General features: G+C 34.7%; 1 protein-coding gene across 3 annotated transcripts; it reads right to left on the bottom strand.

Moving 5' to 3' along the window:
* Positions 1–47,429: 47,429 nt before the first annotated feature.
* On the bottom strand, positions 47,430–220,201 carry LOC118201279 (Na(+)/citrate cotransporter-like). Of its 3 annotated transcripts, none has more exons than XM_035373347.2 (13): positions 219,879–220,201; positions 108,935–109,084; positions 105,857–105,972; positions 99,744–99,892; positions 98,074–98,173; positions 88,808–88,948; positions 88,263–88,382; positions 81,744–81,824; positions 74,669–74,770; positions 72,215–72,395; positions 65,682–65,843; positions 63,778–63,915; positions 47,430–50,309 (listed from the first exon to the last, which is right to left on the bottom strand). In XM_035373347.2, the coding sequence occupies exons 1-13, from the start codon at positions 219,879–219,881 to the stop codon at positions 50,175–50,177; spliced, it is 1,578 nt and encodes a 525-aa protein (XP_035229238.1). In that variant the 5' UTR covers positions 219,882–220,201; the 3' UTR covers positions 47,430–50,174. The 3 variants fall into 3 exon arrangements, with proteins under 3 accessions (XP_035229238.1, XP_035229237.1, XP_035229236.1); XM_035373346.2 differs by lacking the exon at positions 219,879–220,201 and adding an exon at positions 209,233–209,389; XM_035373345.2 differs by lacking the exon at positions 219,879–220,201 and adding an exon at positions 161,015–161,267.
* Positions 220,202–223,293: the final 3,092 nt, after the last annotated feature.

The raw sequence follows: 223,293 nt of genomic DNA, 5'->3' as shown, positions 1-223,293 counted from the left end.
TTGATATTATAAACTGCGAAAAGATTGAGCAAATAGGAAAACGTATGCCAACACTTCGGCTACAGCGGGAATTCGAAACATGTGCTGCTTTTAAAATTTTTGTAATTTTCCTGTTGACCAGGGTATGGCGTAAGTGCGAAGAAAGTAATGCTTAATAATAAAGCTAAAAAGATAAAGGGGGTTAGAAGGAGCGAATGCCATAGCAGATTGGTAGACTGCAGGCTCAGCGAGAGTGTAGAAGAACCTTAACAAACCCTTCTGGACGACCGTTAAAATCTGGGCCATTTCAGACTTTTTTGCCCAAAAGAGCGTTAGCCCAGAAGGGCTATTAATTTTGTTTCGGCATTTTGCCTCGAAAACTTTAAATGTTCGTTTCACTTTTTAAATTGTTGCCATCAAATATTGTCGCCCTGTACTGTATTTGAAAAAATTAAGTAGTGAAGAGTCTGCATAAATGTATGCATGTTTCTCGCATTGTGATAAAACAACGGTACCTAGAATCATCCAATTTTGAATAATGTAATCCTCCACCGAATGTGGGCATCTGGAAGCCCGAATTTGGAATTTGTTTTATTAATAGATTTCATATTTTGTAACACTTTAACGAATTTTTGATTAAGAAAATCAACGCAATTTCCAAGGCAACACTGTACGGGGGGGGGAAGCAAAAAAAAAACATTTTTATCTCCAGCGCGCGAGATTGAGTATTGGAAATTCTAAAGATAGGCTCATTTTAAATTTATTTTGCGATATTGTTGTTGAATTGAATTTTATGGTTTAAGCGCGAAGAACCTGATATTTAATGAATAAAGGTAACACACAAAACATTAAAAAACGCCCTTTTGGGCGTAATGTAAAATCTGAAAGCTTTCAGATTTTTATTATTATTATTATTATTATTATTAAATTATGTTATTGTGCGGAAGTCATGTATTTTGAAGTTGACTGTTAATATTTTCTGCATGCAACTTTGTTGAATAGTGCTTAGAATATAAAGTAATAAAGTACTATTGCTGAAAGTTTAAAATTTATCAGTTTTGATGGCTGAAGTGGAAATCTTTATAAAAATTTTAAAATTAGCAAAATTTCTGAAACAGTTAAATAGTTTATATCGTAATCACAGTTCAGTTTTGCTTTGTTGATGAAGATCACATAATAGTATATGTCCAGATGTATTCGCTTAGCCGATTATATACAGGGTGATCCAAAAGTTCATTAACATTTCATAATTCAAAAAAAAAAAATCTGAAATGTTTCAGATTTTAAATTACGTCCAAAGGGGCGTTTTTTAACATTTTGTGTGTTACCTTTCTTTATTAAATATCATGTTCCTCGCACTTAAACCATAAGATCCAGTGCAACAGCAATATCGCAAAATAGTTTTAAAACGAGCATATCTTTAGAATTTCCGATACAGAGACTCACGCGCTGGAGATAAAAATGTTTTTTCTGCACAACGTTGCCATTGCTCGCTTTGAAATCCTTGAGTTTGTTAATCAAAAATTCGTCAAAGTTTTAAAAAATAGGAAATCGATCATAAAACAAATTTCAAATTTCAAATTGGGTCTTCCACATGCTCATATTCGTTGGAGGATTACGTTATTCAAAATTCGACGACTCTATGTACCGTTGTTTTATCACAATACGAGAAATATACATACATTTATGCAGATTTTTCATTATTTAATTTCTTCAAATATAATGCAGGACTCTAACATTTTGTGGCAACAGTTTGAAAAGTGAACCGACATTTATGAGTCCGACGCAAAATGCCAAAACGAAACTAATAGTCCTTCGGGATTCAAATCCCTTTGGACTAATAATTCGCTTAATAATGTAGGTAGTGAGGTAAAAATTGACGCACTTGATTGAAATGATATGGGTTTTTATTGAAAGTGAAAAAATGCAAAAAAGGGCAACATAGGGCGTTGGCCAGGCAAATGTCAGTGACGCCGAATGAGAATCGTCTATGAAATGAGCTAATCAGTCCCTGCATGACTTTGTCACTTTTCTGTCCACGCCTCCAGGTGTTGCTCACAATGTGATGTGGATTTATCACATCAATCGTGATCGGACCCTTTTTCTTCGAGGAAATACATGCTTTTGCTATTGTCAGTGTGACACGTGCGAAGTGCGCTGATATGCGAAGATCGCAACATCTCGGCTGGTAAACACCTGTTGGAAGGCATGACTATTATGTAGGATGGCATTCCACCCTATATTGCGACACGTGTGAAAGATTCTTGCAGGCATCTTTTGGCGAGGTTCACGTGCTCAGCTGCCATTTCGGTCATGCTTGGCCACTCAGGTCTCCGGATCTCAATCCGTGTGATTATTTGTTATGGGGTTACCTAAATTTGCATGTCTACCGCTACTGTCTGACGTCATCAGGGAAGCACCCGAGGGCTGTTTCTCAACTATATCTACAGACACGGTACAGGTCAGTTTCGACGCCAACGTTTCGACGCCAACGGTTCGACGACAGCGTTTCGACGCGTGGTCAATTCGACACGAGGTCGTTTCGACGCGGGGTCAGTTCGACACCATACTTTTTTTGCTTTTGTTTGACGCCATACTTTTCGTATTTTTATTTATTTTTAGAATAAGTTTGCATCATCATTCAAATAAATTTGGTGTCATCATCATTTGGTGTTTCACACCCCACATTATGGGAATTCATAGAGGGTCTCAGGCATGTTCAAAAATCAATTGATCAATGTTATGAACAATTTGTACGTGGAGATGAACCGCAGGACAAGCGGAATAGGTATCTGCGAGCTGATATGAGAATTAAAGTAATAGTTGAAGATTTTGAAAATCGAGAAATAATGGAATACCTGAAAGGTGTGGCGCATAACTTTGCAATGGATTAGTATAATAATAGTTCTGTGATGTAATCGTATTTATCTCAATCTTATTTACGTGCAGGGGCGTAGCTAGAGTTTCCAGCGCCAGGGGACAACTGAAGAATTTGCGCCCCTTTCTGTGTACCAAGAATGGAAAACATTTCATTAAGAAATTTCGTAGCATCAATTTGGCGTCCCTTGGATGCTGCGCCCGGGGACAGATGTCCTCCCTTGCTCCCCCCCTAGCTACGCCACTGTTTACGTGTAATCTTATTTATCTGTAATTATATTTGTCTGCAATATAATATAACTACTTTGTAACCATATGTTTATTTACCATTTGTGTATTTTGCCTTTTTGATGCTGTTTTATGAAATAAATAAACAAATAAAAAAAAAACCTCCCTCATGTCCCGGGGCCTTGACGTTGGCGAGGGGGCTTTTCACTAATCTGGGACACAAACAAAAATCTAGAACACTTTCACACATATACACACATATATTTATTTCAAATATGCATGCAAACAATCGCTAATTCAATAAATAAAAATCAGGCATATTACTTATTTATATTACTTCATATTTATTCTTAAAAAAAAAAAAATACGAAAACAAATATGTCGTCGAACTGCCTCTCCGTCGAAACGTACGGCGTCGAACTGCCCCGGCGTCGAAACGACCTGCTTCGCTACAGACATGCCGTACAGTGCTGTTCTCAACATCATCCCTCGACTACAGGTAATGTTGATGAATGACGGCCGACATGTTGAACATTTCTTATAAATAACAGTCTTTGCTAAAAATTAATTGTTATACTCATTATAGCTTTTGTTATCACATGAGGCGCCAACTGTTGAACATTTTAAGCACTTTTTTTGGGGGGGGGGCTTCAGTAAAATCTTATGATATTTCAAGCACGTGTGTCAGTTTTTACCTCTCTACATACACTATATACTGAATTATTGAATTTTCAAATGTTAACGGACTTTTGGGTCATCCTGTTGTAAGGATCTTAAGTTTTACTAACGTTTATTTTATTTTAAATCTTTACTATCACTTCTTATTTTCTACTTCCGGCCAGAATTATAAGCGTTAATGTATTTATGCAAAGTTTGTCTGGCGAACGCCAAGTATTTAAGTTGTGGCTTTTTGCCAAGCGAGAGAGAGGAAGCAGTGAGTCGAAGCAGGCCGCTTACCTTAAAAGTTTTACTCAGTTGCTGGTTGCCGTCCAGGCCAGGTTTTAATCCTCTTGATAATTTTTAAACGTACTGTAGTGTTCACAGTTCTCTGTACTACACACGGCTTCCTGTTAATATAAGGCCAATCTTCCACGTTTATTATTTTAAAGTTAAATTAGAGTTTAGTTTTATTTTTATATTTTTACGTTTAGACCACAAGTAGTGGGTCTGTGTATTCCGAAGTACGGAAGTTATTGTAAATAGAGAAAAATAAAGGGTTTTGTATACCCTTCTTGTGTATCCTGTCTACTTCCCACAGTGATTGAACATAGCTTTAGTAAGCTCTCTGTTCCGAGTCAGGTCCTTGCATGTTCCCGAAGAAAGTAAGACGGAACATTGAACCTGATACTGTATTATTCAATTGCTCTTCTATGTGAAGAAAGTCGTTCCATTGCCAGAATTAGTGAAGTAAACGTTATGTTTCGAGCAATGGTAGTATTCATGCATGATATTCAATCATGTATAGGCTCATTTTGTAATTGAAAGGGAAAATAAAGAACAATGAATTCAGGCACGTCGTAGTATGGACAGGTGCTAAGTTTATTTTTAAGAAGTGTTTAAAGTTCCGTTTTCTCTAAATTTATTAGAAACATTCCAAGGAAATCAAACCGAAGGAAAACATTTTCCCATCATTTAAAAAGCACACAAATTTAGTATGAGAAACAGATCTTAAGAACTTTTTGTTTTTGGATGTATTATGCTTTAACAATACATGTATAATAGAAATAATTTCGAGAACTTATTATTTGGTGACATTTTGTGCCACACTAATAGGAAAATAATCACTGTTTGGTAAGTTATCATTTGTGCCGGGCTAGCGAAAATGCATCACAGTTTTATGCAGGGGTTTTTCGAACGTGTCTAGTTTTTGAACAATGCCGGAAAAGGTGTGCAACTCGTTGGCCGCTAAGATCATACACTGCTTTGTTACTTTTTAATTTTATTTGCTTGAAATTGCATAAAGGCGAAATTTGGCAATTCATGAAGTAATTTTATTTTGCAGATTGCAACTGGAGATCTTTCAACTCGGGTGTCTTCTCGAGGGTTAAGTTTCTATTCAATAACCCGGACTTGTTCGCAGACGTCGCCTTCGAAGTGCAAGGGCAGCTTTTCAAAGGGCACAAGCTCATCATGGCCTTAGGCAGTCCTTTCTTTGAGAAAGTCTTCTACCATACTCCGTATGTTGGCCCGGTACCCATACCGATAACGGATGTCACTCCAGAAGCTTTCCGCTGTGTTATGCAGTAAGGAACTTTATTAATTGCTGTAATCAAAATGCATAATTGAAGACAGGTGACAAGTGACGGAGGACGGGGACACCTGAAGTTTAACAGAGGTTAACAGGCATATATCCCGCGTCCTCCCCTGGAGTTTATTTAATAATTAAAAGTGTGGATACATGACCATACAGGGGCAACTGTTGAACATCTCGCATTTGAGGTACATTTGAATTAACTAAGTGAATTAATTAAAAATTAATTAATTCAAGACAGGTACAGGTACACCACTGATCAGGCCTCCGTCCTAAGGTAAGCCAAGCGGAGTAACGCCTGATCAGTGAAACTATTCTACCACTAGCGATCGCCATCACCTGCAGGAAGGACCGACAGGCCAGCGAGCATTTATTAATCAAAATACAATTTTACAAATTTACAGGGTCACAAAATTTGGTAACATACATCTTTTACATGTGCTATGCTATACAAACAAACAAAGTTTAACATGATTGTACAAAATAAATATATACATATGACATGATACCATAATAAAAAATATAAAAAAAAAATAAAAAGATAAATATAAATAAATAAAATATAAGAAAACAAAACTTCTATGATGTAAGGTGCATTGTAAGCATCTAGAAGCCATAGAGTTCATTACATATATGCAAAATCCTTATAAGTCTATTATGACTTCCATTATGTTTCAGGAGGTGTTGAGCCCACTGACCCCTATGCCTTTCAGCAGGTATATGGAAGTGGTGCGATCGAGTTAATTCACAGTCAAAGAGAAAATAATCAGGAGATCCTCTTTGGCCACAGTTACATAAGTCCGTGTCTTTTAGGCCAAAGCGGAAAAGATAATCTGGAAAAGGACCATGTCCGGAAAGAAACGTAGTTAAGGCAGATGATGTGACAAGTCCTGTGGTATCTGGTTTCGACAGAAAGTTATAAGTTCTGCGGCCAGTGGTGGAGTTGTTCCATAAGTCCTGCCATTTAGTAAGCAAGTTCAGGAAGGTGGAGCGCTTAAGCTGTGATCGTGGCAATGGGAGGTAGAATCCCAGCAGGGTAGAGTTCATAGCCGCATCTTTGGCTAGAGTGTCCGCAATTTCATTGCCCACGATACCGGTGTGTGCTGGCACCCATGATAAGATAGGCCGAGTTGTAGGTGTCAGATTGAGTATCTGTCTCTGTATTTTTTTGGACAATAGGATGTCTGCTCAATCCACCTCCTAGTGCTTGAAGACTAGACATTGAATCACTGTGGATCTGGACGTGTGTTTGAAATTTGCTGGCAATGTTAATTGCTTTTTGAATAGCAGTCAACTCAGCCTGATAGACTGTATTATTGATGTTAAGTCTCCTTTTCCATTTGGCTATAACTGTGTTGTCAGTCATCACGCAGAGTCCTGAACCAGTGCCTGACTCCATTCTGGAGCCATCTGTGAATATATTCATTGTGTTGACGCCAGGTCCTAAGTATTCTAAGTTGATATGCTTATATAGGTCATGAAGTGCCGGATGACATGGTAGTTCGTGTACACTGGCTTCATAGGTAGTGGAGAGGTATTGATGGCCCCAGAGTGAATGATCTTTGCGAAGCCGGAGGACACGACAGATTGTAGCTTCTCTTTCGGCTATCAGATCCAGGGCAGGAAGGCCCGTCAAAATCTGCAGAGCTCTTGTAGAGGTTGTTCGGTAGCCTCTGCTGATGCTCAATAGATGAGGACGTTGTATAGTGTTAAGCAGACGTCGTTCATGTGCTGTGAGTCTAGTAGCCCAGATGCCAGAGCCGTACAGTGCCAGTCTCTGTGTGACAGTAAGATACCATTGCTTAAGCAGTTTGGAGGAAACTCCCCAAGAAGCTGCAGCAGTTCTTTTGAGCGTTTTGCTTAGGTGAAGAGTGCGAGACTGTATATATCGTAGATGCGGGATCCAAGATAAGCGATGATCTAGGATGATTCCCAGATAACGCATTTGTCGAACAATTTTAATGGAGGTGCCCATTAGTTTGATAGATGGTTTTCGCTTGAAAGGGCCATTAGCACCTATCACCAAGGCTGTTGTTTTCGGAACAGAGATTGTAAGCTTGTGATCTCTTGCCCATGAAGCAAAATGATCAAGATACTGCTGAGTGATCATTTCCATGATTTGCCTCTGGTGATGAGAATAAAGTCATCGGCGTATGCAATAATTTTGAAGTCTTCGGAATTATCCAGTTTTCTAAGAATTGAATCAGCTACCAATGTCCATAATAAAGGTCCCAAGCAAGAACCTTGGGGACACCCACGTTGCAGTTCATGAACTATAGTACAGGCATCAGTTGTAATCTGCACGGATCGGTTGCACAAGTAGTTGCGAATGAGGTCCTGCAGGTCTGATGGACATCCCATAGTGGCCAGGACATCGGTGATGTCCGGCCACCACAAAGAGTCAAAGGCTCCCTGTATATCTATGCTGGTGACCAAAGTGTGTAAGCCAGTCTGTTGGTTCTGTCGGATGGTGGTAAGTAATTCCTCAATGGCGTGTTCAGCCGAAAGACCAGTGCGAAAGCCATATTGATTGGCAACCAGCAGGTTGTTCCGTTGAAGAAAGAAGTTTAATCTCCCCAAGACAAGTCTTTCTAATAATTTACCATAGGCCGGTAGAAGGCAGATGGGTCTGTAAGAGGTGGGCTGAGAGGGATCTTTGTCTTTTTTGTGAAATAAAACTACTTCAGCCCTTTTGGTGGCAGTAGGGAAATGACGTGCTCGCCAGCAGGCTTTAGCAAAAGCCAGAGTTAAGGTGGGAGCAAATGAGTGTATCATCTGAATAATTCGATTATCAATTCCATCAGGTCCTGGCGCCTTTGATGGGTTTAACTTTGTGACAATGTGCTTGACTTCCGCTTCACTGGGAAGAGGTTCCAACGTGGGATGGAAAAAAGAATAGCTGTGGAAGTTAGCTCTCAGTGATGCATGAACAGTGGTGTCCTCCGTAGCGTCGTCCGTCTGGAACAACGAGCTCATTACAAAGCGAATAGTGTCCGCAGGATCTCTAGCCGTATTTAGAATAGAGGAGGGAAGAAGTGAAGGATGAAACACTTTATCCATGGCCATATGAAAAGTAGTGCCATATTTCTCGACGGTATGAGAGCAGTACTTCCTCCACGATTCTTCTTTTGCAACATTTATGTGTTGCTTGTAATGCGCTTGAGCTTTTTTAAATTTCGTAAAAAGTTGCATTTTGACTTCGATAATAGGCTCAGTTTGCGCCTGTCGTCGGAGTTTGCGTAGTTGAGTTCTTTCACGGGCAAGTTGGCTGTTCCACCAAGCGGCACTTTTGCGGATTTTACTTGTCGAGTCCTAAATGAGTGCTGACAGGCAGTAACAACCACCTCAATAAATCTATTGTACGTAATATCAAGTTGTTCAGCAGTGCTAGTTTCATTAAAAGCTGCTATAAATGAATCAACAGAAGGAGTCAGAGAATGTTTCAGCTTGTCCAGGCCACCGAAGGCTGTTTTGAATCTCCTTTTCTGCTGTATGTCAAAGCTGGTATTAAGGCTGAAAGTAATTGCATTGTGGTCACTGAGGGTGATCCAATCGACGACTGTCCAGTCTGTAATTTTGGTCGCTATTTTAGGGGTAGCAAGTGTTATATCCGGCCATCCTTTAGCTCTAGAGGTGAGAAAAGTGGGAGGAGAGTCTGCGGCATTTATTATTGCAAGATGATTAGACTCAATAAAATCAAGCAGGTAGGCCGAACGTGAATTTTCATTTGGGGAACCCCAAAGGCTGCTTGCGGCATTTGCATCTCCACCTAGTATGATATTGATGAAGGAGCAGGTCCTAATATAGTCGAGTTTCAGGTAGTATCTGATCCAGGTTTATACTAGGAGGGAAGTATGCCGAAACCACGAGCAGGTTACTCTCTTTACATGTGATGACAATAGAAATGGTATGTGTGGTGGCCCTCCAAATAGTTGGTGACATAAGGCCATTATAAACTATGGCAGCTTTCCTATTAGTCGATAAATAGATCTTATTTTGTGCTATGGATCCTGTAAGAGTGTTGTCACGATTGATATGAGGCTCCTGTAAGAGGGCTAAAGCTATACCTTGCTCAAATTGTGTATGTAGCATAGTAGCAGTTGCAGCCCGAGATTTCTGGAGGTTACATTGCAAGAAGCTTAAATCCTTCATATGGAGAATAGGCTCAGTAGCTGCCGATTGGAAATCTGAATTCATTATTCTGCTTGTTGGAGTGCGCGTTGCAGCTCCTGTTTGTATGATGGACATGATCTCGAATTCGCAGAGTGCTGGCAATCAAAGTCTGTTCCTTTTTTAATGTTGTTGTTAATGCAATTAGAACAATTTGGAGGTGCCGTACACGTGTCCTCGTTCTGTTCGTGAGAACCTGCACAGTTTACACAGACAGGGGAGTTCTTGCAGAATCTGCTTGTATGTCCTAACCCCTGACAGTTGAAGCACCGAAACACTCTGTAATACTTTCTAAAAGGGCAAGAGTTGAAGCCCAAGAAGAGTCTGCCACTGGTGCCAAGTTTCTATGAGTAGTCCTTATCAAGACTAATAACCCAGCTATTTTTTGCGTCTGATCGGTGCAAGGGAGTACGCGGGTTAATGGCTCCTTCGTTATCTGTTGGCAAATGTGCCTGAAAGGCTTCTATTAAATCCTGTGTACTCAGTTCTTCTGGCACTCCAAAAAGAATGATGGAGTCCCTTTGTGGTTTTGGCTCTCGAATTTTAATACTCTTATGTAGCTGTTGTTCTGAATGTAGAGAGTCTTTTAACTTGGTTAGATGTTCTTTGGTGTGGCAACGAATGAGGAGCTCTTGAGAACGAGTGGGGCGGATCTGCTGAATTGGGATGCCAAGTTTGGTTAGATTGAGCTTAGAAGCCAATTGATGTTGGAGGGCTGACGGAGAGGTTGTTGAATCCGTAGGAGCAACAAGAAGAACGTGCTCAGATAATTTCTGCGTTTGTTGGGGTCGCTTTTTCTTACGCTGAACCAAGTGGAAGGGAGCTTCGTTAGCAGTACTCTGCACGACTTCAGAATACAAAGATCTATCAGTAGTGGGTTGAGGCGTCGGTAGATGGGAAATAGGTTCGATAATGGACAGAACCTTTTTTAGTGAATCCGATTGTCCCTTCAATATATCCAGTTGTGCCTGTTGTGCATTAATTAGCAGTTCTTGTTCGAAGAAGTGCAAAGTCTATAAAGTCGGTAAGGATTTTGGTGTCGTCTCTATTCAGCTTATGCTTGACACGTCTTTCTCCCAAAAATTTATAAATTAAAGAGCTATGTTCAGCAAAACTTTGTGCTCTTGGAGTTGAAGAGTCAATAGAAGGAGCAATAAAAGTATCTTCAGAGGTAATTGAAGTGGTGGCTATTGGCACGACGTTAGGATCAATGACAGCCATCAGGCTAATAAATCATCAGTGATGAAACTTGTTAATGTTGTCTTATGCAAAAAGATGAGAAATAAAAAAAAGTAAGAGAAAAATAGTATTTGGGACTTTAAACTATGTAAAATGAGCTAAGTCAGGAGTTTGACAATGTTATTCCTATGGAAATTAAATTTTTATAGTATCAACTCAAAAATTTACAAAAAGATGTCAAAAGGGATAGAAATAATCGTGCCGCCTTTGGAATTATTAAATTATGTCAATTTACTGGGATATTAGCCCTTAAAGTGTCAAAAATTGATATGCAGAAAGGTATCAAATATATAGGGAAAATGTATTGAAGTTGGATCGTTATAACAATCAAATTTGAGCAAAATTAACTATGGCGATTTTGAGGTAAAGTGAATGAAGTCAATGAACTCTTATTGTTACCTTAAGATAAATGTAATGAAATAAATATGAAAGCACGTGTGAAAGCTTAAGGAGACAGTTGTATATGCTGCGAAAGCGATAAATGACTTTGTAGAGACATTAGGATTTTTTGGAAGCCAGAGAGATGAAAAATTAGCAACCGCCTTCGCCGGGAATCGCACCACGGACCTCTGGAATACCGGCCCCGCGTGCAGAGCCACTACACCACGAAGGATGCTGGGAAAGTGGAAGAAACACCTTATATACTCCCCTTTTTAAAGGGCGAACTAAGGTTTTAGGGAACCTAGTCGCCAAATCCTGGATGTGGAGAATCATCATCCACAACCCTTTTAGTTCGGGCGCCACTGTAGAAACATTAGGATTTTTTGGAAGCCAGAGAGATGAAAAATTAGCAACCGCCTTCGCCGGGAATCGCACCACGGACCTCTGGAATACCGGCCCAGCGTGCAGAACCACTACACGACGAAGGACGCTAGGAAAGTGGGAGAAACACTTTATAACTTGTCCTCTAGTAATGTAGATAAGAATTTTTTTTTAAATCGAATGGCGGGTACTTGTCGTTTTTCAGCATTGGCCACTCCTCAGGAGGCCGGCCATTTTATTGTGGAGGCGCCTAACAGACGGCCACCGGTACCTCCCATGAGATCACAGTCAATTTGCATCTCCATGTTTTCCAGGGATTCGAACCCGGGCCATTTGGTACCGTAGTCGGCTCTCCTAACCTAGGCGGCATATAAATAAGAAATAAACGGAATAGAAATCCGAAACTGCGTAAGTGATAGACAGCCCTTTGTATTATTGGCTGGGAAAAGAAGCTAAATGACGTTTATTAGTCCAAAGGGGCAATTTGCACTGAAGGACTATTAATTTCGTTTTGGCATTTTGCGTCCAAAACTTTAAAAGGCTGTATCTCTTTTCAAATCGTTGCCACCATATATTATCGCCCTGTCTTATATTTAAAGAAATTAAAAAAGGAATCTGCATCAATGCATGCGTGTTTCTCTCACTGTGATAAAACAACGGTACTTAGATCTATCAAAATTTGAATTACGTAATCTTCCATAGAATATGGGCATGTGGAAGACCTAATTTGAAATTTGTTTTATTATCGATTTCATATTTTTTAACACTTCAACGAATTTTTAATTAAAAACACTAAACGATTTCAAAGCGAGCAATGGCAACACTGTACGAAAAAAACATTTTTATCTCCAGCGCGCGAGACTCTGTATCGGAAATTCTAAAGATATGCTCATTTTAAAATTATTCTGCCATATTGCTTTTGAACTGAATTTTATTGTTTAAGTGCGAAGAACATAATATTTAATAAATCATGGTAATTAAGATACAATAACTCGCCAAACAAATATTAATTTCGAAGTCAAGCAACAAAAATCAGAGTTATATTTTCAAATTTTCAAAGGACTAGTTTCGATGGTTTTACCGAACCATCAACCTCAGCTGCAAAAGCGCAAATGAACGAGATAAGATATTGTTACGAATTTGGTATTTAAAAAGCTAATGTTAGTTCAATTATAAATTAAATGGTTTTATTTCTCGCGCAGTGCAGCGCGTGACGAATATTAAAAGAAAGCTAAGCCGGAAAATTGAAAATACAAGAGCGCGTGCATTAAATAAATATCTCTTTTTGATTTCGAGAAAGCACTGGAAAATTCTAGCGCGTGATTTTAAAATCTTATAAAAGGAGGAAAACATCTCAGTTCGTAGTCGTTGCTTAGTTTGTTGTTGTTTAGAAAACTGCTCTTGTTGATTGTAGCGAATTCGCGGATTAGCGTTCTTTAGCTGTTTTGAATTACGTTCTATTGGACATTTGAGTAGTTAAAAGATAACTACTGTGAGATATTGTAATACTGCATGATAATTGGAGAAAATTTAAGCATTTTTGTTGTGATAATAATAAATTTTTGTTCATTTTTCATCGGACTTGTGCATTCATTTCATAACGAACCCGTACGCACGCAGCAATATAATGATTAGATAAGATAAGAAAGCCTGGACAGGAGCTAAGCTACTGGCGCCATCTGTTGATGAAACCAGAACTAAAGCATAATTTCTTTAAAGGCTGGAGGCAAAGATGGATTGGAATTAGGGTCGTTAACTAGAACAGAAAATTTTTTATTTATTTTTATTATTTTTTGTGGTAACACACAAAACGTTAAAAAAACGCCCCTTTGGACGTAATTTAAAAGCTGAAACCTTTCCGATTTTTTTCTCTTTTTTAATTATTTATTTTAATAACTAAACAATAGCGCAGCCAGACAGTTTTGGTCTATTCGATCATAATAATGAAGGTGAGGTCTGTGCGCCGAATGGGTGGGATGTCTTCGTGGAGGACATTTTAGACTTTTGATGAAAATGGCTTTATTTACGTTACACGTGGGGCAAACTATGACAACACATGCCGAGCAAACACGATTAGAACGCGGGTCCAGCCCAACAAAGGCCGAGTCGACATGATTGCTGAACACTGATAGTTTAGTCTGGGTTCAGAGCTTGATGAACGGGCCTGCTGCATAAAGCCTTTTCATGATTTTTCCAAGTGAAACGAGCCAGTTTTCTTAAAGGCATCCTTCCTCACTGGAGCAAGAGTATCCTTTTTTATAAAAGAAGCCCTTTAAGCGAAGGCATCCTTTCCTATATGCTTTGTCACAACTTAATAAGAACCATATTCAAACTAGCAGTGTTCACGCGATCCCAATCCCATCTACTAAACCACTGATGCAGAAACGCATGCTTTACCCTTGACAGTCTAAAAATTAAAAGTCTTATCTCTGTGATCTGTTAAACGACAGAGGTGGAAGATCACCTCCATTTGTACACATTAAATTTCCTTCCCGTATAATAGAGTCAGACAGATTCAGTTTCAGTACGTCTGCCAAATTACGGAGATATTCACTGCAATCTACAGTCACCCTCAACACAGACTAACTGAGACTACAACTCTCGGTCATCATTCCCAACTCCTTCTCAGTAATTAATATTTTAACTCGAAGCACAGTGTCCGAAGCTGTTACCGCTCTATTATCAACGGCAAAGTGTTTCATGAACTTATCGAAAAGCAGCCTGTTACTCTTTATGTCTTAAAAGTACCGAGGTACTTCTACGCGGCATACAAGCCCAGATAGTCTGGATATTATTCTGACTAATACCGGTATTAACAGGGTGCTGGGAGTGTATAATGAACTTAGTGTGACCACGTTCCACTTGTGGCTTCCTTCGGAGTATCCAACGATGTCATTCCAGTTACCAAAGCACACACTGAATGTAGCCTTTTCCATGTTATACTACTTTGGAGTAATCCGCCGAAGCTCTGCGACCTGAAAAGCCCTGATGGAATTGAAGACACACTAGAACTTTTTACCGATAGTCACAATAATGCTTATCAAAAGGCTGTAGAAACATTAGGTTATTTTTTATGTTGATAGATGTGAAAAATAAGCAATGTCCTCTCCTGGACGCGAACCATGGCCCTCTCAAATACGCATCGAGCATGCTGACCACTACATCACGAAGGCATGCTAAGAAGGCGGGAGAATTACCTTATAAGGCTACCAAAGTTGTCAACGCAATTGGCTGCACCTTTAGGCTTCTCAGAGAAATAAAAAATCTAACCAAAGATCGGAGTAGAGTGAGAAGAAGGTAACAAATGTCATTGGACCCCGTTTCAACCAAACAAAATCTCAAAAGAAATCAAATCCAAAATTCTTGCTTTTAGAAAACAGCGTTGGGAAGAAAAACATCACTGATTTGGAACTCAACACCGATGTTTTCTGACAGTTTATTAGGTCTATGGAAAGGAAACATAAGTGGGTGCGACCGGTAAAATTGGGCGATACTATTGCATACTCAGATGTGAGAAAAAAGTCGTGTTTCTGTTGAGCAACTTGAAAGGCAATTTACCCCAAATATTGCCCTTATGAACTCCCTCTTTGGTTAATGGAAGTCGATACTTGGCTGAACGCATCAAGTTTTACTAACCCTGAGATTATCAACATCAAGACATAAAAATGTAGGAAAGTGCAGGAGATGGATTGGATGTCTAACTTTATGGAGAGGAGCTATCTGTCCAGAATCTTCAACGCATTCATCACGCAGTGCTGTTTTCCAACGTAGTGGAAGATTACTGCTGACAAAACCACTGAAGGACAATGGTAAAATTTGTTTCGTCAATTAGCAAAATCTTCGTAAGAAAAATTTTGGTATGCCTTCACCCTTATATGCAACATATGGGTTCCGAAAAGGACTTCCCATCTCTCATCTGATCGAATATTCATGTACTGGTTCGGTACTTCGACTGCGTTCCTTACATGCTGGACGTAGCGAAAACTTCCGATGGCGGCTAGGAGCTTACGCAAGCTGATCAAATTGAATTTTTTACTCGAAATAATCATGCTGCTGAACTCATATCTTGCCCAAAAATATTGTTTCGACCTGTAAGCAAATTGTAGCACACGTTGCTTGGTATCATGTCTCGTCTTTTATGTCGCAGACTTCCCGCGTGAAAAGCTAAATTACAATTCAATACTGGCTTCCTAGACGGATGACACCTCTGTAGCAATGAAATCAATTCAACCTAAACACTTTATCAGCGGATTGTAGGACATTGTGTTGGATATTGAAGAATGGTGTACATCAAATTAAAACCCAAGCTTCTTTTAGTTCTGCGCAAAAGATCTGGGATCATAAATATTCAGCCTTTATATCGGAGTACAAGTGCCAATGTCAGTTATCTTAAATCACAGATCTGTTACCTGTAACTTCGAACACGCCCATAAAGTATGCTGCATCTGAAACTAGTGCTAATGCTGTTCAACTGCGTTACTCGGAAAGAATTCTGGCCTTAGCGTTTACAAGAATTATATCGCTTTTATGAGGCCTATTATCTACTATACATCTCCGGCCTAAGCTGCCATCACAGAGTGATTATGAAAAAGCTCCGCTTTGTGTAAGACAAGATCTTTAGAACAATTACTTGGATGAATTTTATACTAGAAGTAAGTTCTTGCACAAGGGTTTAACCTTTTGAGGTCGGGCTTTGGTAGCAGTAAAAGCTACCAAAGGACGGGGAATCTTGAACCGAATGCTTTCCTCCCTTTAAGAAATCACCTCCTATTTGCAACAAAGATTCTTGTGTGTAGTTTAGTGGATTATCAGAGGGGTGCATCTATGTCGCAAAAGGAAGACCTTTGAAAGAGATAAGTGGTTAAAAGCATAGGGAAGTTAAATTTGACATTTCACCCCACTTTTCAGCCTGGAAAATGGGGGAAAAAGACATGGCCACTAAAGTGGACAACCCATCCCGTCTTCAAAAGGTTAAAAATTGATTATGTAATTGACTACCTGCAGAAGTGCAATGTTTTTCACTTAAGGCATATTGTGTCTCAAGGGAATCCTTCGTCACTTTGAGCTATGAGATTTACCCAGAGGATTTTAAAGCATCAAGCCATTTCCAGCGCATTGTCTAAGATATAACAATTTCGCTACTTGGTCTGAGTTAATCTTTGGGTTTTTCGGAAAGCCTGCTCTCAGATGTTTTTAACTACTCCGTAGTTGCCTGGCTCACGAAACAATGGTCTTTTCCTTCCTATTCCCCTTAAGGGAACTTCAACTATTATTCACGTAAGGTGCCTATGAGGCATTAGCTGAATCAGCTTTAAGGCCAATATCTCTTGGCCACATAAGCATAATCATTCACCCATTGGACTATTAAAGTCAGAAATTCAGCGACGTCGGCCACGATATCTTTTAGTGAAAATAAAAGAAACATCATTTTGCTGGTTACGCAGAGGTTCATATTTAACCAATCAAAATTATCCAAGGTATAATTAATTACAATTTGTGGGGACCATATTTAAATATTGCTAAATAGAACTTTGCATATAAATTTTGTAACGCAAGTTTTTAAAAGTTCATCATACATATGTATATAGCCCTTTATGTATATCATGTCCATTTCCTTTTCATACATTTTATCTTTTTATCTTATGTGAATATAATTTTATTCACATTTTCTTACTCGTCTTATTGTTTTTATTATGTTTGTTTATTGTTTGTATTATGTTCATTATATTTACATACTTTACACTGCGTTAATATGGTTAAAGGTGAAGGTGTCGGGAGGCATTTTTTTCGAGTAAGAAAACACAATTGATTCTTACAATAATATATCACGATTTTGAATTTTAAACTTGACGAAACAGCCACTTTCTTACTGAATTCTATATAGCGCTTTTATTTCAATTCATCTCTACTTACTAACAACCTGTTTTGACATAATAATTCATAAGAAAAAGGCGAAAAACCTTCGCATTTATTAATTATTGTTAATTGATCGGAAGTTGGTTTGTTCTCCTTGAAAAGTAAAGTAATTGCCAATCAGTGACGATTATTACTTGTTTATTGGTTACATTTTCAATTTTAATTTTTAAAAGTTTCATTTTCAATTTATTCAAGATTCATTCTTGATGTTTCCTTTTTACTTCCTTGTACGAAGTAAAAAGGAAGTATTGTAATCGCGAAATGTTTCAGGCAGCTTATTTCAACGAAAATATCCATTTTGACCGCTATCGAATGCAATTTAACGATGTTTTTGCGTGATATCTGTACGTAAGGACAGAATAAAAGACTCTTTTCCTCCAAAAAAATTATAAAACTGCTTTAAAATCAACTCTGAAGAGAATTTTTCGTGGCGTCTGTACGAATGTATGTACGTACATGCGTACGTACGTATCTCGCATAACTCAAAAACGAGTAGCCTCAGAACGTTGAAATTTTGTATATAGGACTGCTATAACATGTAGATGTGCACCTCGTATTTTGGTTGCCATCGGCCGCACCAAACGTATATAAATATATTTATATATATATCCACTCTGTTAGTCGGCTCAATGATCTCAGTTTTTTTACTGTTATATGTTTGTAAATTGTACATTTTTTGCTTTAAAAATGGTTGAATTATGTTGTTCTTATCTTCCGGTTAAGGTTTTTATACCTTTAGTAAATCTGTGTGCAATACGTTTTGAATTATCAACAATTTTAAAGTTATTTAAGTGCCGCTAAGCCTTTATTTTCATGGCGGCCATTGATTGTTTACATTTGAAACAGCAAACTAGTGGATTTGTTGCCAATCTAGAGAAACTTAGCTTCGCAACAACAAAGATAACGCCTTCATTTATTATTTAAATCATGCTTAATCCTTTCTGGAATTTTTTCGCGGAAATAAGCTTTTAAGATTTACTTCGTAATTTTTAATACAGATATTTTGAGTTTTTATGTATTTTTGCCTTGTCGCGAAGTGAGAACTGAATTAATTGAATGAAAAATACTCAATCGTCTGTGAAAAACTGTTTGTTTCTTGTTTTGTTTGCTTAATTTCTTTTATACATCCTTCTAGCTTTATTACAGTATTTGAATAGAACATGTGGCAACGATTAGATAATTCTATTCTTTAAATGATATAAATTTTGTGCATTATGAGTTATAATATGAACGAAATATAATACTGTTAAGTGAATCTAGCACCAGAATGTCGCTGTGGTAAACACATACTACAGTGAATTTTAAAGAATGCATTTATTCTATTGTGGTTTATGCGGTGTCGGCGAAGTAGGTTTAATTCAATCTAATAAGTTTAAATGAAGTGCAAGAAAAAATGCGTATAATTTAATATTCTGTACAAGGAAGTCATGTGGTGTACACATCAGATTTAAAAAAAAAAAATGTTTCAAGATTCAGTTTTTAAATATGCTTATAAGTGACTTCATTTCAATAGAATTCTAACAGCCTTTTTCAAAGGAGATAACATACTAAAACTCCATCAGTAAATAAATTATATATATATAATATATAAAGATAACATAACTTTCTTTTATCTCAAATTATGTATTTTATTTCTTTTGTATCAGAAAAGCATGAATAGATGACAAAAAACGTAGCTTTCAAATTCCTTTTTAATCAAAATCTTTTGTTTAAAATAATTGATTTTATACAGCCCTCGAAATAGTAGACGCTTTTCCTTTTTATAATGAAAGCAAGTAATTTTAAGTAACATAATTTGGATAAAAAATTGTTAAAATTAACATTTGTTAACATTTTTCTTAAAATTCTACACTTATTACAGTTAAACAAAACTGAGCAAGAACTCAACGTACGCGACACAAGACTTCATGTTACTTTGAGGCTTTCCTAGGGAATACATTGTGTGTACAAATAAATCACGTGCTCATTAAAATCTCATATTTGAATGCTGTATTAAAAGTCATATTGTCTACATATAATTAAATAAAGAGTCTGTCTGTGTGTGTGTGTCTTTCGTTCGCGCTGCGCGTAAGCTAACGGCTACGAAATTTGGTACATAGTGTAACAGCTTTAAATAATATTAAAATCTTGTAGATTAAATAATTTAAATAGATGAACATTAAGGTATTTGTGAATGGCAATATTTGAAACCAGACTCGAGTGCCTCGTGCGACTCTCGCACGAAGAATGTAATTTATTTTTAAATGATAGAATATGTTTTCTCTTCTTGTTTGTATGTCGCCATTTTTTTAGTGTTAAATAAAAGTTATTGCTGTGTTCCATCATTGGAGTTGCTTCATTTCGCCAAAGAAGCATCACAGTCTTAATTATTTTGGAGGCACCGACGAGATCGAATAATCGTGCGTATTTTTATTTTATTAGTTCATCATTGAACATAATATTAGTGATACCAGATACATCGATACCAGAACATAATATTAGTGATACCTCCTGTTAATATTGAATTGCTTTATTTTACTAGTTCATCATTGAACGCAATATTAGTGATACCAGATTATTACTTCCTGTTAATTTTGAATTGCTTTATGTTATTAGTTCATCACTGAACGCAATATTAGCGATACCAGATTATAACTTCCTGTTGATATTGAATTGCCTTATTTTATTAGTTCATCACTGAACGTAACTTCCTGTTGATATTGAATTGTCTTATTTTATTAGTTCATCACTGAACATAATATTAGTGATATCAGGTTATTACTTCCTGTTAACACTGAACTGCCTTATTTTATTAGTTTATCACTTGAACGTAAACTTAGTGATACCATTTTAATGCCATTTCTACTAGAGCTCAAAGGAAAAGAAAAATGGCTGAAGAGCAGATCTTGGAACCGATGAAGGAAGAAAATAAAGCATCGAGAGATGTATTTGAAGAAGAAGTTAAATCACCAGAATTAAACTAGGAAGATGTTCACGAAAATTAAAAAAAATGATACAGAAATTAATATTGAGAATAATTTTGCAATGCAGCGTTATAATCATCTTTCGGCTTTTGATTTAATATCAAAGCCGCTACTAATAGACGAAGAAAACAATTGTCGAAAGCAAATGACAAATGAATATTATCCAAAAGGCACAGATGAACTGAGGAAACGCTTTGCTGTGAATTATAGCCGAGGAACTGGTCCACCATGGAAGAGATCTAGGCGCCGTCAAGGGAAAAAAGGAAGACTAATTTGATCATTTTGCATCTTTTTCTACTTAAATGTGGTATAAAAATATTTGTTTAAAACTTAAAAATTTTGGCGTGAAATTTGGAAACTTATGAGAGAAGTTATCTTTTCTCTTTAAGCATTTGAGCAAGCCGAGCTTATAAACTTTCGAAATTTACAGAACTTTTCCCTTCGGTAAAAGTCTCTCCGTTGAGAGAGAAGTTGTAACAGCTTTAAATAATATTAAAATCTTGTAGATTAAATAATTTAAATAGATGAACATTAAGGTATTTGTGAATGGCAATATTTGAAACCAGACTCGAGTGCCTCGTGCGACTCTCGCACGAAGAATGTAATTTATTTTTAAATGATAGAATATGTTTTCTCTTCTTGTTTGTATGTCGCCATTTTTTTAGTGTTAAATAAAAGTTATTGCTGTGTTCCATCATTGGAGTTGCTTCATTTCGCCAAAGAAGCATCACAATAGGTACATCTAGACAAGAGCCAGTGCACCTCGAAGCCATTTTTTCGAAATTCGAATTCGAATTTTTTTAATTTTATGTTTTGTGACGAAATCGCGTCATTTTGAGACATAATGGGCTATAGGAAAGCGAGATTTTACTCTATACGCTCCATTTTCACATCGTCATGAAACGTAGGCACTTAGCTATTTTACGAACTTAGAATAAATTTCGTGTTTCAATAAATCGATTGAATACAAAATTATTTAACAAAGTGAGCTTAACACCTTTTCAACGGGATTTTTTCTAAAAAAGTTTATTTTTAAAAATGTAGAGTTTATTTTTCTTTGATTTTTGGGCAAGTTAAACTATCATCCTTGCGACTGCTTTTACAAAAAAAATTTGGAAAAAGGATAATATTTTGTATTTTTAAAGAATTTTTTAAATGAAGCTTCCGAGTACACTTCTCACATCTCACATCTTTAAAAATGTGATTTTGGCAACAATTTTCCTGTCTTATTGTTGTTGATAGTTTTTTGATGAAGTCGCATCATTTTGAATAGTTTCATTCTTTTAGAAATATGGGTTTGGCAACAATTTTTCATCGTATTTCTTACGTCACTGTTTTTAAGAGATTGGCATATTTCATTGTCATTTATATATATATATATAATACATTTTTATTCATTTTTTTATAATGTTGTTCTGTAAAGTAAAATTCTGCGCGGAATTTTATGTTTTTTGAGTTGCTTTCACGTTATGTTTTGCTTATTTCACTGTCTGTAAGATATTGAAAAGTTTTGCATGATTTTTTTTCTTCAACGGAAAGTTAGTTAATTTTTTTATTAGGATAATTAATATTTGTATTAAGGGATATAGCTTATTTCATTGTAATTTTTTTTCTCTTGAAAAATATAAGATAAAATATCATTAATTATGCTTTGCTTTTCAGAATTTTTTGTTTTTTGTGTTCTTTTATGTTATTTATTGCTCATTTCACTGTTTTTAAGATATTGAAAAGTTTTGAGTGATTTTTTTAGGAAACAAAGTTCTTAACCTCTTTTATACCATTTGAGTTCTTAAGATTTTGCGAAGGGAAGTTGGTTAATTTATTTGTTAGGATAATTAATATTTGTATTAAGGGATATTGCTTATTTCATTGTAATTTTGTTATACGTAATAACTTTTTTTATGAAGTTGTTCTGCAGAGTAAAATTCTACGCAGTTTTTAAATTTAACGTTTGGTGTTCCCTTCAGCCACTTTTCCGGTACATTTAAAAGCCAGACGAAGGTTGGCAGCGAAGCTGCTAATATGAAATATTTGTAAATAAATTCGATGTTTTCCATTTCTTTATTTGTTTTTTATTCCTTCCACAGGTACTTGTACACTGACCGTGTGACCTTCAAAGGTGACTATGAAGCTTTCGCCACTTATGTAGCTTCCCACCACTTTGAAATGGACAGTCTAAAAATGGAATGTGAAGATTACATATCATCCCTCGACATCCAACCGCAGAACGTTTGGAGCCGATTGGAGAATGCGAGCCGTTTGCTTATGGCGAAAATTGTGCGGAAATGCTTGACTTATATACAGCGAAACACGTTACGATGTTTGACGAATGATGCATTTATGTCAGCTAAGCCTGACTCAATTTTGAGGCTTCTCCAAATGGAAATATTGGAGGTCTCGGAAATCACACTTTTAGAATGGTTAATGTGCTGGGCTAAAAGGAACATTGGAACCGACCACAACCTGTATCTCAGAGAATTTTTGGCACCTTGTTTAATTCATATTCGTTTTAAAGCAATAACAGCGAAGGAATTTTGCCGCTTTACTAAAAACTATCCTCAATTATTGGATGAAAATGATGTGCTGAAAATACTGCAATATCTGGAACTGCCGCATGCAAATGAGCTGCCACAATGGTGCTGTAAACTTCCAAAAAGAAAACGGTGTTAAATGTGTGCCTTTAATATCCTGAAACATCTTTCGATGGCTGTGATCAAGGAGGTTAGAATAAATGGAGTAAAGCCTTCCCTCCCGCCTGTGCCCAGTGCAGTGAAAATGAAACCGTGAAATGTCACGGTATGACGTCACGACTTATCACGCATGCACCTTATAAGAGATAGACTAACCCAGTGGGCGGGGCGTGCGTCACCGACATGTCGGCAAGAAAGAGTAGGGATGATCTGGTTTACTTTAACACTGAAACCTATGGCGTTTGTATCACATAACTCTTTTTAATTATTAAATGGGATACGTCGCATAGTGATGAGATTATGAAAGCCACCGATTTTCCAAATAGTATTTCATATATCTTATTAAAGCACTTTTTACTGCATTTCGCGCATTTTTTTCACGCGTAATTCTTGTACAAACATCTTTACTGTGGTAGAACGGTAAAAACTCTAAGCACAAAATTTATGAACTTAATTTTGCGTAAAAATAAAGTAAAATTAAATAAGATTGATAGTACGTGATGCTTTGAAATAAATAAGGTAAAATTATACAATATCTGATAATTTTTTTTTTTTTTTAATTTAATGAACATTTTCAAGCAGTGATTTTTTCCAAACTATAATAACATTACGAAACGATCATATTTATTTGATTATATGATCATTAAATTATTAACATTAAAGTGGATTAGTTATTTTAATCATTTATAAATTTCGGAGCATAAAACTATAAATTTCGGAGCGTAATAAAGGGAAAGAAAAAAGATAAAATCTAGAAGCACTCAGATTTTATATTACGCCCCAAAGGAACCTTTTATTAAAGTTTTGTGTGTTACCTATATTTATTGAATATCATATTCTTCGCCCGTAAACAACATACATTTGGAAACAGCATATCTTTAGAATTTCGGCACTGGAGATAAAACTGTTTGAACTCGTTGAGTTTGTTAATGGAAAATTCGTTAAAGTTTTACAAAATACGAAATAGATTAAAAAAATTCGAAATTCGGCCGTCCAGATGCCCATGTTCGGGTGGAGGATTACATTATTCAAAATTTGATGGCTCTAGATACTGTCGTTTTTGTCACAGTGCGAAAAACATACATGTATTCATGCAGATTCTTCATTATTTAATTTCTTTACATATAATGCAGGGCGATAATATTTGGTAACAACAATTTGCAAGGAGACACGGACATTTATAGCAAAACAGCGCAAAATGCCGCTTCGAAACTAACAGCCTTTCTAGGCTACCGCTACTTTGGGCTAATAAATTAAATATTAACAGTAAATAAAAAAAATCTTATGCAGAACTAAAAATAAATTAAAAAATAATCACTATAAAATACAAGCAAAATTAATTATTAAGGTTAAATACAATTTTAATATTAGAATTAAATGTATAAAAGTTATTAAGGAGTCAAAAGTGTTTATCACTATGATGTATTATGAAATATAATTGAAATAAAATTCCTTTATAGAAATTATGCTATAATACTCATCTATAATTTTAAAAAAGCAGCACAATTTAGAAATTTAAACAAAACTTTCGAAAATTCGTTTTAAAATATTTTAGTATTTTTTACTTATTTACACCAATAAAAAGCATAAAAATTACAAGAGAAAATTGCTTGTTTGAAATTTTCTATAAGTTCAGATTTAAAATATTATTTTCTAAAAGAAGTAGTTACAAATTTCCTTACAGCATAGGAAAAGCTAAAAAAATATCCAGTCCTGAAAGCATGCAATAGCTTTATAATTATTTGGAACGTTAATTATGCTTGATAAATATGCTAAATTTTTAAAAATCAATTTCAATTTCAAAAATAAAAATATGTACAAAATCTAATTTGTGAAATGAGGCGCTACAACCAGCTTTTTCTTGACAATAATACACGCTGCAATTGGCAACCAATGTTAAATTTCGGCAAGTCGTCCCTACTCCTCCGGATGTGATCAAGGTGACAGCCGGCAACACCTCAGACGAGGGAGAAAACCCGTTTGGGTTAGTCTATTTCTTATAAGGTCCATGAATGTCACGGTATGACGTCACGACTTATCATGGCCGCTACCCTAGGCGGACTTCTGGTTGGTGTTTACATTCTAATCGGTGCTCTCTACATGTTCTCTACATATTTATAAGTCTTCCGTTCTAATTTTAATACTTAAAATAAATGATTTTCTACTTAGTATACAGAAAAATGACAAGGATTACAAATAAATGTTTTGAATTTATTAAAATCTACATGAAAATGTGTAAACAGTAATTGTAAGACTAATGTATGCAGGGAATATCAATACAGCGGTGACAAAATCTCAGGAAAGATAGAGCACACCTACATGATGATAAATCACATAGCAATGGATGGTCGGAAACGCTTTCCTGGCGCGTTAGTGACGACAAAAAACGTAAAAAAGGAAGGACATACAGTGAGACAAAAGATGTTTTATTATGTTTAGTATACCAGAAATCTACAAATAAGAACAAAAACAAACAACGATCGTCATTAAAGAGAGGTGTTCGAAATAACGACCCCGGACCGTGATCTCCTTACATCTCCGCATGGAAGATCTGCGTCACGAATGGAAGATGCATGACGGTCCCGGTCGTAATTCCGAACACCTCTGATGATGAGCTCTTTGTCTCTTTATGTTGTGTTTTCTTTGTTTAATAAGCATGTTTTCTCACACCCGTTCGTGTCCTTTCATTCTGGACTTTTAAGTCGTCACTGTCGCGCTAGGAAAGTGTTTCCGACCATGTGATTTCCCATCGTCTAGGTGTACTCCGTCTCTCCTGAGAGTTTATCAGCGCTGTACTGATACACCCTGTATGGTTTCCAGACAAAAGCCCACTTCACGAAAGCACACGCGACAACAGCCCACAAAAAAAAAAAAAGCCCACTATGGTAACTGCCCCGGCACGACTGACACAGACCAGTGCAGCTGCGGTCACCTGGGTACTCCGGAGCATTACGTCACTACCTGCTCTCTGACCAGCGGGATGTACACTGCTCAAAAAAAAAAAAAAAAAAATGGGACAGTCCTATATCTCCCGATCTACTGGGCCGATTGACAAAATTCAAATTGCGTTCTTCATGTCTCAAAAGCGCGACTTAGGATATATATTAGATTTATATATAGCACTATTCTAACATAGGTATTTTGACACAAAATCGGACTTTTTCTGAAATAACATACCAATTTTTTTACATATTTCGATTCTACGACTCAAATTACGCCTAAATATGAAATTTTGTAAAATTTGGAGCGAAATTTACGGAGAAATTCACAAATTTATGTTGGCACTTTCTTGTCAGTTTGCGCCAAGAATACTTCACTTGGCGAACTTCTTAATATATAGCAACCTAGTTTCCTTAGGAAAAAAAGTCACCATCGTTCCTTTTTTCCAAATAATATTCTTTATATTATATTTTTAATTATAACTTATTATTTTAAGTAATTTTTTCTTTTTCGAATTTCATTTTAATTGTTTAAGTTGCACGTTTTTTTTTTTTTTTTTTTTTTTTTTTTTTTTTTTTTCGAATAACTGTTTTAAAAATTTCTATTTACCTATTCGAACTGCGTAAATAAAGGTGCAGCGTTTATTTTTTTTTTTTTTTTTCAAATAGTTTTCTTTATATATATATTTTTCGTCATAGCTATTATTTTAGGTCATTTTTAAATTTTTATACTTTTATTTTAATTGTTTGTGTTGCATTGTCTCTTCAGATAATTGTTTTAAAATTTTCTATTTATTCCTTCGAACTGTGCATTTTAAATATATTTATTAATATCAATTTTCCAGAATTTGATTTTATTTATTTGAACTGCGTTTTTTTCGGAAGAATACTTTGTAACCCAGACTACGATGCGTTTGAAAACTGCATACTATATTAAAAGAGAAAATACAGTAAAGCACAGTTTTACACGCCTTTCAATGTTCCGTTCAGAAAAAATATATATAAATAAGAGAGATGTATACCCGGTATTTTAACTTAGGATGACTTGCATACACTGCTTTAAACAGTTTTATCATTGTGCCCATTGCTTTACACAATTTTATCCTACATTTTAATTTCTTAAAATGTTATTCATATTTTAATCAAATATTTTATTTTTGAAATCGCAAGAATCAAATATCATAAGATTGAAAAGTTTTAAATTTAAAAAAATACGAATACTAAATTTTACGAAAAAATTTATTTTTCTTCTCTGTTTCTTTAAGCATTCTGAAAGTATATTGAAAAGTATCCAACTTTTCGAAACATTTTGGTATTTCTGACAATCATTTTAAATAAAATTATCACCTTCCATTTCATAAAGGCCCACAAACGGCTGAGCGGTAAAGTTTCTGAACACTGGTAGTTCACTCCGGGGTTCGAACTCCGGTAAACGGGCTGGTTGCATGGGCGTTTTCGTGGATTTTCTCATGTGTAGCGCGTATGACAGCTGGTTTCCCTTAGAAAGTTCTTCACGAAGTATTTCGTCAGAGCCTTTATCAGTCTTTAGAGGCTAAACATTTTGAAGCTATGAGATGAAAGGAAAGACTGGTTTCATCAAAAGGTTTTGGTTTATTTTATTATGACAAAGCACACTACGGCTATCTGCCTAAGGGGAGGGATGCCTTCCTGGAGGACTTTCTAAGGGAAACTGGCTCGCATACACGTTACACATGGGGAAAACCACGAAAACGCCCATGCAGCCAGCCCGTTCGCGGGATTCGAAACTCGGACCGAACTACCAGTGTTCAGCGACTTTACCGCTCGGCCGCTGTTTCATCAGGAAGGGAAAAAAACATCTTTAAGTGACATCCACATACATCACTGGATAAACTCCTGAATCTTCAAATAATTCGACTGAGGAAATCATGGGATTCACCATTTATGATACGATATGATGTTCTATAACGTAATTTACACAACCATATAGTTTAAAACCAGTCGCTCTTCACTTTAATCTGCAATGATATCGTTTTGTCTTTTCTGTTAACACAAGCTCAATTGATGGTATTTGCTGGTGCACACGTCCAACTGTTTTCTCTTTGAACACCTAAGTTCTTTGAAGTATCCTGATAGTATATTCGAAAGCGCCCAACTTTTTGAACATCTTGGTACGTCTGACAGCCAAATTTCCCTGCAAATTTTTGCTTACTTTTCTCCCTAATTTTCTTCTTTCCTTCTACAGTTATTTTCAGTGCTCACACAAGAAAATTAAGATTTTTCGACTGCTAGACTTCCATACATTTTGCATTCTTGTCAATTTTTTAAAACATCAATTATATGAATTGCGTTTCAGCTAAAGACAGCTTTTCATTTTCTAGTCATTTTAGCTATAAATAAAGTTTAAAGCGAAGTCCAAAGGATAAATATTTTAATTAAAAGATTTTTGCTAAATGACAAAGAAATAAAACAGTCCAGCAGGGTTTATTCTGTACCACAGAGTAACCCGATTCTTATACCGGCTGAAACAAACTAAATCATATTAAAGATCATGTTTTTTTATACAATCTATAACGCGAAAGAGAAATTAGCTTCTTAAAACATGCTTTTTAAGAGAATTAATATAAAAATTTATATTTATATATATATTTTTTAAAGTTGGGACTTGAACCAAACTGTCAAGTTTTTAAAGCTTATTTTACATGGTGGTTATTATTAAAGTTCCACTTTGAAATGGTCATAAAAGGAAAACTACCGGACCAAATGTTATCAAACTTGGGAATCGTGTAAAGGAGGTTATGGGAATTTATTTTCGGCGGAAAAAAACAAAAAAAAAAAGAGTTCAAAAACTCAACATCAGGGGAAAAGTGGCGCTGTATACAATATTGTTAAATGAAATAAGACACGAAAACATCTGTTTAAAATGTGTTTAATATTTTCCGAAACGTGTTACAAAGCATGTTCAATGTAGCGTCCAGCATTTTCCGAAAGCAAGTTAAATCATGTTACTGCATTCTCAACAGCAGCTCTTAGCATATCAGGTTTGGTTTTGGTTTGGTTTATTAGATTACGGCAAAGCACTCAAGGGCTATCTGCCTTAAGGGAGGGATGCCTTCGTGGAGGACTTTTTAAGGGAAACTGGCTCGTATACACGTTACACATAGCATATCAGGAGGAATGTTATCAGTGTATCACATTTTTCATTTCTGCCAAATTGTTTAGATTATCACCATAAACAGTGCTTTTGAGATAACCTCATAGACAAAAGTCACAGAGGTTGAGGTCTGGTGGGAAGAGGGGAAGTGTTGGCCTATAAGACGTTCATTCGTGAAATGTTGCCTAAGTAACTATGCTACACTCTTGAGGTGGTGCCCAGCCCTGCATAAAAATCGTAGTATCTAAAATGCCACGTTACTACAGTTCATGTATCACGAAACATTTTAATATTGGCTCTAAGTGAGCTGCAATCGCAGTGGTCCAGCTGTTGACTGCTCTTCAGAAAAAAATGGTTCAGTTATAAAACTAGCTGTCATTCAACAGTAAACGGTGTGAAATGACTGTTATGCAATCGAATGCAGTAGGAGAATGCAATGGAACTAGATAGATAACATGAGCGATTTCTTTGGCCCAAATCGATTAAAAGCGTTTTGAATCAGTATCTTCATGTTTTATTGCCGAATTCAGGCTTAAAAAATTACAAATTAGCGATCTGTAAGAAAACTATTTCCAGATTGTACGCACTTGTGAGAGTGATTTGCGATCTCACATTTTCTAATCGCTAATTCGTGGTTTTCACGGACTTCTCACTTACAGGGATGGCGCACTCGACATTTATCGAATTTAACGTCTTTAAATGGTAATTTGCCTACTTCAAAGTTTCTTAAGGGTATACAACATATTAAACCCGTTTAACAAAAGGTTAAGTTAGATTCCGATCCGTATTTCGTTTAACAATATTGCATACAGCGCCATTTCCCCCCCTGGTGGTGAGGTTTCGAACTTCCTTTTTTTCGCGGAAAATAAATTCCCATGACCTCCTTTACACGATTTCCAAGTTTGATAACATTTGATCCAGTAGTTTTCCTTTTATGACCGTTTCAATGTGGAACTTTAATTATAACCACTCTGTATATTATTAAATTTTAATTTGAAGCTATGCGTTATATGTATACCAAGCGTAAAATTTTCGCTTTTATGGAAAAATAAAAAATCGAAGCAAATAGACTTAGTATAATGGACCAAAACTGAAAACATTTCCCCTTCCTTTCGAAAATAAAATATTGAAATTTCGAACTTGAATTTACTGGGTTATCGAAATATTTAATTTGACTTATCTTCTAAGTCCTAGTTCCGACAACAATTCCGTCAAAAATTCCGAATTACTTAAGCTAAAGTAAAAGATTTAGTATATATTCACTGTATGTTAATAAAGTAATCAGAGTGTAATAAAAATAGATTATAGAATTTACGCTGATGTAACTTTTTGTCTGACTGCACAACAGGTAATGGAAGAGAAGGTTTGTAGAGATCTGTTTTTGACATGCCTCTAAAAATAGATGTCATATTAATTTTGTCTCTTCAATGTCAAAAAACTTTCCTTTGAGAGGCAACTTTAGTTTTTGAGAAAGAAAAAAAATCACAAGAAGACAAATTTGAAGAACATGCAGGACGATTGAATATACATACTTATTTTCCGAACACAAGCGATTCTCCGACTGGTTATTGAATAATGAAAAAATGCATTGTCATGCAATACAAAACATTTGGAATACGTTTTCTGGCTGAATAACGTAAGATTAAAAGTCATCTGCTTAATTCACATCCATTTACAAGTCAACTACTCGGGCAATTGCAGAACCGTTTTGATCCTGAGCTTGTAAGACAAACCTAATATCACTGGATTTAAACACTTCTTTAATCTTCCGAGAACGTTCCTTCTTTAGCTCATATTCCAAGAATATTAAGTGAATACAATTATTGCCAAAGAAATTGAATATTCATTTGCACTACGGCTTGGTAGTTTACTAACGAGTTAACAAAACTTAAATTCTGCTTTTTGTGTCAAAGAATACAACAATATTTTAAATATTTACAAATAAAATATTAAATTGGAGATTTAATTGGAGCCTCATCAGTTGCCTAGCATTTGAAAAAGAAAAGATTGTTAAATACTAATTGTTTGCTGCTCAGTCTAACCCAGGCTGCATGGTTGGTTTTCTTAAATTTTTAGGTTCTCTTTACAAAGATTCTCTATGAAAGCATCTTAATCAAATAGCTCCCATGTTCTTTCTATGTTCAAATAACCAACTAACCTAGTTCAAGCGCGATTTCCAAGTGAAGTTACTAGTAAAATCCGAATACTCATTAAAAATCATGTAGCTAGCCAATCGGGAGTAACATGAAAGATACGGAACCAATAATTGAAATGTTGTTACGGTACACTGTTTCTTAACTTAGATGGTCATTCCTTAATAAAATAGCCCACCAACGGCCGAGCGGTAAAGCTGAGCTGAACACTGGTAGTTCAGTTCGAGTTTCGAATCCCGCGAACGGGCTGGCCGTATGGGCGGTTTCGTGGTTTTCCCCATGTGTAACGTGTATACGAGCCAGTTTCCCTTAGAAAGTCCTCCATGAAGGCATCCCTCCCTTTAGGCAGATAGCCCTCGTGTGCTTTGCCATAATTAAATAATCCAATCCAATCCTTAATTAAATATAATTGATTTGTAAATTCTACTAGAACTGACGGTAAGAATTGAAATGGAAATAAGTAATATGGTGTGCAATCTTGATTAATATAAAATTAAAAATATTTGCATAGAAAAATGTTTGCATTCAGACAGAAAGTTTTTTGAAATATTTGCAATTACTTTATAAGAAGGATTTATTAATAACCGTAATAATTACTTATTATATTACTGATGATTAGGATTCAGTTCTTGACAATTACATTCTAAATTAGAATTTTAAGGATATAATGAAAATACGCTACGCACAAAAATACATTTTAGGAAAAAAATGAGTTGATTTTTTATATTTTAAAACTTCTTAAATTCATTTAGTAAACATCGTATCCTCGTTGTTTATTGAATCCAGAATGTTGGTGTCGTTTATATAATTATTCTTACTTGTCCACAGAATCTGCTGACTTATCCAGCCATTAAGTAGCTGCAGATCATTTCTACATAACCATTGAACTTCCATTAATTCATTCTCTAGAGGGTTGTATATTTATATCATAATTTGACTTTTATAAAAAATTATTATTCTAAATATTATGTTTCTATAAAAATATATTGTGCTTTAAAAATATGGATAATAGTATCAGCCGCTCTTTCAGCCACTTCAAAAGCAACAGTTTGTTTAGAAATAAATTATGCAGTTAATGTCATAAAATTCAAATAAATATCAAACGAAAATTCTCAGTTTTAGACAATTCGATTTAAACGAAGTACAGTAGCAGACGATAAAACGCCGATGGTAAAAATTTACTCTTACAAAAACTTCCTCTTAATTTTTTTAAGAAAAGAAAAGATACGAGAGAAATTTAAAAAAAAAATAGTTAAAAATTTGAATAATATCATCTATAATTTAAAAAAATAGCCTTTCATATAGTATTAATAAATATTTATTACGCATCATTGAGGGAAAAAATGTCATATAATTAATTCTCCGTAAAATTTTACTTGAAGTTTAAGGTTAAAAATAGCTGTGGCAATTCAGTGTAACAAAAGTCCATAGACCACATTTGGCGTTATTATCGCTCAAAAAAAAAGGTGCCAAATTTCAAAACGCGAAATTATGTAAATTCGTGTATATCTTAGAAAATTTTGAATAAAAAAGTCTAATTTTTTGCAGATATGCTTAAAAATACACCTACTTTAAGATGATGGTAAAAATTTTATAGGTTATAATTCAAAACTTTTTTCGAAAAATCTATAGAAATTATTTAAAAATAGAAATTTAAAAAATAAAACGCAAAAAATGAGTAAATTTTATTTGGAATGAACCAAAATTTCGAAATGTGAGAGGAAAAAATCAAAAAAGTTTAATAAAAAAGAGATATTAATAAATATTTGCCAAATTCAATTAACATTGAGGAGCTAAAATTTTGAGAGCTAATATTTTAAAAACTATTCGTACGATTTTTACAAAACTTGGTATTCTGGCATAATTTGAGTCGTAGAATCGAAATATGTAAAAAAATTGGTATTTTATTTCAGAAAAAGTCCGATTTTGTGTCAAAATACCTATGTTAGAATAGTACTATATATAAATCTAATATATATCCTAAGTCGCGCTTTCGAGACATGAAAAACGTAGTTTGAATTTTGTCAATCGGCCAAGTAGAACGGGAGATATAGCACTGTCCCATTTTTTTTTTTGAGCAGTGTACATACGTATTCCCACTACAAACACACAGGCATTCTGTAAGCTCATGGTCAAACAGAAGCACCTCTGCCGGCAGCTCATCAAAATTATGGAGAAGCTAGCCAGTCTCGGCACGGACCTCTGCGCAGCAGAATAAATGACCCTGGAGTGACCATTACAGCAGGAAGTATCCGCTTTTAATGGCAACAACTGGAATACTAATCGTTAGCACTTTACAGACTATCATCTTGTCTTTATCGTAACTTGTTATTTACACAAATGCAACTTGTTATTTACACAAATGCAACTTGTTATTTACACAAATGCAACAATTTTACTGCCAAGGTATACCACAACTGTTTGTAATCAATCATTCATTTTCAATAATGTACTCACGTATTTGAATTAGTGTTGTCTTAAGGGTTCTCTAGATCATGGTGGACGTGGTGCTATACTAATTAACCGTATGGTAGAGGCATAGTGCCCACGTTCCCCGTTCCTTATCCTTATCCTTATGGTAACTGCCCACGCGACAAATACCCACAGCGATGAAAGCGCACATTGATAAAAGCCCACATTGCTAAAAGCCCACATACATATAAGCGCACGCTGATGAAAGCCCATATTGATAAAAGTGCACATAATCAAAAGGGACTTTGGTTTTTTATTACTAAACCGTGTATTTATAATTTTAATTATAATAAATGGAGTATTCAAATATGAATTTTAATGTCTCAGATACATATCTGTTTGTATATTTTATCACTACTTTATTTGTTTAATTTATACAGATGGTAATTTATATAGATATTTGCTCTCAGAGTCGGTGTAATTTTATTTAACAATATGTTTCTCAGTCTTATGCGTACGTTGTACAGTGGCCATGATAAGTCGTGACGTCACTTTGCTGACATTACCTTGGCTTCTTTTGTGACGTAATGCGTACTCCATCTATTCTAACCTCCTTGGTTGTAATCGGGTCTTAACTTCTAAAATTAGAAGTACCGGAGGCCTATTAAGTTCTAAAATTGGCAATATCGGAATCCTATAGAAGACCTTGAGGAAGGGGGTAGAATATAGAATACAGAATAAATAAATAAAATGACTGATTAAATCATGAATAATTAAAAAATTAAATAAATCATTATTAAAATAATTAAATAGTTAAAGTAATTAAATAATTAAAATTAAAATTAAATAAAATGCAAAGGGATAAATTAAAATTTAATAAGCAATTTTTAATATAATTTTATTACTAAAAATAAAAATTTTAAGATCACATTTCTTCTGAAATTGTTGCTCATTTACATAAAAGGGCCGTAGCCTGCTTATTTAGGGCTCCGGCTAGAATTATTAATTATCCTCAAAAGCTAAGAGGTATCGTACCCGTCCTCCGGTGTGCTCCGGCTCAATTTAAGCTCTGGTTGTAATAGCTAAAAAGCACATAGAACTTACATGATGCCCGAATTGCATCAGCTTACAAGATAAATCCTCAAACATTTCGGATATGACGTAAGCAGTCGCTGTGAGTATTCCTTGCTAAACAGTTAATATAATTTTGGCAACAAGTCATTAATTCATAAATGACATTCATCGTTTTATGTAAGTCAAATGTCAATTAATTTTAATGTCATTAAAATCGATAGCATAATGACTTAAGGCTGTAGATTTTAAGGTCACAATTATAAAGACTTGCGAATAGCTTGTAGAACTTCTTGAGAAATATTTGTCCGTCTTTTTCGACAGTAATAGCAGGTGAAAACTCCTGCACAAAAACGCACAGTTGTTATCTCGTTTGATGTTATTCCGAAATGTATTTTTAAATTATTGCTTTCCATGCGGAAGTTTATGTGAAGTGTATTGGTTTTTGTAATTTATCAGAAATCATTTGTGTATAATTTTATTTTTCTGTATATGTTCAAGTCGTTAGATTACAGTGTCATTATATGCCATAAATAATTTCATAGTTTTGCTAAAATGTATCGAATAAATGCTTTTATTCGCTTCATAAATCACAATTATTATGCAGTATACCTTTTATGTTGTCATTTTCCCTTCCTTGTACGAAGTAAAAAGGAAGTATTGTAATCGCGAAAAGCTTCAGGCAGCATATTTCAACGAAAATATCCACTTTGAGCGCTTTCCAATGCAATTTAACGATGTTTTTGCGTGATATCTGTACGTAAGGACAGAATAAAACACTCTTTTCCGTCAAAAAAACTAAAAAACTGCTTTAAAATGAATCCTGAAGAGAATTTTTCGTGGCGTCTGTACCAACGTATGTACGTAATCTCGCATAATTCAAAAACGAGTAGCCTCAGAACGTTAAAATTTTATATATAAGAACGACTATAACATGTAGATGTGCACCTCCTATTTTGGTTTCAATCGGCCGCGCCAAACTTATATAAATATATTTATAAATATAGCCACTCTGTTACCCGGCTCAGTGATCTCAGTTTCTTTACTCTTATATGTTTGTAAATTGTACATTTTTTTCTTTAAAAATGATTGAATTATGTTGTTTTAATCTTCCGGTTAATGGTTTTATGCCTTTACTAAATCTGTATATATATTTTTAGAATTATCAACAATTTTAAAATTGTTTAAGTGCCGCTAAGCCTAATTTGATGGCGGCCATTGATGTTTACATTTGAAACAGGACACTTGTGGATTTCTTGCCAATCTAGAGAAACTTAGCTTCGCCACAACAAAGATAACGCATTCATTTATTATTGCCGATTAAATCATGCTTAATCCTTTCTTGAATTTTTTCGAGGAAATAAGCTTTTAAGATTTACTTCGTAACTTTTAATACAGAAATTTTGAGTTTTTATGTATTTCTGCCTTGTCGCGAAGTGAAATCTGAATAAATTGAATGAGAAATACTCAATGGTCTGTAAAAAACTGTTTCTTTTTTGTTTTGTTTGCTTAATGTCTTTTATACATAGTTCTAGCTTTATTATAGTATTTGAATAGAACATGTGGCAACGATTAGATATTTCTTTAAATGATATACATTTTGTGCATTCTGAGTTATAATATGAACGAAATATAATACTGTTATGTAAACCTAGCGCCAGAGTGTCGCTATGGTAAACAAAGTGAATTTTAAAGAATGCATTTATTCTATTGTGGTTTATGCGCTGTCGGCGAAGTAGGTTTAATTCAATCTAATAAGTTTAAATGAAATGCAACAAAAAATGCATATAATTTAATATTCCGTACAAGGAAGTCATGTGGTGTACACATCAGATTTTTTATACAGACGATTTTGAACAACTCTGGAATTAAACACCACGATCCACTGGTGAATTAGCAGGCTCAGTAATGGAATCTTTATAGTTCTTTTTATCGTATGCCCCTATACAGACTATGTAAAATCTTCAAAATGTGCTATCAGATGAGAACATTCACATAAACGGTTTTATGTGCGAAAATAATATACTATCTGCGGCATTGAAATTTTATCAGCAGCCTTTTTCGCTACCATCAAGAGGCTTTCTTCGAAAGGAAAGTAGGGTTGCCACACTATTTGCCTCTGTTGAAGAGCACTGAAATATTGCAAACGTTTTACTGAAAATTCAAATTACTGTCACCGGAAGCCTTACCGATAACATAAACTGTCATTTAATGTGTTTCACATGTTATGTTTCTTATATATTCTTATTTTTGCTACAAATTAGGCTAGGAAATTAAAGAAAAGAATATGAAAATTAATTATTAGTACAAAATTATAATCTGTTAATGGAATCTATTATAATCGGTTAATGGATTAATTTTCTAAATCTGTTAAAGGAATTTTTTAGTATCAATATTGATGATTTATGTGATCCAAAACATTGCAGATTTACAATTTATACATACAGTGGATGGACAAAAATATGGAAACACCTTGTGAAATGCATGTTTGAAAAGAATGATTGATTTTAATGAAATATGTAGGTGGCGCTGGCGTTTTTGACTACTGACGCCACCTATACAACTTCGTAAATGTGCTAAACAGTTCAGTTGTTGTCGGAGTACTGTTATGTGAGTTTGTCATTGCATTATGTCAGAGTTAACAGATTTCGAACGTGGGCAAATTGTTGGAGCACGTATGGTAGGTGCTTCCGTAAGCAAGGTAGCCGAGGTGTTTAGTGTTTCAAGAGGTACTGTTTCGAAGATTTATTCCGCATATTTGAAAAGCGGAAAAACATGATCTGCTAAATCACAGCGCGGACGAAAGTGTGTCCTGAGTGATCGTGACAGACGATCATTAAGGGCAATTGTGACGAAAAATAAGAAGACCACAGCTGCAAAAGTTACTGCTGAAATGAATGTTGTGTTACCGAACCCTGTGAGTACCAAAACAATTAGAAGGGATCTTCATAAACAGGGAATTGCTGGCCGTGCTGCAATTGAGAAGCCACTCATCAGTGATGCTAATGCCCGTAACAGGAAAAGGTGGTGTTTAAGTCATAAAGCCTGGACAGTGGAAGCGAGTAATATGGTCTGACGAGTCTTCTTTCACATTGTTTCCCACTTCTGGCCGAGTGTACGTCTGGAGAACGCCATCTCAAGCCTATAATACAGACTGCTTGTTGCCAAGAGTGAAACATGGCGGGGTTCTGTTATGCTTTGGGCAGCCATATCGTGGTTCTCTGCTAGCCCCATGATAACTGTGTCAGGGCACATGACTGCCAAGACTTATGTGAACATTTTGGCAGATCAAGTTCATCCCATGGTACAAACTTCGTTCCCCGATGGTGAGATGATGTCTTCCAAGACGACAAAGCTCCTGTTCACACAGCTCACATTGTCCAGGACTGGTTTTCTGAGCACGAGGATGAGTTGTCCCATCTCCCCTGGCCACCATAGTCACCAGACCTGAATATTATCGAATCTTTGTGGTCTATATCGGAACGGAAAGTGCGTTCTCGTTATCCACCGCCAACATCGTTATCTGAACTTGCCACCGTTTTGCAGGAAGAATGGTATAATATTCCCTTGGCAAGCATACAGGAAGTGTATTTATCCATTCCGAGACGCCTGCAAGCTGTTTTGGATGCCAACGGGTTTCCTACACCATATTAAGCAAAGAAACATGTTTTTTTAAAGGTGTTTCCATATTTTTGTCCAACCTCTGTATATTAGCAACGCTAGATTAAAATAAGAAAAAGGTTTGTACATATTCCTCGGCAGCAAATAGTAAAATTGGATACTATGTGCAGGGTAGGGTGGTGTATTTAATTATGGCAAAGCACACTAGGGCTCTCTGCCTAAGGGGAGGGATGCCTTCGTGGAGGACTTTCTAAGGGGAACTGGCTCGTATACACGTTACACAGGGGGAAAACCACAAAAACACCCATGCAGCCAGCCTGTTTGCGGGATTCGAACCTCGGACCGAACTACCAGTGTTCAACGACTTTACCGCTTGGCCGCTGGTGAGCCATCTGCAGGGTGGTCATTAAAAAACAAACTTCCCCGATATATTAACCCCAAGCCGCCTATCCATTCAACCAATCAAAATGAAATTTCAGCTATTGTTATTTAAAGGTATGCGCTCAATATTATGTTGATTTAAAACCATACAGCTCTCATGGTCATGGTTACAGTTAAAATATTTCGAAATTATCGAAATGATGCTCATAACGAAATTAAACAGTTGGGAAAATTATGACAGAAAATACCAATGCATCAAACAGCAGGCGACGAAATCTGAAGGTCTTCCTTCAAAACAATCACTAAATAGGGAATGTTTTGGTTTGACTGGTTTTATTGTTTGATCTTTACATTATGGTAACTTGGCGAAAATTTGGCAACCAACTCTCCTACGGCAACCCTCTATTTTTTTTTCCCCGCCGCCATTTTGTCTTCACGAAGTAAAGACATGTTTCTTTTCTTTTTATCTACTGAACACTTCTTCCAACAATCTACTAGCCGAATTACACTTATGCTAGAAATTTTATCAAACAAAACTGCTTAATCATGACAAATATTCACTGCAAAATTGGGAAAATGTGCACAATACCATACTCCTTACGCGTTTTTCAAAATAACACATACACATAAACCATGTACACGCCGACTTATTTTTACTTAAAAAAACATCCCAGAATTGCACAAAAGTGGCATTGCGCACACTCTTCACTATATCCATGTACACTGCTTTTTTCTCATAAATTAGAAAAATTTCACGAAAATACATGACAATTTTCTCAATCTTTAAACCCGGTAAAAAGAACATATATGAAATTACCTGATCGCGAAAAAGTATTTACCCTTTATAAATATGAACATTTCCACATATAAAATAAATAAAATATCCAAAAACTTTTACCTCTAAATCATCTATTACATTATACACGTCACCAACGAATTCATACCGCAAGCATTACAAATACTTAGTATCAAATATTTAAATTATTTCCATGCACGTTTATTTCAACTTAAACGTATACCAAATTCCTACAAACATAAAATTCACAAAATAACTACCATTTCATTAAAATATAATTAAATTCAAAAACACTACTTAAAATATAAATGAGCACATACATTAAATTAATAAAAATTACCTTACAATCTTAATTACTTTAAACTAAATCATTGCTAATAACAATTTTCCGAATAATACCAAATTCCTTTCCACCTTACATTTAGAACAATGCATAAAAATAATATCCTCAAATAATTAAAAATACTAACTTACCTAATCTTCTTCAGAATCTTGATTACGTGGCGTATACACTTTTCTAATTCATTCTATAAAATTATTGAAAGATTTTTTCTGCGAATTTTTCCTCCATACTTCCTCCGCTAAATAAAAAGCAAACTTCTCTTTATCACAATGCCTAAATACCCATTTCGAATTCACTTTAGTTAGGGCCATGGGATCCAAAAATTAACAAACACTGTTTCACACAACACAGAATAAAGCTAAATACAAAATTTCCAGATTGTTTCCCGATTTCCCCCCTTTTCCGATTAAAGAACCGTAATTCGTCCATTAATATCACATGACATATCCCATGATCTCTCATTTCCCTCACGCAAAATAATGCGTAATCGGAACTGAGTACTGCTCACATTATTACCAAAGTCCCAGGTAGTAACCTTTATCGCCTCCAAAATGTCGCCAAACTACTAGTTACCATATTGTAAAGATCAACCGTTTTATTTAATGATAGCAAAGCACTCGAAGGCTATCTGCCTAAGGGGAAAGATGCCTTCGTGGAAGACTTTTCAAGCGAAACTGGATCACATGCACGTTGCAATTGGAGAAAACCACGAAAGCGTCCATACAGCCAGCCCGTTCGCTGCGATTCGATCCCCGGACTGAAGTACCAGTGTTCAGTGACTTTACCGCTCGGCTGTCGGTCGGCCTAATTAGTGAAGGAATTACCAGATATCATTCGCTGGGGAGACGAAACAGGAATTTGTTGGAGTAGTAGGTAAAATCCTAGTATACGGTGCAGCCTTGGCGCGACTTCGAAAATTATCGCCAACACCAAAAATGATCCAAAGAACGTCTATATATACTATACACTATATACTATGTGTGTATATAACATAGTATATATACTATATACATAGTATATACTATGTTTAACTATATATTTTCTTTGAATGACCCGTTAACTACTCGTTGCAATGTCCCGTTTTTACTGCTCATCATAAAATCGCCAAAAGTAGCCAAATCCCGTGTGCACCGTATACTAGGATTAAACCTTTATTCCAGAAAACAATTTATAAAACTACTTACAAATAGGATTTTGCTTCTTTTCTTCCGGTGGAAATTCCGCTGCGGTCGATTTAAGAATAGATTCAAAAGCAATGGAAAAACACTCATTAATTCTTTACTCCAGCATTATATCAACCTGACTACTGTAGTAAATGGCAGACGACTATTCTGGAACCAATTATCACTTCGAATGTTGACGTGTTCGTTACGCTGTTTCACGTTGCATTTCCCAAACGATTGTTTTCCAAAATACATCGTCATCATACACGAATCTAAATATCCCAGCCTTTGTGGCAAAATATTACATTTCTGCAGAAATTTCGCAGAACTTTCCTCATTTGCAGGGAAATCCCACAAGCGCATATTTCAAAATTCAGCCGAAGACCAAAAATATTTCAATTTCGCTTTAGATACACCGACGCAGCACGTACGAATATGGCGATGTTGATTATTTACACTTGCAGTTATCGATACGATTCCCCGAAAAAATGTTTTGTAGCTTTTATAGCTTTGTAGCCAGTTGGGCAAATGGCAAAATATTTTTTTAATATTTCTATAAAGAAACTGAAAAATAATCATTGCAAAATGTACTATTGGTACTAAATTTTTCAATTTTTGTTGAGATGGTACGCGTTAGTCAAAAGGTTGATAACCGCTGCTACAAAACATGGGATATACTAAAATATATAGCACTAAAATACAAAGATAGAACATCAAAACAAAATTAAATTAAATAACAAAAACAACTCTCCTTCAGGTACTGAACTAAATTATTGGCTTCTTTCCCGATTATATGGTTACGAAGCAAGTCAGTAAATAATTTTAATAAAAATAATAATTTTGCAAGAAGAAAGAAGAAAGATGAGGACTTTGGCGAACGCCGTTTTCCTCCAGTCCGTGAGGCTTGGTAGTTCTATACTTAAGAAATGTTTTGTGAATGGTTGCCACAGTTTGTCGACTTCTGATAATTCTACCGAGGTGGTTGCGATAATACCAAAGTGTTTTAGACCAAAAGGCGTTAGCCCAGAAGAGGTATTAATTTCGTTTCGGTATTTGTGGCGTTTCACTATAAACGGCGTTTTACTTTTCAAATGGTTGCCACCAAATTTTAGAGCCCTGCATTATATTAAAAAATATTAAATAATGAAAAATCTGAATTTATGTATGTTTCTCGCACTGTGAAAAAGCAACATTACCTAGAGACATCCAATTTTGAATAACGTACGTCTCCACCCGAATATCGGCATCTTGAAGGCCAAATTTGAAATTTGTTTTATTATCTGTTTCATATTTTGCAAAACGTTAAAGAACTTCTGATTAAGAAACTCAGCGATTTCAAAGCGAACAATGGCAAAACTGTACGAAAAAAAAGAAAAAAAAAATCTTTATAGCGAAAACTGTTTATAGAAAATTCTAAAGACTTTTTAAATTATTTTCTGATATTGCTGTTGAATTGAATTTTATGTTTTAAAGGCGAAGAATATGGTATTAAATAAAAGTTAAAAAAACGCTCCTTAGAGCGTGATATAAACTCTGAAAATTTTCAGAATTTTTTTAATAGTTTTTAGTCCAAAGGGGCTTTGTCCCTGAAAGACTATTGTTTTCGTTTTGCGATTTTGCGTTGAATCACTATAAATGTCTGTTTCACTTTTCAAACTGTTGCCACCCAATGTTAGAGTCTTGAATTATATTTGAAGAAATTAAATAATGAAAAATCTGCATAAATGTATATATATTTCTCGCATTGTGATAAAATAACGGTACGTAGAGTCATCGAATTTTGAAAGACGTAATCCTCCTACGAATACGGTTATGTGGAAGACCAAATTTGAAATTTGTTTTATTATCGATTTCATATTTTGTAAAACTTTAACGAATTTTTGATTATCAAATTCAAGGATTTCAAAGCGAGCCATGGCAACACTCTACGGGAGAGGGAAACCTCTTTATCTCCAGCGCACGGAACTGTGTATCGGAAATTCTAAAGATATGCTCATTTTAAAATTATTTTGCGACATTGCTATTGAACTGAATTTTATGGTTTACGTACAAAGAATTTTAATTAATTTAATAAATAAAAATAACTAATCTAAACTAAATCTATTAATAAATAAATGTAACACAAAAAACGTTAAAAAAAAAAGGCCCTTTGGGCGTAATTTAAAATTTGAAACCTTTCAGATTTTTTTTCTTTTAATATTTCCAAATGGCGGACACTAGTCGCTGTGTGCGATGGCCACTACTAAGGCTAGAAGCGGTGGTCACTTTATTATGGAGGCGCATGGTAAGTGCGACACCGTTGCCTTCTATGAAGGAACACACAAATTACATCCATTCCTTCTCCGGGATACGAACCCGGCCCCTCCGGTACGGCAGTCAGAGTCACGCAAGCGTAGTAGTGAGAGAAAGTATAATAAGATTACGCTGTAAAGTATTTTGCAGTTTGAAATTTTAATAATGCTAAATTATTTTGAGATCATGCTGGGTATATAACAGTATGTACATTATGCACAGTACGTAAGAAGTATCTTAGCTGGTAATTGAAACTGTTCTGGAGGTAAAGGCTCATAAAAGCTGACGAATAACAACGAATGTCGATAAGTAAGTAAAGCTAAAAAAAAAGAAAGGGGGAAAAAAAAAAGACAAGGTATTACTGTGGAATCGGGTGATTTCTTCAGCTTCTATTAAGGGGACTCATACACCTTAAAACCCGCAAGATCTTCGAATATGTGACTGTTGCAAGATTGGGGATAACTTATTTATTTTAAATGCAATTACTTCCAACGTTTTACAGCTGACTACATAATATAGCTACTTTCTGAAATTGTAATCAGAAAGTTTGTGTTGCCACAAATATTTTTATAATTTAATCCGCTTTGTGACAAAATTTTTCGTCATGTTTCCACCTTGCGCGCACAGTTTAAAACAATCTGTTGCATAATTTAATTCCATATTTAATATATAACTTTTATAACATTTGGAAACTACTGTGAACCTAAAATTCTAAAAATTCATGTTAAATTTTTATTTTATTTCGAGTTGAGTTTATAAAATGGATTTTATTAAAAAAAATCTATAATATTTTCGTCCATAAAATTTTTCACTATTAAAATTTTCATCAGATTTTTGGTTCAGTTAGAAAATAGTGCCCATATAAAGAATTCCTTCAAATTTCAATTATGTACCATTAGCCATTTTTAAAATATCATGCGCGCAAGGTGGAAACATGGCGAAATATTTTGTCACAAAGAGGAGTAAATTACAAAAATATTTGTGGCAACACAAACTTTCTGGTTACTAGTTTCCAAAGCAGCTATATTATGTAGTCAGCTGTAAAAGGTTGGAAGCAATTGCTTTTAAAATAAATAAAATATTCCAATTCTTGAAACAGTCGCATATTCGAAGTTCATAAAGGGTTTAAGGTGTATGAGCCCCCTTAAAAGAAAGAAGCGCCAATGATATTGGAGAGAATTTAACTAATAAAAAATGTATATTATAACAATGAATCCCTTACGAAAATTAATATTACTGGATTATGGATAGGGAAGAAGAAAATAGTTCTTTAATTTTTTTTAACTAAGAAGATTTGCTTCTTTTTTAAATAGCTATAATAAAATAAAAATATTAAAATCAAGGAATAAAATCAAGAGATTCTTTAAAATTCCAGTACAATTAAAGTGAAAACTGTATCACTTGAATGATACTGAACTTGTAATGTCTGTATTAAAAAAGCCTATAAACAGCGCTTAGTTGTTTTTTTTTAATCGAGCATAATTGTTTTTAATCTTAAAAGTTCTATTTACTTTTTAGATAAATGCTTTATGAGGACGATAAAGAATGGTTTCCATAAACGAACTAAATGGTTCAACGTTCAACGTTCAACGTTTAGCACACGTTTGCTGATTAAAAGCATTTTTTTAGTATTTAACTTGTAATGTTGCGCGCTTCCAACCTGCACGCAACAATAGTGAGAACTAGAAAGTAAACAAAGTCTTGAAAAGGGTTTAAATCCCTTTTTATTCAACTTTAGAAATTACAAATGCGTGCTCTTGACGCTCACAAACTACGCCGACCCGGCGGTAAAATAAAAATAAGAAACTGAAAAGAGATAATAACAAGTGACTAACTACGAGGCTCTCTAAACGTAGCTAACCTCACCGCGTTCTAAGATACCGCTGATAATTCAGCAAACTTCTGAATATTACGTTGAAAGATTAACAAACTGCCGAGGCAAGCACACAGGCCTTCAATTTCTACATATTTCTACATAGACATATTTTATCAATAAAAATTTGAATTTTTTATTGATAAAATATGTCTTTAGGTGATTCTTTCCTCTTTTAAGGCCTAAATTCTGACCTGTGCTTAATAATGAAATTGTATCTGTCTTTAAAAATGCAAATGTGCTAAGCATTCGAGTATTAAATCTTAATCCTGTTTCCTAAGAAAATTATCCTTGGAAGCAGACATAGAACTTAAAAAATATCATAGGAAAATCACCTTTTTTTGTGTCTGTGTGTGATTGCTTATGGCGAGTTATTAAATACGGGGAGACTTTGATTTCTCATTTCATGTCATTGATTGCATGTTTTGGTTATCCGTTATGAAACTAAGACTTTGCCAAACTCATTCTAAGTTAGGTCGATAATATACTGGGGGGAAATGAACACTTTTCTACTCTCATGTTTTCTATAGCATATTTCAGGCAGATGTCTTTTACGTGTCTCTATCCCACATACAGATTAAAATTACAAAATCCATTACTTTGACAGATTCGAACCTGGCTTTTGAAGAAGCTTTGCTGACAACCAAATACCACTCTGGCTTCATCATTTTCTGTGTTTTTTCGAATATAGAATTGCGAATGATTTTAAATATAAAATTAAAAAACTTAGGAAAAATAAATATGTTTATTTATGAAGCAAGATTTACAAACGAAGCGTGATGGAAACGTCCACAAAAATAGATAATAAAATACATTAGACAGTATAACAATTCATCGTCACAGAACTTTGATGTTAAAAAGAAAAGGGTTTACATCACAAGAAGAAACTGGTAAAGCAAAGAACAAACTGAGATTTTAAATTAGTTTCTCAACAATATTTTTCCAATTAATAAAATTAAAATAATTCTTGGATAAATGGGGGAGAAAAGTAATGTTAAAATTAAAACATTACTTTTCTTCCCCATTTATTGGGTTGATACATAAGTAATGGCCGTTTATTCTGAGTTTAAAATTACGCGGTAAAAATAAAATGTTTTCTGGTATTCAAATTATATAACTAAAGTTTTCATAAAAAAAAGTTCGAAAATTTAAGTTTAAAATTCAAAATTAAGAAAAATGGTTTCTCTTACTTCTTTTCTTTCCAAAGGATCGAAATCCCGGGAGGAATTCATCAAACAGTACTTGAAGACTAATTTTTTGTAGAAAACACTTTTATTTTCACAATTCCTATGATGAACACGAAAACAAAACGTAGCTATAAAAACACTGCCTATCTGGATCGAAATACAGACGATACTAAAAGAATTATAGCAGATGTCAAATGTTTATTTTTTTTAAACTGCACTACTGTTGCCAATTTTAAAAACAAAATCTCAACATTTATTCTGGTTGCTCTTAAAGTATTTAAGCATAAATCGGAGGATTTATTTAAGGACGCAGACTATTTCAAATTGTAAGATAAGTAATATTGTTTTTAAAATCCAAATTTCCTTCAATCAGAAAAAAGTTAATTTGGTTCTTGGAATTTCTTTGCAGGTTATTAACTACTTTTGATAATAATCCATTTTTCTTTTATTAATATACACAGAAATAATCTATAAAATATCTAAAATAAGGTGTTTAAATAGTCCTGCTTTGTCTATACAAAAGAAATATAAAATATTCTTTAGATTAAAGAAATTTTTTTTTTTTTTTTTTTTTTTTTTTTTTTTTTTTCAGTAATGCAAATATGATTGTAAATATTTTTAGAAAATAAAAATGCAAAAAATATATCTGAGCATTAGCATTCACTTTTCGTTTTTCTTATGGTAGTTCATATACTTTCCTGTTACTGAATTATGTCATTAAATATCAAACACTATCAGTACAATTTCAGCATTGTCAGAGGAAAGAAGGATTTAACTGACATGCATTAAGATGAATGTAGCGAGCGGCAACAATAAAAATTGAAATTGGGAGAAAATCTGTAAGATTAGCATGTTGTTTATAATCAATGAAAATAAACTGGTAAAAGAACAAAGAAGCAAGAAAAATTAAAGATATATCCTTTTAATTAAATGCTTGCAGAAGTACCATCAGATTGCTTATAACCAAGATGTTACTGCAAGTTTCTTAGGTTTCTTTCTTTTCTTTTTTTTTTTTTTTTTTTTTTTTTTTTTTTTTTAATAGAGCTTTACAAATGTAACAACATAACCTCATTTTTTGTTTTAGGCAGATATAGAACCGTGCGTAATACACCTATTCCACTTTTGTTATTTCAATAAAATAATTTTAATAAAAATGACTATTAAATAAACAAGCTGGATTATCTGTGAAATAATCTGGGAATGGAAAATGGTATCCGCCAATATTTGATAGAAAAGATTTAAAAAAGTATAGAAACTGTATAATTAATAGACGTAAAAGACAAGACTGAAAGAAGTAGAGAGAGAAGAATTGTTAAGAACAACTTGGTAAAAATATGGCTAATACTCGGAAAAATGGGGAAAGCAATAATTTGGTTTTTCATTCGTAATTAAACAAATATATATAAATTCCGATAAACTTTTGCAAGCATCTAAATTTTTTTTATTCATAGTTTCATTTTATTTTATTATAAATATTAAAATTAATAATTATTTAAAAATTCGCTCATTGATTTCTTTTATTGCATTTATATACACATTCTATTTTTATTATTATACATCCAACTGTTATAAATATAAACATTTCATTCTTTATGTTGCCAGATTCAGAAATTAACCTGCGCGCTTAGGAGAACCGTGCAGCGCTGTCTATCCAGAGGTTGGGATAACTTAAGAAAAAAAAAAGGGGGGCAATTATGCAGACCAAAAAGTTGCAATACATTCAAGGGAATATCTGAATTGCAGAATAATAATCTTTTTTAGCATTTTGAGAAATATCGTGTCAGCATCCACAGAAAACCTTTGTTTAAATGCTTTTAAAAAGTATGGTAAAACGTTTGTAAATATGTGTTTCGTGATAAATCAAAAATTATAAAGAATAAAATCTTTAAAAGAATAATTTGAAGTAATGTATAAAAATTTAACGATTTCTAGAATGCTGTTTATGACGGTTATATTGAAATTTTAGACGTTATGGGAACATTATAAAAAATAACTTTTCAAATCATAGCTAAATTGCTATATAAAATTTGTATGAGTAATTTATTACGATATTCGAATTGTCCAGATATTTCATTACAAAAATACAAACATCACATATATGTTTGTACAACAGGATGCACATATTTTATTTGACAGTTTCAATAATAAATAAGCATAACATGTAAAAGGCAAAAGTTTCAGTAAAAAATTTCTATTGTTATGCATAACACATTATCATCATCCTAGTTAATAAAACAAATACTATGTTAAAAAGTGAAAAATATTATACTGTTTAAGCTATGAAATAATAATAATTAAAATTTTAGCATAAAATTAATTTCGCTAAATTGCTTTTTATGCAAATGCTTTACAAAATATGTTTATTAAAACACAACGTTTAAAAATATATAAATACAATTTATTTTTTCAGTTAAAAAAAATCTGTCTATAATATACATTCATTTTCATTTTCCCATTTTATAATGCTACACTTTTGTTTTTAATTATATTTCCTAACCGCTTAGAAAGAATAAATTAATTTTACACAGAAGATGGAAAATATGGGAATAATTTTGTAAAAACTTTGAGATATAGTCTACCCGTGGAACTTGGAAATTTAGAACTTCTAAATTTTAGAGTACTTATATATATATAAGGATAAATTATTTTTTCTTGTGTAAGAGAAGGGCTATTGAATTTATTGATATATTTATCGGATAATAATATAAGAAAGTTTACTGTACATGAAATATTTTTACTATGCCTAATGCAAACTGTCCCTAGAGGTGGATATTTAAACATACCATATACGAAAATAATAACTGTGCGTGAGAATATTAATCTAAATTATTTAAGAAATCGATAGTTTTATGAATGAGTCTATTATCATTTTGCCAAAAATTGCATAATTTTAAGAAAAATATCAGCCTCCTTTATCGAGACCCCAAAAAAAAAATCGCATTTATCGATATATGACTCGAGTAATACATTAAAACAAACATATTTGTAATTAATCGAGGGGAATTAATTTTGAGCTTTTAAATAAGTTATGAATTTAAAATGTATGGAAGTAATATATCACATTGTTCTTTCAGCTTTCTATATGTTTGAATGGAATATTTACTCGTTTTTACGCTTTCATTATGACATTCTTCCGTAGGTAATTGAATAGTCCATAAAAGAACTCTAACATGAGATTTATTATCACGATGCACAAACAATGTACATAAAGAAATAATTAGTGACTTTTTTCCTGTTTTATCAAGTAATAGCTTTAAATGCAATAGTCAACGCACCAGTAAATGATTTCTGTTTTTTTTTTCACGAACTGTGGCCTTGTGTATTATTTTAGAATTCATATGCGTAGCTAAAAATTAAGGTATACAAGAATGACGTTGTAAATATATGTAACTTTTAGCAGTATAATCATACTCAGAATTCAGTCTTTCCTCTTATGAAATAGTTGGAAACTAAACAAATATTATACGTAAACCGACATGAAATTGTTTCGTCGCGTTAATTCTTGAACACTCAAAATCTTTTAGTATTGTGAAAAATACTATAATGAAAACGACCCGTCAAATTTCCAGTTGGAAGACATCAATGGTCACGTTCTTTCTTTAATACAGTCATTCCTGTCTTTCATTAAGTCCGGTGAATCCATTCTGTCAAAATTCACTGGTGACAATTCAAAGACAGCAAGTCGACTGGATCACTTTGAGAAAAAAATGCCAAAAATTTGCTGTTCTCTCTGAACTAGCTGACACCAGTTACTGTATGGTTGGCCCAAGATGGAAGATCTTCGAAATGGAAGATGACTTTACCGTACGTACTGATCATCAAAACTTCCACTGTCACACATAACAGGTTCATAAAAATTCCAGGTCTAAGCTGAAAATATAAAAGGAACATTAAATGTATAAGATGAGACAATACTTTATAAAATATCTGAATATTTCTTTTCATTTTTCGTACTCAAAACTATACTCTTTAATGTCACTGGGTAATGCTATCTTCTTTAATGTCACTGGGATTATTTCAATAGACAAAATAGTCTAAATGGAATAGATTGAATTTAGACAAAATAGTCTAAATTTCAATAGCCTAAATGGAAAGCACGATTCCCTCTTTTGGCAGTAAAAATTAATTCAAGCAGTCGAAAACTTCGTATAAAAGGCAGAGTAAACCCTCGTTAACATGAATCCAAAGGGACCGAAAAGTCAACAGTCCCTGTTAACTGCGGCTCAAATTTTATATTTGGAAAAGTGTCTGTTGCACATTAAGCCATTTACGATACGCAGATACAGTCAGTACATACATACGCATACACACAAATAAATAAATAAATTAATTAAAATTTAAATTAAAAAAATCAGAAAAAAAGTCTGAAAGATTCTAATTTTATACTACACCCAAAGGGGCGTTTTCTAAATGTTTTGTGGGTTACCTTTATTTATTAAATATCACGTTCTTCGCACTTAAGGGGGCTCGTACACCTTAAACCCTTTATGAACTTCGAATATGCGACTGTTGCAAGAATTGGGATATTTTATTTATTTTAAAAGCAATTTCTTCCAACCTTTTACAGCTGACTACATAATATAGCTGCTTTGGAAACTAGTAACCAGAAAGTTTGTGTTGCCACAAATATTTTTGTAATTTAATCCTCTTTGTGACAAAATATTTCGCCATGTTTCCACCTTGCGCGCATGATATTTTAAAAATTGCTAATGGTACATAATTGAAATTTGAAGGAATTCTTTATATGGGCACTATTTTCTAACTGAACCAAAAATCTGATGAATATTTTAATATTGAAAAATTTTATGGACGAAAATATTATAGATTTTTTTAATAAAATCCATTTTATAAACTCAACTCGAAATAAAATAAAAATTTAGCATGAATTTTTAGAATTTTAGGTTCACAGTAGTTTCCAAATGTTATAAAAGTTATATATTAAATATGGAATTAAATTATGCAACAGATTGTTTTAAACTGTGCGCGCAAGGTGGAAACATGGCGAAAATTTTTGTCACAAAGCGGATTAAATTATAAAAATATTTGTGGCAACACAAACTTTCTGATTGCAATTTCAGAAAGTAGCTATATTATGTAGTCAGCTGTAAAACGTTGGAAGTAATTGCATTTAAAATAAATAAGTTATCCCCAATCTTGCAACAGTCACATATTCGAAGATCTTGCGGGTTTTAAGGTGTATGAGTCCCCTTAAACCATAAGACTCAGTTCAACAGCAATTGCGACATTTACCATGGCATTATTGATTGAAACATGTCCAGACGACGGAAGTAACTGACTCGAAGATACGTATATGCGCAAGGCTCATCAATGCTCGTCACGAGATTATTCTCATTTAAGAACTTCATCATGTTATGTTAGGGAAGCCATGCCACTGCTTACGGCATTATACGCAGGATGAGGCTTTTCAGCCCAGGAGTTTGACAAAACGTGCACCTCACCTGAGCCTTCAAACAGCAATATCGCGAAATGCAGGGTGTTTATAAAGACCCGGACCCATTTTGATGTTTAATAACTCATAAAATAATGAAGATATAAACAAATTTATGGCATTTATTGATGGAATAACTTATATATTTTCCGTTTCAAGTTTGAATATCTTTACTTTTGTAAATAGCGTCTGCGCGTGTGGTTAATTTCGGATAATTTCATTTTCCAGTCTAAATATCTGTACTATTCTAAATATAGTCTGCTTATTAATTGCATTTTTCTCTCTTTTGCTTTTGACATCTTTTTGGCATTGTTAATCGCCATAATGTGCGCATATGGGGATCTGAAAACCCCCGTGAATACCGTGAGGCACAAAGGGATTCCCCAAAGGTTAATGTGTGGTGTGGACTAATGCACGACCGAGTCATTGGGCCTTTCCTTTTGACAGAAAAGACGGTCTCATCAGTCGTATACTTAGACATGTTGGAAAACTTCGTATTTCCACAGCTAGAAGAGCTTCAGCCACATGTCTTTTTGCAACAAGATGGTGCACCACCTCATTGGGGTACCATCGTTCGTAGTTCTTTGAATGACCATTTTAGAGAAAGATGGATCGGGCGAGGAAGTCCAATTCCTTGGCCACCCAGATCACCTGATATAACGCCGCTGGACTTTTTCCTCTGGAGATTTGTAAAGGACAACGTTTATAGGAGGAGAGTGTCGAACATGGATGGCGTAAAAGCCAGAATTTCAACCGCAATTAGCCTCTGTGAATGCCGACATGCTTGCCGGTACCTGGCGTGAAATTGAATATCGACTTGATATTCTCCGTGCGACGAAGGGGGCACACGTGGAAGTTCATTGACAAGGGTTATGAAACTTTTTTGAGTCTATCTAACCATTTATGTTATTAATTTTAATCTATCTTTATTATTTTATGAGTTATTAAACATCAAAATGGGTCCGGGACTTTATAAACACCCTGTATTTTTAAAGTGAGCCTATCTTTAGAATTTCCGATACATAGACTGGCGCGATGGAAATAATCCCCCCCCCGTACAGTGTCGCTTTGAAATCGTTGAGTTTGTTAATCAAAACTTCGTTAAAGTGTTACAAAATAGGAAATCGATCATAAAGCAATTTCCAAATTTCAAATTAGGGCTTCCCGATGCCTAAAATTCGGTGGAGGATTGCGTTATTCAAAATTGGATGGCTCTAGGTACGGTAGTTTTATCACAATGCGAGAAGCATGCATACATTGATGCAGATTCTTCGTTATTTAATTTCTTTAAACATAACATACGTCGATAATATTTGATGGCAACAATTTAGTACGTGAACCGACATTTAGAATGATCCAACGCAAAATGCGATAACGAAATTATTACGGAAATATTACGATTAAAGGAAACTCAATGGAAGCAGACGAGAGTCAGAGACCGAATTGAGAAATGGAAGAGTCGAGGAGAAATGGAAGAATCGAGGAGAAATGGAAGAGTCGAGGAGACCAGTATAAGCTCTCAACTACTCTGATGAATCCTGGCTAAAAGACCGTAATACACCCAAAATAGAATGAATTTGTGGAGAAAAGGATGACTGACTGCTAAAAAACGAAAGATAAGTGAAAAATTACTTTAATTCATAAAGTAGACTTTATGTATAAGAGTATGTGTACGAAACTGGTCATATAATTTTGGTTCACCTCGAGAGACGACATCTAAGTATGGCTAAGAAGCATTTTTGGTCCTGTATTCATCTACTTTTAAGAATCTTAAGTTTGTGTGGTCAATCGATTATGTCATTTTATTCAAAAGTCTGTATGTAGCAGATAATGTTGGAACGAATTCAAATCAAATAATAGCAAGTAGTGTATGCGTTCATGCATTTTATGTGCAAAATTAAAAAAGCAAGGAAATTTTTACAAAATATGAAATAGATAATAAAACCCATATTTCGGTAAATTCCCATATTCGGGTGGAACCGTACGTTATTAAAAATTGGAGGGCTCTAGGAACTGTCATTTTATCACAATACGAGATACATACCTACATTTATTCAGATTTTTCATTATTTAATTTCGTTAAATATAATACAGGTCTGTAATATTTGGTAGCAACAGTTTAAAAAGGTGAAATCCCATTTTAAATTTTCAACGCAAAATGCCAAAACGAAATTAAGAGCCCTTCTGGGCTTACGTCTTTTAGGCTAATAAAAGTCAGAAAACTTTCAGATTTATTTTATGCAGAAAGGGACTTTTTTTTTTTTTTTTTTAACGTTCCGTGTGTAAATGTAAAACCTTTGTTTATTAAATATCATGTTCTTTGCACTTAAACAATAAAATTAATTTCAACAGCAATATCGCAAAATATTTAAAGACAGCATATCTTTAGAATTTCCAACGATACACAGTCTCGCGCTGGTGATAATTTTTTTCTTTCCTCGCACAGTGTTGCCATTACTCGCTTTGAAATCAATGAGTTTCTTAATAAAAAATTCCTTAAAAGTTTGCAAAACATTGAAATAGATAATAAAACAAACCAGATGCCCATATTCGAGTGGAAGAAGAAGTGATAGTAAAGGCTGAAATATAAATAGATGGTTAATGCAAAATAATAGTAACCATACACGTTCTAAAGTGTCTAAAACGTGTTACGCTTCCTGGCCGGTAGAAGGAATGATAATGTCTTCCTCACTTTTTTCTGAAGACATTTCTTGCACCTCAAGCGCAATTTATTTCACTGGATCACACACTATTACATCGGCACATGCACTAACAATCACCAGGGTTCGCAACGTCTTAATTCAGAATTATTCAAGATTTAATACATTAGCTGCACTAGCTAACTTATACATATATTTAAAAAAAAAAAAAAAAAAAAACCCTACTTCTGTGCACAGAATTGCATTTGTCTGTCAGTTCAAGAACAATCAGAAGATTAACAGGTATTGGACTGAGAGGTAGAATTCCACGATAAAAGCCTTGTCTTAATTTTCAGCAACGAAAAAAAAAACTACAGTGGGCAAAGGAACACATTAATTGGACAGATGATCAGTGTTCACAAGTTATATGGAGTGATGAAACTAAGATATCGTTATTCGGTAGTGATGGGCGAAAATATGTAAGACGTAGAATAGGAGAAGAGCTACATCCTGACTGCATTCGAGCAACTGTGAAGAACCCAGTTAGTGTTATGATTTGGTCATGCATATCAGCAGATGGTATCGGTCGCCTTCATGTCATCGATGGGACACTGAATGCCAGAAAATACATTGACACTATTCTAGAACCAAAACTTCTACCTTACCTCAGAGATCTCTTTCCCAATATTGCTTCGTTTATTTTTCAGCAGGATTCTGCTCCTTGCCACACGGCCAAAATATCGAAAGAGTGGTTTCGTACAAAGAGCATTAAATTGTTGTCATGGCCAGGAAACAGTCCTGACCTCAATCCTATCGAAAATTTGTGGCACCGTTTGAAAACTCTTGTCCGAATAAGGCGCCCATCAAATAAAAGGGAACTAATTGAGGCTATAATTGTTTCCTGGCTTCATGTAATAACGAAAGAAGAGCTTAAAACTCTTGTCAGCTCAATGAAACGTCGATGTGAAGCCGTAATCAAAAATAAAGGGTACCCTACTAAGTACTGATAACTCACTGCAGTCATCACTATCTAATGTATATCGATAACTATTATCGTTTAATTTTTTTTGTATTGCAAATAATTGAATTTTGTGTTTTGTATTGAATTCAATAATAAATTCTCTTTAAAATGATGTATACAAGTTTGCATTTTGTGAAACGTAACGTTTTCTATAAGCATACAAAGTTCAAAAACATAAAAATTTCCAAAAGTGTCCACAATTTTGGCCACCACTGTAAAGTTCATTGTTATCGCGATTGTCGAGCAGTAAACATAGCGCTGGCTGTGTTTTAAAGAGCGGAGTGTATTCTCTGAGGCTTTAAATTAAACTCGATAATCATTTCTAAACGCAGCCCTAGCAGGAAAACAACACGGAAAAATTATATATAAATTTGAAAATATGCGTTAAATGAAAAAAATCTAATGATGCAACGGATTATACAACAGTTCATAATTCGCGCTAACCGAAATTCCCGTTAACAGCTAAAAATTCCTATAAGATCGCTGCCGGAACCCAACATGTTAACCGAGTGTTCGCCTTAAGTGAAGGGAGACTGTAATAAATCGTACTCTCGACCATTTTTTTCAATTTTTCTTCTCTTAAATTTATAGATAAACCAGTACTTTTTGATTATCCGCCTCTCGGTTACAATATGTGGTAGAATTGCTGTATTTTAACCGGTAACAATATTTAATCCTTGCATGAATATGCCACCATGTGTGGATTCATACGCTTTTATATTGAACCGTCATTTCACTAAATAGTATTCACCGTCTATAAAAGTGTAAATACGTAGCGTATTCGGAAACTAAGTACCGTTTCATTCTAGTGCCATCGCAGCGCTGTGGTAGGCGTCCAGCGCATGCGCACTAGTCTTTCTTGTTCACTGACTTTCAATTGTCGCCATTTTGGTTGCTCTATGTTGTGTTTTCAGTTTGCTGTGCACATTCAAAATGTTTAAGACAATGAGTTCTCCCGCTGACTGTGAGATTCGCGCCGTGATTAAATTTTTTAACGCGAGGAATGTTAAACCGGCCGAAATTGATCGTCAAGTGACAGACGTTTACGGTGTGAATACGCGATAAGTGATGGAATGGTGAGAAAGTGGGTAAGAATGATTAATGCAGGTCGAACAAATGTCCACGCCGAGGCTTCACAATGACAACTCTTTCAGAGGCATTTCCACAAATTTCACGTACTGTTTTGTTCGAAATTGTGTCTGACCGCTTGAATTATCGCAAACTGTGTTCCCGATGGGTTCCAAAAATGCTCACTGATGTTCACAAAAATAAGCGACTTGGTAGTGCCCTGACATTTCTCACGCGGTACAGTGATGAGGGAGGAAACTTTTTAAACCAAATTGTGACAGGGGATAAAACTTGGGTGTGTCATTTCACACCAGAATCGAAACAACAATCGATGGAGGGGAGACACACTCATTCTCCGAAAAAACAAAAGTTCAAAGTGACAATGTCATCACAAAAAATCATGTGCACTGTCTTCTGGGATAGGAAAGGCGTTTTGCTTACTGAATTTCTTCCCAGAGGTGAAACCATTAATGCGGCACGATATTGTGAGACTTTAACAAAACTAAGGCGTGCCATTCGAAACAAACGAAGAGGAATGCTCAGTTAAGGAATTGTGTTGCTCCATGACAATGCTCGGCCCCATACTGCTGGTGTCACTCAATCGTTAATTCGACAGTTTCATTGGAAGCAGTTCGATCACCCGCCGTACAGCCCGGACTTGGCGCCGTCCGACTATCACTTGTTCTTGCACATGAAGCGCGAGCTTGGTGGCAAGCGCTTTGGATCTGACGATGACACGAAAAATGCTGTGCAGTCGTGGTTATCGAAACTGGCGAGAAGTTTCTTTGACGATGGTATACAAAACCTGGTCACCCGCTATGACAAGTGTTTGATCATTGGCGGAAACTATGTTGAAAAATAGTTTAAGACATGTATTTTCATGTAAAAATAAAATTGGATTCGAAAAAATTGTTTTACTTTTTTTTTTTTTTTTTTTCAAAACGGTACTCAGTTTCCGAATACGCCTCGTATATGTTATACAGATTTTCGTTTTTGTCTCCCTTCTCATAAAATATTTCTTTCTAGCATTTCTTTTCCTTTTTGTCAAAACGGTATTTTGCGTCGAATCACTTTTAAAATTGTGGCTACCCAAATATGATCGGCCGGTATTATATTTACAGAAACTAAATAATGAAGAATCTACATGAACGTAAGTATGTTTCTTGCATTGTGAAAAAACAACGGAACCTAAAGTCATCAAACTTTGAATAACATATTCCGCCACCCGAACATTGGCATGCGGAAGTCAGAATTTGGAATTTTTTTTTTGGTCCGTTTCATATTTTTTAAAACTTTAAACGTATTTTTGATTAAAAAACTCAACGATTTCAAAGCGAACAGTGGCAACACTGTAGGGAATAAAATATTTTTATCTCCAGCGCTGTCGGAAATTGTACTGTCTACCGGAAATTCTAAAGATATACGAGATATTGCAAATGCTTTCGAAATGTGTCTGTAAGTGGGGGGAGGGAAGAAAAAAACTATTTAGTCGTATTGTTTTTCTTTTCTTTTCTTCTTCCTTTTTTTTTTTTTTTTTTTTTTTTTTATTATTGCTTATGAAGAACAGCACCTATCAACAATAAAGACAATCAAGTAATTTTTTTTTCCCGCCAGTTGTACAAAACCGTCAACTAATTGGCAACTTTTTGTGAGGGTGCGGATAATAAGACGATACCGAAAAAACGTTTAACTATAAAATTCCAATTAATAGGTTGACATTTACGTGAGTTACGCTCTCCCCCTTTTAGCAGTGTTAATGAATCAGCTATATCCCAGTACTTATTATCCACTCTTATCACACATAACACTGCAACATGTAGAAAAACCCGTACTTTCTGATTATTCGCCTCTTGGTTACAACATGTAGTAGAAATTGCCGTATTTTTACGTCGTGACAATAGTTAATTCATACACGCATATGTCATGTTACTTACTAAGTCGCCATGTTACTTAATGTTACTAAGTCGTGACATACTTCAGTGATAGCTTAAGAACGAAGGAAAAAATTATTTGTGTATTTAAATTAAATTACTTCGGATTTTGATCCGATCGCGAAAGATACATTTCCTCCTTGATCAATTAGAATGCTAATATTAACATCCGTGACTGAAAGAAAAGTATGCTTCATCGCATGGGCAAAATAGATTGATGTATTTGGAACTTCGATGTTTAAAAATTAAAGTTTCACAACAGACTGAAAAGACAAAACAAGAAATCTAATGAATTTGCGATTAAAAACAATTAATCAAGAAATTCAATCAAGTAAAAATGAAATATGTTTAACTATATAATAAACTTAACAATTCAGCCCCCACCAGATCTTACCATTTCAGTTAGACCACTTTCGCATATGGTGGCTCCATCTATAGTCAACAACAAAAATTACTTTGATGGATGAGTGGCGGTCGATGGCAAATTGGCTCAACCGCAATGGCAAATTTCGTGGAAAGATGTAGTGACGCCATCTATACGCAAAATTTTAAAGGAACAGTTTTCGACCATTTCTTTCTTTTGTCAGATATGGGTTTAAGAAACGTTATTTTATCTCTTATACAATCACTGAGATTTTTCTGAAGGACTATAGTTTTTGAATATTATTAAAAAAAATTCTTATTCGCACTTTTAAAATTTATATTTTTTGCTAGATACTATATCCTTTTAATGCTATACGTGAACCATTTTGATGTTCGAAGAAAGTGGCAATAGGTTTTACATACTTCATTATGAATCCTAAGCATCTATTTATAAATTACAAACTTCTTCAAAATAAAGCGCAGAAGTTTTTGAAAGCCTTTTCAAAAACTACTATTTATCTATATAATAAATTTAGCAATTCAGCCCCACCAGATCTTTCTGCTTCAGTTAGACCGCTTTCGCATATGGTGGCTCCATCTATAGTCAACAACAAAAATTTCTTCGATGGATGAGTGGCGGTCGATGGGCCTTCAGTTTATAATTATTTCCACCTTTTTTGTATAGGTCTCACAGAAGAAAAAATTGATTAATAAAATATTATGCTTTAATTCAGAGATAGCCTTTTGACAGGTAGGAATAATTTGGCAGGTAGGAATAGTCCTGAAATATATTCAAAATGACGTTTTAAACCTTTTTGTCTATGTTGTTCTGAGTGCAAAATCTATTTTCTGAAGTTAAATTTAAAGAAATATAGTTATTTAAATAATAAGATCTTGCTTTTTTACACCATTATATATTCCTAAATCTTAATTAAAAAAACCATTGCAATGCATTTGATACCACCTTCACTTGAAAAATGCATACTTTTAAAAATGCAGCTTTTAGTTTTTTACTAATTAACGGCCTGACATTAAATCATTCTCTGCGTTCTTTTACCGACGTAAATAAAAAGATCTGAGATATCTCAGAAGTTGTGTAATGGAAAAAGAAAGATGTTTTAAGGAAATAATTATTTAAAAGAACTTAACATGAAGGTGTTTTAATGAAATAATATGTAAAAGAAGAGCAAAACATAAAGTTGTTTCACTGAAATATTATTTAAAGAAAACAGGTATAAAGAAATTATTTTACTGAAAGAATACTTAATTAAAAAAAATATTGCTTGTTCAGCGCTGGTACAAAATTTTACTAAACCAAGTTGATCTTTTCTTTTCTTTACGTCACATCACCTATAGACATAGATAAGAGAGGTAATATTTTTCGGTCCAAAAATTTGATAGTGAGTGTTTAGTAAATAGGCTCAAATTTGAGTCCCGATGTTTTTACAATGTCTGCCAATGTGTATGAGTATGACGATTTTTTCAGCCGCGATAACTCTTATATAAAACTCCCCGAAATTTCTGTTTTCCTCATTTATGCTTTCTGCATTCCTATTTACAGTTGATTAGATTTTGAGTAAAATTGAACCAACGGAAGTAGTACTTTATTTGAAGCCCACAACAGTTTTCAGCAGACAACCGGAAGTTGTACTTTACTTCAGTACTTACTTTTACTTGAATGCGAGGTGTTAAAATACACCTTTGCAAAGGTGTATTGCTCTTCAGCGTAAAAAAGCTGTCGTTAAAATGTTACTTTATGTGTTTTATTAATAACATATTGCACTAAGTATTATTTTATATTAGAAAGCATGTATAAACAGAATATGCATGTAAATAAATACCTTCCGAAATTTCTCACTCTTCTTTCGTCCGTTATAGTTTGCATCCAAAATAAATCAAAATACCGTAATGAAACGTTAAAGTAATTAATACGGACTGTGATACTGAATATATAGATTTTAGATTCAAGTACTATTGTGCCTGCTTAATACTTTAAAGTTTAACTGTTTTTATCAGTTTCCGTTTAATAAAGAAACGGAAGAATAACAGAACTTTTAAAATTCATTTTGATTAAGTTTCAAATTTATTTAGCAATAAAGATTTAGGTTGATGAGTTGGCAACAGTTGGTATTATTTTTATTTAAGAGGAGAAGCGAAGAACTTTTACAGTTCTTAATTTAGAAGTCAACTGTATCCTAATTTTATAGTTCTGTTTTTATAATTATAAAAAAACTTGGCTGATCTTTAGAATATGGTAACTGGTAGTTTGGCGACGATAAACGTTACTACCTGGGACTTTGGTAATAATGTGAGCAGTACTCAGTTCCGATTACGCATTATTTTGTGTGAGGGAAATGAGAGATCATGGGATATGTCATGTGGTATTAATGGACGAATTACGGTTCTTTAATCGGAAAATGGGGGAAATCGGGAAAAAAATCTGGAAATTTTGTATTTGGCTTTATTATGTGTTGTGTGAAACAGTGTTCGTTAATTTTTGGATCCCATGGCCCTAACTAAAGTGAATTCGAAATGGGTATTTAGTGGGATTGAAAGGGGTAGTAATAAGTGTTTCTTTAAGGTTGTGCGAGATAGAAGTAAAGATGTTTTATTAAGTTATTTATTTTACCTGGTACCTTGCTGTGAACTATAAGTATGATTTTAAAGATCCTGAAACGGAAATAAGAAAAGTTTATCGGACACGTAATCAAGATTCTGAAGAAGATTAGGTAAGTTAGTATTTTTAATTATTTGAGGATATTATTTTTATGCATTGTTCTAAATGTAAGGTGGAAGTAAAGTAATTTGCATAAACGTGCATGCAAATAATTTAAATATTTGACACTAAGTATTTGTAACCATCTGTAATGTTTGCGGTATGAATTAGTTAGTGACGTTTGTAATATAATAGATAATGTAGAGGTAAAAGTTTTTGGATATTTTATTTATTTTATACGGGGAAATGTTCATATTTGGAAAGGGTATATACTTTTTCGCGATCAGGTAATTTCATATATGTTCTTTTTACCGGGTTTAAGGATTCAGAAAATTGTTATGCATTTTCGTGAAATTTTTCTAATTTATGAGAAAAAAGCAGTGTACATGGATATAGTGAAGGGTGTGCGCAATGCCATTTTTGTGCAATTCTGGGATGTTTTTTTAAGTAAAAATAAGTCGACGTGTACATGGTTTAGTGATATTTTAATTAAATGATAGTTATTTTGTGAATTTTATGTTTGTAGGAATTTGGTATACGTTTAAGTTGAAGTAAACGTGCATGAAAATATTTTAAATATTTGACACTAAGTATTTGTAATGTTTGCGGTATGAATTCGTTGGTGACGTTTATAATATAATAGATAATTGAGAGGTAAAAGTTTTTGGATATTTTATTTATTTTATACGTGGAAATGTTCATATTTGGAAAGGGTATATACTTTTTCACTATCAGGTAATTTCATATATGTTCTTTTTACCGGGTTTAAAGATTCAAAAAATTGTCATGCATTTTCGTGAAATTTTTCTAATTTATGAGAAAAAAGCAGTGTACATGGATATAGTGAACAGTGTGCGCAATGCCATTTTTGTGCAATTCTGGGATGTTTTTTAAGTAAAAATAAGTCGACGTGTACATGGTTTATGTGTATGTGTTATTTTGAAAAACGCGTAAGGAGTATGGTATTGTGCACTATTTCCCAATTTTGCAGTGAATATTTTTCATGATTAAGCAGTTTTGTTAGATAAAATTTCTAGCATAAGTGTAATTCGGCTAGTAGATTGTTGGAAGAAGTGTTCAGTAGATAAAAAGAAAAGAAACATGTCTTTACTTCGTGAAGACAAAATGGCGGCGGGAAAAAAAAATAGAGGGTTGCTGTAGGAGAGTTGGTCGCCAAATTTTCGCCAAAAAATCGCCAAGTTACCATAATGTAAAGATCAACCAAATACGTTTAGAATGAAAGTTTTTTTCGAGATATTAGAGTACAGTCTTAAGGTTTTAGATTGCAAGTTAATTTCTTTCCTTCAATGTCTACGTTTTTGTTTTATGAAAAGGTTCCACTGTTCTTTAGCACAACTACTTGCAGTTACCTTTAAACCAAAATATAGCCAGGAGTGTACTTTTCTGCTGCTCAAATTGCAGAAGTACTATTCCAGAGGCATTAAGATCATTTACACGTGAAATCTGGCTAGAGGTTTTGAGAACTAAGGGTGAATTGTGCTTTGACCCTCACCCTTGTCGTTACTTTAAGTAATGCGACTTCTGTGGGTGAAACTGGGGCGAGCCTTTGCGCGATTTATAAAATCGCGCCAAAAGTGTGGGTTTTTTTTCTTATTATCGGCTCCGCCCTTAGGCACTACACGGAAAAAGAGGAATGCCCCGTGGAGGTCTTTTTAAAGGAAACTGATTCGTATCCTCTTTACATATGGGAAAAATAACGAAAACGCTCATGCAGCCAGCCCGTTCGCCAGGACTCGAACCCCGGAGCGAACTACTTGTGTTCAGCCGCTTTTACCGTTCGGCTGCTGGTGGGCAAGGGTGTGGGTTGAAACACATTTTCACAGAGAACTAGACATGATATTCCAGTTAAAAGTTTTGGGAATTAAAAGACAATAAATTGAGTGCTTAATAGCTGCTCCCTCATAATGGAAAACAGCGGGTATCTAAGTTTCAGATAGCCGATGTTTTATTGTGTGTTAACCTGAATGTTTTCATAAATATTGTAAATGAAATAACGGCGAAAGGTTACCAAAACTATACGTAAAAAGTATACACAAAAATAAAAATCGCAATCCAGATGTTGTCAAAAAAAGTAAACTTCAATGAACATACTGAATTTTGTTTAGCAAGCAAAGTTCAAAGAATACTCACCATGTCCAACGTGCTCATTTCTCCAGCTTCGTATACGATGGCATTGGGAGGAGTGGCCACGGGAAGCATGAATGCGAACGAGCAAGAGATGGTCACCGGTATCATGAGATACATAGGATGGATGTGCATCGCTACAGCCTGAAACAAAAAATGTTACAAAACTTTTGTGTGGATTCGCACAAGTACATCCTGAAAGGAAAAAAAAATTTACAACCCACTTCAGCACGTTTGTACATTTAGAAATGAGCATTTGGCAGAAGTAAATTTTTCTTAAAATTTCACTTCTTCGTAAGCATTTGCAAAGCTGCGTGATCGGTTCTGGAAAACGTTTCTTGTAGCGCATGCCCCAAAATGACAAAATACTATATACATCTGGCTTATAAGTTACTGATTCAACCCTTTGCTCTAACAGCATTAAGTAGATGTGTAGCTATTCGCTTAGCGAAAATCTAGAAAGTGGAACAGCGGGCCAGTATTCCAATCTCAGAGATCCACATCAGTGATGGAAACCCGAGGCTCAAACTGATCCTTCAAGTTTGTCCCATAAATTCATATCTGCCTCGCAAACTTAATTGCATTACAGGGACTGGCTGAAACTCCAGTTAAAGCCACCCGAACATGGTCGAAGTCACTTCTGCTGAGCCCCGGGCCCCACATTCCGGAGACATCAACAAATTTATTAGGTTTCCTCTAAATACCCACCGATGAACTAATCGCCCAAGACCAACGTCCCAGTGAATACAGCGGACGGTGGGGGTGGGTTTTGAGAACTTGGAGCGATGACTGTCTGTTCTTTGTGGCTACCTGCCAGCACTAAGCGGGCTTCAGGCTTTACACAGAGTACCGATGACAGCAGTGATTGGACGCCCGATGGTGCTATTCGGCTGCTGATACCCTAGTTACCTGGGACCTATGCCTCCCGACCCATGACAAGTGAAGGTAGGCTCCACCCCATGGACCATGGGAACGCCAAGTTCATAAATTTTATACCCCCGTGGCCGAGAATGCCTACGTACAGATCAAAGCCAATACTGCACATAGCGCTCTGCGTCGACCCCCCCGGGGGGACGTTACACATAAACAAACAAACAAGATTTGGGCATTCCCTGCTCCGTGAACTCAGTCACACTACAGGTCCACTCCCCCTTTGGCCACTTCGTGGAGGTTCAACCTCCACTATTACCCTTCTAGGGGAGCAGAGCAGCACATGGATGACACCATGCAGCACTGCTGGTCGTCAATTGCTCTTGCCAGTCGCATGGACGAGCCCGTCGCAGAGGGCCGTTACCCAGCAAACCATGCGGAAAACCCCCGGCTACGAATCCAACCGCTCAGGACATGCCAGAACCCGAGGCCGGCCAATAAGTGACCTTCCCGGGGCCTTCAGAACCACCAAGTTCATAAACTTTATACCCCCATGTCCGAGACTGCCTAGGTACAGATCCTAGCCAGTAGCTTCGCAGAATTCTCTACGTCAACCCCCGGGGAGGGGAACGTTACACAAAAGGAAAACTACCAAAACTAACTATATAGCTACGTCGTTCGCCGGGATTCAAACCACGTCGAACTGTCAGTGTTCAGCGTCTGTCAGTTCAGCGTCTGTATGTGTTCAGCGTCTGTCAGTGTTCAGCAGTGTCGCTTGGCCACTGCTGGACGGATTTCCAAAAGAGAGATCAGAAAAATCTTATTGCTTTTGAAGAGGGGTTGTACCTGATGATGCTCAATCTAGCTTTTATTTAAAATCTACGCTGAACTGAGACTGCTTTTTTGCCTGTTTTTAAATCTTAGCGAATACGATTACGTCGTTTCTCCAAATGTTATGATAAACGATACGTTGCCGTGCATCATATCCGGAAATTGAGGTTGAGCAGATCGTATGATGAGTTTGAATTAAGCGTACTTACCAGTTCTGCGACGACGGGAAGCAGGACGTTAGCGGTGGCCACATTGCTGGTGAATTCGGTGAGTATGGCTGTCATGATGGATAAAAGGGAAACAACTGCCAGAGGGGAAGAGATGTTCAGCGACAGAAGCTGGTGCGTCACCCACTTGGACAGACCAGATTTCTATTGAGACAATCAACATTATCAGTTGCGAAAATTATGTATAACACATTTTTAAAGATAGTAAAAGAATTTCGTTATGGATGTGAAATTAGATAACATAGCCTCAAAAAGGTAATACCAGTTTTTCCAACGCATATGACATGTTATTAGTAAAACTATCAAACAGTACGCTTCCAAGCTATGCCACTTGAAATCTTTGGGTACTCGTCGGCCATGAACGCTTATCCACAATTAGCACGATACAGCACTAATTGTGGATAAGTGCGACGTAACAATACATTCATACGTTTCCGTTTGATGTTGTAAATATTATTTAAATTTTTAACTCATTGCTTTATGTTAATATCCTTTTATATCAGTCTAGTTTCTATTTCCCTGCCGAATATAAATTTCTAGCTCGCGCAATATTCAAATGAGGTAGAAAGTAGGGAGTAATTAAAGCATGGTGTTACAGGATAAAATCAGCTCTACATGTCAATCATAATACCTTTTGCTACGTATGCTTCCCCCGCCTGGGCAAACGCCAGCGAAAGGGACATTAGAAAACGTCAGGTTCTCCGAAAACAAGGGTCTAAGGATCATCACAAACGCTTCCTCTTTCATTCGAAATAGAAGCCTGCATTCAGATCTGAAGATGGAATCCATTAAAGAACTCATCACCAGGATAAACGAAAATTTCTTCAACAGAACTATAAGGAACAACCCAGCAAACTTCGCTGATAATCCTTGCCTATGAGATTCTGGAAGAGGATGTACTCATTAGACCTCATGCTGGTCATTTACTTCACTCAAACCCGTGTGACCACGATAACCAGTGACAACACAATACTTCTGTGCGCTGGCAATGTTCTGTTGAAAATTGTGTTTCTTCAAATTTACGACTCTGAAAGACTCTCTCTCTCTCGCTTCCATCGTATGGAATGCAAGTTTCTGCGCATTTTGAGTAGTCGTTGTATATAGTTTTCAAATAACCCCCCCCCATCTCAGGATTTGTTCTAAGGAACTCCCTCGACCAGCTCCCAAGCCTCCGGTCTGCTTTCAAGAGACAGAGTGCTCCAAACTTCTTCCCCGACAAATTCACCTCATCTAGAAGATATATTTAATTGAGGATTCCACAAAGGTCAGGCCCGAAACGGGAATCTCTAAGGTAAGAGCGAGGAAAAATATCTCCCGCTAAAAGCCAGTATAGCGACCAAAGTAACAGAGCATGTTCTGCTGGCTTGAAGGTCGCGGTGCTAAATTTTAAATTTGAATCTCTTGATTAATATTCTGCGGCACTGAGCTACTCTTTGCATTAGGCTTGTTTACGTCGACTTCGATCACAGGCGGCACGAGTCAGATCACTATCTGTTTGACTGCTCGCACACAGGGAATTCACATTTGTAAAAACCAACTGCAATCAATATGCCAGCATGGTTCAAGAACACAATTAACAATAAATATGCGCTCAGCCGCATTAGAGACTACACTACCATTGCTAAAAGCATTACTGACAACCTGGAGTGACTTCTTTCCTTGGACACCATGCCGTCAGCAGCCTGCTCTGTACATATATTAATTTACTTAATGTCTTGTGTTTTTTTTTTGTTGTTGTTTATTTTGCTGTTTTTAATTACATTTAATATTATGACTAATCCAGAACTCATTCAATGTATTCCACAATTTGTAATGTATTTGGCCATCTTTACATCTGTACCTGATTTTTATAGCACATCCTTAATATAACTGTATGCCTAACATGTTCGATAATAGTGAAAAGTGTTCCGCTTAGTCTCAGCAGTCCCCATCATGCATCTTCTTTCCATGTTCTGGTCCTTACTTCAATGTTCCTCGTTTCGTGGCCAATCCTCGGAGGACACAGTACTAAGCTCTTTGTTTATATTTATTCATGTATTTTTTTTTAATTCCATCGACGGGATCGAACAGGCTGAAAAGCACCTAACCCAGTGGGCCAGCTGTTCCGTCGGTGGTGAAAAGAAAGAAAGCCGGCACGAGTTGGTGCCTACTGTTAAACTTGTTACGTTTGCGACGCAATAAAAAAATGCCGCGCACTTTGAGCATAAAACCTCTGTCCTTTGAAACCTTCAGTAAAGTTCTGCCATCTATTGAATTGAAGCCGAAATAAACTTCTCACAATATATATTCAGGTATAACAATACAATGCCCTCTCCCCCCCCACCAAAAAAAATAGCCCGGGTAATACTCAAGCGTAACATTTTGGAATACCAGTGCTTATTTCGGGCATGACAGTTAAAAGGTTAATAACACAATGATATTTTTCGATGGCAGAAGTTACAATACACAGAAGTTTTCTAGCAAGTGAAATCGATTTCTAGAAATCTCTGTTACAAGCAACTGCAAGAGAATTCATTTCAACTAAAGGAACTCGACTGTCCATCCAAACACAGTGTGAGTGACAGGAGGCATAATAAAAAGTTGTACGCAAAAACCAAGGTTTGTGTCCCACTCATGAGTTCAGTGGGCGCCCGTTTGCAATGACGCAGAAATCAACGTGATTGAAGTACCGCGGACTAGAGTTGAGGTCTCTTTATTGATGAATCCCGATTGAATATTTCACAAGTGCACATCAGCATAGCCACTAAGGGAGGAGTTTCGAAAATGAACCAATGAGATTCTATTGCTCTTGTGACGCTGAATTTCCGTGCATGTGAGGGTATGTTGTTTACGTTTTGATTTGCATTTGTTTCGCAGTTATAAATGTATGGATTAATAATAGAAAATCTCGTTGTGCTTTCATTTTTTGAGTTCAATTAATTTCTGGCATTTCGCGTTCGCGATTTTTATCACGCATTAATATTTGGATTGATGTTCACGGCATATTATCGCTCTTTACATCGAGAAAGCGACTCCAGCTACAATTAGCCTCGAATATTATGCATTTCCTAACACCTGTGGATTAAGAGAATTCAAGCGTATAATTTTTTTTTTTTTTTAAATTCAGCTGAGAAGGACTGGAAGAAGCACTACAACGAATCTAATGTTTTCTTATTTCAATGCGGGCATTCTTTTGGTTTTGAAGAGACAAGATTCAGAATACATATTGTGTATAACCTGATTATATTCGCTGTTAACATTAATAATTATATGTGAATAAATTGAATATATTCGTTGTGATAAGATAAATTAATTCTATTTGATGAGTATTTCTTTAGAAGACAGTACATTTAAGAGTGAACGGTTATTAAATGTGAAATTTAACACACTAAATGTATACAAATGCAAATTATTAAAGTTCACTTTCAAAGAATAAAATTCTGCATTGTATATTATTATGGAACATCTTTTTCATATAGATTGCAATAAAATGGGCTGAATTCTATTTACGTATATAACTGGTTTAAATATTTTTCTCATATGCATAGTTTTATCTAAAGATAGCATTTGGGCTCAGATGTTTATCACATATTTGTTTCTAATTTACCATTTATTAGGTAATATTTCACATGGATATTTTTGCGAAGTGTCCAACATTTGTTTGTATTTCAAAGTCCTTCAACCAGGTAGTGGAATCTTCACAATTGCTTATATTTGATTTAACTTCGCAATAAAAATTTCTAGAAGAAATCAATCGACAATGCTTTAATTATTTTGTACAGAAAATTGCGTGGCAAAATAGTTTCAACCATCTTGCTGAAATTTTAAAGCACGCAAAAGGTCATGTGACATGATAGAAATATTACTGGATGCCCATTGGTCGATCCTAGAAGACACTCCCTCGGTGGCTACACAGATGTGCACTTGTGAAATATGCGTCCCGATTTTGTTTGAAAAATGAATCCAGATCTGTCACAATTTGAAGAGAGCAAAATACACGTCCTCTTCTTGTTATTGTTAATGCTCACTTGTCTGTCCAGGTCAGTCCAAGTCCACGAAATTCCTGGTGGCAAGGAGAGCAAGTTTGCACCTGTCGTTGGCAGCAGCCTTGAGCATCTTACAGGTGAGAGGGCGATTTAGCTTGTCAGGACTTGTCTTTCTCTTGATTTGCGTTGGAAACATGAATGATCCTGCATAGGAACAGGGAGCTTACTCAAGCTATGTTCAAGAAGGTGTGAAGTAGACAACACAAGCAGGAAGGGTATACGAAACCCTTTATTTTCAATCTTTTACAGGCACTTCCGAACTTCGGAATACAGAGACCAACCACTTGTGGTCTGAACGTAAGAATATAAAAACTACTAACTAAAACTCTAACTAAAAAGCTAACTTTGAATTAGTATACAAATGCCTAGCACTAAGACTGTCCTTTATTTAAAAGGGGTACGTATGTAGTACGCCGAGCTACGATGCAGTAAACTTCATACAAAAAGTTATTAGTAATTATTTTTTATTTACTCCGGAAATATGATTTTTGTAACTGCTATTTCTCCTCACCAATAATAAATGGATCCTGTTTTCTAAACTTATCGTCTTATAATTTAATTTACGACTACTTTTATATTTCTTCAGCAATCTATTTATTTCTGACAAAAGCTGGTACATCACACACACACACACACACACACACACACATATATATATATATATATATTTTTTTTTTCACGAACTTTGTCCTGTAACTTTTCTGACAAAGGATGTACGTTCGCTTTTAAAGTATTTTGCGTCTGTAAGGCTGGATAAGATTAAGCAGTACCACCCTTAAAGAGAAAATCTCTGTGCGATTATAGAGCTTTTGTTTTAAATATGCATACAGGTACGGTTGTCAGGACTTGTGTTTCTCTTGATTTGCTTTACAAACATGATGTGTCCTGAACAGGAACAGGAAGCTTACTCAAGCTATGTTCAACAATGTGTGGAGTAGACAACGCAAGCAGGAAGGGTATACGAAACCCTTTATTTTCAATACTTTACAGATACTCCCGAACTTCGGGATACAGAGACCAACCACTTGTGGTCTGAACGTAAGAATATAAAAACTACTAACTAAAAGCTAACTTTGAATTAGTATACAAATGCCTAGCACTAAAACAGGCCTTTATTTAAAAGGGTACATATGTAGTACGCCGAGCTGCTGAAACTACGATACGTTTACAAATATCAAGAGGGCTAAATCTCTGGCCTTAAAGGCAACCAGCAACCGAGTGAAAACTCGTAAAACTACAGTGGCAAGCGGCTTGCTTCCTAAAACTTCTTCTCTCTCTCGCTTGGCAAAAAGTCACAACTTAAGTACTTGGACGTTAGCAAGACAATTTGCATAAACAAGTTAAAGCATTTAATTCTGGCCGGAAGTAGAAAATAAGAAGTGATAGTACAGTTTTAAAACAAAATAAACGTTAGTAAAACTTAGGATACTTACAAGCTCAGTTCCGACCCCAACTTCGATGAAGAGCAACCCGGGAGTACGTGTCCGAGGGTCTCCCACCTCCTCTTCCACTACCATCAACCTCTCGAGAGGACGTTCGGTTCGCCACATATTTAGAGTGCCCCCATTCCGCACGGACAATATATATTTACAAACATCCATACCCTCTCCGGGATTCGAACGCGGGGTCTCCGGCATTGTAGTCAGAGAAGTTACGCGGTTGGGCGGCCCAAAACACACGTAATAAGCCCGAAGAGAACAATGAAAATGATAAAACAGTACAAAAATGATGAAATCATGGTATGGGAAAATATCCGCCCTGACCAACACATTTTTTTATCAGTTTTATCATAAGTGCTGCAATATATAAAGATGCGATGGTTCATCTTTATGTACAGTTGTTCAGGCAAGAAATCTGAAATAATTTCCTTCTGATAAACAATGGAAAATTGCTGTAAAGCTTGCATATCGGTCAGCGCTGACCACGTACTTTAATTTTTTCTATGTATCCTAAAAGATTGTAACACAAACTTTATACCACATTTCCTATATTCGTTTTTTAAGTTATATTTTATGCTGCCCAAACATGAAAGTGGTTATTTACTCTTGACTTCCGTACCGAAGGCCCCTGGTTCGAATCCCAGAGACGGTATGGATGTAATTTATCGGACCCTTCAGCCTCCATAGTAAAGTGACCACTGCTTTCGTGGTGGTTAGTCCATAGACGTGGTGGTCAACGTCTATGGACGGCTTGGGTCCGCCATTGGGGAAAAAATTATTTTTTTGTACAAATAGGTAATTAATTGTATGTTTCAGAGATATATCAGGCATGAAAAAATAAAAATACTGAGGAAATTCCATGCTCATAGCTACAAAATCATTCAAGTTACATGAGTATTTACAGCTGTTCTATTAATTTTTTTCTGCCAGTGCATTAATCAGGTAAGGGAAAATGTTCTGAAATTTGATGCTGTTGCAACAGATGAAGCTTAGCAATTAATAAATCGAGTATCTTTTGCAAACAAACTGCTAATTAAAACATTATTATTACCTCAGAGGCTGAAGCGAGGGCAAAACCTCCCCCCAACAGAATAATCACTCCCCAAGGGACTTTTTGCTGTATGGTTTTCCACTCTAATAAAGGTGGACTTTGTCCCATTCTCCAAGGATCAGCTGGTATCAAAAACAAGAGTGCAGGAATGAGCATTGCTGGAGTAGCATCCGAAATTTTCCTAGAAGAAACGTATAATAATATAAATTTTTTTTGCTAAGAAAAATTAATATAATTTTTACATTATGAGCATTAAATAAAGGTTGGTTTCGTTTGATGTAAATGATTATGGTAAAGTGGTAACTGGTGGGCTCTAGAAAGGTGTAACATTAAATCTTGAGAAACCTCTCTTTTTCACCTTTTTTCCCACTAGTGGTACTTCTTACGAGAAAAAGAGAAGGTTCTAGATTTAGAAAAAGATGCATCTTCTTTTCTTCTTTTTAAAAAAAAATTCTGATGTGTACACCACATGACGTCCTTGTACAGGATATTAAATTATACGCATTTTTTCTTGCATTTCGTTTAAACTTATTGGATTCAATTAAATCTACTTCGCCGACACCGCATAAACCACAATAGAATAAATGCATTCTTTAAAATTCACTCTAGTATTTCTTTACCATAGCGACACTCTGGCGCTAGAATCACTTAACAGTATTATATTTCGTTCATATTATAACTTAGAATGCACAAAATTTATATCATTTAAAGAATAGAATTATCTAATCGTTGCCACATGTTCTATTCAAATACTATAATAAAGCTACAACGATGTATAAAAGAAATTAAGCAAACAAAACAAAAAAGAAACAGTTTTTCACAGACGATTGAGTATTTCTCATTCAATTAATTCAGTTTTCACTTCGCGGCAAGGCAAAAAATGCATAAAAACTTAAAATATCCGTATTAAAAAATACGAAGTAAATCTTAAACACTTATTTCCTTGAAAACATTCCAGAAAGGATTAAGCATGATTTAATTCGCAATAATAAATGAAGGCGTTATCTTTGTTGTGGCGAAGCTAAGTTTCTCTAAATTATCCACTTTTCTGCTGTTTCAAATGTAAACAAGCAATGGCCGCCATCAAACACATTATTAGGCTTAGCGGCAATTAAACAACTTTAAAATTGTTGATAATTCTAAAACTATTGCATACAGATTTACTAAAGGCATAAAAACCTTAACCGGAAGATAAGAACAACATAATTCAATCATTTTGAAAGCAAAAAATGTACAATTTACAAACATATAAGAGTAAAGATACTGAGATCACTGAGCCGGGTAACAGAGTGGATATATATATAAATATATTTATATACGTTTGGTGCGGCCGATTGCAACCAAAATACGAGGTGCACATCTACATGTATTAGCAGTCCTATATACAAAATATCAACGTTCTGAGGCTACTCGTTTTTGAGTTATGCGAGATACGTACGTACGTGCGTACATACGTTCGTACAGACGCTACAAAAAATTCTCTTCCGAATCCATTTTAAAGCAGTTTTATAATTTTTTTGAAGGAAAAGAGTTTTTTATTATGTCCTTACGTACAGATGACACGCAAATACATCGTTAAATTGCATTCGATAGCGGTCAAAATGGATATTTATCCATTTTGACCGCTATCGTTGAAATATGCTGCCTGAAACTTTTCGCGATTACAATACTTCCTTTTTACTTCGTACAAGGAAGTAAAAAAGGAAAAAAAAATAAAATGTGAAATTATTCCTCAACATTAGCAGTCTACAACAATCGTTTACATTAATTATGAGTAAAATATTTACAAGTAAAAATATATCTAATCAGAATTGTAACTTAAATTTGGAATAGCATCTTAACGCTTCAGTTTAATTTGGCTATTTCCCCTTTCTATTCTAAAAAAAGCAATTACTTATAATAAACTTGCGTCATTTCTAGATTAATCCAGATCATTTGACTTTTATATAACCCTCTAACAAAAACAACTTACATAAGCTTACAGCCAATAAAAATTTTAGAGTTTAATTATTAGCCAATCAAAATATATCGAAAGCGAAACTAAATCACTCTGAATTAAGATTTCGTCCCGAATACATCGAAATTCGCTTCCGTTTCTTGGCCTATCTAGAGCGATTCTGCAACGATATCAAAAGCATAAATGCTCTGGAACGGACACGACTAATGTGGCAAGTTATTTGTGGCAGCAAATTCCAATTAAAATAAAAATGAGTAGTATTTAAAATTATTACGAATGTTTTCTTGTTAAATCTGCCTCGGCTGTCAAGTTTTCTCTTTATTTATGGATCAATATCGACGCAATAAACGTTTCTTCTTCATTACAATAGTATATGTGGTATATTCTCATCTTGATAGCATATTAGCAGTAAATGGTCACATGCTCAGAAATGTGTTCAATGAAGTAATGAAAGAAGTTTAGGTTAAATATAAGGAAAACGCAATGAGTCGACTTACACCGGGAAAGCGTTCCCCCATCCAGATATAAAATGAGGGTCTCTAAATATCCACAGCATGACAAGAAGAAGAAAGAGCACAGATACTGCCTTCTCTTGGAAACTGAAAATGTAAAAATACTATTAAAAATGTTTTAAAAATATTTCTTTGTACCTAATATTAGTTACCAGTACCTAAATATTAGTTATGGGTGCTACTTTGGTAGAAGGTTGCACAGATTTTGGCGATTTTTTTTTTTTTTTTTTTTTTGGCGAGCGTTAACCCATTGCTGGACGAGTTATTTATGGTAACCGATACTTTGTTGTCATTTTATTTAAAAAATAATGCGTTTAATTATGCATAAATTCCGTGTTTTAAATATTATTTATGACTTCAAAATAATAAAAATGAATTTAATTTTGCATTTTTATTTAAAATAAATTTTTTTTTGATATTTTATGGAATTTTATGTTGTGCATGATGTAATTTTATGTTGTTAAATATTAAAATACAATTTAATTTCGCATTTTTTGAAATATGATTTTATTATGAATCATTATTTAAATAATTTTAATTCTATGCGTGATGTAATCAGCTCCTTGATTGGTTATTGAATATTTGTGCATTACTGCGCCATTTTAAAATTTTATTATTCATCTCTTCGAAATCCTCAGATTTCAAAGCGAAAGGATGTGTCCGTTTCGAATATGAATTTTGTTATTGGTAATTAATTACCAACAATTATTGATATCGGAATAAAAAAAATGCCGTTTGAGACCTTATTTTGGCCAACCTTGCTTTCCTAATCAAAGATTTATTTATTGTTACAAGGGTCAGAGGAAATTTATTTTAAATTTTTGGAAGAAACCTCGCTAATTGCTTCTTCGATGAAGTGAGAGAGACGTAGATCACAGATGAAGATCTTTTTTTTTTTTTTCTGGTACTTATCAATATACAACAGGTAAAATACTTTAAAAAATGTAAGTACATATTTTTCTTTTACCTTATAATTGTGTACTTCAATTTTTATTAAAAAATTAATACACTGTTTTCAAAAATTCCTGAGATGTTTATTGCCACATATGTTTTAATTTTAAATAATTATATCCTATAAAACTTATTTTTAAAGGATTTGAATTTAATTAATTGAAAATTTTTAATTCTTTTAAACGTTGGTATGATGTTTTTAATTCAATATTCAATTTAAATAATATTTTATTCCAATTAAATGTTGGCGCAATGTTTTTATAGCGGTGTTTTTATTCTATTATATGAAAGTAATAATTTAACCTTACTTTAGCATTTTATACTCTTAGTAAATGTATTTATTTACATTTGCCAGCCATCTTAAAAAACAACGTTTTCAACAAAAAATTAATCCGGTATTTTTAACGATATTTATTTCTTTTAAGTTTCGAATACTTTACTATGCGTGAAATACGTAAAAACGGCGTTTTTCAAGATGACTGACGACTGAAAAAACCGCGCCAACAATTGCGCCAACATAAATCGCCAAAAATCCGTGCAATCGTCTACCAAAGTAGTACTCAGTTATGTATTGGTTGCAATAATAATTTCAATATCTACAATTAAAATTATAATCTTATCTTTATATCTTCGAAGCGCATTATAGGATTAAACGCTCTTTATTATATTTGACAGAAATATCAAAACTTTCTATGCATGTTTTCGAAATTCTCAAGAAACCGAATAATCTGCAATCAGAGTTTAAAAAAAAGTGCTATTATTCGATTTAAATCATAATTAAATGATTGTAGTTCAAACGAATTAGAGTTGCAATCAAGCGTCAAATCGTCCGTGAACATGAAGGCCAAGGCCATTAGGATCTGGTTCAAGGCCAACGGCGTTCTGTTTTAAGGACTTTTTAATTTGTATTCGGTATAAAATAACTTTTTTACTTTCTGGAATTTAAATTTTGAAAGATGACGGGACTTTCATTTAGGGGGAAAATACAAAACTGTTGCCAGTGAAGGAACTATAAGATCTTTCATTTATACTCCATTTCGAAATAATACATTTCGAAGAATGCAACAAAGAGACTTCGGAAAAAATATACTTTTTAGTAAAATTCAGTTATTTTTTTTATGTTATCAGGGTTAATGCCAGAACATTTATTGAAATTTTGTGCCGCTATTGCAGCTTTTATTACTTAAATTGCAATTTTCATGCACGGTAATTTTATTTTTATTCGCAAAGATTAAGCTCATTATATATATGCGAAAATTAAAATGTCATTTGAATAATTAATAAAAAATATCTCTGATGCTAAATATTATGTGAGGCATACTAACGTAATTTTAAATCTGAGACATTGTAAAATTCTGTATTCAAAGTTTTTGTCAGTTTAACATTTAATGCATAGTATTTCATTTTCTGTTCTCTAAACTTTTGCTTAAGGTATAGAAGTATTTTTGCTTAAAGTATAGAACTTGATTTTCAACTCCCCCTCCGTTAAGAAAACCGCGCCAAGATTATCGTCAAATTTAAACAACTCGCATACAGTTTGCGGCTGTCGTAACTCCGCGATCGCTTTTAATATGGCATCAAAATTCTGATCTTTTCCAGAAGATTTCTGCCGCACGAACTTCGAAAGATGCAATTCTAGATGATGTCGAGCTGTACACCTTTGCTTTAACAGAACCCCACAATTTATCCATACTTTGAGTGCGAGCGCCCATTCTTGGATCAACAAAATTAAATGTGTGATTCACAGTTAAATAGCTGTAACCAGACTTTTCAGGCTCGCCTTCTTTATAAGTTTGCCAGCATCCTGAATATACTGTGGATCTTTGCACTACATGGTCTACAGTCGTTGATATCAGTATGTTTGGGTCCACCAGCAGCCGAGCGGTAAAGTCGCTGAACACTGGTAGTTCGGTCCGAAGTTCGAATCCCGCGAACGGGTTGGCTGAATGGGTTTTTCCGTGGTTTTTCCCATGTGTAACGTGTATACGAGCTAATTTCCCTTAGAAAGTTCTCCACGAAGGCATCCCTTCCCTTAGGCAGATAGCCCTAGTGTGCTTTTTCATAATTAAATACACCACCACCACCAGTGTGCTTGCTTCCCGATTTGGAACCTACACAAGAAGACAGTCGCCACTTTCACGGCATATCTGGCCGAATATCCACTATTGTGGAAGTTTGTTTTAGTTTATTTGATTACGGCAAACAACCCGAAGGGTATCTGCCGAAAGGAAGGGATGCCTTCGTGGAGGAAGGGAAGTTGGCTGGCATACATGTTACATGTGGGGAAAACTATGAAAACGCACATGCAGGCTGCTTGTTCACAGGATTTGAACTCCGACCGAACTACCAGTGTTCAGCGGTTTTACCGCTCGGCTGCTGATGGGTTGCCAGCGGTGTTTTATCGCCGCACTAGCCAGTTCAATTTCTACTTTTTTCCTACATACTAGGCTTCACCTATTTGCCCTTTATGTTGTCAAAGTAAATTTAGTGATCAAACCTCTGTCATGAAATTGTTCCAGTCAATCGTGGTATTTTGACATATGCTGATGTGTTTATCGTACCATTTAAGCAACGCGCTTCTCTGCCCAGTACAACAGTAGTTCCGGAACCAATAAACCAGTTATCGGATCGAAAGCTCCATTTTGTTTGTTTGTTTAGAGCCTTTTACGTTGAATCTCCACGTACTGGATAGGCCCATAAGTTCTGGCGTTTTATTAATTATTATTATTATTATCATTTATTTTAAATTTAGATTCCGATAAAAATCAACAAGAAATGCACAACCAAATCAATCAATAATGTATTCTCTATTAGTCTTTACAACGTTATTTCAAAGTTCAACAGATTTGTTCAATGCGATAGAAACGTACAATAGAAATCACCTCTTTGAATAATTTACACGTGTGTGTGTGTGTGATTATGGCAAAGCCTCGAGGGCTATCTGCCTAAGGGAAGGGATGCCTTTCGTGGAGGACTTCCTAAGAGAAACTGGCTCGTATACACGTTACACATGGGGAAAACCACGAAAACGCCCATGCAGCCAGCCCGTTCGCGGGATTCGAACCTCGGACCGAACTACCAGTGTTCAGCGACTTTACTGCTCGGCCGCTGGTGGGCCCGAATAATTTACACGAGCTTTCAACCATCCCAGAAGGCATCGCTTCTTCGCCATACGCTTCACAAATCCCTCGAGCAAGATGCCAAATGTAGATTTGGTGCCTTGATTAAATGCAAAAAAGCGGAAAGTGTCGGAAAAAAAAATTTACTTTTGCCAACTTGACACTTCACTTTATTAACATAAAAAGAAGAAAAAGGTCTATCTGCATAAGAAACTAAATACACTATTTTGTAGAGCACATAATCCTCTATGGATTAACACAAAACGCATTGCCGAAATATTATATTTTTCACGCAAACTTTTCACTTAAATAAAAACGCCAGGACTTATGGGCCAACCCAATACTTTTGTTCACATATAATTTCATTTCGTGGTCATTTACGCATATTCGATTGCGAGGTAATACATCTTTCTCCTGGAAAAAGATAGGGCATCTTTCTCTCTCCTCGGTAAATTTTTTTTATAGCGTTAAATTGAAAATAGACTACTACCATATCACGCTGTTCATCAAATTTAGTGAATAAAAGTCGAAAGTGAAAATACCGGGCTTACGTAAATATTTAAACTGAAAAAAATACTGTTATGATTTCATGTGGTTTACATACATTGGTGGTTTATCGCGGGGGGCTGTGAAGATCAAGAAGTACCGTATTTTTACCAAAAGTGTGTGTATATATATGTAATAATAAAATTCCATAATCAAGAATACGCTTAAAATTCTAACTGTATGTTCTTTTCATTTTTAATGGCGACGGTCTCTTATTTGAAAGTACGTGGAATTAAATCCACAGCTCCGTAGTCAAGTTGTTTTTCCCGCCTTTTCTACACGTACAGTTATAGAATGTTCTGGAAATATTTAGAGCGAACTGGATTGGCTGACGTCATTTCTTGGAAGCTCCGCCTTTCCAGAGGCTATAAAAGGACTCGCAAAAGAATATCGGGCTTTTTTCTTAAATCTCACGATGCAGTAAACTTCATACAAAAAGTTATTAGTATTTCTTTTTATTTACTCCGGATATCTGATTTGTAACTGCTATTTCTCCTAAATAATAATAAATGGATCCTGTTTTCTTTTTTAAACTTATCGTCTGATAATTTAAGCTACGACTACATTTATGATTCTTCAGAAATCTATTTATTTCGGACAAAAGCTGGTATATCACACATATATATATAAGAAAAATAAAGAATATGTAAAAGATTAAAATAGCAGGATAAAAGTTGATTTTCCTTCTCTATTCTAAAGATAGTAATCTCTCTGCACTGCGTCATTTTGAGATTAATCTATGTCATACGACTCTTATTCTGATGATGTAAATGGAACTAAAAGTTGAACACCAATAGTAATTTTACAACAATATTTTTTTTTTCCGATGGCAGATTGTGAACAATTACAAATGTAACCCAGTCCATTATTCTATACAAGGCCGGATGTGGTGGTCGCTTTATTATGGAGGCACCTAATAGGTGGGCCTCCATCGCCTTTCCTATGAAGGGACGGACAGTTACAACCATGTCTTCTTCGGAATTCGAACCCAGGCCCTTCGGCATCGCAGTCAGCTTCCCTGACCACTATACTGACTGTGCGGCATTTTATAGCAATATTAACTATACAATCAAAATGCATTGAAAACCCAAACTAACTCAGTCTGAATTAAGATTTCACCCTGAACATGCTTTATACATTTTGGCCTAACTGGACTGCAGTCTGTCTGCTCCTTCCATCTTGCTGCAAATTTATCTAAAATGTAAACTTTTTGGAATAGGCACATTTAATGTGCCAACTTGTTTGTGGCCGCAACATGTTTGCTGAAATAAAAAATTAAGATTTAATCTGCCTTCGCGTCCAATTTCCTATTCATTAGAGATCTATATTTCCACACCATGAAGATTCCTGCTGGTCATTACTTCTGAGTTTGTTTTTATCACACACATATATAGAGAAAAATCCAAATAATTTTTTAAAAGTAAAATTTATAATCCTTCCAAGAATTTTCGCCGTTGAAAATTGAACAGTAAATATATAAAGAAAAAAATTTAGAACCAATTTTTCACAAAGACTAAAAATTGAAATTGAAATGAACTTTATAAAATCCTATAAATGTAGAATAATGTCTTTGTGAAAAATTGCATTTTTTTCTTTACATTTATATATAAAGAAAGGAATACCTTGAAGTAAAGAGAACTCTATACCTGGATAGAGTTCTCTTTGCTTCAAGGTAACATTTTGATTAGAATTTACCTTGTTTTTTCCTTGCTTGGGGGCGGGGCAGAATTTTTGGGTGAACTATTATAATCAAAATACATTGGAATGGTTCATTCGCTAATTCTGGAGTTTTTATAGAACAGAGATTTTAATTGATTTCAATATTCCTCCTCCTGACGAAGTGGTATTAAAGTTGATTGAATTCCTCTTCTTTTATATTCTTTAAATTTCATTATTTTTTTAAAAAGGGTTTTACTTGTTTGAAGTATTTTAGTTTTAACATTTATTAAATTCTTTTTTACATTTATAGGACTTTCTGAAATTTATTGCTTATGAATTTCAATTTTTGTTCTTTGTGTAAAATTAGTTCTTAATTTCTTACTTAATATACATATTATTAAATAATTACACTGTATTTTAACTCGTCCCTGCTGCTGTTTTCTAAACTTTCCATTTTAGCCTCCTGACGGTACTCTTTCCCAGAAATATGACTTAGTACAAGCATAAGTCTGATTTGGTAACATCGAAAACCTAAAATCTACTTAGACATTGCCAAAATACAACACAGTAACAGTTCAACGATAAGACCTGATCGGAAAATCAATTACGGTTCCCTCGAAAATCTTAAGAACGACAGAGATTTCAACGAAAAGGGACGTAGTGATGAAATGCTTTCCTTCTTCAAGAATATGACGAAAAGAAGAAGCATCTTTGCAAAGTCTGAGTAGGAATCTAAAATAATGAAGAAGTAAGATCTGTAAAATAATGAAATATAAACAACTTACGTCATGGGACCAAGTTCTTCATGTTTTTTGGCGATGATTTGCTTGAAACTTTCTTTCATTTCATTTGTATAAATTTCAGATCTGAGAGATTAAGATAAAAATGAATACTACATGAAATGAAAACAAATAAAATATATTGTTTTAAGTCCAAGTTTCTTAAATAAATTTGATATATTTACTTTGTTGAAAAGGCATCGAAATGATATATTACGCATAACATTTCCATAAATGACAAAACTCTTTCTATTGTATATATACTTCTTTATTTATTACAATGAATTTCTACCCTACACTCACTTGAGCTGCAAAACAATTCCTAATAGCACCCACTGTTCTGTAAAATATTAGGAATAAAATGTATCAGTTTTTTTTTTCATTTTAAATAAACGATCACTCCACAATCACTATTGGTGAATAATACGACGACAAGTAGCTTAATAATAAACATAAATCTGAAATTGGTTCATTTTTTAGGGGGTCACTAAAATGGGCTGTTTTAAAGCTTAATATGGTTTATCAGTAAAGATTATCAATAGATATGATCCAGAATTGCAAAACATTTAGATTAACATGGGAACATTGAACATCATCTGTATATTTGAAAAGTGAAAAAAATAGATAACGCAATTTTATAAAAATATGTAATGTTTTTAGTTAGATATAACTCACAATTTAATGCCTTTTTATTCAATCAAAGTAAAAGGGTTAAATGGCTTAGATAATTAATCAATCACAGACATATTAAATTTGAAAACTATATGGCAAGCCTCGAATGAAAAGACAAGCAACACAGACGTGTTTCGAGATTATAAGCCCTTTTAGGCTGAAAATAAGTTTTTAAATGCGATTCGACGATTATATAAACATAAAAAAATATGCGCAACGCATGGTTTCCTGTAATAAAATTGCGAATTTTCTTTTACAGAGGTTCTCACATTCTTTTCTCTTTGCATTTCTAGACAAATTATTCAACAATTCAGCACTTTTTTAATAGCGGATTATTAATCAGAAGTAAAGGTTTAAATTTCTAATGAAAGTTAGAACGTAACAGCCGACGGCCCACAGCTTAAAACTACTTCTAAATCACTTTTAGTAAGGTGTGGTTTATTTTGATTATGGCAAAGCATAGTAGGGATGCTTTCGTGAAGGCCTTTCGAAGAGAAATAGTGTCGAGTCGACGTTACACATGAGGAAAATTACGAAAGTGGTGATGTAGCTAGCCCGTTCATCTGGAATCGAACCCTGGTCGAAGGTATTACAGAGTTCAGTAACTTTAAAATGTTATATGGAGGAAAGAGTTATTCAGAAAATGTTATATGGAGGAAAGATGGAGGATCAGAAACATTTTTTTCAAATTTTGTTATTACGTTAAAATGGTTATCGGAGACTACCTGCAAGTACGCTTTTTGACGCATATCGAATTCATGGTTGTTCTCGAGTCTAGTAACTTTTCTGAGTTACTCCAGCCCTGAGTTGAGCTATTTTGTTGTCTTGTCATTGTAATCGAAATCATATTCACTGTAATCTACGTGCATTAAAACTTGTTGAAAGAATCATGCGCATTATTTTCAAAGTAGCGTTGATACCTGATATATACAGAATGCTCTGTCTTCTCTAGTATTGTTGTTGACTTGTCTGACCTATTAGTCAGTCCAAGCCCACGAAGCTCCTCGTGGCAGGGAGCGCAAGATACGCCTGTTGTTGGCAACACCCACATTTTTATGGAAGGCAACCTGCGGGACCAGATCCAAGGGTCTCCTCTCTTCTTCCCCTACCATCAACCTCTCGAGAGTACTTTCGGCTCGCTGCATATTTACAGTGCCCACTTGCGGACGGACACTATACACTTACAAACATCCGTGCCTTCTCCGGGATTCGAACCTGGGCCCCTTCGGCACGGCAATCAACGACGCTAACCACTATACCCGTTGGGCAGCACGTACTCTAGTATTAAAAATTGGACCACTTCTAGAAAATAACGATATCTAGAATCCTTTAGAAAGTAACGATATCAGGAAATAAATGCCTTTTTAAAAAAGCACGAGATCTTTTAGAAATAATGATATCATTCATCCTGCTTTCTGAATCTTCTAACGTGCAAGGCTAATTTGTTTTCTTCCAGAAGCAATGTTTCAACTTTGAATGAGATGGCGTTAATCATTCGGAGATCACTTAATCGCCGAAAAAGGAGGAAATTTCATTCAGATTCATACGATATGAGACACATGTCACAATGAGTCATTGCCTTGCCACGAACATCCTGCCGTACATTTCATGAAGATCAAAGTCATTGAAAACATATCACTGTTTCTATCCAGCATGGAAAGAAAAGTATTGGTCGCTCTTTGTCTCGATTGGTAACTGTCTTGTGAAACAGCCTAGCGTTCCGCTTTCACGTGTATAAATTAGAAGCGCGTGCCAATGTTTATGTTGTTGTTATCATTCTTAATTTTCACTTAGGAGGCTCATAGTCGCATAAAAATTCCCTTTCGAATAACCACGGTGGAATTCTTGGATGCGGCCTGCTGTTGGCTAAAGATCTCAGATGCAACAGGTAGAACTTCACACTCAGTTCCACCTCAGGCTTTATCAAGAACACATCATTACCGGTGGAAAAACATCACTTCTTAACCTTTCATCTTAATGTGTTTCCGTAAGCTTTTACCAATCCCAGCAATTGGATTTGATGACAGAACAGACGGCAGGAGACGTGTATTGCTGCGTACGGTTAGGTTAAGTTATTTAATTACGGCAAAGCCTCGAGGGCTATCTGCATAAGTGGAGGGATGGCTTCGCGGAGAACTTTCTAAGGGAAACTGGCTCGTATACACGTTACGCATGGGAAAACCACGAAAACACCCATGCAGCCAGCCCGTTCGCGGGATTCGAACCTCGGACCGAACTACCAGTGTTCAGTGACTTTACCGCTCGGCCGCTTGTGGGCCCTGCTGCGTACGAGTTCGTAATAGAGGGAATGGACACAGGTTTGATGATAGGTAAATAAAATTTATTTTATCCACAGAAACACTTCCAAGTTCTGGAATTCTCAACAGAAATACTGGTGCAGGTGCCCACAGTATCGCATAGTACAATCAGTAGTTACGTTTCAAACTAGTAAGAATGTTAAGCACAACATAATGCAAAGCACATCTAAAGAGAAAGCTAATCCAGAAATAGTATCTCCGATATCACGCTGATTTTCCGCCAAATTACCGAGATACCCGTTTACTCAATGTTAAATGCACTTGCCCCTGTATTGTTACTTTTCCGGCATAGCTTATCTCTTTTAGATTTTTTATGTCACGTTACACACAAAAACAACTCGCAACAATAACAACAACTGACTGAGAGGAGATGCTGTCTCCGGCTTTGTACAGTTTTCAACCGGCCGCCGAGATATTTCTAGTACTTTCTGCTTCTCGAAATTACTGGAAAGCAATATGAGGGTCGAATTACGGTTGCAACTAATATAGTGATCGATTACATTTACTCAATTGTAATGCCTATAACGGCGATAGAGAAACCTGACTAAATGTCGCCAAGTTTGGCGATTTTCCGCCAAATTACCGCCAAAATTATTCTCCAGAAAAGGAGATCTGATGTTAAATAAAATGAAAATAATTCAGATTGCTAAAGTGACGAGCAGTGTAAAAGTTTATCTCATAGAGAACATAACAAGCATGTGTAATTAAAGAATGTTGTGCCAACATTAAATGCGCAATAATTAAATAGACAAACAATTGCATTGTAGAAAATACAAAATGCAATATAAATACAAAACACCATGCATAAATATACAACTATAAGTTTCAGTAGGCATAGACTCGTTGCGCACAGCAGAAGAACAGATATTTAGCACTGTATCAAGTAATAAAAAAGTTAAGAAAAATTGCTGAGATAAACAAAGAATGCAAAAAAATATCTAAAAGGGAAACATTCTATTCAAGTGCATTATAACACAATAATACCATATTTATCACACAGTCGAATGTTAAACGCTGGAGAAAGTCGTAGAAATTTTAAAAGTCGTGTATTTTTCGTGTATTTTCTGTTGTGTGCTTAACTGGAGTTACAAAGAATGTTCTGCGTCTAGGTACTTGAGTTTAAGTACAGCTTGCTTAGTTGATACTGTTCCACGAAGGGGGGGGGGGAAGTGGTCAGGGACACAAAACAACTTTCTTTGATAGAAACACTTCGCATTTGCTGATTTGAAAGTTCAACGATATGAGCGTCAAAAACCCCCTGCGAACAAGGACACGTCATTATCTCTAAAAGGGAAGCATTTCAGACTAGAAACAGAAGGTTCATATCCTATTATAAATTAAATCAGAGTGAAGTTTATGTATTGAAGACCTTAGGTACACTTGAATTAAACTGTAATTCTTCTGCCAGTGTCTGTCTTGTCTCGTTTTTTTTTCTGACATTTATACGTAGAAACTGTTAGTTTCTTCAGATATGATCTCGGATATACGGCAATAACTGGTCGAGTACCGGCATCAGTAGCTGCTTATTTGGCTACGATATCAGCTGCTGCTGCTTTGCTATTCATAAGTAAAGTATGCCGATGTCAACTGACTAAACGATTTTTGCAGCAATTTGCCTTGTTGGCATACAGACTAAAATGTAGAATCATGTTATACTGCCTCCACAACAAATGATATTTTGACGGAAAGCCTGTGCCTCGCCTCCCACCGGGTCGACGAACTCTGCGAAGCTACTAGCTAGGATCTGTAATTAGGCAGTCTCGGCCCTGGAGTATACAAATTACGAACCTAGTAGTTCTGGAGGCCCTGGAAAGGTCACTTATTGGCCGTCGCGCATGGGTCTGGCAGGTCCTAGACCGAAAGGCTCTAGTAGTTTTGCTGGGTAACCCGGGTTTGCTGGGTAATGTCTCTTTGCAACGGGCAGTTCGAGCGACTGGTAGGTAGCTAATAGACGACCAGCGTCGCCGTATGGTTGCTGGTACCAATCTTCTCTAAGGTGCGATGACAGGAGTTGAGTTGAACACCTGGGTCTGGTTCTGAGGGCGGATTTGCCACGTAGTGCCAGCACCTTGCATGGCGGAATGCGTAATCCACACAAAACTAGTTTACCTCTCGTAAGAACCTTCAAATAAAAAAATACGTAAGTGTTTCTATCGTGCAAACGCATACTAATGTATTTACAAATATCTATGTCTTATCCGGAATTCTCCCCCGGGGGTCGACGTAGAGTACTCTGCGCAGTACTGGCTAGGATCTGTACCTAGGCAGTCTCGGCCACGGAGGTATAATATTTCGAGCTTGGTGGTTCCCAAAGGCCCATGGAGTAAGTTCATACTTGCTTTTCATGGGTTGGGTGGTGTAAGTCCCTTCCACCAGGGTATTGGTAGCCAAATAGGAAACTGGACCATTGAGAGTCTGGTCACTGCTGTCCTTGTTATTCCATGTAAAGCCTAAGGAGAGGGGCATCTCGTGTAGTACTGGCGGTAGCATTTCAACGTCCGGTCAAAGCGCCAAGTTTATAAGCCCACCCCATCGTGGTCTCTGATCGCTGGGACGGTGGTCTTGGTTGACCAGTGTAGCGGTGGGCCAGTTTTACTGGTAGAGATCGATTTTTGAAGCCGTTGTCCTGGTGATGTGGGCACTGGGACCTCAGTTGGAGTGTTCTACCATCTCTATGGTGGCTTATATTCTGGTTTGCCCGCCCCGTGCCTGATATCGGGGGATTTCAGTTGGGCTATATCCAGATACCGTAGTGTTCTTAATTGAACAAGGCGGGAATAAAATATAGTTAGTTATCCGGAATTCCACCCAACGTGGGTCTACGTAGAGTACTCTGCGAAGTACTGGCTAGGATTTGTACCTAGGCAGTCTCGGACACAGGGGGTATAAAATTTATGTACTTGGCGGTTCCTGATGGTCCCTGAGATGGATCTTATATTCACTCTTCATGAGCCGGGAGGTGTAAGTTCTCATCCACCAGAGTATTGGTAGCCAAATAGCAAATTGGACCATTGATAGTTTGGTCACTGCTGTCCTTGGTATTCCATGCGAAGCCTAAGGAGAGGGGCATCCCGCGTAGTACTGGCAAGGTAGCCAAAATGAACGGTCAATCATCGCTCCAAGTTGTCATCTGCCCGCCCCACCGTGGTCTCGGTCCGGCCGAAACGGTGGTTCTGGCTGACCCGTGTTTAGCGGTGGTGTTTTAGAGGGAGCCTAAAATAGTTGGTGCCTCGGGGTTGGGGGTCCCTGGGCCCAGCTGGTGTGTCTAAAAGACGCCCGAAATGGGTGCGCTGGCCAATGTTTCATATTGGTCCCCATTGTGTGATTCAGTTCATGAGGTGGATATAAAATTACGTTACGTTATCCGTAATTCGAACTCGAATCCCATGGCTTGAATGTGGCTTTGCAAACTTTTACTGTGTGAACGGCAGTGAAGTTTATTTCTATGCTTATGTAAAGAAAGTCACATACTGAACACCTGTGCGGGATTTTATTTCATGCTAGCGATCAAGAAACATTAAAGAAGCCTACTTACGCCTTCCGCACGTGCACCAAGTGGAGATATACCCAGGCTATGAAAATGCAGAACAGCATGACTGGAATATTAAACAGCATCCATTTGTCAAAGGTTAGGTCATTGGATTCAGGAAATAGTCTAGAAAAAAGTACTTAACATACATTCATACAGTTGATAAACAGTTATAACAGGTAGTTATAAGATTTTAATAAGTGTTGATTAACAAGATATGGTTAACAAGTTATTTTGGTAGGGAACTTGGATCCATCTACTCTTTCAGCAACCTCTGCGGCAACCATAAACTATCTAGCCAGTCTTTTGATGATAATTTGCATTGTACTTTTGACAGTCACTTTTTAAAGAAAACAAAAAATGCGACGGAAATTAAAACAAAAGAATTTAATAAATAAATTCTCCTGATTCTTTTTTGACTTTTTTACGAAGCGGTAATGCTAACTATTTTTCAATAAAAATTTTAACACAATCTTTTTTTTTTTTTTTTTTTTTTTTTTTTTTTTTTTTTTTTGCTGATGATTCGAAAGTTTATATATTCGGATACTTACTTCTCTGTAACCGACTTCACGACTAAATTGGGACCCGTTCCGGTAAGAGTTCCAGTTCCGCCAATATTGGTCGAATAAGCAACGCTAAGAAACATGGCTCGTCTCAGGACACTGACCATTCTGGCACGATAAGCTCCGTCTCTGAAATTTTGAATGATAGACATTTAAAATGAAAATACTTACAACAAATTAAATGCTCCAAGAAGTAAAAATACAAATTTGCGAATACATATAAAAAAGAAACTGTACATTAACACTACAGTACCATTCATTCATTTAGTTTTCTGGATTTGAAAAACACTAGAATAACTGGAAGAAGGCTTTTTTTTTAATCATTAATCTTCCTATAGTTCTTTAGGTAACATTAGAATTAAAATACTGCTGTATTTTGCTTCGTTTAATTTCGTAGATTTTAAAGAACATTGGAAATTCATGTAGTCATTATAATACAATCAAACCCGGATGATAATTTTCCTGCATAAGCAATTTTCCCTTTGAAGAAGAGTAATTTGAATCACCCTGTATACATTTTGAGGCTCTTTCAGAATTTTAACACAGATTCCAATGTTCATTAATTTTTTATTCTTTCATTAATTTAATTTCGTAGATTCCAAAGAACTTTCAAATCTACGAAATATAGGAGCAAAATGAAGCAAAATATAGGAGTATTTTAGTAAGTTACAGTTTCTAGCGTTACTTTAAGCAGTTCTAGTGTTATCTAATATAGTAAGGTTATAAGGTATTTCTCCCGCCTTCTGGGCATGCCCTGCAGGTGTGGCGGTCTGCACGCTGGGCGCGTATTCCAGAGGTTCATAGTCCGGCGAAGGCGTTGCTAATTTTTCATCTCTCCTGCTTCCAATTAACCTAATGACTCTTCAAGGTTAATGATTAAAAAAAAACCATTCTTGCAGTAATTCTAGTATTACTGCAAGTCAAGATCAGTCAAGATCTAAGAACTTGCAGTCTTAGAAGAACTCAAGTCTAAGAACTTGCAGTCTCTCTAAGAACTGCAGATCTATGCAGTCAAGATCTAAGAACATACAGAGTAACACCTGTAGTAGTACTGTGTATTATTAATATTTACACAAAAGTGTATTTTAAAATATATAGAATTTACGCAGTATCTATGTGTATCAATACTTAACTTTTTTATATATTGTAATTTAGCGTAAGTTTCTACCTATCTCAGTGTATTGTATCCACGTGTATGTTACAGTAGTATAATAGAATAATTGTATTACCTTACCTATGTGTATTTTTGTGTATATGGTACTTATGTATTAGTGTCAATGTATACTAGTGTGTCGCATTTATGCGCACTGGTGTATTGTGTCTATCTTTTAGTGTATAGTATATTAGTGAATTATTGTATAGTTTACTGGTGTATAGTATATTAATGTATAGAATACTGGTGTATAGCGTATTAGTGTGTCACAATTATGTGTATTGGTGTATTGTGTCTATCTTTGAGTTTACAGTATCTTAGTGTGTTGCATTATGTACATTGACACATCGTGCGATTACACGATCAGGTCTATTTGCAAATTACTATATTTATGTCTATTTAAAGTTTCAGCTACAGATAGTTGCAGGGTCCGGACAGCACCCGAGTAGTCATTGTAAGCCGTCCGGGTGTCCGGCCCTGCTGTCACCTGTCACCTGTTCCCAGTAATTCTAGTATTCTAGTTTTCCTGTGACATAGTGTATTTTATAGTATGACCTATGTGTATTTTTGTGTATATGGTACTTATGTATTAGTGTCAATGTATACTAGTGTGTCACATTTATGCGCACTGGTGTATCGTGTCTATCTTTTAGTGTATAGTATATTAGTGAATTATTGTATAGTATACTGGTGTATAGTATATTAGTGTATAGAATACTGGTGTATAGCGTATTAGTGTGTCACAATTATGTCTCGTCAGGACTATTTCCGACTCTATCTCGTTAGGTATAGAAGGTGATTCAAAACTAGAAACTTTTAGGATTGGCACACCTAGATGACTCGGAATCCCATGATCGGAAATGCAATTCTAACGAGATAGTTAAGGATATTAGGCATTGTCGCAGGAAAACCGTCGACAGCTACCTGCAGAAATGTTAGAATGGAAAATTTCAATACAACGTGATCGCAAATTAGTATTTAAAGACCATAAAATTAAGTCCTGATTTTCCTGATGAAAGTCCCCGACATTTCGTAACATGGCGTAAGGCAGGGAATCTTGGGAGTTTTGAAATGATACAACTTCTTGGAATCTACGGAATGATCTATGGAGGCCCGGCGCATTTCAGAACGACCGAGATTCCAAGCGGCGACCGTGTGCATATTCACAAGTGCACATCAGCGTAGCCACTGAGGGAGGGGTTTCGAAAATGGACCAATGAGCTGCTATTGCTCTTGTGACGCTAAATATTCGTTGCATGTGAGCAGCGTATGTTGTTTACGCTTTATTTGCATTTGTTTCGCAGTTCTAAATATATGGCGTAATAGTAGAAAATCTCGTAGTGCTTTCGTTTTCTGAGTTTGATTAATCGCTGACATTTCACTTTCGCGATTTTTATCACGCATTAATGTTAATTAGGATTGATGTTCACGACATATTATGTGGATTAAGGGAATTCAAGTGTATATTTTTTTTAGCTGAGAATGACAAAGTGTTACAATGAATCTAGTGTTTTCTTACTTCAGTGCGTGCATTCTTTTGATTTTTAAAATGTAAGATTCAGAATACATATGGATCTGATTATATCCATTGTTAACATTAAAAATTATATGTGAATAAATTGAAAATACTCGTTGTGAATACGATAAATTCACTCTCTTTGATGAGTATTTCTTGTGCAGACAGTAAATTTAAGAGTCAGCATTTATTAAATGTGAAATTTAACGCACTAAATGGAAATTAGTAAAGTTCACTTTGAATAAAATTCTGCATTGGTTATTATTATAGAACATCCTTTTCATATAGACTGCAATAAATAGTGCTGACTTCTAATTACATAATTGATGTAAATATTTTTTCTCATACGCATAGTTTTATGTAAAGATTGCATTTGGGCTCAGATGTTTATCACATATTTCTTTCTTCATCTTATTTACCACTTATTAAGTAATACAGTCAAAAGTCGTTAATTCGGACACCCGTAATCCGGAATGATCTATAATCCGGACCTCAAAGCTAAAATCTTTCTGCGCATGCGCCGCATTGACGCATGCGCATAGGCGTTTTACTCGTGTGCGCAAGACATTTACGACTGCGCATATGCATCTGCCCAAGTGCAGAATACGTTTTCGCGTGCGCGTTTAATGTATGACGGACGGTATAAGCTAAAATTATCTAATTATCTATTTCAGTTAATGTTGATAATTGCGTTGTTCCTTAATCTTCAAATTGGATCCGGCTTATTATTTTTTGCAGACTGTAAGAGCAATTTTCTAAAAGTAAGTTTGAACTTTCGATTATGTCAAATAGAATTTCCGATGCTGGAGCTCCCAAAGGATCTAGAAAACGAAAGTATGTTTCGATGTCCATCAAACAAAAAACGAATTGCTACAAAAAATGAATAAAAGCATATCCTTTGTTTACCTAACCGTTCCGAAATCTGTTTATCAATTTCACGCTGCTCTGCGCGGGGGGGGGGGGGCACGTCGCGGCGCGCAATGAACTGGAAGTTGATCTGTCAACACTATCGTTATCTTCAGGGCAGATGTTTTTATTTTAGTCGGCTTATAATTCCTTACTAAATGTAGTATTTAATTTCGATGTACTCCGTCTTTGATATGATTTAAATCAAGTTTTCTGGTTGCAATTTTCTAATTTCGGCTATGAGTAAGGTATGCTTTACGCATCCGCGCGTTAAAAGAAATGTTTAATAAAGTAAACAAATAAATATTAGGCTTCTTTTTTGGTAAATTTGGATACCCTTTAGATCATAATTGCTCATTATTTTATAAATTACGGTTTCATATTTTTAGTTTTATAATTTCTGCATGCCATCTTACCAGATTTAAACTGATGATCTATAATCCGGAAAAATCGATAATCCGGAATCGCCGAAGTCCCGACGAGTCCGGATTAAAGACTTTTGACTGTATTTCACATCGATATTTTTATTTTTTCGAAGTATCTAACATGTGTTTGTATTTATTTCAACCAGGTAGTGAAATCTTCATAATTTCCTGTATTTGATGTCACTTCGCAATGGAAAGTTTCAGAAGTAATCGACGATTCTTTAATTATTTTGTACAGAAAATTGCATGGCAGAATATTTTCAACCATCTTGCTTAAATCTTACAGCACGCGAAGGTCATGTGACATGACAGAAATATTACTGGATACTCATTGGTCCATCCTAGAAGCCACTCCCTCAGTGGCTATACAGATGTGCACTTGTGAAATATGCTGCCCGTGTTACCAAACACCAGAACACGCTCTGCCTAAAACAATCTCAAACCCTCATATAAATATACTCAAGATAATTTGAATTCTGGCAGGAAAACGGAAAGAGAGAAGTGACAGCACAGTCATAAAATACGTAGTCAGTTAACATAAATAAACCTTACAATTTAATCATCTCATACTAATTACATGTATATAAAATAAATGTTTTTAGTAAGGTTGTAAGGTATATTTTAATTTTATAACAGTTATTTTAATTTGGAAACCCTTTCCTATCAATTCTTGTTTCGACTTACAACTGAATGAGTTTTTAGAATCACGTTGAATGCAAATGAGTTGGAAGAAGTATTTAAGGAATGTTCAAATAACTTCTGTAGAGAGTGCTATGAGTTCTTAGTGGCGCGTGTTTACCTTGTGACTCTCGAAGCTGTTACCCTCAGCCGTATTATATGTATCTACTTGATATCCGCCGGCTAGTTTCATTTAAGGGCCAACTATGTTAGATAATTGTGGCTACCTTCGGCTAAGCCTCGTTTAGTTAATTATAGTTTGGTTTTTTATTTCTTATTCTGAGTTAAAGCCCGAGTAGGGGCCGACTGTTATTCTTATTTGAGTGAATAAAAGCTAGTTTCGAACTTTTTGTTTCTCTTTTTGAAATTGGTATTCGCTTCAGAAATTTTAACGAGAAATAAAAAATCTTTTGAAAAGATGAAAGAAGAAAAGATATTAGGAGAGGTAAATTATTTAATGCAGAGATAAATAAATTCAGCAAATATAATTCACCGCATTTCTTTTTCTTTTCTTTAAGTGGTTGGTTCATCAGGCTATCAAAAATAAAGTTCCTTTAAAGTACCTCGCAATACCGTAGAACAATGATTTTCAAACTTCCTTTTCCGCCCGTACATATATTTACACTTCCATATAAACATGAATGAATTATTTATGTCTTTGAAATGCTTATAACTTTATGTACCCATGATTTTTTCCACTTTCGTGAAGGGAAATTTTGTATGCCTTCATTGCACTGTTTACCCACCAATAATCATAATAGGTTTTAAAAAAATATTGACATTATTTTTTAGATTTTGAACGATGCAAATGTCTGTCATCGGGTAATTCAAAGGAATTAATTTTTAAATAACTTGTTTGAGAAGATGGTTTATTGAGATTACGGCAAAGCCTCGAGGGCTGTCTGGCTAAGGGAAGAGATGCCTCCGTGGTGGACTTTCTAAGGGAAATTGGTTCGTATACATGTTAGATATGAGGAAAACTACGAAAACACCCATGTAGCCAGCCCGTTCGTGAGGATTCGAACCTCGGACCGAACTACCAGTGTTCAACGAAGCAAATGTAATTTAATAATAATAAATAAAGTAATTTAACCCTTCTCGAGTCTACGTCTTAGTTGCTCTGAACTCAGCGATAATTCGCTACATAGTTTGCTAGGTTCCTCGACGTTTCGTCTTAGACAAGGAGTTAGGAACCCTGCAAGTTATGTACCCAGAAATTTTATTTTAAAGTTTTATTATCTATGAAGATGAGGGCTGTTTTACTTTCAATCCAATGATGTATCTCTTGCATCCTGATCATTGAGTTATAATGTATTTCTCCCACCTTCCTAGCGTGCCTTCGTGGTGTAGTGGTTCTGCACGCTGTGCCGGTATTCCAGAGGTCCGTGGTTCGATTCCCGGCGAAGGCGGTTGCTAATTTTTCATCTTGCCTGCTTCCCGAAAAAATTCTACTGTCTCTACAGAGTTATTGATACGAGTTTTGAAGATCTTTGAACGGATAAGATTTATGTAGATAAAAAAAATTCTGATGTAGATAATAATATGAAGACTTTTAAGAGGTATCAGAAACCCCTATACCGACAATGTTAAATTGGCCATTTTCGATGTACCTTTTCTCAAAATCTGCTGTAGATACAAGCTTGAAATTTTTTCTGTAATTAAAGTATACCTATCTGATTATACTGAAATGAGCTTTTGAAACATTTTGAATTTTAGAGTAAATTGCAGAATATTTTGTTAGGTATAGAAAAATTTAGCACTTTTCTCACACAAAAAAATTTAAAATTTTTTTTTCTAAGTTTATTACAAAAAGCTAATTTCCGTAAATATTAGGGAACCTAATAAATAAGCCATAAAAAGTTTAGATACCTGTGAGCAGTAGTTCCTGAGAAAATGTACATCGAGTATAAAAAAATCAAGTTTGGAGAAAAACGTGTTTTTATATAAAAATCCTCATTGATCAAAGCAGTCGATGACAAATTAAAACTAGATTTTTTTTACAGTTCTAACTTTCATAGAGATTAAAGAATGGTATTTTTAGAAAGATAAAAGTGTAGAGAATTTGAAAATGCAAAAATCTGAAATCACAATTTTTTGAAGATTTTGGGGATCCAACACCCCTTAAATGCAAACTATTGAAGAACTGTTGTGAGAATGATCAGCACGTGTTAGAAAGGAAAAAAGACGAAAATAGTGAAATTCTTTCTCAAAGTGAGATTCTAAACTCCTTATTCGCATTTCAAGAATTTATTGACGATGTTTCTGAAATTTGTTATGGAATGCAAAAGATGGATCGTTTTCTGTGGAACTAGGCGAAAAGAAACTACCTTGTCAATCAACTACCGATTCCATTATCTACCTTCCTGCATTGAGTCAATTCAGCTGTTTATGCACAAATGACATGAAATAGATTTTATTTTTTTTCCACTGACAGTTTTGAATTTCATTTCAGACGTCAGCTAATATGCTGTTTAATCTTGATATCAAGTACTTTTCCTAATTCTTTTCCCGTTTGCATATACTAAAGATAACAGTAATTAATGAAATAATTTTTCACAGTTGATAATAATTCCAGAATTTGCTTTGCCAGAGCAGATCTAAACTTTAATACTCAGGAATGAATTTTGGACTAGACAGAATAATTTATTTCCTCTGTAAGGATTGTGTTAATTTTATTAACAGTTAAATTTTAAGCTAAAGTTCCTTTCCTGTCAAATTCTTAACTTCAACTTACTACTTCCGTCCAAAATGTAATTTTTGGAATCTTGCTGAATATTTAATGAGGAGGAGCGGTATTTAAACCACGAAGTTACTTACTGAGTCAGAGAGAATCAGAGTTTCTGATTTACGCGCGTCTGCCTTTTTGGCCTCTCTCTTTCTCAAAGCTGTTATTACGCTCGGCCGTACTCGGGCCCTTGCTAAGCTTCGTAGTCAAATAAGTTAAGGGGCCAACTCGATTTGAACCTTGATAGCTTCGGCTATACTTCTTTAGTTAATGTTAGTTTTAGTTTAATTCTTAGTTTTTTAAGTTCAAGTCCAAGTGCGGGCTTTGCTTGTACACTCCCAGGCGGAGTTTTGTTAAATCTTATTGGAATAATAAAGGGTTAGTTACCCTTCTATCTTGTTGTTTCTTGTCACCGAACTCCAGCGATTATTCGCTTATCAGTTCTTAGATTCTTCACTTCCAACATTAACTTAGAATTCCGAAGTGAGGAAATCTACTTCTCAAATGAGAATTTTTGTATGTTTTTTCTCATGAATCATTAATGTCAAAATGTGAAAAAATTGATGAATTTTTGACTGATGATGATTTTACCTGCATACTGAATAGCTTTCCGAATCGACGAGTAAACATCACTATTATTTTGACGTGAATAGGTAATTAAGTGTATTTTACGATCAAAACATACGTTTCAATCCACCTATGAGTATTTTCGAAGTAACAACCAATTTTAATTACAAGCGAATTTCAAATATAAGAACTTGGTTGAAAAAGTTTGGAATTTTACATTTTGCTCTGCAATACAGTTGCAGTCAGAAATTCTAATGTGGTAGGTTTAAATATTATATTATATTACTGTTTTTAGCATTTTTAGCCCAAAGGGGCAATTAGCCCAGAAGGGCTTTTAATTTCGTTTTGGCAATTTGTGTCGGTTCACTATAAATTGTTGCTCCCAAATATTAGAGTCCTGCATTATATTTAAAGAAATTAAATAATGAAGAATCTGTATGAATGTATGTATGTTTCTCGCACTGTGAAACAACAACGGTACCTAGAGACATCAAATTTTGAATAACATAGTCTGCCACTCGAACATGGGCATCTGGAAGCCCAAATTTGGAATTTGTTTTATTATCTATTTCACGTTTTGTCAAAAATTAAAGAACTTATGATTAACAAACTCGACGATTTCAAAGCGAGCAATGACTGTAGGAAAAAACAGAAATCTCCAGCGCACGAGACTGTGTATCAGAAATTCTAAAGATATGCTCTTTTAAATATTTTGTGATATTGCTGCTGGTTTAAATTTTATGGTTTAAGTGAAAAGAACATGATATTAATGAGCAAATGAGCAAATGCCCCTTTAGGCGTAACATAAAATCTGAAAACTTCCAGGTTTTTACTGTTTTATTATAATTATGTATTGCTTTTGAATATGAATATCTTCATTTGAAATATGAAAAAAAAATTATAAAGCTGAACTGAATAATCGGACTAACGATAAAATCTAAAACTTTGTTAAAAAATTAACTTATCATCACTATCTAAAGTAGTGCTTTGAGTTCACAAGAAAATAAAAGTGAAGATCTGTTGAGATAAAAATTTGTACTCGAGCACAGTATTTTTATGTTAAAAATAAAATTATCAAATTACTTTCTCGCGAATAAGACTTTATGGGGTTTATGTGAATAATTTTACCACTACAATATTGACCATTTTACAATTCTAATAATGTAACTCCCTGACATCTTCAAGAATCTGAAGAATAAAGTAGTTATATAACTAAGATTGTAAAATAGACAAATAAAATAAATTAAAATGTTCCTTTCGGACGATATGTAAAAAGAGTCTTACTTTGGAAGATCTGCGGAAAAATCTGTTTTGTCTTTAGAATAGGAATTCGTCTGAGATTCCTCATCTACCACTCGCTTCAAATCAACGGACACAAAGGATACTGAAATAGAAAATTAATTAAAGATTTTTCAGATATGATAATTCGTGAATATACATTTTAAAGATAAAATATTAATCACATTTTAAATCCAAGATAAAGCATACGCATTCCTTCAAGATAAAACTGTTTTTTTGTTGCAAGTGGGACAAGAAAATTAGGAATGACTTCAGCAGATATTATGGTCACATCTTTTAATTTATTTAAGTGTGATGTAGTACGACTGGATATAATTCTCCTAGATCCCATTCGCGAAAGCAGTTAGAAACGTTATTCAAAATCGGTTATTGAAATTAAATCCTTCGAGCAGTTTCGGAGACTAATGGAACTCAAAATGATGTTTTACGTACTCTCAAAACAACCGTATAAGACAAATTTGATCTATAACCATATTATCAGTACCAAGAGCGGGGTTGAACTGAATGCTGAATTCGTTCGGTCTGACGTCATCATTCGCAATGGCATTTTTGTGAGTAAGCTAAAAGATCGCGCTTTGTGGAAGTTTGAAACCCGTTTCAAAGGCGCTTTTGTGCTAATGCCTGGATTCAAGTGAACAAGGCCATAAGAGTTTCTTTTTCTTCCCAATGGTGGGCCCTCAGCCAACTTCGGCTTGGCCACAACTAAGGCCAGAAGCGGTGGTCACTTTATTATGGAGGCACCTAATAGGTGGGCCACATTTGCCTCCTTTTATTCCTGGAAACAAATTAATACTGGACCCAGGACCAGTTGGTCGACTGGACAGCTACCCGGTTGAATAGGGCGCTGGGTTTGGGCGTCTGGTGCGAGTCTCAAATGTGGCCTCTTCTGGCCTTGCTCTGGATATTAAAGGACGTGGCGCTAAACCAATAACCATAACGGTAAAGGGATGGTACAAAAAAGGAAAAAGGTACTTCATACAAGGAAGTAAAGAGGTTACTTTCTCAAATAATAAAGGGTGGCCCAGAAGTCACTTTACATTTTGAAAATTAAATAACTTTTTTTCTATTAATATATTTCTTTTTCTCTTTTCAGAATTAAAAAATATAATCCCTGGAAATTTTTGGCATGGATAAGTTTACAACAGAACAACGAGTGAAGATAATTGAATTTTACTTTGAAAATGGACAGTCAATTGTTGCAACGCAATATATGCGCCATTTTACTGTTCGACATCCCCCTAGTAGGCCTGCAATAAGGAAGTTAGTGACGCGTTTTCAAGGTTCAATTAGTGCAATCTTTAAAACCAGCAGACTTTCAGAAACGAGTAAATTATGCTGTCAGGTTTCAGAGAACTGCAAGAAATGACAAAGTTTATTCACAAGTTGATCATGGGAGATGAAGCTCATTTCCATTTGAATGGACATGTGAATAAGCAAAAAATAAAAAAGAATTAATTAAATACAGTCATTTAAGAAAAAGTTATTTAATTTTCAAAATGTAAAGTGACTTCTGGGCCACCCTATAATTAGCACGCACTTAAGAGGAATTTGATATTACTGACATTTATATTTACTCATAGATATTATTAGTATTTCGAAATAGGAACAATTAAGGAAAGATAACATTAAAGCCAAAATTTTGTATGGCAGATTACTTCTCTTGTTTGCAACATTGGTCTCCTTGGCTTTATCACTAAGCTCTTGCATGACGGCATCGATAATAGGAACCATGAGAGCAGCTGTGGCTGTGTTGCTAATCCACATCGACAGAAACATGGAAGTAGCCATGAAACCGAGCATCATCCTGTAGAAATGAAATATTTATTAGTTTGGGAAAGGGGAAAAAGCTGCATAATATAAACCATTAATTATACTTCTTTCTTTAAGTAAACACATAATTCTCTTCTCGAGAGTTGACAATTCACGAGGACAGATTCACTTCTCATTTAAAACGCAATCTCGGAGGAATCTGGCAGCATTTCTGTCATTGTTAGAACACTTTCTGAAATTTTCTTTCTTCATGCTACTGAACTCATTCAACTATTCTAAATTTCGACTCTTAGACATTGTTCTTTATAAGGAAATCAGAAATGTCATAATTGACTAAATTTGAGAAACAGACAAGGTCACGTTACTTCAGATTAAAATTTTATGTACCCTTTGACGCACGTGTAGGTTGCGGCAGTCATTATATATCACATAATTCCCAAAGATTCATAACTCTTCAATCTTACAATCTTGCTCTACCTTACGAACGCCTAGTGACGTAGTTTGTGTTCATTAGCTGTAGAATAAGAATTACTTGTTACAGGAATTTATTCTTCAACAGCAAGTAATCCTTGCTCTTCCGGGATAAGGATTCATTAGCTGTAGAACAAGGATTACATGTTGCAGGAATTTATCCTGCAAGAACAAGTAATTCTTGTTCTTGCAGAATAAGGATTCATTAGATGTAGAATAAGAAGTACTTCTTATAGGAATTTATTCTGCAAGAGCAAGTAATCCATGCTCTTCCAGGATAAGGATTCATTAGCTGTAGAACAAGAATTACATGTTGCATGAATTTATTCTGCAACAACAAGTAATTCTTGTTCTTGTAGAATAAGGATTCATTAGATGTAGAATAAGAAGTACTTGTTACAGGAATTTATTCTGCAAGAGCAAGTAATCGTTGCTCTTCCAGGATAAGGATTCATTAGGCTGTAGAACAAGGATTACATGTTGCATGAATTTATTCTGCAACAACAAGTAATTCTTGTTCTTGCAGAATAAGGATTCATTAGATGTAGAATAAGAAGTACTTGTTACAGGAATTCATTCTGCAAGAGCAAGTAATTCTTGCTCTTTCAGGATAAGGATATTCATTAGCTGTAGAACAAGGATTACATGTTACAGAAATTTATTATGCAACAACTATAAGGCATTTCTCCCGCCTTCTTATCATGCCTTCGTACTGTGGTCAACACGCTGGGCGCGTATTTCAGAGGTCCAAAATAACCTAATGACTCAACAGTGGCGCCCGAACTAAAAGGGTGGTGGATGTTGATTCTCCATACCCAGGAATTGGCGATTGGGTTCCTTAAAAACTCAGTCGCCCTTTAAAAGAGGGAGTATATAAGGTATTTCTCCCGTCTTCTTAGCATGCCTTCGTAGTGTAGTGGTCAGCAAGCTAGGCGCATATTCCAGAGGTCTGTGGTTCGATTTCCTGAGAAGGCGTTGCTCATTTTTCATCTTTCCTGCTTCCAGAATACCTAATGTCTCTACAACTGTATTAAAATAAGAGTCCACATTTTGAAAATGCACGTTATATGTTAACAACTGCTTAAGTTATATGAATCGTATATGTAATATGTCGTTAATATTATCTGACGTCCGTTTTAGGCATTTCTAACAACTAATTCCAAGTAAGGATTCGTGGATTAACTACTAGAGAAAACAGAACAGAAACACGTCAAAATTTAGTATCACAACAACTTTGAGTTTCATATAGATTTATATCAAGATCTCAATCGGTTTCGAGGGCAAACAGGTGCAGGTCCCTCAGCAAAGGAATCTGCAGAACTGTTTGCCCTCGAAATTGATTGAGATCTTGACAAAATTCTACGCCCAACTCAAGGTTGTTGTATTACTAATTTTGTATTACCTAAGAATTTTTTTTATTTTCTTCCTTTAAAGAACCATCTGCTTTCTGAATGTGATTAACCGTTTGGTTTATACGTTCAACATCATTGTTATAGATTGGAAGAACTGAACAAAGGAAATAAATAACGTTTAACTTTAAATCTAGAAAAACTACAACAGAATATATGATGTGTGTAGAATAATACAGAGAACAAGTATTAAAAATTTTGGCTAATATTTGGAATATGGTAACAGGTAGTTTGGCGACATTTTGGTAAGGCGATAAATGTTACTAGGTAGGACTTTACCAATAATCTGAGAAGTATACAGTTCGAATCACAGATTATTTTGTCTCGGAGAAATGGGAGATCATGAGACATGTCATGTGACATTTTCCGGAAAATTCCGATCGTGATTTTAGCTAATAAGCACTTAGAAACAATTTCGCTGCTAAAGTACAGAATCGCCCACTTATTTGTTTGGCGATTTTTACAAGAGTAAGAAGAATTGGATTTTTGTCAATTTTCTTTGACTTTTCAAGTGAAAATAGGTCGATGTGTACGTGGATAAAGTCAATGGTGTGCGCAATGCCATTTTTGTGCAATTCTGGGATGTTTTTATAAGTGAAAATAGGTCGACGTGTACATGGATACCGCGTATGTGCAATTCTTAAAAACGCGCGAAGCAGTGGGCGATTCTGCACTTTCTCCCGATTTCGCACCTAATCTTCGTCATGATTAACTCTTTCGCATCGAAATCGCCCGTAGCGCCCGTTCATTCAGGCAACGGCAAACCGCCCGAACGCCTCGTTTATTTTCTACCTAGTTCTTTCCCCTCCACGTTAGTGTATGGCTCATTGGTTTCGCGAGTTGTTAAAAGACATGTCAATCATTCTTTTGAAGCAAATAAAGGAGAAATACGGAAAGCTATTGACGTTCGCAGGTGCAATCCGGCCCTAAGGTGAAACTGCGCACAATGGATGAATGGATGAAACCGCAAAAGGGGGAAAAGAAAACTATTCCAAGACAAATTCGTAAACACGGGCGTTTTCGATGTTTGTTGAAAACAGATTTGGTCGTCTCTCGATGCGAAAGAGTTAAACAGTTTTGTTCCATAAGAGTTCTAGTATAAGCGTAATTCGGTTAGCAGATTGTTGGAAAAAATGTTGAGTAAACAAAAAAGAAACATGCCTTTACTTCGTGAAAACAAAATGGCGTCCAAAACAAAGCTAGCAGATTGCTGTAGCAGGGTTGGTCGCCGAATTTTCGCCAAAAAATCGCCAAGTTACCACAATCCGAAGATTCACCAAAATTTCTAATGTTATACATTTCGTGCTGGTTGAGAGGATTTTGATGATGAACCTACGAGTGATCATTCTTCAAAATTTCGAAAGATATCGAAACATTTTGGTAACTGTTGTTGAAAATTCAGCATGATTTCAGATGACAGCTGATGAGCTTAACATCAGGAAAGATGTTGGCCATAGATTTCTGTAGGATACTGGAGAAAAGAAACAAGAAAACATTTCTCTCGTTGGTGCATTGAGAAAAGGAAGGTCAAAATGATGCATGAACCAGACTTTGGCACCTAAGTCTTCAAGTTTTGGTTCAAATGGCAAGAAGGAATTCTGAAACATATAAATGAATAGTGATGGTGGCAAAATTTAGAGCTCTGCTTGTGATCCACAGACGAAAGGATAATTATCTGCATAGACAGGGGAAAGTGTACTTCAGTCACAGAAACTTCTGCTTCAAAAGTCTTGAGTAAGCACTAATTTCTTTTCAAAAGACAGAGCTTAAGTCACAAAGAATTTAAACTTGAAGGTCAGAGAATGACTTGCGTTCTACAGAGAAGTAGTCAACTGACTGCTATGCAGTCGCATGGACCTCCGACCTAAGGCACCAATCAGAGTTATATGTCCATGCGACGGAAAAGAATCTACCATCCACCGCCAGCGGCATTCACTGAATCAATGATAGTAATAGTACAATGCTAAATTGACAGTGTTATCTATACAATAATTGTTACATAATAATCCGTATGAAAATAAATATACGATCATGGATAGGATCTATGTTGTGGAGAGTGGAACTTATATATTAACCAGTTTTAAAACCTATGTCTTCTTCAATACATCATAACTTCATGTTCTTATCAGTTACACACCTAATGATTGTGTGTCCGTATTATTTTTGCAGTTATCCACAGAGTAAGCCGGTCACATCAGTTCAGGCAATTGATAGTTCCATAGCCCAAAGTATATGATGTTGTGTAGGATATTCTATGTTCACTTTTGTTAAGTTCATCGTTCAAGTAAATACTACTTGTCCACTTCGATACATCATAACTTCGTGTCCTTAACAGTTAGCACACCTCATATGTGCGTCCATAGCAATTTGCACACTGTGTCGCCATTATCCACAAGACAAACATGAAATTGCAATTGGGAATTTCATTGTAATATGTACACTATTTTACTATTATCCACAGAAGCAAATGTTTTGTAAATAATGACTTGGTTGAAAGTACAGTAAGACCCCGCTTAACGCGGGGGATACGTTCCATCAAAGTAGAGCGTAATGCGAAATAGCGCTAAAGATTGGGTTAGGGGAAGATGGGTAGAAAATTGGTTAGGCATTAAATTTAATAATGTTTCTTTTAATAAAAATAAAACCAAACATTTATTTCTTACAAAAATAAAAACAATATAAACGAATATACTTATAAAAACAAGTAAAATTCTCAGTCAGATCATTCAGTCTATTCTGTGTTTCCAATTTTCTGCCCTTTTGTCAAGAAGGCATTATGATAGATTGGCTTAATGGCATATTGCGTTCAATCTCGTTATCAATCCATATTGCATTTCCTCTATAATGTTGTAATTCTAGTTGCAGGGCTTGACGTAGTTGCAGTTGTCGACGACAGTATTTTTTCTTTATTCTTAAGAATTGTCTTTATTGTTGAAGTTGACAAATTCAATGCAGCACTGATTTGAGATTGATGTTCACCAGAATCTAATCTTCTATTCACTTGCATTTTAGTTTCCAGTGAAATGCTTTTTCTGGTTGCTTTCTTTTCTTGTTTTTTATTATCACTCGTGATAAAAACTAAAGATCATAATATTTGTCATTGTATTAATCGTTATAGTACTATGTAAATTTATGCTTGCAATAATGCCAACAAATGTTTCAAATGATAAAAATGCGTCTGTACAGCACCGCACCAAACAAGGGCTAATCTTTGGAATATGGTAGCAGGTAGTTTGGCGACATTTTGGTAAGGCGATAAAGGTTACTAGCTAAGACTTTAGCAGTGTACATGGATAAAGTCAAGAGTGTGCGCAATGCCATTTTTGTGCAATTCTGGGATGCTTTTTCAAGTGAAAATAGGTCGACATGTACATGAATACCGTATATATGCAATTCTTAAAAACGCGGCAATTCTGCACTTTCTCCCAATTTCGCACCTAATCTTCGCCATGATTAAGTGCGTTTGTTCCATAAAAGTTCTAGCATAAGCGTAATTCGGCTAGCAGATTATTGGGAAAAAATGTTGAGCTAAAAAAAAAAAAAAAAAAAAAAAAACTAGCAGGTTGCTGTAGCAGGGTTGGTCGCCAAATTTTCGCCAAAAAATTGCCAAGTTACCATAATCCAAAGATTAACCCAAACAACAAACACAACTACACTGTTTCGGATATGGTATTTGGAAACCTAGCGCTGCGCACAATTTCGGAGAATCCCCGGGTTAAAATAATAGAGCGCTAAACCGAGACAGCGCTAAACGAAACAGTGTTAAACGGGGTCTTACTGTAATTCAGCTTCATAATGGCCTTTTGCTTAGTGTAGTTATTGTCATGCAGTGTCGTCGTGACTGCGAAGGTCAGCGGAAGAGTAAAAAAACCTTAACCCTTTTAGGCGACATTTAAAATCTCAGACCTATCAGATTTTTTTTTTTTTTTTTTTTTTTTCTCCTTTCGTTTCCTCTCCACCACTTTTTTTGCGAATTTTGTCGTAAAGTTTTGTAAATGCATCGCGTTTATATTTATGTACACTGTCATCTGACATTGTCAAATAACTAAAGTTTTCAATATGTACATTCTGAAATAGACTTAAAAGATGTGATAAGTGATAAGTGATAAAATGCGTACCAAGAAGCCGTGGCTCCCACACATCGCAGAACGTTGAGAGCTATCCGTTTATGAAGGTTGCATTCCTCAATGGCGACGGCCATGAAGAGACCTCCGACGAACATCATGTTGGTTCCCTGACAGAAAGAAAGAACACGTTGAAAACATAATTTTAAGGTTTCTACTACTAAAGTCAGTATTATACACATGTATTTTTACCCATAATCAACTATACGATATTTGCAAGATAACTGAAGTTTTTCTTCAATGAGGTTTATTTTTCACAATATTCAAGAATAAGAATGACACTAAATGATGGAACAAAAGCAAGCCTGTATGCAAGTTGACCCCCCAAATACATTACCCGGCATTGAAAATGCAAAACCAAGAAGGAGTGACCTGATAATTTTGCAAATTTCAGGATAGACCCATGTCACAGAGTTATGCGAAAAAATGTGAAATGCGTAGCGCTCCAGCGCACCTTGAAGAAGGTACATGGGAAGGAACGCGCAGAGTGTACAGTTTCCGAGCCGTTATTTCTGTTAGGAAAATCATCGTAGAAAACGTTTTCTTCTCTCATCGTAGAAAACTTTTTCTTATCTCTCTTGTAATAAGAGAGAATGTCAGGCCGTTGTTAGCAGTTAACTTGTTACATAAACCTCTTCATATAGCTCAATAGTTTTTAGAAATTTTCTTTGTGTTAATGGACACATAATTAGTAATTTTTAATTTAATACAATAGGGGTAGGGCCATCGGCCCATGTACCCAGGTGTATACACCATTTCCCCGTGATACAGTCGTCAACAGAAGCAGTTCCAGCAGACAGACGATTTTACGAGGGGCATGGGGATGAGACCGAGAAGGGCAGGTTGGTGCATACGGCAAATCTCAGCTGACACACACTTGGACGCGTCTACAGTGTACTCTGGCTGTGGCGATGATGACTGGAACAAGAAAATGTGGCAAGTTCGAGGGGTGCCAGAGCAGCCAGAGTGACATCAGCACGCATGACAAGAGGTCCGTCGACAAGAGGTGGCGCACCCGCAAGCCACTTCTATTTCCATTCTGCAGCATGTTCAAGACACCATGGATGTTCCCATATCAACCAGAACCATTTTCTGTCGATTGGTGGCTAGTGACCTGCACTCGTGGCGTCCGTTAAAAAGACTGCCATTGACCCCCATATCATAGACGCCAACGTCTGCAATGGCGCCGGGCTCGAGCGATGTGGATGATGGAATGGCACAGGGCAGTGTTCTAAGATGAGTCACGTTTCTGTTTCTCCAGTGATAGTCGACGCGTACCAGTGTGGCGTCGATGTAGAGACAGGTCCAATCGGCAGCAACTGTGGAACGCCCCACTGCCTAAAAATGCGGCATCCTGGTTTGGGGCGTAATTGCTTACGATTCCAGATCACCTCTAGTTCGTATTTAGGACACTATGACGGCTCAACGACGCATGGATAATGGGCTGCGGACGGTGCCATTCCCCTACCTTCAGGGAGTGCCGAATGCCCTTTCTCAGTAGAACAACGTCCGACCACACACTGCTCGCATCAGCCAACGTACTCTGAACGTTGGCTGATATGTACAGGTGCTTTCCTGGCCACCGTTCTCTCCTGATACCTCACCAATCGAACACATTTGGGATGTGATTGGACGCCATTTGCAGACCTTGTCATTGCCGCGTCCAGAAGACGGACTATGGCAAACGATTGCAGGGAATGGAAATCCATTCCTCAGGACTCCATCCGTAGTCTCAATGATACCTAGACGTGTTGCTCCGTGTATCGCCGTCCAAGGCGGTCCTACAACCTACTGAGCCTTCGCTCTGTATTATGCGTATCATTTCGGAATAAAGATCACTTATTGTTCGTTGCTGTCTCTCTCTGTTTGCCGAGTTTTATCACTTTCCGGCTACTCCTTCTTGGTGTTGCATTTTCAAAGTCAGGTAGCGTATATGAACTTAATTTACATGTAGTTTAAATATATACATGTAATAATAAAATTCCATATTCAAGAATACACTTAAAATTCTAAATGTATGTTCTTTTCATTTTTAATGGCGACGTTCTCTTATTTGAAAGTACGTGGAATTAAATCCACAGCCCCGTAGTCAAGTTGTTTTTCCCGCCTTTTCTACACGTACAGTTTTAGAATGTTCTGGAAATATTTCAAGCGAACTGGATTGGCTGACGAGGCTGACGTCATTTCTTGGAAGCTCCGCCTTTCCAGAGGCTATAAAAAGACTCGTAAAAGAATATCGGGGCTTTTTCTTAAATGTCACGATGCAGTAAACTTCATACAAAAAGTTATTAGTAATTCTTTTATTTACTCCGGATATCTGATTTTTGTAACTGCTATTTTCTCCTGAATAATAAATAATGGATCTTGTTTTTTAAACTTATCGTCTGATTATTTAAGCTACGACTACATTTATGATTCTTCAGCATTCTATTTATTCCGGACAAAAGCTGGTACATCACATACATATTAATTTAATTTATAATATTAACATAGTAATTTAATTTATAAACCAGACATGATGGATAAATACGTAAATCTTATATTAGAAAAAGCGAATGTGTGTGCCGTGGGCGCATTTAGCTAATCAATGCTCACGTTTACCAAGAGTTAAGCATTGCCATATTTTTTTTTATATTCATTATACTATTAACATTTGGGATGTAAATTGAGGAAAGTATCCGAAAGATTTCCCTCCGGATGTCTTCACCTGCCAAACCCTTTACTGCTTAGAGTTATAAAAAAGGGTTCGAAATTTTTGTTTAATTTTTTTGCTCTTCTGGCATGTTTTTTACCTTCTGCGCTGCAAAAGCAGGAGCCTACCCTCAAATATTGCATTACTTGAGAATAAAGCAACTTTGATGCGATTAGCTGATGTAAATTCTTTTAATTCCAAGTTGATAGGGTGATTCTTTACACAGAACATTTCTCTTACTGTAACGCTGAAATATTCAATAAGAAAATATATTTTTTGGAATATTTCCAGTTTAAATTGCTGAAGCAGTAAAGAAGTTTAACGAGGCTGGTCCGATGATTAAACGCTTCCAATTCCGCTTGGAGTGAATAACAACTTACGTTCATGTATTCCGAACAGGCCTCATTGGTGCTGATGACTCCAAGGAGCGGGAAGAGGACCACTGGTAGAAGGGAGGTCGCGGCGACGGGAATCGGCTCCACCACCCAATAACAAGCCATCAGCAGGATGACGTAACCACATCGAGATTCCTAAAAATACAAACATGTTATTAATAAATAATTCAGATTAAAAAAGACTTTATTTCAAAACTAAAACTGTTAAGTAAAACTCTTGTAGCAATTAAAAAAATAAGCAGTCTCCAACTAAGATAATATTCGCATTTCAGCCATTTCTTTGATTCATCGTGAAATTTACTGTGTTTTCTTTTGGCTTAATGGTCCCAAAATAAAAAATACAAAGTTTAACATCAGTCGTACAAATTATCCAGCAAAATTGTTTAACATTTGAAATATTTCGTAAATTTGAACTGATTGCATGCGCATACACTTTGGACATCCAAACATATATACGAAATTCTTTTACCTTTCAACTGTACACCTTGTACCAAAAATAATGGAAGAGTTCTATATCTCCCATTCTACTGGACCGATTGTCGAAATTTAACTTGCGTTTTCTATATCTCGAAAGCGCGACTTAGGATATATATTACATTTATATATAACATTATTCTAACATACGTATTTTGACACAAAATCGGACTTTTCCTGAAATAACATACTAATATTTTTTCATATTTCGATCCTACGACTCAAATTATGCCTAGATATTAAATTTTGTAATTTTTGGTGACTCATTTATGGAGAAATTTAAAAATTTATCTTGGCGCATTTTTTTGAGTTTCCGCCGAGAATAACTCACTTCTTTTCCTTTCCTTTTTTTCATTGTACACGAGTGGAGAAAAAGGCCACCGTTCATACTTTCAAATAATTTTAACAACGTGCGTAAACCATATTTGGCGGTATTATCGCTTACAACAAATGTGCCAAATTTCAAAACGAGCCACTATATAAATTCAGGTATATATCAGGAAATTTTGAATAAAAGAACTCTAAATTTTGCAGGTATGCTTGGAAATACATCTACTTTGAAATGATGGTAAACATTTGATAGGTTATAACTCAAATTCTTTTCGAAAAATTTATAGCTATTATTTAAAAATACAGATTTTAAAAATAAATCATAAAAAATGGGCGAATTTTATTCGGAATGAACGTAAATTTTGAAATGTGAAAGGAAGAATCAAATAAGTTTAATGAAAAAAAGAGATATTTATAAATATATACCAAACTCAATTAACATGGAGGAGCTAAAATTTTGAGAGCTAATTGTTTAAAAACTACTATAAATTTGCGATTTTTATAAACTTGACAGTTTGACATAATTCGAGTCGTAGAATCGAAATATGGAAAACAATTGATATGTTATTTCAGAAAAAGTCCGATTTGTGTCAAAATACCTGCGTTAGGATAATGTTATACATAAAACGCAAGTTAACTGTAGAGTCTTTAGGTTATTTTTAAAGTAGGAGTGATGAAAAATGAGCAACGCCTTCGCCGGGAATTGCACCACGGACCTCTGGGATACGCGCCTAGCGTACAGATCACTACACTACGAAGGCACGCTAAGAAGGCGAGAGAAATGCCTTATAAGTTTAATAAAAAAGAGATATTGATAAGATTCGAATATTATAAAAAGAGATATTAGTAATATTCGAATATAATAATATTCGAATTTTGGGAGCTAATTGTTTAAAAACCTACTCGAGCAATTTTTACAATACTTAGTTGTTTGGCATAATTTGAGTCGTAGAATCGAAATATGGAAAAAAAGTTGGTATGTTATTTAAGAAAAACTCCGATTTGTGTCAAAATACTTATATTAGAATGATGCTATATAAAAGTTTAATACATATTCTAAGTCGCACTTTTGAGACAGGAAAGACGCAAGTTGAATTTCGTCAATTGGCCGAGTAGAACGAGAGATATGGCACTGTCCCATTTTTTTTTTTTTTTCGCAGTGTACCTCTTCTAGCTACCCTCAGAAAGCTGATAACTAACTGCCCAGCGATGAAAATGGTAATTTTTGGCCTCGCGTGTCCTTGACCTCTTAAATGAAGGTCAGAATACCGGCTACAGTATTTGAATGAAGGTCAGAGCTCGTCAGATTCCTTATTTTGCATAGCTTACAATGTTTTAAATGTACAAAATATAGATGTTACCGTGAAAGACCGAAATTGGAGAATGTCGACTTTCACCGGAGAATGTCAACATTCACCAAAAACGTCGGTGAAAGATCGAATATTGCATTACATTCTTCTACATTCGGACTCTCACCGGTGTATGTCGACAGTCACAGATACAGTGGATGGACAAAAATATGGAAACACCTTGTGAAATGCATGTTTGAAAAGAAAGATTGATTTTAATGAAATATGTAGGTGGTGCTGGCGTTTTTGACTACTGACGCCACCTATACAACTTCGTAAATGTGCTAAACAGCTCAGTTGTTGTCGGAGTACTGTTATGTGAGGTTGTCATTGCATTATGTCAGAGTTAACAGACTTCGAACGTGGGAAAATTGTTCGAGCACGTATGGTAGGTGCTTCCGTAAGCAAGGTAGCCGAGTTGTTTAGTGTTTCAAGAGGTACTGTATCGAAGATTTATTCCGCATATTTGAAAAGCGGAAAAACATCATCTGCTAAATCACAGCGCGGACGAAAGTGTGTCCTGAGTGATCGTGACAGACGATCATTAAGGGCAATTGAGACGAAAAATAAGAAGACCACAGCTGCAAAAATTACTGCTGAAATGAATGTTGCGTTACCGAACTCTGTGAGTACCAAAACAATTAGAAGGGAGCTTCATAAACAGGGAATTGCTGGCCGTGCTGCAATTGAGAAGCCACTCATCAGTGATGCTAATGCCCGTAACAGGAAAAGGTGGTGTTTAAGTCATAAAGCCTGGACTACAGAGCAGTGGAAGCGAGTAATATGGTCCGACGAGTCTTCTTTCACATTGTTTCCCACTTCTGGCCGAGTTTACGTCTGGAGAACGCCATCTCAAGCCTATAATACAGACTGCTTGTTGCCAAGAGTGAAACATGGCGGGGGTTCTGTTATGGTTTGGGCAGCCATATCGTGGTTCTCTGCTAGCCCCATGATAACTGTGTCAGGGCACATGACTACCATGTGAACATTTTGGCCGATCAAGTTCATACCATGGTACAAACTTTGTTCCCCGATGGTGATGGTGTCTTCCAAGACGACAAAGCCCCTGTTCACACAGCTCACATTGTCCAGGACTGGTTTTCTGAGCACGAGGATGAGTTGTCCCATCTCCCCTGGCCACCACAGTCACCAGACCTGAATATTATCGAACCTTTGTGGTCTAAATTGGAACGGAAAGTGCGTTCTCGTTATCCACCGCCAACATCGTTATCTGAACTTGCCACCGTTTTGCAGGAAGAATGGTATAATATTCCCTTGGCAAACATACAGGAACTGTATTTATCCATTCCGAGAAGACTGCAAGCTGTTTTGGATGCCAACGGGTTTCCTACACCATATTAAGCAAAGAAACATGTTTTTTCAAAGGTGTTTCCATATTTTTGTCCAACACCTGTATGTTCTGGTGTAGGTCCAAAAGAGAGGTCATAAAGTATCATAATAGTTTAAATTGTTGCAATCAATAAGATTTGAATCATATTATTTAGTAAGTTTTTTATGACTATTATTTTATTTTCTCATTTAGAACGTACTGTATAATTAAGTAAGTTTTTAACTTCTATTATTTTCCTTTCTCATTTTGAATGCACCGTGGGTTTTAGGTTCTTATATTCTTAAGTTCTTATTTTAACTCTTAAGTGCGTTTTTTCGCGACTGAATGACGAAGAAGAAAATATAATATTCTTATATGTTGAACATTCACCATTAGTACATGGTGAATGTCAACATTGACTGGTGGAAGTCAGAAATAAGAGTATTTGGAAAATATTTCGGACATACACCAAGCGACTAGGTGATTGTTGACATTCACTGGTGAAAGTCGACATTCTCCGGATTTCGGTGTTTCACCGTAACATAGACATAAATAACGCATTATAAATATATCTAAATATATTTTTAGTACAATTTTCAGTCATGAATTGCATAACTGTACTTAAAAATCTTCATGTCAAATTCTGAGCTAGTCAGTTCATAATTTTCACAGTTAGCTCGAATTTTGTTACACGTGCTCTTTTCGAACGCAGAATAACTTCTAATAAGGTGAAAAGGAGTTACGTGTCTTTTAGAGACTTGGAATTTGGTTGTAATTATAAATATTCACTGCAGTAATTATAATCCCTAAAAGTTCCCAACAAACACTATGTTGATCTGAGTAATGTTAGGTCGTTTACTATTACATTTATTTGTGTTTCATAATATTTCTTGTGTTTTTGTGTAAAAGAAACATAATTGTTCTTACCTCTTTTTCTGCGCTATTTTAAAACACAACTTACATAATATTCGGATCAGAAAAGTTATAAGGTATTTCTTCCACTTCTCTAGCGTGCCTCCGTGGTGTAACGGTTGCACGCTGGGCCGGTATTCCAGAGGTCCGTGGTTCGATTACCGGCGAAGGCGCTTGCTAATTTTTCATCTCTCTGGCTTCCAAAAATGAACCTAATGTCTCTACAAAGTTCTTTAGAAAATTTGTTGTAAACATTTTGTAGAGATTTCAGCAAATGTTGAAGCAAAAACTTTTAATACGTTTTGTATTTTGCGACGAATATATCTTGATAATAGCAGTAGTAAAATTATTTTATTTATTTATTTATTTATTTTTTTTACTACAACAGGGATGTCAAACTCATAGGTACACTTGGGCCAAACAAACAAGGTTTAACTTTAGGCGGGCCGAAAAAAAAAAAAAAAAAAAAAATTCATAGAAACGTAGATTTATTTCGAATAATACAATAATATATATATATATATATATATATATAGAAGAACAAGAAAAATTTAATGTTTACGTCCTGATACTTGACATCTCTTCTCTGCTATTATCTTTCCTATTTCGGGAGAAATTTTGTTTGCAGTGATAACTTTCAACGCTGACCCAAGGTGAGCATCATTAATACGGTTTCTAATAAGAGACTTATTACCTTTCATGACTGAAAATAACTGCTCGCACCGATAAGTGCTACCAAACATGGAAATAATTTCATATGCGAATTTTCGAGTATTTTCAAACCTGGCTGGTAAATATTTCTAAAATTCAGGCACGCCCACTTCAATGAATTTTGCTTTCAAATTTGAGTTGCATTGAATCTCGATCACCTCCATTTGCATATGGCTGAGTACCGAGTCAATACTTATTGAGAAAATCGAAGAAAACAAAAAAAAAAAAAAAAAAAAAAAAAAAAATTATCTTCGAGGGAACTAAAATCATTAAACCTCGTTTCAAATTCAGTTGTTAAATTTGCAATTTTTCCTGCGTATTTTTGATCCGAACAAGTATCATCTAAACTTAATTTATTCATGCTGCACGTCGGGAAGTGCGTCAAATCTTCATTTTTAAGTTGTTTTTCCCAAAGAACTAGTTGACATTTGAATGCTTTAATTATGTCAAACATGTTCGTAATGATATGATCTTTTTCTTGTAACGATAAATTTAAATCAGTTAAGTGTTTGGTTATATCAACCAAGAAAGATAAATCTTGTATCCATATTGGATCGTAGAAGCCGAAAGTAGCTGAACGCAAGCTACTCACACGCATTTGTAATTTAAGTAGTGTGTGTGTCAGCTCGCTGTGAGTAATCTAACAACACTGAATAAATTATCGTTAATTACTTAGAAGTAAACATTTCATTTTTTTTTCTTCGTCGATATGTTATTTTATTATTATATATTATTATTTGCCGATATATAGGCCGGGCCACAAAAATATTTGTTGTGGGCCGCATGCGGCTCGCGGGCCGCGAATTTGACATCCTTGGACTACAATATCCTGTACGATCCAACTTAAATACACAGCTGTTGAAAGCAAATGTCAGAACTGTAATAACGAGTATAAGCCTGACGTCATTACGCGTGACGTCACTATGTCATTTCATCATCGTACTCAGCTAATTGAAAGCTGCATGCAGGTGTTAAAGCACACAGCTGTTATCATTGTTTAAATTAAAAAATTCTTGAGTTTGGTATGTTAGGAGGAAATTGACAATGAAATGACTGACGTACAGGATACTCACGATTATCCGGGCTAATGCCGGGAAAGCAGGTTATGGATAATTGAAAAATACGGATAATCCAAATTATTAATTTTCTTAATTTTCATGCATATTGTATGTATTTGTTTCTTTAAAAAATCAGTAATTTTATTTTGCCCTTGAAAAGGTTTAAATATTTGTCGAATTTCACTGTATCCCGTTTTACCTTCGATATCAGAAGAATTATGATGGAAAATAAGTATACAATCAATTATCCAATGAAAGACATCTCGTCACAACACAAACAGTTTAATATTACGATTCTATTTACAAGTCTAATTAAGTGTTAGTTTTAGCTTTGACATCTCAAAGCAATACTCAGAACATAAATGGCATAAAAATAATACTCATCAGTTTTTAAATACTCATGAAAAACATCTCAAAAAGTCATTATTCTCATTACTTAAAACGAAAAGTAAAAACTATAGAACAAACTCGAAAACGTAGATGTTAAAAAACTCAACTGTTGCCAATCGCGATTTACTAAATTACATCAAAATAAAGATAATAATCAGGTAGAGGTTCAACTTCACACACTGCGTATTTTTCGAAGTGCTCTTTTATCATTGTATTCGAATTCTCTTTGGTCGACGAAATCCGATATTGTATTTTTATTATTACTCTCTACTTCTTCTGTTCTTGCTACATTTCAACCCGGGTAATCGAGAATATTATTACCCGCGATAAATTTCCTCAACCGGGTAATCGAAAATACACTGTATAACGTTAAAAAATAATTTATGCTTAATTCATTTCTGAAATATGAGAATACAATTTAAAATAAATGCTGCTTGAATTTTATAAGATTTCGTGGCAACAAGTTATATTTTCTTTCAGGAATCTAGAACTACACTCATGTCCATAAATTAAGGATAATGCAAAATCAGGCAAAGGAAGAGCTAGAAGCAAAACAAATTTGACTTAAGACACAATAACACGCCGAATAAATACTAATTCAGAAGACAAACAACAAAAATCAGCGTTATATTTACAAAATTTCCACAGGACTAGTTTGTAGTTTTGCGGTTTTGTAGCTGAGCATGGTGGTTCGGTAAAACCTTCGAAACTAGTCCTGTGAAATTTTGTAAATATAACGCTGATTTTTGTTGTTTGTCTTCTGAAATTTGACTTATTTGTAAAGCTTATTTATTAAACAAAAGGTAAAGTGCAAAAAAAGATGCTATATGTTTGATATTATTAAAAAAATTAGCGATTTTTTCTCCCTGGAGCAAATTGCAAAAAAAAACCTATTTACAAAAAAACAATATTACATGGTTAGTATCATTGCTAATACATTGTATGTCTCCCAGACGATGCAATACAGTCCGTACAACGCCTAGCCATGCTGAGTATCAAATTATCGATCTGATCTTGGGGGATATTACACCACTCAAAAAGCAATGCTCTCCGAAGTTCCGGTAGACATGTAGGAGGAGGCTGACGGGCTGCAACTCATCGTTCAAGCATGTCCCACACGCGCTCTACTGGATTCACGTCCGGTGAGAATGCTGGCCAGTCCATACGGGTGATATCCTCCGATTGAAGGCATTCGCTTGCGATGTTTGCACTGTGAGGACGCGCGTTGTCATCCATAAACACAAATTGTGCGCCCATGGCGCCCTGAAACAAACGTACATGTTGTTCCAGAATGACGTCCCGATAGATTTGGCTTGTCATGGTTCCAATTTGAACATGCAGGTCAGTTCTGGAACTCAGAATAATTACACCCTAAACGAGCACTGCTGCACCACCGTAACGGTGTCGTTCAATGATGTTTTCTTGGTGGTAACGGGTACCCGGAGCTCTCCATATGAAAGTCCGGCGAGAATGAGACTGCACCTGGACTCGTCGGAAAACATCACACAAGCCCACTGTTGCGGTGTCCACAATGCATGCTCTCTACTCCAGGCTAACCGCAGGCGACAGTGTGTTGCAGTAAGTGGAACGCATCTCACAGGTCTACGAGCATATCTGCCCTAAGCGTCTGTACACGATCTGCCTTGAAATTGTCGTACCAGTGGCTGAAGAGAACTGACGAGACAGGTCTGAGGCTGTGCTCCGCCTGTTTGTTTTGGCAGTAACTGCCGAATACCGGTCCTCATTCGGCGTTGTAACTCTGGGGCGACTTGTGCTGTAACGTCTACTCACATTACCATCATCTTGGAATCGTTGCCAAAGCCTGGAGATGACACTCTGGGCAATTCCAAGTTCGTCTGATACTTCTTCTTCTGATACTTACATACGCCGACATTCCAGACGGCCGATAATTCTACTACGTAAAAATGCGTCCTTTGTGTCATAACTATTCGGTTATTGCATTGAAATGCTTATAAAGTGCCTGCGAACAATTTTACTTCTTTGCCTGTATTCCTTATATATCACTCTCTTACACTCTCGTCATTGTGACGTACCATCGGTGTCATCTGGTTACTTCCTGAAATTTGCATATGATTCTTGAAGATGTGTGTAGTGATTTTACAGGTAATATATTTATTTTAGAGTTCGATTTCCGCGTGACTGCTAATTATCCTTAATTTATGGACATAAATGTAATTCTAAAACAGTTTTCTATACTAAAAAATATTTAAATAACAGTATAATAAATTAAAAACTGCGCTGCAGGAAATCTAAAATTATTTGTAAAATTTATGATTAATTAACGGAACGTTTTATTCAGTAACAATAAAATAATTTAATATTTTATGGAACCAAATGTAAACAATATTCATTGGACTGAAATTCCCTATATTTTACCTTGTGTAATTAGAAACGCAGAAATAATACTACAATGGATGCACCGAATTCAATACAAATTCACTGTAACTTAAATTTTTATCATTCAGCACTACTACAAAATAGCAAAGTTAAACTAATAAGGAATTTTTTAGCTGCCCTTAAACTTATTTTAAAAAATCTGATGTATACACGACATGACCTTTGTACATGACCTTGTACGAAATATTAAATTATACGCATTTTATTTAAACGTATTTCCTCGAATTTCATTAGAAATACACTTCTCATTCAATTAATTCAGTTCTCACGTCGCGGTAAGACAAAAATACATAAAAACTCAAAATACACTCATTAAAAATTGAAAGACATAGAAAAACATAAAACACAAAATCCAGTTAAAAAAATTTTTACAATTAAAATTACAGTTTCTACGCAAAAACAATCAATTCGACCAGCCCGCAAGAAGGCAGATTTTTCGGTGCACAAAACTAAAAGGTCCCTTTTGGTCCCACTCGGCAAAAAGACGCTGAAGGTGCAGAAAGACTTAATTCACTATTCTACTAAGTTTCAAATGTAAACAAATATGGTTGCTATGGTAAAAAAAATTAGGTAAAGCCGCACTTAAACAACTTTTAAATTGTTGATAATTCTACCACTATTGCACGCAAATTAGCTAAAGGCATAATAACCTTAACCTGAAGATAAGAACAATATAAATTAATCATTTTTAAAGCAAAAAATGCGCAATTTACCAACACATAAGAAAATTGAGCTCATTGAACCAAGTAATAGAGTGGGTATATTTATATACTTTTGGTGAGGCCGATTTCAGCCAAAAAGAGATGTGCACAATTACACGTTATAGCAGTCCTATATACAAAATTTAAAAGTTCGTAGACTACTCGTTTTTGAGTTATGCGAGATACATATATACGGACGTACGTACAGACGCCACAAAAAATCTCTTCTGAATCCATTTAAAATCAGTTTTGTAATTTTCTGGGGGAAAAGAGTCCTTTATTCTGACTTTAGGTACAGAGCCCACGCAAAACACAATTAAATTGCATTCGGCAGAGGCCAAAATGGGTATTTTCGTTGAAATATGATACCCTGAATTTTCCGTGATTACAATACTCCCTTTACTTCGTACAAGGAATTAAGTAGTAACAACGACAAATTGAAAATAGTAAGTTTTAAAAAATCAAATTTTTTCAGGATATTTATAAAAAAATTGTAAATTTATTCTCGCTCTTTTAATGGTGGATATATTTTTGGAATAATTAGCATTCTTCCTTTCTTTTAATTCATTTTATGTTATCGCAACATGCTGCCCAACAATTACACGCGCTAGCAAACTTTCTACCGTATGCCAATTCTCCAATTTTTTTAAAGAAAAAGAACATTTAAATTATCTTCCATGTAATCTTATACCGGGAAATTCACAAAATGACATATTAAGCATACCAAGCAATAATTTTCGTGTAAACTTTTAATTAAAATATCTGATATAGACACCACATGACTTCCTTGTACCGTCTATTAAATTTTACACAGTTTTTGCTGCGCTTCATTTAAACTTATATTTCCTCGAATTTCATCACATATATTTCTGATTCAATCAATTCAGTTCTCAGTCAAGGCAAGGCGAAACTTCATAAGAACTAAACATCTTCATTAAAAATTGTAAAGTAGAGAAAAACCGAAAATACTAACTACAGTTAAAAGCAATTAAAAACAATTTTGATAATTAAAAATTAATTAAAATTAGACTTTCTACGCCAAAACAAACAATTCGGTCGGCGGGCAGGAAGACAAAATTTTCGGTGCGCAAAATTGAAAGTTAACTTTCGATCCCACTGGGAAAAAAGATACTTAAGTTGGTGCACCAACTGACTTCCTATTCTATCAAGTACTTACCTTTACTTCGTACAAGGAAGTAAAAACGAACATTAAATGTTCTTATGTCCGGAGCAAAAATTCTTAGCTCCACCATAGAATGTATACTCAACATCTACAAATTTAAATACCATTCCAGATTTTTTCAATGTATTTAACAGATTTCTGTTCATAGGTATATTTGCAAATTATATATGTAACCACAATAACATATAAATTCACTTATCTGTACAATCTAGAATAAGTCCAGAGTAATTTTTTCTAAACTTGAAAAAACTTTTATAATTTAAATATCGCAAACAAAAACATAGGAGTTCTCATTTTCTAAAACGCACAAATTGAGAAATATCCCTAATATTCGCAGCGGATTTCATCCTATCCAAACTAGACCTCAATTTCTTAACGCAATAGAATCGCAAAATGAATTGGCTGCATTAAAAACAAATGTATGGAATATCCTCCGCTGTTGCCATTCAAGCGATGCACAATTTTTTCCACTGGCAGTTGTTGGCAGACTTATTCTCTTAAAATGTGAGAGGCACAACAAATGCGTAGAAAAAAGAAGCATGAAAAATGCTTCAGTAAAGAAATCTAAAGAACTGCACTAAAACTTTTGAGTTGAATTAATATTTAGGAAAGTGATTACAATTTAAACAGTATGGAATTTAAATTTTTTGAAACGATAATTATTTAACAAAGAAGTATAACAGAAGAAAACGATAAAAGAAGATAACCACGTGAAATGACTGTTTTATTATTCGCCATCCATGGCGAATTATGGACAGTTATCGACGGTATACCGTAGTCTAATATTTGATTCATTATAATATTTTAAAAAAGAAACATTAAAAATGTGTAGTGCGGTGAAGTACTAGTGTAATAGAATGATGATGGCTCTTGAGTAATGGTGATTTGGTGGAAAATTACTCAATCACTTTTCCGTAGAAATTGCAAAATTACACGCAACGGAAGCTAGTCATAAAAACCAAATGACTTTCAGCCAAAATAAAATAAATCCCAATTTCTGATCAATTACCAAAAAACCTTGGGAAATTAATCGAATCGTAACAGTAAAAATAAGTCATGCGGAGGAATTTAATGCAGATTGTTCAAAACGGATTCACCACTTCTTTCGTAATAATAGAACGATTGCGTAGAGTTATTTAATTTATACATATCTTCCTGAATTTGTTTTCCTCTATTATTAGAAAATCTTACTTATCAGGATTGTTAACAGGTTTTTCGGAGGGAAAAATGAAATTCGGTTTATAGACATTTTGTCAGCAGGATTGCATTATAGTCCCGGTTTATAATTTCAAAGGCATTTCATAAATGTGGATATGGATGTATTCTTTTAATCAATTTTTCTAGTATATTTTCCAATTATGAAGTTTTTATTAATAAACAGCAGAATTTTATAAAATCTCATTAAATGTTGTAACTAAGGAAATGGATTCAATACGAAAAACAAATCTCCTTTATCCTACGAGGTTCCCAAGACGGTAAGGGATTCTATAATAAAACAAATGCCATTTATTTTACGTAGTCTTTATAGAATAAATTTTTCGATAGCTTTTGTTTCGTTTCTCTTTAGCAACCTGAGTTCAAATCCGGGATAAAATATCAATATTATTTTAAAGTAGTGAGACATGAAAAATGAGCAATGCCTTCGCCGGGACTCGAACCTGGACCTCTCGAATACGCGTCGAATGTGCTAACTATTACACCAGAAGGCATGTAGAAAGAAGGGAGAGAATACATTATAAAGTCATAGCTGTCTTTTCTTTAGAAAGCTCATTCAACTACGTATTGTTACGGATTTTGTATTTATTTAGCTATTTTAGTAGAATTGTAATTAAAATTGTTTTATTTCACCGTGCAATGCAGCGCGTGACGAGATTTAAGAGAAAGCTACGCCGAAAAAGTACAGGAACACGCATTCAACATTTAATAAACAGATATCTCGTAATTGTACTCTTTTGCTTTCCAGAAACCTCGAGAAAATACCAGAATGTTCTCGTGCATGATTAAAAAGCTTATAAAAGCCAGAGAAAAACATCTCAATTCAGTTGTTTGCTACGTTTTCCTTCTTGAATATAGCGAATTCGCGGTGAGATTGGATTAGCTTTCTCTGTACTTTGGACTGAGTTCTATTTAACGTTTTGGTAATTCAAAATATAACTACTGTAAGATATTGGGATATTGCACGAATATCTCTGAGGAAATATTTCAGCATTTTGTTTTTATTTCTTGTGATAAGAATAAATTTTATTAATCTTTTATCGGACTTGTGCATTCAGTCTATTACGAACCCATACGCACGTAACAAATATAATATATGTTAAATATATGGTATAGACACAGGTACAGATGTAAATATGATATCTGAACAAATACATTACAAGTCATGAAATACATTAAATGAGTTCTAGATTAATAAATATTAAACATAATAAAACAAAACAACCAAAAAACACAAGACATTAAGTAAATTAATATATGTCTAATACTACTACTACTAGGGTTAATAACTACTAGTACGACTACTATTACTAACAGTACTACTAGCCGAAATCTCTTAAAATCAGTTTCTTTGTTTTCCGGAAATTTTAAAAAGTGCATAATGCAAAACCTGTATTACTTCGCTCAAGCCAAAACAGGTATTATTTTTTCGCCGTGTACTCTGGTAGAATTAACAATGCGCACTCCTATTATTTCTTCGAGAAACTTCCTTCTGAGAAATACATTACTAAATAGGTTAAGGAATAGATTTCAAAGAGAAGTTATTTCCCAAACACGAAAAAAAAATCCGTCCATCGTTTCATCCGTTCAATGTTGTGAAAAGTACAAACAGATTTGCTGTGAAAGTTATAAATATTTTTTTTTCTTTTAGTAGCTTTTACTCATAATAAAAATACAGAATACGAAGCTAGATGCATTCAGAATGAAGGATAGCTTCCACACCATAGCACTCATCTGAATCCTGCAAAATCCTTGATTTGTTTCTGATTCGAATAAATTCTCAATTGTCACACAGTCTTTGGGAAGAGAAAGCCCTTCGTGGATTCCCTTTATAGCTATAATTTCTCCTCCTATATTAAAATAGGCAGCGCAGGATTTACGTATAACTTACACAAGCTATAGCCCCTCTTTCTTGGGGGCCCTTAAAAATTAAAATATTGTATAAATATAGTATTAAAATATTGTATAACAGATTTAATAAAGGCCCCATATCTCAAATAGCATTTCAGCATTTCGTTTTATTTTTTTGTAATAAGAATAAATTTTGTTAACTTTTTATAGGACATGGGCATTCAATCTATTACCAACCCATACGTACGTAACAGTACCTTTCTTTGTAAGAAAATTGCTCATGAATTACACTCTTTCAATAAAAATTAATATGTTTCTAAATGTTTCTCTGGTCGAAACGAATTTTCTCTTCAGTTGTCGGTGTGCCTCTGAATCGTACGCAAAACGTTTACTTTGGTCACTATCACTGATTAATTTTTAAAGCAATTGAGATTATTGTCTGTTATTTCAATTGCATTCTTATTGCTTTTTGGTTTTCCGGTCTTTCAGTCTGTAACAGCAGATTATGGCTGCATTAATTCGCAGAAAAAATTCTGTTTAATCTCCCCCCTAAAGAGACGGTACGTCAAACAAAATTGAATTCAGATATATTGGTAACGATCGCCGCTTTATCGTTTGGTAAGTCTATTGAAAGTAATTGAAAATAATCAGTCCGGCAATTGTACAGACTCACTGCGGATGTAGCATATCATAAGACGTCAGCAATCTTCATTCTCTATTAAGCATATGTTGGTGAATTCATGATTTTACTTCCTCTGGTATAGTGGTTTTTGTAGGGATTGTGGAAATACTAGAAGATATCTTGTAGGGATCCTAAGTTTTACTAACGTTTATTTTATTTTAAAAACTGTACTATCACTTCTTATTTTCTACTTCCGGCCAGAATTAAATGCTTTAACTTGTTTATGCAAATTGTCTTGCTAACGTCCAAGTACTTAAGTTGTGGCTTTTTGCCAAGCGAGAGAGAGGAAGGAGGCCGCTTGCCACTGTAGTTTTACGAGTTTTCATTCGGTTGCTGGTTGCCTTCAAGGCCAGAGGTTTAGCCCTCTTGATCTTTGCATACGTATCGTAGTTTCAGCAGCTCGGCGTACTACAGACGTACCTTTTTTTAAATAAAGGCCAGTCTTAGTGCTAGGCATTTGTATACTAATTCAAAGTTAGTTTTTTAGTTAGAGTTTTAGTTAGTAGTTTTTATATTCTTACGTTCAAACCACAAGTGGTTGGTCTTTATATTCCGAAGTTCGGAAGATCCTGTAAAAGATCGAAAATAAAGGGTTTCGTATACCCTTCCTGCTTGTGCTGTTCCAGGTTCCGCTACTATTTGAAGTGATAGAGAGTTGTAGGTTCTGCTACTATTTGAAAAGATTAAAAGAGCAGCCGTACGTCTCGTTGTAAAACAAATCGAGCTGCCATCAAGAAATTTGCAAAGTCTTGGACAATAATCTCAGCAATGGGCCAAGATAGTTGCCACCCTCGTTAACCCACATTCACTAAGCTAGCCTCACCGGGGAGTAAGCATAATAAACTTAACACGTGCAGACTATGTGTAGTAACCCATACATTACTATGTTTGTCTCAATAATGTACAATGAACTGAATTCCTAGAATGCTTCGACCATTTCTGTCCACTTAATTCCTAAACTTTATGAAAACTTCTGAGTTCGATATTGCATCATCCTGTATAGCTGGAAGAGAGGCAGATACCTAGACAGTGAAGCATAATGTAAATTTAGTTTAGTTATAAAGGTATTTCTTCCGCCTTCTTGGCATGCCTTCGTGGAGTGGTGGTCTGCACGCTGGGCGCGTATTCCAGAGGTCCGCGGTTCGATTCCCGGCCTAAGGTTGTTAAATTTTCAACTTTCCTGCTTCCGAAATACCTAATGTCTCTATATATTAACTGAGAGCATAAAGTCTTCAATAACAACAAAGAACGGAATGAAATCCGTAACGAACAAATAGATAAAAAACCATTCTTTAAAATTAAAATAATAATAGTATCAATAATAATATACAGTGTCTCACAAAAGTGAAGGGACACTTGTGCTTTACAAAAGAACACTGTAATAAAATAAATTAGAAAAACATGTAAAATTTTTTTGTGGGTGTGTTTCATACTTAAATTTAGTAACAATTATTACATAACATACATTTTCTCAAAATATTAAAATATTAATTTAATAAAAGTACAATTGTTTAGCACGGAGCAAAAAATGGCTCACATAAGTAATGGGACACCATTAGATACTACTACGTACTACAATAAAAATATTTTTTTTGGGGTGGGGTGTTTATTTTTACTCAAAAGCAATTGGCAATAATTTATAAAATCGTCTGCAGTATTTCTCTCCAGTTTGTTTTAGAATTTTTGTGTTTTTTAGCTCTGTGCAGCCATGAATGGTAAACGAAAAGAAACTTTGCCTGAAATTCGAAAATTAGTTATTAATTTGCATATTGAACGTGGAAAATCTATTAGAGAAACTGCTAAAACAGTTAACTTGAGTCATTCAACAGTTTTCAATATCATTAAACGATATAAAAAGAATCATATGATTCAGGATAAAGGAAGACCTGGCCGACCATCAAAGCTATCCAATGGAATAAAGCGAATTATCGTTCGAAATATTTAAAAAAATCCAAGAATGAGTGCTGCTAAAGTTGCTGCTGATTTACAAGCATTATATGGAGTAATTGTTAATCCCGAGACTATTAGAAGAGTAATTCGATCTGCTGGATATCATGGTAGAGCAGCCAGGAAAAAATTCTTCGTAAGTGAAAAGAATAGAAAACTCAGACTGGCTTTCGCAAAATTCAACATAAATAAGAATTCTGATTACTGGAATGAAGTTATATTTGCTGATGATAGTAAATTTAACATATTTGGTTCTGACGGTAGAATCTTGGTGTGGAGAAAACCCAGGGAAGAATTTCGCAAACAGAACTTGGTGCCAGCAGTAAAACATAGTGGAGGAGGAGTTATGGTATGGGGATGTATGTCGTCCGCTGGAGTTGGTAATATTGTTTTTATTGACAATATAATGGATCAGTACAAGTATATTGACATTTTAAATCAAAATGTGAAACCTTCAGCACGAAAATTGAACCAGGACAATGACCCCAAGCACACTGCTTTGAACGTTAGACTCTGGCTGCAGTATAACTGTCCTGAAATAATAAAAACACCACCGCAATCTCCAGACTTAAATCTCATAGAGAATATTTGGCAAGAAATGGAATCAAGAATTCGCAAACACACCATTTCTTCAAAACAACAATTAAAATCGGTGCTTCAAGAAGAATGTGGTAAAATCACTCCAGAAATCACAAAAAAATTAGTCGAATCCATCCCAAGAAGATTAAATCATGTTTTAAAACTAAAAGGAAATCCAACAAAATATTAAAACCTTTTAAAAAGTAAAATTTTTGGATAAATATTTGACGGAAAAGTAAGTGTCCCATCACTTATGTGAGTCCTTTTTTGCTCCGTTCTAAACAATTGTATTTTTATTAAATGAATATTTTAATATTTTGAGAAAATGTATGTTATGTAATAATTGTTACTAAATTTAAGTATGAAACACAGCCACAAAAAAGTTTTACATGTTCTTTTAATTTATTTTACTACAGTTTCCTTTTGTAAAGCACAAGTGTCCCATCACTTTTGTGAGACACTGTAGATAGAATAACGAATGGCTCAGCGTATCCCGCATTTAAATATATTATTTTGCTCGATCGATTTGAAAGAATATTGATTCATAATTTACAACATCATGTGTGTACGTACGCTGTGATTAGCTGGGGATCCACTAAAACACATACAGTATTATACGCATGTACATTATCTAGTTCTTATAATATACAGCGATCTTTATAAAGAGTGATTGTAAATTATCTCATGTTTGGTGATAGCAAAATTGGAAACCTTGAAACGAATGTCACATGTTTAATTCATCTGTGAAACTACCTTCCAATTAATCTTTTTTTTAGCCATTTTAACTGCATTTAGTTCGCATTGTTTCTTAGAAAAGCATTGTTAAGACCCAAAAACATTAACGGTTCACTTTATTTATTTATTTATTTATTTATTTTTGTCTTTTGAATTGCGATCGTCTGTTTTTTGGGGAATTAAGTTTGGTTTGTGTTTCACACTTGTAGTCGTCAATTCTGAACGAAATTCAAAACAAAAGTATATAAAAAATTCTTCGCTTAGATTATAAATCACTTCTTTATGATTTATGAACACATTTTTTTCAAAAAATATTGTATATCCTTTAATTAAATGGAATTACTCATGGCCATTTAAACGTATTAGTTGATCGTTCGAAATGTTTTCTGACATCTGTAGCACAGTATTTTGTTACGAAGCTCAACAGTATGCCAGTATTTCAGTTTACTAGAAGTCATCGCTGGTAAAATATTTTAATATTTCATCTAATTAAACATATACTAAAAGCGAAATTGCTTTCTAAGTGCTCATTAAAAAGTTAACTTGTTGATATACATGGTTACTTTTGCGCGTAATAAATAAATGGCGCTATAAATAGCAACTAACCTCTTGAAAATAAATTCTAAATCATAATGAATATTTCAAGTAGCTATAAAGGAAACAAATAAATATAATATACTGGTGTTCTACATTAAAACAGCAACGCGAGAAATGGCAATTAGTACACAATTACTGAGTTTATTTAAAATTTGTAAATTAGTAAGCATTTATAGATTTCGATAACCATATCTAGAAATTCTAATCTTTAAACCACATGACTTCCTTCTTCAGAATATTAAATTATACGCATTTTTTCCTACATTTCATTTAAACTTATTTCCTCAGTTCTTATTGAATTAGTTCAGTTCTCACTTCGCGGTAAGGCAAAAATACACAAAACCTCAAAATACTTTCATTAAAAATTGAAAGATATAGAAAAACGTAAAACAACAAATACAATTAAAATGATTAAAAAACAATTTTTATAATTAAAATTACAGTTTCTACGGAAAAACACGCCATTCGGCCAGCGGGCAAGAAGGCAGATTTTTCGGTGCACAAAACAGAAAGTTTCAATTTGGCCCCACTCGCCAAAAAAGACACCGAAGGTGCAGAAAGACTTAATTTACTATTCTGCTGAGTTTCAAATGTAAAAAAAATCTGGCTGCTATGGTAAAAAAAAAATTAGTCTTAGCCGCATTTAAACAACTTTTAAATTGTTGATAATTCTACAACTATTGCGTGCAGATTCACTAAAGACGTAAAAAACCTTAACTGGAAGATACGAACAACGTTAATTCAATCATTTTTAAAGCAAAAAATACACAATTTATGAATGTATAAGAATAAAAAAACTGATCTCACTGAGCCGAGTAAATGAGTGGGTACATTAATACACGTTTGATTAGACTGATTGAAACCAAAAAGGGAGGTGCACAGCTACATGTTATAGTAGTCCTATTGTTACGAAATCTACAGTCGCGGTAAGATAGCTTCCCCGCAAAGCAGGGTTGCACCATTATGAGTTGTCGTAAGTGATGTAGCGTAAGACTACAATAACGATAATCAATGTATCTAGTTTTACAAGTATTAACATGCTTGCAATTATTGGAGGATTTTCGATATCTATTGCAGTTTATTTATATTGTTACGAAATGTACAGGCGCGGTGATATTGCTTCCCCTCAAAGCAGTTTCAGGGTTGCCATAAAATGGTAAGGGAAGGCAGAGTTGCCACATTTGGCGAGAAATCGCCCATTTGGCGACAAAATTGGCTATATACCATGGACGGTTGGAGAACCTTCTGGAACGAATTCTTACTGGTTTAGCCCAGAATGTTCTCGAACACAGGCCGAAAGCTATATAAACCCTGCTGGTCCGCAGTCAGTCAGTGTGTGTGCCTCGTCTAGCGAGCTGATAGTCAGTCATTGAGCGAGTGTCTCCAAGTCTAGCGCCGAGGTGGTCGTCGAGTGCATCGAGAGAGTCTTTTAGTGCATCGTCGAGTTTTGTCTTAGACTGTGCTGAGTCGACAGCTATACTCTTGTGTATCGTCGAGTGCATCGTGTGGAGAGTCTCGAGAGTACGTGGAGCTCCGAGAACAACCAAGCAGAGTTGGGAGCTGTACTCGGGTGCTTTGCAGTGAAGCTGTCTCCACCGTTATTAACTGACAGTGTGAAGCCTGTGTCACTGATTGTTCCAACATGTTTATAATAGATCTTCGACGACTGTAAAAAGTGTTATTGGAGCTATCCTGATTAACATTGGCTAAATAAAGTGTGTTTCGATACTTCATCAACTGTCGTCGTTATTCACTCCAAATCCACAAATCCCGTACGAACGTGAACGAAGAAAAATAACGCAACAACTGGTGTCACAAGAAAGGAAAAACGTAACACTATATAAGAAGGAGTCTAAGAAAAGTTTTAAGAAAAAGAGTCTTGTATTCTCTCCTTGCGTACAGATGTCACGCAAAAACGTCTTTAAATTGCATTCGATAGCGGTCAAAATGGATATTTTCGTTGAAATATGGTACCCGGAATTTTTCAAGATTACAATAATTCCTTCGCTTCGTATATGGAGGTAAAAACAACAATTATTGAATAGTTGTTAGACTAGATATTGATCATTTGCAACTGGAGCCTACAAAGATGCTAAAATATTTATACTTCATTACTTAATGAAACCTATTGCACCACTGCTCTGTCACATTAATATACGAAGAGATCAAGATAATAAAACTTACTAAAACCATTACATATTGCATAAAATATCTTTACAAGGATATGGGTGTTAATTACTTAAATTGGAACTGTTCATCGCAGGAAAAGTCAAGGTTTTCGAGGATAGCTTCCGCGTCTAGAGACCTCTATCGATCTCTACTGGCAGGAAGTAACTATTATTCAGTTGCAAGACAACTCCCATTTGATCTTGCTGCAGTCGATGACGTAAGAACAAATAAGACTATTTCCTCTTAGGTTCTGACTACAGTTCACACACATATTTCCTTCATAGGGAGCTGCTGTTTCCGGAAGATTTTACAAAAGTCGTCTGCGTTCAAAGCAGGTACTCTGCATTAAAATCATTCAAATCAGATGTCATCTACTTACAAATGCTTTGTTCCGGCGTTTTCCTTTTTCCGGGAAAGGGTTTGTGATATCCCCCACACCACTAAGCTAAAAAAGACACCGTTTGAAACCATTTGAAACTCAGCGGAATAGTGAATTAAGTGCAGAAAGACTTAATTCACTATTCTGCTGAGTTTCAAATGTAAAAAAAAAATCTGGCTTGTTTTTGCTATGGTTAAAAAAAAAAAAAAAAAAAAAAAAAAAAAAAAAAAAATTAGTCTTAGCCGCATTTAAACAACTTTTAAATTGTTGATAATTCTACAACTACTGGGTGCAGATTAACTAAAGACGTAAAAATCCTTAACCGGAAGATACGAACAACGTTAATTCAATCACTTTTAAAGCAAAAAATGCACAATTTATCAATATATAAGAATAAAAAAAAACTGATCTCATTGAGCCAAGTAACTGAGTGGGTATATATATATATATATATATGTAATAATAAAATTCCAAATACACTTAAAATTCTAACTGTATGTTCTTTTCATTTTTTAATGGCGACGGTCTCTTATTTGAAAGTACATGCAATTAAATCCATAGCCCCGTAGTCAAGTTGTTTTTCTCGCCTTTTCTACAAGTACAGTTATAGAATATTCTGGAGATATTTAAAGCGAACTGAAATGGCTGACGAAGCTGATGTCATTTCTTGGAAGCTCCGCCTTTCCAGAGGCTATAAAAGGACTCGCAAAGGAATATCGGGGTCTTTTCTTTAATGTAACGATGCAGTAAGTAGTAAATATAACGATGCATAAGTAGCTCAAATGATTAGAAGCGAATTATACTCACTAATAGAGTTTCAGTTTAAGCATCGATTCTCAATGCATCTTTATTTTTAAAATGCATAGGTTTCCTGGAATATTCGGGAAAAAGGTTTTAACGATGGTTTTAGTAATAATAGTGGTTTATGATAAATACCGTGTAAGGATTCTAAGTTTTACTAACGTTTATTTTATTTTAAAACTGTACTATCACTTCTTATTTTCTACTTCTGGCCAGAATTAAAAGCTTTAACTTGCTTATGCAAATTGTCTTGCTAACGCCCAAGTACTTAAGTTGTGGCTTTTTGCCAAGAGAAGGAGATTTAGGAAGCAAGCCGCTTGCCACTGCAGTTCTACGAGTTTTCACTCGATTGCTGGTTGCCTTTAAGGCCAGAGGTTTAGCCCTCTTGATAATTGCAGACGTATCGTAGTTTCAGCAGCTCGGCGTACTACATACGTACCTTTTTAAAATAAAGGCCAGTTTTAGTGCTAGGCATTTGTATACTAATTCAAAGTTAGCTTTTAGTTAGAGTTTTAGTTAGTAGTTTTTATATTCTTACGTTCAGACCACAAGTGGTTGGTCTGTGTATTCCGAAGTTCGGGAGTACCTGTAAAGTATTGAAAATAAAGGGTTTCGTATACCTTTCCTGCTTGTGTTGTCTACTCCACACATTGTTGAACATAGCTTGAGTAAGCTTCCTGTTCCTGTTCAGGACACATCATGTTTGTAAAGCAAATCAAGAGAAACACAAGTCCTGACAACCGTACCTGTATGCATATTTAAAACAAAAGCTCTATAATCGCACAGAGATTTTCTCTTTAAGGGTGGTACTGCTTAATCTTATCCAGCTTTACAGACGCAAAATACTTTAAAAGTGAACGTACGTCCTTTGTCAGAAAAGTTATAGGACAAAGTTCGTAAATATATATATATGTGATGTACCAGCTTTTGTCCGAAATAAATAGATTGCTGAAGAAATATAAAAGTAGTAGTAAATTAAATTATCAGACGATAAGTTTAGAAAACAGGATCCATTTATTATTGGTCAGGAGAAATAGCAGTTAAAAAATCACATTTCCGGAGTAAATAAAAAAGAATTACTAATAACTTTTTGTATGAAGTTTACTGCATCGTTACATTAAAGAAAAGACCCCGATATTCTTTGCGAGTTCTTTTATAGCCTCTGGAAAGGCGGAGCTTCCAAGAAATGACGTCATCCAATCCAGTTCGCTTTAAATATTTCCAGAACATTCTATAACTGTACGTGTAGAAAAGGCGGGAAAAACAACTTGACTACGGGGCTGTGGATTTAATTCCACGTACTTTCAAATAAGAGAACGTCGCCATTAAAAATTAAAAGAACATACACTTAGAATTTTAAGTGTCTTCTTGACTATGGAATTTTATCATTACATATATATATATATATATATATATTAGAAAATTGCATTTATCAAGTAATGATCCTAGCTGCTACCAAAGTACCGTTGGCCATCTATACACAACCTACCAACGTTACTGGAGGTCTTGGAAAGCAAGCGTAGAAATCTTCAACTGCGATGCTTGCAAGCCCATTTGTCACACCCGTTGGATGTCTGCAATAATCTTCATGAAGCTTTCCTTTCAGTCAGCTTTTTACGAAACGAGAAAAAATCACATTAATCTTGGACAAAAATGTTGGGATCAAGTCAGGCTCTGTCCAATAATTGAGTGGAAATTTTTCGTCTTTCCTCTTTCTGTTCATCCGTTAGTGAGTGAGGACAATTCTTGCATTAAGTTTCCGTTTCCCATCTTCGCGTAAAATCTTATGACACACATTACGATTTAAATTTAGTTCTCTTAATATCATACGCACATTTACATGACGGTCTACTATAATAATTGCCTTAACAAGTAAGTAGCACTTAAGCAATTTTGAAATTGTTCATAACTACAACTATATCATACAGATTAACTAAAAGCATAAAAATCTTAACCGGAATTAAGAACAGCATAGTTCAATCACTTTTAAAGCAAAAAAGCAACAATTTAGAAATTTATAATAATAATAAAAAAAAAAACTGAGTCGGGTAACAAAATGGGTATAAACATATTTATGAGGTGAAGAACTATACATGTTATAGCAGTCCCATATACAACCCATATACAAAGTTCTGAAGCAGCTACTCGCTTTTGAGTTATTCGAGGTAAATACATACACTCATGTCCATAAATTAAGAATAATTCGGAGTCACGCGGAAATCGAACTCTAAAATAAATATATCACCTGTAAAATCACTACACACATCTTCAAGAATCATACGCAAATTTCAGGAAGTAACCAGATGACACCGATGGTACGTCACAATGACGAGAGTGTAAGAGAGTGATATATAAGGCATACAGGCAAAGAAGTAAAATTTTTCGTAGGCGCTTTATAAGCATTTCAGTGCAATAACCGAATAGTTATGACACAAAGGAAGCATTTGGATGATTTTTTACGCAGTAGAATTATCGGCCGTATGGAATGTGGGCGTACCCATCTGGAAGTATCAGACGAACTTGGAATTGCACAGAGTGTCATCTCCAGGCTTTGGCAACGATTCCAAGATGATGGTAATGTGAGTAGACGTTACAGCACAAGTCGCCCCAGAGTTACAACGCCGAATGAGGACTGGTATTTGGCAGTTACTGCAAAAAGAAACAGGCGGAGCACAGCCTCAGACCTATCTCGTCAGCTCTCTTCAGCTACTGGTACGACAATTTCAAGGCAGACCATGTACAGACGCTTAGGGCAGTTTGGTCTATATGCTCGTAGACCAGTCAGATGCGTTCCACTTACTGCAACTCACTGTCGCCTGCGGTTAACCTGGAGTAGAGAGCATGCATTGTGGACACCGCAACAGTGGGCTTGTGTGATGTTTTCCGACGAGTCCAGGTTTAGCTTGCAGTCTGATTCTCGCCGGACTTTCATATGGAGAGCTCCAGGTACCCGTTACCACCAAGAAAACATCATTGAACGACACCGTTACGTTGGTGCAGGAGTGCTCGTTTGGGGGTGGAATTATTATGGGTTCCAGAACTGACCTGCATGTCCAAATTGGAAATATGACAAGCCAAATCTATCGGGACGTCATTCTGGAACAACATCTACGTTTGTTTCGGGGCGCCATGGGCGCACAATTTGTGTTTATGGATGACAACGCCCGTCCTCACCGTGGAAACATCGTAAGCGAATGCCTTCAATCGGAGAATATCACCCGTATGTCGGACATGCTTGGCCAGCATTCTCACCGGACTTGAATCCAGTAGAGCACGTGTGGGACATGCTTGGCCGACGAGTTGCAGCCCTTCAACCTCCTCCTACATGTCTACCGGAACTTCGGAGAGCATTGCTTTTTGAGTGGTGTAATATCCCCCAAGATCAGATCGATAATTTGATACTCAGCATGCCTAGGCGTTGTTCGGATTGTATTGCATCTTCTGGGAGACATACAATGTATTAACAACCATACCAATCATGTAATATTGGTTTTTTGTAAATAGGTGTTTTTTGTAATTTGCTCCGGGGAGGAAAAAATCGCTAATTTTTTTAATAATATCAACCATATAGCATCTTCTTTTGCTCTTTACCTTTCGTTTAATAAATAAGCTTTACAAATAAGTTAAATTTGTTTTGCTTCTAACTCTTCCTTTGCCTGATTTTGCATTATCCTTAATTTATGGACATGAGTGTATATAGCCACTCTGTTAGTCGGCTCAGTGATCTGTTTCTTTATTTTTATACGCCTGTAAATTGTGGGGAATTTTTTTTTTTTTTTTTTGCTTTAAATATGATTGAATTGTGTTGTTTTTATCTTCCGGTTAACGCTTTTATGCCTTTAGTAAATCTGTATGCGATATTTTTAGAATTATTAACAATTTAAAAGTCGTTTAAATGCCGCTAAGCCTAATAAGTTTTGCCATGGTGGCCATTGCATGTTTACATTCGAAACAGGAGACTAGTGGATTTGTTACCAATCTAGAGAAACTAAGCTTCGCAACAACAAAGATAACGCCTTCTTTTATCATTGCGAATTAAATCATGCTTAATCCATTCTGGAATTTATTCGAGGAAATAAGTGTTTAAGATTTACTTCGTAATTTTTAATACAGATATTTTGAGATTTTCTGTATTTTTGCCTTGTCGCGAAGTGAGAACTGAATTAATTGAATGAGAAATACTCAATCGTCTGTGACAAACCTGTTTCTTTTGTGTTTTGTTTGCTTAATTTCTTTTATGCATCTTTCTATATTTATTATAGTATTTGAATAGAACATGTGGCAACGATTCGATAATTCTTCAAATGTTATAAATTTTGTGCATTCTGAGTTATAATACGAACGATATATAACGCTGTTAGGTGAACTTAGCGCCAGAGTGTCGCTATGGTAAACAAATATACTGAAATTTAAAGAGTGCATTTATTCTATAATTTAATATTCCGTACAAGAAAGTCATGTGGTGCACACATCAGATTTTTTTACACCTATGAAAACAAAAAGGAGAAAAGCGGTGGCAGAATATAAAAACCCTCTTTTAGTTATTGGTCTCTAAAAACCGCATTTCTTCCGCAGCGCACTAAAAGGTTAAACGGCAGAGGTCAACGTCGCGATAACTTTTAATGAATGGGAATGCCGACAATGCTTACGATCGCTCAGGATAAAGCTGAACTGAACCACCCAACAGTCATTCTATATTCACACGGCAGGTGAAAGATCGATTTCTCTTGCATGTGTTTGAAACCAGTTACGGTCTTAGCAACGACCTGAGTCTATTTAACATATGTTTCCGAACATCTGATTTTAAGTAGCCGTTACAAGTAAAATTCTCAAATTCTGGACCAGCGGGTGTAAGGACAATTTTTCATGAGCTGCGAAAAATTTGAAAATTTTTATTGTTTCACTCTATACATGTTTATTTATAATTTTTTAACAAATTGACAATGATAACGTATATTCATTCATTATTATTTTGTTAATTTGATTCTGAAATTCTTCTTTCTCTTTTTACTTAATGATATTTAACGATGTTTTTGCATCACATATGTACGTAAGGACAGATAGACTCAATTTTAAAATAATACATAAATAAATAACTCAATAAATAAGAGGAGAATAAAGGACTCAATTTAAAATCAATTTTATAATCCCTAAAACCGATGATAAGATTGATTTAAAATGGGTTCAGAAGAAATTTTTTTCGTGACGTCTGTACGTCCGTATGTATGAATGTATCTTGGGGTGTACTCCAACTGCGCCAATGAACGTCCTGGTATTGTCCAACTGCGCGAATCAAAATTTCTTTCCCCCCGTTGCCTACAGGGTTACAATTTTACTTTTCGAAGGCAATTGTAGCCAAGAGGCAAATAAAAAATAAAGAAATAGAATTACATATCACAATCACAAGAACAAGTAAAGAATATTTAACAAGCAAGTTAACTACTTGAACAACTCGAATCAGATTTTTTTTTTTTTTTTTTTAATCTTTTTGATTTTATCGCATCATTTTGAATAGTTTCATTCTTTTAGAAATGTGGTTTTGGCAACAGGTTTTCATTCAATGCTTTGTATACTGGTCTGCTGTGTGTATATTTTGAATTATGTCATCCACAAAGCACAGTTTTGATTGGTTATCGAAGAACAGTTTTGATTGATTATAAATGATAGTTTCATTCTTTTAGAAATGTGGATATTCATTGCTTTTCATTCATTGCTTTGGATACTGGAGTGCTGACTGTTTACTCTTGAAAATATGAGATTTATTACTTATTTCAATGTAATTTTTTATATTATGTTTTAATTATATAAAATTTTAATTATATAAAAAGTTTTGCATGATTGTTTTAGGAAACAAAGTTCTTAACTTCCTTTATACCATTTGAATTCTTAAGATTTTGCAATGGGAACTTGATTAATTTATTATTAGGATAATTAATATTTGTATTAAAGGATATTGCTTATTTCATTGCAATATTGTTATATGTATTACATTTTTTAAAAATTTGTTGTTTTTTTTGATAAATTTGTAAAATTCTGCGCAGTTTTTAAATTTAACATTTGGTGTTCCCTTTAGGCATTTTCCCGGTACATTTAAAAGCCAGACGAAGGCTGGCCGCGTAGCTGCTAGTTTAATAAATAAAGGTAATACATAAAACGTTGGGTGTTTTGAAAAATCTGAAAGCTTTCAGATTTTTTTTCCAGTGTAATAAATGCGATGTTATTTTAGCATTTAATAACTAATACACGCGCATACTATTGCTCAAGCAAATGTAGTTTTAGTAGGACACGGACAACTTTAGATAGTGAAGTTTTCTTGTTTGCGACGTTTAAACGGATTTCTGGTAAAAGTCAAACAAGACTTCACGGTCATCCAGTTTTGCAACAGCACATTTATACAAGGATGAACAGTTTATGCGGTTATTGAGAAAGAGTTTATCAGTACTACCCCTTTATAATGAACTGCACTAAGATTTAGGGTTAATGTACTTAAGTTAAATTTATTTATTTACTGAATACGCTGGTTAAGAGAATCAGCGTATTCAGTAAATAAATAAATGTGCATGCAAACAAATAGATAAAAGCGCAAGGAAATAAAATAAGCGGAAAGTCGTTTACTTTCATTTCCCGTTTGTAATCAAAAAAATTTCTGAAGCTTGTTTAATCAATTTGCATGGAAATATTAAAAAGTTTATCATTGCTTCCATGAGGAAATTATCTATATATATAAAGAAGAATGTGTGTTTGTTCGTGATTAACACAGTCACTACTATAGTTACCGTCACTAAACTCTCTACAGTTCTTTTCTGGTTCTGGGAAAGGTCGACGTCCACTTTTTTTTTTCCTATTTTTTCTTTTTTTTGGGGGGGGGGGAGGGAATAGCTAAAATCAGAGATATTAATTAAAAACTCTAAAAACGCTAATTTTTGCCTTCATTTTTCAAGTGGCAACAGGTCGCACGCTGGAGATAAAAATCGGTTTTTTTCCGAGAAGTGTTGCCACTGCTCGCTTTCAAATCATGAGTTTGTTAATAAAATTGTCTAAGTTTTACAATGAAATAAAAATAGCGGAACAGTAAATACATTATTCCCGATTCCAAAAATTCGTGAGAAGTCATTTCGACAGTTCCCATCTTCGTATTACTTTAAACAGCCGAGCTATTAATTAAAAACTCAGAAAACACTCTTTTTCGCACTCCTTTCTCAGAGTGGCAACAACCTCGCGCGTTGGAGATAAAAATGCTTTATTTCGGAAAGTGTTGCCACTGCTAGCTTTCAAATTGTTAAGCTAGATAATCAAAAATTTATAAGTGTTACAAAATCTATATATATAAAGAATAATGCCTATTTGTGTGTTTGTTTGTTCGTGTTATTGATTTCTGATCAATTATGATCCATTTTTTTGCTGCATTGAATCGACTAAAATTGAATCTAGGTGAAATATTGGATGGAACTCGAGCTTTTACGACCATTTGATTAGAAAGACGAAAATTATTAAAAACTGCGTGATATAATAAGGAAAAAATTAGTTTATTATTCTATCGAAATCTTTCATGTGGGTTCGATATCGCAGGAGACTGAAAATTGTATGACGTATTTTTTGCATCGTTATTAGAGAAGGATTATAGCGGTGTCGTTCTCTCTGTTGTTAGATAAATTACTCACAATCTAACTTAACTGACATCGGATAATTTCGCTAGTTAATTTATAGTTGGGGATGGGATCTTTATAATTTTGTTCCTGTACTTTATAATTTAATGAAAATGCTTTGAGGTTTTATGTATTTTTGCCTTGAACAAAGTGAGAACTGAATTAATTGAATGAAAAATACATCTCTAATGAAATTAGAGGAAACAAGTTTAAATGAAATGCAGCAGAAAATGAGTGTAACTTAATAGGCCGTGCAAGGAAATCATGTGATGTCCGAATCATATTTTTTACTAATTTGAAAGAGTTATTATTTTCAGCTTCGATAAGATGCATTAGGCATAAATAGTTGCCAGTGGAAAGTAAATAAGACCTTTAATTTATCTTCCATACTATGAAAATGCGCTGCAGAATGCAGTGTTAATCATTTAAAAATAATTTCATCAGGACGCTTAAAAAAGTTTTGGGGCAATTATTACTTTATTCCATCAATAAAATATATGCGTGCAATATCGTGTGCACTAAAAATAAAATCTGAAAGATTATGAAAATGCAAAAAAAAACTTCAAAGTTTTAAAATTGAAATTCTTTTTTTTAGTCAATAGCAAATGCTTATTATTTTTTTTATCAGCAACAATATGTACTGTTCTTATTTAAGAAGAGAAACGAAATATTTATAAGACTTTGATATCTAAAAATTTTTATCTATTTTAATTTTAAAAATTTGAATAGTAATCTCTTTTTTGAAATGTTAGATGTAAATCGAAGTCTTCAAATTTTAAATTTTAAAAAATTTTTAGTTATATAATAATTTATATGAATTTATGATTATTAATTGTCGTTAATGTTTACATCTTATATTATTATCTTATATTATTTTGAACTCATAGAGTAATAATTTACCCAGAAGGACTATATTACTTTCGTTTTGGCATTTTGCCTCGGTTCACTGTAAACGGCGTTCGACTTTTCAAATTGTTGCCATCAAATATTAGCGCCCAGCATTATATTTAAAGAAATTAAATAAGGAAGAATCTGCATGAATGTATGTATGTACATTTCTCGCATTGTGATAAAATGAAGGTACCTAGAGACATCGAATTTTGAATAACGTAGTCTTCTATTCGAAAATGGAGATCTGGAAGCCTAAATTTAGAATTTGTTTTATTATCTATTTCATATTTTGCAAAACATTAAAGAAATTTTCATTAACGATTTCTAAGAGAGCAATGGCAACACTGTAAAAAAAAATAATAAAAAATAAAAATTAAAATAATAATTAAAAAAAAAAACTTTTATCTCCAGCGTGCCGGACTGTGTATCGGAAATTCTAAAGATATGCTCTTTTAAATATTGTGTGGTATTGCTGTTGAATTGAATTTTATGGTTTAAGTACGAAGAACATGATATTTAATAAATAAACGTAACACACGAAACGTTCAAAAAATGTTTTTTGGGCGTAATATTGTAGAGACTTTACGTTTTACATGGTGTTCTCGTCAGATATTTTTCAATAAAACGCTTGCCACAATCAGCGCAAGGCAACAGCCTTTCTGACAATCGTTGTCTCAGAAACAGGGATGGCAACAGCCTTTCTGACAATCGTTGTCTCAGAAACAGGGATGGCAACAGCCTTTCTGACAATCGTTGTCTCAGAAACAGGGATGGCAACAGCCTTTCTGACAATCGTTGTCTCAGAAACAGGGATGGCAACAGCCTTTCTGACAATCGTTGTCTCAGAAACAGGGATGGCAACAGCCTTTCTGACAATCGTTGTCTCAGAAACAGGGATGGCAACAGCCTTTCTGACAATCGTTGTCTCAGAAACAGGGATGGCAACAGCCTTTCTGACAATCGTTGTCTCAGAAACAGGGATGGCAACAGCCTTTCTGACAATCGTTGTCTCAGAAACAGGGATGGCAACAGCCTTTCTGACAATCGTTGTCTCAGAAACAGGGATGGCAACAGCCTTTCTGACAATCGTTGTCTCAGAAACAGGGATGGCAACAGCCTTTCTGACAATCGTTGTCTCAGAAACAGGGATGGCAACAGCCTTTCTGACAATCGTTGTCTCAGAAACAGGGATGGCAACAGCCTTTCTGACAATCGTTGTCTCAGAAACAGGGATGGCAACAGCCTTTCTGACAATCGTTGTCTCAGAAACAGGGATGGCAACAGCCTTTCTGACAATCGTTGTCTCAGAAACAGGGATGGCAACAGCCTTTCTGACAATCGTTGTCTCAGAAACAGGGATGGCAACAGCCTTTCTGACAATCGTTGTCTCAGAAACAGGGATGGCAACAGCCTTTCTGACAATCGTTGTCTCAGAAACAGGGATGGCAACAGCCTTTCTGACAATCGTTGTCTCAGAAACAGGGATGGCAAGTCGTTAACACGTGTTACTTATTTTTCAAAGTTTTACCAAGAAAAGTTCTCTTTTACAAGCAAACAGTATGTATGAATTTCATTGTACGTCACATTTTGACAGAATGATGATTCTTATATGCACAAAAGTCACTTATTTCATTCAAATATTCCAGCAATTTTTCAGCTAGATAGATGGAAAGCAAGAAAATTTCATTGTCAGTCAGTTGTTAAAATACATATTTTACTGTCAGTTTTGAAGCTGACGGAGATCTTCTCCTGGGATTCACGGAACATACCTCTTGTTTCCTCTAACGTGGGTAGATCTGTTTTCCAGAAACCCTTTTTTAGCGCCAATTAAGTTATCATTTGTAAGAATGGGTCGCATTTCTGCGCATCAATACGTCCATTCTCCTGTAATAACCGTTCTTAAGGACGCAAAAAACATGTTTGAAAAGAAATTTGAATTATTTTCCATTTTACGTATTAGTTCATTTAGCGGATAGCTGTAAAAATTCAGGTTGTCCACCAATTATACATCTAACATACTGTCATGCTCCTTTTAAAATCAGCGGCCGAGCGGTAAAGTCGCTGAACACTGGTAGTTCGGTCCGAGGTTCGAATCCCGCGAACGGGCTGGCTGCATGGGTGTTTTCGTGGTTTTCCCCATGTGTAACGTTTATACGAGCCAGTTTTCCTTAGAAAGTCCTCCACGAAGGTATCCCTCTCCTTAGGCAGATAGCCCTAGTGTGCTTTGGCATAATTAAATACACCAACACCACCTTTTAAAATCTTTGTAATTTTGGCGTTGAGCTGTATATGGTGCAGGTGATGATGCTTAATAGTAAAACTAAAAATTCTGATGTGTACACCACATGACTTCCTTGTACGGAATATTCCTTATACCCAATTTAACTGCATTTCATTTAAACATATTGAATTAACAGTTAACGAATTTCGAATTAAATCTACTTCGTCGATAGCGCATAAGCCACAATAGAATAAATGCACTCTTTCAGGTTCAATATATTTATTTACCATAGCGACAAGTCGGCGCTAGGTTCACTTAGCAGAGTTACATCTCATTCATTTTATAATTCATAGTGCACAAAAATTATATCATTTGAAGAATAACCACTTCTATTCAAATACTATAAATCTAAAAGAAATTTGTACGTCATTAGAGTCATTAGATTAATTGGAAGCAAAAAAGATGAAAAATATGCAACCGCCTTCGCCGGGAATCGAACCACGGACCTCTGGAATACCGGCCCAACGTGCTACCGTTACACCACGAAGGCACGCTAGGGAAGTGGGAGAAATACCTTATAAATTAAACAAATAAAAAAGAAACAGTTTTTCGTAGACAATTCAGCACCGCTTACCTAACGCGTAAGCGCTGCTAATTGATTCAGTTCTCACTTCGCGGCAAGGCAAAGATACACAAAAATTTAAAATATTTTCAATAAAAATTAAAAGATATAGAAAAACATAAAACACCAAGTACAGTTAAAACAATTAAAAAATCAATTTTTACAATTAAAATTACAGTTTCTACGCAAATTAAGCTAATAACTTAAATGATAAACCAAAATGAATTAAGCGTAATTTAATTCGCAATAATAAAAGAAGACATTACTTTGTTGCTGACAGGCTTAGTTTCAAAACTTTTAAATTCTTAAAAATTCCACAATTATTGCATGCAGGTTAAGTAAAGACATAAAAAATATTAACCGGAAGATAAGACCAACATAATTCAATCATTTTTAAAGCATTAAAATACACAATTTACAAACATATAAGAATAAAGAGACCGAGCTCATGGAGCCGAGTAACAGAGTGGATATATATATATAATTTTAGTGTGGCCGATTGCAACCAAAATGGGAGGTGCATATCTACATGTTATAGCAAACCTATATACAAAATTTCAACATTCTGAGGCTACTCGTTTTTGAGTTATGCGAGATGCATACGTACGTACGAACGTACAGATGTCACGGAAAATTCTCTTCCGAATTGATTTTAAATCAGTTTTATATTTTTTTTTGGGGGGGAAAGAGTCTTTTATTCTGTTCTTACGTAGAAATGTCACGGATAAACATCGCTAAATTACATTCGATAGCGGTGGAAATGGACATTTGCGTTGAAATATGATGCCTGAAACTTTTCGCGATTACAATACTTCCTTTTTACTTCGTACAAGGAAGTAAAAAGAATCACCTGTAATTGATGTTCCATAAAGTTTGCAGTAATGCCTTTAGAAAAAAAAAATTGTGTCCCTTCAAAAGGATACCAACGTATGTCTTTTTACCTTAAACTTCAAACCAGTTTGAAAAAAAAAAAAAAAAAAAAAAAAAAATTTTAATTTAAAAAAGTAAATCTGAAAGCTTTCAGATTTTATATTACGTCCAAACGGGCCCTTTTTTTTAACAGTGTGGATATATATTTATATACATTTGGTGCGGCCGATAGCAACCAAAATACGAGGTGTACATCTACATGTTATAGCAGTCCTATATACAAAATTTCAACGCTCTGAGGCCACTCGATTTTGAGTTACGCGAGATACGTACATACGTACGTACAGACGCCACAAAATATTCTCTTCAGAATTCATTTTAAATCAGTTTTATAATTTTTTTTTTGGGGGGGAAGAGTTCTTTATTCTGTCCTTCCGTACGAATGTCAAGCAAAAACATCGTTAAATTGCATTCGATAGCGACCAAAATGGATATTTTCGTTGAAATATGATACCCGAAATTTTTCGCGATTACAATGCTTCCTTTTTACTTCGTATAAGAAAGTAAAAAAGTGCAGTTAGTTGGAGTGAGTGTAACAGCAGTCGGTAGACTGCGAACTCATCGACAGCATAGAAAACCTTAACAAACCTTTTTAGGCGATCGTTAAAACCTGAAAGCTTTTATATTTCTTTTCTGTTGTTGGTTGTGTGTATGTTATTGTTCTCGTAATTTTTTTCCTTTCGTAGGATGACGAGGAAACACTAGTTTAGAATTAAACTGTACGCGTCACTATGTTTTTTAAATGGGGAATGGGTGTGTGTGTATTTAATTACGGCAAAGCACACGAGGGCTATCTGCCTAAGGGGAAGGATGCCTTCGTGGAGGACTTTCTAAGGGAAACTGGCTCGTATACACGTTTCACATGGGGAAAACCACGAAAACACCCATGCAGCCAGCCCGTTCGCGGGATTCGAACCTCGGACCGAACTACCAGTGTTCAGCGACTTTACCGCTCGGCCGTTGGTGGGCCAAATGGAGAATGGGAAAGAAAGGAATTGTATCGTCACTGGGTTGTTAGTTAGATGTGTTAATCATTTTATGGGATAGATTCTCTTTTCAAAGAATTTTCAAATCACCTGAAGAAAATTCCACGCATTTTTAATTTTATAGTTAGTTTATAGTTAATTTAACCTAAAATTATATTTTATGTTATAATGAATTTATTTTAGGCACTGTAATGCTACTTCGTCAGGTTCTGTAACTTTTGTTTATAATATAACATGGAGAAAATGTCATAATTCGTTACAAAGTAATTTCCTGAATAAAAATAATTCACTCAAAGGTGAAAATCGTTTTTATATATCTATGAAGTTAATGGCATATATGTAAGCACCTCGTAATGCTTTGTGCGTACTGATGGAAAAACCAAATCGAATTTAAATAAATGCTTATTTTAGTCTTTAAAAAGAAACAGCACATTTATTTTTAGATAACTTTCATACTTATTTGTTACATATTTTTAATATAAAAATAGTATAACAATCTTTTTCAAGAATAAGGCTTATGCGACGATTATTACGGAACACTCAAAATAACAACTTTTTGAACTCGTTATTGCCACACAGCAAATCTTAATAACGATGCAAAAACGTTAAATCATTGCTGCCACTCAGAAAATCTTAATAATATTTATAAAAACATTAAATTATGATCCACTACAGCTTTTCAGAATCTATATCACCTGCTAATTGAAATAAAAATATTTTCGAGCCATGTGCCTAACGTCTATTAACCGCAAAATTTTTTAATAACTATAACATTTAAATATTTAAATAACCAAATTCTACAATTATTTTCAAGGCACCACGTAGATGGAAACATACCATAATAATTTATTTTTTAAGAAAGGAGATATCCATTTATACTTTGAGGAGCGTTAAATTTCGTTTGAAATCATTTCTAAATGTTTGCCTAATCTTATTCACAACAGAAGGCTGTTCATAATAGCCAGTTTTCAGTCAGATGAGAACATTCATTTAAATATCAATAGCTTCCCTTTTTATTTATGTATAAAATAAGAATGTCCGCGTTTTTGCTTTTCACTACTTACGACATAATTTCACTTTCACAAGTAATATTTTGTAGATGATAAATGGTAAAATAATTCCGTCTTGTAATCGCTGAATATGTTTTTGTTGTACAAATACAGAGACTCTTTCTACTATCGTTTGTGACCTTGAGGGTAATTTCAGCCTTTTCTTGAATTCTTGAAATTCAGAAGTCAGAAATATCACCGTACCTTTTTTTTTTTTTTTTTTATTATTATTATTCGTATTCTTTTTGATCAAAATGCCCATCGCTGATTAGAATTATTGTTGTTTGCATTCAGAAAATTGATAGATCCCGCATTTTGCTAATTTATTGAGTTTTAAGTAATCGTATTATTTAAAGATTCTTCTATTTTAAATGCAGTGTACATTTCTCACTTCTCTGCGTACTTTAAGATTACTTATGAGAGTACAGTTATTTGAAAAGTGTTCTTTATTTTTAGAATACGTTTTCAGTTTCAACCAAAGGACGCATAAAATCTGTTTACAAAATTGTGGATTTTATACAATTCGGCATTTTTAGTTCTTTGTACGAAGTGTAAAAGAAGTATTGTAATAGCGAAAAATTAGGGTATCATACAGCAAAGGAAATATCCATTTTGACCGTTCCCAATCCATTTGGACGATTTGGGGAGGTGACATTTATATGAACGGATAGAATAAAGGACTCTTTCTTCCGAAAAGGTTTGTAAAGTGTATCTAAAATGGATTCAAAAAGGATGTTTTCGTGACATCTGTACGTCGTGTGTACGTCTTCATAACTCAAAAACGATTAGCTACAAAATGTTGACATTTTATATATGGGACTGCTCTAGCATCTAGTTGTGCATCTCCCTCTTTTTATTGCAATCAGCAGTCAGTTTTTAACTTCTATTACTTTCCTTTCTCATTTTGAATGTACTGTGTGTTTTAAGTTCTTATTTCAAGTTTCGAGTGCGTTTATTCGCGACTGAATGACGGAGAAGAAAATATAATATTCTTACATGTTCAAAATTCACCATTAGTACATGGTGAATGTCGACATTTACCGGTGCAAGTCAGAAACAAAAGTATTCGGAAAATATTTCGGACATTCACGAAGCGACTATGTAAATGTTGACATTCACCGGTGAAAGTCGACATTCTCCAGATTTCGGTGTTTCACCGTAACATATACATACATTAGAAACCAGTATCATCCCTGTGTAAAACTGCTTTTTACATCCAGTAACGGATAATTACTGTTGTAAAAACTTGAAGGCTTCGCAAATCACAAACATTTGCATATAATTCAGTGAAGCTTATCACAAATAAATCAAGTCACTGCAAATAAACAAACATTTTTATCTTAGGGAAATATATATTTCACTTTTCCATGTTAGCCACTTCTAGATACGACGGAAACAAGTATTTACTACACGTGAAAAAAATTGTTATTTTAGCTTTAGAATTAAAAGACTACGCAGTGGTGAAACGTATTTTTCTAACCATTCGCATTCTGAAATCAAGGCTAGAATGACAACATTAGTATTATCTAAAACTCTCGAGTCACCGTTGGCGTGACATAATTATGTATCGGGTCATTTAAGATGTTCATTTCGCATTTGTATGAGCAACTTGAATCATCGTCTACAAGAAAAAAGTAACTTTATTCATCAAAATAGCTACGTCACATCCCAGAACATCATCCAAGTGTTTTACAACATTCATCTACCACAATAATAGAAGTCATAGATTTCAGATGCGAAAAATTCGTTCATTTTCATTCGGAGTGCTTGGAAATGAATGAACTGTTTGAATGTGCATGTAATTGTTCAATGATTGGAAAGGATCCTAGCCTTTAGATAAATAGAGTCAAATGGTTGAGGTAAAGCTTTTCAGGTTAACACCTTGGGTACGGATTTATTTGAGAAAATTTTTGCATGTTAAACGGATATAATTTTTGGTTGCGATTCATCAATAGCTACTTCACTTTAGGAGTATAAACGTAACAAAATTTAGTATTTAGGTAATCCACTATATTTCTAATCTTTCTTATTCTGTCATCTTTATTTTCCTCTTCATTATCCGTAAAATGTAGAAAGCTTGAAATATCAAAAGCCTATCGCATGCCATAGTGCTGGCAAAAATTGGAGTACTTATTGCATATCGTTTTGACCAATACATAGGCATTTTTGGCTTCTTCATGTGCGACATCAAGATGCATAATGCAATATAAGCTTTCATTTCATCAGAACTTATAGAATATAATGTTGCGAGGCCCCAACTTGTCAGCAACAGTGGTAGTGACTGCTTTGAACTGTAAATTACACAAACTCGTAAGAAAGGTTTAAATCCCTTTTTATTCCACAGAATCACAGATGCGTTCACTTGACGCTCACAAACTACGCTGACCCGGCGGTTTACCAAAATAGAAAAGTACAACTAAAAATAAATGACAGGATGAATAAATAATGAGATCACTACCTACGAGGCTCTATAATCGTAACTAACTTAACCGTGTTCTAATATACAGCTGAGATTCAGCAAACTTATTGATTAAGAAGTTGAAAGATTCAATGAACTGCCGAGATAGGCACACAGGCCGAAACGCGCGGTTCTTAAATTTCTACCTAGCAACCTTCACGCTCGCGATTCAAGAAGCACACTTACAATCTCGTTTCCCTTCTATTTAAACTCAATTTACTTCTGCTAAAATTTGAATACTCTGCGCGTTCTACTACAATTTACATACTCTGGCATTGGCAATTCTAGATAAAAAGTACAGGCTTGACAGGAAAGATAACTTAAAATAAATGTTAGTTAAAATAAATATAAACCCTACAAGGAAACCACTTTTTTTTTTTTTTTTTTTTTTTTTTTTTTACACAGAGCTTTCTTTTTCTATCCCTTGTCTGGCATATCTATTCGTCTCTTCTACTATAGTGTCCCAAAAATCTTCATTCAAGACTTCTTTCAAAACATCTAAAGGCGTAGGATTACTACGTAGTCTACGCAGACTCAAAGGATTGATTCCAGATATTTCAGAAAAACTTTTTATATCGGCTACATTTTCTTCTTCTTCCCAAATCCATTCCTCTGATACTGGTTCACGAGAAGATTCACTATCACTGCTCGATAGACGTCTTGTGCGTCTTCGAAACCTTGATATTATATTACAATTATCATTTTTTAGTTCAATATCGTCTTCCTCACCTTCGCTTTGTATTTCATTGTAATAGTCAATTTCAGATCACTAAACAATTCTTCTTTAGATTTCTCAAAGTCACTTTCGCTATCACTATCATAAAATATATTCCTTGTTTTTGACATAATGGGACAGTGTATCGCAAATAATGTTCACCGAAATACTGTAATTGACACTTCTATTATGACTGATACAAACTACAATGAAATGAACAGAATTGTGCCTAACCTCAAATAACGTTTTAGACATGTCATCCGCTCCTAGGGAAAACAAGTGAATGTCGTCTCTCAGACGTCAAATGTACCCAAGAGTTTAATTTTTGGTTTGACGGCTTAGACACGTCAACCGCTCCTAGGGGAAAGAAAGTGAATGACGAGCCTCAGATGTCAAATGTACCCAAGGGGTTAATTTATGTTCGTACGAGTACGTAAACCTCAAAGATATCTCCCATTAAAACTTGGATTAACAACCGTCCTTTACATTTAACCCTTCCCGGCGGCAAGCTACTTTTTAAAGTCGGAGTTTTGATTTAAAAAAAAAAAAAAAAAAAAAAAAAAAAAAAGGCAGTCTAATTAGGCCTAGAAGAGTACACAAGTAAAATTTTGTGAAGATAGAACGTATCCTTTTAATTCTGTGGGTGTGCCCAAAGTAGCACACTGATTGAATAGAGTTTCGAAAAGAGTGCTGAAACGAGCATTGTTGTCAATAAACTGGCCGATGAGATGCGGAGAAACAAAGAATACAGACTCCCAGTTGTCCTAGATGATCGGTGAGACCGGTCTGGGCACACCTAGGGTTCGCCGTTTGATTTCAGGCAAGATTTCGAGGTAAAAATTTAAAACTAATATAGAACAAGGAGATTATAATACAGCCAAAGAATAACATAGAAATTTCTTTTCAAACAATTCCTTTTATACCCTAAAAAAATCTGAGGTATTTCTTTGAAAAATGAGAGTCTCAAAAACCTAAACATGGCTAAAATATATGGACTGGTTTGTATTGAGCTGCCATCTACTATAAATAAAGAAGATTCAGAGTAACCTATAAATCCTTTTCCATTCAATTTTTCTGTGCGTACAGAAAGAAATTTTTAGGTGTGTCCAGACCGGACACACTGCGCCGCAAAGGGTTAAATAATGTCTGTTGCTCAAGAAATTGGATTTGTATTGTCTGTGGCTGACATCTGACAAGTGATGACGACTTGAATCACGATCTAATACTTTGCACGCTGCTACATCAGCGATACCCAAGAAGTAGTAGTTATTCTTGTGATATTTTGCTTTTGGATTTTTAGTCCAAAGGGCAATTTGCCCAGAAGGTCTATTCTTTTTGTTTTGGCACTTTGCGTTGATTCACTGTAAGCGTTGTTTCACTTTCCAAACTGTTGCCACCAATAGTATCGCACCGTATTATATTTAAAGAAATTAAATAATGAAGAATATGCATAAATGCATGTATGTTTCTCGCACTATTGATAAAACAAAGGTACCTAGAGCCATCAAAATTTGACTATTGAACGTTTCCACCGGAATAAGCCCAAATTTAAAATTTGGAATTTGTTTTACTATCGATTTCATATTTTGTAAAACTTTAACGAATTTTTGATTAACAAATTCAAGGATTTCAAAGCGAGCCATGGCAACATTGTACAGAAAGAACATTTTAATCTTCAGCGCGCGAGGCTGCATATCGGAAGTTCTTAAGATGTGCTCTTTCTAAATTATTTTGCGATATTGCTGCTGAATTGAATTTTATGGTTTAAGTGCGAAGAGCATGATATTTAATCAATAAAGGCCGTGAACGGGCTGGCTGCATGGGTGTTTTCGTGGTTTTCCCCATGTGTAACGTGTATACGAGCCAGTTTCCCTTAGAAAGTCCTCCACGAAGGCACCCCTCCCCTTAGGCAGATAGCCCTAGTGTGCTTTGCCATAATTAAATACACCAACACACCAATAATCAATAAAGGTAACACACAAAAACGTTAAAAAAAAAAAAAAAAAAAAAAAAAAAAAAAACATTTTGAGCGTAATATAAAATCAGAAAATTTTCAGAATTTTTTTTTCTTCTGTTTTTGAGGATGTGCTGTGATAATCGTTTAAATTAACAGTGAGTGTTGTTAAAGAAAATCCATTTTTCACCTTAGGTGACAAATCGGTAAGTAATAACTCACTTTCTTATCTCTGCAGCAAAAGAATAGATCGAAGACTTTCATACCGAGAATGAAATGATAAAATCTTTATATATTAAACGATGATTAATCTCAGTCAACCTATCGAAAGGACATTATTGGTGGCATTTCGTTGTCTAAATTCTGGTTTGCTATTAAGCGCTTTTGTTTCGTGACATTTTGCTAACCCAATTTTTGCTTTCTTAATTGGCCGTGCATCTGGACCCTATGTTTGAAACATATCTTCAACTCTAACCAATTTTAACCAAATTTAATTTCAAAATTAATGAAGCAACTCAGCTTAGATTTTAACTTATTTTAAAAAAGTTTAGCGGCAACTCTTATATCAAACTGAAATGTTGATTATAAAAACATATACACTTTGCTAGTAAGCAAATCGCCCATGAATATATACGTTTTATGCAAAACACTAACTGAATATAAATGGCGTGTAGAAATGCGACGGAATACATTAAATGACCTTCGACGAACGAACTAAACGGGAAGCGTCCGGTTCTTTGAAACAACATTATATAACCTGATGATTGATAAAAGTAAGAAAACAAAACACTGTTACATAATAACCATGAAATAGTCTTGTTGCCAATAACAGAGTATTTAAAGTTCCTTTACAGTGACCCAGAATATTCTAACCATGAACTTGAGTTTGGAAGTAACTGACCTCCATGCAGTAAAGCCATAACTGAAATTATAAGCGGCTAGAAATATATATATATATCTATGTGATGTACCAGCTTTTGTCCAGAATAAAAGATTGGTGAAGAACCATAAATGTAGTCGTAGCTTAAATTATCCGACGATAAGTTTAAAAAATAGGATCCATTTATTATTATTCAGAAGAAATAGCAGTTACAAAATCAGATATCCGGAGTAAATAAAAAGAATTACTAATAACTTTTTGTATGAAGTTTACTGCATCATTACATTAAAGAAAAAGCCCCCGATATTCTTTTGCGAGTCCTTTTATAGCCTCTGGAAAGGCGGAGCTTCCAAGAAATGACGTCAGGCAATCCAGTTCGCTTTAAATATTTTAAGAACATTCTATAACTGTACGTGTAGAAAAGAGGGGAAAAACAACTTGACGGGGCTGTGCATTTAATTCCACGTACTTTCAAATAAGAGAACGTCGCCATTAAAAATGAAAAGAACATACAGTTAGAATTTTAAGTGTATTCTTGACTATGGAATTTTATTATTACAAATATACAGTGGATGGACAAAAATATGGAAACACCTTGTGAAATGCATGTTTGAAAAGAAAGATTGATTTTAATGAAATATGTAGGTGGCGCTGGCGTTTTTGACTACTGACGCCACCTATACAACTTCGTAAATGTGCTAAACAGTTCAGTTGTTGTCGGAGTACTGTTATGTGAGGTTGTCATTGCATTATGTCAGAGTTAACAGACTTCGAACGTGGGAAAATTGTTCGTGCACGTATGGTAGGTGCTTCCGTAAGCAAGGCAGCCGAGGCGTTTAGTGTTTCAAGAGGTACTGTATCGAAGATTTATTCCGCATATTTGAAAAGCGGAAAAACATCATCTGCTAAATCACAGCGCGGACGAAAGTGTGTCCTGAGTGATCGTGACAGACGATCATTAAGGGCAATTGTGACGAAAAATAAGAAGACCACAGCTTCAAAAGTTACTGCTGAAATGAATGTTGTGTTACCGAACCCTGTGAGTACCAAAACAATTAGAAGGGATCTTCATAAACAGGGAATTGCTGGCCGTGCTGCAATTGAGAAGCCACTCATCAGTGATGCTAATGCCCGTAACAGGAAAAGGTGGTGTTTAAGTCATAAAGCCTGGACTATGGAGCAGTGGAAGCGAGTAATATTGTCTGACGAGTCTTCTTTCACATTGTTTCCCACTTCTGGCCGAGTTTACGTCTGGAGAACGCCATCTCAAGCCTATAATACAGACTGCTTGTTGCCAAGAGTGAAACATGGCGGGGGTTCTGTTATGGTTTGGGCAGCCATATCGTGGTTCTCTGCTAGCCCCATGAGAAGTGTGTCAGGGCCAGGACTAAAGAGAAGGGCTAGCTCATAAGAGCGTTTCCCTCTGAAACAGGCAGTGAGGAGTGATGACGTAGCAATGATGCCACTGAGCGCGGAGATGCAATTGACAACATAGAAATTAGCGTTTTAAATTTGAAGAACCAGCGTTTAAAATGAGCTGTGTGTGAAAGATAGCTATAATTTGGAGGAAAAAATGTTACGTGTAGGTTATTAACATTTATGCAGTATGCATTTTAAAATGCAGTGTGCATTTTACACTAAACATTACAAAATTTAATAGTACTTACTCAATTTTAAAATAATAGATAAAATGCGCTACTCTTAGCATAAAGTTCCTTTTTTTTATTTGCAGGGATTTTTTTTTCTTTAAATGCCTGTTTGTTTCTAATCATTTCTTTATCTGCATGTTAACTAAGAGAACTGTGCTACTGCTTCTAAGATCACTATAATAACAGCTATTTAAAATTAATCAAAAAACAACTTTAAATTGGCATAGTTTTAAACATGTATGGTTATATATGGCAAAATTTCTGCTAATCTAAGTTTGAGTTTCAGCCTAATTGTAAATTTTACATTGGCATATTTTTCTCCCGATTCAATATAATAACATATATTTTTTTTTTAAATAATTTTGTAACTTAGGCTTACATCAATATTTCATTTAAATAAATACATGTAAGATTGTTATCTTAATTTAAAACAACTTTACTCACAGTACCTAAAATAATTATTTAATTTTTCAAAAGTGGGGGTTAAGGGGGCAGGTCTTCTTATACCAATTACTTTAATATTATACTTTATATATATTTTATCTAGAATGCTAAGCTAGCACAAAATCGAATCAATAATAACAGAGGATACAATAAAAATAACTGTAAAAATAACTTAACAGAATTAGTTCTCATTTGAAATATGTTTTAGGCTATTAACTTCTAAAATGCCATCTAGAAATATTTCAAATCAAAACATATTATATATGCTTACTTGTACAGTCGCAATGCAACTACAATTTGTTGAAACATTATTTATTGGCTGCCACATTCGAAGCAATCCATATTTTTTGCCTTGCTTTTCTTTGGGAAAAAACATATGCATTTCTATTTAAGAAACGTATTCTAATAAAAGTTCTCACTCTGCAAAATAAACGAATTGCTTCTCTGTTAACTTCAGGATAATGCTTCTCCAGTTTATTAATTAAAGAGCCAATTACATGCTCCCCTTTATAGTAAGTTGTACTATGAACTGCACAAAATATGTTTTCGAACTCATAAACTGTATTCATCCATGAATGAGAAGGTGTAGTCAAACCTCCTAAGGACAATAATTTAATCCATTCTGAATTAAATATTGGTTCATCAGCACTATTTTTAGATATTGTTCCCAATGATGGGCCTTTGTCTCGCACACGATAGGCAATATAACCTGCAACATATGTTAATGCTTCTTTTTCGGCTGTCGAAAATTGTCTGTCGGAATTCAATTCTAATTCCCAAGCCATAGGAGATGGTTCCCCTATGAAATCCAAATCCAAATCATCAATACTATTTAATGGAAAAGCATCTTCCTCCTCAGTTTTCAAAGCCCTTTCAAGTATTTCGGATGTTAAATATGAATCAATATTTCTGCTTTCTTTAGTCATGCATACTTTTGAAGATAAATTTGGCAGCTTATTAGCGAGTATTAATTGCTTTAAGCGGCGTATAACTTCACTAGATGATGGATGGTCATTAAACCTACCAAGCTCTCGAATCTGACTAAAGAGACTTTCAAGTGCATCCTGAGTTAATCTAGAGGTTAAAATATATTAAGCATCAAACGATGATTTCAAATCCTGGTGTAGGCCAAAAAGAGAATTTATTGAAATTATTATTCCTTTTTGGAAAGGCAGTAAGTTGGCTTTTCCCTGAACTCTTAATCCACCAATGACTTTCTTCATTAATTCCAAAGGGCGTTCGAATCCCGCGAACGGGTTGGCTGCATGGGTGTTTTCGTGGTTTTCCCCATGTGTAACGTGTATACGAGCCAGTTTCCCTTAGAAAGGTCCTCCACGAAGCATCCCTCCCCTTAGACAGATAGCCCTAGTGTGCTTTGCCATAATTAAATACACCACACCATTAATTCTAAAACTTGAATTTGTTTTTCATGATGTTCATTTAATCCAAATGCTGCTTTAAGTATTTTATCTGAAGGAGGGTATGTTTTGGTACTATTCATAATATCGAAAAAATTGTCGATTAACTCAAAGAAGTCGGATGCTTTTTTATTTCCTGTGAGGTGGAGTATACCTTTTGCTGTAGTTCTTGAAAATAATGTTTTCGCTGGAGCGACTTTTTGTCTCTCGTTTCCCTTGACCATTAAATAATTTGGTTTTAGTTTGTGACACAATTTAATTTCTCCTGAATTTTAATTTAAAACCTCTTTAATAATATCAACATTTAAAACAGTTACATCTTCTAAAACAAATCCTTTATCTAAAAGTGGTTTCTCAGTAATTTGAGGCAGTGCGCTAAATCTGCAAAAACCCATATTTTTTTCGTTTGGATTACTGGATTTGGAAACTTAGAACTATTAATCTAAATTTGTAGCTCTTTCCACTTAAGTAGTAGATCCTCCTAAATCAGACACTATTGCCTTCACTTCTACTCCAGATGATTGAATATGTCTTATGAGTGAAAAAAGAAGTTCTTTCTTCATTGGAGTGTTAAAATAAAAAAATATTGGTTGTTTCCACTGCGAAATGAGACCTCTGATTAAAACAAACTGCACTTTTTGAAAAGGACCGAGAATTTGGTCCAGTTTAGAGTCATAGCAGAGTTTAGAATCTATGTGCATTTCGTCGAAACTGAGAACGCATATTTTTCCTACAGAATTCATATATTGGCATCTTTCCTTCATTACAGCAAGAACATCACTCTAAATTCCTGGACTACATGAAAATTTAGCGCACCATCTCTTTAATGTGCTAGTGGTAAAGGAATTCCCATTTTTTCTTTCCAAAAATCGTAGCTTTTAGATGACAGAGCTCTTATGACAATGCAACGTGAAATATCTTCACTAGTCCACCTGATTTTTTCCTTGTTTTCTAGCAATGCGTTAATCTGCGTCTTTGTAAAAATATGCTTTAGACGTTTTTCCAAATTCTCCGATCTGTTCTATTTTTTTCCTAAATTTCGCTGTTTGGGATTTTAATTTCTAAATTTCCGATACAAATTTCTTTCTAGATGTCGTCCATCTTCTTTGTCGCTGAGCAAACATTCTAAAATTTTTCTTTTCTCTATTTTTCAATATTTTATTACAATTTTCTAAGGATATTATTTTGTTCTTCAAATTATCAATACATTCTTATTTATCTTTACACTTAGGGCACTCAGATATTGTCACATAGGGCATTGTCACTTGTGAGTTTTATCATTCACATTTGATTTATCATTGTCAGCTTCAATTTCGTTCTCGGCCTCAAAATAAATTTTCTTTGGGCTTAATTCGTGTAGTCTTTCAAAAGCACTCTGCATTAATTTTCTTTTTAAATGTCTCCGATTTCTTGGTGTTATTTCGTTTACTGCACACGATAAATTTACTTTCGGCACAGCATTGCATTTCAACAGTTTCTTTCGCGGCAATCCAAGCAAGCGATTTCTCATGTCATCTTCATAGTCACTGCACAGAAAATGTTCGCTGCAAATTCTTGCGTTTTTCACATTAATAGAATCTTGTCTTCGACATTTATGTATCCATTTTTTCGTCAAACGCAAATTGTCCTTGGGGAAAGCATGAAATACAATATCTCTTCCTTTCGTATTTCTGTAAGTGTTACGGCACGTTGCTACAGCACAAGAAGCCATATTAGATAAATTATACTTTAAATATAGAATTTAAAAGGAAAAATGACTAAAACTATATATATACACACAAAAATTATTTTAAATATTTGCATTATTAGAAAACAAATAAGTATGATTAAAATAAATTTGGGATTTGCGATCTCCAGAAAATCGTCTCGCAACTGAATGAAACTACAGTTTTAAAGGCGCGAAATCAGAGCAGGTGCAACAGAGACACGTCAGATTACTTCCGGTTCTCCCCCTCCTTGAGGCTCGCGTCGGCGAGGAGTCGAACAAAGGAATGACCTAGCCCTTCTATTTATCCCTGTGTCAGGGCACATGACTGCCGAGACTTATGTGAACATTTTGGCCGATCAAGTTCATCCCATGGTACAAACTTTGTTCCCCGATGGTGATGGTGTCTTTCAAGACGACAAAGCCCCTGTTCACACAGCTCACATTGTCCAGGACTGGTTTTCTGAGCACGAGGATGAGTTGTCCCATCTCCCCTGGCCACCACAGTCACCAGACCTGAATATTATCGAACCTTTGTGGTCTACATTGGAACGGAAAGTGCGTTCTCGTTATCCACCGCCAACATCGTTATCTGAACTTGCCACCGTTTTGCAGGAAGAATGGTATAATATTCCCTTGGCAAACATACAGGAACTGTATTTATCCATTCCGAGAAGACTGCAAGCTGTTTTGGATGCCAACGGGTTTCCTACACCATATTAAGCAAAGAAACATGTTTTCTTAAAGGTGTTTCCATATTTTTGTCCAACCCCTGTATATATAAAACCTTTTTTAAATAAATTCTGAAATTCTTCAGATTTCATATTACGCTTAAACGAGCTTTTTTTTAATGTTTTGTGCGTTGCCTCTATTTATTAAATGGCATGTTCTTCGCACTTAAACTATAAAATTCAATTCAACAGCAATATCACAAAATAATTTTAAAATAAACAAAGCTTTAGAATTTTTGACACAGAGTCTCGTGCGCGGACATATTTTTTTTTCTTTTTTATCCGTATAGTGTTGCCATTGCTCGCTTCGAAATCGTTGAGTTTCTTAATGAAAAACTCATAAATGCTTTACAAAATACGAAATAGCTAATAAAACAAATTCCAAATTCGGGCTTCCAGAGGCCCATTTTCAGGGGAGACGTACATTATTCAATAATTGAATGGCTCTAGGTACCCTTGTTTTATCCCACTGCGAGAAACATACATACATTCACGCAGATTCTTCGTGATTTAATTTCTTTAACTATAATACAGGACTCTAATATTTGGGGCAACAATTTGAAAAGTGAAACACCGTTTATAGTAAAACGCCACAAAATGCCAAGACGAAATTTATAGCCCTTCTGGGCTAACGCCCTTTGGGATTAAAAAAAAAAAAAAAAAAAAAAAAAAAAAAAAAAAAAAAAAAAAAAAACTAGGAAAATAATTAAGGCATAAATGGCTAATTTATAAAAATTGCAAATATGTCAAAGGCTTAAAATGTAAAATCATCCTGTAAACTATTAAATTAGTACGCAGTACTGATTAATATGTCGTAACAAACAAAAATAGTACAATAAAATTTGAAATTTATGAATTCGAATTCTGTGGTATGGAATAGCATAAAATAACTACTTTTATGAGCCTGAGAAAATTCGTTTGATAGGAGTTTTTTCTTATTTTTGCGAGATAAACACACAGTTTGGATATGGGTATTATTACTGAGAGTATGAGAGTAGCATATCATTCACTAACATTTTTTTCCTTAAATGAGCCAGAAAAGTATATAGATGCTGATGTCTATGAAGACAGAGAAGGGGCCTCGCGGTATGTCCCGATGGCCTCCTTCTTAATGTCCTTAAATGGGAACATTATCTACTTTGTTATCACAGAAAAAATTTATTCTGGATCTCTTTAGAGACCCTGGTTACCCGGTTTCAGCGGTACCCCCCAGTCCCATTCTAAAGGCCTACGGAAGAGAATAATTTTAATAGCGGCATTTTGTACTGGAAAAAATCTGATGTGTACACCACATGACTTCCTTGTACGGAATATTAAATTATACGCATTTTTTTCTTGAATTTCAGTTAAATTGATTGGATACGCATTTTTTTTCTTAAATTTTAATTAAATTCATTGGATTGAATTAAATCTACTTCGTCGACAGCGCATAAACCACAATAGAATAAATGCAGTCTTCAAAATTCACTATATTTGTTTACTATAGCGAAACACTGAATGCACAAAATTTATATCATTTGAAGAATTATCTTATCGTTGCCACATGTTCTATTCAAATACTATAACAAAGCTAAAACGATGTATGAAAGAAATTAAGCAAACAAAACAGAAAAGAACCAGTTTTTCACAGACGATTGAGTATTTCTCATTCAATTAATGCAGCTCTCACTTCGTGACAAGGCAAAAATACATAAAAACTCAAAATATCTGCATTAAAAATTACGAAGTAAATCTTAAACACTTATTTCCTCGAAAAAATTCCAGAAAGAATTAAGCATGATTTAATACGCAATAATAAAGGAAGGCGTTATTTTTGTGTTGCGAAGCTTAGTCTCTCTAGATTGGCAACAAATCTACAATTCTGTTGATAATTGTACAAATATTGCTTCCAGAATTACGAAAAACATAAAAACCTTAACCGGAAGATAAAAACAACATAATTCAATTATTTTTAAAGCAAAAAACATACAATTTACAAACCTATAAGAGTAAAGATACTGAAATCACTGAGCCGGGTAACAGAGTGGATATATAAATATATTTATATACGTTTGGTGCGGCCGATTGCAACCAAAATACGAGGTGCACATCTACATGTTATAGCAGTCCTATATACAAAATTTGAACGTTCTGAGGCTACTCGTTATTGAGTTATGCGAGATACGCACGTACGTACATACGTTCGTACAGACGCCACGAAAAATTCTCTTCAGAATTAATTTTAAAGCAGTTTTATAATTTTTTTGGAGGAAAAGTGTCTTTTATTCTGACCTTACTCACAGATATCACGCAAAAACATCGTTAAATTGCATTCGATAGCGGTCAAAATGGATAGTTTCGTTAAAATATGTTGCCTGAAAATTTTTGGCGATTACAATACTTCCTTTTTACTTCGTACAAGGAAGTAAAAACAAAAATCTGAAAGATTTTATATTACGCCGAAAGGGGCGTATTTTTTTACACTTTTGTGTTAACTTTATTTAAATACCATGCATATATGCATATAATTCAATTCAACGGCAATTAAACCATAAATTTCTATTCAGCAGCAATATCGCAAAATAATTTTAAAATGAGCCTGTCTTTAGAATTCCCGATACAGAGCCTCGAGTGCTGGACATTTTTTTTTTTTTTTTTTTTTTTTTTTTTTTTTTTTTCCGTACAGTGTTGCCATTGTTCGCTTTGAAATCGTTGAGTTTCTTAATCAAAAATTCGCTAAAGCTTTAGAATATATGAAATTGATAAGAAAACAAATTTAAAATTTATTCTTCCGGATGCCCGTATTCGGGTGGAGACGTACGTTATTCAAAATTTGATGGCTCTCGGTACCGTTGTTTTATCACAATGCGAGAAAGAAAAATACATTCATGCAGATTCCTCATTATTTAATTTCTTTAAATATAATACAGGGTTCCAATATTTTATGGCAACGATTTAAAAAGTGATTCGCCGTTTACAATGAATCAATGCAAAATGTCTAAACGAAATTGATAGACCTTTTGGGCAAATTGCCCCTTTCGGCTAAAGAATTTTTAAAACTACGTAATCAAGCTGGCTTAGATGACAGTTTTACATGAAATTATTTAAAACCGAAATTACGGAAACTTTAAGGGAGCACGTACCCCTTATGATTTTCGAATATGTGACTGTTGCCAGAATTGGGATATTTTATTTATTTTAAAAGCAATTACTTCGAACTTTTTACAGCTGACTACATAATATAGCTGCTTTGGGAACTAGTAACCAGAAAGTGTGTTGCCACAAATATTTTTGTAATTTAATCCACTTTATGACAAAATATTTCGTCATATTTTCATCTTGCGCGCATGATGTTTTAAAAATGGCTAATGAAACATACTCGAAAGTTGATGGAATTCTTTATATGAGCACTATCTTCTACCTGAACCAAAAATTTGATGAACATTTTAACATTAAAAAATTTTATGCACAAAAACATTACAGATTTTTTAATACATTTCATAAACTCAACTTTAATAAAAATACATTTCATAAACTCAACTTCAAATAAAATAAAAATTTAACATGAAATTCTTAGAATTTTTGGTTCACAATAGTTTGCAAATGTTATGAAAACTACATATTAAATATGGAATCAAATTATGCAACAGAATGTTTTAAAGTGTGCGCGCAAGGTGGAAGCATGGCGAAAACTTTTGTCACAAAGCGGATTAAATTATAAAAATATTTGTGGCAACACAAACTTTCTGATTACTATTTCAGAAAGAAGCTATATTATGGAGTCAGCTGTAAAAAGTTGGAAGTAATTGCTTTTAAAATAAATAAGTTATCCCAATTCTTGCAACAGTCACATATTCGAAGTTCTTGTGGGTTTTAAGGTGTAGGAGTCCCCTCAAAATTTTCCCGTTTATAATATTTTAACATTACATAGTATAATAATATCAGAAATTTTTCCGTTTTTTTATAATCGACTCACCTTTGACTGCGACACCAGAGGTAAAGGAGACAAGATGATAGGTACTAGGAATCCGAATAAATATTTCCATAGTCTCAGGCGACTAAACACATTGATTTTGATGTTCGTGTTAACCATTTTTAGTTTGCATAACCCGGAGCCTCTTTGAGCAATATCTGCTTTTCTCTGCCGTTTTAAAACTCGTCCCGCGACAGCGAAACTGCCGTCAGGTGGCGGTGATACTATGACGAGCGAAGTTGAAAGACCGCTATGATAGTGTGACGTTGGGAACAGTTGTGAATCTAAACGAAGCGGATCGACGTAATTTCCTTTTCCGCGTAAATCTCGGGAGCACTGAAGCCCGTCTGTGTTTACACTTTTCTTGATGCGGTATATCTGGCGAAAGATAGCTACTGCCCTCGTTGATCGAATTTAAATAATTGATTGCAAACGATATATTCCAGAAAATCGCCTAAAATAGAAATGCACGAAACGATCCAACTAACGGAAGAAATCCAAAGTTTAGAAAGTTAATTGAGTCATTTAAGTTATCTATCTCGAGCGGAAATTCGTATTCTTAAACGGATATTTCAGTCAATTACTAACAATTTTAACACAGATTTCGAATGAATGACAAATGTACACCCAAACGAGCTCGTGTGGAGTATCTCTTTCTACACACGTATGTAAATACTGATATAGGTTTAAGGGCAACATAAGGGAGATAAGTCTAGCGTGTCTTACTCATCAATCTATGTTTGGGAAGACATTCAGTTCTTTTTTGTGACTCCTCGCTTAAGTAAATATCTGATGTGAACACTGCATGACTTTCTTGCGCGGCCTAATGAATTGTATACCTTTTTCGCTGCATTTCATTTAAACTTATCGCCTCGAATTTCAATAGAGATCGATTTTGCATTGAACCAATTCAGTTCTCACTTCACGGCAAGGCAAAAATACATGAAAACTCAAAACATCTTCATTAAAAATTGTAAAAGACAGAAAAAAATAAAACACCAAATACAGTTAAAATTAACGTGTCTACGCGAGAAGAAGTATTTCGTATATATGTTCTTTCGGTCAAACTGGGCAAAATGGCAGAGAAGTTGGTGCACCAACTAACTTAATTCACTATTCTACTAAGAGTTTCAAATGTAAATAAATGCACGCCTAGTTAGGCCTAGCGCCACTGAAACTTTTAAATAGTTGACTATTGCAGCATTGCAACTATTGCATGCAGATTAACTAAAAGCATAAATACCTTAACCGGAAGATAAGAATAACATAATCCAATTGTTTTTAAAGCAAAAAATGTACCATTTACCAACATATAAAAATAAAAAAAAACTTAGCTCATCCAGCCCGAGCAACAGAGTTGGTGTACATGTTACGGAGAAACACCGAAATCTGGAGAATGTCGACTTTCACCGGTGAATGTCAACATTCACATAGTCTCTTGGTATATGTCCGAAATATTTTCCAAATACTCTTATTTCTGACTTACACCGGTCAATGTCGACATTCACCATGTACTAATGGTGAATGTTGAACATATAAAAATATTATATTTTCTTCTCCGTAATTCAGTCGCGAATAAACGCACTTCAAACTTGAAATAAGAACTTAAGAACATGAGAACCCAAAACACACAATACATTCAAAATGAGAAAGGAAAATAATAGAAGTTAGAAACTTACTTAATTATACAGTACGTTCTAAATGAGAAAATAAAATAACAGTCGTAAAAAATTTATTAAATTATGTGATTCAAATATTATTTATTGCAACTATTATGGCACTTTATTGACCTCTCTTTTCGACTTTCACCAGAGCATATCTGTGATTGTCGACATACACCGGTCCGAATATACAGAGTCCGAATATACAAGAATGTAGTGAAATATTCGGTCTTTCACCGACGTATTTGGTGAATGTTGACCTTCTCCGGTGAAAGTCGACATTCTCCAATTTCGGTCTTTCACGGTAACATGTATATGTTTACAGATATATATATATATATAGTTAATATATATATAGTTAAAAACTAAAAACTTACTTATTATACAGTACGTTCTTAAATCAGAAAATAAAATAACAGTCATAAAAACTTACTAAATTATGTGATTCAAATCTTATTTATTGCAACAACTTAAACTATTATGGCACTTTATGACCTCTCTTTTCGACTTTCACCAGAGCGTATCTATGATTGTCGACATACACCGGTGAGGGTCCGAATATACAAGAATGTAGTGAAATATTCGGTCTTTCACCGACGTATTTGGTGAATGTTGATATTCTCCGGTGAAAGTCGACATTCTCCAATTTCCGTCTTTCATGGTAACATAAGTTTACATATATTTATTTATATCTGTTTGGTGCGGCCGATTTCAATCAATAAAACGAGATGCACAACTGCCTGTTATAGCAGTGCTATATGCTATATACAAAACTTCAACGTTCTAAGGATACTCGTTTTTTAGTTTTTTTTTAGTTTAAATACACACGAACGTACAGATTTTATAGCATTTCTTCTGAATCCATTTTACAATCCGTTTTGGAAACAACAATTTTTGAAAAAATTCTTAATTCCTTTTTAAAATGTCCTTTTAATTGGTCAATCCTTTAATTGGCTCTAAAAAATCCTTTCAGTTGGTCAATAATTTTTAACGTAATTTGTACGTGTATATTAGTTAACATTGAATAAGGTTACATTAATAAAAAATTTCAGAGTAAAAGGACGATTTTAGACGCAAGCTTAGTTACAAGTACTAATGGATCGGACCCGTCCCCCCTTTAATTAATTGAACTAATTAGTGGAATTAATGGAAGGGATCGGACCCGTCCCACACTAATTAATGGAAGTTGTCTTTGAGTTTAAGCGCTGTGTGTTTTAACAGTGTCGTGTGTTGTGACTCATCTCATTTGTCTGATTGTAACATTAGAACAAACCCATTAAAAATTTCATCGTGGCAAGGGGTGCTAGATTGCGCCTGTCGTTCCAAATAGCTTGAGTACCATGCAGTACTACCTCTCTGCCCCTACCACCAACCTGTCGAGTGGAGTTTCGGATCGCCGCATATTTAGAGTGCCCCACTGCCGCACAGACACTATACATTTACAAACATACGTGTCTTCCCCGGGATTCGAAACCGGGTCCTTCCGTACGGCAGACAGCGTCGCTAACCAGGTTTATCAGTATTACACTATAGAAAAAAAAATAAGGTGTAGAGACATTAGGATTTTTTGGAAGCAGAGGAAATGAAAAATTAGCAGCGTCTTCGCCGGGAATCGAACCACGGACCTCTGAAATACCGGCTCAGTGTGCTGAGCCCTACACCACGAAGGCAAGCTAGGAAGGCGGAAGAAATATCTTATACACTACTCCTTTTAAAGGGCCACTGGTGTTTTTAGGGGACTTAATCGCTTAATCCTGGGTGAAGAGAATCATCATCCAACACCTTTTTTAGTTCGGGCGCCACTGTAGAGACATCAGGAATTTTTGGAAGCAGAGAAAATGAGAAATTAGCAACGCCTTCGCCGGGAATCGAACCGCGGACCTGTGAAATACCGGCTTAGTGTGGTGACCACTACACCACGAAGGCACACTAGGAAGGTGGGAGCAAAGTCGTAGCTAGAGTTTTCAGCGCCCAGGGACAACTGAAAATTTTCCGCCCCCTACTGCTTGCCAAGGATAGAAAACATTTAATTCTAAAATATCGTAACATCAGTTTGGCGCCCCTTGGATTCTGCGCCCAGGGACAGATGCCCCCCCTTGTTCCCCTCTAGCTACGCCCCTGGGTGGGAGAAATACCTTACAAAGGTACATGCAATTATGCGTCATCAGAATAAAATCAGTAACTCCTGTCGTTTTCCAAAAACTTTAAAGTTAATTAGTCAGATTTAAAATGTTGATGTAGGCAGTAGCATTTCTAAAGCGTCAATATCAATCTACAAAACCGTTGAAAAGCAAGGAACGGCACTCAGAAGAACCAGATAACGTTGCCGAAAAAATATACGTCAAATCAAACAATTATTTGCCAGCAGTTGCTCATCTAAATAAACATCAAGATACCACAGAATGAATGACAGACGAAATGGGCGGTATCGAAGTAAATAAAACGGTCTGTGTCAACGCAAAATACTCACCACTATTTCTGTAAAAAGCTGTAATCTTGGAGGCCATTCATTCGTCCTCAAACCATGGACACGGATTCGTATGCTCAGGAAAGGGAATTTGTTCTGTTTACGGGCGACAAGTCACCAACGAATTCTTTCCCAGTGAGGAAGAAGATAGAGATAGGTGTTCCTTTGTGTGTGTAATCTGACGGAAAGAAATGGTGACTAAAGCAGTCATATGTGCTGACGGTCGACTATCTTGGAATAACTTTCACTTTAACCTCTTTGGTATTCCTTGAAGATTTTATTAGTATAATGGATAAATTTTAAAACTGGGACTGAAAGTAATCTTATTTTGGCTTAGATTTATACTACTCCATGTGTACAGGTTCGTAACAAATTGAAACAAGTCCAACAATAAGTTAATAAAATTTATTCATATCAAAAGAAATATATGAGAACTCTCGAATTTTCTTGGGAGATATTCGTACAAGTGTTCACAATATCACGCATTATAATCAGCAGTTATACTTCAAACTGCTAAAAACGTTGAACACAAGCAATGCAAAGCGCAATTAAAGAGAAAGCTAGCTTGGATTTCTCAATTCACGCTGTTGAGCGTTTCTCAATTCACGCACCATTCTGTCGCGAGTAACAACAACTCGCAACTACAGTAATTTACTTAGTAACTGAACTAAAATGCTCTCTCTCCAGCGTTTTATACACTGAAGTGACAAAAGTCATGGGATAGCAACATGCAAATATACAGATGGCAGTAGTATCGCGTAGAAAATGTATAAATACGAAGTGCTTTGGCAGGGCTTTCATTTGTGTTCAAGTTATTCATGGGAAGAGGCTTTGACGTGATTATGGCCGCACGACGAAAATTAACAGACTTTGAACGCGGAACGGTAGTTGGAGCTAGACGCATGGGTCATTCCATTTCGGATATCGTTAGGGAATTCAACATTCCGAGATCCACAGTGTCAAGAGTGTGCCGAGAGTATCTAATTTCAGGCATAACATCCCACCATGGACAGCGCAGTGGCCGACCACCTGCACTTAACGATCGAGACCAGCGACGTCTGCGTAGAGTTGTCAATGTTCACAGACAAGCAACACTGCGTCAAACCGCAGAAATCAACGTGGGACATACGAGGGACGTGTTCGACAGGACAGTGCGGCGAAATTTGTCTTCCTTGGGCTATGCCAGCAGAAGACCGACTCGAGTGCCTTTACTGACAGCACGACATCGCCTGCAGCGACTCTCGTGGGCTCGTGAGCATATCGGTTGGTCCCTAAACGAATGGAAAACCGTGGCTTGGTCAGATGAGTCACGATTTCAGTTGGTAAGAGCTGATGGTAGGGTTCGAGTGTGGCGCAGACCCCACGAAGCCATGGACCCAAGTTGTCAACAAGGCACTGTTCAAGCTGGTGGTGGTTCCATAATGGTCTGGGCTGTTTTTACATGTCATGGACTCGGTCCTCTGGTGCAACTGAACCGATCATTGACTGAAAATGGACCTTCAGCTACTTAGAGATCACTTACAGCCATTCATGGACTTCATGTACTGAAACAACGATGGGATTTTTATGGATGACAATGCGCCGTGTCACCGGGCCACAATTGTTCGCGATTGGTTGGAAGAACATTCTGGACAATTCCAGCGAATGATCTGGCCACCTAGATCGCCCGACATGAATCCCATCGAACATTTATGGGACATCATCAAGAGGTCAGTTCGTGCCCAAAACCCTGCACCGTCAACAGTTTCACAATTATGGACGTCTATAGAGGCAGCATGGCTCAATATTCCTGCAGGGGACTTCCAACGACTTGTTGAGTCCATGCCACGTCGAGTTGCTGCACTTCGCCGGGAAAAGGAGGACCGACAAAATATTAGGAGGTATCCCATTGTAAGGATCCTAAGTTTTACTAACGTTTATTTTATTTTAAATCTTTACTATCACTTCTTATTTTCTATTTCCGGCCAGAATTATAAGCGTGAAGGTTTTTATGCAAAGTTTGTCTGGCGAACGCCAAGTACTTAAGTTGTGGCTTTTTGCCAAGCAAGAAAGAGAGGAAGCAGTAAGTCAACGCAGGCCGCTTACCTTAGAAGTTACGCAGTTGCTGTTCGCCTTCCAGGCCAGAGGTTTTAATCCTCTTGATAAATTAAACGTATTGTAGTGTTCACAGTCTCTGTGCTACATACGCTTCCTGTTATTATAAGGCCAATCTTCCACGTGTATTATTCTTCCACGTGTAAGTTAAATTAGAGTTTAGTTTTATTTGTATACTTTTTTACGTTAGACCCCGAGTGGAGGGTCAGTGTATTCCGAAGTACGGAAGTTATTGTATATAGAGAAAAATAAAGGGTTTTGTATACCCTTCGTCTGTATCCTGTCTACTTACTACAATTAGTGAACATAGCTTTAGTAAGCTCTCTGTTCCTAGTCAGGTCATTGTATGTTTCCGAAGAAGGTTAGAAGAAACATTGAACCTGATAGTGGCGCCCGACGAAGAATAACCATGGCCGAATTTCAAGAAGAACCTGTGCTGCCTGCAGAAACGGCTCAGAATCCAGAAATGCCAGCTGCCGCCCTGGAAGGATTCGGTTACATCGTCCAGACCATGCGCGCTTCGATGAAACCAGAAGCAACGTTTAATGGAAACTCACCGGTAACCAGTTTTTTGGAAAAATTGGATGACCACTTCATGCTCTACCCCGTGCACGAGTTTCAAAAAGTACCTTAGCTACCAGCGCTTTGAGGGGCCAAGCGCTTAACTGGTTCAAATGTATCGGCAGAAGTCTCTTGGGTCAAGCAGGAAGTCCCACCTATACTTACGAAAATTTCAAGACTGCCCTACTAAAAGCCTTCCCTGTTGTAAGGGATCGTGCGAAATTAGAAACGGAACTTTTTAGTGTATATCAACAAAGAATCGAAAACCTCTCGAGCTTTATTTTAAGAAAAATTCACGTTTTCAAGCTCTTGTATGGAAACCGTCCGGATCCTGAAATAATTCAAGTGATTTTGCCGAGGTTACTACCCCAAGTGCAAGACTTTATTGAATTAAGAAATCCGACTACACTGGAAAAGTTATTTGAGCTAGCAATCCAGTTTGAAAGTAGAAGAACGGCGGACGTCGAAAGAAGACGCCAATATCAACAGCGAAACCAATTTGGTACGCCAAGACTACAGCAAACTCAAGCACATGGCTACGGAGAAAAAGCGAATCAGTGGGCAAGGAAACCCGAGCATTCAAAAACAGCCGGCGAACATCGACAGTTCAATAGCAACCCAGGAAAAAAGTCTCAAGGCCATAGGAAAAAGAAGTAAAGCACGGAAAGGAAAAATAATTTAAAGTAAAACGGATTTCTGCTGACGAGAGGGTGCGGAAATCCGAAGGCCACGAAAACCCCTCTTCCTACAAGTTAAATACAGTAATGGTGAAAAATTTGACTCTTCCGAAGATTGAAGTCTTGGTGAATAATATCCCGGCCACCGCACTCCTGGATACCGGCGCGCAGTGTTCCTGTGTGGCAGAAGTCTTTTTTAGAAAGTATTTTCGCAAATACCGCATATATAATGCGGATAATACGACAGTATTAGCGGCGCAAGGAGAACAACGTAAGTGCGTAGGTAAAGTACCTTTGTATATCCGTATCAAGGACGAACAAGTAAAGGTGATGTTTTTTATAGTAAAGAATTTGCAAGCACATTTGATCTTAGGAATAGACTTTCTTTCAGGCGCACAAGCTACACTGGATTTTAATGAAGCGTCCCTTAAGCTGACAATGAAACCAGTGCGTGTAGAAAAGGTTGAACCGCCAAGGTTAAATCTTGACCACCTGCCTAATGACGAGCAAGATAGAATCCGACAAGTGGTAAGTGAATTTGCTTCGTTATTTAGTGATATTCCAGGATTTACTCAGGTTACTAACCATAGTATTGACACCGGAGATGCATTGCCAGTTCGTCAAAAACCATACCGGTATGATAAGAATAAGGAAAAAATTATAGAATGGCATATTACCGATATGCTACGTAAAAAGATCATAACGCCCATCTCAAGTAGTTATGCTAGCCCGGTGGTTTTATGTAAGAAAAATAATGATTATCCTTTAAAGCATCCAAAAAGGTGGAGATTCGCTATTGATTACCGTAAATTAAATTCCATAACGAAATATCCGGTATATCCGTTGCCGATCATAGAAGAAATTTTAAAGAACATAAAATCAACCAAATTTATGACGACTTTAGACTTAACGATTGGTTATTTTCAAATAGGGGTGAGGCCTGAGGACGTGCCTAAGACTGCTTTTATAACCAAGTCTGGCACTTATGCATTTTTGCGTATGCCGTTTGGCCTTTCAGGGGCCCCAGCAACATTTCAGCGATGCATGGACATTGTGTTAAGACCTGTTCTCGGAAAGTCCACATTTATCTATTTAGACGATATCATTATTACTAGTGATAATCTAGACCAACATGTACAGGATTTAAGACAGGTGTTTTCTTTATTAAATGAGGCCGGTCTAAAAGTTAATGTCGAAAAATGCAAATTTGCAGCCCCTGAATTAAAATATTTAGGTTACAAAATATCGCAAAAAGGGATCGAGACAGATGAATCAAAAATAATCGCTGTACAAAAGTATCCGACTCCAAACACGGCAAAGAAGCTCTCTTCTTTTCTAGGACTTTGTTCATATTATAGGTCCTTTATAAAAGATTTTGCGGCTATCGCTGAGCCATTGTTAAAATTAAAAAGGAAAAAGGCAAGATTCTCGTGGACGGCCGAAGCCAATAGTGCTTTCGAAAAATTAAAACAAGCATTAACGCAAGCCCCTGTGTTGAAATTTCCTGAAAAGGATGAAAATTTAGAAATTTCAGCGGATGCTTCGGATTATGCGGTAGGAGCGGTACTTTCGCAAAATCAGCAGCCAGTGGCATTTTTTAGCCGAACTTTAAATCAAACACAAAGAAACTATTCCGCGACCGAGAGAGAGGCACTTGCAGTTCTGTTAGCAGTGCAAAAGTTCCGAGTCTATTTTGGAAAGGCGCCGATAACAGTATACTCTGATCATGCGGCGGTAACTAGATTGTACTCAGGGAAAAATTTATCCCCAAGGTTAATAAGATGGGCACTCAAGCTGCAAGAATATAATCTGGTAATCAAGCATACCCCCGGAAAGGAAAATATCGTAGCAGATGCCCTATCACGAATTAAATTAGACGAACAGGGTAATACCGTAAAAGTTGCAATGCTTACAGCGTGTACAATAAATTCCCGAGAAACTGTAATAACAGAACTGGGTAAGGATCCTGAGTTTGGAAGTATTTATGAGTATTTGAAGGATCCTGAAAATTTTAGCCACCAAGATATTGTGGCGATAAGAAATAGGGCGGCCCATTACGAACTAATAGATGGTCTATTATTCTACACAAAAACTACGAATTCCAACAACGAATTTCGACCTGTTATCCCAGCTAGTCTTAGATTAAATATCCTGCATGAGCTCCATGACAGCCCTTTAGCTTCTCATGCTGGTATTCGAAAAACTATCCAACGCGTACGCGAGGCACTCTACTTTCCTGAACTGCAAAAGTTAACAAGGGCGTATGTCCAGTCCTGCTCAACATGTCAAGCCGTTAATTATATTAATTTCCGCCCGGCCGGGTTTCTAAATAGTATTAAATCCGAATTTCTAAATGAAATAATTGGCATCGATTTATTGGGCCCTTTCCCAAAAAGTCAGTTAAATAAAAGTCGCTATCTCCTTGTTATGGTTGATCATTTTAGTAAATGGACCGAAATTGTTCCCTTAAAACGAGCCTCCGCGAAATTGGTTACCGATTCTATTTTAAATAAATATATTTTAAAATACGGGGCGCCCCTAAAAGTTATATCGGATAATGGTCCTCAATTTGTAAGTAATATATTTGAAGACATGTGCCAAAAACTGGGCATACGTCATTTAAAAATGGACCCGTATCGGCCGCAATCAAATATAGCGGAACGGGTCAACAGAAATATAGTGAAAATTATCCGTAGTTATGTTAAAAATTTTCATAAAAGCTGGGATAACTATGTCAATGAATTTGCTTTCGCCCTTAGGACCGCAAAACATGATAGAATGGGCAAAACTCCTGCTGAGTTATTTCTAGGCAGAAAGATTATAACACCGTTAGATAAACTATTTTATGTGCAACAAAGAGCCCCAGAATTTAAAATGGGTGATATAGAAAAACTAATAAAAGAAGCAAAAAAAGAATACGGAAGTAGCACAAAGAAAACAGAAATTATATTATGATTTGAAACGACGGGGAGTAACTTATAAAGTAGGGGATGAAGTTTTAAAAATTAAGCATTCACTTTCTTCAGCACCAGAAGATAAAACTGCCAAATTTTTTCCACGATTTGAAGGACCATATGTTATAGAAAAAATAACTCACGCTGTTGTAGTGTTAAAAGCCAGAAATGGTGAAACCTGTTCCGCAAACATTGATCAAATCAAGCCCTACTTCGATCGAAATAAAATGCAAATCTTTTCAGATCTTTTGCAGGATCCGGCACGGCAGACACCGCAGGTACAAGTTCCAGAGGTGAAAAAACGACAAGTACAAGGGCAAGCCAATGAGAGACAGAAGCAAGTGAAAAGAAAATTGCCCCGCGGAAAAATGGAAGGTAACAAGAAAAAGAAGCCGTTCCACCGTCCAGAAAACAGAGTTCACGAACACCCCCAGAATGAAGAAGGGAGAAGGACGACGTATGTGAAGAGGACCAGGAGAAATGACGGCAACTATAACCCGGCTTTAAAACGGAAGATCTACTCATCCGACAGAACTCTCCGCAGCAAAAGTCGCCGAACTGCGGAAGGGTCATCAGCGGCGGAGGAAAAAGTACAAGAAAAATTTGAACGGCCAACAACGAGGTCCAAGCAGGATCACGACAGAAGTTTCCCGGTTCCGCCAAGACCAGCTGCCATCAAACGGCAAAGACCACAAGCAGAGGAGAAAAGGAAAGTATTCAAGGGTGGCCGTACTGGTGAAAAAAGGAAGCTTCCAGAGGAAAGCACTGAAGGGCGAGCCCGTACAAGAAGGAGGATAAACCAAGCTACTATCTGCGGTACCTTTAAAGACTGGGCCCAGAAAAGGATGTCCGAATATTAAAAAAAAAAGAAAAAATTTTATGTTACTTTGCAAACTTAAGTTAATCTTTCATTCTTACTGCAAGTGGCAGATTTCAAGAAGTTTTACCTCATGCGAGGTCTACCTTTATCGCCAAAAGGGCGAGAAATGAGTTGTGACCGATTTTCGTATTATGTTTTTAAATTACTCGTGCGTAAAACTAAAGTTGATGTAGAATAACGTTGTGTAAAGACTTAAATATTGTAAAAAGTTATTGTATAAATTTTATTTAAAACATTCTAGCAAGAAAGAAGTTTTAGTCTGAAAGACTTTTTGAAATGTAGTATTATTTCAATGTAGAAAGAATTGGCACTTGCTTTGAAAAGAATAGAAGTTAACAATGTACTACTAATGTATGTTTTCAAATGTGTAAAATTAACGGCATGTTGATATGTTCTTATATACATGTGAACTGTTATTTTAAATGTTAAGAAATACCGTGATATGGTAAAAGTGAAAGTAATGTTAAAAATTTGTTATTCGTGTGACTGTAAAGATTAAATCATGGCGAATATGTGGTAAAGGTTGAATGATGTAGTTAGGCTCTCTGGCGCTACACTTTAGAGTTAGCCACTTTTAGAATAGTACCTCAGGGTTTAGAGTTGAAAGTAGGGTGTGTTAAGAGGTCTCGTTATGTTGAATTTTAACACGTTAGTGTTTTGATTGTAGGAGGAAGTGTGGCACACGTAGACAGAAACACATTCGTGTTTGGTGTTTTTTTTTACAACACATGTCAGAGAGCACGGGGAGAGATAATTAAAATAGTCATGAATGAAATAAGAATGTTAAGAGAAGTATATTCTATATGTTATTTGCAATGTCATTGTGTAACATTTCATTAAACTAGTTTTCCTTCCAGATCTCTGGAAGGAACCAGAATTGAATAAAGCTCCTGTTTAGATGCAGTACAGATGAAAAAAAGATTGTTGTATATCCTGGGAGCTGCTATTGTAACAAATTTCTTTCTTTTAAATTTTCTAGTTTCTAGAGAAGTTATGTTGTAAAAGATTGGCCTCGCGTTAGTTTCTAGAGCTAAAAGTTTTCAACAAGGTCGTTTTAGACCTCAGTTTCAAACTAATTAACTCTGGCGGGAAGTATGTAAGGATCTTAAGTTTTACTAACGTTTATTTTATTTTAAATCTTTACTATCACCTCTTATTTTCTACTTCCGGCCAGAATTATAAGCGTGAAGGTTTTTATGCAAAGTTTGTCTGGCGAACGCCAAGTACTTAAGTTGTGGCTTTTTGCCAAGCAAGAAAGAGAGGAAGCAGTAAGTCAACGCAGGCCGCTTACCTTAGAAGTTACGCAGTTGCTGTACGCCTTCCAGGCCAGAGGTTTTAATCCTCTTGATAAATTAAACGTATTGTAGTGTTCACAGTCTCTGTGCTACATACGCTTCCTGTTATTATAAGGCCAATCTTCCACGTGTATTATTCTTAAGTTAAATTAGAGTTTAGTTTTATTTTTATACTTTTTTACGTTAGACCCCGAGTGGAGGGTCAGTGTATTCCGAAGTACGGAAGTTATTGTATATAGAGAAAAATAAAGGGTTTTGTATACCCTTCGTCTGTATCCTGTCTACTTACCACAATTAGTGAACATAGTTTTAGTAAGCTCTCTGTTCCGAGTCAGGTCCTTGTATGTTCCCTGGAAGGAACCAGAATGTATGTATCTCTGGAAGGAACCAGAATTGAATAAAGCTCCTGTTTAGATGCAGTACAGATGAAAAAAAGATTGTTGTATATCCTGGGAGCTGCTATTGTAACAAATTTCTTTCTTTTAAATTTTCTAGTTTCTAGAGAAGTTATGTTGTAAAAGATTGGCCTCGCGTTAGTTTCTAGAGCTAAAAGTTTTCAACAAGGTCGTTTTAGACCTCAGTTTCAAACTAATTAACTCTGGCGGGAAGTATGTAAGGATCTTAAGTTTTACTAACGTTTATTTTATTTTAAATCTTTACTATCACCTCTTATTTTCTACTTCCGGCCAGAATTATAAGCGTGAAGGTTTTTATGCAAAGTTTGTCTGGCGAACGCCAAGTACTTAAGTTGTGGCTTTTTGCCAAGCAAGAAAGAGAGGAAGCAGTAAGTCAACGCAGGCCGCTTACCTTAGAAGTTACGCAGTTGCTGTACGCCTTCCAGGCCAGAGGTTTTAATCCTCTTGATAAATTAAACGTATTGTAGTGTTCACAGTCTCTGTGCTACATACGCTTCCTGTTATTATAAGGCCAATCTTCCACGTGTATTATTCTAAAGTTAAATTAGAGTTTAGTTTTATTTTTATACTTTTTTACGTTAGACCCCGAGTGGAGGGTCAGTGTATTCCGAAGTACGGAAGTTATTGTATATAGAGAAAAATAAAGGGTTTTGTATACCCTTCGTCTGTATCCTGTCTACTTACCACAATTAGTGAACATAGTTTTAGTAAGCTCTCTGTTCCGAGTCAGGTCCTTGTATGTTCCCGAAGAAGGTTAGAAGGAACATTGAACCTGATACCATGACTTTTGTTACTTCAGTGTGTATTTCAACCGGTCGCGAGATATTTTTAGTACTTTCTGCTTCTCGAGATTTATGGAAAAACAATAATAGGATGGACTTACGGTTATAGCCAACATAGTGGTCTATTACATTTATTCAATTTCAATACAAATTACCCAGATATACATTTACTCAATGGTAAACGCACGTGCTGCATATTCTTACATTTACGGCATAGCTTTCTCTTTAAATTTGTTTCGCGCTGCATTGTACGGGGAAATACAACAATTTTTAATTATAATTATTCTAAAAATATCTAATTAAATACAAAATCTGTAACAATACATTGTTTTATAATTATAAAGTATATATAGCCAGCCAGTACAAGTAGTCATCGTGCAGCTCCCTAAAACTGATTTCATTGTACAAATTTAAAGTATTCTTTTATTGGCAGCATTGTTTTTCTTGCTTTTTAAGCAAAATGCAACGCAGCAGACGTTCCTTCTAAGCCGAAATTTCCAAGTTTCAGTGTGAAATTTTTAATCTGAAGCTGTAAGAAGTTGGTTTGGGTTAGTTTAGTTTATAATGGCAAAGCACACAAGGGTTATCTGCCTAAGGGAAGGGATGCCTTCGTGGAGAAGTTTGCAAGGGAGACAGGCTCGTATACACGATACACACGGGGAAAATCACGAAAACGGCCGCGCAGCCAGCCCGTTCGCATGGATTCGAACCCAGGTAAGAACTACCTGTGTTCAGCGATTTTACCGATCGGCCACTGGTGGGCCCCCAAGCTATAACGTAAGGCTCATGTAACAAGCTATAACAAAAGGCGTGGCTACGGCGAACACTCAAAGGACTTGTGTTTTCATATTTTCTCGTAGCAAAACTGTTTCTTTCTTTATTTACATATATATTTTTTATTTATTGTATCATCTGGTTGATATAAAAGACTTTAGATACGACAATATATTTAATTGACTCATTTTTTACGTTGTAGACAATTAAACTGCAATCCGCGTGTTCCTTAACCGTTACAATGTTTTCACTTATTCATCATAGTACTAAAAGAAAGCTGGGTGATATATTCGTTTTTCATCTCTCCTTCCCCCCGGTAATAATCTAAATCCTGGATTTAGAAAAGATATTAATGCAAGTCCTTCGTAGTGTGGTTTACATTTACGCACGTTTCCTATGAATAAGGAATAGATTTTTTTAAACTTAAACTATGCATTAAATTGCAAGAATGTAGCCTTGTAATTTTAGAATTTAGCATGAGGAAACCATGCTAAAAATGGTATTTAATTACTAACAAGGAAATCTATGAAGCCTTGAACATAAGGATAGGCAAAATCTCCTTGTTTGTCCCGTCTGTGTAACAGTAATAACAAAAACTGCCGTTATTTCACTAATGATGCTCTACAAACTTTCGTACACCTTAATGATATTTTGATGATTCGCTCGGAGGAATGAACAAGCATTAAACACTGCTGTTGTTTGACTGAGGTTGAGAGTATGGTGAAATACAATTACCTACGTATAAAATCTGATGTATACACCACATGATTTCCTTGTACGGAATATTCAATTATACGAATTTTTATTGCATTTCATTTAAAATTATTGGATTGAATTAAATCTACTTCGCCGACAGCGCATAAATCACAATAGAATAAATGCACTCTTTAAAATTCACTATATTTGTTTACCATAGCGACACTCTGGCGCTAGGTTCACTTAACAGCGTTATATTTCGCTCATATTATAACTCAGAATGCACAAAATTTATATCGTTTAAAGAATTACCTAATCGTTGCCACATGTTCTGTTCAAATACTATAGTAAAGATAGAACTAGGTATAAAAGAAATTAAGCAAACAAAACAAAAAAGAAACAGTTTTTCACAGACGATTGAGTATTTCTCATTCAATTAATTCAGTTCTCACTTCGCGACAAGGCAAAAATACATAAAAACTCAAAATATCTGTATTAAAAATTACGAAGTAAATCTTAAACACTTATTTCCTCGAAAGAATTCCAGAAAGGATTAAGCATGATTTAATTCGCAATAAAAAATGAAGGCGTTATCTTTGTTGTTGCGAAGCTAAGTTTCTCTAGATTGGGAACAAATCCACTATTCTGCTGTTTCAAATGTAAACAAGCAATGGCCGCCATCAAAAACATTATTAGGCTTAGCGGCACTTAAACCACTTTAAAATTGTTGATAATTCTAAAAATATTGCATACAGATTTACTAAAGGCATAAAAACCTTAACCGGAAGATAAGAACAACATAATTCAATCATTTTTAAAGCAAAAAATATACAATTTACAAACATATAAGAGTAAAGAAACTGAGATCACTGAGCCGGGTAACAGAGTGGATATATTTATAAATATATTTATATACGTTTGGCACGGCCGATTGAAACCAAAATACGAGGTGCACATCTACATGTTATAGTAGTCTTATTTACAAAATTTCAACGTTCTGAGGCTACTCGTTTTTGAGTTATGCGAGATACGTACGTACATTTGTTCGTACAGACGCCACGAAAAATTCTCTTCAGAATTCATTTTAAAGCAGTTTTATAATTTTTTTGGAGGAAAAGAGTCTTTTATTCTGTCCCTTACGTACAGGTGTCACGCAAAAACATCGTTAAATTTCATTCGATAGCGGTCAAAATGGATATTTTCGTTGAAATATGGTGCCTGAAACTTTTCGGCATTACAATACTTCCTTTTTACTTCGTACAAGGAAGTAATAAAGAAGAATGTCTGTTTGTATGTTTGCGATTAACTCAGTTACTACTATAGCTATCGTCAGCAGACTTTCTACAATTCTTTTCTGGGTCCTGAGAAAAATCGACGTCCACTTTTTTAAAAAAATAAATATCTAAAATCAGAGATATTAATTAAAAACACTGAAACCTCTAATTTTCGCCCTCGTTGTTACGAGTGGCAACACTTCCACACGCTGGAAATAAAAATCTGCTTTATTTCGAGAAGTGTTGCCACTGCTCGCTTTCAAATTTTCTTAATAAAAAATTTCTAAGTTTGACAATGAAATAAAAATAGCGTTGCCAAACATTGAATACATTATTCCCAATTATAAAAATTCGCCGGAAGCCATATCGACTATTCTTGTCTTCGTACTACTTTAATCAGCCGAGATATTAATTAAAAAACTCTTAAAACACTCATTTATTACACTCTGAAATTATGATCGAAGTATGGTTCTATTAATTCAAACGGTATTTTACTGTGAAATAGCTTTTAAACTTGCTTCCTATTTCCAGAGCCGGTTTAGAAATGATAAGGTCCGAAGCTAGTTGAGATATGGGCCCCTTTATTAAGTCTGTTATACTATATTTTAATACTATCTTTATACAATATTTTAATACTATCTTTATACAATATTTTAATTTTAAGGACTCCCAAGAAAGAGGGGCTGTAGCTTGTGTAAGTTATACGTAAATCCTGCACTGTCTATTTTAATATAAGAGGAGGAATTATAGGTATAAAGAAAACCCACGAGGGGCTTTCTCTTCCCAAAGACTGTGTGATAATTGAGAATTTATCCGAATCAGAAACAAATTCAGGATTTTGCAGGATTCAGATCAGTGCTATGGTGTCGAAGCTATTTTTCATTCATGAATGCATCTAGCTTCGTATTCTGTATTTTCATTATGAGTAAAAGCTACTAAAAGAAAAAAAAAATTATTTATAATTTTCACAGCAAATCTGTTTGTACTTTTCACAACACTGAACGGATGAAATGATGAACGGATTTTTTTTTTTTCGTGTTTGGGAAATAACTTCTCTTTGCAATCTATTCCTTAACCTATTTAGTAATGTATTTCTCAGCAGGAAGTTTCTCGAAGAAATAATACGCTTGCGCATTGTTAATTCTACCAGAGTACACGGCGAAAAAATAATACCTGTTTCGGCTTGAACGAAGTAATGCAGGCTTTGCAGACTTACAGGTTTCGCATTATGAACTCTTTAAAATTTCCGGAAAACAAAGAAACTGATTTTAAGAAATTTCGGCTAGTAGTAATAGTACTATTAGTAATAGTAGTCGTACTAGTAGTATTAGCACTAGTAGTAAGTAGTATCAGACATACAATTAATTTACTTAATATCTTGCGTTTTTTGATTGTTTTGTTTTATTATGTTTAATATTTATTAATCTAGAACTCATTTAATGTATTTCATGACTTGTAATGTATTTGTTCAGATATCGTATTTACATATGTACCTGTGTCTATACCATATATTTAATACTGTTGCGTGCGTATGGGTTCGAAATAGATTGAATGCACAAGTCCGATAAAAGATTAATAAAATTTATTCTTATCACAAGAAATAAAACCAAAATGCTGAAATATTTCCTCAGAGATATTCGTATAATATCCTAATATCTCACAATAGTTATATTTTGAATTACCAAAACGTTATATAGAACTTTGTCGAAAGTACAGATAAAGCTAATCCTATTTCACCACGAATTCGCTGTAACCAACGACAAAAACTTAGTAAACAACTGAGCTGAGATTTTTTCACCGACTTTTATAAGCTTTTTAATCATGCACGAGAACATTTTGGTATTTTCTCGATTTTTCTGGATAGCAAAAGAGTACGATTACGAGATATGTATTTATTAAATGTTGAATGCGTGAGCTCCTGTATTTTTACTTTTCCGGCGTAGCTTTCTCTTCAAATACGTCTCGTGCCGCATTGCAGAGGGATATTAAACAATTTCAATTATAATTCTACTAAAAATATCTAAATACATACAAAATTCGTAACAAACACTTGTATGCCTAACATATGTACCATAATAGTGCAGTGTTCCCCTTAATCTCAACAATCCCCTCCATGTTCTGGTCATTTCTTTCTATGTTCACCGTTTAGCGTGGCCAATTCCCGGAGAAGCAGCACTAAGCTCTAAATGTAATCCATTCCCGGAGGCGTAATGGCAAACCGCACATTGAGTTGACCAATGTTAAACGAATTTCGCTTACTACGCATGCCCAAAAGAGAATTTGGCTCCGTTACGACTTTGGCGCAATTTTAAAAGAAGATATATACGGTATATGGTTGACATTGTGTTATCTTGGGCGTAAAGAGTTCGAGGTTTTAAAACGTGTCAGGTTGTAAGCTGCTTCTTTACTTCGAGTGTAAATGTCGATTGTAAACTACCCAAATTTTCTTTTAAAAAGGATTACAAAACAAGAAACATTACAAGATATATTAGCTGATTATATTTCTAAGGAATAGAAAAAATTGAGGATTTACCATAGGTTCCATTCATATATACTTTAACAAATTAAGCATTAAATGTAGTTTAAATTACTGAATTAAAGGCCAAATAAATTACTGTAAGTAAAATGAAATAGACGGTTGCAATTGTAAACAGTCGATAACACTTACATGACGAACAGGCTTGTGTAGGGTTGCTTATGCTTAGTCGCCAGTATTTTCTCCCACGCCAGGGGTACACCATTGAGCATGCGCAGTAAGCGAAATTCGTAAACATTGATCAATTCAATGTGCAGTTTGCCATTAAGCTTCTCGGAGGATACAGTACTAAGGTCTTCATTATTATTATTTATTAATTCCATCGACGAGATCGAAGATCACCTAACCCAGTGGGCCAGCTGTTCTGTCGATGGCGAAAAGAAAGATAGTAGACCTAATATTATCGCCAGGTATTATATTTAAAGAAACTAAATAATGAAGAATCTGCATAAATGCATGAATGTTGCTCGCATTGTGAAGAAACGAACGGTACCTAAAGCCATCCAACTTTTAATAATAACGTAGTCCTCCAACCGAACGTGATCACTTAGAAGTCCGAATTTTGAATTTGTTCTATTATCTATTTAAAATTGTGTAAAACATTAACGAATTTTTGATTAACTCAACGATTTCAAAGCCAGCAATGGCAACACTGTACGGTATTTTTTTTTTTTTTTTTTTTTTTTTTTTTTTTTTTTTTTTTTATCTCCAGCGGGTGAGACTGTGTATCGGAAATTCTAAAGATGCGCTGTTTTGCTGTTTTTAAATATTGTTACGGATTTGGTATTTAAATAGCTAATGTTAGTTGAATTCTAAATTAAATGGTTTTATTTCCCACGCAGTGCAGCGCGTGACGAATGTTAAAAGAAAGCTAAGCCGTAAAATTGAAAATACAAGAGCGCGTGCATTTAACATTTAATAAATATTTCTTTTTGATTTCGAGAAAGTTCCAGAAAGTTCTCGCGCGCGATTTAAAGATCTTATAAAAAGGAGGAAAGAAAACCTCTCAATTCAGTTAGTCAGTGATTTTAGTTAGTTTGTTGTTGTTTTAAGAGTTTGCTTAGAAAACTGCTCTTATTGACTGTAGCGAATTCGCGGATTAGCTTTCTTTAGCTGATTTGAATTAAGTTCTCTTGAACGTTTGAGTAGTTAGAAGATACTACTGAGATATATTGTGATACTGCACGATTATTTGAGGACATTTAATCATATTTGTTGTGATAATAATAAAATTTTGTGCATTTTTTAATCGGATTTGTGCATACATTTCGCAACGAACCCGTACGCACGCAACAATATTGTGTGATGTTGCTGTTGAAAAATTTTATGTGGTGATACCATAATTTAATTTTTGTCTAGCTTATTTCTGTTGTATCAACAAATCTAAACTCGTTTTCATCTGTACGTATATATCCCCGCAGTATTTAGGCATCAGTAAACAACGTTTGTTCGTTTCTGAAATTACAGCTGAAGACTGACTACCGTGCGTTCCGGGAATAGTAAGAAGTAAAGAAATAGATGTTTTCGAATTTGCTATTTGCTCTCGTGCCTCTTCATCTCTGATATACTATGTCTAGATATAATAGAATTAAACTCTTATGACACTTATTCTATATTTTTCCATGAACATCTGTCGAGAATTCCAAGTAAAATGTCGCTTCAGGTTTATCACATTGTAAGGATCGTCAATTATAAATAAAAAATCTGATGTGTACACCACATGACTTCCTTGTACGCAATATTAAATTATACGCATTTTTTCTTGCATTTTATTTAAACTTATTAGATTGAATTAAACCTACTTCGCCGACAGCGCATAAACCACAATAGAATAAATGCATTCTTTAAAATTCACTTTGTTTACCATAGCGACACTCTGGCACTAGGTTTACTTAACAGTATTATATTTCGTTCATATTATAACTCTGAATGCACAAAATTTATATCATTTAAAGAATTATCTAATCGTTGCCACATGTTCTATTCAAATACTATAATAAAGCTAGAACTATGTATAAAAGAAATTAAGCAAACAAAACAAAAAAGAAACAGTTTTTCAGAGACGATTGAGTATTTCTCATTTAATTAATTCAGTTCTCACTTCGCGACAAGGCAAAAATACATAAAAACTCAAAATATATGTATTAAAGATTACGAAGTAAATCTTAAACGCTTATTTCCTCGAAAAAAATTCAAGAAAGGATTAAGCATAATTTAATTGGCAATAATAAATGAATGCGTTATCTTTGTTGTTGCGAAGCTAAGTTTCTCTAGATTGGCAACAAATCCACTAGTCTCCTGTTTCAAATGTAAACATCAATGGCCGCCATCAAATTAGGCTTAGCGGCACTTAAATAATTTTAAAATTGTTGATAATTCTAAAAATATATATACAGATTTACTAAAGGCATAAAACCATTAACCGGAAGATAAAAACAACATAATTCAATCATTTTTAAAGAAAAAAATGTACAATTTACAAACATATAAGAGTAAAGAAACTGAGATCACTGAGCCGGGTAACAGAGTGGATATATTTATAAATATATTTATATAGGTTTGGCACGGCCGATTGAAACCGAAATACGAGGTTCACATCTACATGTTACAGTAGTCTTATTTACAAAATTTCAACGTTCTGAGGCTACTCGTTTTTCAGTTATGCGAGATACGTACGTACATACGCTCGTACAGACGCCACAAAAATTCTCTTCAGAATTAATTTTAAAGCAGTTTTTTAGTTTTTTTTGGAGGAAAAGAGTCTTTTATTGTGTCCTTACGTACAGATATCACGCAAAAACATCGTTAAATTGCATTCGATAGCGGTCAAAGTGGATATTTTCGTTGAAATATGCTGCCTGAAGCTTTTCGCGATTACAATACTTCCTTTTTACTTCGCACAAGGAAGTAAAAAGAAAGAGTAAGGTGTTCCGAAATGGCAACATCAGAAGGAAATGGGAATAAATTAAAAATAGAGAGACAGTAGTGTTCATAATGAATGGAAGCAGAGAAATGATCGCTGCTTACCGTATCTGTAATCAATCTCCTTCCATCATTTTAAATTCCTTGTAAACAGTAATAAAATATGTTGTTTTTCTAAAGGTTGTTTGTTAAATTAAAAGCCAAATGACTGGATTTATGAGTTCATGTAACAAAATCCTTCTGTTAGCCGTCCGCCGCTAAGAAGAATGTTAAACATCTGTTGAGAATTCTAAGTAAAATGTCGCTTCCGGTTTATCATACATAACCAAAATTCAATATGTTATTCTCAATCATGGTTGTATATGTATCGTATCTGTATTTGAGAAGTTTCGGATCATATCATAATATACTTTTTCGCGGAAATCTATGCCGATCTTCAAGTAAAAAATCGCATTCGGTTTATTAATATTTCCCAAACTTAATATGTTATTCCCGTTGATATTATTGTGTTTCTATACGGGTTTTTGGATTTGGAGCGATTAACGACAACACTTGATGAAGGATCAAAACACAGTTTATTTGGCCAATATCACCCAGGACATCTCCAAAACACGTTTACAGTCGTCGAAAAACTACCACAAACACTCTGAAACAATCAATAACACAGCCTTCAGCTTCACGACAAAGCACTACAGTACAGCTCCCGACTCGGTTCGGTCGTTTACGGAGCACAGCACACTCGAGATAAAACTTGATAGCCTCAGCGACGCACAATCTCGATGCATTACGAGACACTTGGTAACTCGCGATCGACCGAAGAGGCACTAGACTGCTACTCCCCGTATAGGCAGGGTTTATATCCCTTTCGCGCCGACTGTCACGTATACGTGCCAACAACGAACACACTTATCTACCGGCCGACACGCAGGCGTGCCAGAGCATTGTTGCGTTTACTACCGACTGTCACGTATTTGTGCCAGTACCTTGGAACGTTTTTCAAACTATAATTTCTGCCACAAGATGGCCCTGTATGTCCATATGGTTTCAGATACATGTACATTAGACCTTCTACTCGAAATGAGAGAAGCATGACTCACATACACGTGTTTTTGATTATATAAACAAACGTGGAACTAAATGTTTCCGAATGGCGTGATTTACGACGTCTCTTTAAATCGCACTTTATTCGCACGTGGTAGTTGTTTATTGTAAGTAGAAGTTTTATATGCGCTAAAGCGTTGAGTATTTCGGTTTACAGTTCAGTTTTTAGAAAATAATTAGATCTTGTTAGACGTGAATTCTTTCTGTTTTTACCGTTGCAATGTCGAAGCGTCGAAAATGTTTAACAAAGCAGGAAATAGCAGAAACGATGCAAAATATTTCAGATATTGATTCTGAAATTCTGATATTGATTCTGAAAGATTAACTGAAAGACATTTTCCAAAACTTTGTTCAGAAGAGACTGATAAGAAAATGAGACGACGATGCTTCGTTTGTTCACATTCCCGGAAAAATCCTCCAAAACGGCAAATGAGTTATTACGAGTGCAAGCAATGTAACGTAGGACTGTGTGTAGATCCCTGTTTTCAAATTTTTCATACGAAAAGAGAATTTTAAGTAATATATTTAGTTTTCAGATGCATAATGTTAAAAGTCATAAAATGGTGAGTAATTAAAATAAAATGTGTAAAATATGCATTTAAACAAGAAATAAAGTAATTAAAGTATATATTTAAAAATATCTATAAAGCCGTTTAAATACTCTATAGAGCATTATTAAACAATGCGTTGATACTTCGGAAATTTCATGGATTTAGGCTTAGTAGCAAAAAAGCCCCCGGCCCTGGAGAGACGCTCGCGGAAGACACTGCCGGCCTCAGCGATAAGAGCGCGTTTTCGCTACCCGGCTCGAAGGGGATATGGCTTTTGGGCTGCCTTCGAGAACATTCTGGTCCAAAAGGGTAAGAATTCGTTCTAGAAGGTTCTCCATCCGGCTATGGGATCGCCAATTTTGTCTCCAAATGGGCGATTTCGCTCCAAATCTGGCAACCCTGCCTTCCTTTGCCATTTTCTGGCAACCCTAAACACGACTTGCCGGGAAGCTATCTTATCGCTGCTGGACATTTTGTAACAATGTAAAAGTTAAGTTACATTCTCAAATGCTAAAATTGAAACGTTTCGGATTACATTTTATCTAGTCTTTCACTGAAAACTGTTATGGACTTTGTGTTGTAACGGTTAGGACACTCGGCACGTATCCGAGAGGTCCAGGAAACAAGAACAATTGTTTCCTAAGCATGGATCGTAATAGCTATGAAGATTAGAAGGTATTTCTCCCACTTCCCTAGCGTGCCTTCGTGGTATAAACGGTAGCACGCTGGGCCGGTATTCCAGAGGTCCGTGGTTCGATTCCCGGCGAAGACGGTTGCATATTTTTCATCTTTTCTGCTTCCAAAAGTCCTAATGACACTACAAGTGGCGCCCGAACTAAAAGGGTTGTGGCTGATGATTCTCCGCACCCACGATTTGGCGACTGGGTCCCCTAAAACCCTAGTCGCCCTTTAAGGCCCATATCACACGGCGTTTGTTTCATACGAACAACTGTTTCGGACAATTTTTCTGCCTGGTTTACTATTGAAAGAAAGACGTGTGACTTTTTCCTTCCTTTCGAAAAAAGTTGCAAGTTGTTCGTTTTCAACCAATCAGCTATCAGCGCCGAATGCTGTTAGCTTGTTTGTAATGGACAACCAGTTTTCCCTGTGTTAACCCCAAAGCGAGCTGTGGTGATTGGCTGTTGTGACAAAGCAGAAAAATTGTTCCAAACAGTTGTTCTTTCGAAACAAACCGTGATAGCAAACGTGTGATAGCAGCCTTTTAAGGGGACTCATACACCTTAAACCCCTCATGATTTTCGAATATGTAACTGTTGCAAGAATTGGGATATTTTATTTATTTTAAAAGCAATTACTTCCAACTTTTTTACAGCTGACTGCATAATATAGTTGCTTTGGAAACTAGTAATCAGAAAGTTTGTGTTGCCACAAATATTTTTGTAATTTAATCCTCTTTGCGACAAAATATTTCGTCATGCTTCCACCTTGCGCGCATGATATTTTAAAAATGGTACATACTTGAAATTGGATGGAATTCTTTATATGGGCACTATTTTATAACTGAACCAAAAATCTGACGAATATTTTAATATTAAAAATTTTACTCACAGAAACATTAGATTTTTTTAATAAAATACATTTTATAAACTGAACTCGAAATAAAATAAAAATTAAACATGAAATTCTTAGAATGTTTGGTTTAAAGTAGTTTTCAAATGTTATAAAAGCTATATATTAAATATGGAATTAAATTATGCAACAGAATGTTTTAAACTGTGCCCGCAAGGTGGAAACATGACGAAACATTTTGTCACAAAGCGGATTAAATTATAAAAATGTTTGTGGCAACACAAACTTTCTGATTACTCTTAAAGAAAGAAGCTATATTATGTAGTCAGCTGTAAAAAGTTGGTAGTAATTGCTTTTAAAATAAATAAGTTATCCCAATTCTTGCAACAGTCACCTATTCGAACATCTTATGGGTTTTAAGGTGTATGAGTCCCCTTAAAAAGGGGAGTATATAAGGTATTTCCCCCTTCCCTAGCGTGCCTTCGTGGTGTAACGGTAGCACGCTGAGCCGGTATTCCAGAGGTCAGTGGTTCGATTCCGGGAAGGCGGTTGCGTATTTTTCATCTTTTCTGCTTCCAAAAATCCTAATGACTTCACAAATTTACCATGCCTGCTTATCAAATGAATAATAAAATAATCATTCTGGTGTTTTCTGCAACAATTCTTATATTGTTTTCATAATCGTTCTGTTCTACAGGTAATATCTGGCGAAGAAAGCATGTGTTTCATTTACAAACAAATTTTTATACGTTAAGTAATTCAAACACACATCAACGAGAAAACAAGTGTGTTTGAGTTGAGACAGCTGTTTTCTAAATAGAATATAACAAACGTGAAATGCACAGCTGTGTCTCAAATGGGCACGTCTTTCAAAATTCCACTTGCTTAGTTTCGTATCTATCATACGAGAATTAGAAAGTACTTTTTCAAATAATTCAAGGCTCATTTATTTTTATGGAGCCGTCAGAGTGACTGTATTTAAAACATTTTTATTTACATTATATAACATTTTTATTTACATTATATAACATTTTTATTTACTCCCTTTAAAACATTTTCTTTTACTCCCTTTAAAACATTTTATGGAAGCATACGTTATAATCATTTGAATTTCATTGGATGGTATTTTATTGTTATTATTATTATTTTTCACAAATTAGTAATCTGCTGATTGCTGTTTTATTTCGGCTCTTCTTTGCAAACGCCAGAACTTTAAAAAGTTAACCTGTTCATCGCGGAAAAAAAAAAAAAAAAAAAAAAAAAAAAGGACAAACTACATCCTGGAAGCATTCATGTCTTTTCTGCCAGTCTTAGCGATATTGAAGTCCGCACTGCCTACCACCGTACCAGGGAAAAACATTAATGCTTTAATGTCATTCAAGACTTTCTCATCTTCATTGTAATAGAAAAATTACAGAAATAAACTAATTAAAAGAGAACATAAAGATCTTTCATATTCCATTTGAATACTAGAATTTATAGGAATATCATGTTCTAATTTCTCGCTAAGAAAGCCTTTCCATTTAATTACTCCATTCTACATTCCATGCTGAGATACATTTCTTTCCGCAATTTATTAAATTTCAGTTAATAACGATTCTTGAAATGAAAACACGGAATAAACAAAACAATTTTTGTAAATACAAACAGTTTTATTTAAACTTTAAAAGGCACAAAAATATTAGCTTTTCTCTCACAAAATATACTACTTATATGCCCAAAATTCTTTAGAATATCATTCTGATGTTGCCATTCCGGAAAAACACAACTCTTTTTCTTTTATTCGTAATTCACGATCTTTACAACAGATATGCAAAACATTTTTATTAACATTTTAGCCGTAATTTAAAATATCATTTTTGCTTCCTTGTACAATGCAAAGGAAGTACTGTGGTCACGAAAGATTCCAGGTACCATATTTCAACGAAAATATCAATTTTTACCGCTTTTAAATGCAATTTAACGATGTTTTGCGTGACATCTGTAATCTGTGACATCAGACTAAACGACTCTCTTTCCCCAAACGAATTATAAAACTGATATAAAATGGATTCAGAAGAGATTTTTTCGTTGCGTCTGTACGTAGGTGCGTAAGTATGTATGTATGTATCTCGCATAACTCAAAAACGAGTAGCCTCAGAACGTTGAATTTTTTTTATGTGGGACTGCTATAACATGTAGATGTGCACCTCCCTTTTTGGTTGCAACTGCCCGCACCAAAAATATATAGATATAATATGTATATACATATATATATCCACTCTGTTGCTCAGCTCAGTGAGCTCAATTTCTTTATTCTTACATGTTTGTAAACTGTGTATTCGTTGCTGTAAAAATGATTGAATAATGTTGTTCTTATCTTCCAGTCAAGGTTTTCATGCCTTTAGTTAACCTGCATGTTGTAGTTGTAAAATTATCAACAGTTTTAAAGTTGTTTAACTAGGGATTAGCCTAATTTTTAACCACAGCAGCCATATTTATTTACATTTGAAATTTTTGCGGAATAGTGAATTAAGTCAGTTTCTGGACCTTCACTGTCTTAATCCATTCTGTTTATTCATTCTGGAATTATCATTTAACTTATTAAACTATCCCATATATTGCCTCAGCACAGCGTCCACAATAAATTGAATCAGTTTCTACGCCTTCAGTGTCATTCTTCCGACTGAGACCAAAAGTAAACTTTCAGTTTTGTGCACGAAAAAAACCTGCCTTCTTGCCCGCTAGCCGAATGCCTTGTTTTTACGTAGAAACTAATTTTAATTGCAAAAAAAATATTTTTTTAAAAATTTTTTTAACTGTATTTGGCGTTTTATGTTTTTCTATATCTTTCAATTTTTTAATATAGATAAAAGTTTTTGTGTTAAGATAAAAAGTTTTTGTGTTAGATAAAAGTTTTTGTGCTAGATAAAAGTTTTTGTGTAAATTAGAGTTTTTGTGTATTTTTGCCTTACCGCGAAGTGAGAACTGAATTAATTGGATAATATATCTCTAATGAAATTTGAAGAAATAAGTTTATAAGAAATGCAGGAAAAAATGCGTATAATTTAATATTCCGTACAAGGAAGTCATGTGGGTTATACATCAGATTTTTCTATAACATTAAAAAGAGCGCCATATTTGCAGTTATAACATGGTAATATACGATTTCGTATTATAATATAATAATTATTAATAGTAATATACGGTTCCGTAACGAAAATCGTATATTAATAATTGACATACAATTAACAAACATAAGCTTGCGTATTACAATTATTACGTAGCATGATACACACGAATACCATTGGATAATTGTATTGTTTCCAAAACATTCAAATTTGAAATAAACAAAAATGTAACAAAATCAAAGTTGTCATTATTACACGTGACTTTGTACAAAAATCGGAAAACTAATTACATTTTCGTTTTAAGTGTTACATTTCTAATTTTGACCAGTTATAAATAACAAATTATGATACAACACCGAGTCTGTGGTTAACTCTGAAATTCAAAACACAGTTATATAACATAACTCTGTTTTCAATTCAAACAAAAATAACATTCAGCTTTCTTCAGCTTCATATCTTCAGCTTTGATGAATCATAACAACTACATTCCTCTAGAATGTTGAGTCTATACACCTGGTTGGTGTCAAGCATGTCTCAAAATGACTTTGCCAATAAACTACTTTGGACATGAAAGAGTTGTTTTTCTACTTCCCTTTCAAAGATAACAATCTAATCTAGGTGAGCTTAAGCCCTAGCAATAATTCAAATATACTTTCTAATGTATTTAAATAATAGAACAGGAAAAAAAATCTTTATGCTAAATTAATTTTAGATTCTTGAAGGCATATGCATAAAAATAAAAGCACAGTGCGGCAGGGGAAAAAAGGGGGGGGGACAGTTCGATATCTCCCGTTCTATCCGGCCGATTGACGAAATTTAACTTGCGTTTTTCACGTCTCGAAAGCGTCACTTAGGATATGCATTAGATTTATATATTCGAATATATGTATTTTGACACAAAATCAGACTCTTTCTGAAATGGCATGCCAATTTTTTCCAGTACTTCGATTCTACGACAAATTTATGCCAAACCGCTAAGTTTCGTAAAATTCACATGATTAGTTTTTAAAAAATTAGATCTCAAAATCTTAGCTCCTCAATGTTAATAAACGGCCGAGCGGTAAAAGCCACTGAACACTGGTAGTTCGGTCCGGGGTTCGAGTCTCGGCGAACGTGCTGGCTGCATGGGCGTTTTCGTGGTTTTTCCCATGTGGAACGTGGATACGAACCAGTTTCCCTTAATAAGAGCCCACCAGCGGCCGAGCGGTAAAGCCGCTGAACATTGGTAGTTCGGTCCGAGGTTCGAATCCCGCGAACGGGCTGGCTGCTTGGCCATTTTCGTAGTTTTCCCCATGTGTAACGTGTATACGAGCCAGTTTCCCTTAGAAAATCCTCCACGAGGCATCCCTCCCATTTATTAACCTTTTAACTGTCATGCCCGAGATTATCTCGGGCACAGCACTGGTGTTCGAAAATGTCACGCCCGAGTATTTTTCGGGGTAATTTTTTTTTGAGTGCATCGTATTGTCATACCCGAATATATATCGGGAGATGTTTATTTCGGCTACATTTGGTTTTTCCAATAAAAAAATTTGACAATTTGTGTACCGAAATCATCAAAATAACTTCACAGTTAAAGGGTTAAAAATTTATATATCAAAATCTTTTTTATTATCTTTGTATGTAAATTGTTACGAATTTTGTGCAAAGATGTGTGAAATTGTTCTATTTTTCTGTGTAATGTGACGCGGAACAAATTTTAAGAGAAAGCTATGTCGGAAAAGTAAAAAAAAGAGGGGTAAGTGCATTTTAACATTGAGTAAATAGGTAGCTCGGTAATTTGGCGAAATATCGCCAAGCTGACAATGGTTTTTGGGACTTATTTTGTCGCAAAAGTCGCCAAACCTGACAACCATTTGGCGACATCTCAGTTGCTTAGTTATCGTTGTTGTGAGTGTTAGTTCCACGTGAACTGAGATATATCTGAGCAAGATTTCTCTTTAGATGCGATTTGCATTGCGTTGTGTTTAGCGTCCTTAGTAGTTTGAAGTGTAACTTCTGATATCTTACCCTGTGATGCTGTGAATACTTGTACGAGAATTTCTGAGGAAAATTCCAGAATTTTGACGTGTTTCTTTTGATTAAATAAATTTTATTAACGTGTAGGGTTTTTATTTATTTTAACTAACATTTATTTTAAGCTATCTTTCCTGTCAAGCCTTACTTTTCCCTGGAATTGCCAATGCCAGAGTATGTAAATTTTAGTAGAACGCGCAAAGTATTCTAATCTTTAGCAGAAGTAATTTTGAGTTAAATAGAAGGGAAACGAGTTTGTAGGTGTGCTTTCTTGATTCACGAGCGTGAAGGTTGCTAGGTAGAAATTTAAGAACCGCGCGTTTCGGCCTGCGTGCTTGCCTCGGCAGATAGTTGAATCTTTCAACTTTTTATTCAGAAAGTTTGCTGAAATCTCAGCTGTATCTTAGAACGCGGTTAGGTTAGTTACGTTTAGAGAGCCTCGTAGGTAATGACCTGTTATTATTCATTTTTAGTTGTACTTTCTTATTTTTATTTTACCGCCGGGTCGGCGTAGTTTGTGAGCGTCAAGTGCACGCATCTGTAACCTCTAAAGTGGAATAAAAAGGGAGTTAAACCCTTCTTAAGAGTTTGTGTACTTTCCAGTTCATAGCAGTCACTACTATTGTTGCGTGCAGGTTGGGGCCGCGCAACACCACAAACGTATCATTGGACCTGTGTGCATTCAATCTATTACGAACCTGTACTCGCCAAACAATATTTATCTTTATTAACTTTGTATTTAAATTTATATCAGTGAGATGTGTTATTAAAAAATAAAATCAAGTTTAAGTTTGTTATATACGTTTATCAATAGCAGATTATTAGAATATTAGAATATTATATACGTTAGAATACTATATACGTTTATTAATTAGAATATTATATACGTTTATCAATAGCAGATTTATAAAAGCTGAAAGCTAAAATTAGACTTTATATTTTGCCAAAAGATAACTTTCATGTTTCGACTTCAGATATATATTAGATTTATATATAGCATTGTTCTAGAATAAGAATAAAAAAAAAAATAAAAAAATTTTTTTTACTATAACAGGGATGGCAGCTTGACACTCAACTTTGCCTACATAAGCGCCATCTATATAATTTGAAGAACACACTTCTCTTTCACAACACTTTTGCAGACCCCAACACTCATATAGTAGGTGAGTTGGAATTGGAACTTACTGTTTGCTTGCTTTGAGTATTTAAAAAAAAAAAAAAAAAAAAAAAAAAAAAATATGTGGTGTCTGGGTGTGAAATTATTTTTAAATATATATTTATTTTAAAAATGGTGAATTGGTTCTTTTTGTTTCTTTTTTATTTCTTATTTTTTTCTTATTGGTTTATATGGATTATGTATAGTTCTTTTATAGTTTCTTTTTATTGATATGCATATTCGTGTAGGAGAAGTTTCTGTAGACAAGGATTTCTAAAATACATTGGTTTCTAGATTTTTTTATTATTTTATAAAAAATTAATTTTTAAAAAATTTAATTTTTTAAGAAAAAGTTTAATTCTTGACTTTACTTGCTTGTTTCTCAAAAGACTTAATTAGTATTTTCCTTTTTGAACTTTAATTCTTAAATAACTTCACAGTTAATACTTAAATGTTAATTTCTAAGAGTACTACTTTATTGGAATTACTTTTGGTTTTGACTTTTACCCTTGCCTGCATGAATGACGAAACACGAATTGAATGATTGGAGAGTTAGGTTTGGAGGCAACTTCCCCTTGATAAATCTGTCTCCTGCTTACTCTACGATCATTCACATATGCATTTTTTAAAAAAATGGTTTAATTTAATTTAATTTGTTAAATTAGTAGATTTATTTTCATGGATGGATTTTGCACTTGATTTGCTTATGCTTCTGAATTTAAATGATATTGTAGATTGGTTCGAGAATTAAATCTTTTACATGTTTGCATATTTTTAAATAATTTTAAATTATTTTGGCTTTTTTCCTTTTTTTAGAATTTAAATTTGCTTTTCTACTTTTTTACTTTTATACGTATTTGTTTAGAATTTAAATTTGTTTAAATTTAAATTGTTCTAGATTAGGTATTTTGACACAAAATCGGACTTTTTTTAAAATAACGTACCAATTTTTTTCCAAATTTCGATTCTACGATTCAAATTATGCCTAAATATTAAATTTTGTGAAATTTGGTGCGAAATTTATGAAGAAATTCACAAATTCATCTTGCCATATTTTTTTCAGTTTATATATAAATTCAGGTATATCTGCGGAAATTCTGAGTAAAAAAACTGTAATTTTCTGCAGGTATAGAAATAAGCTTACTTTAAGATGATGGTAAAAATGTTGTAGATTATAATTCAAAACTGTTTTGGAAAAATTGTTAAAAATTATTTAAAAATACAAATTTTGAAAATAAATCATAAAAAATGGGTGAATTTTATTAGGAATGAACCTGAATTTAGAAATGTGAAAGGAAGAATTAAATAATTCTAATAAAAAAAATCTCATGTGTACAACACATGACTTCCTTGTACGAAATATTAAATTATACGCATTTTTTCTTGCATTTCATTTAAACTTATTGGATTGAATTAAATCTACTTCGCCGACAGTGCATAAACCACAAGAGAATAAATGCATTCTTTAAAATTCACTCTAGTATTTGTTTAACATAGCGACACTCTGGCGCTAGATTCAATTAACAGTATTATATTTCGTTCATATTATAACTTAGAATGCACAAAATTTATATCATTTAAAGAATAGAATTAGCTAATCGCTGCCACATGTTCTATTCAAATACTATAATAAAGCTAGAACGATGTATAAAAGAAATTAAGCAAACAAAACAAAAAAGAAACAGTTTTTCACAGACGATTGAGTGTTTCTCATTCAATTAATTCAGTTCTCACTTCGCGAGAAAGCAGAAATACGTAAAAACTCAAAACTCAAAATATCTATTTTAAAAATTACGAAGTAAATTTCAAACACTTATTTCCTCGAAAAAATTCCAGAAAGGATTAAGCATGATTAAAGAAAGGATTAAGCATGATTAAAGAAAGGATTAAGCATGATTTAATTGACAATAATAAATGAAGGCGTTACCTTTGTTGTTGCGAAGCTAAGTTTCTCTAGATTCGCAACAAATCCACTATTCTGCTGTTTCAATGGCCGCCATAAAAAAAGGCTTAGCGGCACTTAAACAACCTTAAAATTGTTGATAATTCTAAAAATATTGCATACAGATTTACTAAAGGCATAAAAACCTTAACCGGAAGATAGAAACAACATAATTCAATCATTTTTAAAGCAAAAAATGTACAATTTACAAACATATAAGAGTAAAGAAACTGAGATGACTGAGCCGGGTAACAGAGTGGATATATATATATAAATATATTTACATACGTTTGGTGCGGCCGATTACAACCAAAATACGAGTTGCATATCTACATGTTATAGCAGTCGTATATACAAAATTTCAACGTTCTGAGGCTACTCGTTTTTGAGTTATGAGAGATACGTACGTACATACGTTCGTACAGACACCACGAAAAATTCTCTTCAAAATTAATTTTAAAGCAGTTTTATAATTTTTTGGGAGAAAAGAATCTTTTATTCTGTCCTTACGTACAGACATCACGCAAAAACATCGTTAAATTGCATTCGAAAGCGGTCAAAATGGATATTTTCGTTGAAATATGCTGCCTGAAACTTTTCGCGATTACAATAGTTCCTTTTTACTTCGTTCAAGGAAGTAAAAAGAGATATTAATAAAAATATACCAATTAACTCAATTAACATGGAGAAGCTAAAATTTTGAGAGCTAAGTTTTCAAAAACTACTCTGCGATTTTTACAAAACTTGATAGTTAGGTGTAATTTGAGTCGTAGAATGGATGTATGGAAAAAAATATTGATACGCTATTTCAGAAAAAGACCGATTTTGCGTCAAAATACCTATATTAGAACAACGCTATGTGTAAATCTAATACATATCCTAAGTCGCGCTTTGAAGACATGAAAAACGCAAGTTGAATTTCGTCAATCGGAATAGTAGAACGGGAGATATAGAACTGTCCCCCCCCTTATTTTTTCGCAGTATACATAGTACAGTAACATAAAATAACGAACGTAATATTCTTCCAAAAATTCTAAAATGTTTCTAACGTTAATGTAAAATATCCAGATTCTTAAATCTTCAGACTGCAGTTTAACAACACGTTGGATATTTTACAATTAAAAAGCTGAAAATTGATACTTATTGTTGATAAATGATGAAAATAACCCTTTAATTATTCTTTAACTATTTAATAAAGTTAAATTGTAGCCCTAATAAAGCTAAATTGCAGCGGAATACTAAATTTTCGACCCGGATTTGGTCTCAGGCGAATGGGTTGGTTGTATAGTTGGTTCCCGTGGTCTCTCACATAAGCAACGTGTAATAGCAGTTTCCCTCAGAAAGTCCTCCACGAAAGGCTATTGCTGTCCTTACGGAAATAGCCATCATGAGATTTTGCCACATTTAATTAATCTAACCTAATTTAAAATTCAGCTGCACTCAAGAAGAGAATAAAAATCAACTTCGGAAATTTCATTTTCCTCGGTGCATATTTGTGTATTTCTTTCTTAGAAGTAAAGTAATATAAATACGAAAATATCAAAACATTAAAAAGGTCATTAGAGTTTGAGAAGAAGACTGCTGTTTGAATAAAGTTTTAAAAAATAGATAAAACGATGATCCACTTCTATGTCACAGCAAAATTTCATCATTAACATTTCCGTTTATTTTGGAAGACGATAGAGTACTGGAATTATAAATTTTGTAATCTCTCTAACTGTAGGGTGTTATAAACCTATTTTATTTATTACACGCATCGTAGAAAACAAAAGCTGTTGCAAAATACTTAAGTAGAACAGATAAAATGCCTTTTTAAATGATTCACATTATTACTCTGATGAGGAAAGAGTTTTTATAATATGGAAGATAAATGAGAGGTTTCAAAGTCTGAGAACAATTTCCGCCCTTTTTTGTAAGAAACATAAATTGCTAAGTGAAAAAGAATAACACTCGTTCGAGATGTTAATATACCGACTGTTACAAGTGTTAGAGAAAAAATTTAAACAGGATGTTGGGGTATTTAATTTTTGAATTTAATAGTTAAAAATAATTTGTTTCTTTCCGTATCATCTATTTTTCTCTCGGGTACCACCGGTTGAGAATGCTGCTTTAGATAATACGCATTATAAACGTAAATAACTGTGAGTTTTAATATTTGAGAATTTCTGGTGAATACAGTTTATATAAATGCAGTCATTTCCCATGAGTATTCGGAGATTAGTTTCCAAAATTAGAAGTGTATGGAAGAGCAACAGGAAAAAGGATATATATATATATTTTGTAATAATAAAATTCCATAGTCAAGAATACACTTAAAATTCTAACTGTATGTTCTTTTCATTTTTAATGGCGACGGTCTCTTATTTTAAAGTACGTGGAATTAAATCCACAGCCCCGTAGTCAAGTTGTTTTTCCCGCCTTTTCTACACGTACACTTATAGGATGTTCTGGAGATATTTAAAGCGAACTGGAAGGGCTGACGAAATTGACGTCATTTCTTGGAAGCTCCGCCTTTCCAGGAATAAAGGAGTTTCCAGTCCAATTTCCAGTCCTTTTATGGAAATAAATAATTTCCATAAAAGGACTCGCAAAGGAATATCGGGGTCTTTTGTTTAATGTAACGATGCAGTAAACTTCATACAAAAAGTTATTAGTAATTCTTTTTATTTACTCCGGAAATATGATTTTTGTAACTGCTATTTCTCCTGACCAATAATAAATGGATCCTGTTTTTTAAACTTATCGTCTGATAATTTAAGCTACAACTACATCTATATTTCTTCACCAATCTATTTATTCCGAACAAAAGCTGGTACATCATATATATATATATACCTTTCATATTTTATATTACGCCCAAAGGGACGTTTTTTAACGTTATGTTATTAAATATTACGTTCTTCGCCCTTAAACCATAAAATTCTATTCAGCAGCAATATCGCAAAATATTTAAAACATTTCTTTAGAATTTCTGATACAGAGTCTCGCGCGCTGGAGATGTTTTTTTTTTTTTTTTTTTTTTTTTTTTTTCCCGTACAGTGCCATGGCTCGCTTTTAAATCGTTGAGTTTGTTAATTAAAAATTCTTTAACGTTTGACAAAATATGAAATATATAATAAAACAAATTCCAAATTTGTGCTTCCAGATGCCCGTATTCGAATAGAAGACTACGTTATTCAAAATCCGATGTCTCTATTTACCGTTGTTTTTTTCACAGTGCGAGAAACGTGTATACATTCATGCAAATTCTTCATTATTTAATTTCTTTAAATATAATGCAGGGCTGTAGTAATTTGTGGCAACAATTTGAAAAGTGAACCGACATTTATAATGAACCAACGCAAATTGCCAAAACGAAACAAAATAACCCTTCTGGTTTAGGCTAATAATTAGTTAAGTAGCGAAATATATATCGAAAAACAAACATTCAGATTAGTAGCATAAAATATCGATTTTAAGCAGTTTCACTTTTCCTTAGCTTATGAGGAAATCTCAAGTTTTGATGTGATAGTGTTTGTGAGAATTATCTCTTGCTGTTTCACAGAAAGGAAGTCTGAAGAACTTCAAAGCGATGATCTTTTTGGGTATTTCCCAAAATTTCATTTTAGCGTTGTTTATCAGGTAATCTTTTCCTGCTGGTTACGTTACTGTGGCAACAGCCGAGTAGCCAAACAGCGGTTACAGCTAAATGCGAAATCAGTTTGGTCACTCACCTCGGCTGCCGGTGCAGATTAATGCTAATTGGCAGAGATTCATTGTTGGCCTTTTGGAAGGGATTTTGTTTGCCTAACACGCCATTAATGTGACTGTATTATATATTACTAGAAATATAGTATTTAATGCCATATATATATATATTTCTCAAGGTACCCTTTATTGGTATTTCTTTTTGGACCTTCTTCACTATGTATTTACTTTTGGTTTTGACTTTTACCCTTGCCTGCATGAATGACGAAACACGAATTGAATGATTGTAGAGTTAGGTTTGGAGGCAATTTCCCCTTGATAAGTCTGTCTCTTGCCTGCTCAACAGTCATTCGCTTATGCATTTTTTTTAAAAAAAAATTTAGATTAATTTTAATTTGCTAAATTGGTGAATTTATTTTCATGGTTTTGTTTTGCACTTGATTTACTTATGCTATCTGAATTTAAATGATATTGTAGATTAGTTCGAAAATTAAATCTTTTATATGTTTGCACATTTTTTATTTATTTTAAATTTGCTTTTTTAAGTATATACATGTTTGTTAAAATTTAAATTTGTTTAAATTCAATGGCGCAAAGAATTAATTAAATTTGTATTTAAATTCAATAGATTTACAACGCGAAATTTTGCTCCTTATTAAAATTCTCAAAAATAATCTAATTCCCATTCAATTTATCAACCATTGCCTTAAAAGAGCAGGCGTTAAATACTCACTCTAAATCATTTAACTGATAGGGATATGATAATTTGTTCCTAAACCTGAGAAGGCGGTATAAGTTGGATGACTGTAAGTTGAAGGATTTGTATATAGTGTAATTACTCAATATATTGTAAAAAGCTAATTGTCTTCAGACTTATACTGTTACTATACTGTTCTAAAAATATGGGCCTATTTCATGACTTTAGTCTGTCTAATAGCTCTTGGACAGTGAAAATTCCTTTTTTCTTTCTTAAATTCTTAATCATTGCGACATGACAATTAGCCAGAAATTAATTAATTTCCATTCACTAGTAATTTCAAAAAAATCTTAACAGACAGTCTCACTCAAATAAGAACTCTACATAATATATCCCTCAAGAATTCCAAGTCCCACCCACTACCATAAATTACTTCACCCAAGTCTTACCGACTGATATTATTCAAAGCCCCCACTGCCGCTAAGAATTTTCGGACACCCTACATTTATGAGTCAGACACGAAGAGAACACTTTGCCAACTCCCCCACTAGAAAGAATGTGAGTTACTTAATACCTTTTCTGGCCTTTATATCTTCATATACATTCACTGTTCTTATTATATATTATTTTTTTATATTATTTTTATATTATTTTTATATTGTCTTTGATTTGTTTTTACAAAGTTTGCATTATTTATCTTATTTTGTAATCTTCTATGTTTATTCCAACTTTACTTTGAATTCGATTTCATAATGACAATTTCTAATGTTTAATTTTTACAAATAATATAGAACTCAAATACATAAACATGAAAGTGTCGGGGACGGTTACTCGAGTTAATTAGGATTTCTCTATAGTAATTGCTTTTTACTCCTTATTGAATTGACTAAAATGCTTCATAAGAATAAGTTCTTTGAGTATCAGCATTGGTTCATAATCCCTTCTATTCGCGGAAATTTTTGGCCTGACTAGAATTGCCGGTTTGGCTTTAACTTATAACTCGAGTAAAGACGAAACACTTTCGTATTTACATATTTTTATCAATTATTGTTCATTGAACGGGAGTCGGTTTGTTCCCCTTGAAAAGTCAACTAATTTCCGATCAATGACAATGATTACATGTTTTTAATTTTTCCTTTTACAATTGAAATTTTATTCTTCATGATGATTTAACTCCAGTCCCCGTTAAAACATTATTAACATTTTGCTTTCAAATTACTTCAAAACATCTTTGAAAATATAACTTACCAGTATGGATTCACTCTTTTAAAATAATTCTACTTTCATTTAACTTAGGAGATAATATAATCTATTAATCAATACTGTTTAGGAAATAAATTATTATATATATATATATATATATATATATATATATATATATATATATATATATGAACAGCGGACTTCTGATAAATCCGCCGAACAAATATTCATTTAGAAGTGAAACAACAAAGTCAGCGTTATATTTGCAAATTTTCAGTTTCGTTCAATGATTTTACCGAACCATCATCCTCAGCTGCCAAAAAGAAAATGGTCCTGTTTGCTGAGGATGATGGTTCGGTAAAACCACCAAAACTAGTCCATTGAAAATTTGCAAATATAACGCTGATTTCTGTTGTTTGAATGTTTGTAAAATTAATATCCGTTTTAATATTAGGTAGAACATTTTTAAAACTTAACTTTGTCATCGGATTATTACTAAATGTTTACCGTATGAATATTTTATCATTATGTGTTTACAGTTTGCTTTGAATAAACGGAGAGTAGTTGAATTTATTAATATTATTTCAAATCGAAACTACTCTTTCGATTTTGGCGCTATTTGAATATCGGAATAACTGAGAATAAAACAATTGCTAATCCAAATGAAAAACAAAGACGGAGAAATGAGTTTACGTCAAATACAATTGAAAGATATCCTGGAAATATACATTTCAAACAATGATTGCAATGAGGAAATAAATAATCTTTCACATTCATTGTCATGCAAGGGAAAATGAAAGTTGAAATATGAAAGAGCAGTTAACGGCAGTTATGACATTCGAATTAATATTCTGTCATTTTAGAACCGCCTTAACCGTAAGCATCTCAACGACTGTCTGGATTTCTAAATTAAATAGTTTTTCTTCCCGACCATCCGAAAATGGTTATATAGCGCTTGCTACATCATAAACTGCAAAATATAAATAAATATCTGCGAAATATAAATAAAATAATTATAAATGTTATTTTTTTAAAGAATAACTTTCCCTACTGTATTTTACAGAAGTCAGCGTCGGAAATACGCTATAGTTATAGTATACTTCAACTATTATAGTCTTTATTCTTCTGACTCCAGATCAGAAACCAAATAATGTAGCGGTAGCTACATCATAAACATTATTATCATTTTTTTAAATAACTTTCACTAATATATTTTAACGAAAATTATTTATGACTTTTTAAGACATCGGTCTTCTAAAACAACCATTCTTATTCTAAAACATATTATTTTTTACTGTTGCCATTCCAGTCTACATAAAGTTGTAGAAACAAAAAGATTACATATCGTTTGTGGAGTAGTTTCACGCATTTAGGTATTCGACTGAGTATTCTTATATTATTTAAAAATTAGAAGATTAATGGGAAATAAAGAAAATCTAAAAAATTACACATTTTTAAAAACTGAAATAAATATGCTTAAAATCTTTTCCTTTCACATATGTGTAGAGGAATAAAAACTGAAATATGCATAAATAATATTTTAATAACTGAAATAAATATGCATAAATTTTTTCCTTTCACATATCTGTTTCACATCTATATATATATATATTTAATATTGTTTCATAAGAATGAATTTAATTTAAATACAAATTTAATTAATTCTTTGCGCCATTGCTGCAAGGAATGAAATTTAAATTTAAACAAATTTAAATTTTAACAAACATGTATATACTTAAAAAAGCAAATTTAAAATAATTAAAAAATGTGCAAACATATAAAAGATTTAATTTTCGAACTAATCTACAATATCATTTAAATTCAGATAGCATAAGTAAATCAAGTGTAAAACCAAACCATGAAAATAAATTCACCAATTTAGCAAATTAAAATTAATGTAAAGAAAAAAAGATCTTTTTAAAATTAATTTTAATTTGCTAAATTTACTGTTTTTAAATATTTTCTAATCTTCCTATCGAAACGAACATTATGTGACGTAAGCACCAAAAACGAGATATTTAATAAATAAAGTAAACACACAAAATGTTAATAATAAAAATACGAAAAAAGTGTTTCGTAAAAAGTTTGTGACATGATGAATTAAATTAACTAATTAAAAAAAAAACTAAGATAAAAACAGAAAAACGTATACCAACACTTAACACTGCATCGGGAATTCTAAAGTATACTGTTGTAAAATTTTTGTAATTTTGTTGTTGAACTGTATACGGCGTAAGTCCTAAGAAAATGATGCTTAATAACAAAGCTTAAAAGACGGAAAAAAAAAAAAAAATAAATAAAAAAAAAAATAAATAAAAATAAAAAAAAAAAATAAATAAATAAAAAATCTGAAATGTTTCAGATTTTAAATTACATCCAAAGGGGCGTTTTTTAACATTTTGTGTGTTACCTTTCTTTATTAAATATCATGTTCCTCGCACTTAAACCATAAGATCCAGTGCAACAGCAATATCGCAAAATAGTTTTAAAACGAGCCTATCTTTAGAATTTCCGATACAGAGACTCACGCGCTGGAGATAAAAATGTTTTTTCTGCACAACGTTGCCATTGCTCGCTTTGAAATCCTTGAGTTTGTTAATCAAAAATTCGTCAAAGTTTTAAAAAATAGGAAATCGATCATAAAACAAATTTCAAATTTCAAATTGGGTCTTCCACATGCTCATATTCGTTGGAGGATTACGTTATTCAAAATTCGATGACTCTATGTACCGTTGTTTTATCACAATACGAGAAATATACATACATTTACGCAGATTTTTCATTATTTAATTTCTTCAAATATAATGAAGGACTCTAACATTTTGTGGCAACAGTTTGAAAAGTGAACCGACATTTATCCGTCCGACGCAAAATGCCAAAACGAAACTAATAGTCCTTCGGGATTCAAATCCCTTTGGACTAAAAAAAGGTTAGTTGAAGTGAGTGTATAATGCATTTCTCCCGCCTTCTTAGCGTGCCTTCGTGATGTAGTGGTCTGCACGCTCGGCGCGTATTTGAGAAGTCCGTGATTCGATTCCAGGCTTTCATTTTTCACGTCTCCTACTTCGAATGCCTCAACAAGTGTAACAGCAGACTGGTAGGCTGCGATCTCAGAGAGAGCACAAAAAAAAACTTAACAAACCCATTCGCGCGATCGTTAAAATCTGAAAGTTTTCAGAATTTTTTTATTGAAATTATTACTAAAAATAAAAATTTTTAAGAGAATTATTTTTATTTTAATCACCCTTTAAAACAATATATTATACTGCTATGTTAAAACAGCATTTCTCATTTATTTGTGGGCCTAAAATGTCAGAATCACTCGCTTTCGTAATTACGAGTGAGAAATTAACATATTGTTACGGATTTTGTATTTAATTTGCTATTTTTAGTGGAATAAAAATTTAAATTGTTTTATTTCCCCGTGCAATGCAGCGCGTGACGAGTTTTAACAGAAAGCTAGCCGAAAAAGTTAAAATACAAGAGCACGCGCATTTAACATTTAATAAATAGATATCTCGTAATTGTACTCTTTTGCTTTCCAGAAACCTTGAGAAAATACCAGAATGTTCTTGTGCACGATTAAAAAGCTTTAAAGGCCGGAGAAAATCATCTCATTTCAGCTGTTTACTTATTTGTTGATGTTGACTGCATAAGGTAATTTTCCCGCCTTCTTAGCGTGCCTTCGTGATGTAGTGGTCTGCACGCTCGGCGCGTATTCGACAGGTCCGTGGCTCGATTCCAGGACAGGGTATTGCTCATTTTTCATCATCTCTCCTGCTACCAAAAATTCCTAATGTCTCTACAGTGGCCCTCGAACTAAAAGGGTGGTGGATGCAGGGCTGTGGAGTCGGTAGGGAAAATGACCGACTCCAACGAGATACATTCCGCAAGAGAAGAAGAGGAAGAATGACCTTGCTTGTTTGCATTAGCTGTGAATACGTCACGTGATCTCTGAAGTCATCTGCATTGTCTGTTTACAAAAGGTATACATAAGTCACGTGATCTATGAGGTCAGCGGAATGTATCTCAATACCTCATATATATATATATATATCTGTAAACATATATACATGGGTTACAGCTTATTTTTTTAATATAAAAGAAGTAATAGATGCTACAAGGGAAAAAAATTGATGGCATAGCAAATTATTTACATTAATTAATATTTATTATGAAATGGAAAAACTGGCATCTCTGAGGTCATCTGCATTGTCTGTTTACGGAAGGTATACATAAGTCACGTGATCTATGAGGTCAGCGGATGTATCTCACTGCCTCATATATATCTGTAACCATATATATATATGGGTTACAGCTTATTTTTTTAATATAAAAGAAGTAATAGATGCTATAAGGGAAAAAATTGATGGCATAGCAAATTATTTACATTAATTAATATCTATTATGAAATGGAAAAACTAGCATTAGTTACATTAGTTACTTCTAAGAAAAAGTATAACTTCGGCAAGATCTTTGTTGGAGGGCCATAGATACGATTTGATAAACTTCAGAGCTGAGAAGAATCTTTCCACACTAACTTGAGTAGGAGGAAGAGCCATCACTGTTAGGGCTACTTCTTTTAACTTTTCAGGCTAGATTTTTATATAAGTTCTAAAAGAGGGGTCTTGCAAGCACAATCCTATTTCTTCAAAGGCCATGTAGAAATCTTGCTTGTATTTTATTAATTTTATATCTAAAGGCTCTTGGTTCTTTATTTTCATTCGCTTTCTTTGCCTTAGCCTTTCCTATATTATCCAAAAAATATTTCTCAAAAATCTAATTCATCACTGGAAGAGGATGATAGAGACCCAATTGCATTATCTGCAGTTTGACTGTCCTGATTCGAATTCTGCAGTTGTTCTGAGAATAATTTCATTCTTAATGAAAGTTCATAGATGGCTTCGGGATACAAAGACCAACCGCTTGTGGTCTGAACGTCAAAATATAGGAACTACTAAATAACTAAATTTAAATAAGAGCTAACTTTGAAAACTTTACACAGATGACTAACACTAAGGTTGGCCTTTTAGTTTATTACTCATGTACGTAGGTAAGTTGAAAAATAAGTTTCCCCTGTCGACTGTGGTCAGAGTTGTGTATGAAAGTCAAAAAATAGAATGAGACATTAAAGATATGACATACCTTTATTTTTCCACATAGGTACCAAGTACATTGAGACATTTGTCATATCGCTTGATAAACTTCAAAAAGCCCTCCAGGAAAAAATCAGGGCTTTGCATATGGAAGAAGCGTTGAACGGCTTGTTTCACTTCAGTATTGCTTCCAAAGCGCCATCCCCGAGATTTTTCTTCAAAGCCGGAAACAGATGGAAGTCGCTTGGTGCGAGATCAGGACTGTATGGCGGATGGTGTAGGCGCTCCCAACCAAGAGTTGCAATATGCTTTTGCGTTGCGGTCGCCGAATGTGGTCTGGCATTGTCATCCAACAGCATAACGCCAGATGTGAGAAGGCCAGGCCGCTTTTTCCGAATCGCCTCTTTCAATTTCGACAGGGTGTCACAGTAGCGCGTAGCATTGATGGTTCCAACCTCCAAAAAGTCCAGCAACAAAACTCCTTGGGCGTCCCAGAAAACTGTGAGGAACACTTTACCTGCAGAGGGAGTTGTCTTGAACTTCTTTCGGACAGGTGATGACGGATGTTTCCACTCCATAGATGCGGCCTTCGATTCTGGCGTGAAATGGTGGACCCACGTTTCATCCCATGTCACAATCCGAAACAGAAACTCATTGCCATCTTCATGGTAACGCACGAGATGTTCCAGGCTGACCCCCATGCGTTGTTTCTTGTGTGTCGAGGTCAATTGTCGGGGCACCCATCGTGCTGACACTTTTCTGTATCGAAGAATGTCGTGTATGATGTTTTGAGCTCGCTCATGAGAGATTCCAAGTTCTTCCGCTACTTCATCGATGGTGATACGCCGGTTCGCTCTAATCATGTCATCCACCTTTCTGACATTTGCATCTGTAGTGGTCGTGCGCGTCCGTCCAGCTCTCGGTATGTCCTCCACTTGCTCTACTTGCAATACTGAAGTGAAACAAGCCGTTCAACGCTTCTTTTATATGCAAAGCCCTGATTTTTTCCTGGAGAGCTTTTTGAAGCCTATCAAGAGATATGACAAATGTCTCAACGTACTCGTAAGAGAATCATAAAATAAAGGTATGTCATATCTTTAATGTCTCATTCTATTTTTTGACTTTCATACACAACTCTGACCACAGTCGACAGGGAAAACTTATTTTTCAACTTACCCTCGTAGTACACAAACTGAGGAAAACTACAATACGTTTTAAATAAATATCGAGAGGACTAAACCTTTGACCTTAAAGGCGGACAGCAACTGATTGAAAGCTCGCGTGGAACACAGTGGCAAGGAGGCTCACTTTCTCTCCATCTAAATTCTGTTCTTGGCCAAAAGCTACAGCTTCAATACTTAAGGTATGTGCCTGCATACGGAGCCCTTTTTCTTAAATACATAAAATTTTAATTAAACACACAGGTTTTTGAGTAAGATGGGATATAAAACTATGAATTTAAATGGAATTTTTTCAAATATAAGCAATATTTAGTAAAATTTTAGTGAAAATTTTCATTTACGCCAGATCTCCTAAAATAAATTCTAATGAATATACTTCATTAATCTTTACACAGTATATACTTAACATACTTACCTGTATTCTGTAGCAAAAGATCTGCAGTACTTATAAATTTTTTTGAAATATTCAAAACTTGGTGCAAAAACTCAAAATTTCAACAAAAATATCCTCTTTTCTTTCAAATACTGTCAATAAAATCAATAAATAAATACAAAGAGGTCAGATTTTGCTACAGAACTCAGATAAATATGAATAAAACATTTTGGCAAAATTTCATTTCAATATTCTAAATACACTTTGAGAAATTAATGTAATCGCAATCAAAAGTAACGAAAAACAGAATTTCTCAGAAAATGAATTTAAAGATTTTAATACAGCACAAAAACTTTTGTAGTCACTTTAGACCTTTAAAACTCGCCTTATTTGTATGTTAGGCCCTCTTTTATTTCATTCTTAACTAATTTTGACTTTCTTTTAGCATTTTACTGGTTAAGTTTGCTGCTTGTAGAGATTGGCGTTTCTATTTCTGAATTCGCTGTTTTTCTATTCCCATGTAGCTTTCAAGCGTATTAATTTCTATTTCTATATACCTGAAAATAGGTAAAAGTCCTAAATATCTTGAATTAAATAATAATACAGCAATATCTGCACCTAAAAGCAATGTTTTCACTTGGACAAAAGTTTCTTTAGGTAAAATATACCTCAAAAGGTTATTAAAATACTCATTATTGTTTTGAGTCTTCCCATGTAGGCATTTTATCAGCAAAGTGTCACACAGTGAAAGATGTGTTGTTTTTACAGCTTTTATATTGTTTAATAATTAGAAAATAGTTGTTTAAACTTATTGCTTACATTTTTACGACTATTTAAATGCCAACTTCCGGCATCCAAAAATTCCCTTCCGGTTTACTTTTTATACTATAACTTTGCTTCTATTTATCGTAAACACAAAAATAAAGCATTTTTGGAAACCTAAATATATGGCCTATAAAATAAATAAATAAAAAAATTTTCGAAAATTTTCACCAAAACGACGAATTTAGGGTAGGCACATACCTGCGTTAGCAAGTAGAATTTGCATAAACATATTTACGAATTTATTCTGGCCGGAAGTGGAAAATAAGAGAGGACAATAAAGTTTTAAAATAAAATAAACTCTAGTAAAACTTAAGATCCCTTACAGGTTAACGGGCTTTACGCTAACAAGAGCCATAGAGCAAGAATGTGAAAAAAAAGTTATTTATTTTTTTGAAAGAGTTAGGATGCGGAAAGAATATGTAACATAAACTTAATTCTTTATCTGGTGCTTTAGTCTAGAACAGATGCCGAAATTTCTTCAATTTTACTTTCAACGTGAAAATTACGTCAGACCGATGAAAATGTAAAAGTTTTTAATAAACGCGCTTAAAAACTCGCGTCTTTTTCTTTATTTAAGGCAAAAAATAATTAATATTACACTCTATAAATAAATAAATTAAATTAAATTAAAAAGAAAATCCGAAAGGTTTCCAATTTTAAATTACGTCCAAAGGAGCGTTTCTTTAACATTTTGTGTGTTACTTTTATTTATTAAATATCATGTTCTTCGCACTAAAACCAGAAAATTCAGTTCAAGAGCAATATCGCAAAATCATTTAAAAGGAGCGTATCTTTAGAATTTCCGATACACAGTCTTACGCGCTAGAGATAAAAATGTTTTTGCTGTACAGCGTTGCCAATGCTCGCTTTGAAATCTTTGAGTCTGTTAATCGAAAATTCGTTAAAGTTTTACAAAATATGAAATCGATAATAAAACAAACTCAAAATTTCAAATTTGGGCTTCCAGATACCCATATTCGAAGAAGGATTACGCCATTCAGAACTGGATGGCTCTTGTTTTATCACAATGCGAGAAATATATATACATTAATGCAGATTCTTCATTATTTAATTTCTTCACATATTAATACTGGACGATATTTGGTGGCAACAGTTTGAAAAATGTAAGTAGTAATATTTATTTATTTATATAAGTAATAATATTTATTTATTTATATAAGTAGTAATATTTATTAAGTAGTAATATTTTAAGGTAAAAAAATACTTTATTTAAAGGTAAAAAATAATTAATATTACAATGTATATATAAATAAGATTTCTTATAAAATATCAGTGGCACAAGTTTTTCAGAAAAAATTCGAAGCATTATGTTTCACATTTACAACACAATGTAGTTCAGTTATTGAAAAAGTTCCTCTTGCCCTGAATAGATTTCCAGAAATAAGTGCGTTTGTTTATGATTTCTCAACACGAAATTTCTACGCATTGATTCGAAGATTTGCAAACAATGACTATTATGAATCTTTGCTCTATGACTTCGCGCAAAGATTTTCAACTTTGTTTGCCCACAATTGTCACTCGCGTTCAACCAATACGATAAAATCAACCTACATGCAATCCAAATCGGGACAAAACGCCAAACGAAGATAATTCATTTCGAAATTGAAACTATAGCGATAAGGCAAGCCGGCACATCAAAAGGCGCACAGACTATGATTTTTGATCCAAATCAACAAGTATCTGCTTTGACAACGAGAAATCAATGACGACAATCGAAAAAGCAAAGTCCCTCTCCACTCTTACCTGCGTTCCAATGAGCAGAGGAACGGGGGCAAGCAAAAAAGGAATTCCCAGTCCAGCAACGGTTTTCCAACGATAGCGAAACACAGGCAACAGGAACATGCTGATCGGTCCGGATTCAAGTGGCACAACGGACCAAGCAAAGTTCTGTTCCGAGATGAAATAAACGATAATTGCTTGTCCTTTAACCGACTTTTATGGTCCGTCAGCTCTCGAAAACAGATAACGTTAAAAAATGAAAAATATTATGTTGTAAATAAGGAACGTTGCGTAAAATTATTTTGCAGTAAAGGATGTAATCTAATTGAAGAATAGCGTGCCGCCATCAGCTACTTTACGTCGCTTCGTCATTTAAGTCATTTGATAAATTTTATGAAGTTTAATGGAGAATAGCCGTCTTCTGAATCCGTCATACGTGAAGAGCGCAGAAATTTTGACGATGATGGCTAATCTTCGTCAAAATTCAGCAGAAACAGATGTTTGAAAATTTTTATTTTAACACATACCAATCTTTTCATTAATTATTATCAAAAATGCAGACTTTTATTTCAATAAATGGCAATGACTGTTAAAAATAAAATTTATGTGAGCGTGCGTTTGCAGTCGGCTGAATTCTTTTTCCCGGCAGGCCTTGCAATAAATATTTGTAAAAACAAATCTTTAGAATTCTGAATGTAATGGATATTTTTCTGCTTATTATTTCCTTTTTCTCGGGGTAGTTACGCTTGGATTATTTCAGTCTAATATGTTTTTGTGGAAGGTGTGATGTGAATAAAAATAAGAAAAATAAAATTGGACAACATGGTTCTTCATGCGAGAATCTCGTTTATTTCTCACATTCTTCTTATTATTTAGTGTTATTTTTTAATAATAAAAAGAGACTCAATGTATTTCAACGAAAATGTGTTCCTTTTTTCATTTCCAATAATATTTGTAAAAGATTCTCAATTATGAAAGTGTGCAAATACTTTTAAGAATTGATACACTCAGTTCGGCCATTTTGTTTTGGAGAAATCCTTAATTAAAAATAAAATATTGTTAGGCCAAAGGGCTATTAATTACATTTTGGCAGTTTGTGGTGTTTCACTATAAACGGCGTTTCACTTTTCAGATTGTTTCCACCAAATATTATCGCCCTGTATTATATTTAAAGAAATTAAACAATGGAGAATGTATATATGTTTCTTGTACTAGAGTGTTCAAATTTTGAATAACGTCGTTCTCCTTTAAACATTCCTCATTCCAAACTTTCCAACATTAGAATCACGAGAAAACATGAAAAGTGATGATTTTTGTTAAGTATAGAAAAATACTAATAAGAATTTTAAGATTTCAAAATAATTTGAAAAAGATTTGTCATTAATGAGCCCGCCTTTTAATTTTAACGTGCGAGACACACTAGTTCAGATTGAGTGAGAACTCATTGATCTGCAGTCGGACCACCTGTAAAAGCCAGTTTCATTCCAGCGAATTAACGGTTTATTTGTGGTTCAAATAAATTCAAAAATTTTCTAGATTATATCAAAAAGGATTTAGTTTTATTTGCATTTACATATATACATTTACATCAAAGAATATTTTCGTTCATAAAGTACAAGAAAAATAAATACCGATCACAAATTACTGACGAAAATTTACATTCGGTATTGCTTAGAATTCTATACTTATGTAAATAATTTTAATAAAATTATATGTGAAATTGTAGTTTTTTTTTTTTTTTTTTTTTTTTTAATGTAACATCTAAAATCTAAAGAAGCAAAGCTTTGTCGGAGTTGTAAGAATACAGGTAGAGTCTAATTAACACCGAGTAAATGGCTACCTCGCCAAATTGGCGAGATATCGCCAAGCTGGCAATGGTTCCGGCAAATGAATTTTGCCGTTAAATTTGACGAGAAGTCGCCTTTTGGCGATATTTTTGGTCCGGCCCCTTTATAACTATACTGGGTACTGTAATGGAATAACTGTAATTGATCCTATATATAACTGTAACCGTACTCGTCCCTCATATTTCTTCCAGTAATTTCGAAAAGTGGAAAGTACTAGAGCTTTCTGGCCGTCCAGGGTAAACTATTTCGGAGTTGTTCAGTTCGGAATATTGAGATGCCTCCGCGTTAGATCCGCTCTTTAGATGAGCTTTGCTTCGCGTTGTGTTTGATATTCTTAGAAGTGTAACTACTGATTGCACTTCCTGTGATACTATCAGCAGCTCAGTATTTTTACGGGAAGTTCCAGAACTGTGAGGTGTTTGCTTGGTAAAATAAACGTTATCAGCCTATCATCGATTCTGTGTGCATCTATTACATACCCGTAAGCCCGCAACAATATTAAGGATTGCTTCAAGTCTTTTGGAACCTTATAATGCAGTGATAAGATAGAAAGATCTGCTGGTCAAGCTCCACTCTTAAGCAAAGCTGTCACTGACGAAAGCCCTTCGCTTGTTACTATAACAGAAACGGAAATCTGAAATCTGAGTTAGTTAACATTGAGGATACCCAATCAACAGATCTCCAAGTATCCCTGTTACGGATCACTCAGTTAAGAAACGGATCTCGGAAGCTGTTATAGATACAAAACCCATGGATAAGAAATCGATATACTCGTACATACGAATGGCTCTGGGATTGGAGTGGAAACTGTATTGGCTTTTGTTGTGCATTTCCATGAATGTGAAACAAAAAATAAAAAATATTAACTAAAGGAATTTAAATCTGTTTATCAAGCCGAACTGGCCGTCATCTTAAAAGCGATGAATTGGATAAAAGGAAACTTGACAAGGCAGCATACAATTCAGATTTATTCCGATTTTCTATCAGCATTAGAAAGCCCCTCCAGCCCGGGCCAGCCGAGTTTCGATATTCAAAAAGTAAAAGAACGCTATAGGGATCTTTCCACAAAACATCGAATAAAAATTTCTTGGGTGAAAGTGGACGGACGCCCTTGCAAAAGAGGCTGCTATTGAGGTAAATATAGAAAGAATAGATTATCGGGGATCCAAACGGAAAGCAATAAGGGAAATGGATCTAAATATATATAAAGAATGGAATAAAAAATAGAGAGATTCAGACGGTACAAAGGACTACTTAGAAAACATTGAAATCTCGAAAAAAAAATTTAAACCACAACCGATAAAGACCTTTGTCGAATCCTTTCAGGTCACGGTAGATTCTCGGCTTACCTAAACAGATTTAAAATTCAAGAAAACTCAAACAATTCACTATGCGAAAAGCTGGGAAATAACATGCACTATGTGGAAGAATGTGAATTAACAAAAGATCTTAGGAATAGCAAGCTGGACTTTAAAGACCTGGTTTATACCGGAAATGAAGCAAAAAACATAGCAAAAGAGATCATGGAAAACATTAATAAAAACCTGGTCGCAATTGGAATAGACCAGTAACAAAGAGCACCGAATATGGCTGCTGCTGCAGACTTCGTTTATTCATGTTGTGTTGTCCTATATGTTTTTCCTTCGTGGCCGGTCTTAGAAAAGCCATAAGGCGAGCTTGGGCTTGGCAGGAGGGTGGACCTACCAACCAGCATGCATGAAATAATTGCAAAAGAACATTCGAAATCTCATGTCTCACATTAAGTATATATTGATAAGTAATTGTTTTTACAACACAGTATTTGTAATAAAAATTTAAATGTATACTATAAAAGCCACAAATTTACTATCAAAAAATGTTTGATTAATCATCGATGCCCTTTTGGGGGGGGAGGGGGAGGCTCGTATTTATAGAAGTTTACGTGTGTCTTGCATATTTCATCGGTTGACCCGCATGCAGGGCCGTTGTGATTCCGTGTCCTCCGTCTGGGACTTACTTAAAGTAAATAATGTGAAATTAAGCGCATAAAATATTACTTTAAAATGTAATTTTAAAAAAATTCTATTTAAGAGCGCTTTCGCCTTTCCACCTCGACCTGGCAAACAATAAAAGCAAGATCCCAACTTCCAATGACTATGCTTACATGATGCACCAAGAAAGACTTTTTAGCCCGTTTTTGATCATCTCTGGTCTAATACATTGAATAAGAATTTATCATCATTTAAAATCCCGAAAAATAGACAAATTTTTTTTAAATATACGAATTATATAAATTTGTGACTTCTCTTCTTGAATTAAAATGTCATCTGATATTGCCAACTGATAAAGCTCTATCTTAACCGTTGAATAAACTAAAACTCAAGACAAATTTCAATTTTACAAATCAAGCAACTGTCTTTGCAACTGTAATGTTTGCAACTACAGGGCCTCTCAAAAGATCATTGCCAAACTTAGCATGCTGGTCATGGTAAACAAAGATTTACATCGAAACTTCGGTCCCAAAATGCGAATGGCGACTGCTAGAAGACAATCATCGCAGGCAGACTTATGGGAGAGTGGAAGTGGAAGCGTGATCATTTCAATTTCCAAAAAGAGGATGAATAGGTTTACTAACTCGGAATTTGCGATGTGCATTACGCGTATGGTGTCGGGGGCAGAAATGGACGAGTCGTGATAGAGATGTACACTGAGGGGTGGGGGAGACAGTTCTGTATCTCCCGTTCTATATCTGGCGAAATTAGAATTGCGTTTTTCATGTCTAGAAACGCGACATAGGATATATATTATATTTATATATAGCATTGTTCTAATGTAGGTATTTTGACACAAAATCGGACTTTTTCTGAAATAATATACCAATTTTTTTCCATATTTCGATTCTACGACTCAAGTTATGCCTAAATATTAAATTTTGTAAAATTTGGTGCGACATTTACGGAGAAATTCAAAAATTTATTTTGGCGCGTTTTTTTTTTTTTTTTTTTTTTTCAGTTTTTGCCAAGAACAATTTACTTGGCGAACTTCTTAATACATGGCAACCTATTTTCCTTTCCCTTCCATCTTGCAGGAGCGAAAAAAAGTCACATCGTATCTACTTTCAAACAGTTATAACAAAGTGCCTAAACCACATTTGATGATGTTATCTCTTTCAACAAATATGCCAAATTTCAAATGGCGCCACTATATAAATTCACGTTTATCTTCGGAAATTTTGGGTAAAAAAAACTGTGATTTTCTGCAAGTATGCGTAGAAACACGTCTACTTTAAGATGATGGTAAAAATTTTATAGATTATAATTCAAAATGTTTTCGAAAAATTTATAAAAATAATTTTTAAATACAAATTTTAAAAGTAAATCATAAAACTGGGCGAATTTTATTTGGAATGATCCTAAATTTCGAAATGTGAAAGGAAGAATCAAATGAGTTTAATTAAAAAAAAAAAAAAAAAAAAGAGAGAGAGAGATATTAACAAATATATACAAAATTCAATTAACATTGAGGAGCTAAAATTTTGAGAGCTAATTTTTTAAAAACTACTCGTGCGATTTTTACAAAATTTGGCAAAATTTGAGTCGTATAATCGAAATATGGAAAAACATTGGTATGTTATTTCAGAAAAAGTCTGATTTTGTGTCAAAATGCCTATGTTAGAATAATGCTATGTATAAATCTACTTAAGTCAAGGTTTCGAGACATGGTTTGGTTCGGTTTATTAGATTACGGCAAAGCACTCGAGGGCTATCTGCCTTAAGGGAAGGATGCCTTCGTGGAGGACGTTTTAAGGGAAACTGGCTCGTATACACGTTACACATGGGGAAAACCACGAAAACACTCATGCATCCAGCCCGTTCGCGGGATTCGAACCTCGGACCGAACTACCTGTGTTCAGCGACGTTACCGCTTGGCCGCTGGTGGGCGTTTCGTTACATGGAAAACGCAAGTTAAAATTTCGACAATCCCCTTTTTGTGTGCCCTGTCCCAACCCTTTTTTGTGTGCAAGGTGTATATTTTTAATAATTTCTTCATAAAGCCTGTGCACATTGAAAACATCACGAAGTATTAACTTAGCCTTTTACGTGTACTATCTTTGGTTGTTTGGTAAATTTTTGAGTTTCTCCGTAAATTTCGCACCAAATTTTACAAAATTTAATATCTAGGCATAATTTGAGTCGTATAATCTAAATATGGAAAAAACGTTGGTATGTTATTTCAGAAAAAGTCTGATTTTATGCAAAATACCTATATTAGAACAATGCTACATATAAATATAATACATATCCTTAGTCGCGCTTTCGCGACATGAAAAACGTAAGTTGAATTTCGTCAATCGGCCCAGTAAAGCGGGAGATAAAGAACTGCCCCATTCCCCCTCCCCCCCGCAGTGTACCTTGAGTGCTTCCGAATAGACACTGACCAAGTCGTGCTTTGTTTGGACAACTGAATCGTAGATTGTGTGAGCAGAAGCTTTCCAAGCAAATAGCCACATCGGTTTGAGACACGCACATTTGTCGTAGAGGAAGCTGTGCTACTGGAATTTGAGACGAACCCGCAAACAAGTCTCCGAACAACCGAACGTGTTTTGCGTGTACATTTTGACGATTATCCACAACACGTTGCATTCCCACGCTGGTACATGCACAAACGGGTCGGACAACCGGACTTTCCTTCGTGGATTTTGTTTTCCAATGAAGCCTCTTCGGAAAACGGTGTCCTGAACCTGCACAGCATGCACATAAAAGCCCAGGGTCTACACGTGCCCAAGTCAACAACGTTGCAACATAGGACTTTGGACTGGTATTATTAGTGACATGTTAATTGGTCCTTTCCTCAAAGCCTCGATTGAAAAACCTATCTCTTCTTTACAAAAAGAGTGTTGCCGGATCTGATAGTTGACGTTTCAGTAGCTACGCGCCGAAACATCTGGTTTCGATATGATGTAGCGCCTACACATTATGACGCACTCTGTGACAATACCTTGATAGGACAAATCCCGATCTCTGGACTGACAGAGGAGGACCAGTCGCATGGACACCGCGATCCCCCCCGACCTAACTTCCCTGAATTTCTACATGTGGGCATACATGAAGTTCGTGGTGTACGAGACGACTGTAACATCCGACATGGATCTCGTCGCCAGGACTATGGAAGCGGCGACACGTGTCCGTGGCACACCTGCAATTTTGAACGGGTCCGTGAATGCATGCGTCGACGTCGTAAAGCATACATTGTGGCAAATGAAAGGAATTTTGAACATCTTCTGTAATTTAACCATGCTCCTTAAATAAAAGACATATTCATCTCTTTCGACATTCTTTCTCCACCTTTACGCCTGCGAACATCGCCCCCTAGCGGTCCCCGTTCGCATTTTCGAACACAAGTCCGTATGAAAATTTTGTTTGCCACGGTATGACAGACCAGCATGTAATGTTAAGTTTGGCAAACTGAATGATTTCAAAGCGAGCAATGGCAACACTGTACGAAAAAGAAAACATTTTTATCTCCAGCGCGAGAGACTCTGCATCGGAAATTTTAAAGATATGCTCATTTTAAAATTAATTTGCCATATGGCTGTTGAACTGAATTTTCTAGTTTGATACTGTAAAACATGATATTTAATAAATAAAGGTAACACACAAAACATTAAAAAAACGCCCCTTTGGACGTAATTTAAAATCTGAAACCTTTCAGGTTTCTTTTAATTTAATTTTATTTTATTTATATTATTATCAGCCAAAGCCCAGAAAGTGAAAAACGGCATTTTGCGCTGATTCACTTTTCAAATTGTTGCCACCAAATATTATTGCCATGTATTATATTTAAAGAAATTAAATAATGAAGAATCTGCATGAATGTTTCTGGCATAGTGAAGAAACAACGGTACCTAGAGCCATCCAATTTTGAATAACGTAGTCTTTCAGCAGAACATGGGCACTTGGAAGCCAGAATTTGGAAGTTGTTTTATTATCTATTTCAAATTTTTTAAAACATTAACGAATTTTTGATTAAGAAACTCAACGATTTCAAAGCGAGCCATGGCAACACTGTATGGGAAAAAAAAAAAAAAAAAAAAAAAAAAATTATCTCCAGCGTTTCGAAATTGTGTATCGGAAATTCTAACTCTTTCAAAACTATTTTTGCGATATTGCTGTTGAATTGAGTTTTATGGTTTAAGGGCGAAGAACATGATATTTATTAAATAAAGGTAACACACAGAACGTAAAAAAAGCCCCTTTGGGCGTAATATAAAATTCTGAAAACTTTCAGATTTTTTTTTTTATTATTTATATTATTATTATTATTTATTTTATTCTAGTACGTAATTCCAAAATAATTTCTAAAAACCTCTAAATTTTGAGATATAAAAATTTAACCTTTACTTGCAAAATGAATAAATGAAAAAAAAAAAAAAAAGTTTTTTGAATCTGTGATATAAGCTCGATATACCAGAACTATATGATTATCTTTCTTGTAAATCTTCGCAAGCGAAGTCTGTCATACGATTATTTAAAACGCAAATATTGTAGATCTGCGACTTCCATTTTTGGACATAAAAAAAAAAAACGCGTGACGCGCTCGATTATTACGCGTAATTTTACACAACGCTTCATAAATTCTGTGCAACTGAACTCTGATCCACGACGCATCTAGCATTCCACATTCCGTGCTTTTGTTAACCCTTGAACTTTTGACGGCACATATGAAAGCGATAAGAAGAAGAGGTTTGATTTCAGCTGTATATTCAATTCTGACAGGATGCTCCCTTTAGTTCCCAGTCATACTGTTGCAAGGGGTAATACAGCTATTATTTCTGATTTTACATATTTTTAAACAATACTGTTTCCAATTAAGGAAAATAGTTTTATTCATTATTTGCAGTAATTTAAAAGAAAGATAATCATGCTCTGCCAATCGATACCAGTTTTAGACTCTAGATTTTCAAACGCTTTTTAGCCCAAAGGGCGTTAGCCCAGAAGGGTTACCAATTTCGTTTTGCGACGTTTCACTTTTCAAATTGTTGCCACCAAATATTATCGCTCCGTATTATATTTAAAAAAAATTAAATATTGAAGAATCTGCATGTATGTTTCTCGCATTGTGAAAAAAGAACGGTACCTAGAGCCATCCAATTTTGAATAACGTAATCCTCCACCCGAATATGGGCACCTGCAAGCCCAAATTTGGAATTAGGTTAGTTTCCGGACATAAAACATGATAAATGTGCAATGCCTTTTCCGGGACTCACAATCCGGATCTTCCGATTGCCAGCCGGACGTGCTTTCCACTCACACTACGAAGGCATGTGATATATAAAGAGAAATGCCGTAGAAGCAAACAACATTAAATTCAAGATAACCGCGAAATGTTTTGTGTTGAGTAAGTTAAACTTTTTAGACGGTAGTCTACTGATTTATTTAATCATTAGAGTAACAAAAAAAAATATTAAAAAAATCTGAAATGTTTCAGATTTTAAATTACGTCCAAAGGGGCGTCTTTTTAACATTTTGTGTGTCACATTTATTTATTAAATATCACGTTCTTCGGACTTAAACCATAAAACTCAGTTCCACAGCAATATTCCAAAATAGTTTTAAAATGAGAATATCTTTAAAATTTTCGATACAGAAACTCGCGCGGTGGAGATAAAAATGTTTTTTCTGTACAACATTACCATTGTTCGCTTTGAAATCCTTGAGTTTTTTAATAAAAAATTCGTTAAATTTTTACACAAAATAGGAAATCTATAATAAAACAAATTCCAAATTTGGTCTTCCACATGCCCATATTCGTAGGATTACATCATTCAAAATTTGATGGCTCTAGGTACCGTTGTTTTATCACAATGCGAGAAATATACATACTTTTATGCAGATTTTTCATTATTTAATTTCTTTAAATATAACACAGGGCGATAATACTTTGTGGCAACAGTTTGAAAAGTGATTCGCCGTTTCTGGTTAATCGACGCAAAATCGCAAAACGAAAACAATAGTCCTTCAGGGACAAAGCCCCTTTGGACTAATAAAATAATCTTATATTTAGATACATTTTTAAGAATATAAGTGCTTATTTCTTACTTAGTATATTCAGGGAAAAACTGTAATGCAAACAAAAAAAATAAGTTTTAATATGGTATGTGACTTTGCAGAGAGTGTCACAAGCTTTGCATTGACGTTCGTTTCTTTAGTCAGGTTATCCGGCGCAGCAGAGGCTAGTAACTACCAACCTTGTAAAAAGGAAGTTTAGAGATTGGTTGAAGAAGACTGATAAGCAGAGACGGCTGTTCTGAAACCATTCCAAAGATTTTAGAACAAGGTGAGGATATGTTTTATACAGAGTACGAGCAGTACCCTCATTGTTAAAGTACTCGTCCACAAGCTTACTCTATGTGGACAAGTGAATTACATTGTGTGTGGACCATTAATTGTAAATCTGCATTTACTGCTGCAGATTGTCATACTATCACTTGAAGGATGCCAAAGGCACATGCGTTCAAACGACAGATGTAATCCATTACTCCTAGCCATGATAAAACTCGCTGACTTGTTCTGATGTTATTCCCAAACGAGTGAGGTAAGTCACACCACAACCGCTAATCACGAGAGCCCGTACTTAGCTTTAAGGGCGTAATGTGGAAAATCATTGTAATTTTCAATCGTTGCTGAAAATGTACATGCCAAATGTAAATTTAAAATATAACTGTATGGCACAGAATCAAATTATGTTTGCTGTATAAAGACGGGGCACCAATAAAGGCGCCGGATTTAATATGTTCAACAAAATACTTTCAGAAAATGGGCGAAAAAAAATTAACATACTTACCATACAGGTGAATGATCCGATTCAAGAATGCAAAATAATGTATGGCAAATACACTCTACGACTTAATCTGCAGCACCAACATTATCTTGATGAAATTCGGAATCGCTCTTTCACAAATCTGCCTATCGAGCTAGCTAATGGCAGTTTTTTGTTGTTTTTCTTTAAATTTAGAATTTTTTATATCACTGTAATGCAAAATAACGATGCTTCCAGCTGATGAGAACACTGTGTTTTAATATCCACTGTCAAGCTGGTGTCCTCAAATTTCTTTATTAATCTACAAACTGTTCTTTATTTTAGTGCACGTTAACGAGCAAAGATCGCACGAGTTTTTCTAACAATCTATACCTAACACTCGCCATTCTTGCAAAGAATTTTCGCAGTCAAAACTGGGAGCGACTAAATTTCAACTCGGCAGGAAAATTTGATTGGTCAACGGTACACGTCACATGTGACGTCAAAAGCGGGGTGTTTTAGATTTACCCCACAGGATTACCTGCCATTTTCGGTTGCTTGTTTTCTGAGCTCTGCAGTGATATTTTTTGGCGAGCTAAAAGAATTTTTTGATAAAATATTTTAATTGGTAATTTAGATATTGTTTGCTTGTAATTAAACACGTGATTACAAATTATTGTAAAGTATTTATTTTTGAGACAAACTTTTTGTAATCTATTTATTTTTCATATATTGTCTTTTGAGAACAGATAAATTTAGCTGAAATTTCCTTTGTTGAACAAAGGAAAATGAAAAATGTTTCAGAATAGCAAACCGTGTTAGTTTCAGTCAAACATTAAATATTTTATACCATTTTTTGTGTCAAACATTAAATATTTTAATATCATATGCTACCATTTTTTTGTGTCAAACATTAAATATTTTAATATCATATGCTACCATTTTTTTTTTGTGTCAAACATTAAATATTTTAATATATGCTACAGTTTTTATTCATTTTTTTAATATTTCTGATGACAAAATAAGTTTTTTATTTTCTATTGTAGTACATAACTTTTTGTTATAACAATGGAATATGAAAAGATAGAAGTATTTGAATGTATGTACTGCTGCAAAAAGTACAAAAAGAAAAAGGTTTTATATGAACACATTCGGGAAGTACATAAAGTACCTGTTGTGGCTGAAGGAAATTTGAAATGTCCTATTAATGCCTGCAATTTTTCATGTAGAACGTTTGAAGAGTTAAGAAATCACGCAAGAGATCAACATGGATACACTCTTAACTCCGTTGAAATGACATTTAATACATATGAAGGTAAGATATTAGAAATTTGCATTTTCTGCGATAAACGTTTTTAATTTGAATTACCCCAAACTGAGTACAAATTACTATTTTTGCAAATTCATTCATCAAGTTGGGGAATAAAATACATCTATTTTTGTGAGTATAATTGATAACAGAATAATTTCCTTAGCATCTTGCTTTTTTCTGTTAGCCTGATAAACCCCCATTATTCTTTAGTAAAAATATTTCAAATAATAATTATTATTAATAATATTAAGATTAAGTAATATTTCTCTTCCTCAACTATTTGAAATATGAAGTAAACATTTTCTAAATAATAAAAACATATATAGAGATGTACTGCTACATAATTATTTATACATGTAATTCAGTGCTTCATTAAAAAAAAAAGACTATCCTGTTATTACACAAACGGATCTCTTAATGCATATGTATGATGAAGATATCAAAAATAATGTGGACCTAATAAAAAAATTGTTAAAATCTTTATTAAAGTGGCAACCTTCAATCGTAAGTTTAGTATCATAATGATAGACACTTATTTTATTATATGTAAATGAGGCTTAAAATTTATTATATGTTATTTTAAAACTACTTAAAGAAATTTATTCAATGTCTTAAAATTTTAATAACCTATACACATTGTATCAGTTATCAAGAAACAGGCTACAATGTTTTTTTACTTTAGACATAGGCCAGATGACACTCATGCTATGGAAAATGTCTGATGACAATTTGTCTCTTAAGAATAAATTTCTTGCATTATTATACAACTTTGGGGAATATGTTTTAAGTCTAGTTTAGCTGGAACATGAGTACTAGTAACTGTCAAATAGGAAGAAAAATATGCCAATGTACAACTTAAAATAGAGTCGTAGCTAGGGTTTTCAGCGCCCAGGGACAACTGAAGGTTTCGCACCCTCTACTGCTTGCCATGGATGGAAAACATTTAATTCTAAAATGTCGTAACATCAGTTTGGTGCCCCTTCGAATCTGCGCCCGGGGACAGATGCCCTCCTCTAGCTACGCCCCTGACTTAAAATTAGGCAACTTTATTTCAGTGTAGATTTTAAATAAAACTATCAGTTTTGAGAGCAATTAGACACAGGTCCCTCTTCTTGAAGAGAAAAAAAATTCTGCTAAAGTGACCAGTATCTATTTACAATCAGTGCCAAAATAAGATTTTGGTTAGTTTTAAATTAGTAATTTTGTTTTAAAGATTAACTAGTTCACAATTATAATGGGCTTTTATATTGTATGTAGGCTAATGTTTACCCTTCAAATTTAGATTTCTTACAATGGAAAATTGAGGAAGAACGAAGGGAAAAAATTTCTTACTTTTTGAGAAGTACAATAACTCTTAAAGAAGGTGGGAAAAAGAGTTACTTCCTTTGTAATTGATCTGGATTTTATAATTCTAAAAGTAAAGGTGTAAGAGCTATAAAATCACAAGGTACCTGCAAAATAGAGGGGCACTGTCCATCTACTATTGAAGTTACCAGTAATGGCATTATTAAGATTTTATATTTCCAAACACACGTGGGACACACAGTAGATCTAGAACATTTGCCGTTAACAAAAGATTTGCGAGAAGTGATTGCAGGTAAGTTTCTTTATGAACTTGATTGTGAAATTCAATATAAAACAGACATTATTATACAACATTATCATATAAATGCAATATTTTCAGGTAAGTTAAAAGAAGGCATTCCACCACAGAAAATATTAGATTCCACAAGGAATAGTATTAAAGAAGACATTTACAGGGAGCATTTATTGACAAAAAAAGACATACATAACATTTCTAATTCTTACTGTATTGGTAATGATGAACAATATCATCCAACTGATGCTGTCAGTTTAAGGATCTGGATAGAAAAAAATGAAATGTTTAGATGATAATTCAGTTCTTTTTGTAAAATTCCAAGGAGAAGCAGCAGATCAGCACTTGGAAATTAGTGACTTCTGCATCATCATAATGACAAATGTTCAAAAGCATATGCTTTTAAAGTTTGGATCCGATAGCATATGCATCGATAGCACACATGGGACTAATGCTTACGATTTTCAATTATCGACAGTTTTAGTCATAGACGAGTTTAATTCAGGATTTCCTGCTGCTTTTTGCCTAAGCAATAGAGTAAATTTAGGTTC

Source organism: Stegodyphus dumicola, chromosome 1 (genome assembly GCF_044657685.1).
Source record: "Stegodyphus dumicola isolate Sdum_Otavi_A_Nest chromosome 1, ASM4465768v1".
Classification (NCBI taxonomy): domain Eukaryota; kingdom Metazoa; phylum Arthropoda; class Arachnida; order Araneae; family Eresidae; genus Stegodyphus; species Stegodyphus dumicola.
The sequence above is the reverse complement of the archived record's forward strand: the minus strand, read 5'-3'. Positions and strand labels throughout refer to the sequence as shown.

Excerpts from the sequence above, each read along its gene's own strand:
- LOC118201279 (XM_035373345.2), bottom strand. The coding sequence starts at position 161,131 with ATGGTTAACACGAACATCAAAATCAATGTGTTTAGTCGCCTGAGACTA. Across the intron at positions 109,085-161,014 it reads CTCTGGTGTCGCAGTCAAAG|GAATCTCGATGTGGTTACGT; the intron begins GTGAGTCGATTA and ends TTGTATTTTTAG. Across the intron at positions 63,916-65,681 it reads TTCCCGTCGTCGCAGAACTG|GCTGTAGCGATGCACATCCA; the intron begins GTAAGTACGCTT and ends TTTTTGTTTCAG.